The sequence below is a fragment of the Triticum aestivum genome, chromosome 3B (genome assembly GCF_018294505.1).
Source record: "Triticum aestivum cultivar Chinese Spring chromosome 3B, IWGSC CS RefSeq v2.1, whole genome shotgun sequence".
NCBI classification, from domain to species: Eukaryota; Viridiplantae; Streptophyta; class Magnoliopsida; order Poales; family Poaceae; genus Triticum; species Triticum aestivum.
Genome location: NC_057801.1, coordinates 790557809 through 790846166, shown reverse-complemented (window position 1 = coordinate 790846166; position 288358 = coordinate 790557809). Strand labels below are relative to the sequence as shown.

Genomic DNA, 288358 nt, shown 5'->3' with positions numbered 1-288358 from the left:
AGCTCTAGCCTCAAATTTAGACAAACAAACACCTTTCTTGAGAATGAAACACTTACACCCGAGCACCCAGAAGTACTTGAGATTGGGCTTGTTACCGGTGAGAATTTCATAAGGAGTCTTGTTCAAGCCTTTGCGGAGATAGAGCCGATTTGATGCGTGACACGCGGTGTTGATGGCTTTGGCCCAAAAGTTGTATGGAGACTTGAACTCCGCCATCATGGTCCTTGCCGCATCCATCAACGTCCAGTTCTTCCTCTTCGCAACACCATTTTGTTGAGGGGTGTATGGAGAGGAATATTGATGCTTGATCCCCTTGAGGGAGTTCCGGACTAGGGGGTGTCCGGATAGCCGAACTATCATCATCGGCCGGACTCCAAGACTATGAAGATACAAGATTGAAGACTTCGTCCCGTGTCCGGATGGGACTTTCCTTGGCGTGGAAGGCAAGCTTGGCGATACGGATATGTAGGTTTCCTACCATTGTAACCGACTCTGTGTAACCCTAGCCCTCTCCGGTGTCTATATAAACTGGATGGCTTTAGTCCATAGGACGAACAACAATCATACCATAGGCTAGCTTCTAGGGTTTAGCCTCCTTGATCTCGTGGTAGATCCACTCTTGTAACACACATCATCAATATTAATCAAGAAGGACGTAGGGTTTTACCTCCATCAAGAGGGCCTGAACCTGGGTAAACATCGTGTCCTTTGTCTCCTGTTACCATCCGCCTAGACGAACAGTTCGGGACCCCCTACCCGAGATCCGCCGGTTTTGACACCGACACCCCTCATCACTAAGGAACTCATCCAAGGTATAGTTCTTGAACTCGGTGCCGTTGTCACTTCTTATTGTCATGATCTTTGCATCATGTTGTCGTTGAGCTTCATTTGCAAAGTCGATGATGGTTTGTTGAGTTTCACTCTTCCTCTTGAAGAAATATACCCACGTGTATCTCGAATAATCATCCACAATCACCAAGCAATACTTTCTTCCCCCAAGAATATCAAAGTATGGAGGCCTAAAGAGGTCCATGTGAAGGAGCTCCAAGGGTCTCTTCGAATAGATGATAGTCGTGGGAGGGTGAGCCATCTCATGAAGCTTTCCTTTGATACAAGCACTGCAAGCACGATCTTTGGCAAAACTAACATTTGTTAGTCCACGGACATGGTCCCCCTTGAGAAGACTTTGCAAAGATCTCATATTGACGTGGGCTAAACGACGATACCAAAGCCATCCCACATCAACTTTAGCCATTAGGCATGTCGCGGTCTTAGTGGGTCGCTCCAAAAAGTTAATCACATAGAGACCATTCTCGACATGCCCAACAAAGGCTAATTTAAGAGTCTTGCTCCACAAGAGGGCCACGGTATCAACATCAAAGAAGGTGGCAAATGTTGGGGAACGTAGCAGAAATTCAAAATTTTCTACGCATCACCAAGATCAATCTATGGAGTAATCTAGCAATGAGGGGAAGGAGAGTGCATCTACATACCCTTGTAGATTGCTAAGTGGAAGCGTTCAAGAGAACGGGGTTGAGGGAGTCGTACTCGTCGTGATCCAAATCACCGGAGATCCTAGTGCCGAACGGACGGCACCTCCGCGTTCAACACACGCGCAGCCCGGTGACGTCTCCCATGCCTTGATCCAGCAATGATAGAGGGAGAGGTTGGGGAAGACTCCGTCCAGCAGCAGCACAATGGCGTGGTGGTGGTGGTGGAGCATGGTATTCCAGTAGGGCTTCGCCAAGCACCGTGGGAGAGGAGGAGGACTTGGGAGAGGGGGAGGGCTGCGCCAGAACTTCGGTGCGGCTGCCCTCCCACCCCCCACATATATATAGGGGCAAGGAGGGGGGCCGGCCCCCTCAGATCCAATCTGAGGAGGGGCGGTGGCCAGGGTGGTTGCCTTGCCCCCCAAGGCAAGGGTGCCCCCCCCTTTAGGGTTTCTCCAAAACCCTAGGCGCATGGGCCCCAAGGGGGAAGGCGCCCAGCCCACTAAGGGGCTGGTACCTCTCCACAAACAGCCCATAGGGCCCTCCGGGACAGGTGGACCCTCCCGGTGGACCCCCGGAACCCCTTCGGTGGTCCCGGTACAATACCGGTAACCCCCCGAATTATTCTGGTGACCGTATGATGACTTCCCATATATAAATCTTTACCTCCGGACCATTCCGGAACTCCTCGTGACGTCCGGGATCTCATCCGGGACTCTGAACAACATTCCGTAATCACGTACATCTATTCCCTATAACCCTAGCGTCATCGAACCATAAGTGTGTAGACCCTACGGGTTCGGGAACCATGCAGACATGACCGAGACGTTCTCCGGTCAATAACCAACAGTGGGATCTGGATACCCATGTTGGCTCCCACATGTTCCACGATGATCTCATCGGATGAACCACGATGTCAAGGACTCAATCAATCCCGTATTCAATTCCCTTTGTCTAGCGGTATTGTACTTGCCCGAGATTCGATCGTCGGTATCCCGATACCTTGTTCAATCTCGTTACCGGCAAGTCTCTTTACTCGTTCCGTAACACATCATCCCGTGATCAACCCCTTGGTCACATTGTGCACATTATGATGATGTCCTACAGAGTGGGCCCAGAGATACCTCTCCGTTCACACGGAGTGACAAATCCCAGTCTCGATTCGTGCCAACCCAACAAACACTTTCGGAGATACTCGTAGTGCACCTGTATAGCCACCCAATTACGTTGTGACGTTTGATACACCCAAAGAATTCCTACGGTATCCGGGAGTTGCACAGTCTCATGGTCTAAGGAAATGATACTTGACATTAGAAAAGCTTTATCATACGAACTACACGATCTGTGTGCTAGGCTTTGGATTGGGTCTCGTCCATCACATCATTCTCCTAATGATGTGATCCCGTTATCAATGACATCCAATGTCCATGGTCAGGAAACCGTAACCATCTATTGATCAACGAGCTAGTCATCTAGAGGCGTACTAGGGACATGGTGTTGTCTATGTACCCACACATGTATCTGAGTTTCCTATCAATACAATTATAACATGGATAATAAATGATTATCATGAACAAGGAAATATAATAATAGTAACCAATTTATTATTGCCTCTAGGGCATATTTCCAACAGTCTCCCACTTGCACTAGAGTCAATAATCTAATTCACATCGCCATGTGATTAACACTGATAGGTCACATCGCCATGTAACCAACATCCAAAGAGTTTACTAGTGTAACTAAACTAGTTCACATCACCATGTGATTAAGACTCAATGAGTTCTGGGCTTTGATCATGTTTTGCTTGTGAGAGAGGTTTTAGTCAACGGGTCTGCAACATTCAGATCCGTATGTATTTCGCAATTCTCTATGTCATATTGTAAATGCTGCTTCCACACTCCACTTGGAGCTATTCCAAATGGTTGCTCCACTATACGTATCCGGTTTGCTACTCAGAGTCACTCAGATAGGTGTTAAAGCTTTCATCAACGTAACCCTTTACGCCGAACTCTTTATCACCTCCATAATCGAGAAACATGTCCTTATTTACTCCAAGGACAATTTTTACCGCTGTCCAATGATCCATTCCTGGATCATTCTTGTACCCCTTGACTGACTCATGGCAAGGCACACTTCCGGTGCGGTACACAGCATAGCATACTATAGAGCCTATGTCTGAATCGTAGGGGACAACCTTCGTCCTTTCTCTCTCTTCTGTCGTGGTCGAGCTTTAACTCTTAACTTCATACCTTACAACTCAGACAAGAACTCCTTCTTTGACTGATCCATCTTGAACACCTTCAAGATCATGTCAAGGTATGTGCTCATTTGAAAGTACCATTTAGCGGTTTCTGATCTATCCTCATAGATCTTGATGCTCAATGTTCAAGCAGCTTAATCCAGGTTTTCTATTGAAAAACACCTTTCAAACAACCCTATATGCTTTCCAGAAATTCTACATCATTTTCGATCAACAATATGTCAACAACATATACTCATCAGAAATTCTATAGTGCTCCCACTCACTTCTTTGGAAATACAAGTTTCTCATAAACTTTGTATAAACCCAAAATCTTTGATTATCTCATCAAAGCGTACATTCCAACTCCGAGATGCTTACTCCAGTCCTTAGAAGGATTTCTAGAGCTTTGCATACTTGTTAGCGTCTTTCAGGATTGACAAAAACTTTTGGTTGTATCACATACAACCTTTCCTCAAGGATATCGTCGAGGAAACAATGTTTTGACATCCTATCTGCAAGATTTCATAATTCATGCAGTAATTGCTAATATAATTCCAACAGACTCTTAGCATCACTACGAGTGAGAAAGTCTCATCGTAGTCAACTCCTTGAAGTTGTCGGAAAACATCTTAACGACAAGTCGAGCTTTCTTAATGGTGATACTTACTATCGTTGTCTGTCATACTCTTAAAATCCACCTGTACCCAACAGCCTTAAGACCATCAAGTATTTCTTCCAAAGTCATGGATCCTCTCTCTGATTTTATGGCCTCGAGCCATTCGTCGGAATCCGGGCTCACCATCGCTTCTCCATAGCTCGTAGGTTCATTGTTGTCTAGCAACAAGACCTCCAAGATAGGATTACATACTACTCTGAAGCAGTATGTATCCTTATCAACCTACGGGGTTTGGTAGTGGCTTGATCCGAAGTTTCATGATCACTATCATCAGTTTCCACTTCAATTGGTGTAGGTGCCACAGGAACAACTTCATGTGCCCTGCTACACACTGGTTGAAGTGATGGTTCGATAACCTTATCAAGTCTCCACCATCCTCCCACTCAATTTTCGAGACAAAATTTTCCTTGAAAAAGGATCCGATTCAAGAAACAATCCTTATTGCTTTCGGATCTGAATTAGGAGGTATACCCAACTGTTTTGGGTGTCCTATGAAGATGCATTTTATCCGCTTTGGGTTCGAGCTTATCAACCTGAAACTTTTTCACATAAGCGTCGTAGGACCAAACTTTTAAGAAACGACAACTTAGGTTTCTCCAAACCATAGTTCAAACGGTGTCATCCCAACGGAATTACGTGGTGCCCTATTAAAGTGAGTGCGGTTGTCTCTAATGCTTAACCCATGAATGATAGTGGTAATTCGATAAGAGACATCATGGTACGCACCATATCCAATAGGGTGCAACTATGTTGTTCGAACACACCATCACACTATGGTATTCCAGGTGGTATTAATAGTGAAACAATTTCCACAATGTCTTAATTGCGTGCCAAAGCTCATAACTCAGATACTCATATCTATGATCATATCATAGACATTTTATCCTCTTGTCATGATGATCTTCAACTTCACTCTGAAATTACTTGAACCATTCAATAATTCAGACTTGTGTTTCATCAAGTAAATATACTCAGTATCTACTCAAATTATCCGTGAAGTAAGATCATAACGATATCCACTGTGTGCCTCAGCACTCATTGGACTGCACATATCAAAATGTATTGCTTCCAACAAGTTGCTTTCTTGTTCCATTTTACTGAAAATGAGGCTTTCAGTCATCTTGCCCATGTGGTATGATTTGCATGTCTCAAGTGATTCAAAATCAAGTGAGTCCAAACGATCCATCTGCATGGAGTTTCTTCATGCATACATACCAATAGACATGGTTCGCATGTCTCAAACGTTTCAAAAATGAGTGAGTCCAAAGATCCATCAACATGGAGCTTCTTCATACGTTTTATACCAATATGACTTACATGGCAGTGCCACAAGTAGGTGGTACTATCATTACTATCTTATATCTTTTGGCATGAACATGTGTATCACTACGATCGAGATTTAATAAACCATTCATTTTAGGTGCAAGACCATTGAAGGTATTATTCAAATAAACAGAGTAACCATTATTCTCCTTAAATGAATAACCGTATTGTGATAGACATAATCCAATCATGTCTATGCTCAACGCAAACACCAAATAACAATTATTTAGGTTTAACACCAATCTCGATGGTAGAGGGAGCGTGCGATGCTTGATCATATCAACCTTGGAAACACTTCCAACACATATCATCAGCTCACCTTTAGCTAGTCTCCTTTTATTCCGTAGCTTTTATTTCGAGTTACTAACACTTAGCAACCGAACCGGTATCTAATACCCTGGTGCTACTAGGAGTACTAGTAAAGTACACATTAACATAATGTATATCCAATATACTTCCGTCGACCTTGCCTGCCTTCTTATCTACCAAGTATCTAGGGTGGTTCTACTTTAGTGTCCGTTACTCACATTACAGAAGCACTTAGTCTCGGGTTTGGGTTCAACCTTGGGTTTTCACCAGAGCAACAACTGTTTTGCCATTTCATGAAGTATCCCTTCTTGCCCTTGCCCTTCTTGAAACTAGTGGTTTCACTAACCATCAACAATTGATGCTCCTTCTTGATTTCTACTTTCGCGGTGTCAAACATCGTGAATATTTCAAGGATCATCATATCTATCCCTGATATGTTATAGTTCATCACGAAGCTCTAGCAGCTTGGTGGCAATGACTTTGGAGAAACATCACTATATCATTTGGAAGATCAACTCCCACTTGATTCAAGTGATTGTTTTACTCAGACAATCTGAGCACAAGCTCAACGATTGAGTTTTTCTCCCTTAGTTTGCAGGCTAAGAAAATCATTCTTATACCTCTTGACGTGGGCACGAGCCTGAAATCCCAATTTCAGCCCTCGAAACATCTCATATGTTCCGCGACATTTTGAAATCGTCTTTGGTGCCTCAATTCTAAACCGTCTAACTGAACTATCACATAGTTATCAAAACGTGTATGTCAGATGTTCGCAACATCCACAGACGACGTTCGAGGTTCAGCACACGGAGCGGTGCATTAAGGACATAAGCCTTCTACACATCAATGAGGACAATCCTCAGTTTACGGACCCAGTCCGCATAATTGCTACTATCAACTTTCAACTAAATTTCCTCTAGGAACATATCTAAAACAGTAGAACTAAAGCGCAAGCTTACGACATAATTTGCAAAGACCTTTGTGACTATGTTCAGGATAATTAAGTTCATCTAATGAACTCCCACTCAGATAGACATCTCTCTAGTCATCTAAGTGATTACACGATCCGAGTCAACTAGGCCATGTCGGATCATCATGTGAGACGGACTAGTCATCATCGGTGAACATCTTCATGTTGATCGTATCCACTATACGACTCATGTTTGACCTTTCGGTCTCTTGTGTTCCGAGGCCATGTCTGTACATGCTAGGATCGTCAAGTCAACCTAAGTGTTTCGCGTGTGTAAATCTGGCTTACACCCGTTGTATGTGAATGTTAGAATCTATCACACCCGATCATCACGTGGTGCTTCGAAACAATGAACTTTCGCAACGGTGCACAGTTAGGGGGAACACTTTCTTGAAATTTTAATGAGGGATCATCTTATTTACTACCGTCGTTCTAAGCAAATAAGATGCATAAACATGATAAACATCATATGCAATCAAATAGTGACATGATATGGACAATATCATTTTGCTCCTTTTGATCTCCATCTTCGGGGCTCCATGATCATCATCATCACCGGCATGACACCATGATCTCCATCATCGTGTCTCCATGAAGTTGTCTCGCCAACTATTACTTCTACTACTATGGCTAACGGTTTAGCAATAAAGTAAAGTAATTACATGGCGTTGTTCAGTGGCACACATGTCATACAATAAATAAAGACAACTCCTATGGCTCCTGCCGGTTGTCATACTCATCGACATGCAAGTCGTGATTCCTATTACAAGAACATGATCAATCTCATACATCACATACCATTCATCACATTCTTTTGGCCATATCACATCACATAGCATACCCTGCAAAAACAAGTTAGACGTCCTCTAATCGTTGTTTGCATGTTTTATGTGGCTGCTATGGGCTTCTAGCAAGAACGTTTCTTACCTATGCAAAAGCCACAACGTGATATGCCAATTGCTATTCACCCTTCTGTTGCGGATATAACTATTTGAGTAAGCCGCCCAGGAGGGGCCGGGTTACGCAAAGAGGACTCACCAGAGAGAAGCCCAAGACCAAAGTATGAAGATGGCGGTTCATAGGGAGCTTAAGGCCCGCATGCGACTTAAGGCCCGTTGTAGTAAACCGCTGTAATACTATTACTTGTATCATAAGGTAGATTTAACTAGTCACCGAGCCGGACATTGTTTATAAGCCGGCCGGGACTCTGTAAGCCGCAGGGCGTCGACCCGTGTATATAAGGGGATGACCCGCTGGCGGTTTAGGGCAAGAAACAACTGATCGAGAGCCAGGCATAGCATATCTCGCTCCCTGGTCATCGAAACATCAATACCAACCCAACTAGATGTAGGCCTTACCTTCACCGTAAGGGGCCGAACTAGTATAAAACCTCTCGTGTCCCTTGTCCCGATTAACCCCTTCAAGCTTCCTAGTTGCGATGGCTCCACAACTAAGTCCTTTCACGAGGACATCTGACGTGACAATTCCACGACACCTTCATAAGGACCCTTTTCATCGAATCCGATCCGACTAAAGTGGGAGAGACTGACACCCGCTAGCCACCTTATGCAACAAGTGCATGTCAGTCGGTGGAACCTGTCTCACGTAAGTGTACGTGTAAGGTCGGTCCGGGCCGCTTCATCGCACAATACCGTCTAAATAAGATAGGACTAGTAACGGTAAGCATACTGAACAAAATCAACGCCCACAACAACTTGTGTTTTACTCGTGCATAGAATCTACATAATAAACTTAGCTCACGATGCCACTGTTGGGGAACGTAGCAGAAATTCAAAATTTTCTATGCATCGCCAAGATCAATCTATGGAGTAATCTAGAAATGAGGGGAAGGAGAGTGCATCTACATACCCTTGTAGATCGCTAAGCGGAAGCGTTCAAGAGAACGGGGTTGAGGGAGTCGTACTCGTCGTGATCCAAATCACCGAAGATCCTAGTGCCGAACGGACGGCACCTCCGCGTTCAACACACGTGCAGTCCGGTGACGTCTCCCATGCCTTGATCTAGCAAGGAGAGAGGGAGACATTGGGGAAGACTCCGTCCAGCAGCAGCACAACGGCGTGGTGGTGGTGGAGGAGCGTGGTATTACAGCAGGGCTTCGCCAAGCACCGCGGGAGAGGAGGAGGACTTGGGAGACGGGGAGGGCTGCACCAGAACTTGGGTGCGGCTGCCCTCCCACCCCCACATATATATATAGGGGCAAGGGAGAGGGGGGCCGGCCCCCTCAGATCCAATCTGAGGAGGGGCGGCGGCCAGGGTGGTTGCCTTGCCCCCCAAGGCAAGGGGGCGCCCCCCTTTAGGGTTTCCCCAAAACCCTAGGTGCATGGGCCCCAAGGGGGAAGGCACCCAGCCCACTAAGGGGCTGGTCCCTCTCCACAAACAGCCCATAGGGCCCTTCGAGGCAGGTGGACCCTCCCGGTGGACCCCCAGAACCCCTTCGGTGGTCCCGGTACAATACCGGTAACCCCCCGAATTATTTCGGTAACCGTATGATGACTTCCCATATATAAATATTTACCTCTGGACCATTCCGGAACTCCTCGTGACGTCCGGGATCTCATCCGGGAGTCCGAACAACATTCGGTAACCACGTACATCTATTCCCTATAACCCTAGCGTCATCAAACCTTAAGTGTGTAGACCCTACGGGTTCGGGAACCATGCAGACATGACCGAGGCGTTCTCCGGTCAATAACCAACAGCGGGATCTGGATGCCCATGTTGGCTCCCACATGTTCCACGATGATCTCATCGGATGAACCACGATGTCAAGGACTCAATCAATCCTGTATTCAATTCCCTTTGTCTAGCGGTATTGTACTTGCCCGAGATTCGATCGTCGGTATCCTGATACCTTGTTCAATCTCGTTACCGGCAAGTCTCTTTACTCGTTCCATAACACATCATCCCGTGATCAACCCCTTGGTCACATTGTGCACATTATGATGATGTCCTACCGAGTGGGCCCAAAGATACCTCTCCGTTCACACGGAGTGACAAATCCCAGTCTCGATTTGTGCCAACCCAACAGACACTTTCGGAGATACCCGTAGTGCACCTTTATAGCCACCCAGTTACGTTGTGATGTTTGGTACACCCAAAGCATTCCTACGGTATCCGGGAGTTGCACAATCTCATGGTCTAAGGAAATGATACTTGACATTAGAAAAGCTTTAGCATACGAACTACACGATCTTTGTGCTAGGCTTAGGATTGGGTCTCGTCCATCACATCATTCTCCTAATAATGTGATCCCGTTATCAACGACATCCGATGTCCATGCTAAGGAAACCGTAACCATCTATTGATCAATGAGCTAGTCATCTAGAGGCTTACTAGGTACATGGTGTTGTCTATGTACCCACACATGTATCTGAGTTTCCTATCAATACAATTATAGCATGGATAATAAACGATTATCATGAACAAGGAAATATAATAATAGTAACCAATTTATTATTGCCTCTAGGGCATATTTCCAACAGCAAAGCCCATGAGTGCAAGTTGACGAACGGAAAGTAAATTGTACACAAGGGACTCAACAAGCATGACTTTCTCGATCGTTAGATCATGAGAAATGACAACCTTGCCAAGACCCAATACCTTAGAATGTGAGGCATCACCCCACTCGACATTGGTGGGCATAGATGGGATCTTTTGCACGTCCACCACCAAGTCCTTGCTCCCGGTCATATGATTTGTTGCTCCACTATCGAGCAACCATGATCCCCCACCGGAAGCAAACAACTACAAGAGATCAATGCTTGGTTTTAGGTACCCATTTAGTAATGGGTCCTTTGATGTTAGTAACAAGGGTCTTAGGAACCCAAATAGACCATTCAATGTACTCATAAGAAGAACCAACAAATTTAGCATAAACATGCCTATCACTAGCACGGCACAACACATAGGAAGGGTTAAAGTCGTCGGCTTTGTTGGGAGAGATGGCTTTGCCCTTTTTGGCATCGCCACTCTTCACATTGTTCTTCTTCTCCTTAGGAGCACCCTCTCCCTCCACAAAAGTTTGCTTAAGCGCGGGAGGTCGTTTGGTCTTGTCATTCTTCTTCTCGTTGTTCTTCTTGTTCTTGGACTTGGGTGAGAACCCAACTCCCTCCTTGGCCACAACTTCCTTTTGATTGCTCAAAAGGTCATTTAGGTTCTTATCACCTTGTATGCATGACACAAGGCCTTTCTCGAGTTGTTCCTTCAACTTGGCATTCTCCTCCACAAGATGCACATGCTCACAACACGGGTTAGTAGCATTTTCATTATCAATTAGGACCATGTGAGCAAATGTGGCATTTTCCTTGGTTAGCTTAACTTGGAGTTGAGCATGAGACTCCTTGAGGTTTGCATGAGCACCCTTCAAGACCTTGTGGGCCTTGTCAAGCACATCAAACTCCTCCTTGAGTCTATCATGATCAACCCCAAGTTTAGCCTTCTCGGAAGTTAGCACACAAGACACAACAAGAGCATGATCAAGATATTTCTGTAATTTGGCATGGTCATCGTTTTGTGACTCCTCAAGAGCCAAATGATGCCCACGCTCTTCCTCGAGAGCATTAGAGAGATCCGATATCTCATCGGCATAGTCACGACAATGACCTTCCATCTTAGAGATTGTTTCTTCGTGAGCCTCGATCATGTTATTGGCTTCACCAAGTTGTTCCAAGAGAGCAACAAAGTGCTTCTTGGATTTGCCTTTGAGCTTACTCATGAAGGACTCAAATTCATTTACTTCCTCACTAGACGCCTCACTATCATCAAGGCTATCCGTCAAAGAGGGATTAGGAATGATGGTGGTTTTGATGTTGGGGGTTGGCTTGTTGGTGGCCTTAGCCATGAGGCACTTGGCGGTGATGTTCTCGTCGGGTGAATCGAAGAGAGACATCCGGGGAGTTGTGGCAATGGCAACGGATGCCATGGCCATTGCTTCACTATCTTCATCATCATCGTCATCCTCACAGTATTCCTCTTGAACCACCAACCCTCGAGTAGGAGTCTTTTTGGTTAAGTTGTTCTTGTTGAGGAAAGACTTGGCTTTGTCTTTTCGGATGAGCTTGCCACCATTGTCTTCCCGCTTCTCGTAAGGACAATTCGCAATGAAATGGCTCACATTGCCACAATTGTAAAAGGTTCTAACTCGTTGCTTGCCCTTGAAGCCACTTGAGTTGTTCTTGTTGAAGTTGGGTCTTGAGTTCTTCTTGCTCCAAAATTTCCTTGAAGCAAGAGCCATGTGCTTGTGATAATCATATTTTGTATCTTCGGGATTGCTCTCCTCATCTTCGTAACCTTGCCCTTCAATGCAAGGTTGGGCTTCTTTGCCCTTTGAGACTGGAGGACCGTGTTATCGGCGGTCTTGTCCAAGATGCTCATTGCAACAAACTCATCCAACACTTCACTTGAGGTCATGGAGTGGAAGTCCGGTCTTTGGCGAATGACGGAGGACATGGCATTGTTGTAGGGCATCATGGCCTTGAGGAACTTGCGTTCGATCCAATTGTCATCCGTGTCCTTGCTCCCATGATTTTGGAGAGAGACTGCAATTTTGGTTATTCTCCGAAAGAGGTCACGAGGTTCTTCATCTTTGAGGGTGTCCTGGATTAGGGGGTGTCCGGATGACCGGACTATAACCTTTGGCCAGACTCCCGGACTATGAATATACAAGATTGAATACTTCGCCCCGTGTCCGGAGGGGACTTTCCTTGGCGTGGAAGTCAAGCTTGGCGATACGGATATGTAGATATCCTCCCATTGTAACCGATTATGTGTAACCCTAGCCCTCTCTGGTGTCTATATAAACCGGAGGGTTTTAGTCCGTAGGACGAACAACATTCATACCATTGGCTAGCTTCTAGGGTTTAGCCTCTCTGATCTCATGGTAGATCTACTCTTGTACTACCCATATCATCAATATTAATCAAGCAGGAGTAGGGTTTTACCTCCATTGAGAGGGCCCGAACCTGGGTAAAAACATCGTGTCGCTTGTCTCCTGTTACCATCCGCCTAGACGCACAGTTCGGGACCCCCTACCCGAGATCCGCCGGTTTTGACACCGACATTGGTGCTTTCATTGAGAGTTCCTCTGTGTCGTCATCTTTAGTCCCAATGGCTCCTCCGATCATCAATAACGATGCGGTCCAGGGTGAGACTTTTCTCCCCGGACAGATCTTCGTGTTCGGCGGCTTTGCACTGTGGGCCAATTCGCTTGGCCATCTGGAGCAGATCGAAAGCTACGCCCCTGGCCATCAGGTCAGATTTGGAAGTTTGAACTACACGGCTGACGTCTCCGGAGACTTGATCTTCGATGGGTTCGAGCCACATCTGAGCGCGCCACACTGTCACGATGGGCATGATCTAGCTCTGCCGCCGAACAGTGCCCAGGAGGCCGCACCAGTGTTTGCTCCGACCCTTAGCTCGGAGCCGACTGCGCCAATCGAGGACGGGTGGTTGGACACCGTCTCGGGGGCTGCAATCTCTACGGCGATCGAGCCGAACACCAGCCTTGTCCGCTGCGAAGCCTGTGACTCCAAGGTGCCGGACTCCTCCCCGGACTCTGAACCTTCCGCGCCCCTGCCGATCGAATCTGATTGGGCGCCGATCATGGAGTTCGCCGTCGCGGACATCTCGCAACACTCGCCTTTCGGCGACATTCTGAATTCACTAAAGGCTCTCTCTTTATCAGGAGAGCCCTGGCCGGACTATGGTTAGCAAGGATGGGATGCGGATGATGAAGAAATTAAAAGCCCACCCACCACCCACTTCGTAGCCACTGTCGATGTTTTAACCACATGCTCGACTTCGACTCCGAAGACATCGACGGTATGGAAAACGATGTAGGAGACGAACAGGAACCAGCGCCTATAGGGCACTGGACAACCATCTCATCTCACGATGTATACATGGTGGACACACCTAAAAGAAACGATGACAAGGAACAAAGGGATGCAATGAGGGATCGTTCCCTCGAAAAGCAGTTAAAGCGGCAGCGTAAGCGCCGCTCCAAACCCCACCTTGACAGTGACAGCAACCATACAGACCCAGCCACAGAGCAGGGCGAACCGGCGGACGACGAACATGCCATCGAGCAACCGTCCGAACAGGGCAACTTGGGTAAACAAACCGAACAACCCGTCCCCGGCGAAGATAATAGTCCGGACGACCTCACGCTGGACAAGTCACTGGAGCATAAGAACCTCCACAAAAGGCTCGTCGCCACTGCGCGTAGCCTGAAAAAGCAGAAGCGGAAGCTCAAAACAGCGGAAAATGCACTCAGAATTAGATGGGGCAAAGTACTCAACACCGCAGACAAATACGGCGACAGTCGCCACACATAGAGCTATCCGAAGCGAAAATTACTGCCGGAATTTGATGAGGAGGCCTTGGAGCCCCCGCAATCAAAAAATTAGGGAGCCACCCGGCCGGATAATCAACCCCGCGGCCAACATAGAGCTGAAAATAGCGGCGCACACAAGCCGGCACGCGATCCGCACAAGGATTCACATAAAAAAGACGGCCCAGCCAGATCTATCTACGGGCCAAGAAAGCAAGCTCTAGCAAGCAATGCAATGGAACAAGTATCCGAACATCACGGCACACCCAAATATAGGGGTGCCGCACACCCCCTATGTTTCACCGATGAGGTGCTGGTCCATGAATTTCCTGCGGGATTCAAGCCCGTAAACACAGAGGCATACGACGGAACAATAGACCCTGGAGTCTGGATTGAGGATTATATCCTGCACATACACATGGCTAGAGGAGATGACCTCCACGCCATAAAATACTTATCCCTCAAGCTCAAAGGGCCAGCCCAGCATTGGCTTAAAAGCCTTCCCGAAAACACCATCGGAAGTTCGGAAGAGCTCGAGGATGCTTTTCGGGCAAATTTTCAAGGGACCTATGTCCGACCTCCGGATGCAGACGATCTAAGTCATATAACTCAACAACCTGGAGAGTCAGCCCAGAAACTCTGGAACAGATTTCTTACTAAAAAGAACCAGATAGTGGACTGTCTGGACGCTGAAGCCTTAGCAGCTTTCAAACACAGTGTTCGAGACGAATGGCTCGCCAGACACCTCGGCCATGAAAAGCCAAGAACAATGGCCGCGTTAACAAGCCTCATGACCCGCTTTTGCGTAGTTGAGGATAGCTGGTTGGCAAGAAGCAGTACCAGCGACCCAAGTACATCCGAAGTTAGGGATGGAAACGGGAAACCGCGACGTAGCAAGGACCAGCGTCGGACCAAGGGAAACAACCCGAAGAGCACGACAGTTAACGCCGGATTCAAAAGCTCTCGGCAGAATCAGAAAAAAGCTGCCCCTCAAGGATAACAGGGACGAGCTATCTAACCTAAACAAATCTTGGATAAGATATGTCAAATCCACAGCACCCCCGGAAGCCTGCAAACCATACCCATAGAGAATGTTGGGTCTTCAAGCAATCCGGCCAACTCAACACTGAACACAAGGGGCTCGACACACCAAGTGAGGACGATGACGAACCCCACAAGCAGAGCACCGAGAAACAAAAGAATTTCCCACAAGAAGTCAAAACAGTAAACTTACTTCACGTGACAAAAGGAGTGGCGCCTATAGAGATATGCGCCATACGGCCCATCCCAAAGGAGTCTCGCCACTGGTTGTCAAAACCGATCACCTTCGACCATCAGGATTACTCTAGAAGTATCGGGAACGCAGGCTGGACTGCCTTGATATTAGATCAGATAATAGACGGACTCCACTTTACACATGTCCTGATGGACGGCGGCAGTGGTCTAAACCTGCTATATCAGGACACAATCGCAAAATGGGGATAGACCCAACAAAAATTTGCCATAGCAACACTTCCTTTCAAGGAGTAACGCTAGGCCACGGATGCCCATTGCAGGGGTTCTCTCCGGCTAGAAGTTATGTTCGGCTCCCTTGATAACTTCCGCCGCGAAAAGCTAACCTTCCACATCGCCCCTTTTCAAGTAGCTATCAAGCACTCCTGGGACGAGAGGCCTTCGCCCGCTTTAATGCAATACCGCATTATGCATCTCTTACGCTTAAGATGCCCAGTTCACGAGGCATCATATCACTAAAGGGAAACATTGAGTGTTCCCCCCGCGCGGAAGACTGTGCGGCTGCCTTGACAGCCACACACTAAAGCGGCTTCGCCAATCAAAGCACCTAAATAGGTCGTCAAGACCACGGACGCGGCTCGACGAGTCTGACATAAACATACAATTGATAAAGGCTTAATAGCCGTACACCCCCTTACAAGGGGCTCCGCGCATGCAAAACAAGAGACAATAAGGCTCAGTTTTACTCATTTTTTGAATTATACTTTGTTTATTTAATATAACATAGATTTTCGCATGATCTTTTTCAACTAAGTTCCTCTCTTTTATAGATGAACACCGTGGTACACCCGTCAAGGATACGACACAATGGAGACACAGGCGCAGACGTGCAGTAGGGACCCGTTCCAAGGATTATTTTCAGATTAAGACCCTGCGTAAACCTTTTTCACTGTCTCTTGTTGATACACATCCCCTGGTTTCTTGTTATAACCAAGGAGGAGGCTGGCGTCTTGGCATCTGGCCACATCAGAATTTTGCGCGTACCTGGACACCAGGGGCTTCTTACCAAGGGCGTTGTTCAGCCCGTTTTCATAAAGACCGAATACCTTAGGGAGTGTTCGGCGTCGCGAGTTTGGCCTTATATGCATCAGCTCTGAATCATGTCTTTGGTCAAATGTTGGGTTTGCCCAGCTCCTGTGTTTTGCTGCCTTACGTTCCGCTCTATCGGCTAAGGCGGCACCAGGAGAACTACTGCGATTGTACCCCGGTTCGGCCAGGCGAGCACCTCAGTAGAGAAATCCGAAAACTGACTGTCATGATATAGCGTGAGACTAGTCAACCACTCGATGACCCGCGGAAATCATTAGGATTCCTCCGTATTAACGAAGGGCCGTTTCCCGGCAAGGCACACACGCGCCCCGAATTCGGGTGAGCGCGGTGCCCTAGGGGCTATATAGGAGCCCCACTGTCAAACTCCTATGGCTAAGTGAAAGTGATAAAGCATTATAGTCCGGTTGCCTAGTTCGCTGCGCTATCACCTCCTTAATAGGACCAAGACATTCGATAAAGTGTGAAAATGCGCCTTCTGCGAACACCCCCGCATTATATGCGTGGGGGCTGAAGCCGAAGACTGCCATCTTTCAGGTTATATACACATATACATTAACGGCCGCACAGGAGGTATTCTAATTCTTGAAGGCACAAGTATAAAAAGCTTTTATATTCCATTGAAACATTGTTTTACAATAATACATGTTATTCGAACATAACATCCTTCGAGCACTGCGTCTCTGTTAAACGAGCGCCCTGCAAAACTTCCTAAAAATAGTGCTCAGCAGGTAGTCGGCTCTCGTCCGAATCTTGGGATGCAACAACAATGGCCTTCATCTCCGCCCAGTATGTCTTGGCACGAGCAAGAGCCATCTACGCACCCTCTATGCATGCTGACCTCTTCATTGCATTAATATGCGGCACCGCACTGAGGAACTGCTGCACCAAGCTAAAATAACTCTTCGGCTCGGGCCTTTTCGGCCACAGATGACTCACGACATACTTCATGGCGAGTCTGGATAACCTATTCAGCTCCGCCCATGCGGCCAAACGATCGGTTAATGGAAGTGGGTGCTCTGGATTGTGGAACTACGACCAAAAAAGCTTTTCCACTTCGTGGTCATTTTGATCGCGGAAGTGTTCGGCGTCCAGATAAGTGTTCGCCGCACTCCACTGCCGGTCCAACGGAGCATATTTAGGATCCCCGAACTTCATCCGCAGCATAAAGGGCTTTCTAGCCGTGATATCTCCGGCCTGACGTAGCTCCTCCTTCATAGCTCTCATCGCAGAGCGAGTATCCTTGTCCTCGGTAGTGACCTTCTCTAGGTCCTTCTGTGCCACCAGATCTTCTTTTTCAAGAAGCTTGCAGCGGTCGGCAGCATTCTTCAACTTTACAGCCATCTCGGCCATTTCCTTCTTGCTTTGGCAGTGAGCAGCCTGTTCCGCTTTCAGCTCTTCAGCCGCCTTTAAGGCAGCCACATCGCTTTTCCTGGCCTGCTCCTTGGCTCGGGCAAGTTCCGCTCAAAGGTTCTCCATCGTAGCAGCACCATCTGCATCAAGCACACATGTTGTAAGGTACGGGCATCAAGCTCCTCTTACCAGGTGTCTTCGGAGAAATTACATACCTTGTGCCTCCTCCAGCCACTTGTTGACAAGCGCGATGTCAGCATCTGCCACGTCAGGTTGCCGCTTTAGCTCGGCAAATTCATCAGTCCGGCTAGCCACCGGACACTTCGCCACCTACATAGGAAAGGCGGCATATTATACTTGGGATTATGATCCTCAGCGCGCCGTCATTTTTGACAACACACTGAGTCTCAGGGGCTACTATCTATACAGGGCGCATCTTATATATGCGGATCTGTCAAAAGGTACATCATTTTGCGTACCTCAAAACCTGTCAGTAAACTCCTGACGGCCTCATACAACCCGCTCTCCGCGGATGAAAGCCTTCCAATCACCGTATCCATCAACGCACGGTGTTCCTCTAAGATAGACGCTCGCCCGAGCAGATCCTTCGGCTCCTCCGACCGTGCACCGGACGGTGCCGGACTCGTCCGATGGCCTTTTTCGAAGGCCGGAAACAAAGGTCCTTGGGGGGCCATACGACTGCCTTCCGACCCTGCCGGATTCGGAGAAACCTTCCGTGCTGACACCTCAGGGTCGCCCACCTCGCAAGGCGGTACAGAAGGGGGAGGCATTCCACTCTCCATCATCTCCGGACGAAGATCCCCTGAAGATGAGCTCTGCAGAGAAGGGTTGATATCCGAACTACAAGGTAAAATTTCGGTTATCTTCCTCAGAAATAGAACAGGGATGTCTCTCATTTTAAAAAACCCCTCTTTACTTACGGCTCAGTGGAGAGCTGATCCCTTTGGGGGCGCAATGCGACCGAGGCACCCCCCGGCGCCGGACCCTCTGACAAAGATTTCTTCCCCCGCTTTGAGACCATGGCCTCTGGGTCTTCAGAGGCGGTCCTCTTCTTCCCCTGGCTAGAGGAATTCTCGATTCCTCCTTTCCTGAGGGCCTCCTTCGGGGAGGCGGTAGCTTCCTTGTTCACCTCTTCGCCTTCTTCCAAAGGCGCAACCTCCAGCATCCTGGTTAACACGGGATCCGGTGTAGTCTTAGGGAGGGTGGCCAGACACCTGATTAGCTTTGCTTTCGCTATCCACTCCTGTTTAAGGGACAACTCTTTTAAGGGCAATTTTATGATAAATATACAGATAGTGTGTCCGTGTACGGGGATACTTACTTGAGTATCCGGGTGATTGCAGCTCAGACCCGCGTCCTCGGACGAGTCCGGACACATTGCTTGTGATCCGAAGAACAATTTGTGCATCTCCATGGGCATCGCACCCACAAAATGTTGGAGGGCTCGTGGTCCTTCTGGATTAGACTCCCACAAGCGGAGGGGGCGACGTTTGCAGGGCAGGATGTGGCGAATCAACATAACCCTGCGTCACTACGGCCAGATTGATATCTCTTTCTAGGAGATCTCGAACGCGGCCCTGCAACAAGGGCACGTCCTTGGACGGCCCCCAGTTAAGCCCTCTATTGACCCATGACGCTAGCTGTGGTGGGGGACCCGAGTGAAAGGCAGGTGGCGCCACCCATTTGGTGGCCCTGGGAGCTGTGATATAAAACCACTCTCGTTGCCATAAGCTGAACTCCTCTTGAAAAGAGCCCTCGGGCCATGGAGCGTCGGCATTCTTGCTTGTAACAGCACCTCCGCACTCTGCGTGCTGCCCCTCAATCATCTTCAGCTCTACTTTGAAGGTCTTAAGCCACAATCCGAAGTGAGGAGTAATACGGAGGAAGGCCTCGCACACTACAATGAACGATGAGATATGGAGGATGGACTCTGGAGCTAAGTCGTGAAATTCCAGCAGGTAATAAAACATGAGCCCCCTCACGAAGGGGTCCGTCGGGAAGCCTAGCCCCCGAAGGAAGTGAGACGCAAACACCACACTCTCACCAGGCTTGGGAGTGGGAATAACCTGCCCTTGAGCAGTCAGCCTATGCGAGATTTCGCCGGTTAGATACCTGGCATCTCTTAGCTTTAGCACGTCTTCTTCCGTAACGGAGGAAGGCGTCCACCGGCCTTGAAGGTCGGAGCCGGACATCATCGGAGGTCCGAAGCACCTGAATCTGGAGCTTTGGGTGTTGGAACTCAAGGTGAGAGGCGGATTTGATTGAGATTGAAAGAAAGGAGTCGAGCCTTGGTCTCTTTATAAAGAGGTTGAATACCAAGAGCCCTCCCCGTGACCGTTTGGGACTTGCATTCGATTGAGGAGACATACCAACAGGCACGATTGGGTTACCCACATCCGTATTGATGAGAATCCCGGAATAAGGGGACACGATCTCTGCTTCGACAAGACGTGCCAAGGGAACCACCTCGCTAAACACGCTGAGGTGGGACAGTAAAACGATTCGAATAAAGGCTCGGCCGTGGCGTGATGTCACGCTGTGGAATACATCAGCATATTAGATTTGTACAAATATTATTCTCTCTACGGTGGTATGTGGAACTTATTTTGCAGAGCCGGACACTATCCTTGTGTTCAAAATCTTCTATGAAGTATTTGGAGGAGGAACCCGCCTTGCAATACCGAAGACAATCTGCGCACCAGACTCGTCGTCATTGAACCCTGGTTCAGGGGCTACTGAGGGAGTGCTGGATTAGGGGGTGTCCGGATGACCGGACTATAACCTTTGGTCGGACTCCCGGACTATGAAGATACAAGATTGAAGACTTCATTCCGTGTCCGGATGGGACTTTCCTTGGCGTGGAAGGCAAGCTTGGCGATACAGATATGTAAATCTCCTCCCATTGTAACCGACTCTGTGTAACCCTAGCCCTCTCTGGTGTCTATATAAACCGGAGGGTTTTAGTCCGTAGGACGAAGAACAATCATACCATAGGCTAGCTTCTAGGGTTTAGCCTCTCTGATCTCGCGGTAGATCTACTCTTGTACTACCCATATCATCAATATTAATCAAGTAGGAGTAGGGTTTTACCTCCATCGAGAGGGCCCGAACCTGTGTAAACACATCGTGTCCCTTGTCTCATGTTACCATCCGCCTAGATGCACAGTTCGGGACCCCCTACCCGAGATCCGCCGGTTTTGACACCGACAATCTTCCTTCATAGCAAACTCATCGGCTTCATCTTGCACCACTTCATAATTGGAGCGTTGAATGCTTGCACTTCGCAGACAGAGAGACACAACGCAATGCCACGCGTCCTTGGCCACGGCATAGGGTTGAAGAAGAGGGATATCTTTGGGGAGAATTGATTCTTGGATGATGAAGAGAGCATTCTCATTGAATTGATTATCCATGGCTTCTCTAGGGGTGAAGTTGTTTGGGTCATGTGGATAGAAACCTTCTTCAATGATTCTCCAAAGACTAGTATTCACATGCTTTAAATGACGCTTGAAGCGATACACCCAAGAATCAAAATCCTCATTTTTCTCAATCTTAGGAGGAGGACCGGCATGATTTAAATGAGTAGAGGGAATCGGTCCACCATAAGTTGGAGGTTCCCCATGGGCAAAGATTCCAGTGCCATTTCTACCACTAGTAGAAGGACCCTTTTCACTGTTAGATTCCCCCTTGTCGGAGCTAGCATCCGTCACCTTGTTAGTGGGATCACCCACTTTCATCGGTGAGGTAGACAGTTTAAGTCCTTCTAGCTATTTAGTAAACATGCTTTCAACCTTGGTCGTCATGGAGTTTTTCAATGTGTCTAAAGCCACATTGAATTCCTCACGAGAGACCGAGGTTCCCCCATCGGCCGTAGACGAGGTAAGATTCACACCGGAGTGCTCCTCCACAACGTCTGTGGTGTCAACCATACTCTTCGAACGACAAAGTCCTTAATAAAAAAACGAGGCTCCGATACCAATTGAAAGGATCGATATAGTTGACTAGAGGGGGAGTGAATAGGCGTTTAAGCTTTTCTTTACCAATTTAAACTTTGCAACAAAATAGGTTGTCTAGATATGCAACTATGTGAGCAACCTATATGATGCAATAACAACTAGCACATAAGCAAGCAAGCGATACAACACAAGTAAACTTGCAGAAGTAAAGGCACGAAATAACCAAGAGTGGAGCCGGTGGAGACGAGGATGTGTTACCGAAGTTCCTTCCTTTTAAGGGGAAGTACGTCTCCGTTAGAGTGGTGTGGAGGCACAAAGCTCCCCAAGAAGCCACTAGGGCCACCGTATTCTCCTCACGCCCTCACACAATGCAATATGCCGCGATTCCACTATTGGTGACCTTGAAGGCGGCGTCCGGACTTTTACAAACAAGGTTGGGGCAATCTTCACAACTTAATATGAGGCTCCCAACGACACCACGAAGCTTCACCACAATGGACTATGGCTTCGAGGTGACCTCAACCGTCTAGGGTGCTCAAACACCCAAGAGTAACAAGATCCGCTAGGGATTAGTGGGGGGAATCAAATTTCTCTTGGTGGAAGTGTAGATCGGGGCCTTCTCAACCAATCCTGAGCAAATCAACAAGTTTGATTGGCTAGGGAGAGAGCTCGAGCGAAAATGGAGCTTGGAGCAACAATGGAGCTTTTGGGGGAAGAGGTAAGTCAACTTTGGGGAAGAAGACACCTTTATATAGTGGGGGAAACAATCCAACCGTTACCCCCCCCCCCAAGCAGCCAGGCACAAAGTGGTACTACCGCTTGGGTAGGGCGGTACTACCGCTGAACAAGCGGTACTACCGTTCCCTCCCAGCGGTACTGTCGCACTCATGAGGGTAGTAGGGTCTTGGGCCTAGAGTGGTACTACCGCGAAAGTACGGGCGGTACTACCGCTTGGAGCGGTACTACCGCCACTACTGCCGCTACTAGTACCGTAAAACCCGACATGAAAAACAGAGGTCTCGAGTTGAGGCGGTAGTAGCCCGGAACCACTGCGGTACTATGGCCGAAGACAACAAGCGGTACTACTGCTCGGGGAGCGGTACTACCGCTTGACGTGCTACGATGGTACTACCGCTGGGACAGGTCAAGGCAGGCAAGGAGAGGAAAGGTAGCTCCAATGAGGCGGAAAGGAACATCGGGTGTGATAAGGAGGTGTATGTGTTGATTCCACCCTAGCCTTACCAAAGCGGATCCCCTCTTGATAGTACGGTGACTCCTACGAAACTAGTACACCAACATTGAAACGAAGGAGCTACACCGTCTTGAATAAAACACCAGGGGGAGGTAATCGTCTCGTGCCAAAGGATGAATCTTCGAAAAAAACTCAACGCACATGATTAGTCCGCAAAAGCATTGTCATCAATCACCAAAACATCTTAGGGATAAATATGCCTTTACACCGTCTTTTTCATGCAAATGTTGCAGGTCCTTCCATGCCTCAGCTGTATCTTTTGTCTTCCCATACACGCCCAAGAAGCCTAGTAGGTTCACGCAAAGGTTCTTCGTCACGTGCATCATGTTGATCGAAGAGCGGACCTCTAGGTCTTTCCAGTAGGGTAGGAGGTCCCAAAATAAATATTTCTTCTTCCACATGGGTGTGTGTCTCGCAACGTCACTCGGAACAGATAGTCTGCCGGGACCCTTTCCGAAGATTACTTTTAAATCATTGACCATAGAAAGTACATGATCACCGTTACGCATGGCGGGCTTCTTCCGGTGATCTGCCTCGCCTTTGAAATGCTTGCCTTTCTTTCGACATTAATGGTTGGTCGGAAGACATCGACAATGGCCCAGGTACACATTCTTCCTGCATTTTTCCAGGTATATACTTTCGGTGTCAGCTAAACAGTGCATGCATGTGTGGTATCCCTTGTTTGTCTGTCCTGAAAGGTTACTGAGAGCGGGCCAATTGTTGATGGTTACAAACAACAACGTGTGCAGGTCAAATTCTTCCTGTTTGTGCTCATCCCACACACGTACACCATTTCCATTCCACAGCTGTAAAAGTTCTTCAACTAATGGCCTTAGGTACACATCAATGTTGTTGTCGGGTTGCTTAGGGACTTGGATGAGAACTGGCATCATAATGAACTTCCGCTTCATCCACATCCAAGGAGGAAGGTTATACATACATAGAGTCACGGGCCAGGTGCTGTGATTGCTGCTCTGCTCCCCAAAAGGATTAATGCCATCCGTGCTTAAACCAACCCATACGTTCCTTGGGTCACGTGCAAACTCAGCCCAGTACTCTCTCTTGATTTTTCTCCACTGCGACCCATCAGCAGGTGCTCTCAACTTCCCATCTTTCTTACGGTCCTCACTGTGCCATCGCATCAACTTGGAATGCTCTTTGTTTCTGAACAGTCGTTTCAAACGTGGTATTATAGGAGCATACCACATCACCTTCGCAGGAACCCTCTTCCTGCGGGGCTCGCCGTCAACATCACCAGGGTCATCTCATCTGATCTTATACCGCAATGCACCGCATACCAAGCATGCGTTCAAATACTTGTAGGCACCGCGGTAGAGGATGCAGTCATTAGGGCATGCATGTATCTTCTGCACCTCCAATCCTACAGGGCATACAAACTTCTTTGCTGCGTACGTACTGTCGGGCAATTCGTTATGCTTTGGAAGCTTCTTCTTCAATATTTTCAGTAGCTTCTCAAATCCTTTGTCAGGCACATCATTCTCTGCCTTCCACTGCAGCAATTCCAGTACGGTACCCAGCTTTGTGTTGCCATCTTCGCAATTGGGGTACAACCCATTTTTTTCATCCTCTAACATGTGATTGAACTTCAGCTTCTCCTTTTGACTTTCCCATAGCGTCTTTGCATCGACAATGACCCGGTGGAGATCATCATCATCTGGCACATCGTCTGGTTCCTCTTGATCTTCTGTAGCTTCCCCCGTTGCAGCATCTTCGGGCACATCGTCTGGTTCCTCTTAATCTTCAGCAGCTCACCCCATTGCAGTATCACCGTATTCAGGGGGCACATAGTTGTCATCGTCCTCTTCTTCTTCGCCGTCTTCCATCATAACCCCTATTTCTCCGAGCCTCGTAGAAACATTATAGTTTGGCATGAAGCCCTTGTAAACAGGTGTGTGTGAAGGATTTTCCAGTCAGAATAAGACTTCGTATTCCCACATTTAGGGCATGGACAACACATAAAACCATTCTGCTTGTTTGCCTCATCCACTTTGAGAAAATTATGCACGCGCTTAATGTACTCGGAGGTGTGTCTGTCACCATACATCCATTGCCGGTTCATCTGCATGCATTATATATAATTATGTGTTTCAAAAGTAAGAAAATCAGACAAGTATCTATCTAAAGTAAGAAAATCAGACAAGTCTCTATCTAAAGTAAGAAAATCAGCAAGAAGATAAGAACAAGAGGCTCACCACGGTGGTGCCGGCGACGAGATCGGTGCGGGCGATCAATGGCGGTGAAAACGGGGACAGGCGCGATGGATCGCTAAATCTAGACAAATCTCGGGAAAAATGGAGCTCCGAGGTCGAGCTTCGAGAGGAGAAAGCTTAACTAGTGTGGCTCGGGCATTTCATCGAACACCTCATGTGCATAGGAGGTGAGCTCGAGCACCCAAATGCCCTCCCCTCGCCGGCCAGAAAAAACAGAGTGCTCTGCCGCGGCGATGGTATATATAGGAAAATTATTTGTCCCGGTTCGTGGCATAAACCGGGCCTAAAGCCCCCCTTCTATACCGATTCAAGGCACGAACCGGTACCAATGGATGTGGGCCAGGAGCGCGGCCGATTGGTCCCGGTTTGTGCCTAGAACCGGGACAAATGGGTACAAACGAACCGGGACCAATGCCCACGAGGCCCCGGCCGCCCCGTGGGCTCAAGAACTGGGTCTAATGCCCCCCATGGGTCCCGGTTCATGAAGAACCCGGAATAATGGGCAGGCCAGGCCCAAACCAAAGCCTGTTTTCTACTAGTGTTATGGTTCTCGGTTGGCCTTGGCACCAATCTCCACACCTTGTTGTGCTCGAAGTTGTTGAGTTCTTCATGCATGGCATTGAGCCAATTCGGATCCTCGAGCGCCTCATAGACCTTTTGGGGTTCAACACAAGAAACAAACATGTGATGTTCACAATAGTTTGCTAATTGTCTACGAGTGCTTACCCCCTTTCTCAAGCTTCCAAACACACATTCTTCATCAGATGATCTTTGGCGGTGAGCTTGGAAGCAATCTTGGCGGCACGACGCTCCAAATCCTCCTCAAGAGAAACTTGAGGAGCAGAAACTTGATCATCTTGAGCGACGTCTTGAGCTTGTTCTTGATCTTGAGCTTGCACTTGATCTTCAACTTGCTCGGGAGGGAGAACTTGATCTTGGGCATCACTTAGTGGTTCACCACCATCTTGAGATTGATCTTGCCCTTGATCTTGTTCATTAGGTGGAGGGCCTTCACTTTGTTCTTCGGAAGTGTGTGGGTCTTGGGTTGGTGATGGATCCACTTGAATGGAACTTTGTCCTTCTTCTTCGGCCACAAGGGGTTCCTCAATGGGTAGGAAATGACCAACACCCATTCTTCTTATGGCTTGGGGAGGAATTTCATCACCTACATCACAAGTGCCACTTTGCTCCACTTGGGAGCCGTTATTTTCGTCAAACTCCACATTACACGTCTCCTCAATGAGTCCCGTGGACTTGTTGAGGACACGGTAAGCATGAGAGTTTGTAGCATAACCAACAAATATGCCCTCATGAGCTCTACCCTCAATGTTAGACAAACGAACACCTTTCTTGAGAATGAAACACTTACAACGAAACACCCGGAAGTACTTGAGGTTGGGCTTGTTCCTGGTAAGTATCTCATATGGAGTCTTGTTCAAGCCTTTGTGGAGATAGAGCCGATTGGATGCATGACAAGCGGTGTTGATGGCTTCGGCCCAAAATTAATAGGGAGACTTGAAATCCGCCATCATGGTCCTTGCCGCGTCCATCAACGTCCGGTTCTTCCTCTCCTCTACACCATTTTGTTGAGGGGTGTAAGGTGCGGAATATTGATGCTTGATCCCCTCATCACTAAGGAACTCATCCAGGGTGTAGTTCTTGAACTCGGTGCCGTTGTCACTTCTTATTGTCAAGATCTTTGCACTGTGTCGATGACGGTTTGTTGAGTCTCACTCTTCCTCTTGAAGAAATAAACCCAAGTGTATCTTGAATAGTCATCCACAATCACCAAGAAATAATTTCTACCCCCAAGACTATCAAAGGATGGTGGCCCAAAGAGATCCAAGTGAAGGAGCTCCAAGGGCCTCTTCGAGTAGATGATAGTCATGGGAGGGTGAGCCTTTTCATGTAGCTTTCTTTCGATACAGGCACTGCAAGCACGATCTTTGGCAAAACTAACATTTGTTAGTCCAAGGACATGGTCCCCCTTGAGAAGAGTTTGCAAAGATCTCATATTGACGTGGGCTAAACAGCGATGCGAAAGCCATCCCACATAACTTTAGCCATTAGGCATGTTGTGGTCTTAGTGGGTTGCTCCAAAAAGTTAATCACATAAAGACCATTCTAGACATGCCCAACAAAGGCTACTTTAAGAGTCTTCCTCCACAAGAGGGCCACAATATCAATATCAAAGAAAGTGGCAAAGCCCATGATTGCAAGTTGACAAAGGGAAAGTAAATTGTATGCAAGGGACTCAACAAGCATGACTTTATCGATCGTGAGATCATGAGAAATGACCAGAGGGCCGACCCTGTAGGGTGCAGGGGGCGGCCGCCCCGGGCCCCCAAAATCTAGCCCCCCCCTCCCGAGGTATGTATGTAGGCCTATGGCCCATAGTACTTCAGTCTCACGAACAGGAGTGTAGGAGACTAGCAAGCCAATCGCCTGATCCCAGTGGCCAGCAATCAGTCGTTTGTTTTCAGGAAAGGTAGCGAGAGATCCTCAGGAAAAAAGAAATATTTTGAGCAATCAACAGTTGGACGGCTTCCTTCCTGTTACTACGTTCGACTATTCCATCACGAAGAATCCGGCAACGATTCCCACGTCCCAGCCCTAGCTGCTAGCCGCCGACGCTGTACACGCACGCACAAACAGATGCACTCCCACCTCGCCGTCCCCTGGTAATCTCCTTCCTAATCTGGTTATGATCGCCGCCAATTTCAATTCTGAGGCCCCATCTTCACGTTCCTTTGGCCTTTGCAGCTTTGCTAAATTGCTCTCCTCTCCTCTCCGTCATTTGCAGACCTTAGAAATATACATACTACAGAAGTTTTACGATCAGGTTTGAGGTATATTATTCATACAACAAATTATTTTGTTCAGGGCTGGCACCGTTCTAATTGATACAATTTTGTTTCGTTTTCAGCATTGTGTTTGTTCTCATGCCACCCAGCAAGAGGAAATATCGATCGGGCAACGACAAATGGAAAAAAAAAGAAGAAGTTAGTGAATAAACTGATACACTCACAGCGTGGAGGTATTCCCAAATTTCTCAAGCCAAGTAATATTGGTGCTTCCACTACATCTCCAAACTCAGATGATGCATTGGCGATTGTTGCCATATATAGTGAAAGAGCAACAAACTAATGAAAAATTGGACTCTGGTCAGCAAGAAGAAAATATTAACTCCAACATTGGCAATAATAATGTAAGTGGGTCCGAGAATGTAGGTAACTTGTCGGATGCCACTGAGTTAAGGTCAGCTTTGTCTGAGTTACGTCATGCTTCTGACACTGATCCTAAACATAAAAGTGATGCAAAAAATTTATTTGAGTTACTTGGTCACTTTGAGTTTCTAGTTGGTATGATTGTCTGACATTCTATTCTATTTGTTGTAAATAAAGTTAGCAAGATGTTGCAATCGTCAACCATGTGCATTGACTCCGCTTTGAAGCAAATAAAAGGTATAACACAATATTTTGAGAAGTACAAATATGAGGGGTTTTCTTCAGGTTTTAGCATCTCTAAAGGTATTGCAACTGAAATGGGAATAGATCCATTGTTTCTAGTGAAACGTCGTGCTACGAGGAAGAAACAATTTGACGAAAGTGATTGTCAACAAGAAATTCTAGAAGCTAAGAAGGCTTTCGGAGTTAAATATTTTAGTGTTTTGGTTGATATGGCGACCAATTCTTTGAATTATAGATTCAAAGAACTCATGGCGTTTAAAGATATAATCGGATTTGTATTGAAATCTGGCACCCTGAAGTCATTATGTGACAATTAACTTGAAGAATGTTGTACAAAATTTCTCTCTTAATGGTTCACCTGATGTTGAGGTATACGATCTTATTTCTGAATTGAAGATTATGAGATTCACTTTGCTAGATGGGGTAATGTCTGCTATGGAGATTTTCGGGCATGTCAGATTGTTATCCTAATATCTCCATTGCCTATCGCATCTTATTTACTGTGGCTGTGATAGTCGCATCGGCCGAAAGACACTTTTTGAAGTTGAAATTATTGACGAATTATTTGAGGTCGACATTGACTCAAGATGGGTTAAATGGTTTGGCTACATTATGCATCGAGAAGAATTTATTGGATGAGATTCAGATTGACCCCGTCATAAGTGACTTTGAATCAAGGAATGTTAGAAGAAACTTTTAAGGTAATATGTATAAATTATTTGATACGCATAATGATTTTGGATCCATTCAATTGTTACTGATAATAATTTATATATACATTTTTTACACAAAAGTATATTACACTGACTTGTATATTAAGGCCCCCAATTTTTAGTTTGCCCCGGGCCCCCGAAATCTCAAGACCGGCCTTGAATGACCACCTTGCCAAGACCCAATACCTTAGAAGAAGAGGAATCACCCCACTCGACATTGGTGGACATAGATGGAATCTCGTGCACGTCCATCACCAAGTCCTTGCTTCCGGTCATATGATTTGTTGCTCCACTATCGAGCAACCATGATCCCCCACCGGAAGCAAACACCTACAAGAGATCAATGCTTGGTTTTAGGTACCCATTTTGTACTGGGTCCTTTGATGTTAGTAACAAGGGTCTTAGGAACCCAAATAGACCATTCAATGTACTCATAGGGAGAACCAACAAATTTGGCATAAACATGCCCATCACTAGCACGACATAACACATAAGACGGGTTAAAGTCGCCGGCTTTGTTGGAAGGAGTGGCAATGCCCTTCTTGACACCACCACCCTTCAAATTGTTCTTCTTCTTCTCCTTTGGATCACCCTCTCCCTCCTTCACAAAAGTTTTCTCGAGAGGAAGAGGCTGTTTGGCCTTGTCATTCTTCTTCTTGTTCTTGGACTTGGGGGTGCAAACCCAACTCCTTCCTTGGCCACAACTTCCTTTTGATTGCTCAAAATGTCATTGAGGTTCTTCTCTCCTTGTATGCACGGCACAAGGCCTTTCTCAAGTTGCTCCTTCAACTTGGCATTCTCCTCCACAAGATGCACATGCTTACAAGACGGGTTAATAGCATTTGCATTATCAATTAAAACCATATGAGGAAAAGTGGCTTTCTCCTTGGTTAGCTTCACTTGGAGTTGATCATGAGGCTCTTTGAGGTTTGCATGAGCACTCTTCAAGGCCTTGTGAGCCTTGTCAAGTATATCAAACTCCTCTTTGAGTCTAGCATGGTCAACCCCAAGTTTAGCATTCTCAGAATTGAGCAGACAAGATACAACAAGATCATGATCAAGATCTTTCTTTAATTTAGCGTGATCATCGTTGTCTGACTCCTCAAGAGCCAAACGATGATTACACTCTTCCTCAAGCGCATTAGAGAGGCCCGGTATCTCACCGGCATAGTCACAACTATGTCCTTCCATCTTAGAGATGGTATCTTCGTGAGCCTCGGTAATGTCACTGGCTTCACCAACTTGTTCCAAGAGAGCAACAAAGTGCTTCTTGGATTTACCATTGATCTTACTCATGAAAGACTCAAACTCATTCACTTCCTCCCTCATTTTTATCAATGCAATTCGCCCATCAAGGATTAGTAGTGATGGTAGTTTTGATGTTGGGGGTTACCTTGTTGGTGGCTTTAGCCATGAGGCACTTGGCGGTGATGTTATCGTTGGGTGAGTCAAAGAGAGACACCCATGGAGTTGTCGCAATGGCAATGGAGGCCATGGCCATCGTCTCACCGTCTTCATCATCATCATCCTTGTACTCTTCTTGAGCCACCAACCCCTTGGAAGGAGTCTTCTTGGTGAAGTTGTGCTTGTTTGGGAAGGACTTGGCATTGTCTTTTTGGATGAGATTGCCACCATTGTCTTCCCTCTTCTCGTATGGACAATCCACAACAAAGTGACTCACATTGCCACAATTGTAGCACGTCCTCACACGTTTCTTGCCCTTGGTGCCACTTGAGTTGCTCTTGTTGAAGTTGGGCCTTGAGTTCTTATTGCTCCAAAATTGCCTTGAAGCAAGAGCCATGTGCTGATGATAAGCATATTTTGTATCTTCGGGGTACTCTCCCCTTCCTCATCTTCTTCCACATTGTCCTTGGCCTTCAAAGCAGGGTTGGGCTTCTTTGATCGTTGAGATCGCAACACCGCATTGTCGGCGGTTGATCCTCATGGCAACAAACTCATCCAACACTGTGCTAGAGGACAAGGTGTGAAAGTACACCCTTTGACGGATGATGGAGGACATGGCCTTGTGGAAGGGCATCATGGACTTGAGGAACTTGCGCTTGATCCAATTGACATCCGTATCCTTACTCCCACGATCTTGGAGTGAGACCGTGAGAGTGGTTAACCTCCGGTAGAGCACACGAGGTTCTTCATCTTCATTCATTGCAAACTCATCGGCTTCATCTTGCACCACTTCATAGTTGGAGCATTGAATGCTTGCGCTTCCCTTGTAAAGGGAAACAACATGTTGCCATGCTTCCTTGGCCACGGTGAAGGGTAGAATATGCGCAATATCTTCGGCAGGAATTGCATCTTGGATGATGAAGAGAGCGCACTCGTTGAATTCATTATCCGTGACTTCTCTCGGGGTAAAGTTTCTTGGATCATGCGGGTTGAAACCTTTCTCAATGATTCTCCAAATATTAGTATTAACATGATTTAAATGACGTTTAAAGCGATAAACCCAAGAGTCAAAATCCTCATTGTTTGCAATCTTAGGAGGAGGGCCAACATGATTTAAATGATTGGAGGGAACCGGTCCTCCATAATTAAGAGATGGTTCAATATTGGCAAAGATGCCACTTCCATTTCTACCACTAGGCATAGGAGCATGCTCACTACTAGCTTCCCCCTTCTTGGAGTTAGCACCCGTCACCTTGCTGGTGGGATCAACCACCTCCAAGGGTTTGTTGGACACTTTAATACCATCAAGGAATTCCTTAAACATGCCTTTAACCTCGACCATAAAGGAGGTTTTCAATGTGTCCAAAGCTACATTGAAATCCTCACGAGAGACCAAGGATCCCCCATCGGCCATGGACGAGGATGGATTCACACCGGGGTGTTCCTCCACACCGTCTATGGTGTCAACCATACTCTTCGGATGGTGAAGTACTTAATAAAGAGATGAGGCTCTGATACCAATTGAAAGGATCGATATAGTTGACTAAAGGGGGGATGAATAGGCAACTAAATATTTTTAGCTTTTCTTTACCAAATTAAACTTTGCATCAAGGTAGGTTGTCTAGAGTGCAACTCGGTCAACCTATATGATGCAACAACAACAAACAAGCAAGCAAACTAGGGAATCAACACATAAGAAGCTTGCACAAGTAAAGGCGATAAGTAACCAATAGCGGAGCCGGTGGAGACGAGGATGTGTTACCAAAGTTCCTTCCTTTTGAAGGGAAGTACGTCTGCGTTGGAGCGGTGTGGAGGCACAATGCTCCCCAAAAAGCCACTAGGGACACCGTATTCTTATCACGCCCTCACACAATGCGAGATGTTGTGATTCCACTATTGGTGCCCTTGAAGGCGGTGACCGAACCTTTACAAACAAGGTTGGGGCTCTCTCCACAACCGAATTGGAGGCTCTCAACGAAACCACGGATATTCACCACAATGGAATGTGGCTCCGAGGTGACCTCAACCGTCTAGGGTGCTCAAACACCCAAGAGTAACAAAATCTGCAAGGGATTAGTGGGGGGTGAGGGAGTCCTGGATTAGGGGGTAACCGGACAGCTGGACTATATACTTTGGCCGGACTCTTGGACTATGAAGATACGAGATTGAAGACTTTGTCCCGAGTCCGGATGGGACTCTCCTTTGCGTGGAAGGCAAGCTTGGCGATTCGGATGTTAGATCTCCTTCTCTGTAACCGACTCTGTGTAACCCTAGCCCCCTCCGGTGTCTATATAAACTGGAGGGTTTAGTCCGTAGGACAAGAACAACAATCATAATCATAGGCTAGCTTCTAGGGTTTAGCCTCTACGATCTCATGGTAGATCAACTCTTGTAATACTCATATCATCAAGATCAATCAAGAAGGAAGTAGAGTTTCCCTCCCTCGAGAGGGCCTGAACCTGGTTAAACATCGTGTCCCCAGCCTCCTGTTACCATTAGCCTTAGACGCACAGTTCGGGACCCCCTACCCGAGATCTGCCGGTTTTGACACCGACATTGGTGCTTTCATTGAGAGTTCCTCTCTGTCGTCGGTGCAAGGTTTGATGGCTCCTTCAATCATCAACAACAATACGGTCCAGGGCGAGACTTTTATCCCCGGACAGATCTTCGTATTCGGCGGCTTCGCACTATGGGCCAACTAGCTTGGCCATCTGGAGCAGATCGACAGCTATGCTCCTGGCCATCAGGTCAGGTTCGGAAACTTGAACTACATGGCCTACTTCCACGGAGACTTAATCTTCGACGGGTTCATGCCCGCATCAGGAGCGCCGAACGTTCACGACAAGCACGACTTAGATCTTCCATCGAAAAGTATTCGAGATATCACACCTACAGCAGCTCCGGACTCCAATCTGGAGCAGATCGCGCCATCCGAGGACGGGTGCATGGACCCCGCCACGGAGGCCGCACACTCAGCGGCGTTGGAGCCGAACACAGACTCGACCTCTAAGGAAATCGGTGTCACTGGACCCCCGGACTTGTCTCCAGTCTTAGGTTCCGGTCCGCGCACATCTATGGCCATCGAATCTGATTGGGCAGCGATAATGGAGTTCACCACCGCGGATATCTTTCAGCACTCACCCTTTGGTGATGTGCTAAACTCATTGAGGTCTCTCTCTTTGTCAGGAGACTCTTGGCCGAACTATGTCCGGATCGAGTGGGAAGCGGATGACGAAGAAATTCGTTGCCCACTGACCGCCCACTTAATTGCTGCTGTCGACGACTTAACCAACGTGCTCGACTTCGACTTCGAAGAAATCGACGGTATGGACAACGATGCAGGAGAAGAACAGGAACCACCGCTCACAGGGCGCTAGACAGCCACCTCTTCATATGATATATATATATATATATATATGGTGGACACCCCCAAAGAAAACAATGGCGATGAGGCAATAGAGAATAACCCCTTAGGGAAGCAATCAAAGCATGGGTGAGGGAGTCCTGGATTAGGGGTGTCCGGATGACCGGACTATAACCTGTGTCCGGACTCCTGGACTATGAAGATACAAGATTGAAGACTTCGTCCCGTGTCCGGATGGGACTTTCCTTGGCGTGGAAGGCAAGCTTGGTGATACGGATATGTAGATCTCCTCCCATTGTAACCGATTCTGTGTAACCCTAGCCCTCTCCGGTGTCTATATAAACCGGAGGGTTTTAGTCCGTAGGACGAACAACAATCATACCATAGGCTAGCTTCTAGGGTTTAGCCTCTCTGATCTCGTGGTAGATCTACTCTTGTACTACCCATATCATCAATATTAATCAAGCAGGAGTAGGGTTTTACCTCCATCGAGAGGGCCCGAACCTGGGTAAAAACATCGTGTCCCTTGTCTCTTGTTACCATCTGCCTAGACGCATAGTTCGGGACCCCCTACCCGAGATCCGCCGATTTTGACACCAACATTGGTGCTTTCATTGAGAGTTCCTCAGTGTCGTCATATTTAGGCCCGATGGCTCCTCCGATCATCAACAACAATGCGGTCCAAGGTGAGACTTTTCTCCCCGGACAGATCTTTGTATTCGGCGGCTTTGCACTGCGGGCCAATTCGCTTGGCCATCTGGAGCAGATCGAAAGCTACTCCCCTGGCCATCAGGTCAGATTTGGAAGTTTGAACTACACGGCTGACGTCTGCGGAGACTTGATCTTCGACGGGTTCGAGCCACGGCCGAGCGCGCCGCACTGTCATGATGGGCATGATCTAGCTCTGCCGCCGAACAGTGCCCAGGAGGCCGCACCAGTGTCCGCTCCGACCCTTAGCTCAGAGCTGACTGCGCCAATCGAGGACGGGTGGTTGGACACCCCCTCGGGGGCTGCAATCTCTATGGCGATCGAGCCGAACACTAGCCTTGTCCTTTGTGAATCCCGTGACTCCAAGGTACCGGACTCCTCCCCGGACTCCGAACCTTCCGCGCCCATCATGGAGTTCGCCGCCGCGGACATCTCTCAGCACTCGCCCTTCGGCGACATTCTGAATTCACTAAAGTCTCTCTCTTTATCAGGAGAGCGCTGGTCGGACTATGGTCAGCAAGGATGGGATGCGGATGACGAAGAAATTCAAAGCTCACCCACCACCCACTACATAGCCACTGTCGATGATTTAACCAACATGCTAGACTTCGACTCCGAAGACATCGACGGTATGGACGACGATGTAGGAGACGAACAGGAACCAGCGCCTATATGGCACTGGACAACCACCTCATCTCACGATATATACATGGTGGACACACCTAAAATAAATGATGACGAGGAACAAAGGGACGCAACGAGGGATCGTTCCCTTGAAAAGCAGTCAAAGCGGTGGCGTAAGCGCCGCTCCAAACCCCACCTCGACAGAGACCCAGCCACAGAGCAGGGCGAACCGGCGGACGACGAACATGCCATCGAGCAGCCGTCCGAACAGGGCAACTTGGGTAAGCAAACCGAACAACCCGTCTCCTGCGAAGATAATAGTCCGGACGACCTCACGCCAGACAAGTTGCTGGAGCAGAAGAACCTCCACAAAAGGCTCGTCGCCACTGCGCGTAGCCTAAAAAAGCAGAAGCGGAAGCTCAAAACAACGAAAGATACACTCAGAATTAGATGGGGCAAAGTACTCAACACCGTAGACAAATACGGTGACACTCGCCACACAAAGAGCTATCCGAAGCGAAAATTACTGCCGGAATTTGATGAGGAGGCCTTAGAGCCCCCACAATCAAAAAATAAGGAAGCCACCAGGTCGGATAAACAACCCCATGGCCAACATAGAGTGGCAAATGGCGCCGCACACAAGCAGGCACGCGATCCGCACAAGGATTCGCATCAAAAAGACGGCCCAGCCAGATCTATCTACGGACCAAGAAAGCAAGCTCTAGTAAGCAATGCAATGCAACAAGTATCAGAACATCACCACACACCCAAATATAGGGGTGCCGCACACCCCCTATGTTTCACCGATGAGGTGCTGGACCATGAATTTCCAGCGGGATTCAAGCCCGTAAACATAGAGGCATACGACGGAACAACAGACCCTGGAGTACGGATTGAGGATTATATCATCCACATACATATGGCTAGAGGAGATGACCTCCAGGCCATAAAATACTTACCCCTCAAGCTCAAAGAGCCAGCCCGGCATTGGCTTAAAAGCCTTCCCGAAAACACCATCGGAAGTTGGGAAGAGCTCGAGGATGCTTTTCGGGCAAATTTTCAAGGGACCTATGTCCGACCTCTGGATGCAGACGATCTAAGTCATATAACTCAACAACCCGGCGAGTCAGCCCGGAAACTCTGGAACATATTTCTTACTAAAAAGAACCAGATAGTCGACGGTCCGGACGCCGAAGCCTTAGCAGCTTTCAAACATAGCGTTCGAGACGAATGGCTCGCCAGACACCTCGGCCAAGAAAAGCCAAGCACAATGGCCGCATTAACAAGCCTCATGACCCGCTTTTGCGCAGGAGAAGATAGCTGGTTGGCAACAAGCAGTACCAGCGACCCAAGTACATCCGAAGTTAGGGATGGGAACGGGAAACCGCGACGTAGCAAGGACCAGCGCCGGAACAAGGGAAACAGCCCGAAGAGCCCGGCAGTCAACGCCGGATTCAAAAGCTCTCGGAAGAATCAGAAAAAAGCTGCCCCTCAAGTATAACAGGGACGAGCTATCTAACCTAAACAAAATCTTGGACAAAATATGCCAAATCCACAGTACTCCCGGGAAGCCTGCAAACCATACCCATAGAGATTGTTGGGTCTTCAAGCAATCCAGCAAACTCAACGCCGAACACAAGGGGCTCGACATACCAAGCGAGGACGATGATGAACCCCACAAGCAGAGCACCGGAGAAAAAAAGAAGTTCCCACAAGCTGTCAAAACAGTAAACTCACTTCACGTGACAAAAGGGAAAAACAGAGTGGCGCCTATAGAGATATGCGCCATACGGCCTGTCCTAGAGGAGTCCCGCCACTGGTTGTTAAAACCAATCACCTTCGACCATCAGGATTACTCTAGAAGTATCCGGAACGTAGGCTGGACTGCCTTGATATTAGATCCGACAATTGACGGACTCCACTTTACACAAGTCCTAATGGACGGCGGCAGTGGTCTAAACCTGCTATATCAGGACACAATCCGCAAAATGGGGATAAACCCAACCAAAATTCACCATGGCAACACTTCCTTTCAAGGGGTAACGCCAGGCCCAGATACCCATTGTACGGGTTCTCTCCTGTTAGAAGTTATGTTCGGCTCCCCCGTCAACTTCCGCCGCGAAAAGCTAACCTTCCACATCGCCCCATTTACAAGTAGCTATCAAGCACTACTGGGACGCGAAGCTTTCGCCCGCTTTAACGCAATACCGCATTATGCATACCTCATGCTTAAAATGCTCGGTCCGCGAGGCATCATCTCATTAAAGGGAAATATCGAGTGTTCCTCGAGCGCGGAAGATTGTGCTGCTACCTTGACAGCCACACACTAAACCAGCTTCACTAATCAAAGCACCTAAACAGGTCATTTAGATCCCGGACATGGCTAGACGAGTCCGGCGTAAACATACAAGGGCTTACTAGCCGCATACCCCCGTACAAGGGGCTCCGCGTGTGTACAACAAGAGACAATAAAGCTCAATTCTACCCATTTTTTGAATTATACTTTGTTTATTTAATATAACATAGATTTTCGCACGATCTTTTTCAACTAAGTTCCTCTCTTTTACAGATGAACACCATGCTACACCCGTCCACGATACGGCACAACAGAGACACAGGCGCAGACGTGCAGTAGGGACCCGTTAGGATTCTTTTCAGATTAAGACCCTGCGTAAACCTTTTTCACTGTCTCTTGTTGATACACATCCCCCGGTTTCTTCTTATAACCAAGGAGGAGGCTGGCGTCTTGGCATGTGGCCACGTCAGAATTCTGCGCGTACCTGGACACCAGGGGCTTCTTACCATGGGCGTTGTTCAGCCCGTTTTCATAAAGACCGAATACCTTAGGGAGTGTTCGGCGTCGCGAGTTTGGCCTTATATGCATCAGCTTCGAATCATGTCTTTGGTCAAATGTTGGGTTTGCCCGGCTCCTGTGTTTTGCTGCCTTACGTTCCGCTCTATCGGCTAAGGCGGCACCAGGAGAACTACTGCGATTGTGCCCCGGTTCAGCCAGGCGAGCACCTCAGTAGAGAAAGCCGAAAACTGACTGTCATGATATAGCGTGAGACTGGTCAACCACTCGATGACCCGCCGGAATCTTTAGGATTCCGTCGCAATAACGAAGGGCCGTTTCCCGGCCAGGCACACACGCGCCCCGAATTCGGGTGAGCGCGGTGCCCCTAGGGGCTATATAGTAGCCCCACTGTCAAACTCCTAAGGCTAAGTGAAAGTGATAAAGCATTATAGTCCGGTTGCCTAGTTCGCTGCGCTATCACCTCCTTAAGAGGACCAAGGCGTTGGATCAAGTGTGAAAACGCGCCTTCTGCGAACACCCCTGCATTATATGCGTGGGGGCTGAAGCCGAAGATTGCCATCTTTCAGGTTATATACACATATAGATTAACGGACGCATAGGAGGTATTCTAATTCTTTAGGGCACAAGTATAAAAAGCTTTTATATTCCATCGAAACATTGTTTCACAATAATAAATGTTATTCGAGCATAACATCCTTCGAGCACTGCGTCTCTATTAAACGAGCGCCCTGTAGAACTTCCTGAAAATAGTGCTCGGCAGGTACTCGGCTCTCGTCCGAATCTTGGGATGCAACAGCAATGGCCTTCATTTCCGCCCAGTATGTCTTGACACGGGCAAGAGCCATCTGCGCACCCTCTATACATGCTGACCTCTTCATTGCATTAATATGCGGCACCGCACTAAGGAGCTGCTGCACCAAGCTAAAATAACTCTTCGGCTCGGGCCTTTTCAGCCACAGATGACTCACGACATACTTCATGGTGAGTCCGGATAACCTATTCAGCTCCGCCCATGCGGCCAAACGATCGCTTAATGGAAGTGGGCGATCTGGATTGTGGAACTACGACCAAAAAAGCTTTTCCACTTCGTGGTCATTTTGATCACGGAAGTTTTCGGCCGCGTCCCGGCACTCGCCGCCAAGTCCAGATAAGTGTTCGCCACACTCCACTGCCGGTCCAATGGAGCATATTTAGGATCCCCGAACTTCATCCGCAGCATAACGGGCTTTCCAGTCGTGATATCTCCGGCCTAACGTAGCTCCTCCTTCATAGCTCTCATTGCAAAGCCAGTATCCTTGGCCTCGGTAGTGACCTTCTATAGGTCCTTCTGTGCCACCCGATCTTCTTTTTCAAGAAGCTTGCAGCGGTCGGCAACATTCTTCAACTTTACAGCCATCTCGGCCATTTCCTTCTTGCTTTGGCAGTGAGCAGCCTGTTCGGCTTTCAACTCTTCAGCTGCCTTTAAGGCAGCCACATCGCTTTTCCTGGCCTGCTCCTTGGCTCGGGCAAGTTCCGCTCGAAGGTTCTCCATCGTAGCAGCACCATCTGCATCAAGCACACATGTTGTAAGGTACGGGCATCAAGCACCTCTTACCAGGTGTCTTCGGAGAAATTACATACCTTGTGCCTTGTCCAGCCACTTATTGACAAGCGCGATGTCGGCATCTGCCACGTCAAGTTGCCGCTTTAGCTCGGCAAATTCATCAGTCCGGCTAGCCACCGGACGCTTCGCCACCTACATAGGAAAGGCGACATATTATACATGGGATTATGATCCTCAGTGCACTGTCATTTTTTGACAACACACAGAGTCTCAGGGGCTACTATCTATACAGGGCGCATCTTATATGCGGATCTGTCAAAAGGTACATCATTTCGCGTACCTCAAAACTTGTCACTAAACTCCTGAGGGCCTCGTACAACCCGCTCTCCGCGGATGAAATCCTTCCAATCACCGTATCCATCAACACGCGGTGTTCTTCTGAGATAGACGCTTGCCCGAGCAGATCCTTCAGCTCCTCCGACCGTGCACTGGACGGTGCCGGACTCGTCCGATGGCCTTTTTCGAAGGCCGGACACGGAGGGCCTTGGGGGGCCATACGACTGTCTTCCGGCCCTACCGAATTCGGAGAAACCCTCTGTGACGACACCTCAGGGTCGCCCGCCTCGCAAGGCGGTACGGCAGGGGGAGGCGTTCCGCTCTCCATCATCTCCGGACGAAGATCCCCTAAAGATGAACTCTGCTGAGAAGGGCTTTGATCCGAACTACAAGGTAAAATTTCGGTTATCTTCCTCTCTTTACTTACGGCTCGGTGGAGAGCTGATCCCCTTGGGGGTGCAATGCGACCGAGGCACCCCCCGGTGCCGGACCCTCTGACAAATATTTCTTCCCCCGCTTTGAGACCATGGCCTCCGGGACTTCAGAGGCGGTCCTCTTCTTCCCCTTGTTAGAGGAATTCTCGATTCCTCCTTTCCTGACAGCCTTCTTTGAGAAGGCGGTAGCTTCCTTGCCCCCCTATTCGCCTTCTTCTAAAGGCGCAACCTCTAGCATCCTGGTTAACACGGGATCCGGCGTAGTCTCAAGGAGGGGAGCCGGACACCTTATTATCTTTGCTTTCGCTATCCACTCCTGTTTAAGGGACAACTCTTTTAAGGGCAATTTTATGATAAATATACAGATAGCCTGTTCGGGTGCAGGGATACTTACTTGAGTATCCGGGCGATTGTAGCTCAGACATGCGTCCTCGGACGAGTCCGGACACATTGCTTGTGATCCGAAGAACAATTTGTACATCTCCATGGGCGTCGCGCCCACAAAATGTTGGAGGGCTCGTGGTCCTTCCGGATTAAACTCCCACAGGCGGAGGGAAAGACGTTTGCAGGGCAGGATGCGGTGAATCAACATAACCTGTGTCACTACGGCCAGATTGATATCTCTTTCTAGGAGATCTCGAACGCGGCCCTGCAACAAGGGCACGTCCTTGGACGGCCCCCAGTTAAGCCCTTTATTGACCCATGACGCTAGCTGTGGTGGGGGACCCGAGCGAAAGGCAGGTGGTGCCACCCATTTGGTTCCCCTGGGAGCTGTGATATAAAACCACTCACGTTGCCATAAGTTGAACTCCTCTTGAAAAGAGCCCTCGGGACATGGAGCGTCGGCAGTCTTGCTTATAACAGCACCTCTGCACTCTGCATGCTGCCCCTCGATCATCTTCGGCTCTACTTTGAAGGTCTTAAGCCACAATCCGAAGTGAGGAGTAATACGGAGGAAGGCCTGACACACGACCATGAACGATGAGATATGGAGGATGGACTCCGGAGCTAAGTCGTGAAATTCCAGCCCGTAATAAAACATGAGCCCGCTCACGAATGGGTCCGTCGGGAAGCCTATCCCCTGAAGGAAGTGAGACGCGAATACCACGCTCTCACCAGGCTTGGGAGTGGGAATAACCTGCCCTTGAGTGGGAAGCCTATGCGAGATTTCGCTGGTTAGATACCTGGCATCTCTTAGCTTTAGCACGTCTTCTTCCGTAAAGGAGGAAGGCATCCACCGGCCTTGAAGGTCGGAGCCAGACATCGTCGGAGGTCCGAAGCACCTGAATCTGGAGCTTTGGGTGTTGGAACTCAAGGTGAGAGGCGGATTTGATTGAGATTGAAAGAAAGGAGTCGAGCCTTGGTCTCTTTATAAAGAGGTTGAATACCAAGAGCCCTCCCCGTGACTGTTTGGGACTCGCCTTCGATTGAGGAGACATACCAACAGGCACGATTGGGTTACCACGCCCATATTGGTGAGAATCCCGGAATAAGGGGACACGATCTCTGCTTTGACAAGACGTGCCAAGGAAATCGCCTCGCTAAACGCGCTGAGGTGGGAGTAACGATTGAATAAAGCTTGGCTGTGGCGTGATGTACGATGCGGAATACGTCAGCAGATTAGATTGGCAAATATTTCTCTCTCGGTGTATGGGAACTATTTTGCAGAGCTACATTATTTGTGCAAATCTCTATGAAGATTCAGAGGAGAACCGTGCAATGCGAGACAATCTGCGCGCAGACTCGTCATCATGAAGCCGTTCAGGGCTATAGGGATCTGGATTAGGGGGTTCCGATGACGACTATAACTTTGGCGATCCCACTATGAAATACAAGATTGAAACCGTCCGTGTCGGATGGGACTTTCCTTGGCGGAGGCACTTGGCATACGATATGTGATTCCTCCATGTAACCGACTGCGTGTAACTAGTGTTGGTGTCAAACCGGCGGATCTCGGGTAGGGGGTCCCGAACTGTGCGTCTAGGCGGATGGTAACAGGAGACAAGGGACACGATGTTTTACCCAGGTTCGGGCCCTCTTGATGGAGGTAAAACCCTACGTCCTGCTTGATTGATATTGATGATGTGGGTATTACAAGAGTAGATCTACCACGAGATCAAGGAGGCTAAACCCTAGAAGCTAGCCTATGGTATGATTGTTGTTCGTCCTATGGACTAAAGCCATCCGGTTTATATAGACACCGGAGAGGGCTAGGGTTACACAGAGTCGGTTACAATGGTAGGAGATCTACATATCCGTATCGCCAAGCTTGCCTTCCACGCCAAGGAAAGTCCCATCCGGACACAGGACGAAGTCTTCAATCCTGTATCTTCATAGTCTTGGAGTCCGGCCGATGATGATAGTTCGGCTATCCGGACACCCCCTAGTCCAGGACTCCCTCAGTAGCCCCTGAACCAGGCTTCAATGACGACGAGTCCGGCGCGCATATTGTCTTCGGCATTGCAAGGCGGGTTCCTCCTCCGAATAATTTATAGAAGATTGTGAACACCAGGATAGTGTCCGGCTCTGCAAAATAAATTCCACATACCACCGTAGAGAGAATAATATTTACACAAGTTCAATCTGCTGACGTATTTTGTGGCATGACGTCACACCACCACCAAGCCTTTACTCGAATTGTTTTTATTGTACCATCTCACCGCGTTTAGCGAAGCGGTTTCCTTGGCACGTCTTGTCGAAGCAGAGATCGTGTTCCCCTTATTCCGGGATTCCCATCAATACGGACGTGGGTAACCCAACCGCGCCATTGATTGCGGCGCTTTGGGAGATAAGCGAGTTTTATCAGGCCGGTCGGGACGCATAGTTTCGTCCGCCCATAAGGGGATAAAGATCCACCCTTTTACCTACGCCTTCTTCCTCCTCTGCTTATCCATCTCTGCGAACTCGAGCTCCAGCACCCAAGTCCGCACATCTCACCTCAACCTTCTCCAACTATGTCCGGAGCGGGAGGAAAGTGGATGGCCTCCTCCGTTACGGAGGGACACATCCAGAAGCCGCACAGCACCGGATATCTGTCGAGCGACATCGCGCACCGGCTCCCCGACGAGGGGAGCTCATCCCCAGCCCCAGGCCCCATGAGAGGGTAGTATTCCTTTCCCATTTCCTCCGCGGACTGGGCTTCCCACTCCATCCCTTTGTCCGGGGGCTCATGTTCTACTACGGCCTGGATTTCCATGATCTAGCCCCGAATTTCATCCTCAACATCTCGGCATTTATCGTCGTGTGTGAGGCCTTCCTCTGCATCCAGCCCCACTTCAGCTTGTGGCTCAAGACCTTCAGTGTCAAGCCGAAGGTTGTGAAGGGCAGCCAAGCGGAGTGCGGAGGTGCCATGGTGGGCAAGATGCCCAACGTTACTTGGCTCGAGGGCACCTTCGTGGAAACCATTAAGAGATGGCAATCGACGTGGTTCTACATCACCAAGCTGCTTGACCCTGAATGGGCAGCGGCCCCCGAATTCAGATCTGGCATCCCCATACGGCTCACCTCCTGGAAAGAGAGTGTCCGGACATGGGGTGATTTGGAGGAGCTGATCGGACTCCAAGCCTGCATCCAAAAGCTAGTGAACAAGAAGCTCAAGCTTGTCAACGTAGTCCAGGTCATGCTCATCCGCCGGATTCTCCCGTGCCAACAACAGGACTTCAATATGTGGGAGTTCGATTCGGTGCAGCACCGGACTTTGAGCAGGCTCTTCGACACTACGTACGAAGAGGCCTGGAGGGTGCTGTTTAAGGGCGCCGAGGCTCCCGCATCCGCTACCGAAGATCGCGGATTCAGCTCGCAGCATCCGGCTAGCAAGGTAAGCGATTTTACCCTTTACGGGACGCTTGTTTTCCATAGTTTGACTCTATGCGGGATCTAAACTCCCTCTCCTTCTACAGGACTGGCTGAAGAAGGCCGAGCAGACTAACTGTCCGGCCCCTTTGCCAGAAGACCCAGCGTTTGCCCGCTTAACGGGGATGCTGGTTCTGGCACCCCACGTGGTGCCGGAGAAGAAGGCCAAGAAGAAGGCCACGGGCACTCGAAAGAGTTCCCCTTTTCAGGTGTCATCGGACTTATCGTCCGGTGACTCCGAGGCGGACTCCTCCCACGAAGGCGAGGAGGAGAAGAAAGAGGCCTCTCCCCCAGCGGGGGGAGGGAAGAAAAGGAAGGCCTCCCCAACGAGGGAGGCCGAAGGGTCCAAGAAGGGAAGGACTCTTCCCCCGGACTGCTCTGCCAACGCCGGCGACGATGACGAGGACTGGCCTTCAAGGGCCAAGCCCCTGGCAAGATCGTAAGTATCTGGACTCTCGAATAACTTCATGATTTTTTCTTTTCGCCACATGGTGTCTTTCTAATGCCGCATACAACCCCGCAGTCCGCCCAAGGATGATCTTCCCACTTCGTCGAGCGGGTCCTTGGGTGCGTCGGATGCGGATGATTCCCTTCCGACCGCCTCCACCCCCCCGTGATGCGGATGATGCCGAGGTGGGATCCTGGGAAGGGACCCGCCAGGAGGAGGAGGCCCCGGAGGTGCCATAGGGCAACCTCCCGGACTTTGCACCGGACTCCGCACCGGAACCTGTAGTGGCTCCGGAGTCCGGCGAGCGGCCCCTTCGTAAGAAGGGCAAGACCGTGACGTCGGCGGCCTCCGTCCAACCGGAGGCGCCGGATAGCTTGCTGGAGGCACTCAACGGCGCTTCCATCGAAGAGGAACACCGCACCGTCATGAGTGCGGTGATTCAGAAGGTTCAGCTCGCCAAGAGCGGGCTGACCGAAGCCTGCAGCAGCCTTCTAACAGGCTTTGAGGTAAGAATTTTGATATATGTAAAATAGTACCGCATAGACAGTAGCCCCTGATGCTAGGTTCGGTGTTCGGAAAGAAAAGCCAGACTGAGGATCTAAAAAGATATACGCAGGAGTCATAAAAAATATGTCAATATGGGATTGCAGGCTGTGCTGTTGACCTCTGCCGCACTGACTGCGGAGGTCAATACTTTGAAGCAAAGCCTCGAGCGGTTCGAGAACGAGCTCGGCCGTGCCAAGAAGCAGCTCGAGGACAAGGGAGGTGAGTAACACCTTATTAAAATTGTACCTTACAGAAAAGGATTTGGTTGCAAGAAGAATGACAAGGATAACGTGGGTATTGCAGGGGCCACGAACGAGGTGGCGACCCTGAAGGAGGCGGTGTCCGCGGCCGAACGTAATGCGGCCACGGAGCGCACCGAGCGAGAGAAGCAGGAGGCGCGGGTGGCGGAGGTACAGCAAGAGCTCCAGGCTCTCGTGGAAAAACATGAGAGTTTGGAGCGCGACTCGAAGACTCGAGAGTCCGAGCTTGCATCGGCTCTTGAGAGTGCCAAAGCCGCTAAGGCCGAAGCCTACAAGGCCCTCCAGGAAATCGAGGCGTTGAAGAAAATAGCGGCGGGTAAGGCATTTTTCATGCAAAGCAAGCATGTGAGTGTGAATTACCTATCACTTACCCGAATTCGGAGCTCTCCAGGAGCGTTCACAGATCTGCCCCGCAGCGTGTCCGATGCTGCCGCTTTCTACAGGGCCGAGGAGGGGAGCTCGACGGAGAAGGTCTTCTGGTCTCAGTATGCTGAGGCCGGACATCCGGTGCCCCTTAGCGACCAGCTGAAGCAGCTGGTCGAGCTCCACAAGGTGGCCGAACAGGCCATGAAGGGCCTCATAGTTCGGCTGTGGCCCAAGGAGGCCATGCCTGGGAGCTAGTTCGGCCTGGTGCGGCGGCTGGTGGATGCGTGTCCATGGGTTGAAGTCATCAAGCACTCCTCCTGTATTGAAGGTGCCCGTCGGGCCCTTGCCCGCGCAAAGGTGCAATGGGGCAAGATGGATGCTGAGAAGCTTGTGACGGACGCGCCACTGCCGGGCAAGGAGTATCGCACGCCCGAGATGTATTATAAGAGTGTCCTGAAGGGTGCCCGCATTATTGCGGGTGAGTGCTCCAAAGATGTAATATTTGAGTAGACTCGCATTTTGTTATCCTGTGCGCTGAAAACTTTGTTCATATGCGCTAAGCAACGCTTGTTAATTTAAAATATTACCTTCTGTGCGGCCGTTTATCAAATCTGAGAGATGGCAAGTCGTCGGCTTCAGCCCCCATGCCACGAGTGCTGGGGTGTTCGGGATAAATTTGAGCACTCTTGTTCCCATTTTTGGGTCCATCTAGGGAGGCGCTCAACACAACGAACGAGGCAACCGGACTTATAATGCTTGAACACTCTCACTTAGCCATAGAATTCTATAATTTTAAATTTCGGCGAAGCCCCTAGTGTTCGGAAGGCCGAATTTGGGGCGCTATCCACGCCTGGGCCGGACAAAGCCGGTTCCTCGCTCTAAGCGGCATAAGTCTTTAGGGACTCGAAAAAAACCTCTCGAACAGCGACCGGCTCTCGCCTCATCATGACGGTCAGTTTTAGCTTTCTCCACTGAGGCGCTCGCCCAGCTCAACTGGGGCGCAATCGCAGTGGTTCTCCCAGTGCTACCTTAGCCGATACAACGGAACGTAAGGTACCAAAACATGGGAGCCGGGCAAACCCAACTGTTGACCCAGGACATGATTCGGAGCCGATGCATATAATGCTATAAGTTCGGGGTGCCGCATTTGTGAAAGTGTTCGGGCTTATCACACCATGATGCGGGAAACATAAGCCCCTGGTGTATTTAGCCGTACCAAAGTGTACGGATGCAACATGTCATAAATGAACATATGTATAAGAAAGAAATGCAATTATAAGCAAAAAGGTGATGCATTGTTTATTCAAGAAATACTGCCGTGAATGCAGAACGATACAAATAGTGCGGTAAGAAAGGGATGGGACTATTAAACATGTCCCCCTCCAGGGGTAGGCTGCGGAATAGTGTATAAAATAGATTTAATGCTCGTAATGGAGACCACTTGGATATTCGTCGTAGCCTTTCTCCTTCCCTGGCTGTTGCATCGTGAGTTCGGCCGGTCTACTGCCGAACAGGGCCTCTGATGAACGGAGTCCTGTGGGTAAGAAAAAAAAATAAAAAGAGAAAAAAAGGAATGACACACTTGAGAGCCCCTGGTGTGGTTAAGCCGCATTCTGGGCCTATCGTGGTCATGCCCTCCCCCTATGCCCATGGTATCTCCAGAGCGTAATGATGTACGCGAAGGACCAATCTTGCAATTTTGCAGGGACTGGGGTTGGGGCCGCATTGCTACGCGTGCTCGGAATGTGCCAGGTGGTCTTGTTGTAGGTTACTCCAGGCGCATTTAGCCATGTCCGGTTGTTTAACGGCCGGACTTGAGAATTGCCTTAAGAGGCTGCACTGTACTTCTGCCGCGAGAGCCACTGTATGTTCCTCCATTCGGAGAGAGCGTTTAGTGTTTCCGTTGACCGTGATGACTCCTCGAGGGCCTGACATCTTGAGCCTGAGGTATGCGTAGTGTGGCACCGCGTTGAACTTTGCAAACGCGGTATGTCCGAGCAGAGCATGATAGCCGCTGCGGAACGGAACTATGTCGAAGATTAACTCCTCGCTTCGGAAGTTATCCGGGGATCCGAAGACCACTTCCAGTGTAACTGAGCCTGTACAATTGGCCTCTACACATGGTATGACTCCTTTAAAGGTCGTCTTTGTGGGTTTAATCCTTGAGGGGTCTATGCCCATTTTGCGCACTATATCCTGATAAAGCAGGTTCAGGCTGCTGCCGCCGTCCATTAGGACTCTGGTGAGGTGAAATCCATCGACGATTGGGTCTAAAACCAATGCGGCGAATCCGCCATGGCGGATGCTGGTGGGGTGGTCCCTTCGATCAAAAGTGATCGGGCAGGAGGACCATGGGTTGAACTTCGGGGCGACTAGTTCCATCACATATATGTCCCTGAGTGCACGCTTCTGCTCCCTTTTGGGTATGTGGGTTGCGTATATCATGTTCACCATCCGCACTTGTGGGGGAAACCCTTCTGTCCTCTATTGTTCGGTGGTCGGGTCTCTTCCTCATCATCGCTATGCAGCCCCTTGTCGTTGTTTTCGGCAATTAGCTTGCCTGCCTGCTTGAATACCCAAAAATCCCTGTTGGTGTGGTTAGCTGGCCTTTCGGGGGTGCCGTGTATCTGGCACGAGCGATCGAGTATTCGGGCCAAATTGGACGGACCCGGGGTAGTTCTTTTGAATGGCTTTTTCCGCTGACCGGGTTTAGAGCCTCTAAATCCGGCATTGACTGCCGTATCCTCATTATTGTCGCCGTTAATGTGGCGTTTGTTCTTGTTGCGACGCGACCTGCCATTGCGGTCCTTGATATCCGGACTGCCAGAATTTTTGCTGAGGTTGTTGCTGCGGGCTAGCCAGCTGTCCTCTCCCGCGCAGAAGCGGGTCATGAGTGATGTGAGGGCTGCCATAGATTTCGGCTTTTCATGTCCTAGGTTCCGGGCAAGCCACTCGTCGCGGATGTTATGTTTGAAGGCGGCGAGGGACTCCGCATCCGGACAGTCGATGATTTGATTTTTCTTAGTTAAGAACCGTGTCCAGAATTGTCTGGCCGATTCGTCTGGCTGCTGAATTATATGGCTTAGGTCGTCAGTTGGCAAGCTGTTGAGCCAATGCCGAGCTGGTCCTTTAAGCTTGTCCAGAAGTTATCAAGGAATGCGGCTTCCAGGTCCTCCCAACACCCAATTGATTTTGCTGGCAAGCTGTTGAGCCAATGCCGAGCTGGTCCTTTAAGCTTGAGTGGGAGGTATTTCATGGCGTGAAGATCATCACCGCGGGCCATGTGGATATGAAGGAGATAGTCCTCGATCCAAACCGCAGGGTCTGTTGTGCCATGACAAGATTCAATATTCACGGGTTTAAACCCTTCGGGGATTTGATGATCCATTACTTCATCTGTGAAGCATAGTGGGTGTGCGGCGCCTCTGTATTGGGCTATATCACGACGAAGCTCGAAAGAGCTTTGTCTACTGTGTTCGGCCCGGCCGGACTTGATGTGTCCGGCGCAACGGTTGTCGTCACGTATCATGGGGCACCCACGCGATCCGTAGATCGATCTTGATTGTCTTGCCTTATCCCCCAATATATCTCGCAAGTCCAGAGCGTTCCCCTGTGGCCTTGTGCTTTTCGAGCGATGCCAGGGTACGGTTCTAGTGGAGGGCCTGGAGCCTCTCTGTCGCGGCCACGGGGTGGTCGGTCAGCCGTATTGTGCGCTGGTGATGCAGGTTTATATGCCTCCTCCTCTAATCGGTGGAGCAGCTTGCGTTTGGGGTAGCTTTTGGAGGGGCGTTCGAGCTCATGCTCTTCGGCCACAAGTACTTCAGTCCATCTGTCGGCTAGCAGATCTTGATCAGCTCTAAGTTGTTGCTGCTTTTTCTTGAGGCTGTTTGCCGTGGCCATAAGCCTGCGTTTAAAACGCTCTTGTTCGACGGGATCCTCAGGTAAGACAAATTCGTCGTCGTCGACGCTTGCCTCGTCTTCGGAGGGAGGCATGTAATTATCATCCTGTACCTCTTAATCTGCCGCTCTCTCATGAGGGCTGGCTTCTCCGCCCTCCTGTGCTGAATCTTGCTGGAGGGGGTTGTCTTCGGCACTGTCTGGGGTATTATTATCTCCGGTGCCGGAATGTCCATTCTTGCTGTGGCGGGATTTAGAGCGACGCCGCTAACGCCGGCGCTTGGGCTGTTTCTTGGAGGGGTCATCCTCCACTGTTCCTTCTCCATTCCCATCCTTTGGGATATCCACCATGTATATGTCATATGATAAGGTGGCTTTCCAGTGCCCAGTAGGCGCTGGTTCTTCGTCGTCTCCGGCATCGTCGTCCATACTGTTGATGTCTTTGGAGTCGAAGTCTAGCATGTTGGTTAGATCGTCGACAGTGGCTACTAAGTGGGTGGTGGGTGGGCTTTGAATTTCTTCATCGTCCGCATCCCAACCGTCCTGACCGCAGTCCGGCCAGGGCTCTCCTGATAACGAGAGATACTTTAGCGAACTCAAGATTTCGCTGAAAGGTGCGTGTTGAAAGATGTCCGCAGCGGTGAACTCCATGATCGGCGCCCAATCGGATTCGATTGGAGGGGTCGCGGGAGGTACAGAGTCCGGCGAGGAGTACGGCACCTCGTAGTCACGAGCTTCACAAGGGACAAGGCCAGTATTCGGCTCCATCGCCGTAGAGGTTGCAGCCCCCGAGGCGGTGTCTAGCCACCCGTCCTCGATCTGCGCAGCCGGCTCCGAATCGAGGGTCGGAGCGGGCTCGTGTGCAGCCTCCAGGGCACTGTCCGGCTGCAGAGCTAAATCATGCCCATCGTGACAGTGCGGCGCGCTCGGCTGTGGCTCGAATCCATCGAAGATCAAGTCTCCGTGGATGTCGGCCGTGAAGTTCAAACTTCCAAATCTGACCTGACGGCCGGGGGCGTAGCTTTCGATCTGCTCCAGATGGCCAAGCGAATATGTCCGCAGTACAAAGCCGCCGAATACGAAGATCTGTCTGGGGAGAAAAGTCTCACCCTGGACTGCGTCGTTGTTGATGATCGAAGAAGCCATTGAGCCTATCGGTGACGACACACAGGAACTCTCAATGCAAGCACCAATGTCGGTGTCAAAACCGGCGGATCTCGGGTAGGGGGTCCCGAACTGTGCGTCTAGGCGGATGGTAACAGGAGACAAGGGACACGATGTTTTACCCAGGTTCGGGCCCTCTTGATGGAGGTAAAACCCTACATCCTGCTTGATTGATATTGATGATGTGGGTATTACAAGAGTAGATCTACCACGACATCAAGGACGCTAAACCCTAGAAGCTAGCCTATGGTATGATTGTTGTTCGTCCTATGGACTAAAGCCATCCGGTTTATATAGACAACGGAGAGGGCTAGGGTTACACATAGTCGGTTACAATGGTAGGAGATCTACATATCCGTATCGCCAAGCTTGCCTTCCACGCCAAGGAAAGTCCCATCCGGACACGGGACGAAGTCTTCAATCTTGTATCTTCATAGTCTTGGAGTCCGGCCGATGATGATAGTTCGGCTATCCGGACACCCCCTAGTCCAAGACTCCCTCACTAGCCCTCTCCGGTGTCTATATAAACCGGAGGGTTTTAGTCCGTAGGACGAACAACAATCGTACCATAGGCTAGCTTCTAGGGTTTAGCCTCTCTAAACTCGTGGTAGATCTAATCTTGCACTACACATATCATCAATATTAATCAAGCAGGAGTAGGGTTTTACCTTCATCGAGAGGGCCCGAACCTGGGTAAAAACATCGTGTCCCTTGTCTCCTGTTACCATCCGCCTAGACGCACAGTTCGGGACCCCCTACCCGAGATCCGCCGGTTTTGACACCGACAATGGGCATCATTGGCGCCGCTCTAAGCCCCGCCACAGCAATACCGGCACAGGAGACAATAGCAATCCGGATGGTGCCGAAGACGAATACAAACCCAACCAACCTAACTTTGGGCAGGCCGAGCAGGGGGACGGGCAAGCTAGCCCAGATGAACAGGCAACAGGCGGAGACTTGGAGGACGAAAATTATATGGCTCTCTTCGAAGACGAGGTGAGCCCCGGTGATGATGAACTATTCGTACCTGAGGATCCCGTCGAGTAGGAGCGCTTCAAGCACCGGCTTATAGCCACTGCAAGAAGCCTGAAGAAGAAGAAGCAGCAACTCCAAGCTGATAAAGATCTGCTAATAGATAGATGGACTGAGGTCCTGGTAGCCGAGGAATATGGACTCGAACGCCCAACCAATAGTTACCCAAAGCGCAGGTTGCTACCTCAACTCGAGGAGGAGGCACTAAAACCCGAACACTAGTCTGCACCCCGCGCCAACACACTATGACCAGGGGCTACACACAAGACCTGCGAAACATACCAGAAGACAAAGCAGCACAGTCAAGATCGATCTACGGATCGCGGGGGCGCGCCACCACTCGTAAAAATAATCGTCACGCCGGATACACCAAAAATAAGTCTGGTCGGGCCGAATACAACCGAATATATTCATCTGAACTACGTCGTGATACAACCCGGCACAGAGGCGCTGCACACCCCCTATGCTTCACTGATGAAGTAATGGATCATGAATTCCCAGAAGTGTTTAAACCCGTAAACATCGAGTCATATAGTGGCACAACAGACCCCGCGGTATGGATTGAAGATTTCCTTCTCCATATTCACATGGCCCGCGGTGATGACCTACATGCCATCAAGTATCTCCCCCTTAAGCTCAAAGGATCGGCTCGACATTGGCTGAATAGCCTGCCGGCAAACTCCATTGGGAGTTGGGAGAACCTGGAGGATGTGTTCCTTGACAACTTCTAGGGCACTTACGTGCAACCACCGGACGCTGATGACTTAAGTCACATAATCCAACAGCCCAGAGAGTCAGCCAGGAAATTCTAGACTTGGTTCCTAACTAAAAAGAACCAAATCGTCGACTGTCCGGATGCCGAAGCCCTAGCGGTCTTTAAGCATAATATCCGCGACGAATGGCTCGCCCGACACCTCGGCCAAGAGAAGCCGAAGTCCATGGCAGCCCTCACGACACTCATGACCCGCTTTTTGTGCAAAAAGATAGCATGTTGGCTCGTAACAACAACACAGCAAGCAATCCTGGCACATCAGAGGCCAGAGACAGCATCGGCAAACCTTGGCGCAACAAAAATAAGCATCGCAAAAAAATTGATGACGCCCAAGACACGACAGTCAATGCCGGATTCCATAGCTCTCAGTCCAGTCAGCGGAAAAAGCCACTTCAAAAGAACAATTCGGGCCCATCCAACCTGGACCGCATACTTGACCGCCCATGTCAAATTCATGGTACCCCAGGAACGGCAGCCAATCATACCAATAGAGAATGCTGGGTCTTCAAACAAGCCGACAGGTCAGGCGCCGAAAACAAGGAGAAGGGGTCTCAAAGCGATGAAGATGACGAGGAACCTAGATCACCAAACCATAGAGGGCAAACGAAATTTCCCTCGCAAATCAAAACGGTGAACATGATAAACACCATCCACATCCCGAAATGGGAACGGACGTGCACTCTTCGGGACGCCAACTCAACAAAGCGAGTCGCCCCAAAGTATAAAAATATAGTCAATCACCTTCGATCGTATAGACCGTCCGGCCAATACCAACCAGGGCAATTCAATCGCACTTATCCTCGACCCAATAGTTTGCGGGTTCCACCTCACTCGAGCCCCTATGGGCAGAGGTAGTAGTCTAAACTTGCTGTACCAGGACACAGTGCGCCAGATGGGTACTGATTGCTCGAGGATCAAACCCACTAAAAACATCCTTTAAAGGTGTTATACCAGGTGTGAAGACCAGTTGTATAAGCTCCATCACTCTGGAGGTAGTCTTCGGATCACCAAATAATCACCATACTGAAGAGTTAGTCTTCGACATTGTCCCTCTATGTAGTAACTATCACGCACTGCTGGGGCGAACCGCGTTGGCTCGATCCAACACGGTACCACATTATGCCTATGGCAAGCTTAAAATACCCGGCCCACGTGACGTGATCACAATTATGGGAAAGGCCGAACTCCACCTCGGCGCCGAAGAGTATACCGCCATTTTACCGACAGAAGCAGCGAGTTGCGCCTTTTCAATCGAACTTTGATTCGACAGCCAAACTCCCAGACACCGATAAAGGAGTCTGAAATACTTCACGGCGTGATAGCTCGGCTCGACCAGGGCTCAATTAAACACTCCGGCTTAAGTTGGGAAGCGCCACATCCTGCGGCTCAACCGCTTCCGTGGCACACAAATGTCTCTAGCATTTTCTTTGCAGGTCCGATTTTGCGTAGAACAAGACTGGCGGCATGGAATCAGCTTGGACGCGCAAAGGGGGAATCTTTAGACATTCCCCCGAAGACAATCCGGATACACTTCGGATCCGCACACAGCTCCCTCCCGCACGGTCTCAACAGGTTCCGCCGTTATACCTCTTTTTTATAACATGAACCGTACCCATACGCATAGACGTATTACTAGAATACAACATGTAGGGTTATATGACGCTTATTTGCTATCATTTCTCATTGACACCTTTCGTCATACCGGCATCTGTACATTGTGTCATGCCCTAATATGCCAGGGGCTTCATTGTACCCATACTATGGCAACAAAGCCCGACCACCTTCTTGGTCACTTGACACCCCGAACTTATAGCATTATATGCATCAGCTCCGAATCATGTCTTGGGTCAATAGTTGGGTTTGCCCGGCTCCCATGTTTCGGTACCTTACGTTGGGAGAACTACTGCGATTGTGTCCCGGTTCTTCCGGACGAGCACCTCGGTAGAGGAAGCCGAAAACTAACTATCATGATACGGCGAGAGCTGGTCAGCTGTTCGAGAGGTTGTAAAAACTTTAAGGATTTATTCCGCATAATGCCATAACAAATGCAGCATGCGACGGATCGGTGATCCGATCAGGTGCTGATAGAGCCCCTCGTACGGTCTTCCAAACACTAGGGGATGCGCCTACCTTACTCAAACTCCTATAGCTAAGTGAGAGTGATAAATCCCTATAGTCTGATTGCCTGGTTCGTTGTGCTGAACACCTCCTTCAAGGACCCAAAAATGGGATAAAGAGTGTTTAGGTTTATCCCGAACACCCCCGTACTACCTACGTGGGGAAGAAGTCGACGACTGGCCAACTCTTAGGATTAATACATATAAAACACCGCACAGGAGGAAAAACTTTCACATAACAGGCAATACATATTAAAAGTGACTTCGTTCTGCCTTACAAAGGACAACATGACTGTCTTCATGGAAATAGAATGTCTTTGGTACATTGCTCCGCCACAAGGTGGGCTCCTTTCAGGACACTATCATAATATAATTCGGGCTTGCGGTGCTCCTTCCCCTTCGGAGGTCCCTCGGTCATCAGCTTTTCAGCATAAAGCTTTCCCCAGTGCACTTTCGTGCGGGCAAATTCCATTCGTGCACTTTCTATGCAGACCGACCGCTTAATGACTTCGAGCCGAGGGCAAGCACTCACAATCCGCTTCACCAAACCGAAGTAGCTCCCTGGAATTGGCTCGGTGGGCCATAACCGGACAATTAAATCCTTTATGGCTACTTCGGCCGCCTTATGCAGTTCGATCAGCTGCTTCAGCTGATCGACAAATGGCACCGGATAATTCGCCGCCAAATACTGCGACCAAAAGAGCTTTTCTGCAGTCTTGTTCTCCTCAGCTCGGTAGAAGTGAGCGTCATCGGATATGCTGCGTGGTAGCTCCGCAAACGCCCCTGGAGAAATCAAAATTCAATTTGTCACCTTGATTTTCTCCCTCTACTACATAAAAAGCGCTGTGAATAAGAAAAAGCTTTACCAGCCGCAATCCTCCTCGCCTCTTGAATGTCCTTCAGAGCACCTTGGCCTTCCTCTCGAGCATCATTTGCGGCTTGGAGAGCTTGGGCAAGTTTGGATTCTTTCACTGATAGACTCTTCTCCAAAGTCTCGCTTTTCTTCACGGCCTCCTGGAGCTCCCGTTCAGCTTCAATGACCCTGGCCTCGTGCTTCTTGCGAAGAGCCTGCTTCGCGGCTGCCTTCTTTTTGGCTTCGGCCATAGCCTTCTTAAGCGACTCAATTTTGGCATTCGCCCCTAGAGCGCACAATACAAATACTTTCGTCAGGCACACCTACTCATTTGTGCTAAACTTACCAAGGTTTCGACATACCTTGATTGTCCTCCAACTAGTTCTTTACTCAGCCAAGTTCTTCTTCGGCCCGCTCCAGACTCTGCTTTAGTCCGGATACTTCCGCAGTATAAGAGGCAACAGTCGCTACAGACACCTGTTTATAAAGGAAGAGATATACGTCATCAACTGAGTCTCCTGCGAACGGAAATTTGATCCTCTGTCCGGTTCTTTCTTTCATCGAACAGTGTATCAGGGGCTACTGTCCATGCTATGAAAATCTTCAAAAGTTCATAAAACATACCTCAAAGCCTTTTATAAGGTTGATGCAGGATTCATGCAGTCCACTTTCAGCGGACTGAATCTTTCCAATCACCGCACCCATAGGGGTGCAATGTTCATCAACGATGGAAGCACTCTTTAGCACTGTTGATAAGCTGCCTTGTACCTCTGGTTGGACAGAGGTTGTCGGTGGAGCAGGCGCGCCCCCTCAAGTCTAGGGGGGCTGCCTGCCTGATCTTGGAGCCTCAAAGGTCTCCGGGACTATGTCCGACTATGGGCCGAATCCAATATCGCCCCCTCCATCGACGCTCATGGGAGCCATCGCTCCCGTATGTCCGGCCCCTGAGGTGTGCCCTCCCGAACCTCGGTCCTTCTGGGACAACACCTCGGTGTCATGCCCAGGCTTCGGGGAAGGGGCCTTCGGAGGTGTCTCGCTCTCTAGGGCATCTGAGCTCAACGAATCCTCCGACGAGGACTGTTCGGTGCGAGACCTCGCTGGGCTGCAAAAAGTATGGTGCAAATTAAAATATTATGCCTTAATGATCATGGACGCATAGGCGTGTTTGGATTTTGTGTACTCACGAGTTTACCAGGGGCTGGGCCCTGGGATCCCACTCCGGGCTACTGTCGGTAGACGTGGTGGACGCCTCTGGAAGTGTTTTTTCCCCTCTTAGGCAATTTGGCCTCCAAGGATGAGGAGGCCGTCCTTTTCTTTCCTCCCCCCACGGGGGACTCGTCTTCTTCCTCCTCCCCCTCTTCGGAGGAAGAATGGGCATTGGACTCTTCAGATTTTGTGTCCGAAGCACCGTGGCGACGGAGGCCACCCCTGGTCTCCTTGGCCTCTTTGTAGGCCTCTTTCTTTGGCGCCCTATAAGGCACTAGGACCAGCATCTTTGTCAGAAGTGGTCCGGACGGTTCTTCCGGCAGCGGGGCCAGACAGTGCATCTGCCCCGCCTTCTTCGTCCATCTTTAGGTGAATTGTGGAAGCACATTAAAGCGTCTTCCTTGGAATATGCCAACGAAACTCATGGATGGACAAAACATAGTGATGACTTACCGGACTTGCAGGGCGGGACAGTTGGTACCCACGGTCCTCGGCGGAGTCCGGCCATGGTTTGCCGGACTTGAAGAGCACCTTCCAGATATCCTCGTGCGAGGAGCCATAGAGCTCCCGTAGGCCCGGTGCTGACAAGGAAGAACCAGGCGAACCAGCATCACGTGGACTACATTGACAAGCTTGATGTCCTTGTCTACCATACCCTTGACGCGCACCTGTAGCACCGACAGTTCATCAGACGAGGACCAGTCCAGGCCCTTCTTGGGCCAGGACGTAAGCCGTAGGGGGGCTCTGGATCAGAATTCAGGAGCAGCGGCCCACTTTTTGCCACGCGGCTCAGTGATGTAGAACCATTGCAGCTGCCACTCCTTGACGGAATCATTGAAAGTGCCTGTCGGCCATGTGACCTTGGGCATCTTGTTCACCATGGCGCCTCCGCACTCGGCGTGCTCACCGTTCACCACCTTGGGCTTCGCATTGAAGATCTTTAGCCATAAGCCAAAGTGTGGCGAAATATGGAGAAAGGCCTCGCACACGACGATAAACGTCGAGATGTTGAGAAACGAATTAGGGGATAGATCATGAAAAACAATCCTGTCATAATACACGATGCCGCGAACAAATGGGTGAAGGGGAAACCCGAGCCCACGGACAAAATGAGGGAGGAACACGACCCTCTCGTGGGGCTCTGGAGTAGGGATGATCTGTCCCGCCGTCGGAAGACGGTGGCCGATGTTCTTGGCCAGGTACCCGGCCTCCCAAAGCTTTTTGATATCCTTCCCCTGGATGGTAGAGGCCATCCATTTGCCTCCTGCTCCGGATCCAGACATTTTTGGAGAACCTCTTTTTGTGGAGAGGACGAACGCTAGGGCGCTAGGGCTCGAGCGAAAGGGAATGGACGAGCAGAAGGAGAAGAAGGCATGGGTGAAGAAGAGGAGGCCGTATCTCTTTATAGAGGCAACAAAAACTTTGTGCCTCCTCGTTTGCCTGGTAGAACCTGCTCGTTCCCCACTCGCCGCGATTGGCAGTACGGTTGGGTTACCCACACCCGTATTGATGAGAGTCCCGTGATAAGGGGACACAATCTCTGTTTCGACAAGACGTGCCCAGAAAACCGCCTCGCATTATGCGCAGTAGCTGGTTGAGAAACGGTTCGGATAAGGACCGGGCTACAGTGTGATATCAAGTTATGAAAAATTGTCAGCAGATTCGATTCATTAAAAAGTATGCTCTCTACGGTGATATGTGGAATTTATTTTGCAGAGCCAGACACGACTCAAGTGTTCAAAATTTATTTTGGAGTATTCGGAGATGGAACCCGCCTTGCAATGCCAAAGACAATCCGCGCGCCGGACTCATCGTCATTGAAGCCTGGTTCAGGGGCTACTGAGGGAGTCCTGGATTAGGGAGTATCCGTACAGCCGGACTATATACTTTGCCGGACTGTTGGACTATGAAGATACGAGATTGAAGACTTCATCCCGTGTCCGGATGGGACTCTCCTTTGCGTGGAAGGCAAGCTTGGTGATTTGGATGTTAGATCTCCTTCTCTATAACCGACTCTGTGTAACCCTAGCCCCCTCCGATGTCTATATAAACCAGAGGGTTTAGTCCGTAGGACAATAACAACAATCATAATCATAGGCCAGCTTCTAGGGTTTAGCCTCTACGATCTCGTGGTAGATCAACTCTTGTAATACTCATATCATCAAGATCAATCAAGCAGGAAGTAGGGTATTACCTCCATCGAGAGGGTCTGAACCTGGGTAAACATCGTGTTTCCTCCTGTTACCATTAGCATTAGACGCACAGTTCGGGACCCACTAACCGAGATCCGCTGCTTTTGACACCGACAGGGGGAATCAAATTTCTCTTGGTGGAAGTGTAGATCGGGGCCTTCTGAACCACTCCCTAGAAAATCTACAAGTTTGATTGGCTAGGGAGAGAGATTGGGAGAAAATGGAGCTTAGAGCATCAATGGATCTTGGGGGAATAAGAGGTAGTCCACTCGGAGAAGAAGACTCCCCTTATATAGTGATGGACAAATCCAATCGTTATCCACTTAACCAGCCCGTGACATGCGGTACTACCGCAAGGCATTGCGGTACTACCGCTAGGCGGTACGGTACTACCGCACCAACGACAGAGACCAGAAGAAGCCCTTTTGCACTGCCATAGTGAGCGGTTGAACCGCCGGAGCGGTACTACCGCGCACCATGCGGTACTACCGCAAGGCAGCGTTTGTGTGGGCTGGGAAGGCACAGACGAATAAAAATACATCCGTAACTAATTCCGCTGATTTTTGATCTATGCAAAAATCCGAGACGGCACTACCACATACAAGGAGCCGTACTACCGCGTAGGGTGCGGATGTAAAAAATTACATCCACCCCTAGTTCCGCTCGTATTGCTGTGCTGGGCCTGTGGCCATGGTAGTACCGCGACCGGTGAGCAGTACTACCGCAAGAGCCTGTGGTACTACCGCGTCCCTGGCCGGTCCTACCTTGGGCCTCTGCGGTACTACAGCTCCCTTGAGCAATACTACGCATGCCACAGCACAACCACACTAGGAGTCCTTCATTTTGTAGAGACACGGATAAATGGTGGTTGCTCCAAAGAGGCAAAGGAAAGGTGGTGCAAAGTAGTGGACATGTACGTGAAGATTCCACCCAAACTTTTCCAAAGTGGACCCCCTCTTAATAGTACGGCTTTACTACGACTCAAATCCACCGAAGAGAAATGTAGAGAAAAGTCCGTCATCACTAGACTCCGAGAGGCAATGAATCGTCTTGTGCCTAAACATGAGATATCTGAAATGCTCAATGCACACGATTAGTCAACAAATGCATTGTCATCAATAACCAAAACCACATAGGGAGAAATATGCCCTTATAGCAAAACTTTCTCATAGAAAATACTTGACATCATTAATCAGATTAATGTTTGTACCAAAGATTTTAATGTCATCAACATTCAAATATAATATGATATTTTCCCCCACCAAGATGATACCAAACACAACTATTAGCCTCATTAATGACAAAGTCTACATAATTTAATGTTCTATCAAACTTGTTATGTCATTGATTAGGTTCTTGTTTCAGGTCGTACAAATATTTTAACAACTTGCATGCCTTTATCTCTGCATTCTTTGCCACAAATCCATCATGCTGATCCTTATAGATGTTCCTCTTTAACTCTTCCTTTTGGAAAGTTGTCTTTACGTCCATTTGATGAACGATAAGACCATAGGATACAATCAGGGAAAGTATTACTCAAATGGTGCTTAGTCTAGCGACGGTTGAGTAGGTGTCATAGTAATATTTGCATTCTTTCTGAGTGTAGAACTTGGCCACTGTCTGTTCCTTATACTTCCCAATAGTACCTCATGGAACTATATAATTTTTGCCTTGGTTTGTAGCTGATCATGGCACCCAATAAGATTCGCCTTTTGGTTGGTCTATCACAGATCCCACACTTCCCCAACCGTTAGATAAATTTAAGCAAGTGTAGCTCCAACCATGAGGGATGGCTAATGTCATTGGTTATAGGTGCAGATATCGTGTTTGCTCACTTGAGATCTCGCAGAAAGCAACTAGGATTCTACATCGCAAGAAGATCATTAGACTACTAGATGGGTTGATGAGTGGCTGATGACCCAAACGATGGTAGCGAGATTTGGTTTGTGGCCATTGCGTAGATATCACTCGTAATAAAAGGATTGCTCAAATGATGTTATATGTCCTTGTGTTGAGTCAGAGTTGTTGATATCTCTCATAGCTTCAAATGAAGTCTTGATTCACACGTGAAGTGAATCAAGTGGCACTCCATGTGCATTTAGATGGATTTATGCATTCTGGATAGAACAGTGAGCATGGATTATTTATGATGTATGAACATGGAAAAATCATGATCTACACATTATTCTAGTTCAGCAACATATAAAGAAAAACACGATCAGAGTTACGGAGCTATCAACATGATCATAACAAGTTTGGGAAGGCCTCAAATATAACCAGGAAGGAAAAGATGTTGTGAGCAAGAAAATTATATACCATTTGTGCTACTGGATAGATTGGAAAGAGCAGCCCAAAATACATATACAGTTCATATGATTTGACGTTGGAATGCACAACTTGTGCTAGGTGCAAGATATAGGGTGTTTTGCACAAATCCGAGACAAACATGAATCTAGCTATCTCAAACCTGGTAACAAAGTGCACACTAGAAAGAACATGACATTCTAGCCAAAATGCATATAAAGTTTGTGCCACTTATGCATATGCGAAGTTTGGATGCCAATCAGGCACAAACATCATGGTGCACACTTGAATGCAACAAAATAGCAGGTTAATTTTTTTAAAACTGTTAGCAAGTTACATATCCAGAAAGTAAACTTAAAATAGAGTAACTTACATACACAGGCGAAGCTCTCGGCGCGACGAGGTGTGGTACTCGCCCTACATTGTTTCGGGCGATTTTTTCATATAGGTATATGTATAATGGTATAAGCACAGATCAATCCAAAGATAATCACGAGAAAGAAAAACTGGCGTCGTCCCTTTTCATTGGGTCTTATTGAGTTAGAAGCAATATGTGTGTTGCAGGCTCCTCAACCTTACTCCTATCTGTCCTTCGTTCATCGCTCCAGAGTCCAAATGAGAGAGTAGAGGACCATCGTGTTTGTGAGAGTGTGAACCCTAGCCGCCTAGCGCCCTACCGTGAGTGGCCACGAGTGAGCGGAGCGTGTTCCCGACAGCCAGCGGCGGCGGAGCTTGTCCCGGGTGGCAAGCAGCAGAGCGCGCTTTCCTAGCGCCAGCAGGAGCGCACTGGGGTGGCCATCAGGACTGCAGTTTTTGCAGCGCATGTGGGCAGCGTCCAGGAGGCGATGCGTGATGCTGGTGGTCTGAAGAAGTAGCGGCATTCAACATTCGACGAAGATGGATAGGAAGAGGAAAAGGCTCCCAAAGACGAACAGGAAAGGTATTTTCTAAAATTTTGTCTCATTTTTAGAGAATAGCCTGGCACTCTACAATTAGATGATTTTAGTGACGAATCATGTGATAAATACAAATCGAAGTACGCGTGAAAGTGGCCATGCTACTATATTTGGTTATTCTATTTGAGGTCATTTAGAAATCTTAGTGCATATTGTTACTGTGTGTTATCTATGTTGGTTTGTATCAATCAATTATGTTTAAGAGACCCACCTTAAATTACCCAGAGAGCGATTTTGCATGGAAGAGAGCTTCTTACCAAGGGCTTGATCAAACGGATGGGTGATGAAGGATCAATTCAAATCTCAGAAGACCCTTGGATCCCAAGAGAGTTACAACAAATACCCACTAGTCAGGCAACCAGGTGCGACAATATCTAGAGTGGATGAGCTGCTACTTGAGGATTTAGGAGGCTGGGATATACATAAGCTGGAACAAAATTTTGTTGAACCAGATATATCTATGATATCTAGAATTCCCATTGGTAGAGCCCAAGAGCACTTCTGGTCATGGCATCCAGACAAAAGTGGGGACTTCTCTGTAAGATCGGCCTATAAAGTAAATGTGGATATGCGCCGGAATGCTGAAACTCCAACAGGGTGTGCAGATCCTGATTGGATTTTTTGGAAGAAGTTGTGGCGACTTCCAGTCCCTCCCAAAGTTAGGAATTTTTGCTGGCGTGTGATCAAAGGGTTGTACCAGCAAGAGAAGTTTTATGTTCTAGGCATATGGAACAAATTGGTTTTCTGCCAAGCGTGCGGCCAACATGAAACTACTTTGCATGCACTTTTTGAGTGTACATGGGCAAAACTTTTTTGGCAAGAGGTCAAGCATATTACTTCGAGAAAGATACCAAATCTTCATCCTGATACTTGGGCGATGGATATAGTGGATGGTCAAGCGGTGAGTCAATCTGAAGCAAGCATGATCTTGTGTGGTTGTTGGTCGATCTGGACAGAGAGAAACGCAAGGACCCATGGGGAATGTCCTCGATGTATTGGGCAATCTGTAAAGTGAGCACTTGATGTTGCAACTGACCTTACTATTACAGGGAAGCAACAGGAAGTTCGACCGGTCAAGGAGCAGCAAAGGTGGAAACCTCCGGAGGAAACGTTCATAAAAATAAATGTTGACACTACTTTCTATGCAGATACTCACGAAGGAGGTACGGGGCTGGGCATTCGCAACCATGAAGGTTCATTGTTCAGAGCACAATCCATCTGGTATGAAGCTTTTCTGAATGCCAAATCAATGGAAGCGTTCTCTATTAGACATGGGCTAGAACTAGCATCAGACTTGGGTTACCGAACAGTGATCATAGAATCAGATGCCAAACATGTGCTAAATCAGTGCAACTCTCGTGGCTTAGACCGATCGGACATAGATTCCACTGTTAACGAAATTCAAGAGTTATCCGGGAATTTTGAGGAACTGCGGCCGGTTTTTGCACCGAGAGAAGCAAATGAACTCGCACATCTCTGTGCTAAGCATTGTAGTTCCTCTAGGAGACGTTGTCTTTGGAAAACTATATTCCATCCTTCCTTACGGCTTGTGTAACGAAGGATTGTAATCCTGCTAGGTGATCTATATAAAGCTCTTGATTCCAAAAAATCAAACCCACCTTAAATTATGTTCGTCCTCCAGCACTACTTACATATATAAGTTTAGTTCATATGATGCACGCTTGATTTTATATGAATTCTGCAAGAATCTACTTGGCGCTGGAAAAACTTGGAAATGAACTAGCCAAAAATAGAGATCAAATGGCAGATTCAGTTTCTTGTAATTTTTCTACCCCAAAAACAAATATAACATGCCCATGTTCAAATTTGTATTAGCCAGATTCTAATTTATCAAGGTTTAGTTACTTTCAATGCAAAAGGACATAAAGGAAATTTTCCTGATATAGTTTGCCCCGTGATTTGCTCACCGTGCAACCAAATGAAGCCTTAAGAACATAAAATCCAAATAGATTTATACTTAAATTTTATATTTATATATAACTTCACTTTTTATATTATCATAATCATGGTTATCAATTTTGTTGATAACTTACTCAATAATATATTAGGTGATAATTATCCCAAAAATAATCATAGTCATTTTTATGTATTCGTGATGTTCATCACTAAACCACATAATTAAACGCACACAAAAGTGCTAGATTTCATGGATTAATCTATGGTAGTCGCAACAACATAGTGCATATAACAATGCATGTATACCTCAATGTTTGATATCTCTAGAGTATGGGGTGTCAGAAATATCAGGATGGCGGCTTCTAGTCTATTGTCAAGTGTACATGAATAAAATATGCTAGTGTGCATTAATATTATGATGAGTTTGTCACCAAATAATTTGGTTAGATTGCACCAAACCCCACGAAGCTTGATTAGTGAGAGGTTAGCTAAGGATTAAGTTCTGTATGTTTGACCCATAAATTTTGCCCCTAGGTTTAGAATCTCTTTTCACTATAGTATAGGTTCTAACCTCTTGTGTCTAACTTATGTGATGACTTTGCTGCAACCTGTTGACATGTACTAAGTTGCTATTATATAATTAGTTTTCCATCAAAGAATTATACATTAACCACTTGAACACACCTACTAACTTCCCTCTTCGTCCCAAATTATTCCAAGTTCTAGATTTATCCTAAACAAATCTTCTTTTAGTTTGAGCAAATTTGTAGGAGAATGTATCAATATTGCCAACAGTATTTTTTTTAAATAAAGGGATCATTCCCCCCATTTCATTAACGAAACAAAATAGTCAAAGTCATACAACCAAAACAAACCAGACACCACCTAAGTTTTAGCCCATAATAGACAAGCATTGGGATTCAGCAGCCCTAGGAACCTAACATTTTTCAAACCCCTCACTCACCTCCCGCACAAGAGCAGGTGAAGAGGGGAAACAAACTAAACCTCCCACTAGACTAAACTGTTTAACTACATAGAACCCAATACTAGGAGCTGTCAAACATCTTCTATCCTTGGAATCCAAGTACCTTACCCCTCCGAGCTTGATAGATCTCACTGGCGACTCGATCCAGTAGTTTAGCGCATCATTGCAGCTCCAGTTTTGCACCCTCCTTCACCTATGCTACTTCTTGAGCTTGCGTTGATTTTTCCTTGAAGAGGAAAGGGTGATGAAGCAAAGTAGAGATAAATATTTCCTCAGTTAAGAACCAAGGTATCAATCCAGTAGGAGGCACAAGCAAGTCCCCAAAATATGCACCTGCACAAACAAACAAACACTTGCACACAACGCGAAAAAGGGGTTGGCAATCCCTTCACGGTCTCTTGCAAAAGTGAGATCTAATAGAGATAGATAAAAAAGATAAGTAAAGGCTTCTCTCTTGAAGAAAGTGAACCGTCTTGAACTATGGCGGTATTTCCCCAAATAGGAAGGGATGATGCAGCACATCTACATTAGGTATTTACCTCAGTGATGAGATAAAGGTTACCGAACCAGTAGGAGAACCACGCAACACTATGTAAATGGTGCCTGCACACAAAGAACAAATACTTGCAACCCGATGAGTAAGAGGGGTTGTCAATCACTGAGAGGGAAAAGATAGATTGGTTTGTAGTAGATTGGATAAATAGATCTCGCAGAAAATAAAAATAAAATAAATAACAAAAAATTCCAGAAATGCATTTTTGGGATTTTTGTAATATAGATCTGAAAATAAAAGTTGCAAATAAAGGAAAAAGAAAATGGCAATATAGATCTGAAAGTATATGATAGGAAAATTAACCCGGGCCCCGTAGATTTCACTAGTAGCTTCTCTCGAAAAATAGCAAACGATGGGTAACAAATTACTGTTGGGCAATTGATAGAAAAGCAAATAATAATGACGATATCCAAGATAATGATCATGTATATAGGCATCACGTCCAAGATTAGTAGACCGACTCCTACCTGCATCTACTACTATTACTCCACACATCGACCGCTATCCAGCATGCATCTAGTGCATTAAGTTCATGGAGAAACGGAGTAATGCAATAAGAATGATGACATGATGTAGACAAGGTCTATTCATGTAGGAATAACCCCCATGTTTTTATCCTTAATAGCAAAAATACATGTGTGCCTTGATGCGCCTTCTATCACTGGGAAAGGACACCGCAAGATCAAACCCATCACAAAGCACCTCTTCCCATTTCAAGATAAATAGATCAAGATGGCCAAACAAAACCCAAATATCGGAGCAGAAATACGCTATAATAATCAAGTACGGATATTAAAACAAGGAAAATCCGATCATAAACTCACAATTAATCAGATCCCAACAAACACACCGCACAAAGTCATTACATCTAATAGATATCCAAGAGCACTTTGTATTGAGAAAGATAGAGAGAAAAAGCCATCTAGCTACTGCCTACAGACCCATAGGTCTGAGGTGAAATACTCATGCATCATCAGAGATGCACTAATGAGGATGATGAACCCTTCCGTGATCGTGGTCCCCTTCGGTAGAGTGCCGGAAAAGGGCTCTAGATTGGATCTCGTGGTTTTGGAACTTGCGGCGGCTGGAATTGTGTTTCGTCGACTCCCCTATGGTTTTTGGATTTTCTGGGTATTTATAGAGCAAAGAGGCTATGCGGGAGGCGGCCAAGGTGGGCAAAACCCACCAGGGCGCGCCTAGGCCCCCAGGCGCGCCCAAGAGGGTTGTGCTCCCCATGGAGTCCCTCTCTAGTACTTCTTTGGCCCAACACGTGTCTTCTGGTCCAGAAAAATTCTCCAAAAAGTTTCTCTGTCTTTGGGCTCCGTTTGGTATTGATTTTCTGTGAAGTAAAAAACAAGCAAAAAACAGCAACTGGCACTGGGCATTATGTCAATAGGTTAGTGTCAAAAAATGATATAAAGTTGCTATAAAATGATTATAAAGCATCCAAGAATGATAATATAACATTATGGAATAATAAAAAAAATTATAGATATCTTGGCGACGTATCAGAAAGCATATGGTTTGTAAAAAAAGTTATCACCATATCTAAGGCAATGGTCATGAATATATACATCACATCCGTGACACGTCGACTGAAACGATTCTGCATCTACTACTATTACTCCCCACATCGACCGACTCCTGCCTGCATCTAGAGTATTAAGTTCATACAAACAGAGTAACGCCTTAAGCAAGATGACATGATGTAGAGGGATAAACTCAAGCAATATGATATAAACCCCATCTTTTTATCCTTAATGGCAACAATACAATAAGTGCCTCTCTACCCCTTCTATCATTGGGTGAGGACACTGCAAGATTGAATCCATCACATAGCACCTCTCCCAATGCAAGAAAAATGAATCTAGTAGGCCAAACAAAATTGATAGATCAGAGAGAAATACTAAACTATCTCAATCATGCATAAAAGAGTCCATAAAAGATTCAAATAATATTATAGATAATCTGATGATAAATCCACAATTCATCGGATCACAACAAACGCACCGCAAAATAAGATTACATCGAATAGATCTCCAAGAACATCGAGGAGAACATTGTATTGAAGATCAAACAGAGAGAAGGAGCCATCCAGATACTACCTATGGACCCTTAGGTCTGTGGTAAACTACTCACGCATCATCGAAAGGGCAGGAAGGTTGGTGTAGAGGCCCTCTGTGATCAAATCCTCCTCTGGCGGAGTGCCGGAAAAGGCCCCAAGGTGCAGTCTCACGAGAACAGAAGCTTGCGGCGGAAGGAAAGTATTTTTGGTGTGCCCCTGGCATAGGGGGAATATTCGAGGATTTATAGTGCTGGGGCAAGGGCTAGAGGAGCCATGTGGAGGCCACAAGCCCCCTGGCTGCCACCAGGGGTACTCCCCCAGGGCTTGTGGCACCCTCGTGGGTCTTCTGGCCTCCTCCTCAAGACTCGTGGGTTTCTTCTGGTCCAAGGAAAATCATCGTAAAGTTTAATTCCATTTGGACTCCGTTTGATGTTCCTTTTCTGTAGAAGTCAAAAACAAGGGAAAAATAGAAACTGTCACTGGGCACTAGGTCAATAGGTTAGTCCCAAAACTAATATAAAATAGCATATTAATGCATAGAAATCCATAACACATAATATAATATAATGGAAAAATAAAAAAATATAGATACGTTGGAGACGTATCAAGCATTCCCAATCTTAATTCCTGGTCGTAATTCTTCATATTGTGGTAAATGATAAAAACAAAAAAAATTATGTGAAATGCTACCTAACATATTTATCCATGAAATTCTTCATATTGTGGCATGAATATTCAGAACCATAAGATTCAGAACAAAAGTTTAATATTGACATAAAAACAATGATAGATCAAACATACTAATAAAGCAATCATGTCTTCTCAAAATATCATGGCCAAAGAAAGTTATCCCTACAAAATCATATAGCATGGCTATGTTCTATCTTCATAACACAAAGTATTTTATCATGCACAACCCCGATGACAAGCCAAGCAATTGTTTCATACTTTTGGTGTCAGTGTACATAAGTCTGGGCCCTTTTGTAGCCCATGTGCACAGGCAGTTGCAGACGCACCAACGGTGAGGCTTGACGAGGAAAGTTGGAGGCAAAGTACAAGACGACCAAGGCGGCACCGATGCTAGTAAACAGAGAGCATAAGACAAGATGAGGCCCCCGGCAAGATCCTTGCCAGGATGGCTCACGAAGCCCCGGTAAGATCCTTGCCGGGGTGGTTTGCGAAGTACCGACAAGGCCATCACTGTTGAGGTTGAAACCTCTGGAACCATCGACAGCGTCAAGACCAAGACTCAAGGGAACATGCTTAGTAGCATGAAGATCTTTGTGAAGATTGGTGGCATGCAGATCTTCGTGAAGACAAGAAGACGAAGTTCCCAGCAAGGTTCTTGCCGGGGACGACCGCGAGGCACCGACAAGACTCTTGCCGGGGACAATTGCGAAACCACGACAAGGCTCGTGCACGACAAGGCTCCGCCGTCCTGCCACCATTCCAGCATAGCGACTAGCCTGCCAACTAGGCAAGCACCTCTGGAGTGGCATGCAGATCTTCATGAAGATCCTGCCACCGCTCCAAAGCAGCGGCCAGCCTGTCAGCTTGGCACTGCATGCCATGTCATCTTGGATGCGTGTCAAGATGGGGTGAGGCGGCGACGGACGGGACGAACCCTGTTTCCGTCCCTGATAAAGTTAAGGGGCACCTAACCAGTGCATTTAATGTGTTTGTCCTATTACATCAGTGATTAGCACATACACTGTAGCAACTTTACACGTCCTGTATGCTTGCTTGCCACTGTGGTAGCCCCTTGGTATAAAAGGAGGCCCAAGGCGTACTTGACAAGGAAACAAACTTTTTGGACTGGGCATGCACAACAGCTAGTCCAAGCCCAAGAACACCTAATATACACTCAAAGAAGGACTAGGGTTTTGTGCTTCTCAGCAGCCATAACCTGGGTAAAAAATCCATCACATTGATCGCTAGACCTCCTCTTTGTGCACCCCTCTCTCCCTGCCAACCGTAGAAGGGATCCACGTGACCCCATACGTGTCATTTCCCCAACATCTTTGGCGCGCCAGATAAGTGTGCTACTTGTCACGCCCATGAGAGATCACCTCAAGTACATAGTCCAGTTGCACTTTCCCCGGGAGAGATCAACACACAACACTGCAGAGTATGAGGGACTGCTTGCTGGTCTCAGGATTGCAGCAGACCTCGGAATTAGGAAGCTCATCATCAGAGGTGATTCACAGCATGTCGTCAAGCAAGTCAACAAAGATTATTAGAGCATGTTGATGGAAGCCTATGTAGATGAAGTGAGGAAGTTGGAGGAGCGTTTTGATAGTCTGGAAACAGAGCATGTTCCTCGAGCAGAGAACAACATTGCTGACGACCTGTCAAAACATGCTGCCCTCAAGTTACCTATGGAACCAGGGACCTTTGTGCTCCAATTAACTCAGCCATCCGTTGAACCATCGGCGGGATAGAATAAGAGAAGGAAGACAGGCCCCGAAAAGTACTTTCCCGCTGAGCTCCCAAGAGCCACCGGCAAGGAAGTTGTGTGGGACCTCGAGCTTGCCGAGGAGCAGCAGGCTCCGGAGGGGCCTCACACTACAAGAAATATGTCACCTAGTGACCTTCTGTCAGTGACCCTGGAAGAATTGGTCATAGATCTATGACCATTTGAGACCAATTGGTCAAAAGCTGTTCGGGGGGCCCCAAACCCTAAACCATTGCGACCATTTTGGTCAGAAAGGTCATAATTTCCTTACACGAAATGGTCATAAAGCAATCAGTGCTGGTCTGCTACCTTATTTCCAGTTGTTTACGACCAATATAGATGGCCAGCCTTGTAGATTGTGGTGGGTTGTGATGACTAGGCGCCTCTCATCAGTTTTGCCTATGTGTCATGTCCATGTGTCAATTTTTGCCCTAGGTTGAGAAGCAACCTATATTTCTGTTATTCCAAAAAATCCCAAAAATTCTCGTAAATTGTTTGGATCATATCTTCATCAAATATGTCAAAAACCTTCCTTGCCTAGTTCAAAAATAACACCACAATATTCATTTTCCTATTATATTCAAAGCAGCACTTTGTGATGGAAGTGTTATTTATATATTCTTGATTTCGCTAAAAATTTGTGAAGACATTCTTCTTAGTATATGATCATCCTCAGCCAAAACTCATGCCCATTGGCCATGTGCATTTCCCGTACCGCTAATCAAACACTTGGCTGCTAATTCATGTTTAAGCATAGTTCGGTCTCCTCATGAGAATCTTATATTATAATTTTCTTCCTAGCACCTACCTGGGGAGTGCCCAACCCACTAGACATGCCTAGGTCGCCCAGAACGCATGGCAACGCCACGGTCACGCGGTGACCACGCGGCGGGCATGCGAGCTTATGCGCTCTAGAGTTGGGGCCCTCATCACCGTCCAAACCTCGATGTCTCGCCATCAAACCATGTATTTCTGATTAAATAGATACTTATTTACCTAGAAATGATTTTTGGAAAAAAATAAAGATCAAACTATGAGGCAGCTGCAGTTCAAATTTGACCCGCTTCCAACTAAATCGACGGGAATTTGTGTTTTTCACCAGAGGTGGATCAAAACTTTTGACACCCAACCATTTTGTTAATTGTGCATTAAATATAGCCCAGTATTTTATAAAATTGATTTGGTCCAATTTTGCAACAAATATATGGTAGGTCCTTCACAAAAAGAACTCATTTTAGGCACTCGGAAAATGGAAAATGAATTTTCCGTGCAAAGAAAATGAAAACTCCCTTAGGAAACATTGTTTGGAATTCCAAGATGCCCCCTTGTGCATGTTATGAGATTATTTGAACAAACTATGCTATGAATGTGGCCATAAGATTGATCATTTGGCTTGAAAGCCATGAATCTTCAAGCATGATAGCTCGTTTCTGAGAACACTTTTTTAAAATAATTTTCATATTATAAGTTTATTATTTTTCCTGGAAACTTGGTCACATATAATGACACGATGCGAAGGTTTTCCAATTTTTTGATTTTTTTGAATTTTTTATGCCCATTTCAAAATGCGGTCAAAACGGTGAGCTTGACAGTTCCTAGCTAGTGGTTGAATATTGGAAAACTTTTGATGTTTCTCTGATTAAATAGATACTTATGTACCTAGAAATGATTTTTGGAAAAAATAAAGATCAAACTATGAGGCAGCTGTAGTTCAAATTTGACCCGCTTCCAACTGAATCGACGGGAATTTGTCTTTGTCACCAGAGGTGGATCAAAACTTTTTACACCCAACCATTTTTTCAATTGTGCATTAAATAGGGCCTAGTATTTTATAAAATTGATTTGGTCCAATTTTGCAACAAATATATGGTAGGTCCTTCACAAAAAGAACTCATTTTAGGCACTCGGAAAATGGAAAATAAATTTTCCGTGCAAAGAAAATGAAAAGTCCCTTAGGAAACATTGTTTGGAATTCCAAGATGCCCCCTTGTGCATGATATGAGATCATTTGAACAAACTATGCTATGAATGTGGCCATAAGATTGTTCATTTGGCTTGAAAGCCATGAATCTTCAAGCATGATAGCTCGTTTCTGAGAACACTTTTTTAAAATAATTTTCATATTATAAGTTTATTATTTTTCCTGGAAACTTGGTCACATATAATGACACGATGCGAAGGTTTTCCAATTTTTTGATTTTTTTTTGAATTTTTTATGCCCATTTCAGAATGCGGTCAAAACGGTGAGCTTGACAGTTCCTAGCTAGTGGTTGAATATTGGAAAACTTTTGATGTTTCTCTGATTAAATAGATACTTATGTACCTATAAATGATTTTTGGAAAAAATAAAGATCAAACTATGAGGCAGCTGCAGTTCAAATTTGACCCGCTTCCAACTGAATCGACGGGAATTTGTCTTTTTCACCAGAGGTGGATCAAAACTTTTGACACCCACCCATTTTGTCAATTGTGCATTAAATAGGGCCTAGTATTTTATAAAATTGATTTGGTCCAATTTTGCAACAAATAAATGGTAGGTCCTTCACAAAAAAACTCATTTCACGCACTCGGAAAATGGAAAATGAATTTTCCATGCAAAGAAAATGAAAACTCTCTTAGGCAACATTGTTTGGAGTTCCAAGATGCCCCCTTGTGCACGATATGAGATTATTTGAACACACTATGCCATGAATGTGGCCATAAGATTGATCATTTGGCTTGAAAGACATGAATCTTCACGCATGATAGCTCGTTTCTGAGAAGACTTTTTAAAATAATTTCCGTATTACAAGTTTATTATTTTTCCTGGAAACTTGGTCACATATAATGACACAACGTGAAGGTTTTCCAATTTTTTGATCTGTTTTGAATTTTTTTATGCCTGTTTGAAAATGCGGTCAAAACAGCGGGCATGACCGTTCCTAGCTAGTGGTTCAATCTTGGAAACCTTTTTGTGTTTCTATTATTAAATAGATACTTATGTACCTATAAATGATTTTTGGAAAAAATAAAGAGCAAACTATGAGGCAGCTACAGTTCAAATTTGACCCGCTTCCTGCTGAATCGACCGAAATTTGTCTTTTTCACCAGAGGTGGATCAAAACTTTTGACACCCATTTGGTTAATTATGCGTTAAATATGGCCTAGTATTTTAGAAAATTGATTTGGTCCAATTTTTCAACAATTATTTGGTAGGTCCTTCACAAAAAAACCACATTTCGGGCACTTGAAAAATGGAAAATGAATTTTCCGTGCACAGAAAATGAAAACTCCCTTAGGAAACATTGTTTAGAATTCCAAGATGCACCCTTGTGCACAATATGAGATCATTTGAACAAACTATGCCATGAATGTGGCCATAAGATTGATCATTTGGCTTGAAAGCCCTGAATCTTCACGCATGACAGCTCATTTCTGAGAACACTTTTTTAAAATAATTGTTGTATTACAAGTTTATTATTTTTCCTGGAAACTTGGTCACATATAATGACGCAATGCAAAGGTTTTCCAATTTTTCGATTTTTTTGAATTTTTATGCCCGTCTCAGAATGCGGTCAAAACGGCGGGCTTGACTGTTCCTAGCTAGTGGTTGAATCTAGAAAAACTTTTAATGTTTCTCTGATTAAATAGATACTTATGTACCTATAAATGATTTTTGGAAAAAAATAAAGAGGAAACTATGAGGCAGCTGCAGTTCAAATTTGACCCGCTTCCTGCTGAATCAGCAGTAATTTGTCTTTTTCACGAGAGGTGGATAAAAGCTTTTGAAACCCAACCATTTTGTCAATTGTGCATTAAATATGGCCTAGTATTTTACAAAATTGATTTGGTACAATTTTGCAACAAATATTTGGTAGGCCCTTCACAACTAAACCCAGTTTGGGCACTCGAAAAAAGGAAAATTGAGTTTTCATCTAAAGAAAATGAAAACTTTCTTAGGCAACATTGTTTGGCATTTGAAGATGCACTCTTGTGCACAATATGAGATCAATATTTGCTTTTTACATGTGAAAAAGTAGAAGAAAACAAAAGAAAAAACACAATCATATGTGCTCTATTCCCGGTGGTGGAATTCGTTGTCACGCAGATCGACGACATGGCGCCCAACCATCCGTCCATCTCTCCATACCACATCCATCCATCCATCCATCCATTTATGTACAGAAAAAAAAGAAAATCACAAAAAAACACCCGCATCCACCTACCCAAACCCTACCCAGATCCCATCGATCCCCTCCTCCCATCGCACCCCTCCTCCCCCCATCTCCTCGCCGCCGCCATCGACGGTGCTCCCCACCACCGCCATCGATCCCTCCCAGCACCGTCTCCCTCCCTCAGATCGAGCTCCTCCTCCCCTCTCCCTCCCACCTCTCGAAGCTCCCACGTCCCACTGCCACGCGTCGTGCTCCTCTGCAGCTTCTGCGGTGATGCAGCCGCCGCTGACTACCACGCCACCTCCTCACTTCCAGATCGCGGCCGCCACCTCCCTCCGGTGAAGCACGCCGCCATCCATGGCATCCCCCACGCCCTACTCCATTGGTCCTTCCCTTTCCCCCATCCAACCAAACCAACCAGCCCACCCGGCACCCTTCCTCCTCCAAGAAAGCAAAGCCGCACCCTCTCCCCTCGGATCCATGGCGCTGCTCAACAACGGTGGCCGCGGGCTCTCTCCCATCGGCGCACCGCAGCTGCCCCCACCCTCTCCCCTTCCGGAGCTGCTCAGGCAGCACCTAGATCCGCCACTGCTGTCCTCTACAACCACTTTCACGCCCACGCCCAGATTCGAAGGAGGAGTCAGGGGTTTGGGGCAGGCGTGTAGGCGGCTGCCTCATTAGGTACATCGTCGCAGTGGCATTGGTGGCGTTCATCTACACCACGCTGCAGCTGGTGCGGCACGGCGTCCGGCTCAGCGGCGGCCAGGAGTTGCTCCACGGCGTCCGGTTTGTGACGGAGGTGGTGAGCGTCCGCCGCAGCAGGGACAACGACGCAGGGTGGAGGCTGAGGCTTGCCTGCGCTGGCAGTGAGCTGGAGGAGCTCGCAGTAACTAGTTTGTGCTCGGCTCCGCTCCCTCGGTCTCCTCTGCTTCCACTCCAAGGACGCCGACGCCCTCCTCTCTGTCGAAGGTCACCAGGACCATGATGGCTAGCGAGCCCGTGCGCGAAGAGACGACGACGAGCCCAACAAGCCCTCCAAGGCGAGGAAGAAGGCCGACGCCAAGGGCGACCAGCCGCCCCTGCACCAGCAGCAGCAGTACCTCCAAGGTATCGCACACGCGCGCCCCCGATCCCACCACCTATGTATATTGCTTGGTCCCGATCTCAGCCATCTTGTTGATTGCCTCTGAACTTGAATGAACAGCCTTGGCTCGTTTAATTTTGTAATCACTAGTATGTTCAGCCTTGACATTGAATCTGAATTAACAACCTTGCTGTTTTATTCTGTAATTCCTTTTGATCCCTGTGACTGCTGCACTAAGCCCTCACCTGTACCATGGTGCTAAACAACTGGTAAATTAGGATATATCCAAGAGATGTTTCTATTTTGCACTGCTCATACTGTACATATTGTCTTCAATAAAAATTGTATCAAATTTTGTGGCACATGCCATGATCCATCTGATGGATTTCTTGCACCTGCAAACCTTGATGTATAATTACACACTTTGATAAATCCAATACCTTATTAAAAATCCATTCGGCCAGTTAGATCTTAAGCCTTTGCAAGCTCGGCTGATATGATCTATTATGTGAGCATTTTACTAAATCCTTCTGTTACTTCCATTTGTGTTTTATGATAAACTAATGTGTAACATTTTGCATAGAAGAAATTATCTTTCTCTGTATTCAACAGTGAATTATATAACTGAGATTTATTTTGGTAGGTCAATGCTGCTAATGAACGAATGCTACGAGGGTGAGGTGTTGATGGAGGTATAAACTAGCTTCCGGTCCCATTTTGATCTCTTCGCATCAATTCTGCTACACATCCTAGTAATCCCAGATTAATTTGGTTCTTTTGTTTTACTTCTTGCAGGTGACACTCCTCCAGCCATTTCTGTGGCTTATGGGATGCCTGCTATCATGAGATATCTCCTGGGTCGTGGTGCTGATCCAACTTGCATGGTGGAACAAAGAAATAATGAGTTTTTGTGCGACAACTTTGAGGATTGGATTATAACGTGAGTTGGTTTCTGATACTCTATCGCTCAAGTGTTAATTCTAGTCTTGTTTGCTCACAAATCGATGACTTTTGCTATTATTATAGTAGGCACAATCAACATTACTTCTTATGTGTTACTTTTGCTATTATTATAGTAGGAGGTTGCTAATTTTTTTATTGCAACAAACATGAAATTGGTTGATATTTCCTGGAGCTTCGAGTGAAGAGTAGGCTTGCAATGCCTGCCTTTTTTGTGTGTTATTCCCTAGTTTGGGATTTTCTCCCAATTCGTAGGCATCTAGTTCCTATACTAATATACTTGTAGCGCTCATGCCGCTGTTGCTACTGATCTTGTAGCACAGCACAACACTTCTAGTTCCTATACTAATATACTTGTACTTCTCATCCAGCTATACTGATACATGTTTACACTGTTAATTAGGACCAAACCATTGTGTAGCTTGTGCTATTTGTTGGACCTAACAATCTGTTTGTTGGGGAAAACGAAAAACATGTATGTTTGATCTTAATTAGCTTAATTAATACTCCTCGTTACTAGGAGGAGGAGGCCCAGCAGTAAAAAATACACACGAGAGAATCGTGTGTGACTGCTGCTGCTGTGTACAACGTGGCCCGGCGCCAACAAACAGCTTTCCCTTCGTCAGTATACTTAGCATTTTTTAGGAACGCCACATTAGCTCCTTGAAGGCATTTTCTTATCATTACAAGGCATTTTAAAATGCCTCCTAATGTCTACCATGCTGTCACAGGCAAGACTAACTGTATGTGAGGCTTGTGAGCTCGCTTTAGTGTTTTAGTGCATGTAGTGTTCTTGCCTGTACTTATGTAGTGCCTGGAGTAGTTATATATGTTCTTTCCAGCGTGATAGTTGTCCTACCAGTAGTACTCCTCTAGGAATAGCTGTGTACTGTTGTGGTTTGTCCTACCTGTAGTGCAGAGATGGAGTACTTTGTCCTATCTGTGTATTCCTGTCGTTTTTTGCAATTAAATTTTCACAAATGGCCAAACCTTTCCACTGTTCATTTTTCGTGAAAAAGAAACCATAAGCTCTTAAATTACTCATATTGTTCCACAGTTCCTATTTCACTAAACCATATTGTTCCACTGTTTGTATCATGGATCACACATAGTCCTGTTCATGATTTTTGAAAATTGTTTTGAGTACCATGGAGTACTATCTGATCATGAGCTAACTTTTTATGTCAACCATTTTTCACTACAGCAAGTATACTGAAACTAAAATTTTGAGCTGAAAGTTTGAGTACCTCAAAAATTGAGTTGCTACTAGAATCAACAAATTATGCATGCAACCATTTGTTCACTTCTGCTATAGTGCTGCTGCTGTTGTTCCTTTTAGGTACTGCTACTGTTGTTGTTTCTTTCAGTATTGTTGCTGTTGTTGCTTCTCAGTATGGCTGCTACTGTTGCTTCTCAATAATGTTGCTGCTGTTGCTTCTCCATTCAAGTCAAAACTGATGCTGTTGTTGCTTCTTAGTATTGTTGTTGTTTCCCTACTATTGTTCCAGTCAACGGCTGCTTCCCTCCCACTGTTTGAAATTGCTGCTACTACTGTTTAAGTCAAAACTTAGAGCCCCTGTAGCTTTTCTCAACCCCTAAATTGCTGCTGCTATTTCAAATTGCTCAATTATTTGGATTGTTGCTGCTACTATCTCATTTTAACTAGCTGGAGGACAAAAAGAATGGTACTAGCTGAACTTGTGTCGTCATTCTAATCTAAATAACTGTCATTTTTTTAATGGTCTCTTCTTGGTATATTGGTTCCAGTTTTTCTAATTCTTCTCTGTTGATTTTTTAACGCTAATTCTTCTCTGTTGATACATGTAGCAGGGCAACCGTGGAAGGCATATCACCGTTCTGCCAGGAGCAAGTGTCGTTTACGATCGCTATCGAAAGAGCTCCATGCTGAAGAACATAGCTCATAACCGTACACATGTGGAGCTTGTAACCGTGATTGCCATACTTTTAGAGTTTGTAGCTAATTATTACACTTGTAGAGCTTCTGGTAGAGCTTGTATATGTTGGAGCTTGGTTACGGCACGTAAAGCTTGGTTATGTGTAGAGCTTGTAGATCTTGTAAAGTACTGTATATGTTAGAGATTATTACCTGTTATTTGTACATCAAGAGACCTGTACTGAATCTGAAGTATTATGTGTGTTTTTTGTTTTTGCCAATTTAAATACTAGTTATTTATTTACTGTTCAATTGAAATATGAAGAATATGACCTTGCTAGTTGGGTAACACTTACCAGAACCTGACAACTGGGACCCATTTGACTAGTGGAAAAAAACTGAAGTTGTTGAGGCAAAAAGGACATGGCCCAGAAATTAAAAAGCCCAAATAGTTGGGCCTGGCCCATATAGCTGACCGAAATTAATAAGAAAAAATATATAAAAGGCTGAATTGTTGGGCTCGGCCCATTTAAAACACCAAATTGGACCGGGCCGATTCTAATTTACGACCTTTTCATTTGGTCGTAATTCTTCCACGTCAGCTTGCCACGATGGATCTGACATGCTGTGGGCGGATTGCTAGTGACCAAAATAATTGGTTGTTGAATCTACGACCTTTTTTTTGGTTGTAAACGTTTACGACAATTCCGGAAGAAAGGTCGTTAATGTCAGTTTACGACGGTCGGATTTTGACCTTCTGTTTTTGGTCACAAAAAGGTCACAAATGGAAAACAATGACCATTCGGTGACCAATAGTGGTGGTCACAAGTTGACATATTTCTTGTAGTGCCAAGCCTTTGTTGTAGAGATAACTGCTCCCACGGCAGAAGATGTGCCTTTAGTCCTTGTCGTCGAGCCTCAGGCTCCGCCATGGGTGCAACACATCATTCGGTTCCTCCAAACAAGGGAACTCCGTGAGGAACAGGAAGAAGCAGAGAAAGTAGCCCGTCAGTCCAGCATGTACCAATTTGTAGACGATGTCTTGTATAGAAAGAGACCGAACGACCTGAAATTGAAGTGCATTCCTCAGAAAGATGGACTGGAGCTGTTGGCAGAGATACATGGAGGCATATGTGGCTCTGACATAGGATCAAGAGCCCTATGTGGCTCTGACATAGGATCAAGGCATATGTGGCAAAGCATTCCGGCAAGGTTTCTTTTGGCCCACTGCTCTCTAGGATGCAACTGCACAAGTAACCAAGTGTGAAGCGTGCCAGTTCCATTCAAAGAAGCTCCATTTGCCAGCTCAAGCTCTTCAGGAGATCCCTCTTTCCAGACCATTTTCAGTCTGGGGGCTCGACATACTGGGCCCCTTTCCCCATGCTGTCGAGGGCTTTGAGTACTTGTACATCGCGATTGAGAAGTTCACAAAGTATCCAGAAGTGGAAGTAGTGAGAATGGTGACAGCGCAATCAACCGTCAAGTTCTTTAAGTGACTAGTTTGCCGTTTTGGTGTGCCAAGCAGAGTCATCACCGACAAAGGCACGCAGTTCACAAGCCACACCTTTATGCATTTTATCCAGGGCCTTGGCAGAAAACTGTGTTTTGCTTCTGTTGCTCATCCAAGAAGCAACGGCCAGGCAGAAAGGGAAAATGTTGAAGTGTTGCGAGGCCTCAAAACAAGAACTTTTGATAGACTGCACAAATGCGGAAGACGTTGGATTGATGAGTTGTCAGCGGTTCTTTGGTCAATCAGGACGACACCAAATCGAGCCACCGACCAGATGCTCTTCTCCCTGGTGTATGGGGCAAAAGCAGTCCTCCCCACGGAACTCATAAACGGGTAACCCCTAGTGCTCGCTTATGATGAGCTTGAGCAAGAGCAGTTGCACCAAGATGATGCTACGCTCCTTGAGGAAGATCATCTTCAGGCTGCTGTGCAATCCGCATGCTACCAGCAAGCCTTGCCCCGCTACCATAGCTGCATGCTAGAAGCCTTGAGGAAGGTGACTTTGTTCTTTGGCGCACTCTGTCCGCCAAGAATTCCAACAAGTTGACGCCAAAGTGGAAAGGCCCTTATCAGGTAATACAAGTCACCAGGCCCTGCGCAGTCCACCTGGAGACCGAAGATGGCATTCTAGTGAGCAACTCCTAGAATATCGAACATCTTCGCAAGTTTTGCCCATAAGCCACGGATGTCGGGTCCCCCGGCAACCCCCTTTCGTACTAGCCTTGCCGACGAGGCATATAACCCTATGTACAGAGGCAGGCGCAGGCCGTGTGCGCAGTTGAATAAACAGTTCAGTATGTACAGTTCTTGTTGATTTCCATATATATATATATATATATATATATATATATATATATATATATGTGTGTGTGTGTGTGTGTGTGTGTGTGTGTGTGTGTGTGTGTGTGTGTGTGTGTGTGTGTGTGTGTGTGTGTGTGTGTGTGTGTGTGTGCAGGCATCTCCAGGATATTTTGCTACCCTTGCTTCTAGCAAGTACTGACGAATCGCCAAGGTTCCATATTCCTATTTTCTCTTCTTTCTTTTTCTTAAAGGATAGAAGGTTTCCCTCGCATCCAAGTTTGCCGGGGGATAGTGAGTATGGGCACCAACAGGCGTCGTTCGAAGTGACTTTTTGCGGAAAAGAGCACAATAGCGAAAAGCTAAGTCACACGAAACCTTAAGTGATTTTATTTTAAATGTAAGGTTATTTTCCTCGAAAGGTTTCAATTCTTGTATGGAAAACCTGCACGCGAAGGAACCCTGTCACAATTGGGTGCACCCTTGTTCTGTTTCGAGTCTGCTCAACAGTTTAAGTGGCTGCACTAAGAGCGCAAGGTGCCTTGTCGGCAGCGACACCCCCAGCAGGCTACTAAGGATCCGTTCCTCAATGCGCTTGCGGCAAGGGTGCGCGCCCCGCCAATCCTTTCCAAAAAAGGCGTAGGGTGTATGCCATACAAGGAGGGATCAAACAAGGAAGATATCCTGCATTTAATTCGAAGCAGAGCAAGTTATATTACATCGATGGTTGCCACAGTTCAAACTTAAGATAAAATTATCTTAGGCATAAGTTCACAACGGCTAGGAGAAATGAAGCAGCTAGTCCCGGTGCCGACCTTCCACCCTTTTGACTCTGTCAACCTTGCTTACAATGGGCGGGCCAAGCTCTTCGAGCGCCCTATGGTCCGCATCCTCCGGCAAGCTCTCAAGCGCGTTGGTGAGGTTGAGGTTGGGGTTCCAGTACGCCACCTTGGAAAGCACTTTGAGAAGGACGCCCCAGCAAAGCTTCCAAGACTCGTTGGCCAGATAGGTTGTTCGGTTGGAGTGGAGCAGTCTCATGGCATCAAGGACGCCATCAAAGAACAGGGTTAGCCTGACGCTCTGAGTCACCCTCTCATGGTGGGAGAACTTGAAGCCCGGCATGCCCATGATGGACATTTGTGTGGTGATCCTCTCCGCAACATTGATGAGGCGCTCGACCCAGATGTTCGCGCCATGCACATAGTCGTTGTGGGTGGCAGCAACACTCTCAAGCAGAAGCTTTTCATTCTCAAGGTCCTTGGCCAGGGTCTTCTCACGAGCCCTGCTGTCCTTGAGGGTCTCCTCCTGGGTGGTCAGCTTCAACTTCAGATCTGCAATGGAGTCGTTGGCTTCGAAGAGAAGCTTGGTCTAGTCAGATATGGTGACCTGTAGCTCCGCCAAGGTGTGGACAGTTTTGTCTCTATTGCCCTTCAGCGTCGAGACCTCCTTTCTCTGCTCCTCCAGCTCCACCTCCAGTTTCTCCACCTTGCCGGCCAGCTCGTTCTTGGCGGCCTCTGCGGCCTTGGCGACATCGACGGCCTCCTTTAACTTGTTGGCATGATCCAGGGCCAGAGCATCGAGTGTGTCCGTATGCTTCTGCTCCAGCTCCTGGGTCCGCTGCGCGACAAGCTTCTCGATTCCTTCATTCTTGCCGCGGAGCTTGGCGGAAAGCGCCTCTTCATGGGCGGGAAGGTCCTCTTCTTGGGTGTCAAGCAAAACGCGATGCTCCCCTCAGATTGGCGTCGTCCTTGGCGGCCTATGTTGCGGCCTCCTCCTCGGCCTTCTTGATGTCAGACTGCTTCAGGAGGACCTCATTCCAATGCTTGCTCAGCTGCTCTTGGCTGGCCTTCAGCTCCTGCCGGGCCTCGGCAAACCAGGTCTACATCTGTGCGATGCGCTCTTGGAAATCTGCCTCTGCCCTGTCGACAACCGTCACCCTGGAGTCCAGTTTCTCCTTGCGGGCACGGTGAAGCGCCTGGAGATTCTGAAAGTTACCGCTCATAGCTTGGAGGAGCTGGTCTTCTTTGGAACCGATGGCGCTGGCGCTTGGCTCATCAACAACCTGGAGCCCGATAGCAGCGAGGACCTCTTCACCAAATACCTCCCTTCTGTTGGCTCTACGGTGCCTGTCGTCCCTAGGATGCTGATGATTGGGTCATCGCCTACCTTTAGGTATCTGCTCGTGGTGGGGGCTTCAGAAGTTGATGGTTGGTCTTAGACCACCGTCTCCTCGGAAGCTGAGCACTCCGGGACCAGTGTAGCACCAGGCGCTCATGCGGCAGGGTTGCCGTCAGTATGATCACCGGTCTCCTTGCCGACCACCCCGGCACACCCCTTGGTGGCCTCTTCATGCGCGACCTTGGCGGCCTCATCTGCAGCGATTTTGGCCGCCTCGACGGCAGCATCCTTGGAGGCCTCGGCGATGATGGCGTCAACGTCCGTCTCGTCCGTCGAAGGGGGGTCTGAAAATCGAAAAGGGAAATGAAGACGAAACAAAAGTAGAATCTCAAAACAGAAAGAAAAAGAAGGAAAGTTATATAGCAAGAACAGCGAGTGCAAGGAAGTAGGAGGCTTACCTATGACGAGCTGAGGAGGAGTGGTTTCCTCCCCAGCAACAATCGTTACCGAGATGGAGTTGTCGGTGCCCGTGCTTGTCGTCACTTCCTCCATGCACGTGGGCTCGTCGGTGGAAGCCCTTGCCGGGGACCCCCCCCCCCTTGGGCGATGTGGTTGACGAAGGCGGCAAGTTTAGCAGTGAAGATGCACACACTGACACTCGCCAGCGGAAAATGAGTAATGGGCTCACGCTGGGGGCTGTGTTGGGGGCTGTGTCGTGGGCTAGGATCCGGGCCGATCATGATCGTCACTGGTGCATCTGAGGTGCTTGCCAGGGGCTCATCGCCCATCGAGGCCTTGGCCCTCTTCGCCATCCTTTGTGCCAACGTTTCTGTGTCAGATACGTCTCCAACGTATTTATAATTTTTGATTATTCCATGCTATTATATTACCTGTTTTGGATGTTTATGGGCTTTACTTTACACTTTTATATCATTTTTGGGACTAACCTACTAACCGGAGGCCCAGCCCGTATTGCTGTTTTTTTGCCTATTTCAGTATATCGAAGAAAAGGAATATCAAAGGGAGTCCAAACGGAAAGAAACCTTCGGGAGCGATCTTTTTGGAACAAACGTGATCCAGAGGACTTGGAGTGCAAGTCAAGAAGCTCCCGAGGCGGCCACGAGGGTGGAGGCCCCCCCCCCTACTGAGTGCGCCCCCCTATCTTGTGGGCCCCTCGGGCGTCCATCGACGTACTTCTTCCTCCTATATATACCTACGTACCCCGAAAAAGCTATTTCCACCACCGTAAACTTCTATATCCGCGAGATCCCATCTTGGAGCCTCCGCCAGCGCTCCGCCGGAGGGGGAATTGACCACGGAGGGCTTCTACATCAACACCATAGCCTCTCCGATGAGTTGTGACTAGTTTACCACAGACCTTCGGGTCCATAGTTATTAGCTAGATGGCTTCTTCTCTCTCTTTGATTCTCAATACAAAGTTCTCCTTCCTCTTCTTGGAGATCTATTCGATGTAACTCTTTTTGCGGTGTGTTTGTCGAGATCCGATGATTTGTGGGTTTATGATCAAGTTTATCTATGAGAAATATTTGAATCTCCTCTGAAATCTTTTATGTGTGATTAAGTTATCTTTGCAAGTCTCTTCGAATTAACGATTTGGTTTGGCCTACTAGATTGATCTTTCTTGCCATGGGAGAAGTGCTTAGCTTTGGGTTCAATCTTGCGGTGTCCTTTCTCAGTGACAGCAGGGGCAGCAAGGCACGTATTGTATTGTTGCCATCGAGGATAAAAAGATGGGGTTTATATCATATTGCATGAGTTTATCCCTCTACATCATGTCATCTTTCTTAAAGCTATAATATGTTCTTATGAACTTAGTACTCTAGATGCATGCTGGATAGCGGTCGATGTGTGGAGTAATAGTAGTAGATGCATGTAGGAGTCAGTCTACTTGTCACGGATGTGATGCCTATATACATGATCATGCCTACATAATCTCATAATTATTCGCTTTTCTATCAATTGCTCGACAGTAATTTGTTCACCCACCGTAATACTTATGCTATCTTGAGAGAAGCCACTAGTGAAACCTATGGCCCTCGGGTCTATCCTTTATCATATAAGCTTTCAATCTATTTTTATTTGCATCTTTACTTTTCCAATCTATATCATAAAATACCAAAAATATATTTATCTTATCGTATTATATCTATTAGATCTCACTTTCGCAAGTGGCCGTGAAGGGATTGACAACCCTTTATCACGTTGGTTGTGAGTTCTTTGTATGTTTGTATTGGTGCGTGGGACTTGTGAGGAGCCTCCTACTGGATTGATACCTTGGTTCTCAAAAACTGAGGGAAATACTTACGCTACTGTGCTGCATCACCCTTTCCTCTTCAAGGAAAACCAACGCACGCTCAAGACGTAGCAAGAAGGATTTCTGGCACCGTTGCCGGGGAGGTCTTTTCTCAAGTCAAGACATACCAAGTACCCATCACAAACTCATCTCCCTCGCATTTATATTTTTTTTCCATTTGCCTCTCATTTTCCTCTCCCCCACTTCACCCTTGCCGTTTTATTCGCCCTCTCTTTTCCAATCTTCTCTCTCTCTCTCTTCCGCTTGCCTTTTTTGCTGTTTGCTTGTGTGTTGGATTACTTGTTGCCATGGCGCAAGATAATACCAAATTGTGTGATTTCTCAAATACCAATAATTATGATTTCCTTAGTACTCTAATTGCTCATCTTAATGATGTTGAGTCTTGCGAAATCAATGCTGCTTTGTTGAATCTTGTTATGAAAGATCAATTCTCCAGCCTTCCTAGTGAAGATGCCGCTACCCATCTATAAAACTTTGTTGATTTGTGTGAGATGCAAAAGAAAAAGGATATGGATAATGATATTTTTAAATTGAATTTATTTCCGTTTTCACTTAGAGATTGTGCTAAAGTTTGGTTTTCATCTTTGCCTAAAAATAGTATTGATTCTTGGAACAAATGCAAAGATGCTTTTATCTCTAAGTATTTTTCCTCCCGCTAAGATCATCACTCTTAGGAACGATATTATGAATTTTAAACAACTTGATCATAAGCATGTTGCCCAATGTTGGGAAAGAATGAAATTTATGATTCGCAATTGCCCTACTCATGGTTTGAATTTATGGATGATCATACAATTTTTTATGTCGGATTGAATTTTGCTTCTAGAAATCTTTTAGATTCGGGCGCGGGAGGCACGTTTATGGAAATCACCATAGGATAAGCTACAAAACTCCTTGATAATATCATGGCTAATTATTCTCAATGGCACACCGAACGATCTACTAGTAAAAAAGTGCATGCTAGAGAAGAAATTAATGTTTTAAGTGGAAAGATGGATGAACTTGTGAGATTGTTTTCTACTAAGAGTGCTTCTATTGATCCCAATGATATGCCTTTATCTACCTTGATTGAGAATAATAATGAATCTATGGATGTAAATTTTGTTGGTGGGAATAATTTTGGCAACAATGCTTATAGAGGAAACTTTAATCCTAGATCGTTCCCTAGTAATTCCTCTACTAATTATGGAAATTCCTACAATAATTCTTATGGTCATTTTAATATGATGCCCTCTGATTTTGAAAGTAGTGTGAAAGAATTTATGGTATCTCAAAAGAATTTTTATGCCTTGCTTGAAGAAAAATTGCTTAAAGTTGATGATTTGGCTAGGAACGTTGATAGATTTTGCTTGATGTTGATTCTTTGAAAATTAGATCTACTTCTCCTAAGCATTATATCAATGAGTCTCTCAAAGCTATGAGAAGTTCCATTGACGAGTGCAAAGAAAGAACCGCTAGATTGTGTGCTAAGAAAGATTGCTTTATAAAGGCGTGTTCTTCTAGTTTCCATGAAAATAATGATGAAGATCTTAAAGTTATTGATGTGTGCCCTATTAGATCTTTTCTTTGCAATATGAATCTTAATAAATGGGACTGGAGATGAGTCAACTTTAGTTAAAAGGCGTCCCAATAATTCGGAGTTTTTAGATTTTGATGCTAAATTTGGTAAAAATGGGATTGGAGAGGTCAAGACTTTAAATAGCATTGAACCCACTATCTTGGATTTCAAGGAATTTGATTATGATAATTGTTCTTTAGTAGATTGTATTTCCTTGTTGCAATCAGTGTTGAATTCTCCACATGCTTATAGTCAAAATAAAGCCTTTACCAAACATATTGTTGATGCCTTGATGCAATCTTTTGATGAAAAACTTAATTTAGAAGTCTCTATACCTAGAAAACTTAATGGTGAGTGGGAACCTACTATAAAGATTAAAATTATAGATCATGAGTGTTATGCTTTATGTGATTTGGGTGCTAGTGTTTCCACGATTCCGAAAACTTTATATGGTATTCTAGGTTTCCATGATCTTGGTGATTGCTCTTAAAATTTGCACCTTGTGGATTCCACCATTAAAAAGCCAATGGGAAGGATCAATGATGTTCTCATTGTTGCAAATAGAAATTTGGTGCCCGTAGATTTTATCGTTCTTGATATAGATTGCAATCTTGCTTGTCCTATTATTCTTGGTAGACCTTTCCTTAGAACGATTGGCGCGATTATTGATATGAAGGAAGTGAATTTTAGATTCCAATTTCCATTAAGGAAAGTCATGGAGCACTTTCCAAGAAATAAAATTAAATTACCTTATGAATCCATCATGCGAGCTACTTATGAATCAAATTCCAAAGATGGCACTACTTAGATCTATCCTCGTTTGTATGCCTAGCTAGGGGCGTTAAACGATAGCGCTAGTTGGGAGGCAACCCAATTTTATTTGTGTTTTTTTAGTGTTTAGTAATAAATTTTGCATCTACTTTCTGTTTATATGTGTTTTCATGTTTTGTTTAGTGTTTGTGCCAAGTAGAACCTATAGGATAACCTATGGTGATAGTTAATTTGATTTTGCTGAAAAACAGAAACTCTGCGCTCACGAGAAAAAAAATCAATAAATCACAGAAACATGTTTTTGCATTGATTCTTTTTTCTGTAGATCAACAGACAAATTGCCTAAGATGTCCTATTTTGGTAGGATTTATGGAGTTCCAGAAGTATTCAAAAGTTACAGATTGCTACGGACTGTTCTGTTTTTAACAGATTCTGCCTTTCATGTGTTGTTTGCTTATTTTGGTGCATCTATGGATAGTATGTAAGGGTATGAACCATAGAGAAGTTGGAATAACGTAGTTTTAACACCAATATAAATAAAGAATGAGTTCATTACAGTACCTTATGTGGTGGTTTTTCTTTCTTTCACTAACGGAGCTTATGAGATTTCCTGTTGAGTTTTGTGTTGTGAAGTTTTCAAGTTTTGGGTAAAGATTTGATGGACTATGGAATAAGGAGTGGCAAAAGCCTAAGCTTGGGGATTCCCATGGCACCCCAAGATATTCAAGGATAACAAAAAGCCTAAGCTTGGGGATGCCCTGGAAGGCATCCCCTCTTTCGTCTTCGTTCATTGGTAACTTTACTTGGAGCTATATTTTTATTCGCCACATGATATGTGTTTTGCTTGGAGAGTCGTGTATGATATTAGTCTTTGATTTTTAGTTTACCACAATCATCCTTGCTGTACACACCTATTGGGAGAGAAATACTTGATTTGGAATTTATTAGAATATTTTATGTGCTTCACTTATATCTTGTGAGCTAGATAATTTTTGCTCTAGTGCTTCACTTATATCTTTTGAGCTAGATAGTTTTTTCTCTAGTGCTTCACTTATATCTTTTAGAGCATGGCGGTGGCTTAATTTTGAAGAAATTGTTGATCTCTCATGCTTCACTTATATTATTTTGAGACTTTCCTAGAATAGTATGGTATTTGCTATGGTTATAAAATTGGTCCTAGAATGGTGAGCATCCAAGTTGGGTAGAATAAAAACTATCATAGAAAGTGCATTAAAAATTATGATCAATTTGATGCTTGATAATTGTTTTGAAATATAAAGGTAATAGTGCTAGAGTCATTCTAGATGGGTAATTATGAAATTGAGAAATACTTGTGTTGAAGTTGGCAAGTCCCGTAGCATGCACGTATGGTAAAAGTTGTGTGACAAATTTGTTGCATGGGGTGCTCTTTGAGTGCTTTCCTTATGAGTGGCAGTCTGGGACGAGCGATGGTCTTTTCCTACCAATCTATCCCTCTAGGGGCATGCGTAGTAGTATTTAGCTTTGAGGGCTAATAAATTTTTGCAATAAGTATATGAGTTCTTTATGACGAATGTGAGTCCGTGGACATACGCACACTTACCCTTTCACTTTGCTAGCCTCTATTGTACCGCGCAATTTTCGCCGGTATTGTGAACCCGTTATTTACCTTTCTCAAAACAGCCACCATACCTACCTATTATGGCATTTCCATAGCCATTCCGAGATATATTGCCATGCAACTTTCCACCGTTCCGTTTATCATGACACGCTCCGTCATTGTCATATTGCTCTTTGCATGATCATGCAGTTGACATCGTATTTGTGGCCAGGCCACCTTTATAATTTTTCATACACGTCACTCTTGATTCATTTCATATCACGGTACACCGCTGGAGGCATTCACATAGACTCGTATTTTGTTCTAAGAATTGAGCTGTAATCCTTGAGTTGTAAATCAATAAAAGTGTGATGATCTTCATTATTAGAGCATTGTCCCAAGTGAGGAAAGGATGATGAAGACTATTATTCCCCCACAAGTCGGGATGAGACTTCGGACTTTATAAAACTAAAAGAGGCCAAAGAAGCCCATGAAAAAAAGAGGCCAAAGAAGCCCACCAAAAAGAAAAAAAAAAGAAAAGAAAAAAATGAGAGAAAAAGAGAGAAGGGACAATGCTACTATCTCTTTTTCCACACTTGTGCTTGAAAATAGCACCATGGTCTTCATGATAGAATGTCTCTTATGTTGTCACTTTCATATACTAGTGGGAAATTTTCATTATAGAACTTGGCTTGTATATTCCAATGATGGGCTTCCACAAAACTCCCTAGGTCTTCGTGAGCAAGCAAGTTGGATGCACACCCACTTAGTTTCTTTTGTTTAGCTTTCATATATTTATAGCTCTAGTGCATCCGTTGCATGGCAATCCCTACTCACTCACATTGATATCTATTAATGGGCATCTCCATAGCCCGTTGATACGCCTAGTTGATGTGAGACTATCTTCTCCTTCCTTGTCCTCATAACCACCATATACCACACATATTGCTATGTCCATGGCTTGCGCTCATGTATTGCGTAAGAATAGAAAAGGCTGAAGCGCGTTAAAAAGTATGAACCAATTGCCCGGCTCGTCATCGGGGTTATGCATAAGGGGAGTATTTTGTGTAATAGAGATGAATCATGGCCTAACTATATGATTTTGTAGGGATAAGCTTTCTTTGGCTTTGCTATTTTAATAGGACATGATTATTTGTTAGTATGCTTCGAAGTATTATTATTTTTATGTTTTATAATATTTTATCTTGAATCATTTGGATATGAACAATCATGCCACAATAAAGAAAATTACATTGAGAAATATGTTAGGTAGCATTCCACATCAAAAATTCTGTTTTTATCATTTACCTACTCGAGGACGAGCAGGAATTAAGCTTGGGGATGCTTGATACGTCTCCAACGTATCTATAATTTTTGATTGTACATACTATTATATTACCTGTTTTGGATGTTTATGGGCTTTACTTTACACTTTTATATCATTTTTGGGACTAACTTACTAACCGGAGGCCCAGCCCGTATTGCCGTTTTTTTTGCCTATTTCAGTATATCGAAGAACAGGAATATCAAACGGACTCCAAATGGAATGAAACCTTCGGGAGTGATCTTTTTGGAAGAAACGTGATACAGAGGACTTGGAGTGCAAGTCAAGAAGCTCCCGAGGCGGCCACGAGGGTGGAGGGCGCCCCCCTACTGGGCGCGCCCCCTGTCTTGTGGGCCCCTCGGGCGTCCACCGACGTACTTCTTCCTCCTATATATACCTACATACCCCGAAACCATCAAAAGTGAGCACGAAAAGCTATTTCCACCACCGTAACCTTCTGTATCCGCGAGATCCCATCTTGGTGCCTTCGCCGGCGCTCCGCCGGAGGGGAAATCGACCATGGAGGGCTTCTACATCAACACCATAGCATCTCCGATGAGTTGTGAGTAGTTTACCACAGACCTTCGGGTCCATAGTTATTAGCTAGATGGATTCTTCTCTATCTTTGATTCTCAATACAAAGTTCTCCTTCCTCTTCTTGGAGATCTATTCGATGTAACTCTTTTTGCGGTGTGTTTGTCGAGATCCGATGAATTGTGGGTTTATGATCAAGTTTATCTATGAGAAATATTTTATCTCCTCTAAATTATTTTATGTGTGCTTAAGTTATCTTTGCAAGTCTCTTCGAATTATCGGTTTGGTTTGGCCTACTAGATTGATCTTTGTTGCCATGGGAGAAGTGCTTAGCTTTGGGTTCAATCTTGCGGTGTCCTTTCTCAGTGACAATAGGGGCAGCAAGGCACTTATTGTATTGTTGCCATCGAGGATAAAAAGATGGGGTTTATATCATATTGCATGAGTTTATCCCTCTACATCATGTCATCTTTCTTAAAGCTATAATCTGTTCTGATGAACTTAATACTCTAGATGCATGCTGGATAGCGATTGATGTGTGGAGTAACAGTAGTAGATGCAGGCAGGAGTCGGTCTACTTGTCACGGACGTGATGCCTATATACATGATCATGCCTAGATAATCTCATAATTATTCGCTTTTCTATCAATTGCTCGACAATAATTTGTTCACCCACCGTCATACTTATGCTATCTTGAGAGAAGCCACTAGTGAAACCTATGCCCCCCAGGTCTATCCTTTATCATATAAGCTTTCAATCTACTTTTATTTGCATCTTTACTTTTCCAATCTATATCATAAAATACCAAAAATATATTTATCTTATCATATTATCTCTATCAGATCTCACTTTCGCAAGTGGCCGTGAAGGGATTGACAACCCCTTTATCGCGTTGGTTGTGAGTTCTTTGTTTGTTTGTGTAGGTGTGTGGGACTTGTGAGGAGCCTCCTACTGGATTGATACCTTGGTTCTCAAAAACTAAGGGAAATACTTCAAGGAAAACCAACGCAAGCTCAAGACGTAGCAGTGTCACTGCGGAGACAAGTGAAGACAAGATGAAGTCAGATAAAATAACCAAAACGGAGGATCAGGGGATGAAGAAAGAAGCAAGATACTTACTCATCTTCTCCTTCTGGCCTCCTCTTTCTGTTCGGGTTGAAGGACGTGAGGTCAAAGTCGGACTCCGGTATGGTGTCCGTGAAAGGGGAGGGAGATGGAGACCTGGGCCTCTTGGTCGTGGTGGAAGCAGCAGTCGCTTTTTCCTTTGCTACCGCGGTAGTGCGTCTCAGATGGCGCACAGGTAGTGGCTGGACCTCTTAACGCTGCGCGGCCTTGCCGACCGCTCCCTTGCCGGGGCCCTCTTCATGCGAAGAGGTCTGCTGGACTAGCTCACCAGAAACGTCCCGCCGAAGGACACGCCTTTTCCTTTGGGATGGGGGCTCCTCCTCATCGGTTGTCTCTTCGGCCATCTCTTCGGCCGCCTCTTCAACAAGAGAACCCTCGGCGCCTGCGCCACTCTGCTCTCCGGTGGGCTCCTTCCACTCATAGAACTCCTCCTCATCATCAGCCTCGTACTCCATGGAGCCGATGTTACCGGCCTCCTCGGCAAGGGCTGCCTCTTCCGCATTGCTGGCGATATACGCCACCTCTTTGTCGGTGGTGTCGCGGATGAGCTGCGTCTCTTCCCGGACAGCCCTCTCCGACAAGCTGTTAAAGAATTCCTACACCCTCGCTGTGTCTGGCTCGGCCCAAGTCTGATCAAGGCCATGGGCGTCGAACACCGGCATCATGGCGATGATGGAGGTCAGGGTGGAGTTGTTGAACAAGGGGACAACCCCCGCCGGCAACCTGGTGATCTTGTCAGTCTTGCCGGCCTTGAGCTAAAACAGCCTTTGGCAAAGAGACGCGTGCTGCACCACCGTGAAGTTGCACTTTAGACCGGGGCGCAACCTCATGTTGTGTGCCGCGTTCCGGAACTCCCAAGCTGGCCTCCCCTTGTTGTGCAGAGGGGCGATGCAGCGGTGGAGGAATTCGGCCCCAATCATCTCGAGCGTGGGCCTGTCAACCTTGAGGCGACGAATCCTGGTGGTTGCAATCGTGAGCTTCTTGTCTTGAGCTTCGAGGTTGCCCCAGTTACTGCCGCGAACCAATTTCGTCTGCCGGGGCATACAGAACGGTTGTGGCTCCTTCTCCACGATCCAGCACCACTTGCTCTGCCATTCTTCCCACTTCTCCTTGTGGGTCCCCTCTGGGTACATATTCTTGCTCAGGGCCCTCGGGATCCAAGTGTCACAGCCAGAGAGAGCCCCTCCTTGCTGGATGTGAGGGATGAAGTAGTGGCAGAAGATCGCTGTGTTGGGGACCACCCCGGTGAAGCCTTCGTAGAGGTAGGCAAAGACAACCATACACGCCATGGTGTTCGGCGTGAAATCCAGAAGATGGAAGCCAAAGGTGTGCATGATTTCGTTGAAGAAATATGAAAAATGGATGGCAGAGCCGGCAGTAGAAGTAATCAATGAAGAAACGGTATTTATCTGGAGCAGGCGTGACGCAAAAAGCAGGGATGAAGCGACTGGCGGGATGTCCCGTCGTCTCTCTCCCCCACATGCACCGATATCGATCCATGAGCGCAAGCGCGTCGACCGTCGGGGCGAAGACGACGTACTTCTTCCGCAGTGGTACGTCTCCAACATATCTATAATTTATGAAGTATTCATGCTAATATATTATCATTCTTGGATGTTTTACAATCATTTTAAAGTCATTTTATATCATTTTTTGGTACTAACCTAATGAGATAGTGCGAAGTGCCAGTTGCTGTTTTCTGCATGTTTTTTACATCGCAGGAAATCAATACCAGAAGGAGTCCAAATGTCACGACGATTTATGATGATTTTTTCTAGACCAGAAGGAACACAGTGGGCCTGAGCTGCACTTGGGGGGTACCCCGAAGGGGGCATAACCCACCAGGGTGCGCCAAGGCCCCCTGGCGCGCCCAGGTGGGTTGTGCCCACCTCGGTGGCCTCCCGCACCCCCTCTTTACCCTATAAATTCACAAACATTCTGAAACACTTCGGGGTTAACCTAGATCAGATGTTCCATCACCGCAAGGTCTCGGTATCTGCGAAAACCAAACAAGACCCCGTTCCGGCACCCTGCCGGAGGGGGGAATCATCTCCGGTGGCCATACTCATCATCACGGCGGCCACCATGATGAGGAGGGAGTAGTCCACCCTCAGGGCTGAGGTTTTGTACCAGTAGCTATGTGTTTGATCTCTCTCTCTCTCTCTCTCTCTCTCGTGATCTATATCATGGGCTTTGTTAATATAGTCGGATCATATGATGTTTCTCCCCTCTATACTCTTGTTATGATGAATTGAATCTTTACCCTTCAAAGTTTTGTCTTGTCGGATTGAATATTCAAAGATGAGAACACATGATATATGTCTTGCAATATGAGTACTTGAGGTGACAATGAGGTATCTTATTGATTCACTTGATATGTGTTATGGCATTCAACTTGCGGTTTCCCGCGGTGATATTGGGGTAATCTATTCATTGGGGTTGATGCACGTTTTTCTCCGACGAAAACTTTGGGGTATCTTTATAGTTCTTTGTGTGGATTGAGTATTATGAATATGAATTTGCTTTGGTGTTATTCTAGTACGAACTCTAGGATAGATCGAACGGAAAAAATAGCTTTGTGTTATTTTAGTACGAACTCTTGAATAGATCAAACGGAAAGAATAGCTTTGAGGTGGTCTCGTGACCTAAGAACAAATCCTATCTTTTGTTCTGCGCTAATAGGAACTCGGGAGTGATTCTTTATTACACTTTGAGGGATAATCATATGATCCCACTATGTCAGCATTGTTGAGAGGTTGCACTAGCGAAAGTACGGACCCTAGGCCTAATTTTTAAGCATTGCAACACCGCTTTTGTGCCCATTTACTATTGGTTACCTTGCTGTTTCTATAATTTCATATTACAAAAACCAACATCTACTAACCATACTACACTTATTTTACCATCTCTTCGCCGAACTAGTGCACCTATACAACTTGCCATTGTATTGGGTGTGTTGGGGACACAAGAGATTTCTTGTATTTGGTTGCAGGGTCGTTTGAGAGAGACCATCTTCATCCTACACCTCTCAAGGATTGATAAACCTTAGGTCATCCACTTGAGTGCAAATTGCTATTGTCCTACAAAACTCTGCGCTTGGAGGCCCAACACGTGTCTACAAGAATAAAGTTGTGTAGTAGACATCAAGCTCTTTTCTGGCGCCGTTGCCCGGGAGGTGAGTGCTTGAAGGTATATCTTTGGATCTTGCAATCGAATCTTTTAGTTTCTTGTTTTGTCACTAGTTTGGTTTATAAAAGAAAACTACAAAAAATGGAATTGAGGTTGCGTCATATTATTGATCATCTTTATAATATCTTTCTTGAAAATGATGGTTCCAAAAAGTGTGCTCAGTTGTTAGAAGAAGAAGTCAATAAAATGTTTGGCACAAAATATTTGAATGATGAGCATGGTTGCCATGTTGTTGGTATGAACTCTTTAAATATTCGTGATGCTAATGATATGCAAAGCCATAAGCTTGGGGATACTATGTTTGATGAAGATGATATTTTTAGTCCCCCAAGTGTTGATGAGAAAATTTGTTATGATCAAAACATGCCTCCTATCTATGATGATTATGGTGATTACATGTATGCTATAAATAATAATGATAACCATGAAACTTATCATCATGGTTTTAATTTTCAATCATATGATAGTTATTTTGTTGAGTTTGCTCCCACTACTATTGATGAGAATAAATTTGCTTGTGTGGAGAGTAATAAAAAATTTATGCATGCGGATCATGAAAAGAATGCTTTATGTGATGGCTATATTTTTGAATTCATTCATGATGCTACTGAAAATTATTATAGGCGAGGACCTTATGCTTGTAGGAATTGCAATAATATCAAGTTTCCTCTCTATGTGTTGAAATCTTGAAGTCATGCTTCTTTTGCCTTCCTATGCTAGTTGATTCTTGTTCCCATAAGTTGTTTGCTCACAAAATCCCTATTCATAGGAAGTGGGTTAGACTTAAATGTCGTAGTCATGTGCTTCATGATGCTCTCTTCATGTTTCAATTCTTATCTTTTATGTGAGCATCATTGAAATCATCATGCCTAGCTTAAAAGGTATTAAAGAAAAGCGCTTGTTGGGAGACAACCTAATATTTTTACCTAGTTTTTTTGTGTGTTCACATTATTATGCTACTGTAGTAATCATGTTTTATAGCTTTTGTTTCAATAAAGTGCCAGGTAAAGCCTTTTGGATCATGTTGGGTGATAGTTGATTTGATCTTGCTGAAAAACAGAAACTTTTGCACTCACAAAAACAACTCTCATTTTTAGCAGAAGAGTGATTTTGTGTTGATTATTTTTGCAGAAGATTAATATACAAATTTCTCACGTGGTAATATGTTTTTCATAATTTTTGGAGTAGCATAAGTATGATTTGAGTACAGATTACTACAGACTGGTCTGTTTTTGACAGATTCTGTTTTCAATGCATAGTTTGCTTGTTTCCTAGTTTCTATGGCTTATATTCATCAATATAAATTGTAGAAATGATATTCTACAGTAGGCATTGTGTTGAAATAATTATGAATTTTGTCTTTGACAGTACCAAAAGTTAAACGGTTGGTCTTTATCATACTAACCTATCTCACAAGGTTCCGTTAAGTTTTGTGTGATTGAAGTTTTCAAGTTTTGGGTGAGATATCGATATGAGGAGAATAAGGAGTGACAAGACCCTAAGCTTGGAGATGCCCTAGGCACCCCCAAGGTAATATTCAAGTAATATCCAAGCAACTAAGCTTGGGGATACCCCGGATGGCATCCCCTCTTTCATCTCCAACATTATCGGTAACCTCACTTGGAGCTATGTTTTCATTCGTCACATGATATGTGTTTTACTTGGAGCGTCATTTTATTTGGTTAGGATTTTCTTTCTGTTATTAGTAATAATGTTTTGCATCTTTTATTTCAATAAAAGTGGCAATCATAGCCTTTGCCATGCTTATTTTTCAAGTATAAATGTTGCTGTTTCAAAACAGAAAGTTTATCGATGTTGCAAAAATTTCCTAGAAAATTCAGAATATGATAAATTGTTGAAATTTTTTGCAACATAATCTCTGATAAATTTCCTACAGTGTGGTATTTTTATCATAAGTTTTGGAGTTTGGTAAGTATGATGAATCTTACATTCTTTACAGACTGTACTGTTTTGGCAGATTGCTGGTATGTTTGCATTGTTTGCATATGTTTTCTTGTTTAATGATTCTATTTGAGGATAGGAGTATTAAATATGCGGAGGCATTTAGTATGCAATGTTGAATAATAAATTTAGTAATTTGCTAAAGTAGAGAATGATAAGGTTTTTGCATTGGTTTATACTAACTTATCTCACGAGTTCTTTTTGAGTTTCGTGTGGATGAAGCTTTTGAGATTTAGGAAAACCGTGATAGGAGAGGAATTAAGGAGACACAAAAGCTCAATCTTGGGGATGCCCAAGGCTCCCCAAGATAATATTTCAAGAAGTCTCAAGCATCTAAGCTTGGGATGCCCCATTAGGCATCCCACCTTTCTTCTTTAACAATTATCGGTTAGTATTGGTTGAGCCTAAGTTTTTGCTTCTTCACATGAGTTTTGCTATGCTTGGAATGTCATTTTTTTGTTTTGGTTTCTGTTTGAATGCAATACACTATCTGGGAAATCTTTCACATGCAAATACACTATCTTGGAAATCTTTTGTGATTGTGAGCCCCCATCAAAATATTATAAGCCAAAATTGTTGACGTTGGACAAGGAAGACAACGTAATGATTTATGTTTGCTCATATTCACGTAGAAGTTATATTTTCATAGATCCTTCAACATGTGGTGCTTGCCCCCTATCTTTGCTAGCCAAAAATTCTGCACCAAGTAGAGATACTACTTGTGCATCCAAAAACCCTTAAAACCCAAATCTTATTTTCCATAGTCTACCATACCTACCTAAGGATTGAGCAAGATCCTTCAAGTAAGTTGTCATCGGTGCAATAAGGCAATAAAAATTGCTTATAAAAGTGTTAGATCATTTAGTGTAAGAGAAAATTGAGCGTTTTATGAACTTATGATGTCAAAGCAATAAAAGCGACAGACTGCATAATAAAGGTTGCTATCATAAGGGGAAATATAACGTGACGTTCTTTTACACTAAGGGGTTGAGCATACAAACAAATAAGCGCATGGCAATCTCTGCTTCCCTCTGCGAAGGGCCTATCTTTTACTTTTATGTTTTTACTTTCATGCAAGAGTCAAAGTTTTTCTCTCTATTCCTTTTTATTTTTTGCCTTTGGCAAGCATCATGTGGTGACGAAAGATCTAGGCACATATGTCCAGCTAAATATGGGCAGCATGAGTTATTATTGTTGACATCACCCAAAGGTGAATACGTTGGGAGGCAAAATTATATGCCCCTATCTTTCTATGTGTCTGGTTGAAATGTTTTTCTCATGTGTATGCGGTGAGTGTTAGCAATCATAGAAGACTATAAGCTGGTTGAGTATGTGAAGCTCTTACTTAGACTCTGTTGAATAAGTTGAATCGCAATTACTTGGTGGCTGAGAACATAGGTTGTTGAGTTTCAAGAGAATTCATTGTTTGAACCTTAACATGTGAATTGGTTGCCACTATAACATGAGAAATGTTATGAGAAAGAATTGTTGTTATGATGCTAGAAAAAGTGATTGAGATTATCATTGATCAGACTTATGCACGTTGCTAGCATTCACACTTCATAAATTATTTCTTTTATCATTTACCTACTCGAGGACGAGTAGGAATTAAGCTTGGGGATGCTGATACGTCTCCAACGTATCTATAATTTATGAAGTATTCATGCTAATATATTATCATTCTTGGAAGTTTTACAATCATTTTGAAGTCATTTTAAATCATTTTTTGGTACTAACCTATTTACATAGTGCCAACTGCCAGTTGTTGTTTTCTGCATGTTTTTTACATCACATGAAATCAATACCAGAAGAAGTCCAAATGTCAGAGGATTTACGATGTTTTTTTCTGGACCAGAAGGAGCCCAATGGGCCTGAGTTGCACCTGGGAGTTGCCCCGAGGGGGGCACAACCCACCAGGGCGCGCCATGGCCCCCTGGCGCGCCCAGGTGGGTTGTGCCCACCTCAGTGGCCTCCCGCACCCCCTCTTTACCCTATAAATTCACAAATATTCTAAAACCCTTCGGGGTTAACCTAGATCAGAAGTTCCACCGCTGCAAGGTCTCATTATCTGCGAAAACCAATCTAGACCCCGTTCCTGCACCCTGCCGGAGGGGGAAATCATCTCCGGTGGCATCTTCATCATCCTGTCGGCCACCACGATGAGGAGGGAGTAGTCCACCCTCGGGGCTGAGGGTTTGTACCAGTAGCTATGTGTTTGATCTCTCTCTCTCTCTCTCTCTCTCTCTCTCTCTCTCTCTCCCTCTCTCTCTCTCGATCTATATCCTGGGCTTTCTTAATATAGTCGGATCATATGATGTTTCTCCCCTCTATACTCTTGTTATGATGAATTGAATCTTTATCCTTCAAAGTTTTGTCTTGTCGGATTGAATATTCAAAAATGAGAACACATGATATATGTCTTGCAATATGAATACTTGAGGTGACAATGAGGTATCTTATTGATTCACTTGATATGTGTTATGGTATTCAACTTGCGGATTCCCGCGCTGATATTGGGGTAATCCTTGATGCATGTTTTTCTCCGACGGAAACTTTGTGGCCTATTTATAGTTCTTTGTGTGGATTGAGTATTATGTATATGAATTTGCTTTGGTGTTATTCCAGTACGAACTCTAGGATAGATCGAACGGAAAAAATAGATTTATTTTATTTTAGTACGAACTCTTGAATAGATCGAACAGAAAAAATAGCTTTGAGGTGGTTTCATGACCTACAAACAATTCCTATCTTTTGTTCTCCGCTAATAGGAACTCGGGAGTGATTCTTTATTGAACTTTGAGGGATAATCGTATGATCCAACTATGTTAGCATTGTTGAGAGGTTGCACTAGCGAAAGTACGGACCCTAGGCCTCATTTTTAAGCATTGCAACACCATTTTTGTGCCCGTTTACTATTGGTTACCTTGCTGTTTTTATAATTTCAGATTACAAAAATCAACATCTACTATCCATACTACATTTATTTTACCATCTCTTCACCGAACTAGTTGACAGCAGGCAAACATTGGACCATTTAGAGGAAGCATCAATGAGCACCATGAAGTACCGAAACGGCCCCGTGAGCGGCTGAATTGGACTGCATATGTCCCCTTGGATACGCTCCAAGAACGTGGGGATTTCATCCCTCACCTTGAGGGGCGATGGTCTAATGACTAACTTCCCCTTAGCGCATGCGGAGGACACGAAATCATCGGGATTCGGGAAGTTCTTCATGTTAACATTATGGCCATGTGAGTTGTTAATTATATTTCTCATCATCCCAAGTCCGGGGTGGCCTAACCTATCATGCCAGAGGCAGAAGAGTTTAGATCTTCTAAAGACGGTCTTGAGGGTAGTGTACACGGGCGGTGCTACTATCTTAGTGTAGTATAGCCCTGTGTCAAACAAAGGAAGCCTTTGGATAACATGTTTACCATCTGCATCCCGCTTGGTGATGAGTAGGCACTCCTTGCCGTTTTCATCACCGGTCTCAATATGGAAACCATTTGAGCGGATGTCTCTAAAGCTCAAAAGAGTACGAGTCGACTCCGGGTACAACAACGCATCATTAATGATCAAAGTTGTTCCCATAGGAAGTATAATAGTGGCTCGTCCGGAGCCAATTATGTGGGAACCGCAGCCGGCGATTGTCATAATACTTCCCGGAGATTTTTTAATGGACTCAAAGTACTTAGTTTCTCGTAAAATGGTATGAGTGGTGGCGCTATCGACAACGCACGTTTCCTCCATTCGCGTGCCACACGCGTTCTAAAATATGACATCTAATTAATGTAATGAGGAAGAAACTATATTAAAAATAAATGCACACATTTCAGAACATAACATACTATCATGTATAAATAATGGAATAAATGAATAAAATAAATGTCATCCAATTGCCAAAGTAAAGAATAAGTTTATGCTCTTATAGAGCTTACAACCAAATCGAATTTATTCAAATTTATTGTATCAAATCACGGAATCATGATAACCAAAGAGGTATGGTATGTGGACTCGGTAAAGAAGCCATTCACTTCAGCTGCAATCTCCATACTAGTGAGCTGATCCTCCTTAGAAATCATCTTGGAGGCCGCATCAATGTCTAGTGGCGGCACCGCCGAGGCGACCATGTGGTCAACCTCCATGGCGACGTGGGCGTTGGTTGAGACCGCCAAAGCTGCCGCTATGGGCACCATGGGGGTCGCCTCTATGGGCGCGCAGGGGGCATAGAGATCATCTTTGGTGCTGCCATGGGCGCCGGTGGTGCTCCCTCCTGAACCAAGGCGAGGTGCGTCTCACGCGCCTTCCGAGCCTTGTATGCTTCAACGACCTCCGGTGGTGCGCGGCACTGGCGGGAGAAATGCTCCACTGAGCCACAACGGAAGCAGTTCTGAGGCCTCTGCCCTCCCTTGCCCGGCTTGTGCTGCTTAGCCGGGGCATGGGGGAGGGCCCTTCTTCTTGCCCTTGCGGCCCCCCTTCTTCTGTTGAGGCTTGCGGACTTTGAGAGCGTTCACCTCCTGGCGAGAACTCCCCCCTAGTGGTTGCGCGACAAAGTTCTTTTTGAGAACCTCGTCCTGCGCCTCCGCCACCTGGAGGACGCCAATCAACTCTGAATACCTCGTGTAGTTCCCCTGGCGGTAGTTCCGTGAGGACTGGACCGTGTAGGGGTGGAAAGTGGATAGGGTTTTCTCAATCTTCTGGGTGTCGGTAATCTCAGTACCACACAACCGAAGAGTGGTACAAATCCGGTGCAGAGCCAAATTGTACTCCCCAACCATCTTGAAGTCCGCAAACCTCAGACGGATCCACTCTGCCTCTGCACGTGGCTTCACAGTGTACTTCAGCTGCTCAAACCGCTGCTTAAGTGTGGTCCAAAGGCCAGAACTACTGCACTCAGCCATATACTCATCTTTCAGAGTAGGTGATAGGTGATGACGGAGAAAGTGCAGAGCCTACGCATTCTCAGTTTCGAACTTGGGATCAGTGGGGGCCAGCTGGACCCCCTTACCGATCGCCCTCAGGAGGGTTTTGCCCTGGAGAAAGATCTCGCAGTCCGAGGACCATGACAGGTAGTTCAGCCCTGTCTGGGCCAACTCAGCAAACTCCTTGTTGAACATTCCAGCCATCTGCAATTTATGCAAAAATTATGAGATTACGACAGGTAATCTTTTGCACAAATGCGATGGTGATAAACTTATTCAATAAAAATGACGTTCCATTATATAAACATGTTCTTATATGACTTACTTAATAATTAAGAGTGCAAAACAATTAATCTACAGTAGTAAAATCATACAATAAAACATGTTTACAAAATATAGCATGTTAAGCGCATTTCGTACGTAAAAAAATAGCCCAAAAATTGAATTTCCAAGGCATGTTAAAGCCAAAATACGCATTTTCAGCGAAAACAGACAGTTCCAGGGGCTTCTACACGAAATATTACAACAGGAATATAATTCGCGTAAAAATAGAAAACTGCAGGGGCTGAAATGCAAAAAAATGCGTGCGCGTGTGCTCTCTGGCTTAGTCCAGTTCGTCTGCTGGGCAGAATGGGCCGTCGGCCCGTGTAGCCAGTCCCCACGCCCCTCCCTTTTTTAATGGAGGGAAAAAGGGCCCGGGCCACAGCAGCCCGCAGGGTGCGGCTGGGGCTAGCGCAGCTAGTGGGGCACATTGGCGCGCTGCGCGGCCAGCGGGGCGGCGCAGCCAGCGAGGCATCGCGGCGTGATACATCTCCAACGTATCAATAATTTTTTATTGTTCCATGCTATTATATTACCTGCTTTGGATGTTTATGGGCTTTACTTTACACTTTTATATCATTTTTGGGACTAACCTACTAACCGGAGGCCCAGCCCGAATTGTTGTTTTTTTTGCCTATTTCAGTATATCGAAGGAAAGGAATATCAAACGGGGTCCAAACGGAATGAATCCTTCGGGAGTGATCTTTTTGGAACAAACGCAATCCAGGAGACTTGGACTGGACGTCAAGAAGCAGTTGAGGCGGCCACGAGGGTGGCCGGCGTGCTCAGTAAGGGTGGACGTGCCCCCCTACCTCGTGGGCCCCTCGTGGATCCCTGACCGACTTCCTTCGCGTATATATATCTACGTACCCCGAAAACATCCAGGAGCACCACGAGAAATTATTTCCACCGCCGCAACCTTCTTTATCCGTGAGATCCCATGTTGGAGCCTTCGCCGGCAATCCGTCGGAGGGGGAATCGACCATGGAGGGCCTCTCCATCACCACCAAGGCCTCTTCGATGAGTTGTGAGTAGTTTACCACAGACCTTCGGGTCCATAGTTATTAGCTAGATGGCTTCTTCTCTCTCTTTGAATCTCAATACAAAGTTCTCCTTCCTCTTCTTCGAGATCTATTCGATGTAACTCTTTTTGCGGTGTGTTTGTCGAGATCCGATGAATTGTGGGTTTATGATCAAGTTTATTTATGAGAAATATTTGAATGTCCTCTGAATTCTTTTATGTATGATTGGTTATCTTTGCAAGTTTCTTCGAATTATCAGTTTCGTTTGGCCTACTAGATTGATATTTCTTGCCATGGGAGAAGTGCTTAGCTTTGGGTTCAACCTTGCGATGTCCTTTCCGAGTGGCAGTAGGGCATTTATTGTATTGTTGCCATCGAGGATAAAAAGATGGGGTTTATATCATATTGCATGAGTTTATCCCTCTACATCATGTCATCTTGCTTAATGTGTTACTCTGTTCTTATGAACTTAATACTCTAGATGCAGGCAGGAGTCAGTCGATGTGTGGAGTAATAGTAGTAGATGCAGGCAAGAGTCGGTCTACTTGTTGCGGACGTGATGCCTATAATATGATCATGCCTAGATAATCTCATAACTATGCACTTTTCTATCAATTGCTCGACAGTAATTTTTTCACCCACCGTAATAATTATGCTATCTTGAGTGAAGCCACTAGTGAAACCTATTGCCCCTGGGTCTATCTTTTATCATACAAGTTTTCCATCTACTTTTATTTGCACCTTTTACTTTCCAATCTATATCATAAAAATAGCAAAAATATTTATCTTATCATATTATCTCTATCAAATCTCACTTTCGCAAGTTACCGTGAAGGGATTGACAACCCCTTTATCGCGTTGGTTGCGAGGTTCTTGTTTGTTTGTGTAGGTGTGTGGGACTTTTGAGGAGCCTCCTACTGGATTGATACCTTGGTTCTCAAAACTGAGGGAAATACTTATGCTACTTTGTTGCATCACCCTTTCCTCTTCAAGGGAAAAACCAATGCATGCTCAAGAGGTAGCAAGAAGGATTTCTGGCGCCGTTGCCGGGGAGGTCTTCGCTCAAGTCAAGACATACCAAGTACCCATCACAAACTCATCTCCCTCGCATTACATTATTTGCCATTTGCCTCTCGTTTTCCTCTTCCCCACTTCACCCTTGCCATTTTATTTGCCCTCTCTTTCCCATTCTCCTCTCTCTTTCGTTTGCCTTTTTGTGTGCTCGCGTGTTAGTTGTTTATCTTGTTATCATGGCTAGTCCTCCTATCATCATTAATACTCCCGATCATGAAGTTCTTAATTTTAAACAAAGGGAGGGAGAAAATCTAAAAGATGCTTGGCATAGAATTTGCAATGCTCAAAATAGATCTACTAGGAAGCAATCCACTTCCATTCTTCTTCGCAATTTTTATGTAGGCATTACCCCTTGGAATAGATACAATCTTGATACCATTACCGGAGGGAATTTTTTGGGTAGCCATACTTTTGATGCTTACAATGCCATGACAGATTTACTCGGTCTACCGCCTCTTTTGGTTAACGGAACAGTTTTAACTTTAGAACATGTGATGCAAAGGCTTGAAATTATGGAAAATAAAGTTGCTACTTTCGAGTTAATTGCAAATTTGGATAAAAAGATCCACAACCAAATTACTTAACATGGATCTAAGGTTGGAGTTATTTTGAAAAGTTTTAAAGAAAAGGAACCAATAGTTAACGAAAGGATAGATCAAGATCCACAAGAATCGGTAAACTTGAGGATATTATTACTAATTTAGGGTATGCCTTTTCATCTATGAAAAATACTCCAACTCCTCCTACAAAAATTGCTAAATTGATGTATGTTCCTAAAAATAAGGGCGAATCTTCTAGTAAGGGAAACGCGGATATCAAATCTATAAGTGTTCATTCCAATTTCATTGCTCCTATTAAGGAACCTTTTGCCACAAACGAATATCTTGATTTGCCGAAGGATTTAATCATTACCAAAAATAAAGAAACTCCTACGGGTCACAAGTGTTCTATTGAAGAATTGAATGCCAAAGATGGCAATACTTAGATCTATTCTCGCTTTTATGCCTAGCTAGGGGCGTTAAAAGATAGCGTTTGTTGGGAGGCAACCCAATTTTATTTTTGTTCCTTGCTTTTTGTTCCTGTTTAGTAATAAATAATTTATTTAGTCTTTGGTTAGATGCGTTTTCATGCTTTAATTAGTGTTTGTGCCAAGTAGAACCTATAGGATAACCTTGGGTGAAAGTTAATTTGATTCTGCTGAAAAACAGAAACTTTGCGTGCACGAGAAAAAATTCAATAAATCACAGAAACGTTCTTTTGCGTTGATTCATTTTGCTGTAGATTAATAAACAAATTAACTAGGACGTCCTATTTTGGTAGGATTTTTGGAATTCCAGAAGTATTCGAAAGTTACAGATTGCTACAGACTGTTCTGTTTTTGACAGATTCTGTTTTTCGTGTGTTGTTTGCTTATTTTGATGAATCTATGGCTAGTATCGGGGGTATGAACCATAGAGAAGTTGGAATACAGTAGGTTTAACACCAATATAAATAAAGAATGAGTTCATTACAGTATCTTATGTGGTGGTTTTTCTTTCTTGCACTAACGGAGCTTATAAGATTTCCTGTTGAGTTTTGTGTTGTGAAGTTTTCAAGTTTCGGGTAAATATTTCATGGACTATGGAATAAGGAGTGGAAAAATACTAAGCTTGGGGATGGCCATGGCACCCCAAGATATTCAAGGACAACCAAAAGCCTAAGCTTGGGGATGCCCGGAAGGCATCCCCTCTTTCTCTTCATTTATCTGTAACTTTACTTGGAGCTATATTTTTATTTACCACATGATATGTGTTTTGCTTGGAGAGTCTTGTATGATATGAGTTTTTGCTTTTTCATTTACCACAATCATCCTTGCTGTACACACCTTTTGGGAGAGACCCACATAATTTAAAAATTATTAGAATAGTCTATGTGCTTCACTTATATCTTTTGAGCTAGATAGTTTTGCTCTACGTGCTTCACTTATATTTTCTAGAGCACGGTGGTGGCTTTATTTTCAAGAAATTGTTGATCTCTCATGCTTCACTTATATTATTTTGAGAGTATTTTAGAACAGCATGGTATTTGCTATGGTTATAAATTTGGTCCTAGAATGATGAGCATCCAAGTTGGGTATAATAAAAACTATCATAGAAAGTGCATTAAAAACTATGATCAATTTGATGCTTGATAATTGTTTTGAGATATAAAGGTAATAATGTTAGAGTCATACTAGTTGGGTAATTACGAAATTGAAAAATACTTATGTTAAAGTTGGCAAGTCCCGTAGCATGCACGTATGGTAAAAGTTGTGTGACAAATTTGTTGCATGGGGTGCTCTTTGAGTGCTTTCCTTATGAGTGGCAGCCGGGGACGAGCGATGGTATTTTCCTACCAATCTATCCCTCTAGGGGCATGCGTAGTACTACTTTGCTTCGAGGGCTAATGGATTTTTGCAATATGTATATGAGTTCTTTATGACTAATGTGAGTCCATGGATATATGCACACTTACCCTTCCACTTTGCTAGCCTCTATTATGTCGCGCAACTTTCGCCGGTATCATGAACCCATTATTTACCTTCCTCAAAACAGCCACCATACCTACCTATTATGGCATTTTCATATCCATTTCGAGATATATTGCCATGCAACTTTCCACCGTTCCGTTTATTACGACACACATCATCATTGTCATAGTGCTCTTTGCATGATCAAGTAGTTGACATCGTATTTGTGGCAAGGCCACCTTCATAATTTCATACATGTCACTCTTGATTCATTGCATATCCCAGTACACCGCCGGAGGCATTCACATAGAGTCATATTTTGTTCTAAGTATTGAGTTGTAATTCTTGAGTTGTAAATCAATAAAAGTGTGATGATCTTCATTATTAGAGCGTTGTCCCAAGTGAGGAAAGGATGATGAAGACTATGATTCCCCACAAGTCGAGATAAGACTTCGGACTTTATAAAAATAAAAGAGGCCAAAGAAGCCCATAAAAAAAGAGGCCAAAGAAGCCCACCAAAAAAATGATGACAGAAAAAGAGAGAAGGGACAATGCTCTATGTAGCACCATTATCTTCCTGATAGAGAGTCTCTTATGTTGTCACTTTCACTAGTGGGAAATTTTCATTATAGAACTTAGCTTGTATATTCCAATGATGGGCTTCCTCAAAACGCCCTAGGTCTTCGTGAGCAAGCAAGTTGGATGCACACCCACTTAGTTTTTTTTGTTGAGCTTTCATATATTTATAGCTCCAGTGCATCCGTTGCATGGCAATCCCTACCACTCCCATTGATATCAATTAATGGGCATCTCCATAGCCCATTGATACGCCTAGTTGATGTGAGACTATCTTCTCCCTCTTTGTCTTCATAACCACCACCATATACCACACATATTGCTATGTCCATGGCTTGCGCTCATGTATTGCGTAAGAATTGAAAAGGCTGAAGCGCGTTAAAAAGTATGAACCAATTGCTTGGCTCGTCATCGGGGTTATGAAAAAGGGGAGTATTTTGTGTGATAGAGATGAAGCATGGCCTAACTATATGATTTTGTAGGGATGAGTTTTCTTTGGCTATGTTATTTTGATAAGACATGATTATTCGCTAGTATGCTTCGAAGTATTACTATTTTTATGTTTTATAAGCTTTTATCTTGAATAATTTGGATCTGAACAATCATGCCATAATAAAAAAATTACATTGAGAATTATTCTAGGTAGCATTTCACATCGAAAATTCTGTTTTTATCATTTACCTACTCGAGGACGAGCAGGAATTAAGCTTTGGGGATGCTTCATATGTCTCCAATGTATCTATAATTTTTTAAGTATTCATGCTATTATATTACCTGTTTTGGATGTTTATGGGCTTTACTTTACACTTCTATATCATTTTTGGTACTAACCTACTAACCGGAGGCCCAGCCCGAATTGCTGTTTTTTTTGCCTATTTCAGTATATCAAAGGAAAGGAATATCAAACGGAGTACAAACGGAATGAAACCTTCGGGAGCGATCTTTTTGGAACAAACGCACTCCAGGAGACTTGGAGTGGACGTCAAGAAGCAGCCGAGGCGGCCACGAGAGTGGCCGGCGCGCCCAGTAAGGGTGGGCGCGCCCCCTGCCTCGTGGGCCCCTCATGGCTCTCCTGACCGATTTCCTTCACCTATATATATCTACGTACCACGTAAACATTCAGGAGCACCACACGAAATTATTTCCACCGCCGCAACCTTGTGTATCCGCGAGATCCCATCTTGGAGCCTTCACCAACGCTACGCCGGAGGGGGAATCGACCACAGACGGCCTCTCCATCACCACCAAGGCCTCTCCGATGAGTTGTGAGTAGTTTAACACAGACCTTCGGGTCCATAGTTATTAGCTAGATGGCTTCTTCTCTCTCTTTGAATCTCAATACAAAGTTCTTCTTCCTCTTCTTGGAGATCTATTCGATATAACTCTTTTTGTAGTGTGTTTGTCGAGATCCGATGAATTATGGGTTTATGATCAAGTTTATCTATGAGAAATATTTGAATCTCCTCTGAATTCTTTTATGTATCATTGGTTATCTTTGCATGTCTCTTCGAATTATCAGTTTGGTTTGGCCTACTAGATTGATCTTTCTTGCCATGGGAGAAGTGCTTAGCTTTGGGTTCAATCTTGCGGTGTCCTTTCCCAGTGACAGTAGGGGCAGCAAGGCACGTATTGTATTGTTGCAATCGAGGATAAAAAGATGGGGTTTGTATCATATTGCATGAGTTTATCCCTCTACATCATGTCATCTTGCTTAATACGTTACTCTGTTCTTATGAACTTAATAGTCTAGATGCAGGCAGGAGTCGGTCGATGTGTGGAGTAATAGTAGTAGATGCAGGCAGGAGTCGGTCTACTTGTTGCGGACGTGATGCCTATATACATGATCATGCCTAGATAATCTCATAACTATGCACTTTTCTATCAATTGCTCGATAGTAATTTGTTCGCCCACCGTAATAATTATGCTATCTTGAGAAAAGCCTATAGTGAAACCTATGGCCCCCGGGTCTATCTTTTATTATACAAGTTTTCCATCTACTTTTATTTGCATCTTTTACTTTCCAATCTATATCATAAAAATACCAAGAATATTTATCTTATCATATTATCTCTATCAGATCTCACTTTCATAATTTACCGTGAAGGGATTGACAACCCCTTTATCGTGTTGGTTGCGAGGTTCTTGTTTGTTTGTGTAGGTGTGTGGGACTTTTTAGGAGCCTCCTACTGGATTGATACCTTGGTTCTCAAAACTGAGGGAACTACATACGCTACTTTGCTGCATCACCCTTTCCTCTTCAAGGGAAAACCAACGCATGCTCAAGAGGTAGCATGGCGCGGCCAGCGGGGCGCGGCGCGGCGCGGCCACGGCCAGGCCAGCGCGCGCTTGGCGGCGGCCTGCAGCCGGGCGGCGACCATCGGGGCCGATCTACGGCGTGCGGCGACGGCAACTACGGCCAGTGGAGCCACGGCCAGCAGCGCACACGGTGGGGCGAGTGTGCAGCGGGGACGGGTGCGGCAGCCAGCGCGGCGCGGCGACAACCGGCCAGCGGGGCGGGCGTCGCACGGGGCAACGAGCCGGCCAGCGGGGCAGGCGTCGCACGCGGCGGCGGCGGCCATCACGGGACGTCGTCAGCAGGACGCGGCAATAGGCCTTCGGGATGTCAAAATCTTCGTCGAGTTCATCGGGAACTTCGATGGCGCGTGGCACAGCAGGTGCTTTTGCGGCGGTACCGTGACCATCTGGGTTACGATCTGTACCGACTCCCATACAGTGCAGTCAACAAGTCCCTCTTAATCCAAGAACATCGACATTAGGGGGCGACGTATTCGTCAGCTCGGTTCTTGGGAGGAAAATCCACACCATTGGTAGATTGATCCGAAAAATAAACTAATCGCAAAAACGGAATCGCAGTAACGAGAGGAATCCATTTTTTTTGCAAAAGTGGAGTTCGGATCTTACACCTCCGCGGGATCGACGAAAGCCTGCATGATGCAGGCTTGACGCAGGCTTGACGGAGAGTTGATGGAGCGAAGCGTGCTGATAACGTGTTCCGCAACTCCGTCAGCAAGTCCGGTCCGAGATTGCGGAGCAATGGCGAGCATCGTAGACGAAGTAGTCGAACACATGAAAGTAAATGACACAGGAAAGTATGGAGAAGACCAGCTTTATTAATCAAATATCAGGGGTTACAATGATAGCTTTTTGTTACTTTATATAGAAATAGGGGTTAAGGGATAAATACCCACTTAACCTGAAGTGGGGGAAACCGGAAGGGCCAGCCCGTGCGCTTTGCACGCGGCCGCCGTCACCCTGTGGGTGGCCCGGTTTCCGAATAATTTCTATTCGGTTTGTAGCCGATTGTGGCACCCATCACGATAAGCCTTTTAAGTTGGTCTACCGCAGATCACACACGTGTCGGGCCGTCATTGGATGGCTGGTGTCGTTGGATGCAGGTGTCGCGTTTCTCACTGGAGATCTCAGAGAAAACAACCAGGATTCTGCATCACAAGATCTTCAGACTACTAGCTAGGCTGATGAGTGGCTGATGACCCACACGGTGGTAGCGAAATTTGGTTTGTGCGAAAGTGGCCATTGCGTGAATATCGCTCGCAACGTATTTCATTGACTCCTTGGAGGATGTTATCTGTCCTTGTGCTAGAGTCAGATTTGTTGTGCTCGTACAAAAAAAATCAGATTCTTGGATTAAAATCTTAATTAATTAACAGGCTGCTTGTAGACATCGATCGAGGCAAAAAATGTGATGATTGAAACCCTGCCCTCGACTCTCCCCATCAGTACCCCGGCCTGTGACTTGTCCCGTACGTGTAGTTTATGCATGCGACGACTTTACCAAGCCATGTTGTCGCATTCACAGTCCTAATATGATACGGCCGGCTCTATAAAATGTGTATATCTTGATCTCCTTTTTGTTTCCGGCGAAGCAGACATGGCGACTGATAGCTCAGTAATCAGCTTCCGTCCGCAGAACCATTTGTTAACCAGTTGAACACGCATATGTACTAGTCTGTTTGTTGCGTTGAAATTGCACCACCTCGTTGAGAATAACGATCGACGTTGAACTCTACGGGCAAGGCAAGACGACGAAATTGGTTTGATTTACAAGGCCCAAGTGGGAACTGCTCGGTGCACGGGGTATGGATATTTTGTGTATGTGCTTTGACCGGTCGTGACAGGGTCATGCCAGTGCCATATTTTGTGTATGTGCTTTGACCGGTAGTTAAGGAAGTTGGTGACACTCCACGTTTGGACTACTTGTCGGGATAAAAAAAAACTCATTGCTGACGAGAAAACAACACCACATGATCAATCAAATGAACGTGCTAGGTGCCATCGCGTGCAACCTGTCCATCCTATTAAACTGCGCCACCTTTCACGCCTTCACGGCCGATTCAATGCAATTGATAGTAGTACCATAGATCACTGCAGCTAGCACCGTTGAACATAGCTAGTCACAACCGCCCGAATGCGCATGGTAGTAGTAGTATGACTATTATGTCAAACCGTAGAAAAATCGACCGCCTGCAGCACATGCAACAATTGTCCGAATCCCCCCAAACATGGCCAAACAGACAACCCAGTGTTCTCCGCTCTGTTGTCCGGGCGGAGGAAACGAAAGGAGAGCGGAAGCGTGACGAGTCGCGAGCGTAGGCACTGCGCCATGCATGAAGCTCCTCTACAGCTGAATCTACGTACGTAGCTTCCGGCTTTGACGGATTTTTTGTCCTGGTAGCGCTCGTCGGTTGTGTCGGTCGGTCTTATTTATCCGGTGTTTTCCACGGTGCTCACTCGTACTCGTACCAGCAGCTTTCTGGAAGCGTGGTAGACCGCATATATATCACCTTTTTCCCGGGGATTTGCATAGATGCATGACTCACGTACGCACGCTTAGATACGTGTCACCACTGTGCAGAGTACGTTTGCATGTGGACAGCTGGTTTTCGCAGAAACCGCCCCCACTAATTAAGCTGGGATGAGAACAACGTACCTATACGCAGCAGAAAACAATAAACAATTTACCACGTGAGAATGCAGAAAGATCATCACGGATAAGCACGGCTACGCAAAACTGGTCGTAGATATGTATGATGGGCCGTTTTCGTCGTCGCCCCCGCCAAAAGACACACGAAACGAAACCAAAGCGCCTCCGTAAACTTGTTGCCGTCTCGTGTTTTAATAGGAGGCGGCGAGGGTGGGTGGCGCCACCGCCACCGCCATCGCCACCGGACAAACCACCCGGTGCCAAAACGCTAGGCGACGACACCCATTAATCTGCTCGCTCCCTGGTCCGCACCAAACTCTGCCTCCCCCATTCCCTCGCCACGTGTTCCCGCTCATCTGTGGATTTGTTTTTATTTTCTGGGACGGGCTGGCCGTAGTACGACCACTGCAGTTTTCAAAATTTTGACAGTCAATCGGCCGTAGATTTTTCTCTTAACTCTGCCGAACAAACAAAGCGAGGGAGCTTTGCTTGCTTGTACGCTTTCACACGCATTTTCTGCATACTACCAGCAGCAAAGCGTTAACGCACAAGGGGCCGGGTGGAGTACCGTTTGCATTGCATGCCCAGCTAGCAGCCATGCACCGCCCCTCATTTCCGTATACTACTGTAAAAGAATCACTTGTGCTCCCGATGACGTGCATCACGTACACAGGCAGAGGCACAGTAGGCCTCGGAGGTTCATCCTCTTGTTTGCTAGCCAGTTTTTCAAAGCGCAGCCAGGAGGGTGGACAGGACGACTGGACGTGGTGTAGTGTAGCGCTGCGTGTTGCTTTTGTTTTGTTGCAGCGTCGTCGTCGCGTTGCGGGGTGCGGACGAATAACGAGGACATGCGCGCTTTATTATTCCACCTTCCCGCCACGTCAAGACAAGGCTCCTGCCACTACATTTATTGGGTGCGCCAAAAGCTACCGCCTATTATTAGCGGTGGCACCACTGGCGGAGCTACTTGTATTGCTGCAGGGGCCATTGCCCCCCCCCCCCCCCCCCCTGTGGATTTCATGTGAAGAAACTCATTTTGGGTGGTACAAATTAAGAAAAATACAGTATTTGGCCCCTAAAAAAATTATATTTCACCATTTGTCCTCTCAACCATTCTTCGCTAGCTCCGCCACTGGGTGGCACCACGGTGCGTCCTTGTAGTACCAGAGTAGCAGGGGCAAATGCTATGGCCAGCGGTTTCCTTCAGGCCTGCACGCACCAAGAAGAGTAAAAACCATGACAACGAACGATCATACGAAAACAGATTGCCATGACGCAACCGGAAGAAATTGCGAGCACGAAAGCATGGGCTTCTTAGCTACAGGTAACGGTACAGAAAGCTTTCTAGCTACGTGGTCACCGATCTGGCGTGGTGGTAGTGTCCCGTCTCTACCTAGCTCTTCGCTAAACTACTCCACTACTTCTAGATATTTTATTACCATACTACTACTAGTGTTCAAGGAAGGAGAATAGAAGCGGGAGGGTGCACTCTTTCAGAGAAATTCCCCGGCCGTCTAGCTCCACGCCAAGGCGCGGCGTGGGCTTGCCCGGGGTACAAGACAGGAGAGCACCATGGATGGCAATGGGGACAAAGGACAGCCGCCCCATGCCTTTTGTCGCGCCCCCGAAGTCCAAAACCCTGCGTTGCTTTCCTTCATTCGCTAGATACACCACCCACGTCCTCCTCCGCCTAGTATTTCCCTTCTAGTATATCTTTTTTTTTTCAGGGCACCCTTCTAGTATATCTGCCTTGCCACTTTCGAACTACACTAGAACAGAACATCCGGAAATTCACAGAGGCACGCGAGTGCAGGGGCACGCACATGCCAAGTCCTGCCGCCCGTTCGTTTTGCCACGCAGTAGTTCGATCGCGCACGAGAGCACAAGTTTTTAGTTTCAATGTTGAAACTGACGGTTTTTGCATCTAAAACAGCCGGCTTTTAACCAACGGATTTTTTTTTTTAAAAGTCAATTGTAGACACAAAAATTGAAATTTAACATTTTTAGACTCTGTATATACTGGGCCTACATGTATTATAGTTGTAACTGTATTTGTCCACGATGATGTACCCTCTATATAATACAAAGGCCACCCCACGTTGGAGGTGTGCCACAAACCCTAAAACCCGTTGTTTCACATGGTATCACGCCTACCGATCTAACCTAAGTCTTCGCTACACCCCCGCCGCCAGTCGCCGCCGTCATGACGCATCCGCCCGCCGACACCGCCGCTGCCCTTGCAGCGTCCCTCGCCGCCGCATCGACTGCCGCCGCTGGTGCGGGTCTCCGCCCTGTCGCCGCGAACCACGCGTTCCTTCCGCCGTCGCTCGCGGCTCTCCTCTATGGAGGGGCTGCGCCCTACAAGACGGCGGATTCGCTCGGCCCCCTGACAACACAATCTGCAGGCCACCAGTGCGCCGGCCACTCGTCGTCGCCCTCTGCATCTACCCTTCTTCCGGCCGCCTCGTACCCGCTGGTACCTGCGCCGCCGCCCTCAGCCGCCCCGCATCCGATGATGCGCCCGGCTGTGTCCGACCCTGCTGCTGTCGCCTACACCGCAGCGGGTCCTTCTGTTACCGACGCCCCTCACGCGGCCTACGTCGGCTATGGTGGTCTTCCTCTGTACGGTGTCCCATACGGCTCCTCACCCGCGCCGCGCCCTCCACACGGCGCCTATCCTCGGTCCGGCGCCCCCGCGGCTCCTTCGCCGTATGTCCCGCCGATAGTGTATGGTGCACCGCCGTCCTACGGCGCTGCGGCATATGGCGCTCCACACCAGCCTCCGTCCGCGCCGCCGCCCTATATGGATCTTGAAGGTGCTTTGGCTGCGTTCTCCTCGCCACCGTTCCTGTTCTCGCACCTTCTCCCGGTCAAGCTCAAGCCGGACAACTACCTTTACTGGCGCGCGCAAGTGCTCCCTCTGCTTCGCATCCACTACTTGGAGGGTTTCGTCGACTGTACCTTGCCGTGTCCATCGCCGCATCATCCGATGTTTCAAGCGTCGATTGCTCAGGACCAAGCCATCCTCTCGGCAATCCAATCCTCCCTGGGCGAGGGTGTTTCCGAGCTGGTTCTCTTTGCCGCGACATCTCATGAGGTGTGGAACATCCTGGAGTCGAGTTTTTCATCACAGTCTACTGCGCAGAGCATGTCCATCCGCGCGAAGCTTGCTGACACTCGCAAGGACAACGGTTCGGTGACTGTCTTCTACAACAAAATCAAAAAGCTGGCTGACACTCTTGCTTCCATTGGCGAGCCTCTTCGTGACACCGAGTTCACCTCCTACATCCTCGCGTTCCTGGATAGTGATTACGACTCGCTGGCAGAGGTTATCAATGAACGCAAGGTTCCTATCCGTCCTCGGGATCTCTACAGCCGTCTCCTCTCAACGGAGCAACGGCTCAACGCACGCCGCCCGGACACTCCCGTGGACCCCTCTGTCAAAGTCGCGTACCGTGGCAAAGGAGGTGGCCGCGGCCTTTCTGCTTCCTCGGCTGGGGGGGGGGGCGCAAACCCGGTGGTGGTACGTCCTCGGGTCAGCAGCCGCCGTCGCGCCCTGGCTCCTCTGTGGTCACTATCAATGCCGTCCTCGTGCATGTTGTGCTGCGTGTGGAGCGCCCCAGCCGTGTCAACTCTGTGGCCTACCAGGTCACGTTGCCTCTCGCTGTCATCGTCGCTACAAGACCGACTTCCTCGGTCTCGGCAACAACGGCAAGGGCAATGATCGTCAAGTTCTTATGGTGCAGGAGGGATATACACCTTCATATCATGTTGATCCTTCCTGGTACATGGATACTGGAGCGAAAACCCACGTGACGAATGAACTGGGCAAGCTCAATGGCAGATGGGGCAGGTATGCGCATCTCTCATATTGGTCAGGCATCACTTCTCACGAACACCTCTAGGAATTTGCATCTTAAAAATGTTCTTCGTGTTCCCTCTGTTACTCGTAATTTACTCTCTGTTCCTAGACTTACTCAGGATAATAATGCCTTTTGTGAGTTTCACCCGTTTCATCTTCTTGTTAAGGACCGAGCTACGAGGGACATACTTCTTAGAGGTCGTTTCCGCCGAGGCTTGTATACTCTGGATGCGCCCACTGCCATGCATGCTGCCGCTGCTGATCTTCAAGTCTTCAGCGGGGTTTGTGTGTCTCCTGCATTGTGGCACTCATGCCTTGGTCATCCTGCGCTACCCATTGTTTGCCATGTTCTCCATCGTCATGAGCTACCGTCAAAGTCTAGAAATAATGATGATGCTGTCTGTGATGCCTGTCAGCAAGGCAAGAGTCATCAGTTGCCTTTTTCTGTTTCCAACCACATAGTCAAAACTCCTCTTGAGCTTGTTTTTTCAGATGTATGGGGCCCTGCCCAGCTGTCCGTTAGTGGTCATGAATATTATGTCAGTTTCATTGATGCTTATAGTCGGTTTACTTGGTTATATCTTCTTAAACGCAAGTCTGATGTTTTTGATGTGTTTCTTAAGTTTCAAGCACACGTTGAGCGTCTTCTCAACCGTAAAACCATTCATGTGCAGTCGGATTGGGGGGGGGGTGAGTACCACAATCTTAGCACTTTCTTCGAAAAACTTGGGATTGCTCATCGTGTGTCCTGTTCACACATACATCAGCAGAATGGTTCGGCTGAACGTAAGCATCGTCATATTGTTGAAACTGGCTTAACCTTGCTCTAGCCCATGCATCTGTTCCATTTCGTTTTTGGAGTGATCCTTTCACTACAGCCTGTTTTTTTATAAATAGGCTCCCTTCGCGACTCCTTCATATGAAAACTTCACTTGAACTCTTGCTTGGTCAAACTCCCGAGTACACGTTTCTTAAGGTGTTTGGGTGTGCATGTTGGCCACACCTTCGCCCTTATAACAATCGCAATCTTGAGTTTAGATCAAAATGATGTGTCTTCCTTGGGTATAGTTTTGTTCACAAAGGGTATAAATGTCTTCATGTTCCGTCTAATCCTGTGTATATTTCCAGCGATGTTGTCATTGATGAACATGTTTTCCCTTTTCTGCTCTACCCGCATCTACTGCCACCTCCACACCGCCTGTGCACCAATCCAGTACCTTGCCTGGTCAATTTTTAGATGTTGCACATTCGCCCCATTTGTTGTCTAACCATGGCGCAGGTATTAGAAGGGGTGCACGCTTGCAACTTTTGGACGAGGAGGAACCGGTGCCTCCCTCCTCCACGACTCCGCACGACGATAGCCGGCCACCTGCATGCCCCATGTAGCTTGCCCGCCAGCTGGCCGTGCCCTGGCCCCACGGACGGCCTCGCCTGGGCCTGGGCCTGGGACTCCTCCACCGGCTACATCCACGCCGGCCCCGCCTGAACCGGCTCGCCTGAGCCGGCCTCACCTAGACCGCCCTTGCATGTTCAGCCCGCTACGCCACCGTTGCCTAGTCTGGCCTCGCCTGACCGGCCCACTACATCTCGGCCGGCCTCGCCTATGCTGGCCTCGCCGACTTCTGCAACATCGCCATCGTCCACGTCTTCACCAACTGCCTCGCCATTGGCTTCTTCGGAGGCTGTGGTTTCTTTGCCGTTGACACTGGCGCCTTCTCAACCACCGGCCCCCGCTACTGCCCAACGTCCTCATACACGCAGCAAGAGTGGTGTGGTTCAACCGAAGAAGCGCATGAACGGTACTATTGCCTTGCTCGCGACTTGTATGGCGCAGGCACAGGCAGATCCTACTGTTGAACCAAGGCATTTTCAGGCAGCCATGAGCATTCCTCACTGGCGTCTTGCTATGGAAAAAGAATACCAGGCTCTTCTTCAGAATGGTACGTGGTGCTTAGTCCCCCCCAGGACGGGTGTCAATGTTATTGATTCCAAGTGGGTTTTTAATGTCAAGCGACATGCTGATGGTTCTATTGAGCGATATAAGGCTCGCCTGGTTGCTAAAGGATTCAAATAACGCTAGGGTCTTGATTATGAGGATACCTTCAGTCCTGTGGTTAAACCAACTACCATTCGCCTTCTGCTCTCACTGGTTGTTACTCGGGGATGGTCTCTTCGTCAACTTGATGTTCAGAATGCCTTTCTGCATGGTGTACTCGAGGTGGAGGTCTATATGCGTCAGCCACCTGGTTTTGTTGATCCAGCTCGTCCGCAGCATCTGTGCCGCCTTGTTAAGGCGCTCTATGGTCTGAAGCAGGCCCCACGTGCATGGCATGCACGTCTTGGAACCACTCTTCGGGCACATGGTTTTGTTCCATCTACGGCTGACACCTCGCTGTTTCTTCTCCAGCGTCCTATAGTTACTATGTACCTGCTAATCTACGTTGATGATATCATTCTTGTCAGCTCTTCGGTGTTCGCTGCGGATCGCTTGGTTTCTTCCTTACGTGCTGATTTTACGGTTAAGGATCTTGGGAAGCTGCACTATTTTCTCGGTCTGGAGGTCTCGTACTCTGCTTCTGGTTTGACACTGACCCAGCAGAAGTATTCTCTTGATGTCCTTCGATGTGCCGGTATGCTCAAGTGTAAGACTGCTACTACACATATGTCCTCTACTGGCAAACTGTCTGCTCTCGATGGTTCACTTCTTCCTGCTGATGAGGCCACTGAGTATCGCAGTATTGTTGGTGGTCTGCAGTACTTGACTATCACTCGTCCGGATATCTCTTATGTTGTTAACCGTGTCTGCAGTTTCTGCATGCACCTCGAGATTCTCATTGGACTGCTGTCAAGCGTATTTTACGGTATATTCAGTTGACTTCTTCTTATGGCTTGCATCTGCAACCAGCGACATCTGGAGCTCTTTCCGCATTCTCTGATGTAGACTGGGCTGGAAATCCGGATGACCGGCGATCAACGGGGGGCTATGCAGTGTTTCTTGGTGCTAACTTGATCGCCTGGAGTGCTCGTAAACAAGCAACAGTGTCTCGCAGTAGTACTGAGGCTGATTACAAAGCGGTTGCAAATGCTATAGCTGAGTTGATTTGGATACAGTCCTTGCTTCGAGAGTTGAGGATCTCTCAGGAGCAACCTCCCATTCTTTGGTGTGATAATATCGGTGCTACGTATCTGTCTTCAAATCCTGTATTCCATGCCCGAACAAAACACATCAAAGTTGACTACCACTTTGTCAGAGAACGTGTTGCCCAGAAGCTGCCTCTTATCAAGTTCATCTCTTCAAAGGATCAACTTGCTGACATCTTCACCAAGCCACTGCCTCTTCCTCAGTTTGAAGGCTGTCGACGCAATATAAACCTAGTAAATTCTTCTGAGCACGGTTGAGATTGAGGGAGGGTGTTAGACTCTGTATATACTGGGCCTACATGTATTACAGTTGTAACTGTATTTGTACACGATGATGTACCCTCTATATAATACAAAGGCCACCCGACGTTGGAGGTGTGCCACAAACCCTAAAACCCTTTGTTTCACAAACATATTCTTAAAGAAGTCCTCAAAATATATTCTAAATGAATCTTATTTGAAAGTGTTGGTCACGAGAAACACAAATATGAATACAGAACTTAATTTCAAATTTGTGATGAAAAGATATAAAAGTTTAAAAACCGGAAGCCAAAACAAAAGGTGGACACCACATACCTATGTGTCCCGCACTTGCGTGCCCGAAATCCTCTTTCACAAAACATATCCAACAATTGCCTTATTATAGAGGAGCACTGTCTTTTCATTCTCTTGGAGGATACAAACGTCTCCAACAGCTGCCAAAAACTTCAACGGGTCAAAATAGTTTTAGGAAGCCCAAAAACAGGGCACCTCCGGTTGGCTATTTACGGCAGGAATGTTGCTGCTGAAAAACGAGAACGGCCATGCGCGTCTGTGAAATTTCCCACTCACGTCGGCGCAACCCCTGACTGCCGCCACCACGATTTGCCCTGCCATTGACATCGCCCCTATCCGCGTCCCCTTGGCTCCTGCCCAACTTCACCGCTCGTCAGCACTGCTTCATCACATCGCCGAATCAGCATCCGACACCACGCATTCCCACTTCTGGGAAACGGCTATATGTGGCCTCAATTGAGTGGCGGGTAACAGAACAGACCCGCCACAACTACATCCATTCCGGTGGCAGGCATCAATTAACACCTGTCACATGAAAACTCTTCCAATTTAGCCTGTGGTATGGAAAGTGCAGTGGCGAGCACTAAGGCAGGCCCTCCCTAGTGCTCGCCACTGGCTTATGACAAACCAGTAGTGGGCACCATATCACGATCGCCACAACTAAGTTTCGGAAAGCCGCGCCAAATAAGAATTTTTTTGAAAAGACTTCCAGTCGCGGGCCCCTGTGCCCGCCCGCCATTGCTCTGTCCACAAACTTACGCCATACGCGCCCGCCCAACACGGCCCACATCCATTTTTGGTTGTCTTATCAGTTCCTCTCCTCTTACCTTCCTCGTGCCGAATCCCATTGCCGTCACTCTGATCAGCCGGAGGCTCCTTCCACATCATCCGCCACTGCGACCGCCGCCGGAGCTGCCTTCCACACCGTCTGTCACCATGACCACATCGTCCCTCTGTACTTCTGTCCAGCATTGCGTCCGCCGCTACGGCGGTCGCCCACGGTATACTATCTCCCCTCCTATCCACCGTTGCTCTAGATACATTATAGATTGGCATTCATTAGGTAGGGTTAGGGTCTGCCTCTACTTTTTCCTAGATTAAATTAAGCTTCAGGGTTTCATCTACCTGTGTGATGGATGTAATATTCTTCATCTACTTTGCAGTTGCTGCAAACAGCAAACCGAAACCTATAAGACGTACTTACGTCTTGAGATGCTGTTTTGCCTTGGCTTTAATAAAAGTTGGGATGGAGGAAACCCCTTTGATTTTGTTTTAAATCTAGGCTTTAGGTATGCTTTAGGAAGGTTTCTCGTCTAGATAATTGTTTTTAGAATGCAATGGACAGTGTCAATGTTCTTTGATTTCTTTATTTTTTGCATCACAACAGAAAGTGGCAATGTTATCCGTCCGCTTGTTGTACATGTACTATTTTATTTGCAGGGATTCAATAATGAGTGCCGGCGCTTTGGTGAAACGTTGATTCGTTTTCGTTATGTCAATTTTCTGCCACTCAATATGTTCACCTTTTAAGAAAAAGTCATGGCGAATTTTATTTCTGCCACTTAATATGAGTGGCATTGTGATATCTCACTTTGTTTCTATCAAAAAGAATCATGGTGAGATGTTTTGTATTCTTTCATCTTGTTTTGTTCATAACCATATATGTTGATATGTCTAACATTGTGTGCCCTCTATTTGCTCTTAATGATGGGGAAGTTCATAAATTACCTATGAAGATGATTCCCGAGTGAACAACCCCGTCGTCGGCAAAGGTGGAGTACGCCATATGGACCAATACGATGTTCACTACCAGCGAGGGTGGCGCGACGAGGAGGGGTGGCGTTAGCTTATCGTTGGCCGCTTCCTCCATTGGGACATCGTCGTCCTCCGACTACCTGCGGTCCTACCAGCCGGCACAATGGCGGCCATGTCCTTCTTCTGCTCCGGCATTAGCCCATCCCAGAGAGCTTTGAAGCACGAGGAAGCCATGGTGGGAGAGGTGCGGAGAGGCGAAAGGGCTCAGAGGCGGATAACTGCGGTTATGGCCATGGCAACAATTTATATAACAATGATGGGCGGCAGAGGGACGGATGGGTGGTGCCGGAGCAGCCGCCTCGTCAACCGCGTGTCATTAATGCGGGCGGCAGATGGACAGACAGACATGTCCGCCGTGTTGTTTGAACGCGGAGTAGTCACCTACGCGGGGAAGCGGCGTGGTCGGTGTTCTCTCAGCCGACACGTCACTTCAATGCCGACACCAGTGAGACGTCGTGTCCGCTCTACCCGGGTATGAATGCGACACTGATATTTTGAAGCGATACTGATTGTTTCGGGCGGGAAGTGCGCGCGTGCGAGTAAAGGGGTTTGGGTGGGCCAGGGTGGTTAGACGCGGGCGTGACAACGGACGGACGCAGTTTGTCTCCGATTCACGCGAGAAAATGCGTCTGGACAGCCATACGTACTGGTACAAGCCGAGGATGGACGACTTTCATGGTCCGGACGTATGTGGTCGGTTTGAGGGTCGGCGTTGAAGATGCCCTAGTTAGCTCGATATGCCACAGAAAGTTCTACTTGGTTGGTAGCCGATCGTGGCACCAATTGAGTTGGTCTATTGCTGATCACGCACGTGCCCGTCTGATAAATTCAAGCAAGATGGTGTTGAATTCCTGACACTGATTTTACGTTCATTGATGTTTTGGGAGAACTTGGGAAATGTCGTATTATAGAGCCTCAGGAGGAAAAGAAAGAGGATAATAATAATGTTGAGATCCCTATGATCCTAACTAATGCCAAAGGGGATAAAACCCCCTTGAACTTGAGGTGGGGTGATGAAAATGATATAGAGGAAGAAAACTTTACTGTTGTTAAATCCAGGAAGAAGAGGGATAGGAAAGTTAACGTGGTGATATCCAAACCTGTGACCAGAAGTCAAAAAAATGTTGTTTCCTTAGTGAAGATAGAGGGTAATCCTGCTCTGCCTCCTAGTAGGATTACCAGAAGAGGGAAAAACAATGTGATTAAATGAATGGTATGTTTTGGAATTGCAGAGGAGCAGGAAAAAGAGGAATGACTACCTGCTTCTCTAACCTAATTAGAGATCATTCCCTAGACTTCATAGGTCTGCAAGAAACTATGAAGAAAAAATTCTCCCCTAAATTCTTAAGGAAGGTGGACCCCTTGGATAGATATAATTGGAATTGGACCCCCTCTATTGGCAAGACAGGTGGCATCCTTTGTGGTGTCAAGAAAGAAACCATGATATCATTTCCTGGGTTCTTGGTAGCTTCCTTCTCCAAGCTAATATCTATGATATTAAAAACAAATGTGTCTGGGCTCTTGTACTTCTCTATGGGGCTGCTCAAGATGATAGGAAAGATGAATTCTTGAATGATCTAGTCACTACTTGTTCCCAGATCAATGTCCCCTATATAGTGGGCGGTGACTTCAATATTTTACGTTACAGGGAAGAGAAAAACAAGAACATGACTCATTCCCAGTACACAGACAAGTTTAACGCTGTTATTCAGTCCTTGAATTTAAGAGAAATTCATATGGGAGGGGGGAAATATACATGGTCCAATAAACAGAAACACCCTACTTTGGAAAAACTGGACACAATCCTTATGAGATTTAAATGGGAGGATTTATTCCCCTTGGTTTCTATTCGGAACTTGGTGAGAGACACCTCAGATTAAAACCCTTTGCTTCTGAACACGGAACCTATGAAAACTAGCCCTTCACACAATTGGGAGTTTAGATTTGAGCTGAGCTGGCTAAAGAATGATGAATTTTATATCAAGGCTAAGAAGATATGGGAATAGTCTGTGGAGTCTGAGGATCCCATCGATATATTGAATATTAAACTCAAACAGATCAAAAAATACTTCAAGGGATGGGGAGCTCATTCCTTTGGACATGCAAGAAAAAGAAAGAAGCAAATTAAAGATGAACTAGAGAGGATTGAGAGGTTAGAAGAAAGTGGCCCCCTTGACCCAGAAATGTATGAAGATAGGACCTCCTTGTGTGCGGAGTTAAGCGACATCCTTGTTATGGAAGAGTTGTTCTGGTTACAACATTCAAACGAGCGATGGCTGCTCAAAGGAGATAGTAACACAACTTTCTATCACAGGATTGCTAATGGTAGGAAGAGGAAAAATACTATCCACTCGTTCACAGCGGGGGAGGTGACTATTGAGGGCACGGAAAACTTACTAGAACATGTAACCACTTATTATAAGGAATTGTTTGGCCCGACGAGGGGCAACATGTTCCACTTATCTCCTGAAACCTGGTCCGAAGAAGAAAAGCTTAATGAGGATGACAATATCCTACTCACAAGTGAATTCACAGAAGAGGAAGTGAAAAAAGCACTGTTTGGGATGGGGTGCAATCGTGCACCAGGGTCTGATAACATTCCAGCAGAGTTCTATATGCATTGTTGGGACTTTGTCAAGAGTGACATTATGCGCCTGTTTGAAGCTTTCCATTCAAACAATCTTGACATAGCTCGCCTGAACTATGGGGTTATTACGCTTATTCCAAAGATGAAAGGGGCAAAGAAAATACAACAGTACCGTCCCATTTGTCTGCTAAGATGTCCCTATAAACTTATCACCAAAGTCCTGGATAACCGAGTGGCGATCTTTGTTGATAAGTTGATTAGTAAACACCAGAATGCTTTCATTAAGCACAGGAATATCATGGATGGTATTCTTACGTTGCATGAAGTTTTGCACCATACACACCAGAAAAAAAGAGTTGGCGTGGTACTGAAGTTAGACTTTGAAAAAGCTTATGACAAAATCGATTGGGAATTCCTTCTAGAGTGTCATCGAGATCGAGGCTTTGGTACAACTTGGTGTGGCTGGATCAAAAAAATTATATATAATGGCACTGTCAGTGTCAAACTGAACAATGAAAAAGGCCCCTACTTTCAAAGCCACAAGGGGGTACGCCAAGGCGACCCCCACTCTCCTTTTCTCTTTAACCTGGCCGTCGAGGCACTATCAAAAATGATTTGCAATGCACAGAAAGAAAAACTCCTTACTGGATTAGCTTCGGACCTTATTATAGATGGGGTAGCCATCCTCCAATATGCAGATGACACTGTCATTTGCCTGGAACATGACAAGAAAGCTGCTATCAATCTGAAGTTGTTGCTTTATATATTTGAACTCATGTCAGGGCTCAAGATTAATTTCCTCAAAAGTGAAATCCTATGTGTCGGAGGGGATGATGATACTCTAACCTTCTATGCAGACCTGTTTAATTGTCAGATTGGTCACTTCCCGATGAAATACTTGGGCGTACCAGTCAGCTATTCGACCCTTCGTAGCCTGCACTGGAACTTTGCTGATGAAAGATTCCTGCACTGCTGCGAGTCCTGGATAGGCAATGCGGCCTCGTCAGGAGGGAGGCTTATCCTTGTAAATTCCTCTCTTACCAGCATCATCTTCTATTATATGTCCATGTTTTTGCTGCCTAAGATGGTCATCGAAAAACTGGACAAGCACCGTAAACGCTTCTTCTGGCAAGAACATGAGGGTCGCAAGAGATATCACCTGGTAAAATGGTCCAGAATATGTAGATCTAAAAACAAGGGGGGACTGGGGGTGAAAGACCTCCGAAAGCAGAACATCAGCCTCCTCACCAAGTAGTGGTGGAAGCTAGAAACACAGCAGGGGCTGTGGCAAGAAGTGATCCGAGCGAAATACCTAAAAAAAGATACGGTAACTTCGGTCAAAAGCAGATTCAGTGATTCCCCCACCTGGAAGGCCATTATGAAAGTAAAAGATTACTATTTGGCCGGTCGTAAAGTAGTTTTGAATTCGGGCAACCTTGCCAGGGTGTGGAAAGATCCCTTGCATGATGAGCTCCCTATGGAGCAGAAGTACCCTATGTTGTATAGCACTTGTAATCAGCAAGAGATTACGGTGGAAAAGTTCAGAAATGGAGTGGGGGATGACTTCTTCCGGAGACAACTTCATTCAGCTCTGTTGGATCAGTGGAATGAACTTAATATCACTGTTAACTCCTGGGTGTTGCCGGAGGAACCTGATCAAGTGGTTTGGACCCTAGGCAAAAAGAGAAAATTCACAACCAGGTCGGTTTATGACTATCTGGAGAGAAACATCGCAGGATGCAACTATAGGTGGATCTGGCAGGCGAAGAACCCTTTGAAAATACAAATTTTCATGTGGCAAACCTTCCAGGATGCCATCTTGACTAGAGATGTCATGAGTAGAAGATGATGGGCTGGCAACCCCAAATGTTCCTTCTGTTGGAGCAGAGATACCTCAAAACATCTGTTCTTTACGTGCCTTGTGGCCAGGGTGATCTGGAGGACGGTGGGTTGTGTTTTGGGCACGGACACTTGTCCGGATAATATCTGGCAATATTTTTCGTGGTGCTATGTCTTCCTTCCTGATGGGGAAAAGTTCTACACTTTCGTGCTTGCAGACGTATGCTGGGCTATATGGAATTGCCGAAACCAAGCTACCTTTGAACAAAAAAAAGTTAAAGACTCCTTTTGCTGTGATTTACTCTGCATGTGGCTTCATATCTTATTGGGCAGGAATGATGACTGGAGCGGACCGGGAGGCGATGGAGAGAGGTGCCAAAATGCTAAGAGACAGCACATCAAACATGATGAGGATTTGCGCAGCGTCGGGCGAGAGGACTCAAGATTGAAGGAGGGAAAAGTTGGCTGCCTGAGCTGGGTCATGTTTCGTCTTGGTCCTGCGCCTTGGTTTTGGTCTCTAGTCATGCTGCTCCTGTGTGAGCCTATCAGTCTGCTCCTGCGCGAGCCCTTTAGGCCTTGTACAATGGGAGGTGCTTAGAGAGATGCTTAGAAAAATAAACCGGTTTTTTTCTGAAGCACCGGTGCCTATTTCTACCGGAGAGACGCTTAGTTAAGCATCTATCCTGTACAAATAAGCACCGGTGCTTAAGAAAAGCCTGGTTTATTTCTCTAAGCACCTCCCCTAAGCACCTTCCATTGTATAAGGCCTTATGATGCCATTAAACCTCGCTGGATATCTCTGTTTAGGTCTAGTTCATGTTTGGGTGTCCTTGGGTTTTCGCCCCACGGTAAGCTACTCGATGACGAGTGCTTACAGTGCGTTTCCCAAGGATGCGTTGAACTCGCTTCCCCTTTTCTGTTTTCTTAGTATCTGCAGTGTGGAAAAAACCTTGTATTTCCGTTATGTCAAAGTAATGGAAAGGGGTTATGCCCGGTTCAAAAAAAAGTGCAGCTCTGATGCATGGCTCGGTATTTTCTAAGCCAGCAATACCAAAGCTAACAAATGTGTCGGCTTTTCTCGTTCGAGATCACACAGAAAACAAGAAAGATGGTGCATCACAAGCAGATCTTGAGAAGAGCTCGATCATGTCCAGTTCTGTGTGTATAGCATGCCAACTAGCTAGGCTGGTCGGTGGCTGATGACCCACACGACGTCGACTCGTGATAGCAAAATTTGGCTTGTGCGATAGTGGCCATTGCGTCGATATCGCTCGTAACATAAGGATTGCTTTTTACTATCTATTAGTGTGTTAGATTCAGATTTGTTCTGTTCATATAAAAGGAAAATCAGATTTGTTGGATTTGTCCTCCTCAGTACCCAGTCCTGTGACCCATCCCGTGTTGTTTATGCTTGTGATGACTATACCACGGCATGGCTGTCGCCTTCGCGGTATGACCGTATGAATATGATACGTCCGGCTCTATAAAATGTAGTACCATGTGTTTGATCTCCTTTTTGTTTCCGGCGAAGCAGACATGGCCATGATAGCTCAGTAATCAGCTTCCGTCTGCACAACCATTTGCTAACCAGTTGAACACGCATATATTAGTCTAGTCCGGCTTTTCCGTCGAAAATGAACCACATTGGAATTAACGATCGACGTTGACCTTTACGGGCAAGACGACAGAATTACTTTGATTTTCTACGGGTTATTACAAGGCTCAAGTGGGAAATGACTCGGTGCATGGGGTATATACATATATTTTTTGTAGTACGTGTTTTTATTGATCACACGCGTCATGACAAGGTCATGCGAGTGGCATATTGTGAAGTTAAGGAAGTTCGTGACACTCCACGTTGGGAGAACTTGGCACTGGCAGGATAAAAGAGAACTGGTTGCTGACGATAGAACCAGCCGCCCACGACCGGTGGTCAAACCGTAGAAAAATCGACCGCCTGCACATGCAACAGTCCAATCCGAATCCTCCAAAACATCGCCAAACAACCCAGTGTCTCTGCGTTGTCGTCCGAGCGGAGGAAAGGAAAAAAGAGTGGAGGCGTGACGAGTTGCTAACGTAGCTACTACGCCATGCATGAAGCTCGTACTATCTGAATCTATGTAGCTTCCGGCTTTGATGGATTTTTCGTTTTACTAGGACATCTCCAAACATCGTACTCCAAATCGAGCACACTATCCAGCTGCGGACTCGGATACGAGAGGCAGACACTCTACCCGGACAAAGCACATCCTCTCCCACAAATCTACCGGCCACTGCACACAATCACACCTCCCGCTGTCACGATGACCAAGGAGTCCGACACCGAGAAGTTGTCGCTAGCGCGCAACTCCAAAACTAGGGTCTGCTCATATCGTGTGCAGACGTTTGACGAGGAGCAAGCAGAGGAGGAGGCCACCCTCATCTCCAACGAGGAAGATTGCCATTGTGAGCTAGAGGCCGCGCAGGAGCATCCTGCCCTCGAAGAATCTCGGATTGGAATCCCATAACGCACTTCTGGATACCCAACACGGCTGCATAGGAGGAGAGACCCCACTCTCGCAGCACATATCGACGACCACGTCCTAAAGAACGAACGAGGACGGCTTGGATGTTGGCGCGGACAACAACAGAGGTGTTGAAGGCCTCAAACGCCACTCCTATGAGGTAACCATCTGATACCTTGACTAGTTAGGAGAATTGTGATATACTCCCTCCTGTCCTTTTTAGTCCGCATATAAATTTTGTCCGAAGTCAAAGTATCTCTACTTTGACCAAATTTATATAAAAAAAGTATCAATATTGATAATGCTAAATCTACATTATTAGATTCAGTACGAAATGTAGTTTCATTGTATATATATTTGATATCATAGATGTTGGTATTTTTTAATATAAATTTTATCAAACTTTGTAAAGTTTGACTTGACACAAATCTAATATGCAGAATAGAAAGGACCGTAGGGAGTAGTTCCGTTGCATGCTAGTTTTGGTTCGTTTCTAATAATTAAATATTTGTGTTATCTACTTCGGACCCGGGAAAAAAATTGAGCGAGCAGACTTGTGGTCCTTAGGGTTGGAATGGCGGGTGCCCTGCCTGCTGTGCGCAGACACGTTTAAATGTGTCCACCAACATTTGGTGTTGTCATTTGACAGAGGATCCGCGTTGTTGTAGCCCATATCAGTCTTCTGTCCGTTCTAAGAAGCATTGTTTAACCAGGTGAACACACATATTTGACTTTCTTTTCTTTCTTTCTTTTGCGTTGAAAATGCACCTCATTGAGAGTACCGAAGTACGTTGAATTTCATGGGCAAGACGACCAAACTGATTCGGCTCTTTACGGTTTACAAGCCCACTGTGACTTGATGCATGGGCATGTTTGGGGTATCCCAGCTAGTGTTGCTTTGTTTGTCGGGAAAAAAAAAAGCTAGTGTTGCTTTGACCGGACACACGGATCATGACAAGTTCATGCGGGCAGCATTCAATGGCACGTTTGGAGTAGTACTGCTTGTGAGAACAAGAATTGCTTGCTGACGAGAAAACAACGCCACATGGTCGATCACATGGACGTTCTATCGCGTGCAACTCGCCGATCTTATTAAAACCGCGCCACCTTTCACGTCTTCATGGCCTGATCAATGCAAGTGATAGTACTACAGGACTATCAATCACCGCAGCCAGCACCGGTGAACAACTGGGCGTGGCCGCTCAAACCGTAGAAAAAATCGATGGCATGCACATGCGACAATCCAGTCCGTATCCACTAACTCGCCAAACAGACAACGCAACCCAGTGTTCGTCCGGGCGGGGGAAACGACAGGAGAGCGGAAGCGTGACGAGTCGTGAACGTATGCACTGCGCCATGCATGAAGCTCCTAGTAGCTGAATCGACGTACTGTACGTAGCTTCCGGCTTTGACGTGTTTTTTGTCCTCGTAGCGCTCGTCGGTTGTGTCGGTCGGTCGGTCTGGTTTATCCGGCGTGTTTCTACGGTGCTGAAGCAAGTTTCTGGAGGCGTGGTAGTAGACTGCATGTGTATCACCTCTTTCCCGGAAACTTGCATGCATGGATGCATGACTCATGACGCACACTTAGATACGTGTCCACACTGTGCATAGTACGTGTAATGCATGTGGACAGCTGTCTTTGTAGAAACCGCCCCACTAATTAGGCAAGCCGGATGAGAACAACGCATAACTATACGCATACGCAGCAGAAAACAATAAACAACTCGGCACGTGACAATGCATATAGATCATCACGGATAAGCACACCTACGCTACGCGAACTGGTCGTAGATATGCATTCCCCTGGCTGGCATGCATCATGGGCCGTTCTCGTCGTCGCCCCGCCAAAAGACACACGAAACCAAAGCTTGTTGTCGTCTCGTCTTCTAATAGCAGGCGGCGAGGGTGGGTGGCGCCACCGCCACCGGACAAAGCGCCCCGCGCCAACGCGCTAGGCGACGAGCGCGCATTAACCTGCTCGCTGGGCCACACCGCACTCTGCCTCCCCTCCTCATCTACGTGTCCCTTCCTTTGCTTGCTAAGCTGTGGATTGGTACTAGTACAACTTTACATTTTCTGCGAGTAAACTGTAGCTGTAGGTTCGTCGCGTGTGATGACATCTTTCGTCTAGAATTTTTTTGACACTTCTAATCGGGCGTCGATTTTGCTCGCTGTCGAACAAAACATGGGGAGGGAGCTTTGCTTGCTCGCTTGGTTGGTTTCACACGCATTTTCTGCGTACCACCGATGAGCATTGACGCACAAGGGGCCGGGTGGGCGGCTGTTTGCATGCTCAGCTAGTAGCCATGCGCCGCCCCACATTTCCGTATACCAAAAGATTCACTTTCACGGTGACAAGTGTCACGTACACACACATACACAGTGCACACAAGAGGTTCATCCTCTTGTTTGCTTCGTTTTTCAGCCGGTAGCGAGTGGGTTTTAGCTAGTTTTTCAATGCGCCCACAAAGGAGCCAGCAGCGAAGCAGCAGCACGGCAGGAGAGGACGACGCGACGTGGTGTGTAGTGTCTAGTGTTTTGTTTTGTTGCGTCGTCGTCGTCGCGTTGCGGGGTGCGGACGAATAAGGCTGGTTGTAATGTAGTATCATAACTAGTATCATGCATGTCAATTAGGCAATTTTAATGAGGTGTCGTAGCATTAAATGAAGAAAAAGAGGGTGTAGTATCATATCATGATACCGTATCATATTAAATGCTATACTACTTTGTGTCATGCATGACAATAAATAAAGTACTACATGATACTAATATATGATACTATGCATTAGGAAGGTAGTATCAGTATCATATGCATGATACTAATATATGATACTCCCATTACAACCAGCCTAACGAGGACACGCGGGCTTTATTATTCCACCTTCCCACCACGTCACGCCAAGGCTCCTGCGACTACATTTATTGGGTGCGCCAAAAGGCACCGCCTACTACATTTAGCGGTGGCAGCACTACTCGTAGTAGGACCAGAGTAGCTAGGAGAGCAAATGCTATGGCCAGCGGCTTCCTTCGGGCCTGCACGCACCAAGAAGAGCAAACACCATGACAACGAACAATCACACGAAAGCAGACTGCCATGACGACGCAACCGGAAGAGAAGAGCAGGCATTTTTTTTTAATCCTATTTCCAACTTGTAAAGCCAGCCAAGCCAAGCCATGCACAATGACAGGAAGAAACTGCGAGCACGAAAGCATGGGCTTCGTAGCTAGCTACAGGTAACCGTAGAGAAAAGCTTTCTAGCTAGTACGTGGTCGCCGGTCTGGCTTACGTGGACGTGGTGGCGACGCCGCTCGGGCTCGGACCTAGGATTTGAGGCGGCGGCCTCTGCTGGTGAGGGCGGCGGCGTCCTGGCGGCGGGCGGCGCTCGCCGGAGTTGAGGGCGGCGTCTACTCGGCCGCGCGGGGCGGCGAGTTGGCGGTGGATGCGGGCGCTGCATGGAGGGTTCCCCTGCTGCTCTCCTCGCCAGATCTGAAGACGACGTCCCCGTGCTGCTGCTTCCTCCTCGTCAGTCCGACCGGATCCGGTGGCGGACTGCGCGGATGTGGGGTTGGGAGCTCTGAATCGGAGTAACTTCTTGGCCGGCTGCGGCGGCCACGATGCCGGCGGCGCTCTAAGCGTCGTTTCCTTCTTGAAGGCGGCTTCGAGATCCAGCTCCCTCTCCCTCGTCCTTCCCTTGCACCCGGGTGAAATCCCACAACTTTGGTTGGGCGGCGGCGGTGCCCGGCTCCGTCACCTTCTTGAAGGCGCCGCTTTGGGTCCGCGGGGAGGTGGGACAGTTGCAGCGCGTTCTTGGCGTTCCTGATGGCGGCGGTTCTCTCTTTAGTGGTGTCGCTTCGCCATGGTGGTCGGCTGGACCGGCTCTCGTGGTGATTGTGGTGCCCAACTCTTCGCCGTGAATTTCTGGGGTGCTCCCGTCCCGTTCAGAGAGGCTGGAGGTGGAGCGGCTTCATCTTGCGGAGCTTCGGTGGAGATGTCAAGTCATGCCTGACCGACAGGTGCTACGCTTTGTCATGCCTGGTCGGCAGGTGCTACGCACGACAGATCTTCCAAAGACTTCAAGTTGTGTCGGCTGGTGGTACTTGGCAGCATGGTGCTAATGTGTATCAGTGGCGACCGCGAGGTGCTGAGCTGTTTGCGCGCAGGGAGGAGATGTCGTTGGGCGCCGTGGTGGCGTCAACGATAGCTGGACCGAGCAAGGTTGATGCGTCAGTATAGTTCTGAAGATGGAGCGGTGGCAGTTGGCGGCGGCGGCCTCTGAGTGCACGCTGGACCGGTGAGACCCATGCCCGGCAGGCGTCCTGGATGGGACCTCAGGTCTTAGATGTTAGGTTTGGCTGCGATGTCTGTTTGGTATTAGGCCCAGGCTATCTGCGCCCCTTCATCAACTGGATAGAGTTGCTTAGATGGCGGCTTTAGTCTTACCATTGTATTACTTTGTAAGGTCTTGTGAGAATAATTAATAAAGTGGCCGTATGTATCGCCCAGATGCAGAGGCCGGGGGTCATCCTCCTTTTCTAAAAAAAATAAAAAAAAGATTTTTTATTATTACCACAGTACTCCTAGTCTAGCGTTTGAGGGAGGGGAATAGAAGGGGGATGGTGCACCCTTTCAGAGAAATCCCTCGGCTGCTTGGCTACGTGCAATGCACGGCGTGGGCTTGCCCGGGGTACAAGACAAGAGAGCCGATGGACGGGGACAAAGGACAGCCTCCCCAACGCCTTTTGTCGTGGACGGGCGCCCCCAAAGTCCAAAAACCTGCGTTGCTTTCCCACGCTCGCTAGATGCACCACCCACGTCCTCCCTCCTCAACTATCTTCCACTTCTCTATGCTCTTGACCCTCTCTTAGGCGAACTTTAACGCATGACCTCAAACCGACGTCTGTTTGCTCCGCTTTTCATCCGTTTGGAAATGACAATGAGACCGCGTCTGCCCGGATTTGTGGATGCGCCAGCCCCGTGTCCAATGCGCGGCCGCATTTCACCCGCATCTCGTCCGCATACAACTTTTGCAACACATTTCTTATTATTTTTATCATCGAATTTTTAATACATTGGAGTACATCATCAAATTTTGACAAAAATAATAAGACCAAACAAAACAAGAACCACAAGAAGACAATTTAGAAGATACCCAACTTCCGTAACTGCTCCTGTAAGTTGGATTAGTGTCTTCTCGATGCATTCATTGTTGATCCGCGGAGTCTCGATCTTGCATGATTATTTCTTCTTCGAATCTGAAGAAGTAGGCGTTGCTTCTTCACATTTAGTCTCATCTCTAGCCTCTACTCTAGCAACAAGTGCACGAACATTTATTAAATTGCGCTCTATCCGGCCTCCAGCAGTCGGGTGAGCTCAATCCGGCCGGATCCTGCTCCAAATCCAGCCGCCGAATGCGCTGAAATCTGGCGGCCGGGGTTGGACAGCTCGGGGCATCGAGAAAAAGGGGGTTGCGACAAGGGAAGGGGGCGGTCTCGCGGTCGTGCTGGACCGCGCACGGCCGAGAAAAATGACGGTGACGGCTAGGGACGAAAGGGGAGTGGGGCGGGGGCCGCTGCTAGAGAGGGGGGGGGGGGGGATGGAATAGAAAAATGGGTGCATGTGTCCCTGACGGCCGGGCTGTTGGAAATATGGCCTAGAGGCAATAATAAATTAGTTATTATCATATTTTTCTGTTCATGATAATTGTTTATTATCCATGCTAGAATTGTATTATTTGGAAACTCAAATACATGTGCGGATACATAGACAACAATATGTCCCCAATAAGCCTCTACCAGACTAGCTCGTTGATCAAAGATGGCTATGGTTTCCTGTTCATAGACATGAGTTGTCATTTGATAACAGGATCACATCATTGGGAGAATGATGTGATGGACAAGACCCAAACTATAAACGTAGCATATGATTGTATCAAGTTTATTGCTATCGTTTTCTGCATGTCAAAGTATATGTTCCCATGACCATGAGATCATGCAACTCACTGACACCGGAGGAGTATCTTGTGTGTACCAAACGTCACAACGTAACTGGGTGACTTTAAAGGTGCTCTACAGGTATCTCCGAGGGTGTCTGTTGAGTTGGCATGGATCAAGACTGGGATTTGTCACTCATGTATGACGGAGAAGTATCTCAGGGCCCACACGTTAATACAACATCACAAGAAGCTTGCAAGCAATGTGACAAATGGGTTAGCCACGTGATCTTGTATTACAGAACGAGTAAGTGACTTGCTGGTAACGAGATTGAACTAGGTATGGAGATACCGACGAACGAATCTCGGGCAAGTAACAAACCGATCGACAAAGGGAACTATATACGGGATTAGCTAATCCTTGACATCGAGGTTCGACCGATAAGATCTTCGTAGAATATGTGGGAACCAATATGGGCATCCAATTTCCACTATTCGTTATTGACTGTAGATGTGTCTCGATCGTGTCTGCATAGTTCTCGAACCCGCAGGGTCTATACACTGAATGTTTGGTGACGATATAAGTATAGTTGAGTCATTTTGGTGGTTACCAAAGGTTGTTAGGAGTCCCGGATGAGATACCGGACGTGACGAGGAACTCCGAAATGGTCCAGAGATGAAGATCGATATATTGGACGAAGGGTATTGGAGTCCGGAATTGTTCAGGGGGTACCGGGTGATGACCAGCGTCAATGAAAGGGGTTTCGAGGCGGGGGGCGACAAGTGTTGGGGGGCCTCATGGGCCAAGGGGAGGGGGCAAACCAGCCCACTAAGAGGCTGAGCGCCCCCTCACCTCATCTCACGTAACCAGGAGGGTTGGGGCGCCCCCTAGGGCTTCCCACCTCCTGGCTTGGGGGGCAAGTCACCCTAGGGGAGATCCCATCTGCCATGGGCGCCGCCCCCATAGAGGGAACCCTAGGGGCGCAACCCCTCCTCCCTTCCCCTATATATAGAGAGGTAGAGAGAGGGCAACCGTACCCCAAAGCACATCTCCACGCCATGGCGCTGCCTGTCCTCTCCCTCGCATCGCTCTTCCTCTCCACAGTGCTTAGCAAAGCTCTACTGAGATTCCGCCACCACCACCACCATCACGACGTCATGCTGCCGGATGACTCGAGCTACTACATCACAATTGCTCACTGGATCGAGGAGGTGAAGGCGTCATCTAGTCGTACGTGTGTTGAACGTGGAGGTGTCGTCCGTTTGACACTTGGATCGGGAGTTCGCGGGACGGATCATGATTGGATCGCGAAGACGTTCGACGACATCAACCACATTTCTCAACGCTCCCGCTTAGTGATCTACAAGGGTATGTAGATCCAATCTCTCCTCTCATAGATGGCCATCTCCTAGATTGGATCTTGGTGAGTGTAGGAGATTTTTTTGTTTCCCATGCAACGTTCCCCAACACGGGCAAGGGGAGGACATGGGCATGCGCTATGTGCCGTCCATGGATGTCTGTTCTGCCGCAAACGCGACACAAAGTTCGGTTGGGAATGGGTCGAAAGCGGACCAAAAACGGACAATGGTCCATTTTCTCCCGCGCGTTGGGCGGCCATTTCTGTCTATTTAACCCCAAACTGATGCGGCCGGACCATTTGAGGTCGTGCATTTGAGTTGGCCTTACCTCTTACCTTAGAATCTACAGCCGGAGGCCACAAATCGGTGTGATAAAGGCATCTTCAACGCCAACCCGCAAAAATACTCATGCAACCGTCCACGAACAGGGGGGACCACTCAGCGGAACCGGATGCGAGAGGTAGCCATCCAACCGTAGTCACATACATTTTCACAATAACCCGAACCAATCGGATGAAATCGATTCAAACAAGTCTGGATTTCATACAAACTCGACCGAATTTCATAAACATGTCGTATTTCCTGTAAACATAATGGATTTCATATAAACATGATGGATTTCATTACAACTACATCAAAGTAGTGCTAGTCAGGCTCTAGAGTATAATTAATATCTAATCTAAATGATTGCCGATGTCATGTCCCCGTGCCCGGCCATCATCCCCGAGAACTGAAGCTTTACCATCTCCAGTTGTGCATCGGCGCTCTCCAACTCCGCCTCCGTAACTGATGCGGCTTGAAACCACATCGGTATTTCCCCAAAGCGGAAGCGATGATGCAACGAAACTACGGTAGGTATTTCCCTTAGTTATGAAACCAAGGTATAATTCCAGTAGGAGAACCAAGCAACACAATGTAAATGGTACCTACACACAAAGAACAAATACTTGCAACCCAACACGTAAGAGGGGTTGTCAATCCCTCCTAGGTAACGGCGCCAAAAATTGGCAAGTTGACAGAAGAATATTTGTGATAGATTGGATAAATAGCTCTCAATAAAACATGAAATAAAATAAGTAATAAGAAAAGTGCAGCAAGGTATTTTTGGGTTTTTGGAATGTTACTTCTGAAAATAAAAATGAATAAAAATAGATGTCAAAGCAAATATGATAAAGAATAGGCCCGGGGCTGTAGATTTCACTAGTGGCTTCTCTTGAGAAAGTAACATACGGTCGGTAAACAAATTACTGTTGGGCAATTGATAGAAGATCGAATAATTATGACGATATCCCAGGCAATGATCAATATATAGGCATCACTTCCAAGATTAGTAGACCGACTCCTTCCTGCATCTACTACTATTACTCCACACATCGACCGCTATCCAACATTCATCTAGTGTATTAAGTTCATGGAGAAACGGAGTAATGCAATAAGAACGATGACATGATGTAGACGAGATCTATTCATGTAGGAATAACCCCCATCTTGTTATCCTTAATAGCAACGATACATGCGTGTCTAGCTGCCCCTTCTGTCACTGAGAAAGAACACCGCAAGATCGAACCCATCACAAAGCACCTCTTCCCATGGCAAGAAAAATCGATCTAGTTGGCCTAGCTAAAGCAAAGATTCGAAGAAGAAATACGAGGCATAAATAATTATGCATATTAGAGATCAAAGAAGACTCAAATAATATTCATGGATATAAATCTTATCATAAACTCAGAGTTCATCAGATCCAAACAAACACACTGCAAAAAACAGTTACATCAAATAGATCTCCAATAGACCATTGTATTGATAATCAAAAAGAGAGAGGAAGCCATCTAGCTACTGCCTACATACCTGTAGGTCTATGGTGGACTACTTACGCATCAACAGAGAGGTACCAATGAGGATGATGAACCCCTCCGTGATAGTGTCTTGATTGGATCTCGTGGTTCTGGAACTTGCGGCGGCTGGAATTGTGTTGTGTCGACTCTCCTAGGGTTTTTGGAATATTTGGGAATTTATAGGGCGAAGAGGCGATGCAGGGGGCTTCGTGGGGGGCACAACCCCCCTGGGCGTGCCTAGGCTCACGCCCAGGGGGGTTGTGCCCACCATGGGCCTCCCCTCCGGTACTTCTTTGGCCCACTTGGTGTCTTCTCGTCAAGAAAAAAATCTCCAAAAAGTTTTGCTGCTTTTGGACTCCGTTTGGTACTGATATTCTGCAAAGTAAAAAAACAAGCAAAAAACATCTGGGCACTATGCCAATAGGTTAGTCCCAAAAAATAATATAAAGTTGCGATAAAATGAATATAAAATATCCAAGAATGATAATATAACAGCATGGAAGAAGCAAAAATTATAGATATGTTGGAGACATTTCAGCATCCCCAAGCTTAATTCCTACTCTTTCTCGAGTAGGTAAATGATAAAAACGGATTTTTGGATGTGGAATGCTGCCTAACATGTTCATCGCATATTCTTTTCTTTTGCAGCATGGACATTTTGACTTTTATATGGTTCAAAGCATTAGTCTAGTTTTGACACGAAGATTTCAATACTCAAGCATATCAACAAGCAGCCATGTCTTTCAAAATATCAACGCTAAAATAGTTATCCCTAGCCCATCATGCTCAATCATTGATCTATTCATGAAACACACTCGCATATTAACTACATCCAATGCTCAAGTATGATCATAGTGCCCCTTAGTCGGTGCTTTATAAGAGAAGATGGAGACTAAAATAAAATAAAAATTGCATAAGGTAAATGGATAGGCCCTTCGCGGAGGGAAGTGGGTATTTGTAGAGGTGCTAGAGCTTAAAGCTAAAAAATTGAGAGATAGATTTTTTTTAAGAGGCATATTTTTCCTGTCAAAAAAAATGACCGAGTAATTCCCAACACTTTCCATGCTAGATATATCATTGGAGGTTCCCAAACAAAAAATAAAGTTTATTCCTTTTTCCATAATTCTTTCACAATCCATGGCTATCCATATCCACGAGTGCCTTCCATACCAACACTTTCCAAGGAATTTATTATTTGATAACATATAGTAAATTTCTTTTTCATTTTGAGATTGGACATCCCTATTACCTCCGTACTCTCATGCAATGACAAGTGAATACACACTCATCTTGATAATAACACATCTAACATGGAAAATACTGGCCACCCCCTGCCGCTTCATGAGCGGTACGAGCACACAAAAAGGAAATTTATTTTGAAAATTAGAGATGACACATACAAATTTTCTTAGAACGGCACGAGAATACCGCATATAGGTAGGTATGGTGGACTCATATAGCAAAACTTGGTTTATAGATTTTGGATGCACAAGTAGTATTTTTACTTAGTACAAGTGGAGGCTAGCAAAAGATTGAGAAGCAACTAACCAAGAAACGAAAATTCACATAAGCGAGCATTAAGCATAACTAACACCGAATAATGCACCAAAAGTAGGATGTAATTTCATTGCATAACTAGTGACTTTCGTGCTTTCATAGGGAATCATAAAGCTTAACACCAATATTCTTACTAAAGCATAATTACTCACCAACATGACTCACATATCACTATCATCATATCTCAAAACTATTACAAGGAATCAAGTTTATTTTGTCCAATGATCTTCACGAAAGTTTTATTATATCCCACTGGAATATCTAATACTTTGGGAGTAGTTTCATATGTTGCAATTGCTTTTGACAAGCTCAAAATAAATTTAAGTGAAGAACATGAGCATAAAGATTTTCATCTCTCAAAATAATATAAGTGGAGCATGAGAGAGTTTCTTCAAAAATTTACCAAGTCTCAAATAAATCTAAGTGAAGCATGAGAGCATTTATTCAAAAATATTAAAGCATACCGTGCTCAAAAAGATATAAGTGAAGTACTAGAGCAATTCCATGGCTCAAAATTTTGAAGTGAAGCATATAGAACAATTATAACAAATCATAGCATAATTTTGGCTCTCTCAAATAGGTGTGTCAAGCAAGGATACTTGCGAGTAAATGAAAAGAAAAACAAGCAAAGACTCATATAATACAAGACGCTCCAAGCAAAACTCATGATATGTGACGAATAAAAATATAGCTTCAAGTAAAATACCGATGGTTGTTAGAAGAAAGAGGGGATGCCTTCCGGGGCATCCCCAAGCTTAGTTGCTTGGTTCTCCTTGAATATCATCTTGGGGTGCCATGGTTTGCATCCCCAAGCTTAGGCTCTTTTCGTTCCTTATTCCTTTATCAATCGTGGTCTCACCCAAAACTTGAAAACTTCAATCACACAAAACTTAACAAAACCTTCGTGAGATCCGTTAGTATAATAAAGCAAATCACCACTCTAAGTACTGTTGCAAACCCATTCATATTTTACTATTGCATTATACCTACGGTATGCCAACTTTACCATGGCTTATACCCCCCGATACAATCCATAGATTCTTAAAAATCAGCACACAATGCAACGAAAACAGAATCTGTCAAAAACAAAACAATCTATAGTAATATGTGCTATAACCATACTTATGCAACTCCAAAAATTCTAAAAACTTAGGTCAACGTAGGAAATTTGTATATCAATCTTGTGTAAAAAAATCAGAATTTTTTGTTGCTCCTGTGATTTTACAAAATTCTCCTACTGGACGCAAAAGTTTTCATTTTTCAAAAAGATCACATCAACTACCACCAAACATGATCCCAAAGGCTTTACTTGGCACAAACAATAATTAAACATAAAATACACAATCCTAACATTATCGTAATTGTGCAAACACTCAAGAACAGAAATAAAAAGGAAAAAATAAATTTTATTCATTGGGTTGCCTCCCAACAAGCGCTATTGTTTTATGCCCCTAGCTAGGCATAATTCATAGATTCAAGTATTGTCATCTTTAGCTTTAATCCATAGGTTGGCCTTATGATTGATTCATATGGTGGCCTAATTCTTGTTCTAGGGAAGTGTTCCACACCCTTTCTTATTGGGAATTGAAATTAAATATTTCTTTTTTCATACCAATCACGACATATATAGTGCGTAAAAATGGTCTACCAAGTATAATTTGACAATAAGGATTGCAATCAATATCAAGAACAATAAAATCTATGGGCCCATAACTCCTATTTGCAAGATTAAGAACATCATTATTTCTTCCCAAAGGCTTTTTAATAGTGAAGTCCGCCAAGTGCAAATTTAAAGAACATTCTTCAATATTGGTAAGACCAAGCACATCACATAGAAATCTCGGAATTGTGGAAACACTAGCACCCAAATCACATAAAGCAAAGCACTCATAATTTTTAATCTTGAATTTAATGGTAGGTTCCCATTCATCATGTAATTTTCTAGGAATTGAAATCTCTAATTCCAACTTTTCTTCAAAAGCTTTCATCATGGCATCAACAATATGTTTAGTAAAAGCTTTGTTTTGTTAATAAGCACGGCGTGAATTTATCATGGATTGCAACAAAGAAATACATTCAATCAAAGAGCAACTATCATAATTAAAGTCTTTGTAATCCAAAAGAGTGGGTACATCACTAGTTAAAGTTTTGACCTCTCCAAACCCACTTTTATCTGTTTTTTCATCAAGATTTTCACCCTTCGAATTATCAGGACGCCCTCTAGCCATAGTTGACCCTTCTTCAGTCCCTTTATTATCAATTTTAATTTTACTAAACAAGGAATCAATAGAATAAACACCAATTACTTTAAGCTCTTCATCATTTTTATTTTCTAAAGAAATTGGCTTAGCGGCCATTTGATTTACTAGGGTAGCTTGTGCATCAGATATTTTGCCTCGCAATTTTTTAGCATGGCCATACTTGGATTGAAGATTACAAAATTCTCTACCAATATCATTGAGTTGTTTTGTTATAGCATCTAGCACAATGATAACCCACATGGGATCATAACAGTTTTCGAGGGTAGAGTATTCAACCCAAATTTATAGATTCGACACAAGGGGAGCCAAAGAATATTTGAAGGTATTAGCAGCTGAGTTGTCAATTCAAACACACCTGGAGATTAATTATCTGCAGCAAAGTGATTAGTAGCACATTTGTATGATAGTTTTGATGATAGCAGCAGTAGCAACAGTAACTGTAACAGTGATAGCAGTGATATTTTAGCAGTAACGACAGCAGTAGCAAAAGTAGTAACTTAGCAAGAACAATATAAGGAAAATTCGTGAGCATTGGATCGGCAACTCGTTGGATGATATTCATCATTAGACAGTTATAACCTAGGGCGATACGACACTAGCTCCAGTTCATAAATATAATGTAGGCATGTATTCCGAAAATAGTCATATGTGCTTATGGAAAGAACTTGCATGACATCTTTTGTCCTACACTCCCATGGCAGCGGGGTCCTATTGGAAACTAAGGGCTATTAAGGCCTCCTTTTAACAGAGAACCGGAACAAAGCATTAACACACGGTGAATACATGAACTCCTCAAACTACGGTCATCACCATGAGTTGTCCCGACTATTGTCACTGCGGGGTTACTGGATCATAACACGTAGTAGGTGACTATAACTTGCAAGATCAGATCTAGAACATGGATATGATGGTGGTAACATAAACGGTTCAGATCTGAAATCATGGCACCCGGGCCCAAAGTGACAAGCATTAAGCATGGCAAAGTCATAGCAACATCGATCTCAGAACATAGTGGATACTATGGATCAGGCCCTTACAAAACTAGCTCGATTACATGATGAATCTCATCCAATTCCTCACCGACCAGCGAGCCTACGAAGGAATTACTCACTCCCAGTGGGGAGCATCATGAAATTGCCGATGGAGATGTGTTGGTGATGACGAAGATCGAAGATCCCCCTCTCCGGAGCCCCAAACGGACTCCATATCTGGCCTCCCGATGAAGAACAAGAGAGGGCGGCAGCTCCATCTTGTGAAACGCGATAATTCTTTCTCCCTGATTTTTTCTGGAATAATGTGATTTTATAGCGTCGGTTTCAAGGTGAGCGGGGCCACCAGGTGGGCAGCACCCACCTGGATGCTCCTGGGGGAGCAGGCGCACCCTGGTGGGTTGTTCCCACCAAGGTGCCCCCGTCAGGTATCTCTTGGCTCTAGAAATTCTCTTTATTGATATAAAAATCCTCGCAAATTTTCGTTCCATTCTGAGAACTTTTATTTCTGCACAAAAACAACACCATGGTAGTTCTGCTAAAAACAGGGTCAGTCCGGGGTTTGTTTCATTCCAATCATGCAAATTAGAGTCCAAAACAAGAGGAAGAGCGTTAGGAAAAGTAGATACGTTGGAGACGTATCACACAATAGAGTGTTCCTTAACTTCTTGAGTAAAGTATTTATTGTGCTCAAATTCTGTAGTCATATATTCCTTAGTACTTTTCTCAATTTTAAGCAAAATATTTGGGTAAGGAACCTCATAGTACTTTCATCGAGACATCGTGACTATGCAAACAAGATTCCAAACAGAAAAAAAAATAGATCTGACGAGAAAAAGGCGAACGAAAAAGAGGGCGAATAAAATGTTAAATTTTTGTGAAGTGGGGAAGATGAAAACAAGAGGCAAATGGCAAATAATGTAAATTGCAAGGAGATGAGATTTGTGATTAGAACCCTGATAGATGTTGATGATGTCTCCCCGGCAACGCGCCTGATTCATCCCCATCGTATCTACTTTTCCAAACTCTTTTGATCTTGTTTCGGACACTAATTTGGATGAGTTGAATGGAACTAACCCAGACTGACGTTGTTTCAGCAGAATTGCCATGATGTTATTTTTGTGCAGAAATAAAAGTTCTCAAAATGACCTGAAAATCCACGTAGAATATTTTTGGAATTAATAAAAAATGTTGGTGAAAGAATCAACCAAGGGTTGCTGTCCATAAGGGTGGAGGCTGCGCCCACCCCCCTAGGGCGCGCCCCCTGCCTTGTGGGTCCCCTGTACCTCCAACGGCCTCAACTCCAACTCCATATATTCACTTTCGGGGAGAAAAATTAGAGAGAAGGATTCATCACATTTTACGGCAAGGAGCCGCCACCGCCTCCTGTTCTTCCTCGGGAGACCAGATCTGGAGTCCGTTCGGGGCTCCAGAGAGGGGAAATCGACGCCGTCGTCATCATCAACCATCCTCCATTGCCAATTTCATGATGCTCACCATCGTGCATGAGTAATTCCATCATAAGATTGTTGGACGGTGATGGGTTGGATGAGTTATCATGTAATCGAGTTAGTTTTGTTAGGGTTTTGATCCCTAGTATCCACTATGTTCTGAGACTGATGTTGCTATGACTTTGCTATGCTTAATGCTTGTCACTAGGGCCCGAGTGCCATGATTTCAGATCTGAACCTATTATGTTTTCATGAATATATGTGAGTTCTTGATCCGATCTTGCAAGTTGTAGACACCTATTATGAGTTATGATCCGCATACCCCAATGTGACAATAATTAGGATTCTTTCAGGTGATTACCATAGTTTGAGGAGTTCATGTATTCACCAAGTGCTAATGCTTTGTTTCGGTTCTCTATTTAAAGGAGGCCTTAATATCCCTTAGTTTCCATTAGGACCCCGCTACCACGGGAGGGTAGGACAAAAGATGTCATGCAAGTTATTTTCCATAAGCACGTATGACTATATACTGAATACATGCCTACATTATATTGATGAATTGGAGCTATTTTTGTGTCACCCTAGGTTATAACTGTTGCATGATGAATGCCATCCGACAAAATTATCCATCATTGATCCATTGCATACGAGCTTTTCACATATTGATCTTTGCTTAGTTACTTTTCCATTGCCACTGTTATGATTGCTACAAAACTGCTACTATTACTTTTGCCACCGTTACCGTTACTTCCATACTACTTTGCTACTAAATACTTTGTTGGAGATATTAAGTCTTTCAGGTGTGGTTGAATTCACAACTCAGCTACTAATACCCAAGAATATTCTTTAGCTCCCCTTGTGTTGAATCAATAGATTTGGGTTGAATACTCTACCCTCGAAAACGGTTGTGATCCCCTATACTTGTGGGTGTCAAGATCTTTTACTGGCGTTGTTGCCGGGGAGCATAGCTCTATTCTCTTAGCCACTTGGGATTTATATCTGTTGATCACTATGAGGAATTTGAAAGATACTAGAACCAAGATTCTTCCCTCTACTATGAGAGGAGGTAAGGAACTGCCATCTATCTCTGGACTTGATTCACCTTCTGTTTTGAGTAAGCTTGTGACACCTACACCTGCTACTAATTCTGATACGTCGCATGTTATTGATGATGCTAATTCTGTTATGAATAATGCTTATGATTCTACTACTTTGCTTGATAAAACTGTGCCACTCGATGAATTACTTGATGAACATGTTGCTAGAGTTAGAACTATTGAATATGCTGAAGATGATGATATCCCTGAAATTGATGAAATCATTGAAACTGGAAACTTTGAAACACATGATAGACCTAGTTCTCCTAGATATGAACTTCCTGTTAGCCCGAGGGTTATGTTATGGATGGAGAGGTAGCCAGGTACTTTCTTGCTTGTAAGGATAGAGATGATCTTAAGAAATTATTATGCAAGTGGAAAGAGAAATCTTTGAATGCTAGAATGCAATAATATACTAAGTTTGCCACTTCACCTATCTGTGTTAATGATAAGGATTATGAATTCTCTGTCGATCCTGAGTTAAGTACTTTGGTTGAATCTGATCCTTTCCATGGTTACGAATCTGAAACTGTTGTGGCACATCTTACTAAATTGAATGATATAGCCACCCTATATGCTCATGAGGAAAAAATTCGCTATCACTATATTCTTAAATTCTTTCATTTCTTGTTAAAGGGTGATGCTAAGTTATGGTTTAATTCTCTTGTTCCTGGTTATGTGCGTAATCCCATGGATATGATTTACTACTTCTCTGCAAAATATTTTCCTGCTCATAAGAAACAAGCTGCCTTATAGGAAATATTTATCTTTGGGAAAATTGAAGAAGAGTGTCTCCCAGAAGCTTGGGGGAGGCTTCTCCAATTTATTAATGCTTTGCCTGATCATCCTCTCAAGTAAAATGAAATACTTGATATCTTTTATAGTGGACTAATCGATGCTTCTAGGGACCACCTAGATAGTTGTGATGGTTGTGTTTTCAGGGAACAAACTGTTGAGTAGGATGAATTGCTATTGAATAATATATTGAGTAATGATAATGATTGGACACTTCCTGAACCAACTCCTAAGCCAACTCCGAAGAAAAGAGGTATTCTATTTCTCAGTCCTGAAGATATGCAAGAGGCAAAGAAATCTATGAAAGAAAAGGGTATTAAAGTAGAAGATGTTAAGAATTTACCACCTATTGAAGAAATACATGGTATTGATAACGCAATATAGGTAGTATAGGTAAATTCTCTCTATAGATTTGATGAAGGTGATATTCCTCATAATAAGTCTGCTAGAAAATTTCAATGCTTATGTTAGTAGACAGTTGAAACGTAATGGTTACATGCTTGAGTGCTTGGGTGATTATATGAGTAGAACTGTTTGTGATCTTAAAATTGTTAGTAAGCATGCTTCCATGGTTAAAACTCAAGTAGAACGAGTGCTTAAGGCACATGATGATTTGCTCAATGAGTTGAATAGTAAGAACAATGATAATGATATTAGGGTTATGACTAGAGGTGGTAAAATGACCCAGGAACCTTTGAATCCTGAGGACCATCCTAAGAGAGTTGAGAAATATTCTCAGAGAATTAATACTGATGCACGTAGTCCTAGTAATAAAAAGAAAAAGAAAACTCATAGGACTTTGCATGCTTCTAGTGAACCTGTTATAGACACACCTGAGAATCCAAATGATATTTCTATTTCTGATGCTGAGACACAATCTGGTGATGAACACGAACCTAGTGATAATGTATGTTGATGCTCAACCTAGTAATAATAATGATGTAGAGATTGAACATGTTGTTGATCTTGATAACCCACAATCAAAGAATCAATGTTATAATAAGAGAGACTTTGTTGCTAAGAAGATTTCGGTTCGGCGGGGGGCGGAGATCGCACGAAGAGCAGATCGAGGCAGAGCACACGAGCAGTTTACCCAGCTTCGGAGCTCTCCGGAGAGATAACACTCCTACTGCTGCTTGTCTGATTCTATTATCTTCTTGCTCTCGAGCGAGCTAAGTGTTTTTCTGGCTTATGAAAGAGTCGAACCCCCTCTACGTTGCGCATGAGCCTCCTTTTATACGTTAAAGGGGTCACCGACAGGTGGCAACACAGAGAAGGGTACAAATGTAAAAAGAGAGGTAGTTGGTACAGTTGCTTGTACAGTGTACTCTACCTAACCCTGACGGCAGGGGACAAGGGCATTAAATGCCCGTCTGTGTCGCCTAAACAGTGCAGAAAAGAACCGTTAGAGGCACCACCGTTCGCCATGATGGCGATCTTGTCAGCGTTGCATGCCACCGCTTACCGCTGGCTGCACAGCCTTCCGCCACGCGTGCCTGGAGAGGCCCCCAGGGTGACACGTTGGTGGATGCACTGGAGCGTGGTCGCAGAGTGGCCGCTTGCCGCGGCAAGCGCCTTGCCGCGGCCTTTGTCTTGACGGCCCCGGAAGCTTGTCGCTCGCCGAGCCTTGAGGTGCCTTGGTTGGCCTTCCCGGCAAGCTCCTCTTGCCGGGGCCTTGTCTCTTGAGCTTAAATATCTTGTTCTTGAATGGCTCCAAAGGAGCCAAGGAGGATCTTGGCAGTCACCCGGCAAGCCCTTGCCGCGGGGCGCTGCAACTGCCCGCGCACAAGTTCGGGGTACTTGGGTACCCCTATTCTAGTACACCGAAAGGAGCCCCCGGGCTTGGGCCATACACGGTGCCGAGCGCTATTGGGCCAGGCCCAAAACAGGGCACGGGCACATGCGGCCTGGATTTTGCTGTTACTCACCCCGTATCCACCGCGCCCTCCCTAACGGCACGCGTCGAACGCGGCGTCGTGGGAGAGATCGTGGGTGGATTCTTTATTTGGAAGGGCGAAACGCCCGCCCTGTCCAGGGGAAACATGGGCAGTTTCCCCACTTCGCCATTTGTTGCTTTCTCCTCAAGAATCTCCGCCGCTCCCCCCCTTCTTCTCAAAGGCCGAAAGAGAGCAGCGCTCCGCCCCCCGTCGCCACCAGCACCACCATGCCGCCGACCCCCTCCCACCACCTCCGCCATGGCCCCGAAGGCCGACAAGGGGAAGGGCGTGAAGTCAGCCGAGGCGCAGCGGCTCGCGGCGCTGCGGAAGGAGCGGGCCATCTTCCCCCCTCAGCTCGGCGCCAAGGAGCTGAGGGAATACTACTACCTTTTCTGGTCGACGGAGACGCGTGCGCACCCGCGCACAAGGGTACTCCCGGCCACCGCATCGAAGCTGGCTCCAACTGGGTACCCGTTCTTCGCACTTTTCTTCTAGTGCGGGCTCTGCCCGCCCTTCTCGGAGTTCTTCTGTGACATCATGAATACGTACGGCCTCCGCCTCCTAGACTTCACCCCCAACGCTGTCCTTACGATGGCAGTTTTCGCACATTTGTGCGAAAACTTTGTCGGAGTCCACCCCAATGTAGACCTTTTCCGCCATTTCTTCATGCCTCGGGTCGAGAGAGGAGAGCCGCTTGCCGGAGGAATCGCCTGGATCTCGAGAGTCGGCAAGAAGGAGGCGTGTCTGGAGGGTGAGCTTCGCAGCAAATGGGAGGAGTGGAGAGCGGAGTGGTGTTGGATTGTTGAGGAGAACCCGCAGTCGTTCACCGCCGTGCGCCAAGCCCCAATAGTATGCGGCAATGATTGGAGCAATGTGGCCCCGGAAGATGACAGGCTGAGGATCGCCGTCACCAGAATCCTCCGCCTTAGGCTTGCCGGGCTCACTGTAGGCGCTGTCGGTGCAGACTTCCTTCGCCGCCGCATCGCCCCCCTGCAGGAGAGAGGGAGGCCTGCCTGGGAGTTCAAGAACTCGGCGGACATCATGAGGCTGCACCCGGGCCTCAACTTCAATTTCACCGTCTTGGAGCTGGATGCAATGCTCCTGGAGCTCTTCAAACGCGACCCCCAGCACCCGTTCCTGTTGCCGAGGGGCGTCGTTCCGCTGTGCAACAATTCGTCGCTTGACCGGATCCGCGCGATGATGCCGTTGTGCGACTCTCACGGAATCACCCCAACTTGGCAAGAGCCGGCGGATGACGTCGTGCGGGTGTTCTTCGATAGTTTGGAGGAAGTGCCGATCCGCGCCGACGAGCAGAGGAGCCTCACCCGTGACACCACCGACGAGGAGCTGCAGCGCATCGCCACTAGGGCGGAAGAGGCTGCGGCAGCAGCTGCCGCGGGCGAGTTCGGGTTCACCGAGGCGGAGGCAGAGGCAGCGGAGGCGGCAAGCCTTGCCGAGCACGAGGAGTTCGCCGGCGAGGTAGATCTTGCCGGCCCCGAAGCCGAGCCGAGCGAGCCCGGCGAGGAAGAGCCAGAGCCTTCAGACAGCCTGCCGCAAGTGGAGCCCCCGGCTGCACCAAGAAGGCGTCTCCGCAGGACCGGTGACGCAGCGGGGCGCCAGACGGGGCAACAGCCGCCGAGCCACGCGACACGCTCCACCGTGGCAAGCACCGTCGCCGCGGGAGCGCCTCCCGCCGCTGCGACAACTGGAGCGGGACCTTCCCGGTCCACCGCTGCCGCTCCCGCCAAGCGGACAAGGGAGCCCACTCCTCCGCCTCGTCGCACCGGAGGCGAGCCGGACTTCGACCTCTCCGCGCTCAGCTCCGATGACGAAGAAGAAGAGTAAGCTTTTCTTGCCGTCTTCGTAGTTCTTCAATTCTTGTTCCTGACTTGCTTCGATCTGAACTTATTCCTTTTCAGGACGCTGGCTCAAAGAGCGGCGAAGAGAGCCAAGGCCGCGGTGATCGTCATCGAAGATGATCCTACCGTGTCAGCAGGGGGCGTGCCTGAGCCCACCTTGCCGGACCTGGCCACTACTCCGCAGAGCAGCCCCCAGCGCAGCCCCCAGCGTAAGTTTATAATTTACTCCCCGCCGTCAGGTGTGCATGGTTGCTCTTTTCTCTTACTGATATCTTGATTGTTGGACTTGTGCAGGAGCAGAGGAGCCTCACCAGGAGGGCCCGGAAGCCATCCCCAAAGCGCCGTCTGCTTCGACTACGCCGCCAAGGGTGGAATCCCCGGCAAGGGAGCGCTCTCCGGCAAGGGAGAACTCTCCGGCAAGGGAAGACGTCAGCGATCCTCCGGCGGCTGAGACCGTGACTGCAGATCCCATCACAGGTAATCCGCTTGCCTAAAAACTTGCCCTTGGATTTCTGTTCTTCTGACTTTATTTTGCATATTTGCTTGACTCCTTTCCATTCTTCCCCCTTCTTCGCTCCTCAGATCCATCTGCTGCCGAGCCAATGTAGACTGAGGACGCCGGCGAGGAAGGCGCGCGTGGCAGCAACGTCGACGCCGCCGTTAGCGAAGAAAGGGCCGGTGCTGATGAGCTCGCCGACGAGGAGGCCGCCAAGGCTGCCGGCGCAGAAGCTGGCGAGGGGTCAGGCGATCGCACTGACGGCCCTGAGGCCGTAGGAGCGTCAGGCGCTGCACCGACCGCCGATCCCTCCGCCGCCGCTGCGGAGCCAGGCTTCGAAGAGCCTCAGCCCGGCGCCTACTTGAAGGCCGGCGATGGCATCTTCATCAAGCTCCCCTGGGCGTCGAGCTCCAGGGTGCCAGTCGAAGGAGAGACTTTGGATGAGGAGCTGCTCGCCTCCGCTGGGCTGTCCTTGGTCGACGCGCCAAGCAGCAGTGGCGAGCCTGAGGAGGAGCAGCTGCTGCGGAAGCTGCTGTCACTATACCACGCCCGACAAGCCAAGCTGGCTTCCCGGGAAGCACTTGTCGCGAAGGCGGGAGTGGATATGGAGAAGCGCGTAGAGGAGCTCCGGAGCATCAACCAGGAAGCTCTCCGGTCCCTGGCACAGGAGCGGGAGAGACTCGCAGAGGAGCGTACGACCTTCCTTCTTGAGAAGGCCGAAGTTGAGGAGGAACAAAGGCTCGCTGCCGAGAAGCAGTCCGCGCGAGAAGGCGAGTTGGTGCAGCGGAAGGCCTATCTTGACAGCTACGAGGAGGAGCTCGTCGCGCGCGAGGAAAAACTTGGCGGGACTCTCAAGGAAGCAAGGGATGCTGCCGCAACTGCAGAGGCCGCCAAGAAGGAGCTGGAGGCGAGGGTGGCGCAGCTGGAGGCGAACATCCAGAAGAGCGGCGAGGAGCTTGCCGCGCTCCAGCGCGAGCGCGAGAAGGATGCTGCTGCTCATGGTGAGCTGCAGGGTCTTCTCGCTGAGAGGAGCAGGGAGCTCAGCGCCGCCAAGGACTCCAACACGGATCTCAAGCTGAAGCTGACCACGCTAACTCAGACGCTGGACGGCGCCAAGGAGCGGGAGAAGACTTTGTCGGAGAAGGTCAAGGCCGACGAGGCGCTGCTGGCGAGCATCGCCGTCACCCAGAATGCATTCAAGGAGACTGTGGAGCACTGGACCGAGGGTCTGGTGAACATCGCCGCAGTCATCGACGGGGAGCTGGCGCAGCTGGGGATGGAAGACCTCGGGTACTCTTCCGACGGGCATCTCCAACCCAGCGCCAAGCTCAGCCTATTCTTCAAGGGCGTGGCGACAGCTCTCCAGCGGCTTCGGGAGAAGATCCCAAAGCAGCTGGCCGACGAGTCGCGCAAGATTTGTGCCGGCGCTCTTCAGAAGGTGCTGATGAAGGTGGCTTTCCGCAACCCAGGCCTCAACTTCACCAACGTCCTCAAGTCCTTGCCGCCGGATGCCGACGTGGAAGCGCTCAAGGCCCTTGTCGCACCCATTGTGGACAAGGTGAGCGGGATCAAGAGGGTCGAGGGCGATCGTGTAGACTAGGCCGCCCGTTTTATCTTGTATTCCCTTGTCGCTGCTAATCATGTTATGAAAACAGTCTGTTAGAGCTGCGACAAGTTATCTTGTAATATAACTTTATCTTGGATATCAATTGCTATGTTACTTCCTTTACTAGATCCTTTGCTTTGTATGTTTTTACCCTACGCTTTTAGGGAACTTGTCGGCGCAGGCACCCGAGCCGCGAGCGCTGAGTGCGGAACATCAGCAGCCTGCTGGCGGTGCCGCCCCGACAAGAAACCTTGTCCTGACTAGTTGCAGCACACTTAAGTTGTTGAGCGGACTCGAAACAAAGTAAGGGCGCATCTAGTTATGAGCTGGTTCCTCCGCGCACAGGTTTTCCATACAAAGCACGGTCGTTCGAGGAAGATAACTTAAAAACTAAAACTAATTGCTCAGACTTTGGCAACTTAGCTTTTCTGTCATTTGCTTCTCGGCAAGGCAAATGCAAGGCAAATCTTCCTTGAACGACGCCTGGTCCATACCATCATCTTCTCCTTCCCCCCCGGCAAACTTGTGTGCGAGGAAACCTTCTTTTCCTTTGTTGAGAAAAAGAAAGAAGAGAAAATAATGATATGGGGCCTTTCGGCTCGTTATTGCTTACCGGGATTGGTGCTGCACAAAGGTGTCAGACAAAGCATGCAAATGTAAAGTAAAAAGCATGAAAGTGACAAGATGTGCGAAGCACATGAGCTTTACGGATGCTCGGGATCTACGCCCGGCTTTGTACAAAGGATTACATGCAACAGCGGCAAGACTTGTACAAAAGGTGGTTGCCGGAACAGGTTCCGGCAACCGCGCCCTACGGGTAAAACTTACGAAGATGCTCAATGTTCCAGGAGTTGCTCACCGGAATGCCATCTTCGGTCTCAAGGCGGACAGCGCCAGGCCTAGTGACTCGTTTCACCCGGTAAGGGCCTTCCCACTTCGGCGTCAACTTGTTGGAATTCTTGGCGGATTGAACGCGCCGAAGAACAAGGTCGCCTTCCTCGAAGCTTCTGGCATTAACTTTGCGGCTATGGTAGCGGCGCAAAGCTTGCTGGTATCGAGCAGCTCGTACCGCAGCCTGAAGACGATCCTCCTCAAGGAGCAGCGCGTCATCTTGTCGCAGCTGCTCTTGCTCAAGCTCATCATAAGCGAGCACTCGAGGTGACCCGTATACGAGTTCCGTGGGGAGAACTGCCTCTGCTCCATAGACTAGAGCGAAAGGTGTCTGTCCAGTGGCTCGATTTGGCGTCGTTCTGATCGACCAAAGAGCCACCGGCAGCTCCTCGATCCAGTTTCTTCCGCACTTGTGCAGCCTGTCGAAAGTCCTGGTCTTGAGCCCGCGCAGCACTTCAGCGTTTGCCCTCTCCGCTTGACCGTTGCTTCTCGGATGAGCAACAGAAGCGAAGCAGACCTTGGCGCCAAGATCTTGGACGTACTGCATGAAGGTGCGGCTCGTGAATTGCGTGCCGTTGTCGGTGATGATCCTGTTAGGGATCCCGAAACGGCAAACAATCGACCTGAAGAACTTGACTGCTGACTGTGCTGTCACCTTCCTCACTGGTTCCACTTCCGGCCACTTTGTGAACTTGTCGATTGCAACGTACAAGTACTCAAAGCCCCCGACAGCTCGGGGGAAGGGGCCGAGGATATCGAGCCCCCAGACCGAAAATGGCCAGGATAAAGGGATCGTCTGGAGAGCTTGAGCTGGCTGGTGAATCTGCTTGGAATGGAACTGGCACGCTTCACACTTGGTTACTTGTGCAGTTGCATCCTGGAGGGCTGTCGGCCAAAAGAAACCTTGCCGGAAAGCTTTGCCGGCAAGTGCTCTTGCGCCAATGTGGTGACCACATATGCCTCCATGTATCTCTGCCAACAGCTTTTGTCCGTCTTCCCGGCAAATACACTTCAATTTCACGCCGTTGAGTCTTCTTCTGTACAGTATGTTACCGACAAACTGGTACATACTTGACTGCTGGGCTACTTTTTCCGCTTCTTCTTGCTCTTCGGGAAGTTCTCCTGTCTGAAGGAAACGGACAATTTGCTGTGCCCATGCTGGAGCTTGTGGCTCGACAACAAGGACTAAAGGCACATCTGCTGCTGCGGGAACATCCGCTTCTACGGCGAGAACCTGCGGCTCAAGCCGGAGCTTGATGTCCCCCGGTAAGCTTGCCAGAGCAAAACTTGTCGGGAGCGTCTGCTCTGACGGAACAAGCACTAAGACTTGCCGGAGCAGACTGCTCCTCAGCATCTTTGGTGTTGATCTTGGTGACCTTCTTGGCGGCGGCTTCGGGAAGCTCTGCCGGAAAGTAGTCACCAGAAATCAACTTTCTCTTCTTGCTCTGTCCAGTTGATGGTGCTACGGATGGCTGAGTCAGCTTGAGCACAAAGATCCCTGGTTCCACAGGTAACTTTAGTGCAGCGCACTTCGATAGGCCATCAGCAATGTCATTCTGAGCTCTTGGAACATGTTCCATCTGTAGGCCATCAAAATGCTCTTCTAACTTTCTCACTTCATCAACATAAGCTTCCATCAATGGACTCTGGTAACTCTTGTTTACCTTGGCGGACGACAAGCTGTGAGTCTCCCCTGACAATGAGTTTCTTAATCCCAAGGTCTGCCGCGATTCCTGAGACCGGCAAGCAAGCCTTCATACTCTGCAGTATTGTTCGTTGCTTGCTCCTTGGGAAAGTGCATCTGGACTACGTACTTGAGGTGCTCTCCGGTGGGCGCGACAAGCAGCACGCCTGCATCGGCGCCTTGCAGTGACAAGGCACCATCAAAGTACATCAGCCACTCTTTGCTTGCCTCCTCGACGGGGATGCTCGTCTCTGGAATTTTCTCATCTGGTGTTGGCGTCCACTCTGCTATAAACTCTGCCAATGCTCTACTTTGGATAGTTGAAGTGCTTTCAAACTTGAGGCCAAAGCTTGACAGTTCCAGTGCCCACTCGACAATCCTGCCTGTCGCTTCTGGATTTTGCAGTATCCTCTTCAACGGAAAGCGAGTGACAACTGTGATCTCATGTTCCTGGAAGTAATGGCGCAGCTTTCTCGACGCCATGAGAAGGCCGAAAAGCAACTTCTGCACACCGGAGTACCTTGACCTAGCCCCCTGCAAAAGGGAACTGACAAAGTAAACTGGGCGCTGCACCATTCTCTTCTGCACCTCCTTATGTGTCTGCGCAGATCCATCTTTGTCGGGACCGAAGCTTGCCGGACCAGAGCTTGTCGGTGAAGCCCCCTGCTTGTCGCTGGATGCATCTGCCGTGGTTGCTGGCTCATCATCTGCCTCCCTCTCCGCCACTAACGCAACACTAACCACTTGATTGGTTGCCGCTATATACAGCAGCAACTTCTCTTGTGGCCTAGGTGCGACAAGTGTTGGAGCGGAGGACAGGTATCTCTTCAAGTCCTGCAGCGCAGCCTCCGCTTCCGGAGTCCATTTCATTGGACCTGCCTTCTTCAAAATTTTGAAGAATGGCAGGGCGCGCTCAGCAGATCTAGAGATGAACCTGCTGAGAGCAGCCACGCAACCGGCAAGCCTTCGCACATCCTTGACGCGCTTTGGACGTTCAATCTGCTCGATGGCCTTGATCTTGTCGGGATTTGCTTCAATTCCCCTTTGAGACACGAAGAACCCGAGAAGCTTGCCGGAGGGGACTCCAAACACACACTTCTCGGGGTTCAGCTTGAGGTTGATCTTGCGCAGATTTGCAAATGTCTCATCTAAATCTTGAATCAGGGTTGCCCTGTCCTTGCTCTTGACCACTATGTCATCCATGTAAGCTTCCACATTTCTGTGCATTTGTGGCTCAAAAGCGTGATGGACTACCCTTGCAAATGTCGAACCAACGTTCTTCAAATCAAAGGGCATCCGTAGAAAGCAGTATGTGCCACATGGGGTAATGAACGCGGTTTTCTCCTCATCCTCTTCTGCCATGAAGATCTGATGGTATCCTGAGTATGCATCAAGAAATGAAAGCAAGTCACACCCGGCTGTGGAGTCAACAATCTGGTCGATGCGCGGCAAGGGAAATGGGTCTTTGGGACAAGCTTTATTGATGTCGGTGAAATCGATACAAAGCCTCCATTTCCCGTTGGCCTTGCGCACGACAACAGGATTGGCCAACCACGTAGGATGGAGCACTCCTCTGACAAGGCCTGCTGCTTCCAACTTCTTGATCTCTTCTGCAATGAACTCTTGGCATTCCACTGCCTGCTTCCTGACTTTTTGCTTGACGGGCCGCGCATGAGGACAGACGGCAAGGTGGTGCCCAATTACTTTCCTGGGAACACCGGGGATGTCAGACGGTTGCCACGCAAACACGTCGACATTCGCCCGCAGGAAAGAAACGAGCGCGCTTTCCTATTTAGGGTCGAGCGTGGCACTGATGGTGAAGGTACCACCAGTGCCGTCCTCCTTGGCGGGCACCTTCTTGGTCTCTGGTGGAGCTGCCATTGCCTTCTTACACTTGCCGGTGGAGCTCGATGGTGCGTCCTCGACGGTAGCGCAGCACTCCGAAGAGGTGCGCTTGCCGGAGTGGGCATCAGAACTCCTGCCGGACTTGGTCTTCTTCTTCCCCCCGGGAGCTTCAGCGGCAAGTGACTTGCGATCAGCGGCGGCTGCTGCTTCCCGGTAGATCTTGTCGGCGCAGATAAGGGCATCTTTCTTGTCGCCAGGGACAGAGATGACATTTATCGGGCCTGGCATCTTCAGAACGTTGTAGGCATAGTGAGAGGCTGCCATAAACTTGGCGAGCGCTGGACGGCCAAGTATCCCATTGTAGGGCAATGGAAAATCAGCAATGTCAAAAGTGACCCTCTCAGTCCTGAAGTTCAGCTCGCTGCCAAATGTTACCGGCAACGTGATCTTTCCCTTTGGCTTGCTCCTTCCCGGGTTGATTCCTTGGAATGTGCCAGTCTCTTCATGCTCGCTGTCAGGGATCTGGAGTTTCTGGAGCACTGCGGAGGAGATCAGGTTCAAGCCGGCCCCGCCATCAACTAACATCTTGGTGACCTTGAGGTTGCGGATAGTTGGTGAAACCAACATCGGCAAGCACCCGACCGCAGTTATGCGATCAGGATGGTCCTCAATATCATAGATGATAGGCGTGCCGGACCATTTCAGAGGCTTCCGCGACTCGATGGGTGGTTCTGCTGCATTGACTTCCCGCACCCACTGCTTGAGCTGTCGGTGCAAAGTATGCAGAGAAGCACCACCGTCAATGCATAGGACCTCTGTGGCCTTCTGGAACTCCTGCTCGTCGGTCTCGTCATCATCCATGTCTTCGTCGTCGTCGTCTTCATCCTTGTCGCGGCCGCGGGGAGGCCTGTCTCCTTGCCGCTGCTTGGCCTTGCCGCGGCGTCCTCCCCGGCCGGGACGCTTCTTGCCGGACCCTCCAACACCCTCTTGGGCCTTCTCCTTGTCGCGCCGCTCGTATTCAGCTTTCTGCTGCTCAACAAGCTGCTCGACTTTCTTGCAGCTCTGGAGATCATGACCCTTGGTGCGGTGGATCTTGCAGTACTGCTTGTTGGTGCCGTCCTGCTTGTCGGCAGCCGCCACAACCTCCGCGGCAGTCTCCTTGCCGGAGCTACCAGTTTTGGCTTTGTTGGCGCCACCTCCGTTGCCGGACTGCTCGACAACTAGCACCTCTTTACCTTTCTTCCTTCGGTTATTCCGCCGCCGGTTTCTCCATGCCGGGGCGGTATCCTCACTGTCAGATCCTCCTGCTCCTATATTCTCTCCGGGGAGTCTCCTCCCTTCCTCAGCACGTGCACACTTGTCGGCCAGGGCATATAGCTCACTGACGTCCCTGATCTTGCACATCGCCATCTCCTCCCGCATCCTGCGGTTCCGCACGTTCTGATGGAACGCGCTGATTACCGCGGCAGGGTGGATGTTTGGGATGTTGTGCTGTACGTTGCTGAATCTCTGTATGTACTTGCGCAGGGATTCTCCTTCCTTCTGGGCGAGCAGGTGAAGGTCACTCTCTTGGCCAGGAGGTTTGTGGCGGCCTATGAAGGCGCCGACAAACTGATGGCACAGGTCAGCCCAGGAGGATATGGAGTTGTCCGACAAGTGCATGAGCCAGGATCTGACGTTGGGTTTAAGCACCAGCGGGAAGTAGTTGGCAAGGATCTTGTCGTCTCGCCCCCCGGCAGCCTGCACCGCAATGGTGTAGATGCTGAGGAACTCCGACGGATGTGTCTTGCCGTCGTACTTCTCTGGCACATCTGGCTTGAAGTTCTTCGTGCTGGGCCACTGGACCTGCCGCAGCTCACGAGTGAACGCAGGGCAACCTACCGCGTACGGCAAGTTTCCTGGTTCACCGGGCGCGTGCATGTCAACAGAGGGCCCAGCGCGCTTGTCGGATTGACGTCGCACGTCACTTCGGCGCTCGATACGAGTACGAGCGTCTTCTTGTTGTCGTTCGTGGAGAACTTGGCGCTGATCACGACGAACTCGTGGATCCGACGATGCGGTGGAGTCACTCTCGAGGTGGATCCGGCGAGTCGGCGATCTTGGCCTTCGGGGTGGAGAGTGCAGGGTGGTTGCACCATCACCAGTTTTGTCGCCGTCGGCTCGCGCCTGGCAACCCTGCCGCGGCAGCGACGTGCTCGGCTGCCGTGGAGTGTCGCCGTTGGCGAAGCCGATGAGACTCTGAATGGTGGCCCTCCATTGGTAGAGCTTGTCTTCCGCAGGAGGATAATCTAGGAGCAGCTGAGCTCGCGCTAAAGCTTCTGCTGGAGTGGTGGGCGGTAGTGGCGAATAGTGCGAGGAGCAGGATATGCTTGGACTTCTAACTATGTTAGAAGGAGCAGCACCCAGTCCGGGCGACCGTACTTCACTCGTGCCAGCATGTTGGCGTGCATGCTGGTCTTGAGCGTCCCGAGACCCACCAGCTTGATCTTGGTCCAACAAGCGTATGGTACTGCGAATACCATGACGCTGTCGGTCCTGCGTCTCCTGAGAGGGACGCGGCGGATGCGAAGACACCAAGGTTTGTGCGGCCTTGTCCTTGGGCCTGGCAGCACCGTGAGCATCTTTGCCGACGTCTGTTCTTCCACCAGCGTCAACCCCACCACCCGTTTGCTCCGGTGGCGGTGAGATCGACGCAGATGGAGCAGCTGCCTCCGAAGTCTTCTTCTTCGGTGGCATGTTGATGAAGAAAACGATGATCTAGCTCGTGTGAACGCCGGATCAGGTTCAAGCAATCTCGACGCCCCCTACCTGGCGCGCCAAAGATGTCGGGGGAAACTGATCCACGAACACCTATGGGACCGGAGCCCCTTTCGGTTCGGCGGGGGGCGGAGATCGCACGAAGAGCAGATCGAGGCGGAGCACACGAGCAGTTTGCCCAGATTCGGAGCTCTCCGGAGAGATAACACTCCTACTGCTGCTTGTCTGATTCTATTATCTTCTTGCTCTCGAGCGAGCTAAGTGTTTTTCTGGCTTATGAAAGAGTCGAACCCCCTCTACGTTGCGCATGGACCTCCTTTTATACGTTAAAGGGGTCACCGACAGGTGGCAACGCAGAGAAGGGTACAAATGTAAAAAGAGAGGTAGTTGGTATAGTTGCTTGTACAGTGTACTCTACCTAACCCTGACGGCAGGGGACAAGGGCATTAAATGCCCGTCTGTGTCGCCTAAACAGTGCAGAAAAGGACCGTTAGAGGCGCCACCGTTCGCCACGATGGCGATCTTGTCAGCGTCGCATGCCACCGCTTACCGCTGGCTGCACAGCCTTCCGCCACGCGTGCCTAGAGAGGCCCCCAGGGTGACACGTTGGTGGATGCGCTGGAGCGTGGTCGCAGAGTGGCCGCTTGCCGCGGCAAGCGCCTTGCCGCGACCGTTGTCTTGACGGGCCCGGAAGCTTGTCGCTCGCCGAGCCTTGAGGTGCCTCGGTTGGCCTTCCCGGCAAGCTCCTCTTGCCGGGGCCTTGTCTCTTGAGCTTAAATATCTTGTTCTTGAATGGCTCCAAAGGAGCCAAGGAGGATCTTGGCAGTCACCCGGCAAGCCCTGGCCGCGGGGCGCTGCAACTGCCCGTGCACAAGTTCGGGGTACTAGGGTACCCCTATTCTAGTACACCGACAGAAGCGTGGTAAAGAAAGAGAACCATGGGTTCAGAAACCCATGCCCTTTCCTCCTAAGCCATCCAAGAAAAAAGATGATGAAGATTTTTAGCGCTTTTGTGAAATGCTTAGACCTGTCTTTTTGCGTATGCGCTTAACTGATATTCTGAAAATGTCTCCTTATGCTAAGTATATGAAAGATATTGTTACAAATAAAAGAAAGATACTGGAAGCTGAAATTTCCACCATGCTGGGTAATTATACTTTTAAGGGTGGAATACCAAAGAAACTTGGAGATCGAGGAATACCAACTATACCATGCTCCATTAAAAGAAACTATGTTAAAACTGCTTTATGTGATTTGGGAGCCGGTGTTAGTATTATGCCTTCTATTTTTATCGTAGACTTGATTTGAATAAGTTGACACCTACTGAAATCACTTTGCAAATGGCTGATAAATCAACGGGTATACCCATCGGTACTTGTCAGGATGTGCCTGTTGTGGTTGCAAACGTTACTATTTTAACGGACTTTGTTATTCTTGATATTCCCAAGGACGACTGTATGTCGATCATCCTTGGTAGACCCTTCTTGAGTACTGCAGGGGCTATTATTGATTGCAACAAAGGCAATGTCACTTTTCATGTTAATGGTAATGAGCATACGGTACACTTTCCGAAGAAACAACCTATGTTCATATTATCAATTCTATTGGAAAAATTTCAACTATTACTATTGGAGGTTTTGAATTCCCTCTTCCTACTGTCAAAAAGAAATATGATATTCTTATTGTTGGGGACATGCATATCCCCGTTGAGGTAACCTAGTGTTATTCGAAAATTCTCCGGTTTCATGTTATTCGAAGAAGTTTGTTAATAAGACTTGATCAACCTTGTTAATGGATTCCTTTTGATGAGCATGAGATGGATGAATTTAGAAAGCACAACCTTCCGTACCTACTTTCTACTTTCTGTTATTTAGTTTCAATAGAGCAAACATTGTATTATCTGTCTGTTTTCTGAATTATCCGTGCAATAAAAAATGTCCCGAAAATAAAAGTTCTCCAAATGCCCTGAAAATATAGTATGATTTTTTTATGGAACATTTTAAAATTTCTGGCACTGAGATTGCACCAGGAGGCTGCACCAGTGAACCGCAAGGGTGGAGGGCGGGCCCCTTCCTTGTGGGTCCCACGTGGGCCCCCCTCACTTATTCCAGCACCTATCCACTTCGTCTTCCTCTAGAAAAAATCATCTTGTTGTTCAAACCCATGTTCTTGCTCATCTTGCTGCTATTTTCGATCTCCTTGTGCAAAGCTCCATTTGCAAAACTGTTTTGGGGGATTGTTCTTTGGTATGTGACTCCTCCAATGGTCCAATTAGTTTTTGTTCTAGTGCTTTATTAATTGCAATTTTTTGCTGCTTAGGTGACCTTGTTCTTGAGCTTGCATGTCAAATTTATATGGTCCAAGGTAGTTTTGATGCATGATATAGCTTCTAGGCACTTGAAGGAGTAGTTGCTATCAATCTTGTTGAGTTTGGTTCACTTTTATTTTGAGTCACTAAAAATTTCAGAAAATTTTTGGAGGAAGAAAAATGTTTAGGAAGATATATCAAGGTGGTTCCTCAAGGAAGCAAGCCCCAAGGCTCGCGATACATGGGCTAGACCTTGAACCACCAAGAGAACCTCCAGTACGGCCTTGCGAATGGCCGTTGGATGAATTCATGGGGCATCCAGGTTTCAAGGATGAGTTTGACACATAAGTACAAAATGCTGGCCTTGAGGACTTCTTGTTAGATAAGCGCCGACAATACCATCGCCTCACTGATTCATTTATGCGAAGATTTAAATTTACATCCCAGCATAATACTCATACTGTCCTATTTGATCTTTATGATAAATCTTATACCATGGACCTAGAAGATTTTAGTGATGCATGCAAAAGCCCACAATGGGGCATTCTTAGTGAGCCTCGCAAAACTGATTATAATGATTTCCTTCCTAGTATCACTATGGGAGAAACTAGAGATATCACTCCAGCTACCATGGGGAGTATTCATTTTCCTGCCATACATTATTTTGCTCTCTTCATAGGTAGATGCATTAATGGTAAACATGATCATAGCCACCTTTGTGCATCAGACCTTAGTGTCCTCAAGTGTGAAGTGTTGGGTGATAAGCGATATAATGGGGGCTATTATTGCAAGGAGGTTACATCTTAATGCTAAGGACAGAGATTTCTTTGGTGGAATTTATGCCACTCGTCTAGCTAATTATCTTGGGGTACCAATAAAGGAGAATGGAATTTAACTACTACCTGTTTCCTTATTATAATGCTTTGGTACGCTATCAGTTTCTTGTAAGGAACGAACAGTCCATCCTATACCGACTAATCTTTGATAGACAGTGTGTTGTCCATATTAACCTTCCTACTCCTGCCTTCTTTTACTTTCAGGTAAAAGGGAAATCTTTTAGAACTAGAGAGGAGGCAAACGAGTATGAGAGAGCGGTGGAGGCTGCTCGCCTCCATGCTTCAGCCCTTCAAGTAGTAGCTGCTGCATCTCAGTACAACCCCGACAACAACTTTGGATATCCCCCGACCAGCGGTAGCCCTAGACCAACTTAGGCCAAAAGCCTAAGCTTGGGTGACTACGTATTTCTCACCGGCATTACATTCGTGTTCACACATTCACTCCAGTTGTCGGTGTTCATACTTTTTCATTGTATTATCCATGCTAGTTTAATTTCTTTTTCCTGCTTTGTTTTTGTGTGTTTGAAAAACTTTGAGAAAAACCAAAAAAAAATAGTTAGCTTCTGTTTAGTTTCCTTTCCATGTTTATGTAGTAGTACTATTAAAGATAAACCAAAAAATATTTCTCGTTCTTATTTGTGCTTGTTGGGAGCTTTCTATTCTAATTAGTTTTTCTCGTTCTTGTTTTACTTTCTTCAGAAAAAAAAACTCCAAAAACATTTCAGTGTGTTTCTTTGAAATTCTTTTTCTTTTCTTTGGGGGTTGAGAGGAGAAGACCATGATGAAAATGATGAGTGGCTCTCATATGCATTATTGTTGATCTAACAAAGAGCCCATATTACCTTGTCTTCTCCGTTGAATAAATGTTTGCAGATTCCAGCTTAGTCCAATGCACGTGCACTATTATTATTATTCACACCGTTCGGTCGTGCATGTGAAAGGCAATAATGACGATATATGATGAAATGATTGAGATTAGGAAAAGCTGCTATGGAGTCGACCAATCTTGTTTTCGTAAATATGATTAGTTCATCGTTCTTGATTCAGCCTATTACGAACGAAACATGTTTGCAATGACAATTAGAGATGATAGTTACTCATGCCATGCTTAATTAGCTAGGTGTATATAATGGTTTACGTTGCGTGCCAACATGCTTTTAAAATGGTTGTGATGTAGTTTGATAGGATGGTATCCTCCTTTGAATGATTCAGGTGGCTTGACTTGGCACATGTTCACGCATGTAGTTGAAATAAAATGAGCATAGCCTCCATGATATTTATGTTAATGGTGATTGATATCCTACTCATGCTTGCACTCAGTGTTGGTCAATCTCAATGCATGTTTATGACCGTTGTCGCTCTGTAGTTGGTCGCTCCCCAGTCTTTTTCTAGCCTTCACTTGTACTAAGCGGGAATACTGCTTGTGCATCCACTTCCGTAAACCCAAAGTTGTTCCATATGAGTCCACCATACCTACCTATATGCAGTATTTAACTGCCGTTCCAAGTAATTTGCATGTGCCAAACTCTAAACCTTCAAATTAAAATCTGTTTTGTATGCCCGAATCGCTCATGTAGCGACTAGGGGCTGTCTGTATCTTCCATGATAGGTGGTTTATTCTCACAATGAGTGGACCCCGCTCGTCATTCTCGAGAAAATGGCTGGTAATTGGGATGCCCGGTTCCATGCTCAAATCAAATCAAAATATAACTTCAAACAAAACTTCCCTTGGATTGTTGTTAGTTGGACGGTACCCGTTGTTTCGGACCAGCCGTGCATGTGTTTGTTGGTGGTGGGGGAGTAAAATCTTTACCATTCCAAAAGAGCAACAAAGAAATACATTCAATCAAAGAGCGATTATCATAATTAAAGTCTTTGTAATCCAAAAGAGTGGGTACATCACTGTTTAAAATTTTGACCTCTCCAAACCCACTTTTATCAGTTTTTTCATCAAGATTTTCACCCTCCGAATTATCAGGACACCCTATAGCCATAGTTGACCCTTCTTCAGTCCCTTTATCATCAATTTTAATTTTACTAAACAAGGAATCTATAGAAGAAACACCAATTACTTTAAGATCTTCATCATTTTTATCATATAAAGAAATTGGCTATTTGATTTACTAGGGTAGCTTGTGCATCGGATATTTTGCCTAGAAAATTTTCAACATGGCCATACTTGGATTGAAGATTACAAACTTCACTACTAATATCATTGAGTTGTTTTGTTATAGCATCTAGAAGAACATAGTGTTCCTTAACTTCTTCAGTAAAGTATTTATTGTGCTCAAATTGTGTAGTCATATATTCCTTAGTACTTTTCTCAATTTCAAGCAAATATTTGGGTAAGGAACATCATAGTACTTTCTTGAGACATCGTGACTACGCAAACAAGATTGCAAACAGAAAAAAATAGATCTAACGAGAAAAAGGTGAACGAAAAAGAGCGCGAATAAAACAATATTTTTTTTGTGAAGTGTGGGAGATGAAAACAAGAGGCAAATGGCAAATAATTTAAATTGCAAGGAGATGAGATTTGTGATTAGGAACCTGATAGATGTTGATGATGTCTCCCCAGCATCGGCACCTGATACATCTCCATCGTTTCTACTTTTCCAAACTCATTTGCCCTTGTTTTGGACTCTAATTTGCATGAGTTGAATGGAACTAACCCGGACTGATGCTGTTTTCAGCAGAATTGCCATCATGTTATTTTTGTGCAGAAATAAAAGTTCTCGATATGACCTATGAATCCAAAGAGAATATTTTTGGAATTAATAAAAATATTATTGAAAGAATTAACTGAGAGGGACCCACCTGCTATCCACAATGGTGGAGGTCGCGCCCACCCCCTTAGGGCGCACCCCTTGCCTTGTGGGTCCCCTAGACCTCCACCGACCTCAACTCCAACTCCACATTTTCACTTTCGGGGAGGAAACATTCATTGAGAAGGATTCACCGTGTTTTACGATACGGAGCCGCCGCCGCCTCCTGTTCTTCATCGAGAGACCAGATTTGGAGTTTGTTCGGGGCTTCGGAGAGGGGAAATTGACGTTGTCATCATCATCGACCATCCTCCATCACCAATTTCATGATGCTCACCGCCGTGCGTGAGTAATTCCATTGTAGGCTTGCTGGACGGTGATGGGTTGGATGAGATTTATCATGTATCGAGTTAGTTTTGTTAGGGTACTGCACACAAAGAACAAAATTCTTGCAACCCAACACGTCAGAGGGTTTGTCGATCCCTCCTAGGTAACGGCGCTAGAAATTGGCAAGTTGACGGAAAAATATTTGTGATAGATTGGATAAATAGCTCTTGATATAACGTGAAATAAAACAAGTATAAAAAAGTGTAGTAAGGTATTTTGGGGTTTCTGGAATAATAGATCTAAAAATAAAAATGAATAAAAATAGATCTAAAAGCAAATTTGATAAAGAATAGACACGGGGCCCGTAGATTTCACTAGTGGCTTCTCTCGAGAAAATAACATATGGTGGGTAAACAAATTACTGTTGGGCAATTGATAGAAGTTCGAATAATTATGATGATATCCAAGGTAATGATCAATATATAGGCATCACTTCCAAGATTTGTAGACCGACTCCTTCCTGCATCTACTACTATTACTCCACACATCGACAGTTGTCCAGCATGCATCTAGTGTATTAAGTTCATGGAGAAAAGGAGTAATGCAATAAGAACGATGACATGATGTAGACGAGATCTATTCATGTAGGAATAGCACCCATCTTGTTATCCTTAACAACAACGATACATGCGCGTGTTGCTGCCCCTTCTGTCATCGAGAAAGAATACGACAAGATCGAACCCATCACACCATGGCAAGAAAAATCGATTTAGTTGGCGAAACTAAACCAAAGATTCGAAGAAGAAATATGAGGCTATAAATAATCATGCATATAAGAGATCAAAGAAGACTCAAATAATGTTCATGGATATAGATCGGATTATAAACTCAAAGTTATCGGATCCGAACAAACACACCGTAAAAAAGAGTTACAGCAAATAGATCTCCAACAGATCATTGTACTGAGAATCAAAAAGAGAGGAAGCCATCTAGTTACTGCCTATGGACCTGTAGGTCTATGGTGGACTACTCACACATCATCGAAGAGGCACCAACGAGGATGTTGAACCCCCTCCGTGATGGTGTGTTGATTGGATCTCGTGGTTCTGGATCTTGCGACAACTGTAATTGTGTTTTGTCGATTCCCCTAGGGTTTCCGGAATATTGGGCAATTTATAGGGTGAAGAGGCGGTGCAGGGGGGCTCCGTGGGGAGGGGGGGCACAACCAGACTGGGCGCGTTCTGGTGGGTTGTGCCCACCACGGGCCTCCCCTCTGGTACTTCCTTGGCCCACTGGGTGCCTTCTTGTCTGAAAAAATCTCCAAAAAGTTTCGCTGTGTTTGGACTCAGTTTGGTATAGATATTCTGCGAAGTAAAAAAACAAGTAAAAAACAACAACTGACACTGTGCACTATGTCAATAGGTTAGTCCCAAAAAATGATATAAAATTGCTATAAAATGAATATAAAACATCCAAGAATGATAATATAACATGATGGAACAAGCAAAAATTATAGATACGTTGGAGACGTATCAGTAACCTCCACACCCGGAGACCCGGGAACTAAAATTGTCCGCCTCCATGTTGCCTCCAAGCGACTAATCTGTCGAAGATGGTGAGCCCACCAAGCTTGGCATCGATGGGAGCGAAGGAGCAGTGGCTGGCGGCAACCCACCATGAACTATTTCGCCGGCGGCGCCCGCAAACATGTCGACTTGTTCGTGGTCGTGGTGGCGGGGCGCAGTCTCGGCGTTGTCCTCCTCCTCCTCCTCCTCGTCTGTCTTGCCGAACACCACCTCACCCCCTTTGTCATCACACTCGTTGCCGGCGGCGGACACCTCCGCCACCCGCTGGCAGTACCGCTAGCGAACAAGGCGGATATCACGGGTAGAGCGGTGGGACTCGAGAAACGCCTCCTGCTCCGCCAGGTCCGCGTACAGCACGACCAACCCGCGGGCGGCGATCTTCTCTTCCGCCTGCAGATGCTCCTGGAGGAGGTGGTGGTTGTAGGCGGCGTTAGCCTGCGCCTCCCAGTGATGATGTCACCTACTAAGGGTAGGGCCATGGACCTGACATCTAGGGCTCACTTAGGGCTCCACACCATCATTTAAAGGTCCCTGGACCATAGGCATATTTGAACGCCTGCTTCTGGATATTCACTCGGATTAGGATAGCACAGTCGGATGTCTAACCACCAGTCGGCCTCACCCACCACCATTCGAACACAGGAGGAGGAGAGGCATTGTGGGAGCTGCAACATTCGTTGGGCTTAACGCTAGGCTTCAAGTGTAGTTAGAGCAGTAGTTACCAGTAAGGCATGTAATAATTATCCTCTCTTTGTCTCCCTTGTAACATAGCATTCATGAGGGATGACACTCTATATAAGCCTACCTCCGACGCTGTGACAAGGGTAGGTGATGACCCACAAGTGTAGGGGATCTATCGTAGTCCTTTCGATAAGTAAGAGTGTCAAACCCAACGAGGAGCAGAAGGAAATGATAAGCGGTTTTCAGTAAGGTTTTCTCTGCAAGCACTGAAATTGTAGTAATAGATAGTTTTGTGATAAGATAAATTGTAGCAGGTAATAAATAATAAAAGTAAATAAGGTGCAGCAAGGTGGCCCAATCCTTTTTGTAGCAAAGGACAAGCCTGGACAATTTCTTATAATGAGAAAAGCACTCCCGAGGACACATGGGAATTATCGTCAAGCTAGTTTCATCACACTCATGTGATTCACGTTCGTTACATTGATAATTTGATATGTGGGTGGACCGGTGCTTGGGTACTACCCTTACTTGGACAAGCATCCCACTTATGATTAACCCCTATTGCAAGCATTCACAACTACAACAAAATATTAAGGTAAACCTAACCATAGCATGAAACATATGGATCCAAATCAGCCCCTAACGAAGCAATGCATAAACTAGGGTTTAAGCTTCTGTCACTCTAGAAACCCATCATCTACTTATTACTTCCCAATGCCTTCCTCTAGGCCCAAATAATGGTGAAGTGTCATGTAGTCGACGTTCACATAACACCACTAGAGGAAAGACAACATACATCTTATCAAAATATCGAACGAATACCAAATTCACATGACTACTAATAGCAAGACTTCACCCATGTCCTCAGGAACAAACGTAACTATTCACAAAGCATATTCATGTTCATAATCAGAGGTGTAATAATAAGCATTAAGGATCTGAACATATGATCTTCCACCAAGTAAACCAATAAGTATCAACTACAAGGAGTAGTCAACACTACTAGCAACCCACAGGTACCAATTTGTGGTTTTGGATAAAAGATTGGATACAAGAGATGAACTAGGGTTTGAGAGGAGATGGTGTTGATGAAGATGTTGATGGAGATCGACCCCCTCCCGACGAGAGGATCCTTGGTGACGACGATGGTGATGATTTCCCCCTCCCGGAGGGAAGTGTCCCCGGCAGAACAGCTCTCCCGGAGCTCTAGATTGGTTCCGCCAAGGTTCCGCCTCGTGGCCGCGGAGTTTCGTCTCGTAAGCTTGCCCACAATTTTTTTCCAGGATAAAACCCTTCTATAGCAGAAGATTCACACCAGGAGGCCACCAGGGGGCCCAGGAGACAGGGGGCGCGCCCAGTAGGGGTGGGCGTGCGCCCACCCTCCTGGATAGGGTGTGGGCCCCCTGAGGTGTTTCTTCCGCTCAATAATTCTTATTAATTCCAAAAATAAGTTTCATGGAGTCTCAGGTATTTTGGAGCAGTGCAGAATAGGTTTCCAATGTTTGATCCCTTTTCAGCCAGAATTCCAGTTGCCGGCATTCCCCCTCTTCATGGTAAACCTTACAAAATAAGAGAGAATAGCCATAAGTATTGATATATAATATGTAATAACAGTCCATAATGCACTAAATATTGATATAAAAGCATGATGCAAAATGGACGTATCAACTCCCCCAAGCTTAGACCTCGCTTGTCCTCAAGCGGAAGCCGAAATCGAAAAATATGTCCACATGTTTAGAGATAGAGGTGTCGATAAAAATAAAATACGGACATGAGGGCATCATGATCATTCTTATAACAGCAACATATATAGATTTTGTCATATGAATTCTTATGCTCAAGTAACAATCAATTCACAATGTCAAGCATGGTTTAGAAACTTCATTGAAGCTAACAAACTATAATCTCAGTCATTGAAGCAATTGCAATTTATCGTAACATCACAAAGAGTCAAGAATAGAGATTTTCAGCAAGTCCACATACTCAACTATCATATAATCTTCTACAATTGCTAACACTCACACAATACTTGTGGTTATGGAGTTTCAGCCGGACACTGAGAAAGATAGGGGCTTATTGTGTTGCCTCCCAACGTATTCACCTTTAGGTGATGTCAACAATAATAGTCCATGCTAACGAACATCCAATTGGATATATGTATCATGATATTTCAAACACGAGGAGCTTGCCAAAGGATAAAATGAAAAAGGGAAAGGTGAAGATCACCTTGACTCAAGCATAAAGTAAAAAGCATAGAGCAGAAACATAAAGTAAAAGATAGGCCCTTCGCAGAGGGAAGCAGAGGTTGTCATGCGCTTTTAGGGTTGAATACACAAAATCTTAGTACGAAAGAACATCACTTTATATTGCCACTTGTGTATGGACCTTTATTATGAAGTCCGTCGCTTTTATTACTTCCATAACAAGATCGTATAAAGCTTATTTTCTCCACACTAATAAGTCATGCATATTTAGCGAGCAATTTTTATTGCTTGCACCGATGACAACTTACTTGAAGGATCTTACTCAATCCATAGGTAGATATGGTGGACTCTAATGGCAAAACTAGGTTTAAGGATATTTGGAAGCACAAGTAGTATCTCTACTTAGTGCTAGGAATTTGGCAAGCATGAGGGGGAAAGGCAAGCTCAACATGTTCAGAAGGTCAATGACAATATACTTTAACTAATGTGAGGAAACATAAACCATTACATTTTCTTCCTTGTCCAACTTCGACTCTTTTAGCATGTCATACTTAATGAGTGCTCACAATTATAAAAGATGTCCAAGATAGTATATTTATATGTGAAACCTCTCTTTCCTTATTACTTCCTATTAATTGCAACGATGACCAAGACTATGCTTATCATCTCTCAACAACTTTTAAGCCTCATACTATCTATGTGTGAAGTTATTACCATCCATAAGATCAATATGAACTCTTTTATTCTTCTTTTTTCTATTTTCCTCAACATCATAGCAAGAAAGCAAAGCCCTTGACTCAACACTAATCTTTATTATAGATAACTCACGAACTCGATTACCTAAAGAGATCACAAAGCAAAACTCAAAACTACTTGATATCAAAATTTCAATCTACTAGATCAAGATACTACTAAAAGGATCGAACTAAATAAAACGGTAAAGATAGGAGTGTGATGGTGATACGATACTGGGGCACCTCCCCCAAGCTTGGCAGTTGCCAAGGGGAGTGCACATACCCATATGATTATGTCCTCGGAGGTGGTTAAGTAGGAGTTGTTGATGATGTAGGCCTGTCGTCCGTCTTCCAAGGCATAGGCTCACCATCATAGAAGGATGACCGAGTCTCCGGGATCCTTAAATCTGCAGCCAAACTCATCCTCTTGAATCTATATTCATACTCACAGTTTTGGTTTTGCAGGTCATAAAGCTGGGCTTGGAGGTGCTCGATTTTCTCTTGAAGCTTGAAGATGGTTTCCCCAATGACTTTGGCATCTTGTTTGTGGTTGTTGGTGAACTCCATGATCATCATCTGGTTGGTGTTGAGTCCTCGCTCCACCATCCCTTCTCACTTGAAGACTTGCTGCTCCACAGCTTCGAGATTTTCTCCATGCTTCCGGTACGCTTTGGTCCCTCCACATCGCGGATGTGAGGCACCCCCTCGCGCATCTCAATGGTTTGAGGGTTTTGCAGCACCTCCGCTAGATAGGGATTGATAACCCTCTCGAAAAACTTGTCCTTGGGAGCGCTTGGAGATGCCATGATGCTCTTAGATCTATAACAGAAAACAGCTCAAAACGAAAACAGAGGATATTTGTGTGATACGGTGGTCAAAACTTTCGGGAGATTATATAATGAATTTTTACTGACCAAAATATGTAACGTGCAAGAAAATGGAGTCTGGGAGGCACACGAGGTGTCCACGAGACAGGGGGGCGCGCCCTCCACTCTAGTGGAGGCCTCGTGTCCTTCCCGGACTACTTCTTTCTTCCTAAAATTCTTAAATATTCCAAAACTGATAAAAATTACCTTTAGAATTGTTTTGGAGTCGGTTTACTTACCGTACCACATACCTATTCCTTTTCGGAGTCTGGAACATTATGTAAAGTGTCCCTTATGTATTCCTCCGGGGTTATGGTTTCAATAATATTAGTTTCAACATTGATAGGATTACCTAAAATATAATGTTTAATTCTTTGACCGTTCACTACCCTCGGACTTGTGCCTTCGAAGTTGTTGATTTTCATGGCACAAGAACGATAGACCTCCTCGATAATGTAAGGACCTTCCCATTTAGAGAGAAGTTTTCCTGCAAAAAATCTTAAACGAGAGTTGAATAATAACAGATAATCACCTATGTTAAACTCACACTTTTGTATCCTTTTGTCATGCCAGCGTTTGACTTTTTCCTTGAATAGCTTGGCATTTTCATAGGCTTGGGCTCTCCATTCATCAAGTGAGCTAATATCAAACAACCTCTTCTCACTGGCAAGTTTAAAGTCATAGTTGAGCTCTTTGATAGCCCAATATGCTTTATGTTCAAGTTCTAGAGGTAAATGACAAGCTTTTCACTACAAAAAGATACACTTCCATGATGATACGTGTTTGTCACAGTAGGTCGCGTTTTCTATCATGCATGTACATCCATGACAAATTTATGACAGAATCAAGATAGTCATACCTGTGCTGTCATAGAAGTGTTCCATGACATTACCAAAATTATCATCACGGAAGTGTCCACTTCCATGACGATAAATCGCGCGTCACAGAAGTGCTTTCGTCAAGGGTGACCGACATGTGGCATCCACCGTAACGGAACACCGTTAAGCTATCGGGTCGGGTTTTGAATCCGATAACCCGTTAACAGCCCCGACCAATGGGGATTTTCCACGTTTAAAATCATCATTGGCTGGAGGAAACACGTGTCGGCTCATCATTGGGACAGATGTCATCCACTCATTGGACGGAAGGCGCCTATGATACGTCGACACGTGGCACGGCCCAACAGAGGCCCAATCCTGTGAAAAGGCCGGCCCAGTAAAAATTAGCAGGCCAGCCCATATAAGGCCTACTTGTGTCAGGTCCATTTAAGCCCACGACCCATACGAGATGTGCCAATTCGGCCCGTCAACGGCCCGTTAAAGATTTGACACCATTGCAACCCATCGTTAGTTCGAGCCCGTTAACAGCCCGCTATATATTTGGGCTCAATATCGGCCCGATGAGATTTCGGCCTGTTAACGACCCATTTAATGGATGGGCCAATTTTTAGGATGGACATCTTTCGGGCTTTTAGCGACCCAATTAAATGTTGGGCTAATATCCGGCCCGGTGTGTCTTTCAGCCTGTTGACGGCCCATAAATCTGATGGGCCATTTGTTGTCGGACCTGAGTTTCGGCCTTTTAGTGGCCCATTTAAGTGTTGGGCCTATTTTTGGCCCGGTGTCACTTTCAGCCTGTTGACGGCCCATAAATCAGTTGGGCCATTTGTAGTCGGACCTGAGTTTTGGCCTTTTAGCGACCCATTTAAGTGTTGGGCCAATTCCCGGCCCTATGTGCCTTTCGGCCTGTTAACGGACCATAAATGAGTTGGGCCATTTGCAGTTGGACCTTAGTTTTGGCCTTTTAACGGCCCATGCCCTTCATGGTCCAATACCAGCCCGGTTTCTCTTTCAGCCGGCTAAAGGCCCACAACACAGTTGGGCCATTTACAATACGACCTGACTTTCGGCCTCTTAGCGGCCCATGGTCTTCATGGTCCAGTACAAGCCCGCTGTCTCTTTCGGCCTGCTAAAGGCCTATCGTATAGTTGGGCCATATGTAGCCCAAACTTAGTAACGGCCTGTTAACGACCCATGAAATAAATTGGGGCCACATGTTGCCCGCTTCGATGTCAGCCTGTTAACGACCCAGGAGGTAAGAGGGCCGACCATTAACTTACGGCCTAATAACGACCCATTAACTTAATGGGCCCACTAAAGTTCGTACATGTCTTTAGGCCAAATTAGATAATTTGAGCCCATTACGACGAGCAATTATGCACAGGACCAAAACCGATCAAGCAAAGGAACGGCATACAGGGAATAATGTTGCACATCCAGCATATATTACAGGAAATTACATCCACTGGGCAATCAAAGATTGATGCCAGAGCAAATAAATGAGCAGAACCTAACCATCTACAACGTCACAATCTGCAACCTCAGCACAGATGACGCCCATAAGCATGTGGGCAAGTTGTTTCTGCTTTGCTACACTGTCTCTGAAAACATTGATCAGTTGTTGTGTCGCACGACTCTGCACCTCTGATTCATCCACCATTTCCATCATTGCTTCAGCCATTAATTGGTTCACAAACATACATTTATTCCGTTGCATTCGAGACAGAGGATACTGGACAGATTCAGATGGCAGTTTTGGCAGGCTTGTATTATTGATAGTGGAGAGTTTCTCGACCACTGCATCATAACATAAATTAGGACGGGAGCCAAACAGATTAATCATGAGTTATTTCCATATTACCTGTCCTAGATTTACTGGAAAGAAACAATGGGGTTGCCTTGCTGTTTTCAGAGTTTGTCTTCTTATCTTCAGCAGCCTGCACAAAATTAACACACTAGCATTGCTATCATTGGCCAAGTCAGATAATAGGAAAGCAACATTGACACAACGAACGTTTGGGCAACTAGCCTACACCAAATTAACACAATATGGCACATCTATCATCAGCCAGGTAAGGTAGCACGAAAGCAACATTGACACAATGAATGAATGGGCAACCAGAGAAGCACTGCAATTCAGTAATGTGCATGATATGAGATAGTACATTCATGCAGCTCAGTATGCAAAACTACCAGTCAGTTTTCCTTACAAAAATCAACATTGGCGCCTTTAACATTTTGCTACAACTAATTTTAGATTAGATAAAGGTTAGATTCACACCAATTAACAAAATACATGTTGATGTAATATAGTGATATACAACAGGTACTTACATCAGCATTGGAGCACAGAGAATTCCCACAAGATATTTCCTCGAATATGATCCCAATGGAGGAAGTGTTCTATCGTCTAACCTTATTTTCTAAAAGAGAGATGGGTAAGAAACATGTAGAAAATATGATCAGAATGCTATAAAATTTCATGATGCGACGATACGCACACGCTTTTTAGAATGGAGTTGACATTCTTTTGCTGGACTAGAGCGGACTAGTTCTTTGTCCACTGGAATCTGCTTATTATCAGTGGGAGTTGGGTTTCTCTGTGCTGGAGCGGTATCTATGAAAAATGGAGTTGGTTTATTATCTCCTGGCGTTTGGATCTTTTGCAAAGACCTGGTTTGTAACCCTTCAGATTCTAACATAGCCGTCTTCCCCTTGCATGCCTTATATAGAAGAATGGTGATTCAGTTATAAAACATGCTACAGCAGAGATGGAATAGGTACTGAAGAATAGAAAGCCATGACATATTGACATGTATTCCCTCCATCCGGAAATAAATGGACGGGTCTAGGCGTATTTTAGTTCTAGATACATCCAGTTTTATCCATTTCTGCGACATTTAATCCGGACGGAGGGATTATGATGTAAGAGCTAGGGATACGACAGGACAACACAGTAAAAAAAACATTGAAAAACCCACTGCAGAACCAAAGTATTCAAACCCACTGATATGAGATAGTACACTCATGCAGCTCAGGATGCAAAACTACCAGGCAGTTTTCCTTACAAAAATCAACATTGTGGCCTTTAATCATACATTTTGCTACAACTAAATTTAGATCAGATAAAGGTTGGATTCACAACGATTAACAAAATACATGCTGATGTAAAAATATAGTGATATACAACAGGTACTTACATCTACATTGGAGCATAGAGAATTCCTGCAAAAATCTTTCCTCATAAACGATAGCATTGTAGAAATTCTTCTATCTGTTAAGCTTATTTTCTAAAAGAGAGATGGGTAAGAAACATGTAGAAAATATGATCAGCATGCTATAAAATTTCATGATGCAAGGATACGCACACGCTTCTTAGAATTGACTTGACATATTTTTGCTGGACTGGAGCGGACTAGTTCTTTGGCCACTGGAATCTGCTTATTATCAGTAGGAGTTGGGTTTCTCTGTGCTGGAGCAGTATCTATAAAAACTGGAGTTGGTTTATTATCTCCTGGTGTTTGGATCTTTTGCAAAGGCCTTGTTTGTAACCCTTCAGATTCTAACATAGTCGTCTTCCCTTTGCATGCCTTGTATAGAAGAATGGTGCTTTAATTATAAAACATGCGACAATAGAGAGATGGAATAGGTACTGAAGAATAGGAAGGCATGACATATTGACATGTATTCCCTCCATCCGGAAAAAAATGGATGGGTCTAGGCGTATTTCAGTTCTAGATGCATCCTTTTTTATCCATTTCGGCAACATGTAATCCGGACAGAGGGAGTATGGTGTAAGAGCTAGGGATACGACAGGACAACACGGCAAAAAAACACTAGTTGAATGTAAAACTATATGCTAGCGGAATACGTACAGAAATAACTAAGGCAACATACACGTGTATGATTGGGAAAATAAGATGGCATTGTAGAGCACCAGAACAACACTTAAATGTAAAAAAACATGGTATGGCAGACAGATGAAGTACATACTGATGAATAACAATGCATAAGATATTCAGAAGTATGATGTCCAAATTAAGCAGATGGCATTGCGATAGAGTAGAATGACAGTACTTGAATTTGAAAACATGTTATCATGAATGGAATAGGTACTAAAAAACAGGAAGGCATGACATATTTACATGCACGATCAGCATGCTAAGCACATGGCATTGCAACAGGGTAGATACACTCCAGGACATTATATGCATGTTGTACCCATATCACAGGCCAAGTTAGAGCAAGGACCTTGTGGGGTGAAGAGGATTCAACATCTTTCTGCAAGTCTTCTGAAGAACTGCCTTTACATGTTCCATCATATTGGGTATCATTGGCATCAAGTTTATTGGCCTTTACATTGCTCCGTGAGGTTCTTGTGGATATATCAGTGTGTGCAATTATATCTGACATGCATGTAAGACAACTAGTAGTTAGATTTATGTAGATGAGTGCCTGTAGGAGACAACATAAATAGTAGGACTGGGGTTAACTACCAGCAACAGGTCTCATAAACTAAAGGGAGAACACAGATGAAAGCTACAGAATATGTATCGTTTGTACTCGAGATTAACTAGATGGCACACAAAAGTATTAAAGAACAACATAGGTAATACTAGAAGTGGTATAATACTATAATCACCAGCCTGTGGGATAGCATTTGTTGATGGATGATAACTATGGAACAACGTTACCTAAAGAACAAGTATCTTAGCTGAACTATGGAACAACGTGAACTCCTGAACAAGACCCGTAAGAGATCAGCATGAATATACAGTGAAATGTGATGATCTATTTTCCGTGCTTAGATGAATAACAAAGCCATAAATGTTGCTCACAAGTAAGATGAGGGTACAACCTATCTGGTTGCCATCCATAGGAGTGAGCATCATGTGCTGACTTGTCGATGGCCCTGCAGTTGTTGTGGCTGTCCATGTCGGGCACGCGCATTCGATGCAGGGAACTGTTGAGTGGGGACTGTAGCTCCCTTCTGGTGTATGCTTGTTGGAGCAGCTGCGGTGAGTCGGAAGACGGTGTGTATGAAGATGCAGATAATGCATAATGTTAAGAACGACATATCTCTTTGATCTGAAGAAATACACTAAGAGAACAATAACAAGGTACGAGAGTGGTCACACGTCTGTTGACTGAAGACTAAATTGGGGTCACATGATTTTATTTTATTTTGCTACTGTCCGATCTACGCCGGATGGCTCGATGGCCATCTTGTGCCACCCGGCTGACACTGTTCGGAATCTTCCCTGAAGAGCCAGCGACCAACGGCAGTGCAGCCTGCCTCCGCCATCTGTGGCCCCGGCCAAAACCCTGCTCCCCGCCCCACCGCACTGCCGTGGTTGCGCCGCCCCCGGGCCAATCCACAAAGACTCCCCGTCATCCAGATCCGGCGGCGGCAGTACCTTCAACCCACGCAACTCTAAAAGATATCCATCTAAGCGCTGCTTCCGCGGTGAACTTGCGGCCCCGCACCCTTATGTTAGACACCAGCCAACCGGCAGCCTAGGAGCTCCGCCGCCTCGAGGGGTGCTGCTTCCCATTGGGAATCGATTGGCCCAAAATAAAAATTCAGACAACTGACGCCTAAATAAAGTGATTTGAGATGAGGGTGCGACCTGTGACGCCCCCGATTCAATCGTACACTAATCATGCACGCAAATGTGTATGATCAAAATCAGGGACTCACGGGAAGATATCACAACACAACTCTAAAACATAAATAAGTCATAAAAGCATCATAATACAAGCCAGGGGCCTCGAGGGCTCGAATACAAGTGCTCGATCATAGACGAGTCAGTGGAAGCAACAATATCTGAGTACAGACATAAGTTAAACAAGTTTGCCTTAAGAAGGCTAGCACAAACTGGGATACAGATCGAAAGAGGCGCAGGCCTCCTGCCTGGGATCCTCCTAACTACTCCTGGTCGTCGTCAGCAGGCTGCACGTAGTAGTAGGCACCTCCGATGTAGTAGGAGTCGTCGTTGACGGTGGCGTCTGGCTCCTGGACTCCAGCATCTGGTTGCGACAACGAGAAAGAAAGGAAAGGGGGAAAAAGGGGGGAGAAAGCAACCGTGAGTACTCATCCAAAGTACTCGCAAGCAAGGAACTACACTACATATGCATGGGTATATGTGTAAGGAGGCCATATCAGTGGAATGAACTGCAGAATGCCAGAATAAGAGGGGGATAGCTAGTCCTATCGAAGACTACGCTTCTGGCAGCCTCCGTCTTGCAGCATGTAGAAGAGAGTAGATTGAAGTCCTCCAAGTAGCATCTCCAAGTAGCATCGCATAGCATAATCCTACCCGGCGATCCTCCCCTCGTCGCCCTGTGGAAAAGTGATCACCGGGTTGTCTGTGGAACTTGGAAGGGTGTGTTTTATTAAGTATCCGGTTCTAGTTGTCATAAGGTCAAGGTACAACTCCAAGTCGTCCTGTTACCGAAGATCACGGCTATTCGAATAGATTAACTTCCCTGCAGGGGTGCACCACATAACCCAACACGCTCGAACCCATTTGGCCGGACACACTTTCCTGGGTAATGCCCGGCCTCGGAAGATCAACACGTCGCAGCCCCACCTAGGCACAACAGATAGGTCAGCATGCCGGTCTAAACCTAAGCGCACAGGGGTCTGGGCCCATCGCCCTGAGCACACCTGCATGTTGCGTGGGCGGCCGGAAGCAGACCTAGCCTAGTGGCGTTCCAGTCCAATCCGGCGCGCGCCGCTCAGTCGCTGACGTCACGAAGTGCTTCGGCTGATACCACGACGCCGGGATACCCATAACTACTCCCACGTAGATGGTTAGTGCGTATAGACCAAATGGCCAGACTCAGATCAAATACCAAGATCTCGTTAAGCATGTTAAGTATCCGTGAACGCCGAACAGGGCCAGGCCCACCTGTCTCCTAGGTGGTCTCAACCTGCCCTGTCGCTCCACCACGAAGTAACAGTCGGGGGCCGTCGGGAACCCAGGCCCACCTCTACCGGGATGGAGCCACCTGTCCTTTCAGCCCCCTCATCAGAATCACTTGCGGGTACTCATCGAGCTGACCCGACTTTAGTCACCATCTATATAGTATGTATGTATGTATAGTATAAACCTGTGATCACCTCCCGAGTGATCATGGCCCAATAGTATAGCAAGGCAGACTGACAAGAATGTAAGGCCAATGATGATAAACTAGCATCCTATACTAAGTATTTAGGATTGCAGGTAAGGTATCAACAGATGTAGCAACAATGTCAGGCTATGCATCAGAATAGGATTAACGGAAAGCAGTAACATGCTACACTACTCTAATGCAAGCAGTATAGAGGAGAATAGGCGATATCTGGTGATCAAGGGGGGGGGGCTTGCCTGGTTGCTCTGGCAAGAGAGAGGGGTCGTCAACACCGTAGTCGTACGGGGCAGCAGCAGCTGCGTCGGTCTCGTAGTCTACCCAAGAGAAGAGGGGGAAAGAAACAGTAAATACATAGCAAGCAAGTGCATAACAGGACAACAAGCAGAGCTAGACGTGTTCTAACGCGGTATGAGGTGATACCGGTGAAGGGGGAAAACATCCGGGAAAGTATCCCCGGTGTTCCTTGTTTTCGGACAGATGAACCGGAGGTGAAATGTTGCAGGTTCGATAGGTTAGGAGGGTGTGGTGGACGAACGGGTTGCGTTTCCGGGTTCATCTCGTCGTTCTGAGCAACTTTCATGTACAAAGTTTTTCCATCCGAGTTACGGATTATTTAATATTAATTTTCAAAGTTTAGTCAGTTTCTGAAATTATTTTAATTCGAAAAAGAAGTTAAAATGCTACAGGTACCCAGTTCTGTGTACACATAGGTGTACCTAGAGGCTGACATGTGGGCCAAAGGGGGTCCCAGTTGACCGGTCAAAGTTTGACTGGTTAACAGGGGGTGGGCCCTCCTATCATTTTCTGACTTACCTAATTATATTTTAATTAGTTAACTATCAGGTTAACTAAAGTTAAGTTAATTAAGCAGCTTAATTAAGTTAATCAATTAATTAATTATTTAAGTTTATTTTATTTTATTTATTTATTTTGTGATCGTTTTCTGGGGCGGGTCCCACTGATTAGCTGCCCAGAGGGCCTAACGAGCGCGCGGTCAGGCGGGTTGCGGGTGCAGGGGCGCTGCGAGCGCCCAGACCGCAAGGGCGCATGCCCAGGGCCGTGGGAATGGCCACAACAGAGGCGGGCGCGCGCAGGCCGGCGAGTAGGGGGGCCGCGGGCGAGGAACGGCGACGTCGGTAGCCGGCACGACATCGTGTGCTCAGTGGGCGAAGGAGCCGGAGCTCCGACGGGCGCGCGGGGAAAGACGCCGACGGCAGCACCGTATGCAGCAGCATAGCAGAGGCAGTGTGGGGAAGCAACAACGGATGGGGCGGCGGGTCTCGCTGCGCTCCGACGGAGCGCGGGCGCGATCAGAGGTGAGGGGGTGCGGGCGCCCGCGCCGTCATGCGAGCGGCTAGGGCGCGGCCTGGAGCAAGGGGGAGAAAGGAGAAGTCGGGGCCTCATCGCGCGGAGAAGGGGTCGAGGCAACGGGACGTGAGGAGGGCGGTGGGGACGACGGCGCCGGAGGGGAAGCAGACCGGCGATGAGGGGGAGGTAGACCGGCGGGGAGGTTCCCGCGACGGGCGGCGACGGGGGCCGGCGTGGTGACGGTGAATGGTGGCGAGCGCGGGCACCGGGGATCGGCTCGGGTGCCGATCCAGATCCAGCGGGGTTGGGGGGAGGTCCGGCGAGGTAGCCCTCCGGGCGGCGGCGGCGTTGACGGTTTCGGGGGCTCGGTTGCCCCGGTGTCGATCCAGATGGGGTGGGGAGAGGAGGAGCGAGGTGTGGGGGAGTGGGTGAAGTGGGGGGGGGGGGGGTTACGGGTTAGGGTTTCGTGGGAGAGGGGTCTAGTAGGCCAGGGGCGTGTCGGGGGTGGGCCGGCAAGTCGGTCGACTGCCCGGCCAACTGGGCCAAGGCCCACACGGGAAGGTGGTTTCCCTTTGTTTGTGTGTGTGTGTGTGTTTTCTTGCTTTGCATTTTCTTTTATTTATTTTCTTTTATGTTTTAAATCATTTTAAATTATCTAGACATTTTATAAAAATGTGTTTATTACACCATATTTACTTAAGCAAAATATGGCACCGCCTGAACATTTTAGTTTTAATATTTGAAAATGTTTACCGTTTGACTTTATTTTAAGTTTGAATTTCAAATTGATTTTGAACTAACACGAGATTAACATCAGTAACTATGGTGATGTGGCATCATTAACATGGGATTACTGTAGCCTAATTACCCGGGCGTCACACGACCTATCTGGCGGCATGGTGAAGTAGGCAGGTCCACCTGCCGAGTCGGTGAGGCCGGCGCGGTTCGTTGGCGACCGGCGGTAGGGAAAGAGCGATGTCGCGACGGTCGACGGCTACGCGGAAGCAGCGCCAGGACTCTGGACAGATCCGAAGTTGGAGCCGCTCCGGCGCCGTGAACAACGGCGGGGGTGAGTCGGCTCTAGTACGGTTCACGCGACCGTCGTCGAGGCAGCACCAGCAGCACGGAGTAACAGGCACACGGCCCAGTGCACGACGGCAATTGGATAACGTCTCCGGCATTAGGGAGGAGGGCGGCTGTGAAATTGGTGCGGTGCGGGGCGCCATGGAGGTGGGGCTGAGGTTTCGCGGCTCGGGAGAAGGGAGCTTCCTGGGGAGAAGGTGATTTGGCGCCCACGAGGTATGAATGGGGGCGGGCGGGGGGAGGATTGGGAGGGGAGTGGAACCATGTCTTACGGACGCTTTTGTCTGAAATGTGAGGGGGAGTTACAGTTCTACCCTTGCCTATAGGCTTCTCGGCTTTGGTCTGTGTACTGAGGGTCGGGGATAGTAGAGTAACTTTGCTTCTCCCCAAATAGTGGGCGGGAACGATTTTGGGCGAGGAGGGCGTGTTTTGAACTATAGTGGGCGCGAGCGATTTCGGGCGAGGATAGCGTTTTTGAAATAGTGGGCGCGAGCTATTTCGGGCGAGGAGAGCATGTTTTGCCGACCATGGTTTATGAATTATTCGGCACATGTCATTTCGGCCGAGGAGAAGGCGCGCTTGGATGAAGTTACGAACCTACCCTCGATGTACAACGGGCCAATTGATGCGTGTCCCACATAGGACGGTAATTTCGCGTCTCCCATTTATTTGCTCGGGCGAATTCCACCGAGCAGAGAGGATGTTTAACGGTTCGTTCAAATTTTGGGAGAACGAGCATCCACGTCTACCTTACCAAGTCGATTCGAATCAAATTTTGAAATATTAGCTTGCCACTTCTTTTTTAGATGGAGAGATGATGCTCGGGAGTAATGTGTTTTTACATGCTCGTTGCTAGCGATTTACTATATGACAAATAGTTGACCCACTCAAAAACGCGAATCAAACCCAAAATGAAATATCTCGATTCAATGAACTAGCTCGTTCAGTAGGTCAAAATAGTGAACTAAATCCAAAATTGAACACCTCAATCGAGTAGCATGTTGTACAGTATTATAGTACTCCATGAACATGTTGAAAGTCAAATTAATGAACTTGTTTGATATACGCATATATCCGTTCATGTGTGGATTGCAGACAACATGTTCTCCAATTTAGATATTTGAATGCAAGTTTATATCGAAACATGGTTTATATCAGTCTTTGATGCATAAAACGCGACCTCCCCCTCTCCCGGACTCCTGTTCTCTCTCTCTCTCTCTCTCTCTCACTCTCTCGCCGACAATCTTCAATTCTGTCGCACGCATCCGACACAAAAACCTTGTTGGTCCCTCTCCCTTTCTCTCCATCTCTCTCTCTCCCTCTCTCTCTCTCTCTCTTTGTGTGTGTGTGGGGGGTCTTTCTAGTTCGCATTCATATATACACCATCTATAGGTCTCTCTCGAACACTATGTATGATACTCTAGCTAGTCCAAGCTAGATATCTTGGGTGCACTCATCGTACGCACACAAATTCCTTGGCTCTTTGCCCGTAACTCTCTCACGCACCACTATGTCGTCTCGGAGCTCTTCCCCCCCTCTCTCAAACTCTCCATCACCTGGGTCACACATACACATGCATATCTCACTCGCATTCGATAGGCCCATCTAAAACTCTATCTCTCTCCCTCGTTCTCTCTCCATCTCACACGCACACACACACACACAATCTCATGCCCAGCTAGCCAAGTATGATGGTCTCTCACTCAATTGTAGGCACACGCAGTCCCCCCTATATGTATATGACTAGCTAATCTTAGTCTCCATCACAAACATGTGCATGGTCTATCTCGATTTCTCTCGGGGCATCTTTCTATCGCGCACGCACTCCCTCGATCTCCCACCCATATAGTCCCCTCACGATCTCGAGGGGATCTCTCTATCACAAACACACCCTCTCTCCCTCCCCATGCGTCCATGCCATCCATGTGTCCCTCTCGACCTTTTTTCCTTGTTGGCCAGACCTCTATTGGACATGTGCTACAGGGGTGTCTCTCTCCGTTGCAAACAATCACACACTAGCTATCTTCGTGTATGTCCTCGCCTCGCTTTTCCATCTCGGAGATGCATGCGTGATATGTTCGCATAAGAAACGAAAAAACACACACTCTCTCTCTAATTTATCGTTTGTTGTCACTTTCTCTTTCACACACATACTCTTTTTGCACACTTACTCATTCTCCTTCACACGCACTTGATCTGTCTCGACTGAGGCACTCTCCTCCGTCCATAGCATATAGATTTATTGAAAAGTCAAACATCACAAAGTTTGACCATGTACGTGGAGAAAAACAATTACATCTAGTACGGCAAACATATACCATTAGATTCACCATGAGATGTAGTTTTGTATGATGTATCTTTGGTATTGTAGATATAAATAACATTTGCGTAAACCTGATCAAAGTTTCCAAAGTTTGACTTCTAAAAAATTTACATGCACTGCATTATCGAGCGGATGGAATATCTCTTTCCCCCTCTCAGCTATCTGACGCACCACTCAGCCTTATCGGGGCTCCTCAATCTCTCTCAAACTTTATTGGTCAGTTTGGTTCGTGACCTGACCCTCATGCCTTGATGGCCGGTACTGCCTGGTGTGGACGTGAGATGTAAAATATTTCTGCCTGGCCAGGCTTGTGTGGTGCTGAAGCGTTTGGTTCATGCCTGGGCCAGGCAAAGCATCAACGTCCCATCAATCAATCCATGCATCAATTATTTAATGCTAATATCCATCCATGTTGCTGTTAGCCTCGTGGCCGCACGACCAGGCACGGCCAGGCGTTCGAAATCGGTCGCTTGGGCCAGGCTACTTGCAGTGTCTGGAGTTCAGCCAGGCTAATTAAAGTGCAAGGGAACCCAGCCCAGGCGGGCTTTCTTTTTCACAGGGTAGCAACCAAACAAGCGTGCATGAAATCCAGCCACAACCCCAGGCCACGCAAAAGATGCTCACGACGCAAGCCAAACTGGCCTTATATCTCCCTGGTTCACACATACACATGTCTCGCTCGCGCTATACATATAGACCCATCCAACACTCTCCGCCCTTGTTCTCTCTCCATGTGACACGCACCCCCCTAAGTACCATAATCCCTCACTCCATCATAGGCTCTGTTTGGATCCATGGGTTAGAGTTAGTTTGGGTTAGTTTGGAGTCAACTAACCCAAAAAGATCCAAACAGGAGGGTTAGTTTAGGTTAGATGCATCTAACCCATCCAAAAAAACTAACCCATCCAAGAGGTGCTTATTTGGGTTAGTTCTTCTCGGGACCACTAATAAACACTTTTTTCTCTCGCTCTCCCCGCAGCAGATCCCTCCCCACTTCCTCGAAGCTTCTCGTCCTCTCCCTCCCTCCCTCTCGCACCGCCCGTGAAGGTGCCTCGCCGTATCCGCGCTCCATCTAACCCTGCCATCCAAACACCTCTTTACTTAGAGTTAGTTCAGGGTTAGTTCAGGGTATGAATCTAACTCTAACCTCTAACTGAGTTAGAGTATCCAAACAGGGCCATAGGCGCAAGCACTCCCCCCCTCCTAAGTATGATTATCTCTTACTAGCCATCAGGAACACACGTATTGTCTCCTTCCATCCATACGTCTATCTCGATATCTCTCGGGGCATCTTCTATCGCGCACACACCTTGTCACTCGATCTCCCACCCATGTAGTCCCATCACGATCTCCAGGGGATCTCTCTATGACAAACATACACTCTCTCCTCCCCATGTCTGCATTTTCTCCGTACGTCTCTCTCGACCTCTCTCCCTTGTTTGTCAGACCCCTCTTGGTCACGTGCTAGGGGTCTTCCTCTCTCGGTTCCAAACAACCACACACTATCTCCTCACCTTGCCTCCGTTGTCGAAGATGCATGTGTGATATGTTTGCATAAGACACGCACGCTTTTTCTCTACTTTTATCGTGTGTTGTCCATGTCTCTTTCACACACGCACACACACTTTTTTCACTCTCTCTCTCTCTCTCTCTCTCTCTTAGGGACTCTGTCACGTCCATAAGCATATGGATGTTTTGAAAAGTCAAACCTCAGAAAAGTTTGACCAGGTATATGTGGAGAAAAACATTTACATCTGGAACGATCATTAGATTCATCACAACATGTACTTACTTCATACTATCATTTATCTTTGGTATTGTAGATATAAGTAATTTCTTTATAAACTTGGTCAAAGTTTCAAAAGTTTGACTTAAAAAAATGTTGTAACTACATTATCGAACGGAGGGAGTAGCTCTTTCTCTCTCTCTCTGCTATCTCTCACGGGCCTCCCCTCTCACTCGAACTCTCTATACCGACGGATTATACGCTCACTGTGTCAGCGTATAGCTCCGTATATTGTTTAGTTGACCGGTCAACCAATCCACATGCTGCGTTGTCAGCTCGTGTTCTGTATCTTGGTGTGCTGGCCCATGTGGCAGTGGGTGAAAATAAGTAAACTAGAGGCCCATCTGACACGCGGTGAAGTAAACAAAGTTGAAACCACTCGGGGTAGCACCCCGCACGCTAGTAAATTGAGGGCGCATTGAGGACAAACTTCTTGCGCGCGAAGGACGCACTCGCGCACAATTCACCACTGCGCGGCGGCATGCACAGAAGGACGCACTCGCGCACACCCAGCACACAACACACACCAGCACACGTGTACACCGGCGTCGCCGCCGGTTGAGATGGACGGCGAGGCAGCCAACAAGCGGAGGCGGCTCGAGCCAAAACCGCATCCGGCGAGCCTGGACTTCATCAGCAGCCTCCCCGACGACATGCTGCTCGTCATCATCGGCCTCCTCCCCACCAAATCTGCCGTGCGGACCGCCCTGCTCTCCCGGCGGTGGCGCCCCCTCTGGCGCTGCGTCCCCCTCAACCTCACCGTCGACAGCTGCCTCTGCGACGGGGATTGCAAACGCATGGCCGCAGTCTCCAAGATCCTTTCATCGCACCCTGGGCCAGCCAGACGCCTTGACATCCGCATGTTCAGTACCAACTGCAAGGTCCAACCCAAGTTCGACGAGTGGTTCTTATCCCCCGCCCTAGATCAGCTCGAGGAGCTCAGCTTTGAAGCTGGACGATGTCGCTCTCTGCCGCCGTCCGCGCTCCGCCTCACGCCAACGCTGCGCCGCGCCAGCTTCAGCTCCTGCTATCTTCCCCAGATTAATGTCGCGCCCGCCCTTCTTCTCCCTCAACTCAAGCAGCTCGACCTCTTCGACGTTGTCATCTCGAAGAAGGCTATGGAGCACCTGCTCCGCAGCTGTACTGCGCTCGAGTACCTTCGTCTTGAGCAGATCCACGGGTTCATTAGCCTCCACATCGCCTCGACGAATCTCCGATGGATTTATGTGTCTTGCTGGCCCCGCAACAAGACATCAATTGGGAAGAGATCATTCCAGCTGTTCCACGTTATGGTCATTGAGAATGCGCCTTTCCTTGAGAGATTGCTTGTATCGGATCTAGAAGGTCCAACAAAAATCAGGGTCATTGACGCGCCGAAATTGACAGCGTTGGTGTACTCGTCTGCCAAATTCTCCGAACTCTTTATTGGATCCGTAATCGTTCAGGTACAACACTCATCTTCTTCTCCGTCTTCTTGAAATTCACATTTTTAAATTTCTTCTTGATGTATTTACGACCGTCTTCCAGAAAATGATTCCCACAAGCTTGACCCAGTCCATGCGCACAGTGAAGATCTTAGCACTAAAATCTATCGGCCCCAATCTGGATCAAGTTGTTGGATTCCTTACATGCTTTCCGTGCACGGAGAAGCTACTCATCGAGGTGAAACTTCTTTCCTATAAGTAAACGGTAATCACAACGTAGCTCAATTTTTTCGTAATTTTCCCAAATTACGATGACAAGTGTAGTGTTCAAAACTGCATCTACGCACTGCACCGAAAGAAATGTTTTTAGTATTTTTTCTCACGTGATCACCTGCATCGTTTTTATGCTGTACTACTACTATAGTAGCCTAGGCTAGTCATAGTGGAAAGTAACTTAGACTACTCCAGTAACTCTATGGTTACCCTAAGAGCAAGTACTACCTCCGTCCTGGTTTACTCTTCCAATTTTGTAGTATCAAAATTTGACCATAGATTTAACTGACAAAATGTTAATGCATGTCACTAAGAACTATATCGTTGGATTCGTATTTGAACATAATTTCAAATGGTGTAATTTTTAGTGACATGCATTGGCATTTTCTTAGGTAAATCTATGGTCAAAATTTTATACTAAATACGAGGTAGTATTCCCTCCGTCCCAAAATTCTTGTCTTACATTTGTTTAGATACGGATGTATCTAACACTAAAATGTAACTAGATACATCCGTATTTAGACAAATTTAAGACAAGAATTTTGGGACGGAGGGAGTACAAAAGTGGGCTATGTAGGCCAAAACATGTGCCAAATTCACTTGTGATGCATTTGGCATCGATGCCCCTCCATTGCTCACCTGGTGCCCCAATCTGGATCACCTACTTTGCTCCGGTGCCAAATTAACTCACGCAATGAAAAAACACTGCGTGGGAGAGAGAGAGGACTGAGGCAATAAAAAACACTTGTTTGGGAGAGTGAGAGGCTGGTGTAGTTGGTTTGATTGATTTGTTTATACATGTGGGTCTGTGTGCACAGCGGTGCCAACTCTCTCACATCGCGAGAGCGGTGCCAAAATCTTTTGATTTGACATCGATGCGTATTATGTGGCATACTTTTGCGAAATATGGCATCGGCCACATAGTGGAAGGCAACAAATGCCCAAGCTCTTCACGTGCTCCTAGTTAAATGAGAGGAAACAGAAAGAGAGAGAGAGAGAGAGAGAGAGAGAGAGAGTGAAAAAATATCACTAGCCAGCCAACCCTATCGTATGAGCGAATGATATTGGTACCTCTTGATGACACGACAATCTTATGCAGCCAGCTGCTCTAATATGTTCTCTTCTTTTGCAGATAAAAAAAGACCCGAAAGTGAAAAATGTGCTGCACTATAACAATCTCATCGAATGCCTTGATCTCCATCTTACAGAAATTGATTTGATCGACTACCGAGGCAGCACATCTGAGATTAAATTGGCCAGGTTCTTTGTTCTGGAGGCAAGTGTGCTCAAGGTAATGAGGTTTGGCGTTCTCTGGCGCAACAATGAATGGCGTGCTGATCACCGCAAGCGTCTAAGCCTAAATGACAAAGTCTCCGCAGAAGCTGAATTTGTTTTTGAAACATCAAGTGGCCAGAGACTCGAAAACTTATTTGCCCATTAGTAACTTGTCAGGGCGGTGGATTTTAGTTTGTATGATAATGCTGCATCCACCTAAAGTAACGAAAGTTCTTACGTAAACTTCCTAGTAATTCCCTCTTCCTAGGTGCAGCATTACTCCTAACATTTGTAATATCAGTTTGAAACTTGTAATATTGCCGTGTCCTATTCCTGCGTTTTCAAAATCCTGCGAATCAAACAGGTCCTGAGTTGGTGATGATGTTGTGCCTCCCATCTTTCACCAATAGCCGTCGGATCTAGATCTGACGCATACAAACCAAGCTTCTCCATTTTTGCAAAAAGATGCCCGTACTTGTTCCCTATTTACAAACAACTCCTTGTCTCTCACAATCAGCCTTATCTCCTCCCCACCACATCTAGAAGGCGGTGGAAAAATCTGGCGCGATGGCCGCTGCCGGAGCCGTCCACCCCCAATCTTGGTGTTCCGTGCAATGCACGGGCATCTACGCACGGGAAATTATGTCGAACAGGGCTAGTTGTAAGCAGGCTAGCTCTACAGCCATGATGATAGTGACTGCAGACGGTGAGGCTGACTATGGTATGCCGAACACGGCGCCTATACTCAGGTGTCATCTCCGGCGCAGGGTCTTGTCACTTCACTGTGAGGAGCAGCACGTAATAATTTGACCAACGGGTAGTACAGTGCTAGTACTAGTAGCACCACCGTCTGGATTTAGGAGTACTACCACGTCCATCTGGATTTTAGTATTTGACTAGCAATATCTAGTAGTAATGCATGTCACAAAAAATGTACTACTCCCTCTGTAAATAAATACATGGTGTTTTATTCCTATCGGCGAGAGAACTTAATGTTTTTTTGCTAACTACTAATAGGATTACATGCAATGAACTAAACACTGCATGTCATGTTTGGTAGTCTCAAGTCATTGAAAGCATGCACGGCCCACATCTCTCATTGGTTGATATGTCACGAAATAAGAAACAAGGAGGGAGTTAATGCACCGTGCCTAAGTGTTTTGGGATTATTTGGTTTTCGTAATGTGACTTACACAACATTTTTGTTTACATGCATTAACATTTTATTAGTTAAATCAAAGGTCAAAACTTGGCGCAAAATGCAAAGGGGACCAATAAACCAGTAAACATCAAACTTCTCTCGTTTGGCCCCAACTAGAGGTCCGGTGAGATGACTATACTGCACCGGCACGGAGGGGGACGCAGCTTCATTGACTTACGGCAACTGCCTTTGGGTGAATGACACGTGGGCCCAGGGGGTGGCTGGCCCACCTATCATACAGCCAAAGGCAGGTGCAGTAGAGGGCCGAGGAGTAGTACGAAATCCTACGCACCTACGCACGCTAACCAAGGGCAAGAGTGATCACTCGAATCGCAAGATCAGTTGACCCATGGAGGCGATGAGCGCGAGCATCAGCCGGCTGTGCCAGATGGTCCACGACGCCGGCCTGCGGCCCGGCAACGAGGAACGTCTCCAGGTAGTATTGCTTGAGGCCGCCAGGGCGAGGGGCCGCTTGGACGACAGCTTCGTCTCCTTGTTCGACGAGGTCCTCGTCGGTTTCCTCGACAAGTTCACCGTCGTCAAGAAGCTCGCGGACGACTTTGACGTAAGCCTCCAGCCGACGCGCCCAGGCTCTGCGATGCCCGCCACCCTCAACGGCCACTATGGTGACAACCTCTTCGACGCACTGGTGGCCCTGCGACTGCCCGCCGTCGCGCCGGAGAATGTCCACCTCGAGGTCGCGCTCGCCGCGCAGCGCCTGGCGCAGCAAGACACCATCGACATAATCACCCACGTCTACGCGCAAATCGTCCACAAGGACTACTACATGCAAGAGGAGGACGATAGGACGCTGGCCTTCTTGGACCGCAGGGCAACCTTGGACGGCACTGTTCAGAAGCACGTTGAGCTCGCCGCCAACGCCGCTGCTCCTCACACGTCGGTTGGTGACCCGGCGCACTAGGGCGTGAGGATGTCGTTGATGGATCCGTATGTATTTTTATCTTTCCGTCAAATCCATGTAGTAGTATATGATACTACAGTAATTATCTTACCTTTCGCATCAACTTCATAATTTTCGTACGTACTCCATGCATGAACGGCGCCAGAACCAAACTTCTCATTACTCTAGGCAAAATCGTTATTTTCTATCTATCGATCGCGCCATGGAGCAGAACCAAATTTTACAAGTTACGAGTTCAAAAGGAAAAGCCTGCCGTGTTCGCGTCGCACCCCCACACGGTTGGTCCGGCACGCCGCTCAAGCGGGAATGCGTGCGGTGTTGCATTTTCACTTACAAGTGGGACCGCAGTTGAGCAAACCGACTATCGGCAAACCCCCACCCCGCCCACCGCGCGATGGCTGAGAAAACAGGAGGGAGAAGAGATGGCTGTAGCACGGACTCCAAGAAAATTGGTGTCGGATGGGACTCGTGTTGGTGGCGTGTGCCGTACTGCTAGACGTGAATGCTAGTTATGGCCCATGCCAGCCCACTATATCGAGCCTATATCGAGGTACGTAGAACAAATTTCCTGCAGTCCGTGCTCAGCCCTCCTCTATCTCTCTTCTCAGCCAGCCAGCGGACGCGCGGAGCCCATCGTCTGTTTGCTCACATGCGGCCCCACATGTCAGTGAAAACGCAAGAGGACCCACTGAACCTGCACATCTTTCACCTCGACGTGCTGGTGATGAAAAACAAATCCAAGAAAGATCTTCGGTGGCCGCTTTTGGAGTTACTCAAGAGTAGTAAGATTCTATTTACAGTTTAACCCAAGATGCACATCTCGTGGCTTCAACTACCACTCTATTTTCTTTCATGACACGACCTGGATGCTGGATGTCCCACGTGTCGGCAAAAGGAGGAAGAACCCGACCAAATCTTCGGTTGTGCTCTCGGATTAGACTAGTTGTGCTAACTTAAAAATTTTATTGTGTACTCCCTCCGTTCCAAAATACTTGACTTCCATTTGTCCAAAAATGGATGTACCTATATACTAAAACATGTCTAGATACATATATATTTTGACAAATAGAAGGCATGTATTGTGCAACGGAGGGAGTAGAATGGATGCAAGTTTTTGTATTGGGAAGAAGAGTACATCCATATATTGATAGAGCGCAATTTAGTAGATGTTCTATCACTTTTAGCTAGCACAGAGGCTATAGATGAGATTAGTGCACTTGTTGATACTCCTACTTGGTATGCGTGTTGCTGCTTAGACGCAGAGAAAAACGGACCGGAGGGAGTACTAGAATAGAGGCTAGACATGAGACTAGATGCGAGGAAGCAACGTCTACTTCTTTACACTCGAAGAAGAAAGAAGCACGCAAGATCGAGCCTCCGCAGATCAACAATGAATGCATCGAGAAGGCACTAATCCAACTTACAGGAGTAGTAAAATGTATTCTTGTGGTTCTTGTTTTCTTTGGTCTTGCTTTTCTAGTCAAAATTATCGTTGGAGTTCGTGCAAAACGGAGGTCCGTTTGGGGTCGTGCGTTGCAGTTGGCCTTACAAGTGGGACCGCAGTTAAGGAAACCGACTATCGGCAAACCCCCACCTCGCCCGCCGCGCGATGGCTGAGTTAGAGAAACGATGAGGTTGAAGAGATTGCTCTAGCACGGACTCCAAGAAATATGGTGTCAGATGGAAGTCGTGCTGGTGGCGTGTGCCGTACTCCTGGACGTGAATGCTTGTTCTGGCCCATGCCACCCTACTACTCCTACTACTTACTATATAGTACTACTAGTATCGAGGATTCGAGGTGCTGGTTACGTAGTAGAGTACAATATGGCTACAGTAAAAACACCCGCACAACGCGCGAAGCATGTGAAGCTAGTACAAATAGTGTACTACTATTGTTGATTGGCCTCATCCGATAACCTGTTGCAATGCACGTACAATTATGTATTCGGAAAATATTTTTTGCCTCGTCGCACCACTCACTCACAGAAGCGACTCGAAAGCCATTCATAAATTTAGTAAGTTTATCACAGGCATATCATTTTATTACATACAACAGGTCATCAACCCACATCGACAACGAGGATACATTATAAATACTAAAGTTTTCACCACACAACAAATAACAAGCAATGAAATGAACTTCAACTCAACCATTCCTCGGCGTTGGAAACGCTTGCTTTGAACCACAAGTGATTCTCTGGGACGGGCCATCCATTGTCGATCTGGAGACCAACGCAGGACTGATCATCCAGGCTGAAGCGGCCTACTATATCAGTACCAGGGTAGGGAACCACCCAAATGTCCGAGGTATAGACACAGTTGCTTCTCATAAATGGTAGTAACATTGTGTCAACAGCAGTTGGATCGCCTTTCACCATCATTGGATAGTTTTGTCCAAGGAAGAGCGAGTTTTCTCCAAGACTATCAATTCTGTACCAGGGAGAAGGAGTTGGCGCTAGCACACTAGTATCCATCCCGAATACCATGCAACGGGTGTTGGAATAGGTCCGGAGAGTGCGACCATGGGAGACTACACCTGCTTCCTTAGCAGTAACATCATCAGTGGGCTGTATACACACGAGAAGAGGTGATCCATCGGAATTAGTTGCCAGGCGCCAAATAGTATATGGGCGCTGCTCGTCCTCATGCTCGTGATCATCACCATCGTCATCTCCCCCTTGGTTATAAAAATCTTCAAGTATAGGTGGTGGAATGTTCGCAGGACCTTGGAAACACAAGAAGAAGGTTAATTAGTAAAGGGAAACTTGCTAACCCGCATGCATGTGGATGAAACAATTATAATTACGGTGGAAGACAAACGTACCGAAACAACGACTCCATGCAAAAACAGTGCCACGAGTGGTGGCAGCAAACACAAGGCCCTCGTATTCAATTGCATCACAGTACTCATCCGTGTACAGAAACTGATTTTTGAGCAATATCCATCGAGTCAAACCAGCAAGGACGGCAACAAGCTTGTCGAAGATAGCAACAACTTCATAGTTGTTGTAATTCCAAGAGCGGTTGGGAACTCGAGAAATTGCTATCTTCCGTAGAAGACAGTCACCATGATTGTATTTGAACGTGCGTACAATACCGGTGTGCTCAACCTCTGGGCAGTCTGCTGAGATTTTTGGAAGTGGAACCCGGTCACGAGTGTACACATTCACAAGTTCCCACTCGCAGTTGGACCCAATGTAAACAACCCAATCTCCATTTGCGCCTGCCCAAGCCTTGCCCTCAAGCGATGGCATCTTAACATCATACGTATCATTATCAAGCGGCATCAACTTGCACAGGGCGAGGCCTCCGTCGTGACGGCGCCAGTCATCAGGGTCACGGCGAAGAAGATAGGGGAGATCAAACCGCTCCTTGACTCTTGGGTTCCTTGTAATGATGTTATTAGTTGAGTCAAGAATGGGCTTGAACGAACCTGCCATGCTAGCCGAGGTGATGACGTCGCACCGATCAATGAGTTCCTCCACCACGTCATCTTTCAGATCGGGGCAAGAATAACGGGGTCGTTTCCGTCCTGTTCCCTCCATGGAGAAGATGATCGAACAATGGCAGAAGAAAGGGTGAAGGGCTGAAGGAAAATGGAGGAGGGAGAGGAAAAGCGTGCGACAGCAGTTCCAAATCGAGAGGGAAAGGCGAAGAGTCGGTGGGCGGTTGCCAGTTTGCCACGGTTCACGAAGGGGCGCCCCGGCCTACACGTCGGTTCGGAAATACTCCTACTACTCGCCGTCGTCTCACTGATATGTTGGAACGGCCAGTCGCTACACGTTGATACTAGTAGTATAAAAAAGATATATAGGCTGGAGCTTCAGCGCTTTCTTGCCAAGGGCTGCCCACTTGCTTCTCACACTACCACCCTCTCTCCAGATCTAAAAAAGACGGCCCCTCTCTCCCTCCTCACCGGTGGTCACAGATCCACCGGGGAAGAAAAGGACGTGCAGCGTTGACGCACTCGTCGTCGGCGAGCGAGGTCACGCACTGACGACAAGGCCGTCCTCTCAGACCTAGCGCCCGCGCTGGATGGCCTCCGTCCCCAAGCTCGCTGCCGTAGTGTGTGCGGAGGACGACGACCACGAGTGAAGCCACTTCCCGCCGACCCTCAGGTATGCTACCTCTTTTCGAACCATACCCTTGTTCTATTGCCCCATCTGGCACGTCGTTGCATGTGGATCTTTTTCCACTCCACCATCTTCCCAATTTGCTATCCTCTGCTCTGCTCGCCACGCAGACGAAAACCATAATTTGCACTATTAAAGGAAACCCTACTTCATGCAGACTAATCCATGTCTGGGTTGAATAAGGAAAGGAAGGGAGACTGTACTGTCCAAGAGAGTAGGCATCGAACCCGCATCTAGGTTGAAAAGGGGAAAATCAGTAGCTAAGGAACGAGTCTCGTGTCTCTTGGTTGAAGAAGGGTAGAAAGGCATGACAACGCAATAGAGAATGACCAGGTCGATCGGTTTGTTGTCCTCACATAGGAAAAAGGTGGCTAAAGAGAACAAAAATGGGACGTAATCCACATATGCTGCCTGGATATTTGTTGCTCTGGGCAACCATACCTCCCTCACCACTCTGCGTCCGTGGAGGTACATCGTACTGGTGCGCCCACTGTCCGAATGGGCCTCCCATGCTCTTATTGCCACTTTTTTTGCTGTTAGTATAACGCCAGCAGTCAAGTCAAGCAATGCTACTGCTAAAGTGAAGCCACATTTAATAACTAATGCCGCTCTCAGTCTAATGCCACCGATAAATTTAAGCAATGCCATTTAATGTCACTGGATTATTTCAGGGTTAGCTGTTGATTGTGGATGTATTGTTACCTTTACATTTTGTCTAATGCCACTAGTATACCAATGCTGAAACTTGTTACCTTTACATTTTGTATTGTTAATTCTTATAGAAACCTTCCAGTGCTAGAGTTTATTGAAATCTGTTCAGTAAAACCATTGTACTGTACCCTGTAATAAACTAACTACTCTACTGTTGCACTAGCCACTGGATTAGTGTATATTTGTAGTATTCGAATGGTGTAGAGTTCACTCAAATTATCCCGGTAAAGCTAGTCACACCTTTGTTAAAATTAATGTTCATTATGTTATCGGAGGAGGTCTGTATGTTTGTCTCTAATGCCTGTCGACTACATACCTGACATCATGATGTAATGTTAAGTCATTTCCTTTTGTACAGTGTCACTGAATTGTCAAGGCGGTGATGGCATTTTATTTTAGTAGAACTGCACAAAATTTGCTTAAAAGAAGAGGAAAGGTCAGGAATGGCTCAGTTTTTCAGAAAAAACTATGTATGCCTTCCTGACATCAGCCGTTGTTGCTTTATTTATTCCTTCAAACAGGTTGTTAGAAACAGTCTTGCTACCTTTTCCCATTAAGAAATTGGAATGCTTATATTTGTGAGTCTATGCTTCAACTAGTGCCACTTTTATAGTAATCACACTTTCAATATCTATGCAAACAGGGATGCTCGATTTTAGTGGAGCTGCACAAAAAGTCCAACTGGTTCAACATTAGGAGCATGTTTTTTTCCAAACCTTTATATCCAATTGGTGGCACTATGAGCTGTTCATTACGAAGGTACATGGTTTGCTACTATCTTGCTACTCTTTTTGTACTGTCATTAGATAGTAATACTAGTGGTTTGCTAGCTGCTTGATATGTTACTAGCTGCTTGATATTTGTGCAGACAGAGATGTCTGCCCGTTGCTATTTGGCAAACAAACAAAGTGTCCGCAATTTTGGTTGAACTGCACAAGAGAATAGTATAGTCACTGCATGCAGTGCCATTTGAAAATAGACACAAAGATTGGATAGTCACTTCATGGACTGCAGAAAAGTAGTACTGTACTATTTACTGGCCAACAGTTGGTGCTTCATTGCTTTGGTCTGATTATACAATGGACATCATTTTGCCTAAGTTAAAGTTTGTATTCCGAAAATAGTCTCGCGGTGTGATCGAGAGAAGACCAAATCATATTGCAGTGGATGTTCCTCCATCATGTGTGGTTCATTCTCATGGTTCCAGCTGTTGGTGAAACCACTTACGTTTGCAAGAGGAATTGTAGACTTCACAAACAAATTTGTCTTTCAGTCTGTACTGAATGTTGGCCAATAGAAGCATCCATGTTAGTAGGAAGAACAAATGTTTTTTCTAGATCTTTGCTTTTGGAGCTACATATTTGTATATGATCTGTGAATCATTGAGATGCATTAACATGTTGATCTTATGTATGGGAATCGTACTAGTTAGTTTTAGTTGCGACGCAAGATCCGAAGTGGCTGATCTTTGCTTTTGGAGCTACATATTTGTATATGATCTGTGAATCATTGAGATGCATTAACAGTTACTTATTTCTGTTCGCTCAGTGTTTACAAGTTGCTGATCGATCACTAGCTAGCCTACAAATGCGCTCCTGGCAGTTTTATTTGCGATGGAAGATGCGAAGTATGCCTCCCTCTCAAGAAACTGACAAGCTACACTATCGATCCTACAGGATAAAAATGCCTACCTCTAAAGTAACTGACAAGCTACACTATCGATCCTACACGGATAAATAGCGGATCACGCACGTACTACCTCCTTTCCGGTTTGCAGGGCTCAATTCAAGAAACGACCTACTCGATCCTACACGAATAAATAGCGGATCACGCACGTACTAGTACCACCTTTCCGGTTTGCAGGGCTTAATTCAAACCTCTCGCCAACCAAGGTACTCCCTCCGTCCGGGTTTATTAGTCCCGTGAGCAAAGTAGCAAGACCAAGGCATGGCAATAATTAATGGCTTGCAGAAGTTTAAGCCTAATTAATTCCAGCGATTTAAGTGGCTGCATGCGTGCCCTCGGCTGCGACTCGTTGCATGCTGCTTCGCGTACTGCCTGCGAGCGATTCTGAGTGCCTGCATGCAGCCGGCCGTAATTAAGGCAGCTAACTGATACGAAAAAAGATACGCTTTAATTGTTGCGGGCTTTTTAAATCCGTGGAATCATTATTGACAAGGAGGGAGATGATTCGAGTGCACTTGTTTGACCGCCATGCCGGCGTGCGACCCAGACGGGACGGGACGGCACAGTCATAATTTCAGTTTCCCTAGTTTTCCACGGCAAGCTGGCGCGCTAAGCCATTATGCATTGAATTCCGATGACCGTCGCGCTACCTTCCCCCTATAAGTACTGTTTCCCGGCCTTCTCCGGTGCCACCGTGACCCAACTCGCCATATCCTCATAAGCCCCCACCGGCCCGACGTCGCTCGCCACGTCCGCCATGCCCCCGCCCGTCCGCGGTAGGCGACGCCGGAGGCGGTCACCGCCGGAACTAGTGTTCGGTTTTTCACCGGAAGGCAGACGGAGGGAGGAGGCATTCTATCTGTCTTTAGATGGCAATGCGCAGATCGAGGAGTTGTTGGAGCGCGACCGCATGGCGGAGGAGCAGGAGTTGTTGGAGCGCGACCGCCTGGCGGAGGAGCAGCGTATCGCCGATTTGCGCCGCCAGCGGGACATGGAGCAGCAGCGCACCGACGCTCTGAGTCGCGAGCAGAGCGCCCGCAACTGGGCCGACTACGTGGAGGCCGGCGCCCGGCAAATAGCCCTGGAGGCTGTCGGGCACGCACGCGTTCGCGACGCCGATTTTTACTACCAGCTCGTCAAGTGGGTTTCCCGCTTGGAAGCCGAAGCTTCGGTGGACCACGCCGGCATGGAAAGGGCCAACGCGCGCGAGCAACGCGCCCTATCGCACCTCTGGCAAGTCCGAGGCGAGGCGCAGGACGCCGGTGCCGGCGTTTAGCGTGTACCACAGATGGCGGCCGGCATCGTCTAGTTAGCTAAGAGTAAGTTAGTACTTGTCTAGTGGGAGTAGATAGTTAACTTGGCTATGATGGTTGTCAACGTGGAAGTTCAGTACTCTATATGTGGATCAGACCTGTTACTTTGCTCTGAATGTTGAACTTTCCGTTTGAACGTATGGAATGGGCTGTTATTTTTTTAAATGGGTTGTATTTGTCCTCCACGGGTTTAGAGGCTGACTTGTGGGCCTAGCAAGTTGACGCGTACACAATCAGGAGATGATTGTACGTGGAGAGGATGACAGCAGGGACCCGCCAAGGTCATGGCAGTACGCAAGCAAGTGCCTCCTTATTTCAAGCCAATAAAAAAATGGCTCCTCCTAGTGGATTTCTGACATCTGGGTCCCATGCCATTGTCAACGTAGTCAATAAACGAGAGAATTGCACAACGAGCGGCTGACACCAGGGACCCAGCAGCTCGCCCATTTATTTTTGTTTTGGGTTAATTTGATAAATGCCTCCGAGAAATGCCACTGCAATTTCCAAACTTTGAAAAATGCCATTTCATGCCATTTCTAGTGGCATTTTTCGAAGTCTGGAGTGGCGTTTTTCAAAGTTTGCAAACTGCAGTGGCGTTTTTCAAAGTTTGCAAAAATTGCAGTGGCATTTTTCAAAGTTTGGAAATTGCAGTGGCATTTTTATGAATCGCCATAATTGGAGTGGCATTTATCTAATTTGTTTTTGAGACGGAAGCAGGGTGTCAACTGGGCTGTGCGGGACACTCTGGCCTGTCTAGACAGCCTTTTCTTTTATGTTTACCACAGACCAGCCCAGTAGTTTTTTTTTCTTTCTGAAAATGGCTAGCCCAGTTTTTTTGTGATTTGTCAAGTAAGTCGCTTTATCAGGCCTGTTGGGCTGCAAATCTTTCAAGACGAGGAGAGCTTCATTCGGCTGGCCGAGAAAATGGCCTATCAGTAATGAGAAATGGGTTGTACATTTTTAAAACACATCAAACCGGCAATTAGTTTCAAATATCTTTTTGTCATTTCGAGATTTTAAATTGCATTGATTTTTATGCGTGGACAATTTATTGGATTTTATATTGATATACATTTATTTTTAAAATCAGTCTGAATGTGACTCGAAATTTCGGGATTAAAAACAGTTCAGACCGCACCGACATATGCAAAATTTCGTATAATTTTTTAACCGTGGCCACAATATGGGCTGTAATGCTAACAAAAAGAATATGGGCTCCAAAAAAACCCGTAAGAATTAGCAAATGGGTTGTAAACTATTTGAAATAATGGCAGATGGGCTGTATGCAGTTTTCCACAGATTTGAGGCTTTCCATAGATGGCCTGTATACTCTTGGATGTCCAATCAGCGGCCGTCGTGCTTCTTCAATCTCTGCTCTTCCTGCTGCAGCCGCTCAAACAAGCATCGGCGGGACAGCCTGCTCCCTCCTCCACGCGGCCGGCTGTGCTGCCGCGCAGGCCTCACCGCCCCACCGTACTCCCATCGCGGGCCTAGCCATCCCTCTACTCACCCACAGTCCCACACCTGCTGTTATTCTCCGGCGACGGCAGACGAACTAGTAAACCCTCGTACAGTCGTACTCCCCTCCACGTGGGAAAAAACTGGTGAGTCTTCCCTGCCTCCGTGTCATTCCATTCCTAGGCCTCGCCGTCGTCCACCGCCCTGGTGCTCTCAGCGTGGCGTGGTCAACGTGGTCAACGACCGACATGCATCTGAAGTGGACTGTACGTGGAGAAGCTGACAGCTGGGTCCACGGCCGCACGCAAGGAAATGCCTCCTTATTACGCGCAAAATAATGATTCCTCCACCTGACATCTGGGACCCACCGAAAGGGCCTCTGTATTTCGCGGAAAAAACGTTACCGCCGCTGACAGCTCGGACCCACCAGCTATATCTTCGCACGCAAGGAAGTGCCTCCTTATTACGCCCAAAAAAAAGAATACTCCCCATACGATGTCCACTAAGTTGACGGGGCCTACTAAGTTGACGGGGACGAAGGGCTTTGTCAACTTAGTCAATATATGCACGATTCTAGCTCGACTGACCGTACGATGTCCATCCAACGGCCGTAGTGCTTCTTCAACCTCTGGTCTTCTTGCTCCAGCCGCCCAAAGCAGCGCCGGTCGTGCCGCCTGCTCCTGCCTCCCGTGGCCGGCTGTGCTGCCGCGGAGGCCTCACCGCCTCCATACTACTCCCACCGCTGGCCAGGCCATCCCTCCACTCCACTCACCCACACCCCCTGTTATTCTGCGGCGACTGCAGCGCAGCCGAACCAGTGAACCCTCGTACTCCTCTCCGCGTGGGCATCCACTGCCGTGTCTTCCCCGGCTCCGCGTCGTCCCCTTCCTAGGCCTCGCCGTCGTCCACCGCCGTGGTGCTCTCGGCGCGGCGTGGTCAATGTGGTCAACGACCGAATTCCATCGGAAGAATACTGTACGTGAAGAGGCTGACAGCTGGGTCCACGGCAGCCGCAAGGAAGTGCCTCCTTATTACGCGGAAAATAATTATTCCTCCACCTGACAGCAGGGACCCACCGGACGGGCCACCAGTATTTCGCGAAAAAAACGTTTGCCCCTGACTGCTGGGACCCACCCGACGGGCCACCTTATTTCGCGAAAAAAACGTTCCCCCTGCTGTCAGCTCGGACCCACCGGAAGTGCCTCCTTATTACGCACAAAAAAATGAATAGCCCCCTGCTAGCTGGGACCCACCTTTGTGGGAGGCTGACTTGTGGGCCTACTAAGTTGACGGGGACGGAGGGCTTTGTCAACTTAGTCAATATAAACGATTCTAGCTCCAGTGACCGTACGATGTCCATCCAACGGCCGTAGTGCTTCTTCAACCTCTGGTCTTCTTGCTCCAGCCGCCCAAAGCAGCGCCGGTCGTGCCGCATGCTCCTGCTTCCCATGGCCGGATATGCTGCCGCGGAGGCCTCACCGCCCCTACTATTCCCACCGCTGTCCAGGCCCTGTGGCGATGACAGCCTCACACCGCAGCCAAACCAGTGAACCCTCGTACTCCTCTCCGTGTGGGCTTACACTGCCGCGTCTTCCCCGGCTCCCCGTCGTCCCCTTCCTAAGCCTTGCTGTCGTGGTCAACGTGGTGCTCTCGGCGCGGTGTGGTCAACGTGGTCAAGGAACGACTTCCATCGGACATGGACTGTATGTGGAGAGGCTGACAGCTGGGTCCATGACCGCAGCAAGGAAGTCCCTCCTTATCACGTGGAAAATAATTATTCCTCCACCTGACAGCGGGGAACCACCGGACTGGCCACCGTATTTCACGAAAAAAAAACATTTCCCCCTAACTGCTGGGACCCACCAGCTGCACCTTCGCACGCAAGGAAGTGCGTCCGGGCAAAACAAAACGATTCACCCCCTGACTGCTGGGACCCACCAGCTACATCTTCGCACGCAAGGAAGTACGTCCGGGCAAAAAAAACGATTCGCCCCCCTGACTGCTGGGACCCACCGGCTACATCTTCGCACGCAAGGAAGTGCGTCCGGGCAAAAAAATGATTCGCCCCCCTGACTGCTGGGACCCATCAGCTACATCTTCACAGGCAAGGAAGTACCTAACAGTCGGGACCCACCTGGTCGAAGCGTACGTAGCGTTGTCATTCTGGTCGCGAACGTGTACGTACATATTGGTCGATGTAGAGGCGCGCACGTGTCGTAGTAGAGGCGCGCACGTCTCGTTGTAGAGGCGCGCACGTAGCATGTACACGTACGTACAGCGGCGAGGGTGCAAGAAAGAAAATATGGCCACATACGTACATATGGGCAGGGTCTCGTACGCCTACTCGCCCATACGAACATGGCTGGGTCAGAACGGAGAAACAGCGTCGTCGTCGTGTTCATGGGGAGCCAACCGGCTGGGTCGGAACGGAATGCATGGTCGTGTTCATCGGGAGGGCTTGGACGGAACAGGCGATGGAAACGAGGCCTGGCGTACCATAGAACGGAGGAAACGGACCTCCTTTTTCGGAACGGGGTCCTGTTGATCGGGAGGGGTGTGGCGTACCGCAAAACGGAGGAAACGGACCTCCTACGGTCGAAACGGGGGTCCTGTTGATCAGAAGGGGTGTGGCGTACCGCAAAACGGAGGAAACGGACCTCCTACGGTCGAAACGGGGGTCATGTTGATCGGGAGGGGTGTGGCGTACCGCAAAACGGAGGAAACGGACCTCCTACGGTCAAAACGAGGGTCCTGTTGATCGGGAGGGGTGTGGCATACCACAAAACAGAGGAAACGGACCTCCTACGGTCGAAACGGGGGTCCTGTTGATCGGGAGGGGTGTGGCGTACCGCAAAACGGACGAAACGGACCTCCTGCGGTCGAAACGGGGGTCCTATTCATCTGGAGGGGTGTGGCGTACCGCAAAACAGGACTCCACGGGATACTGTTCATCTCCACCGTCGACCTCCTCCAGCCTCCACGGGCTACCGTCGACCTTCTCCAGCCTCCACGGGCTCCTGTTCATCCAGCCTCCACCGCGCGCTACTCCACCGGCTACTGTTCAACCACCCCTCCACCGTCTACTGTTCATCCAGCCCACCACCGTCTACTGTTCATCCAGCCCTCCACCATCTACTGTTCATCCAGACCTCCACACCACGGGGTCCTGTTCAACCACCTCTCCACGGCCACCCCTCCACCGTCTACTGTTCATCCAGGCCTCCACACCACGAGGTCCTGTTCATCCAGAGGCAACGCCACCGCTCACTGTTCATCCAAACCCCCCCGCAACGCTCACTGTTCATCCAATCGATCGGCTTCAGTTAGCATCAGTAGCAAAGGAATCGCTCCATCAGGTTCAGCAAACAGCCATCGATCGATCGCTCGGGTTCAGTAACGCGTAGCCTGCAGTGCAATCGCTCGGGTTAAGTTAGAGCCCAATGCCTCGCTAAGGATCATTAGAGCCAATGCCTCGCACGTGTGCGAGAGAAACGCGCATCGCTCGGCCCCCGACCTCCCACTGTAACCGGCAACTCCCCGAAATTTTCCTCCCCCTCGCTTCTACCATGGTTTTTTCCGTCATGGACGGCCCAAAGAATGTCATGCAGCTGCGTCTCCGGCCCGCCCAGGACGAAAAGCCCATTTTCTATCATGATTTTTTGTCATAGAAGTAGGAGCCCACCACATCTATGATGATACCGGGTTTTGTCACAATTATCGTCATAGAAGTGTCATATGTATGACAGAAAAAAAATTCGTTCGGCCCGAAATGTCACGGATATGTCTTTTTTTTGTAGTGTCACCTCTTGGACTCCAAGTCAGGTCCAAATAATGTTCAAACTTAAGTTCTAAATTAGTTGTGGGGCACATATCGAGAAAGCAATGAATAGTATCTCTGTCTAATATCTGGTTCACCTAGGGTATGGTTATGTTGTTCATATTGGGTGGGAAACAAATAGTAAAGCAATCATCATCTGTCTTTTTATTAAATTAAAGCAATCATCAGCCTGCTATCATTATTTTTGGATCCATCCACTTGTTGTTACCATCACTCTAAATTTCTGTATGCTCTCCTTACATAATTTCACCATATTTTTTTCGTATGCATGTCAGATATTGTACACAGTCATGCTGAACATGTAGAGAAAAAGAGAAGGGTTTTGTGCGGCAATACAATGTCATGCAGACATCACTCCATGGTGGGTTCAATGGCAAACCCTCCCTACCCCTCTCCAGATTGCAATCCATAGGAAGATATCTGTTCTGAGGCGGATTCAGACGCCGCTGACCACTCCTATTTACCCCCCCCCCAAGGTGTTTGCTTTACCTTGGCATGATGATGTTAGACATATCATGCATATGTTTCCTTCCAGTGCCTACTTTTGACAGCATATATGTCATCTGCTTAGTTTAGACATGTTCTGTAATGCCACCTGTTTTGTTTCTATATAATATATGAGAATTATGCAGTCTTAGTCTTTTAGCCAGCCATAATATATGTGAAATGTGCAATGCCATCATGCTTAACCAGGCATCATATATTTGAATGATATCTTGCACATCCTTTTCTTCATTACATTTCCATTTGTCGATAATGTTTGTTCATTAAACTACTCTGTCTCCCACCCCTCCCCCACCTCTGGAATCTTGATTCCTACTCCAGTTCCCCCAAATCCCCCTCCTGACTCCCTGTACTCAAGCTCACTATCATGTCGCCGGTCAACGCGGATCTTCGAGCCGGAGATCCTGAGGTTCGTCCTGCCTTCGGTCGCTGCGTGCTGTCGCTCAACAGTGGCATGGCGGCGCTTGACGACCAGTTTGCCGGCAAAGTGCTGATGGTAACCATCAACGGCGACCAGCCACCCGTCTCGCCGGACGACCTTGTCAAAGCTCTTGGCATTGCGCACGGCATCCAAATAAGTGACTTGCTCGTCGAAGTCTGTCCGCCACCGGTTGATTTCTTCGTCAGGTTCCGGACAACTTTCGACTGCAGTCGTGTGTTTGAATCTTCCCAGCATTTGTTCTGCGATGGCGCGCTGGTGAGCTTTGATCGGTGGCACCCAGGAAGGGGCTCGGTACCCTCTGAGCTTGAGTTTTTAACAAAGCTTACCTTCCACGGCATGCCTCGACGTGCTTGGAACAGCGAGTCCATGAACGAGCTTATCAACGACCTTGGACGTGAGCTCATAAGTATGTTTGTTCCTCCAGACAGCTGGGCTCTGACTGTTATGGCATGGATGAAGAAGCCGTCCACCATACCGAACGTGATTGGTGTTGAGATACCGGTGCAGGAACCCGGGTTGTACTATTCGTCGCCACCAAGGCCATCACAGACCACGTTAGGGATGTACCTGTTTCGAGTGTTCGTGCATGTAGAAGAAGTGGTCAATCCATCAATCGAAGTCCTGCCGCCGCCGCTGGTGCCAGGGTCCGTCGACGACGTCCATTACAGGAGTCAATGTCAGACTTTCCCCGTGTTGCTCAGAACGATGGATGGCACAGGGCCTACTCCATCGCGCGACGGAGGCCACTACTTCTTTGGGAGAAGAGGCAGGGCTGGCTGCCTGGATGTGCTCTAATTTGAGGTAACAACTGAATCTTGTCAGATAGTACTAGTTAAATCCGAGCTATGGGTCTGAAGCACTGATATGCCAGTACATTTGATTGTGACCTATTCTAATTTTGTACCTGAACTTTTTTTAGAAAGGGTTGTATGTCAACTTAATGTGCTAGCAGAAGTTATTGTGTTGTCTGTCTGTTTTCTTTGCACGACATTCAAGATATTTCCCCGTCATTTATAAAGACGATGAACCATTATGTATGACTTCATTGGTTTCAACATAGCCCTTCCCGTAGCGATCCAGTGCTTCCATCCTGATTGTGCCGCCTGCGTGAAATTTTTGTATGCAAGTTCATTGTGCTATGATGTTCTATATGATTGTGTCCACTATATAAGTTTTTACTGAGCATCAGCAATGCATATGGCTGAAAGATGTATTTACGAGCATCGATCGATGGGAGTCTCTCTCTCTCTCATACACACACACATACACACACACACACACACACACACAGGCGCGCGCGCGCGTGCACACACGCACAAGTGTGACCCATTGAATTATTTATTTGCTCGTGACAGCTTTTAATTAGGTTCCACTATAATCTAACTTTTTTCTTAAGTTATTAATTGAGCTCAGTGACTTCAAAAAGTTGTAGAGAAGCCTTGTTTCGGCCTTTCCGGCGTCGCTGAATGTGGGCTGAGTAACCATGTTAGGTTGTACTGTACTACACAGGCCTTTTTTCAACATCAGCAATGCAACTGGGCCGACACTTCTACACAATATCCGGGTCAACTTGTTATCCGCCCCGCTGGGCTGCAAAGTTTCCTAGGAGGTATGCATTAGGCTTAACAAGAAAATGGACTTTAAGAAATAATAAATGGGATGTAATTATAATAACTGGGTAATTACTATGCACCAAACACGTAATTAGTTTGAAAAATATATTATTTTTGGAAGTTGGACATTTTAATTTCATTACGTGTTGCGCGCGCAATATTTTGTTGGATTTTAACGTGATACAACTTTATTTTGAAATTATATTTAACCTGACTAGAAATTTCGGATAAAAATATTTCGGATCCCATCAAAATGTGGGAATTTTTTTTGAATTCTGTCTTGAGCGGTTGTTTGAAATTATTAATCGTTGTCCTAGCTAGAAGTTGGGCTGTACTTTTAACAAACTGAAAATGGGCTGTAGTAAATTCCATTAGAATTGAAAAATGGGTTGTACATTCTTACAAATCGCAAATGGGCTATATGTTCTCTTTCAAATACGAGTTGTGGGCCTACTAAGTTGACGCGTACCAAGGGCTTTGTCAACTTAGTTAATATAAACGATTCTAGCTGTAGTGATCGTACGATGTCCATCCAATGGCCGTAGTGCTTCTTCAACCTTTGGTCTTCTTGTTCCAGCCGCCCAAAGCAGCGCCGGTCGTGTCGCGTGCTCCTGCCTCCCGTGGCCGGCTGTGATGCCGCGGAGGCCTCACCACCCCGTACTACTCCCACCGCTGGCCAGGCCATCCCTCTACTCACCCACACCCCCTGTTATTCTGCGCCGACGACAGCCTCACACCGCAGCCGAACCAGTGAACCCTCGTAATCCTCTCCGCGCGGGCTACCTTTGCTGTGTCTTCCCCGGCTCCGCGTCGTCCCCTTCCTAGGCCTCACCGTCATCCAGACCACTGCCCTGGTGCTATCGGCGCGGCGTGGTCAACATGGTCAACGACTGACTTCCATCGGAAGAGTACTGTACGTGGAGAGGCTGACAGCTGGGTCCAGGCGGCCGCAAGGAAGTGCCTCCTTATTACGCGCAAAATAATTATTCCTCCACCTGACAGCAGGGACCCACCGGACGGTCCACCTTATTTCGCGAAAAAAACGTTTCCCCCCTGACTATTGGGACCCACTGGACAGGCCAGCGTATTTCGCGAAAAAATGTTCCCCGCGCTGTCAGCTCGGACCCACGGGAAGTGCCTCCTTATTACGCACAAAAAAATGAATACTCCCCTTGCTAGCTGGGACCCACCATGGTGGGATGCTGACTTGTGGGTCTACTAAGTTGAAAGGGAAGGGGGCCTTTTTCAACTTTAGTCCATATGAACGATTCTAGCTCCGGTGACCGTACGATGTCCATCCAACGGCCGTAGTGCTTCTTCAACCTCTGGTCTTCTTGCTCCAGCCACCCAAAGCAGCACCGGTCGTGCTGCATGCTCCTGCCTCCCATGGACGGCTGTGCTGCCGCGGAGGCCTCACCGCCCCCTACTATTCCCACCACTGGCCAAGCCCTGCGGCGACGGCAGCCTCACACCGCAGCTGAACCAGTGAACCCTCGTACACCTCTCCGCGCGGGCTTCCACTGCCGTGTCTTCCCCGGCTCCCCGGCGTCCCCTTCCTAGGCCATGCCGTCGTCCACCGCCCTGGTGCTCTCGGTGCGGCGTGGTCAACGTGGTCAAGGAATGACTTCCATAGGACGTGGACTGTACGTGGAGAGGCTGACAGCTGGTCCACGGCCGTAGCAAGGAAGTGCCTTCTTATTACGCGGAAAATAATGATTCCTCCACCTAACAGCTGGGACCCACCGGACGGGCCACTGTATTTCGCGAAAAAAATGTTCCCCCCTGAATGCTGGGACCCACCAGCTACATCTACGCACGCAAGGAAGTTCGTCCGGGCAAAAGAACAAAACGATTCGCCCCCCTGACCGCTGGGATCCACCAGCGACACCTTCGCACACAAGGAAGTGCGTCCGAGCAAAAAAAAATGATTCACCCCCTCACTGCTGGGACCCACCAGCTACATCTTCGCACGCAAGGAAGTGCGTCCGGGCAAAAAAATGATTCGCCCCCTGACTGCTGGGACCCACCAGCTACATCTTCGCAGGCAAGGAAGTGCCTGACAGTCGGGACACACCTAGTCGAAGCGTACGTAGCATTGTCATTCTGGTCGCGAACGTGTACGTACATACTGGTCGATGTAGAGGCGCGCACGTCTCATAGTAGAGGCGCGCACGTAGCATGTACACGTACGTACAGCGGCGAGGGTGCAAGAAAGAAAATACGGCCACGTACATACATACGGGCAGGGTCTCGAACGCCTAATCGCGCATACGTACATGGCTGGGTCGGAACGGAGAAACAGGGTCGTCGTCGTGTTCATGGGGAGCCAACCGGCTGGGTCGGAACGGAATGCGTGGTCGTGTTCATCGGGAGGGCTTGGACGGAACAGACGATGGAAACGAGGCCTGGCGTACCGCACAACGGAGGAAACGGCCCTGTGTTCGACCGGCCACGTTCGAAACGGGATCCTGTTGATCGGGAGGGGCCTGGCGTACCGCAAAACGGAGGAAACGGACCTCCTATGGTCGAAACGATGGTCCTGTTGATCGGGAGGGGTGTGGCATACCGCAAAACGGAGAAAACAGACCTCCTACGGTCGAAACGGGAGTCCTGTTGATCGGGAGGGGTGTGGCGTACCACAAAACAGACAAAACGGACCTCCTACGGTCGAACGGGGGTCCTGTTGATCGGCAGGGGTGTGGCATACCGCAAAACGGACCTCCTACGGTCGAATGGGGGTCCTGTTCATCGGGAGGGGTGTGGCGTACCGCAAAACGGACGAAACGGACCTCCTACGGTCGAAACAGGGGTCCTGTTCATCGGGAGGGGTGTGGCGTACCGCAAAACGGGACTCCACGGGATACTGTTCATCTCCACCGTCGACCTCCTCTAGCCTCCACGGGCTACCGTTGACCTCCTCCACCCTCCACGGGCTCCTGTTCATCCAACCTCCACCGCCCGCTACTCCACTGGCTACTGTTCAACCACCCCTCCACCGTCTATTGTTCATACAGACCTCCACCGTCTACTGTTCATCCATCCCTCCACCGTCTACTGTTCATCCAGCCCTCCACACCACGGGGTCCTGTTCAACCACCCCTCCACTGTCTACTCTTCATCCAGCCCTCCACACCATGGGGTCCTGTTCATCCAGAGGCAACGCCTCCGCTCACTGTTCATCCAAACCCCCCGCAACACTCACTGTTCATCCAATCGATCGGCTTCAGTTAGAAGCATTAGCCAAGGAATCGCTCCATCGGGTTCAGTTAAGAGCCATCGATCGATCGCTCGGGTTCAGTAACGCGTAGCCTGTAGTGCAATCGCTCGGGTTCAGTTAGAGCCCAATGCCTCGCTCGGTTTCAGTTAGAGCCAACACTTCGCACACACGTCTGTACGTGTACTAGAGAAACATGCATCGCTCGGCCCCCGACCTCCCACCGTAACCGGCAACTCCCCGAAATTTTCCTCCCCCTCGCTTCTACCATGGGTTTTTTCGTCATGGACGGCCCAAAGAATGTCATGCAGCTACGTCTCCAGCCCTCCCAGGACGAAAATCCCATTTTTTTCATGATTTTTTGTCATAGAAGTACGAGCCCACCACATCTATGATGATACCGGGTTTTGTCAAAATTATCGTCATAGAAGTGGCATATGTATGACAGAACAAAAATTCATTTGGCCCAAAATGTCATGGATGTGTCTTTTTTTGTAGTGTTTCCATAAACCATCTTTTACGGAGACATACCCATAGGATTTTTATATGCAGTTCTACAGGCCCATAATGCATCATCAAGTTTTTTGGACCAAATCTTTCTGATCTATTAACAATCTTTTGCAAGATTGATTTGAGCTCTCTATTGCTCAACTCTACTTGACCACTAGACTGTGGATGATAAGGAGATGCGATTCTATGATTGACATCGTACTTAGCAAGCATCTTACGGAAAGCACCATGAATAAAATGTGAACCACCATCAGCCATAAGATATCTAGGGACTCGAAACCTCGGAAAAATAACTTCTTTAAGCATTTTAATAGAAGTGTTATGATCAGCACTACTAGTTGGAATAGCTTCTACCCACTTAGTAACGTAATCAACAGCAACTAAAATATGTGTGTAACCATTAGAGGCAGGAAAAGGTCCCATATAATCAAAGCCCCAAACATCAAATGGTTCAATAACAAGAGAATAATTCATAGGCATTTCTTGATGTCTACTGATGTTACCTATTCTTTGAGATTCATCACAAGATACGACAAACTTACGAGCATCTTTGAAGAGAGTAGGCCAATAAAAACTGGATTGCAATACCTTATGTGCAGTTCTGTCTCCAGCATGGTGTCCTCCATATGATTCGGAGTGACACTTGCGTAGGATCTGTTCATGTTCATGCTCAGGTACACAACGTCTAATAACACCATCTACTCCTTCTTTATAAAGGTGTGGGTCATCCCAAAAGTGATGTCTTAAATCATAAAAGAACTTCTTCTTTTGCTGGTATGTGAAACTAGGTGGTATGAATTTAGCAACAATGTAATTAGCATAATCAGCATACCACGGAGCAGTATGAGAAGCATTAACGACCGCTAACTGTTCATCAGGAAAGCTATCATCAATAGGTATTGGGTCATCAAGAACATTCTATAACCTAGACAAGTTGTCTGCAACGGGGTTCTCAGCTCCCTTTCTATCAATAACATGCAAGTCAAATTCTTGGAGCAAGAGAACCCATGTAATGAGTCTAGGCTTAGCATCTTTCTTTTCCATAAGATATTTAATAGCAGCATGATCAGTGTGAATAGTAACTTTGGAATCAACAATATAAGGTCTAAACTTATCACATGCAAACACAACTGCTAAGAATTCTTTTTAAGTAGTAGCATAATTTCTCTGGGTATAATCAAGAGTCTTACTAGCATACTGGATAACATTTAATTTCTTATCAACTCTTTGCCCTAGAACAGCACCTACAGCATAATCACTAGCATCACACATAATTTCAAAAGGTAAATTCCAATCAGGTGGCTGAACAATAGGTGCAGTGATCACAGCTTTGTTAAGTATTTCAAATGCTTCTACACAATCATCATCAAAGATAAAAGGAATATCTTTTTGTAATAAATTAGTCAGAGGCATAGAGATTTTAGAAAAGTCCTTAATGAACCTCCTATAAAAACCGGCATGACCAAGGAAACTTCTTATACCATTTATGTCCTTGGGACATGGCATCTTTTCAATAGCATCAACTTTAGCTTTATCAACTTCAATACCTCTCCCGGAGATCTTGTGCCCCAAGACAATGCCTTCGTTAACCATAAGGTGGCACTTTTCCCAATTCAAGACGAGACTAGTGTCTTCGCATCTCTGAAAACTCGATCTAGGTTGCTCAAGAAATCATCAAAAGAAGATCCATAAACGAAGAAATCATCCTTGAATACTCACAAATCTTTTCACAAAAGTCAGAGAATATAGCCATCATACATCTTTGAAAGGTAGCAGGTGCATTACATAAACCAAAAGGCATACGTCTATAAGGAAAAGTTCCGAAAGGGCAAGTAAAAGTAGTTTTTGATTGATCTTCTGCTGATACAGGTATTTGAGAGAAACCAGAATAACCATCTAGAAAGCATAAATGTGTATGTTTGGATAGTCTTTCTAGCATTTGATCAATAAAAGGTAAAGGGTAATGATCTTTCTTAGTAGCTTCATTTAATTTACGGAAATCAATTACCATCCTATAACCTGTAATAATTCTTTGCGGAATCAATTCATCTTTATCATTAGGAACGACAGTAATACCTCCCTTTTTAGGAACACAATGGACAGGGTTTACCCATTCACTATCAGCAACGGGATAAATTATACCTGCCTCGAGGAGCTTCAATATCTCATTTCTTACCACTTCTTTCATCTTAGGATTTAATCTTCGTTGAGGATCTCTAACTGGTTTGGCATCTTTTTCCACTTTAATTTTGTGTTGGCCTAGAGTAGGACTAATGCCCTTAAGATCATCCAGAGTATATCCAATAGCAGCACGGTGCTTCTTCAGAGTTTTCAATAATCTTTCCTCTTCCTGCTCTGAAAGGTTAGCACTAATAATAACATGATATATCTTCTTTTAATCAAGATAAGCATATTTAAGATTATTAGGTAATGGTTTTAGTTCAAACACGGGATCACCCTTGGGTGGAGGTGGATCCCCTAGAATTTCAACGGGAAGGTTATGTTTCAGAATAGGTTCCTGTTTAAGGAATGCCTCATCTATTTCCCTTCTTTCTTTCATAAACATAACATTTTCATGGTCTAGTAAATATTGTTCTAACATATCAGTAGGACGCACGGCAATAGAAGCAAGACCAATTATTTCATCTTTACTAGGTAATTCTTTATCACGGGGTTGTCTACGAAATTTAGCTATAGTAAACTCAAGAGTCATATCATCCAAGCCAATCGTAACAACATCCTTTTGGCAATCAATCCTAGCTTTAACAGTGTTCAAGAAGGGTCTACCAAATATAATGGGACAAAAGTCATCTTGAGGGGAAGTAAGAACAAGAAAATCAGCAGGGTATTTAACCTTCCCACACAAGACTTCAACATCTCTAACAATCCCAATTGGTGAAATAGTATCTCTATTATCAAGCTTGATAGTAACATCAATATCTTCTAACTCAGCAGGTGCAATGTCATGCATAATTTCTTTATATAAATCATAGGGTATTGCACTAGCGCTAGCACCCATATCACATAAGCCATGGTAACAATGAGCTCCAATTTTAACAGAAAAAACAGGCATGCCTACAACAGGTCTATGTATCTTAGCATCTGGTTTTGCAATATTAGCAGTTTCACCACAAAAGTAAATGACATGCCTATCTAAATTATCATCCAAGAGATCTTTAACCATAGCAATACTAGGTTCAACTTTGATTTGCTCAGGCGGTGTATAAGTTCTAGTATTACTCTTACGAACACCAGTCGAAGTTTTAGCATGATCCTTTATCCTAACATGCAAAGGTGGTTTCTCAACATAAGTAGTAGGAACAATAGGATCACTATAAGTAATAGTCTTTTCTTCAACTTTAATAGGTGCAACTACTTTTACTTCATTGGGAGGATTATATTTAAACCACTTCTCCTTAGGGAGATCAACATGAGTAGCAAAAGATTCACAGAAAGAAGCTACTATCTTAGAGTCAAGTCCATATTTAGCACTAAATCCACAAAAAACATCGGTTTCCATAAAAGATTTAACGCAATCAAACTTAGGTGTCATACCTGACTCCTTACCATCGTCGGAACCCCAATCTTCAGAGTTGTGTTTAATTCTTTCCAATAAGTCCCATTTGAATTCAATAGTCTTCAGCATATAAGAACCAGCACAGGAAGTATCAAGCATGGTGCGATCATTGAGAGAAAGCCGAGCATAAAATTTTTGAATAATCATCTCTCTGGAGAGCTCATGATTGGGGAATGAATATAACATTGACTTAAGCCTCCCCCAAGCTTGAGCGATGCTTTCTCCTTCGCGAGGCCAGAAATTATATATGTAATTATGATCATGATGAACAAGATACATAGGATAGAACTTCTGGTGAAATTCCAACTTCAATCGCTTATAATTCCAAGATCCCGTATCATCACATAGCCTAAACCATGTCAATGCATCTCCCTTCAAAGATAAAGGGACGACCTTCCTTTTGACAACATCATCGAGAATACCTGCAAGGTTAAATAATCCACAAACTTCATCCACAAAGATAAGGTGTAAATCGGGATGCAATGTTCCATCTCCTGCAAATGGATTAGCTAGCAGTTTCTCTATCATACCCGAAAGAATTTCAAAGTGAACATTTTCAGTAGGTTCAGTAGGTTGAGGAGCAACTCTTTGCTCTACTGGTTGAGGAGCACACTATATAAATGTTTCCTTACCAAGTTCCACTCAGCAAAAGCGCTACACTCCCCGGCAAAAGTGCCAGAAAAGAGTCTTGATGACCCACAAGTGTAGGGGATCTATCGTAGTCCTTTAGGTAAGTAAGAGTGTCGAACCCAACGAGGAGTAGAAGGAAATGATAAGAAGTTTTCAGTAAGGTTTTCTCTGCAAGCACTGAAATTGTAGGTAATAGATAGTTTTGTGATAAGATAAATTGTAGCAGGTAATAAATAATAAAAGTAAATAAGGTGCAGCAAGGTGGCCCAATCCTTTTTGTAGCAAAGTACAAGCCTAGACAATTTCCTATAATGAGAAAAGCGCTCCTGAGGACACATGGGAATTATCGTCAAGCTAGTTTCATCACACTCATGTGATTCGCGTTCGTTACTTTGATTATTTGATATGTGGGTGGACCGGTGCTTGGGTACTGCCCTTACTTGGACAAGCATCCCACTTGTGATTAACCCCTATTGCAAGCATCCGCAACTACAACAAAAGTATTAAGGTAAACCTAACCATAGCATGAAACATATGGATCCAAATCAGCCCCTAACGAAGCAACGCATAAACTAGGGTTTAAGCTTCTGTCACTCTAGCAACCCAGCATCTACTTATTACTTCCCAATGCCTTCCTCTAGGCCCAAATAATGGTGAAGTGTCATGTAGTCGACGTTCACATAACACCACTAGAGGAAAGACAACATACATCTTATCAAAATATCAAACGAATACCAAATTCACATGACTACTAATAGCAAGACTTCACCCATGTCCTCAGGAACAAACGTAACTATTCACGAAGCATATTCATGTTCATAATCAGAGGTGTAATAATATGCATTAAGGATCTGAACATATGATATTCCACCAACTAAACCAATAAGTATCAACTACAAGGAGTAATCAACACTACTAGCAACCCGCAGATACCAATTTGTGGTTTTGGATACAAGAGATGAACTAGGGTTTGAGAGGAGATGGTGCTGTTGAAGATGTTGATGGAGATTGACCCCCTCCCGATGAGAGGATCGTTGATGATGACGATGGTGATGATTTCCCCCTCCCGGAGGGAAGTGTCCCCGGCAGAACAGTTCTGCCGGAGCTCTAGATTGGTTCCGCCAAGGTTCCGCCTCGTGGCGGCGGCGTTTCATCTCGTAAGCTTGCCCTTGATTTTTTACAGGATAAAACCCTTCATATAGCAGAAGATGGACACCGGGAGGCCACCAGGGGGGCCAGGAGACAGGGGCGCGCCCAGTAGGGGTGGGCGCGCCCCCACCCTCCTGGACAGGGTGTGGGCCCCCTGAGGTGTTTCTTCTGCTCAATAATTCTTGTTAATTCCAAAAATAAGTTTCATGGAGTCTCAGGTCTTTTGGAGTAGTGTAGAATAGGTTTCCAATGTTTGCTCCCTTCTCAGCCAGAATTCCAGCTGCCGGCATTCCCCCTCTTCATGGTAAACCTTACAAAATAAGAGAGAATAGCCATAAGTATTGATATATAATATGTAATAACAGCCCATAATGCACTAAATATTGATATAAAAGCATGATGCAAAATGGACGTATCAGTAGGCAACCCTCTGGTAATCAGACACCCCAGAGAAAACACAGCCTCACGACTCGAGACGTAGGGCTATTACCTCTCCGAGAGGGGCTTCAACTCGTAAAATCCGAGTATTACACATGTGCCTTAGTTAGGTTCCGCCCCTCTCTGTACCCTGAGTACTCATTGTCAGATTCGGTGCCTCGATAGTTCATGCCCACCGTAGGGCTGCGCGCCAAGCAACTTCCGTCGTAGCTGGTATTTTCATCATCATGGTTTTTGGCGGTGAGATGGTGGTGTGCTGCGAGATCCAGTTTGGCGCCCTCAGTTTCATTGCCGATGATTTGGCATGGCTTCAAGAAGCCCCACTGGACACGGAGTCGCTGCCCGTCCGTGATGCAGCGCATTTCCGCTCATCTACCTACGGAGTCCTTCTCTGACAGCCATCATTCCCGTACCAGGCGGCACCCTGATACGTCTCCAACATATCTATAATTTTTTATTGTCCCATGCTATTATATTATCTGTTTTCGATACTTTATATGCATTAATATGCAATTTGATATTATTTTTGAGACTAACATATTAACCTAGAGCGCAGTGCCAGTTTCTGTTTTTTCCTTGTTTTGACCTTTTTCAGCAAGGGATACCAAACGGAGTCCAAAAAGAATAAAACTTTTGCGATGATTTTTCTTGGACCAGAAGACACCTACGAGACTCTGAGAGGATGTCCGAAAACCTATGAGGAGTCCACAAGCCATTAGGGCGCGCCCTAGGGGGCACCCCCTGGATTGTGGGCCTCCTAGAGACCTTCCAACCCTAACTCCGCCTATATAAATCCTCAAATATTCCCCCAACATTAGAATTGTCCAAAAAATACTTTTCCGCCACCTTAAACTTCTGTTCTCGTGAGATCCCGTCTTGGGGCCTTTTTCGGCAATCTGTTGGAGGGGGTTTGATCACAGACATCAACCTTGCTGCCCTACCGATGATGCGTGAGTAGTTTACCATAGACCTACAGGTCCATAGCTACTAGCTACATGGCTTCTCCTCTCTCTTTGATCTTCAATACAATGTTCTCCTTGATGTTCTTGGAGTTCTATCCTATGTAATCTTCTTTGTCGGTGCGTTTGTTGAGATCCGATTAATTGTGGGTTTATGATCAGATTATCTATGAATATTATTTGAGTCCTCTCTAAACTCTTTTATGCATGATTAAGATATTTTTGTATTTCTCTTCGAACTATCGGTTTGTTTGGCCAACTAGATTGGTTTTTCTTGCGATGGGAGAGGTGCTTAGTTTTGGGTTCAATCTTGAGGCCATGGCCGAGCGCGAGCGCCTCGAGCGACTGCAAAAGTCACTTGATGACCACGCCCGTCAACAACCCAGCTACAGTCAGCTGCAAAAGTTGGCGGCTGCGACCCGCATCATTGACTTGATCCAACCATGTGGTTAAGTAGCAACAGAAGGTATTTGATAGAATCAAGCATTGTTGAAGACAGCCCTGGCACAAAACTCAACGGTGTCGCAGTCAGGAAACCGCATCCACAACATATTGGTACATGCCGATACGGTTCAGTTGGCTCGCTAGCCTATGAGACGCAGACCATCGCCCCCCCCCTCCCCCAGGGATGTGGTTCACCCCCGACACAGGGACCGGTATGGAAACTGAGAATGTGACGAGGTCACCCCTTCCAAATGTTGTTGTTCAATGCCAATGTAAGAATGGTGAGTGGTAATGATAGATAATGTTCCAAACAATAAAGCGTTAACAATTCATCAAACAATTTTAGTCTAAGAATAGTACAGATATTTCAGCACAGAACTCAATCCGTAATGTCAAAATGCAACCTTAGAAAGAACTTGACGGAAGATTCTACGGGAAGCAGATTCTCAGACGGAAATCCTATTTGGCTCATGGGGGCACGTGCTCCTACGTGCGAAATATTATTTTTGAAATGTTAAACAAATCTCACCAAATTTTTGATGTACTCATAGCCACATTCAAATGCTAACTACAAAGTTTTATGCAAAAAAGCTAAACATTTTGGCCTATGCAAGAAAAAAACAAATTGAACACCAAATATTACCACAAAACATCATCTTACTTTTGTCTTTTTTCACCGACGAAATAATACTTCTCCGCTTCACATGAAAATTGTCAAACACGCTTGCGACACTGCCATGAACATTTCACCACTTTTTTCGAGTTACTGTTCATCCGAGAACGAATGCTCTCTGGAGTTAAAACATGTCCCCATCCCTAGAGAATTTTCCAGAATGCTCTTTGGAGTTAAAACGTCTCCCCATCCTTGGAGAATTTTCCAGAATCCTGATTCTATAGAATCCCGTTAAAAAGAGTTGGGCCCTGGTGACGGTGTCCTGGACTAGCATGTACTCATCACGTCGTCTCCCGACCTGTGGGTCGGGCCGGGAACCCCATGGTGATTCACTAGTGGGCCACTTTAGGCAACCCATGCTGCATACAAGGAAGACTCCACAAGACTTGGCGCTCAAGCCAAGGACTCCGGTGTGTTATATAAACCGAGGCCAGGATGGTCAATAGATGATATAATATTCATTAGAACAATCTCGTGGTAGATACATGTACTATGTACTACACCCATATGAATACAATCAAAAGCTTGATGTAGGGTATTATCTCTTCGAGAGAGCGCGAACCTGGGTAAAACCCTGTGTCCATGTTGCCATCGCTCCAAGACGCCTAGCTTAGGACCCCTACTACGAGATAAGCCGGATATAGAACCGACATTGGTGCTTTCATTGAGAGCCTGCTGGCAGTCACCATGGTGGGATGGGAATTCACATCGTCTCCGGCGTGATCTACGCATCAGAACCGAGCTTTATTGTTGATGTCGGCATCTTCGTCGCCGGCTCAGTTAGTCACCTTGGCTCGACCGAGGACTTCGCTCCATCTTAGATAATTATGTTTGGACGAGGGCCTTCATTATCAACTCGATCACTATCGAGATCATCGAGGGAAGGAGCTCGGCGGCTCAACGTCAACATTGCCCTCGGGCGACCGTGCTATTTTTCTGGACAGCAAACCTGTATCTGCTGGCCCCACCTCCTTGAGCATCGCTTTGATGATTTCTTTGGCAGAATTTTGCGGAATCGAGTGTACAACAATCATGTAAAATTTCGTCGCGTTCCGATGGAGGAATCTTCGGTGATCTATGATATACTGGAGGCCTGTCGAGCCTGGATAGGAATCTAGACGAGTTTAGGGCCTGGTCTCCAGAGCCTAGCTCGGAGGTTATTTGGAAGCTCCAACCATTCATCTTCTGCGGAATTTTCATATCGACCACCTCTCAAAATTTCAGCTCAATCCGACCGTTCAAACTTCGGGAACCTTCCGATTCATGCACCACTTTTTCGATCTGTTTTCTGCGCGAATACGAATCCGACCTGAGTTCATCTTTCTTCATGAATGGGATATTGGACAACCTTTTTGGAAGAATCTCTTTCTAGGGTATTGTGTTTTGTTTCTGAACACATGCCCACAAAGTTTTCTCCTTTTTTGGAGGTAATCCTCACCATCGCGCTGGTGTCAAACCAGCCCTTGCTCCATGTCTGCCAACCTGCGCTAAACAGATAGTCACTTCATCGAGCCGAGCCCAACCTTATCGGATCATCAGCTCGGCAAGCCGAACAAGAGTTTGGCATCACGAAGGCTAAATTATCACCAACACCATTGCCCTATGGATTGCACGGGTCAGGCGCGCCGACATCGCCGCTCGGTCAATTCATCAATCCGGCATTGACCGCGTCACAAGGTATGACCAGCGTCGGCATGGCTGAGCCGTACCTTCTTCAAACCGATGTTTGCCACGCCGAACCACTTCAACACCTCAGCTGGCATGGCAGCTGCAACGTCACCTTACTAACCTACTCGGTCACCTCGTCTGGACTGGGGGCTTCGCCATCTCTTCATCAACCTACTCCGGAGACTTCGGCATCACCAGCCGACCAGCTTCATCACGTTAGCTGGACCGAGGGCTTTGCCTCGGCGAGCCAACCTTTGCCAGCATCACCATGACGTTGCTTCATCGCCCATCAGGCAATCCGTGTGCGGATCGAGTCCGAATTTTGGGAGTAACCTTTCTTCAGATTGCTACAATAGATAAACCAGGTGCTATTAATCCTAGTAATTTTTTTCATGCTTGGGTTTATTTTTTTCCGAGGAATTATTAGTCTGGTTTGTTCCTTCATCTGTATACAGGTCTGTCAAATGACGGTCGCATTACCGAGGATTGCGTGATGGTTCGGTCAGTTTAACGTCCGCACTCGGCGAATGCCTCATTGGGGACTCAGACCGCCCTATGAATACAGGCCTTGTCACGCCGGTGCCCTGCACCGACATTGGCTTCGACGCTAGGCCACATCTCTTAAATTTTTTTGCATAAATTAATTATGCGGGTTTTTTATATATTTACATTATTATTTTTTGGACTGCACTATTTATGTAGGCAATCGGCTTCAACTGCGTCACGCGGTCACTTCGGCTAGCCGACGTCGTCGTACCAATCGGCGTAAATCGGCTCGCGTGATCACCTTGTTGGTCGAATTGCCATACCGACATGTTCGGTTTCCTCGGGGACTTCGGCATCGCTGAGAGAGCTCTACCTCATCAAGTGTTTGGCACACGGGCCATATTCCTTTTATCGCTCACTTTGCATAAATTATTTATTATGCTATGATTTTTTTTATTATTACTATTATCTCTGGCTTGCACTACTTTCTGTGCAGAGGTAAATGATCCGGGTTGGGCAGCGCTGTCACCCCGGTGTACCGACGTACCACATCACCTTGGCTGGACCGAGGGCTTCGTCATCACTTCATTAACCCAAACCGGGAACTTCGGTGTCATACTGCTGGCCTGCTTCGTCGCCTCGGACGGACTAGGGGTTCCACCTCACCACATTGGTCGTGCTATTTCGCCACTTTGGAGTGCCGAGCTATTCACTCTGCCACCTTGGGACCGGCTTGGGGGCTGGGACCTTGTGCCTCCATAAGCTCGGACCGCGTCATCAATGTCGAACACATCAACCAGCTAAGTCACTTTAACATGTGTTCGGTTCGACCGTGCTCAAATATGTTGTTTGTTATAGTAAATGTGTTTTATTCTTGGTCGTTGCAAAGTCTTTTTATACCACTCCTTTTTCAACTCGAGTGTATGGTCAATAGCTGGATAGCCTGGCTTCTCTCTAAAGCCGCTCGTGTTTAGTTTGTTAAACTGGCCTCGGAGAAGCATTCCGCCTTCGGGATAAGGAGATTGAAGCCGATGCTGACCTACCTGCAGTCTAGAGATAGGATTTATCATGTTAAATCATGACAGAAGCACAAAAAACTTTATACCAATTTCGGATTGGCACCAAAAACTTGATTTAGTTCGGCCATAAAGTTTTTACTGAAGTTTTTTGGTTTTCAAGCCTATGGCACTTTTAACTTATTTGTGTGTTTCCAGCATAAGTCTCGCAGTGCAACGCTGGACACCTTTAAAGCTTCGGCAATATCACAGAGGGGCTGGGGCTAGAGCCAAACCCACCAAAAGCCAAGGTATTCCATGGACTCCTCGGCAAAACATTCTCGGATACTACATTGTATGCATCGGTTTCGAATTGCGTCTTCGGTCAATAATTGGATTGCCCGGCTTCCGTGCTTACCCTTACGTTCCCGATTGTTCGACTAAGGTTAAAGGGAGAACCACAGCGATTGTGCTTCCGGCTCAACTGGTAAAGTGCATTAGTGGAGAAAGCCAAAAACTGACAGTCACAATAAGCGTAAACTTGTCAGCGATCCGATGACTATGTTAAACTATAGATCAATGGAGGTCACTCCATGTTAAACGAAAGGTTGTTCATAACATTGGCCGAAGTGTTTATGGCTTGACCTCAGATGTCGCCGAACACGGACTAGGGGCTAGTAACTAGCCTCCCCAGTTTAAAGCTCCTACAATTAAGTGAAATTTATAAAGCACGCATATCTGATTGCCTCGTTTCCGCTAACACAACCACCTTCGGGCACCGAGACATCGGCTAAGGGTTGTTCTGTTATTGCGGAAACACCGTGTGTAGTATCTACAAGGGGGTGGAAGCCAACGATGGGCCACTTTCAACTGATAAACGGTTGCAACGGAGTCAAAATAAATATATCATCAGCATTTGTATTCGGTATACAAGCGTTGCCTTCCGTAATCATCGTTATAAAGCCATAAATATGCATCAAATTTGACTTACGGTTTTGGCCAAGCTGGGTTGCCTGGCTCCTGTGTTTAACCCTACGTTCCTGATTGTTCAACTAGGGGGTAAAGGGAGCACCTCTGTGATTGTTACTGCCGGGTAATCCAGATTAGTACCTCACACTGGGTGAAGCCGAAAGCTTGCTATCTTAAGAATATAATTGGTCGGCAACGACGGAAGTGAAAATTTCGGTTCATTAAGACCATAGAGTTAGGGAACTTTCCCCACACTAAATCCTTGATATTTTCCTCCCACATTGATCGGAGGTGAGGTTTCATGATCATGATCAGCATGATCACCCAAAGAACGGAACCATAGCGGGACTGTTTTCTTTGGAAGATTAATCTTACGATAAAACATAATATAACATATCTCCCCATGTACCTTTGTTTATAAAACCATATGGCCGGAGTGCCTTGGTTGTCATAAATCTTTGCCCTTATAAAGGCTTTATAAAGTAGGACAAACACTCCTCGGCTACTGGTCGAGGAGGTTGAAGCCAATGTTTGGTCAACAAAGTTTTATACAGGGCGGATCCGAGCATTAATGATGTAGAGTACTTGGATACATAGAATCATTACACATAATTTGTTATTTTACTCCGGATATCAATCCTTAATTCGGCCACCCGTGCCCACATTAAGGCTCGGGGGCTACTGTGCTTCCGGCTTATGATTTACAAATATTAAAAGGTACGTCGATCCCCTAATCTGGTGTTGCCACCCATCCAGTGTCTTGGGGGCTACTGCATTGCCTATTCAATGCAGAAAATTCAAATTGCCTAGTGTTTGGCTGGACCGAACTATGGGCAAACACGTCTTTGGACAACAATAGGTACCATATGTGACTCATCCAACATCAAGCTAATATATTACGATGACTTCTCAAAACCCTCTCTCAATGGCCCGTCCACCGATCACTATCTACTCTAAATGTGCATCTCGATTTTAGGCCGACACACACACACCTTGACGGCTATTGGCTATATATCTCGTCAGTAAATAAATTGCATCAACCAGAAATAAAATCCGCAAACAATCAGCCCGAGCCTGAGATGGTGCATCACCTCGGAAGCAGTCCAGCATAAAGCTCGGCTGCGAGCGACTGGCTCCATAGAGAACTTTTCAGCGTTGAGCTCGGATAACCTCCTTCAAACTTTTTTAAGCCAAGGTGATCTATGACACCTCGGATATAGTCCGGCGTTGCAGCTCAGATACAGTTCGGTGTTGGAGCTTGGATATAGTCTGATGTTGGTGCTCGGCTGCAAAAGATACCTCGAATGCAGTACGACATTGGAGCTCGGATGCAAGAGGACACCGCCGCACAGGAACAACTTCAAACCCGAGGTGTGGCGTAACAAGGCATTGATAAAGGCCGAGAACTTAAAGGGGCTTGTCGGTGTCAAAACCGGCGGATCTCGGGTAGGGGGTCCCGAACTGTGCGTCTAGGCGGATGGTAACAGGAGACAAGGGACACGATGTTTTACCCAGGTTCGGGCCCTCTTGATGGAGGTAAAACCCTACGTCCTGCTTGATTGATATTGATATTGTGGATGTTTACAAGAGTGGATCTACCACGAGATCAAGGAGGCTAAACCCTAGAAGCTAGCCTATGGTATGATTGTAATGGTTGTTGTTGCGTCCTATGGACTAGAGCCATCCGGTTTATATAGACACCGGAGAGGGCTAGGGTTACATAGAGTCAGTTACAATAGTAGGAGATCTACGTATCTGTATCGCCAAGCTTGCCTTCCACGCCAAGGAAAGTCCCATCCGGACACGGGACGAAGTCTTCAATCTTGTATCTTCATAGTCTTGGAGTCCGGTCGATGATGATGATAGTCCGGCCGATGATAGTTCGGCCGACGATGGTAGTCCGGCTATCCGGACACCCCCTAATCCGGGACTCCCTCAGTAGCCCCTGAACCAGGCTTCAATGACGATAAGTCTGGCGCGTATATTGCTTGGCATTGCAAGGCGGGTTCCTCCTCCGAATGAAAGAAGATTGTGGACACCAGGATAGTGTCCGGCTCTGCAAGATAAATTCCACATTCCACCGTAGAGAGAATAATATATACACAAGTTCAATCTGCTGACGTTTTTTGCGGCATGACGTCACGCCACTACCAAGCCATTACTTGAATCATTTTTTACTCTACCACCCCAGCGCATTTAGCGAAGCGGTTTCCTTAGCACGTCTTGTCAAAGCAGAGATCGTGTTCCCCCTTAATCCGGGATTCTCATCAATACGGACGTGGGTAACCCAACCGCGCCCGTCGCCAAGCCCCCTCTATCGAAGGCGAGTCCCAAACAGTCACGGAGACGGCTCTTGGTATTCTCCCTCTTTAAAACGGGACCAAGGCTCATTTCTTTTCTTCAATCCTCCATCGAATCCTCTCCCCGCTCCAAGTTCCAGCACCTAGAGCTCCAGATTCGAGCGCTTCGGACCTTCAATGATGTCCGGTTCCGACCTCCAGGGCCGGTGGATGCCCTCCTCCGTCACGGAGGAGGACGTGCTAAAGCTGCGGGAGGCCAAGTACCTGGCTTATGAGATTTCGCACAGGTTGCCTGCCGAAGGGCAGGCCATCCCCACCCCCGAGCCCGGCGAGTATGTCGTTTTTGTATCCCACCTCCGTTGGGGTTTAGGCTTCCCGATGGATCCTTTTGTGAGAGGGCTCATGTTTTACTATGGGTTGGAATTCCACGATTTGGCTCCGGAGTCCATCCTCCATATTTCCACATTTATTGTCGTCTGCGAAGCCTTCCTCCGCGTCACCCCTCACTTCGGCCTGTGGCTGAAGACCTTCAATGTGGCGCCGAAGATGATCGGGGGGAGTCAAGCGGAGTGCGGCGGGGCGGCCATAAGTAGGAGGGCCGATGCCCCGTGGCCCGCTGGCGCCTTCCAAGAGGAGCTCGGCCCGTGGCAGCAAGAGTGGTTCTATATTACCGTTCCGAGGGGCCGCAGACAAAAGCCGCCGCCCTTATTCCGCACGGGACCTCCACGACGGTTGATGTCCTGGATCGACCAAGGGCTCTACTGGGGGCCGTCAAAGGACGTACCCCTACTGCAGGGCCGGATTCGAGATCTTCAAACGAGGGAGGTCGATATGGTGGTGGTAATGCAGGTTATGCTGATTAGGCGTCTCTTGCCCTGCAAACGCCGCCCTCTCCGGCTGTGGGAGTTCAATCCGGAGGGCCCACGGATTCTTCAACACTTCATGGGTATGACACCCCTAGAGATGTACAAATTATTCTTCGGATCGCAAGAGGCGCGTCCGGAATTGACCGAGGATGCTGGCCTAAGCTGCAATCGCCCGGATACCCAAGTAAGTAGCTCCAAGTCCGGACATACCGTTTGTTTGCCTTTCAATGATTCGCCTTATGACCGACTTCTTTCTAAACAGGAGTGGATAGCGGAAGAAAAATTGATATGGTGTCCGGCCCCCCTCCCCGAGACCGCGCCGGATTCCGTGCTGGTCCGGATGCTTGAGGTTGCGCCTCCAGAGGAAGGCGAAGGGGAAAGCAGGAAAGCTACTGCCTCGCCTAAGGAGGCTCTTGAAAGAGGGGGGATCGAGAATCCCTCCCTCCAAGGGGAGAAGAGGACTGCCTTCGAGGACCCGGGGGAAAAAGCCCCTAAACGGGGGAAGAAATCTTCGCTAGAGGGTCCTGCGTCCGGGGAGGCCCCGGCCGCACAATTTCCCTTAAAGAATCAGCCCTCCAACGAGCCGTAAGTAAAAAAGAAAGGAGTTTTATAATAAGGGACATCCCTATTTGTGCTTCTGAGGATAACTAAAGTTTTTACCTTGTAGTTCGGATCTCCGTCCTTCGCAGATGAGCTCGTCTTCGAGGGACCTTCGTCCGGAGATGATGGAAAGCGAGACGCCTCCGTCCGGGGCGCCGCCGGATAGGGCGGACGAGCCTGAAGTGTCGTCACGGGGGGAGCCCCCTGGTTTGGCAAAGCCGGATAGTTCGGCGCCAAGTGGTGTACGGCTGAAGGATCTGCTTGAGAAGGCGTCTATCTCAGAAGATCACCATGCATTGATGAGCATGGTGATTGAAAGGGTTTCTTCCGCCGAAGGCGGGTTGCATAATGCCGTCAGGAGTTTGCTGGCGGGGTTTGAGGTACGTAAAAATGACACACCTTTTAACAGTTTTGCATATAGAATGCGCCCTGTATAGATAGTAGCCCCTGAGACTCGGTAGGTTGTCGAAATCGACAGCGTGCCGAGGATCAAAATCGCAGGTTTAAATTTCCGCCGTGCCGATGCAGGTGGCGGGTCATCCGGGGGCCAGCCGGACTGATGGAGTTGCTGAACTAAAGCGGCAACTCGCTGTTGCGGATGCGGACATCACGCTGGTCAACAGGCGACTTGATGAGTCGCAAGGTAAGTATTTCTGTGCGGCCACTTGGTAAGGGAGCCAAAGCCAGCTCCTTACAACATGTGTGTGAAATGCAGATAGTGCCGCTGCTGTGGAGAGCCTTCGGACCGAACTTGCTCAAGCCAAGGAGCAGGCCAGAAGGAGTAATGCGGCGCCCTCGAGGGCGGCCGAGGAGTTAGCGGCTGAAAGGGTCGCACACTGCCGGAGCAGGGAAGAGATGGCCGAAATGGCCGTGAAGTTAAAAGACGCTACCGACCGCAATGAGGCTCTTGGGAAGGAGCGCCTAGCGGGGCAAGAGGGCCAGGGGAAGGCCACCGCCGAAGCCAAGGATGCTCGCTCTGCAATGCGGGCTATAAAGGAAGAGCTGCGCCAGGCCAGAGATATTGTAGCTGGCAAGCCTTTTCTGCTGCGCCGAAGGTTTACGGATCCAAAGTATGCTCAGCTGGGCCAACTGTGGGGTCCAGAGGACCCTTATATGGACTTAGCAGCGAGTGCGGCGGATGCCGTTGTGCATTTTCGAACCCGTAAGGATCACAAGACGGAAGAGCTATTTTGGTCTCAATTCCATAGTCCGGAGTGTTCACTTCCGCTGACCGACCATTTGGCCGAGTGGGCTGAGCTAAATAGGTTGTCCGGGCTTGCTATGACGGATATAGTGACCCATGTCTGGCCGGATAGGCCCGAGCCGAAGAGTTACTTTGGCTTATTGCAGCAATTTCTTGGGGCGGTGCCGCATATCAAGGCGATGAAGCGGTCGGCCTGCATAGAGGGTGCGCGGATGGCACTCGCCCGTGTGAAGACACATTGGACAGAGATGGATGCCATCGCTGTTGCGACCCCGGGTTCGGACGATAACCGGTTACCCGCCGAGCACTATTTTGGCGAAGTGCTACGTGGTGCTCGTGTAATAGAGTCGCAGTGCTCAAAAAATGTTACGTTCGAATGAACGTTTTTATGGTGTAAAACAGTATTTATGATGTAAGCGCCTTTTATACTTGTGCGTTCAAGTAATAGAATATCTCCTATGTGGCCGTTCATGTATACGTGTGTATAACCTGAAAGATGGCAGTCGTCGGCTTCAGCCCCCACGCACAAGGTGAGGGGGTGTTCGCAAAAAAAAGAGCGCGTTTTCACACTTAATCCGACGTCTCGGTCCTGTAAAGGAGGTGGTACCGTAGCAAACGACGCAACCGGACTATAATGCTTTATCACTTTCACATAGCCATGGAGTTCGAGGGTGGGGCTACGACATAGCCCCTGGGGGCACCGCGCTCTCCGAATTTGGGGCGCGTATGTGCCTGACCGGGAAACGGCCCTTCGTCAAAGCGGAGGAATTCTAAACATTCCCATGGTCGATCGAGTGGTTGACCAGTCTCTCGCTGTATCATGACAGTCAGTTTTCGGCTTTCTCTACTGAGGTGCTCGCCCAGCCGAACTGGGGCACAATCATAGTAGTTCTCCTGGTGCCGCGTTAGTCGGTGATACGGAACATAAGGCAGCAAAACACAGGAGCCGGGCAAACCCAACATTTGACCAAAGACATGATTCGGAGCTGATGCATATAAGGCCTAACTCGAGACGCCGAACACTCCCGAAGGTGTTTGGTCTTTTACAATAGCGGGCAAAACAATGCCCTAAGCCCCTAGTGTCCAGGTACAGGCAAGTTCTTCTGGCGCGGCCGATGCCAAAACACCAGTCTCCACTCTGGTTATAATGAGAAACCAGGGGATTATAGCAACAGGAGACAGTAAGAAAGGTTTACGTAGGGTCTTAGTCTGAAAAGAGTCCTTGCAATGGGTCCCTACTGCACGTCTGCGCCTGTGTCTCCGTTGTGCCGTATCCTGGACGGGTGTGCACGCTGTTCATCTGTAAAAAGAGAGGAACTTAATTTGAAAAGAAATCGTGCGAGAAAGTGCATAAAAAATTGAATATAGATTAATAAAGTTGAGCCTATGCTAGCTCATTATGGCTTATATGTACAAACCCTTGTGAAGGGGTGTGTGGCTAGGCAGCCCCTAGCTTATTTGTTTCGGACTCGTCCAGCCGTGTCCGGGGTCTCAGGCGACCTTTTAATGAAATGATGCCACGTGGACCGGGCATTTTAAGCGTAAGAGACGCGTAATGCGGTATTGCATTGAAGCGGACGAAAGCTTCCCGTCCCAGTGATGCTTGGTAGCTACTTTAAAATGGGGCGACATGAAAGGTTAGCTTTTCTCGTCGGAAGTTGTCAGGTGACCCGAACACAACTTCTAGTAATAATGAACCTGTGCGCCTGGCGGAAGGGCCTGGCGCCACTCCTTTGAAGGAAGTGCGGCTATGCCAAATTGTAGTAGGGTCTATCCCAACTTGCGGATTGTGTCCGGATATGGCAGGTTTGAGTTACCGCCGCCGTCCATCAAAACCTGCGTGAATTGCAGTCCGTCTATTATGGGATCCAATATCAGGGAAGTCTATCCTGCGTTCCGGATACTTCTGGACTAATCCAGATGGTCGAAAGTGATTGGTTTTGACATCCAATCTCGGTGTTCCGCTGGGGCGGACCGTGCGACACTTGTCTTAGCGAGTGCCGTATTGGTTTTCCGTACTATCACATGAAGCGAGTTTACTGTTTTGACTTCTTGTGGGAAAGTCTTTTGACTTCCGGTGCTCTGCTGGTGGGGTTCGTCATCGTCCTCGCTTGGCGCATCGAGCCCCTTGTGTCCGGCGTTGAGTCTGCCGGAATGTTTAAAAACCCAACAATTTCGGTTGGTATGGTTTGCAGGCCTTCCGGAGGTACTATGGATTTGACATGTCCGATCTAAGATTTTGTTTAAATTTGATAGCTCGTCACTGTTGTCCTTAAGAGGCAGTATTTTATTGTTTGGCCGCGAGCTTGTGAATCCGGCGTTGACCGCCGTGCCCTTTGGGCTTTTTTCTTTATTCCGGCGCTAATCTTTCCTGCGCCGTGATTTTCCGTTTCCATCTCAGATCTCGGATGTACTCGGGTCGCTGGTGCTGCATCTTGCTAGCCAGCTGTCTTCTCCTTCTCTGATCTCGGTTGTGAATCCGGCGTTGACCGCCATCACCGTGGAAGTTGCAGCTTCCGAGGCGGTGTCCAGCCATCTGTCCTCGATCCGTGCGATCGGCTCCGGACTATGTGTCGGAGCGGATTCGTGTGCGGCCTCCAAGGTGCTGTTCGACGGCAGAGTTAGGTCGTGCCCATCATGACAGCGCGGCACGCTCGGCTGTGGCTCAGATCCATCGAAGATCAAGTCCCCGCGGATATCGGCCGTGAAGTTTAGGCTTCCAAACCTGACCTGACGGCCAGGGGCATAGCTTTTGATCTGCTCCAGATGGCCAAGTGAGTTGGCCCGCAGTGCGAAGCCACCAAATACGAAGATCTGTCCGGGGAGAAAAGTCTCACCCAGGACTGCGTCGTTGTTGATTGAAGAGGCCATCAAGCCTATCGGTGACGACACAGAGGAACTCTCAATGAAAGCACCAATGTCGGTGTCAAAACCGGCGGATCTCGGGTAGGGGGTCCCGAACTGTGCGTCTAGGTGGATGGTAACAGGAGACAAGGGACACGATGTTTTACCCAGGTTCAGGCCCTCTTGATGGAGGTAAAACCCTACGTCCTGCTTGATTGATATTGATATTGTGGATGTTTACAAGAGTGGATCTACCACGAGATCAAGGAGGCTAAACCCTAGAAGCTAGCCTATGGTATGATTGTAATGGTTGTTGTTGCGTCCTACGGACTAGAGCCATCCGGTTTGTATAGACACCGGAGAGGGCTAGGGTTACATAGAGTCGGTTACAATAGTAGGAGATCTACGTATCCGTATCGCCAAGCTTTCCTTCCACGCCAAGGAAAGTCCCATCCGGACACGGGACGAAGTCTTCAATCTTGTATCTTCATAGTCTTGGAGTCCGGTCGATGATGATGATAGTCCGGCCGATGATAGTTCGGCCGACGATGGTAGTTCGGCTATCCGGACACCCCCTAATCCGGGACTCCCTCAGGGCTCCTCGGATACCCGATGTGTAAACTCTTTGAATTCACTTCGGTGATCCTCAAGATCGAAGATGAGAAGATTTGTTGAACCAGTTTTCAAGACCGACGACCAAAGATGAATAGTTCGGAAGAACCGAGGAGCGTCCCCAACTTGAAGACCAGTTCAGGAGGCTACTGACGGTGTCCTGGACTAGGGGGTACTCATCACGTCGTCTCCTGACCTGTGGGTCGGGCTGAGGACCCCCATGGCGGTTCACTAATGGGCCACTTTAGGCAGCCCGCCGCATACAAGGAAGACTCCACAAGACTTGGCGCTCAAGCCAAGGACTCTCCTAAAACCCTAGGCCTCCGGTGTGTTATCTAAACCGAGGCCAGGCTAGTTAATAGATGATCTAATATTCATTAGAACAATCTCGTGGTAGATACATATACTCTGTACTACACCCATATGAATACAATCAAAAGTAGGATGTAGGGTATTATCTCTTTGAAAGAGCCCAAACCTGGGTAAAACCATGTGTTCATGTTACCATCTCTCCAAGATGCATAGCTTAGGACCCCTACTACGAGATACACCGGATATAGAACCGACACCTGGTATATTTGCATTCTTTGCTACATCACATACCTGGGTGACTTGACAAGTATTAGCCTCCCTGGTTTTGTGATCAGCCCTCTTTGCCAAGCCGGGGCCACTTTCTTTGCTCTATCAAGCATAGGCTGCCGTTCGTTCTTAGTAAGATGCTTGATCGCCAGTTGTAACCCAAGGTACTTGCAAGGGAACTCTGATATATCACATTGTAACATCGCAGCCACCCTAGTCTTATCAAGTTCGGAACCGCAAATGAGGATAGCCGAGGATTTTCTGTAGTTGACACGAAGCCCCGAGGCTTCCCCAAATTCCTCAAAAGCACAACGAACACATTGCAAGTCCTCCCTGATGGCCTGATGAATAGGGCGACATTGTTAGTGTATATGGAAATCCTCTGTACTGCTTTAATCCCGTGAAAAGAGATTATCACCCTCTCCACTGCCGCCTTGGTGACCACCAGGGTTAACACATCCATAGCAATGACGAATAGAAGCGGCAATATAGGATTGCCCTGTCTCATACCACACGCCGTCGAAAAAACTTCCCCGGGAACCCCGTTCACCAGAACGCGTGTGGAGGCCATTCTCAGCAAGATACATATATATCCATCAAATCCATCTATTTCCAAAACTCTTAGCCCGAAGAACTTCAAGTAAGAACGGACACGATAGGGAGTCGAGATCTCGTGAGATATCAAGCTTCAGGAAAAGAACAGCGTCCTTGCGGTTGTGAATCTTTCGAGCAACTTGGCGGACAAGCAGAAAATTATCATGAAAACTCCTAGCCTTGATGAAAGCAGATTGGTTACCCGCTGCCACTTGCTTCATGTGAGGCCTCGCGCAATTGGCCACCATCTTAGCAAATACCTTGGCCGAACCGTGGGTTAAACTGATCGGCCTAAAGTCTCCCACCTCCATAGCATCTGGTTTCTTTGGGATTAACATGATGTGCGCTCTGTTTATTTTGCGAAAGCCTCATCCATCCCCCCATCCCCCACATCAGCTTATGCATGACAGCCATGAGGTCGAGTTTGATGCTCGGCCAGGCGCACTGGTAAAATGCTCCAATGAACCCATCTGGCCCTAGAGAGCGATCCAGAGGCATCTCTTTGATCGTGTTCCACACCTCCTCCTTCGTAAATATGTCCTCCAGCTCTTGTAGATCACAGGTTTGCACACCAAGATAGTTTAGATCTAGGGTGATCTCCCTCGCGCTCGCCTGTCCAAGGATCTGCCTGAAAGCCTGAGTGAACACCTCTTCCATGCATGCCTGATCAGTGATAATCTCTCCCTCAGCGCTGATCCTATGGCTAAAGTTTTTAGATCGCCTCCCATTTGCCACTAATTTAAACAACTTAGTATTCGCATCACCCTCTTTAATCCACCGTAGTTGAGACCGATGTCTTTCAATCATGCGCTGAAACGAGGCTAAACCCAGTAGGGAAAATTTGAGCATCCTCCTCAGCCATAGTTCCTCAGGCGACAGGACACGATGCTCTTGATCTCTGTCAAGTTTCAGGATCACGTAGTTTGCAACCGCCATCTGAATCTTAATGTTGCCCATCTTCCTTTGACCCCATGCTTGGAGCGCTCGTGTCATGTTCCGTAACAACTCATTGAACCTTTTATAGGGGTCCAAGATGTTCACGTTGCAGACCCATGTGTCCCGAACCACGACCAAGAAACCATCTAGTTTAGTCCAAAACAACTCAAATCTGAACCTTTTCTTGGGGCAAAACGCGGTTGTGGTTGATAGCAGCAGCGGAGGTAGTACAACACGTTAGAGGAAAGCGCCTGAAGCAAGTAGTCTGTGAAGTGCAACTCCCAATCCACCGACACCAGAACACGGTCAATCTTGGTCATAACTGGCTCATTCCGTTCGGTCCTCCATGTGAACAACCTTCAGTGCATGTATAGTTATTTTAGTTCGTGATCATCCACAAAGTATTTGAACTTGCGCATTATAGCTCTGTTCAAATTGGTGTTGTTTTTCTCCGTTGAGCATAATATCATGTTAAAATCACCAATACCCATCCACGGTCCCAAACATCCTTCCCTTCTAGCTCTCAGTTCCGCCAAGAAGTTAGTTTTGAGACCATCAGCTTGGGGACCGTAAACCACCGAGATCCACCACTCACGTTCGTCCTTACTGTGCACCATGCCCGTTAGAAAATTAGTGTCAAGATGAATGTTGTTAATCTCCATGATTGTGGTGTCCCAAGCAAGGAGCACCCCCCTCTCGTTTCCAGCGCAGGTAAGTAGGCAAAGTCGTCAAACGACGGCCCTAAACATTGCATAACACTGAAACGATCAATTACATCTAGTTTTGTCTCTTGTAGGCACACTAAGTTCACACGCACTGATGTCACAAATTCCCTCACCTCCTTCCTCTTCGCCGGATCATTCAAGACTCAAATGTTCCAGCATAGCACCTGTGGGTTCAGATCCATATAAAATCAAGCTGAAGACTCCTGCCCCCCATGCTACACTAGTTCGCCATGATCCCCGGCGCATGCTCCTCCCAAAGGTCCCTCCATGCCGGCATCTCCTTGCCAAAGAGCGCTACAATGACCCGAATGTGCTGCTCACGAAGCAGCACGTCGAAGAGTGCATTGAGCTCCTCCACGGAAGTGATGTCAACATCAAATCCTCTGGCACCAAAGCAAGTGCACGCATCAAGACATTCTCCGCCGGTGAAGCCTTCCCTTTTTGTGTCGATGGCGCCTTCTTCGTGGCTCTGGTCAAGCGATGGGGGGTGAAAGGCTCAGATTCTGGCCTCAACGTAGTTGCCTGCACTTCTTTTAGGAGCGGGTGTGCTAGATCCTTGACCAAGTTGGAGCAGAACCTCTTCAGTTTCCTGGGGAGTCATGCCTGCATTTGCATAAAATAAATGCAGCCGGGACGAGCTGCATGGCCATTTCCATGTGCGTATCCTCCTCTGCATGCAGCAACGAGTCACAAACTGCCACATGTTCCCCAATGGAGATTTCCAAGGGCTCCGCATGGGACACGGTCGAGATCTTCCTCGGGATAAATAGCGGGCCCTCCGAGTCCTCCACGTGCTCCATCATTGGCGCATCCTGCCATGGGGTCAGCAGCGGGCCACCCGCGTCCATTCCGTGCTCCACCACTGGTGTATTCGCCAGAACAAGCGATGCCGACGGGCCCATGTTGTCCTCCTCCACCAAAGGCCTCGATCCCAAAACATGATCCACTTTGCCCAGAGCAGACCGAACCAGCGTCTGGCCCTCCTGAGCCCGGTCTTGCACCACCTTAGGCTGGCTCTCAGCAGTGCGGTGTGGATCCGCAATCGCTAGCACAGTGGGATCCACCACCCTCAGCTGCGTCCCCTCCGGAGAAGTCTCGGTCTCCACGCTCTTGTCCATATCTGACTTCTCAGCACTGGTCATCCCAGGGGGGGACCTCAATAATAGGCGTGGCTCCCTCAATCGGCCCCACCTCCCGCGCACTCATCGGCAAATCCCGCTCAGCCTGGTGGGGGCGGGTTGGTGGTAGGGTAATTCAAACAGCCCAATCCCCCATCGTCTTGGATGGCACCACGATACGGTCAAAAGCTGATTTCCTCATCACCGGCCTATCCTGAACTCTCTGCGTGGGACATCCTTTTATTTTTGCTTTAACGATCATCGGTGGGAGCCTCCAATCCTGAGATGCCATCCCCTCACCATCGGCGAACTATTGCCCACCGCCACGGCCGTGGCCAGCCTCCTGCGAACTGCTGTAATGGGTGTCTGTCACCCCCAAACTGCCAATGCCGACGACTAGTTGCTGCTCCGCCGCCTCTCTCCATCTCATCTTCTTCCGGCAACCCACTTTGGCCATTGTCCGAGGAGCCACCCAAGAAGAAGGGCTCGTAAGCATCTGTGAAGTCTGTGACTGAATCCAGGTGGATGAGGATCTTGTACTAAAGCTGATGTGGCTCGATCAAGTGCTCCGAGGGCTCCGGCACTGCCAACTAGCGGAGAGTGGGGATGGAATCTGGGTCGGCCGTCCAAGCTATCAAACGGAAGGACGAAAGATTGGAGCGCGAGCTTGTCTCCGGTGCCACCGAGTCCACGAGGTATGCCGAACCCAACAGATCCTCCGCCACGGCGCGATCCCATGCGTGCCGGGGGATACCTTCCGTCTCAATCCCAACCTTAAATCTCATGACCACGTGGTCCACTGGCGGAAGAACAGCCAAACCCCGCGATGCATGACGACCAGGCTCTACCCCATCCTGGAATGATGATCCTGCCACGCAAACACCACCAGGAAATTCTCTGGCCGGAAGGGAAGAACCGAGACCCAATCCGCCGAAATGCCCATCTCCGCCTCTAGAGCTTCCAGCACGAAACTCGGCGGCACATCCCTCCTTGCACCGCCCGCTTACGCAACCATGGCATGTCGGAGGCGCCTCTCCAGGTCATCCATGGCGGTTGTGCGGATAACGACGCAGAGCTCCAAAGCCTCCATCTCCCGATCCACTTGCATTTGCATCTTAGGCACCGACAGAAGCGGCCACACCAGACGCGCCTATTGGGGCCGACGGAGAAGGCAGTGGAGAGGGAGTCCTCTCCATAGTAGTGCTGCGCAGTGCAGCCAAAGATCCCACCGCCCTGGCCGCCCGGCCGCCCGGCCCCCATCCGACTCCGACCGCCAAACCACTTTGGTCGCCGCCTCCTGCCGGAGCTCATCCTGCAGAGAAGGGTTGCGCGGCCTGGTACATCCTCTAGCCTCATGCCCCGGCAGCGCGCAGCGGATGCAGACCGCGTTGTTGGTGCGGTCTCTCCGAATGTGAAAGTGTGTTAAGTCGACTAGAGCGGGGGTGAATAGGCAATTTTTACAGATTCATCACTGAGGAATTTCAGGGTGAGGAAATTCCGAAGTCACAAACAACTAGCAGCGGAATAAGTACTCAGGTGTAAGCATAACAGAGCAATAGCAGAGTCATCATGATGAAATGGAAAAAAAAACACAGAGTATAGAAAGCGTAAACACAGGACAAGCAGGTTGAAGACAATGTGACTGAAGAAATTGGATTGAGGAAATAGAGAAATTCTTCAGTCAAAGTCTTCAAACAATAATGATCAGGTTCATCAACACATGAGTGAGGAAATGAAAGGGTTGAGGAAATAGAACCAGTAGGCTTGGTGAAGATAATGATTTGGTAGACCAGTTCCAACTGATGTGATAGTTGTACGTCTGGTTGGAGCGGCTGAGTATTTAAACTCGAGGACACACAGTCCTCACTGTATTCTTCTTGAGCTAAGATCACACAGACCTCGCCCAACACTCATGGTAAGTCTTCACAGGTGACTTCCAAACCTTCACAGACTTGGTCACTCGGTGATCCACAATTCCTCTTGGATGCTCAGACCATGACGCCTAACCGTCTGGAGGATACACAGTCCTCAAAGGTAACAAGCGTCGGTTCCACACAGGAACAATCTCTTCAGTGATGCTCAATCACTTCAGGTTTCTAGGTGTTTGTATTTGGGTTTTGGGTTTTCCTCACTTGATGATTTTCGCTCAAAGTCCTCAGAGGATGGGATGCTCTCAATTGACTGGTGCTAGTTTCTCTTGGAGCAGCCAACCAGCTAGTTGTTGTAGGGGGTGGGTATTTATAGCCTAGGAGAAGCCCGACATGATAAGACATGAATGTCCTTCAATGATATGACCATTAGGTGGTAGGATATTTTGGACAGCTGGCGCGTAGCACAGCAATAGTAAGATTTGAGATTCAAATTCCTCAGGGCTATCATGTTCCTCACTGTGTAGGCAATCCGCACTAGCGAATTCCTAACTCCTCAGTCATAACTAATTCCTCAATGACCAGAAGATCTACGTCTCTGTCACTGAAGAAATTTGACTGAACTGATATGAGATTTCCAAAGGCTTCATTCAAAGGATTGGGTAGGTGTAGGATTTTGAGATGAGCATCACTGGGAAATCAGTTTCCTTAGTATTACCTCGACCCCCTTTAATAGTACGGTGTTTCCTATGACGCAAGAAGGAGAAAATCAAACTACAAAAACAAAAGTCTTCACGCTTCATAATCCTCGCATGAATATCCAAGTCTTCAAGGTCACACCAATTTCTTCACTTTCAAAGTCTTCAGGAGAACCAAAGTCTTCAGCTGAAGACATTCATTTTTAGGGGTCGACTTTCACAGTACTTATCAAACTCCTCATCGACTTATAGAGCCTGTGTACACTCACAAACATATTAGTCCCTTAACCTATAAGTCTTCAATACACCAAAATCACTAAGGGGCACTAGATGCACTTACAATCTCCCCTTTTTTTGTGATTGATGACAAATAGGTTAAGTTTTCAACGGGGATAAACATATCAATTGAAAGTGCTCAATTTTGAGGAATTTGATTGCAAGATATAGAAGAACTCCCCCTGAAGATGTGCATATGTGAGGAATTTGCTTTTGATAGCAGATGCACATGTAGAGTAATATCATGGAGATCTCTCCCTATATCTTGTAATTCATACACGCATTTAACATATCAAATGAAGAATTAGAAATGCATGATGAAATATGGTGATTGATGTAATTCAGCATGCGTGCATAACATTTATGAGGAAATAGCATGCAGAAAAATAGAGCAAAAGTATCAGGTCACCATCGGACTTAAGTTTACAACTCGATCCAACAAAAGCTTCATAAGAGCGAGAGTTACAACTTAAAAATGCCCATATAGTTAGACCCGCTTGAAGACTAACTCAAATCTCTCCCATTTTGTGATCAAATGACCAAAAGGGACGAAAAGTGAGGACTAACGCCCCTGAAGAATATCATCACGAAGTCGATGGAGGAGCGCCAGCGTTGTTGGGGTCGGTTGTTATAGTAGGGCCTGCCACAGTGTCGTCCAAATCTTCATTTTCACCAGTCTCACGCGATGAAGAAAACGAGCTGGCCACCAAAGAAGGAACTTTGACTTTCTTCAATTTCTTCATCTGCGGCTTAGACCAGACAAAGTCCAGCTTGAAGCCCATCTGCTTAAGATCTTCTTCACCATAGAGATGAGTCAGAACAACCCAGGTGCGATCAAATACTTCATGGAGGTAGTAATGGTTCTTCTTCACTGAATTGTGTGTAGTAGTCATGTTGTGAAGAATTGAACCAAACTGACGCTTGACCCACTTGTGGTTGCGATCAAGCTTATGATGAAGACCGAGGATAAGCTCATGATCAGTCATCACCCTTGGAGCTGTGCCTTGAGGATTTTTCTTTGAAGCATTGGCGACAAAGTCATGAGTGGCATATTCGTCATTGGTGGAGTAAGATGCAGCTTTGAGGAAGTGTCCATCCAATGGAAGAATGCCTTCATCAATAGTAGCAGTGGCCTTGCCCTTTTCATCAGCTAAGGAAAACATCCGCTTGAGGACTTCAATGGGGGGCAAGTAGCTGCCATGGTTAAGAGTATCAGCCTTGTAGTTGTTTGAAGACCTTGATCTGATGAATTTCATGATCCAGGGAGCATAAGGCTTCAATTCAAACGGAGAAAGAGCAAGATTTGTTATAGCCATCATGAAGAAATCATGGTAGTTGATTGGAATACCATGCATGTTATTGCATAGCAGATTCTTCATGATGCCAACGACCTCTTCTGAATTAGAGTCGTGGCCTTTGATTGGACTCAGGGTCTTGGTCAAAATGCGATAGATAGTCTGAGGCACATAAAGCAATTCCTTCACGAGGAATTTGGTTCTTGGGGCTTCGGTAGACTTCAGGGGCTTCATAAATACTTGCATGAAATGATCAGAGAGCTCAGGTTCATGACAGAGGAGACGTGCACCTTCAAGGGGAGGACTGACATGCAGGGCATGTAGCAATTCAGAGGCTGGTGCTTTGAAGTGAGTGTTCTCTGTCATCCAGTCCAACACCCAAGAATTTATATCATCATATTTTCTGGTGATGTGCAACATCGCGTAGAACTTAAGAATTAGCTCTTCATTCCAATCACATATATCATTGCAGAAATTGAGTAGCCCAACATCATGAAGAACACTGAGAACTGGGGTGAAGCAAGGCTATGATTCCATATCAACATGAGGAATGTGCTCATGTTCAAAGATCTTGTCCTTATCGAATAGCAGTGAAGAGTAGAAGTTCATCTGACTTGCTGTCCAGAAATGCTTCCTTCGAAGACAAGCTGAGTCATATGGATTGTAATTAGTGAAGAATACATGCTCGTGGAAGAAGTTCTTATCCTTGAACTTCGGCGTCTTCGAGAACGGATTCTTCGGCTTGGGCTGAGGTGTATCAGTCAATGTCTTCACAGCCTCAGGAATCACAGTCTCAGGAACCGTAGGCTGAGGAATTTTAGTTTCTGCTTCAGTAGCAGCCTGGGTCACCTTTTCTTCATCAGCTTTATCATCAGCACTAGTGGCTGGAATTTCTTCAGGCATGGTAAGAAGAAGTGCTTGAGGTTCATCAGAGCCCATGCGAATTTCTTCAGTCTGGACTGGGGACTGAGGAATCTATTGCAGTGGTGTGAACATGGGGGAATTGGGGTGATGACTTTCCCAATAGTCATCATTCAACACTGGAGTGGTGCACCCAATGTCCACGTCTTCTTCTTCATCCATTTCTTCAACACCTGCCTCTTCCACTAGTAGAAAACAGGGCTTTCGTCACAGCCGGATCGGAGCAATAGTCCCAGTTGCGTTACGAACTGGGACTAATGTGAGCATTAGTCCCGGTTCAAGCGGCTAGGGCACCGTACAAGCAATAGTCCCGGTTCAAATGGGACCTTTAGTCCCGGTTGGTGCCACGAACCGGGACTAAAGGGTGCGCTGCCCATTAGTACCGGTTCGTGGCACCAACGGGTACAAAAGGTTAGACCTTTAGTCCCGGTTCGAGCCACCAACCGATACTAATGGTGTTTGAGGCATTAGTACCGGTTCGTGCAACGAACCGGTACTAAAGGTCCCATTTTCAAAACTCTACCCCCCCCCTCTTGGATCGCCTTTTCAGTTTTGTAAAAACCAAAAGAAAATGATAAAAACTTCAAAAAATAAAATCCTTCGAGATGTAGTCGTGTTACTACATCTACTAGTTAGGAAAATTTAAGAACTTAAATTTGGACATGCTTTGCAAAAAGTGTAGGGAAAATGTAAAACGGCTATAACTTTTGCATACTATGTCAGAAAAAAACGTATAATATATCAAAATGTTCAGAATGAAAATCCGCATCTGATTTTGTCGGCCTATGGCCTGTTTGCAAATTTTTAGAATCCTTAAATTCTAAAAGGAAAAAAAGTTATGCTCAAATTTCAGTTTTTTTATTTTTTTTATTTTTTGTTAAATCTGGTCAAACTATGGTCAAACTACTTATTCAAGAAGTATTAGTGTCACTAAATAATTATTTAATAAATATTAGTGTTACTAAATAATAATTTCAGTTTTTTTGAATTTTGGTCAAATCTGGTCAAACTGTGGTCAAACTATGGTCAAATTATGGTCAAATTATGGTCAAACTATGGTCAAACTACTTATTCAATAAATATTACTGTTACTAAATAATTATTTCAGTTTTTTGAATTTTGGTCAAATTTGGTCAAACTGTGGTCAAGTTGTGGTCAAACTATGGTCAAACTACTTATTCAAGAAATATTAGTGTTACTAAATATTTATTGTTTTTTAGAACAATACTTTCAAACTCAAACAGTGCAATGTGTGACTTCATGCTCAAGCTAAATTCCTGAGGGTTAATAGGATTGACATCTTACTATTGTCACGAAAACAACAAGTGCAGACTTGGAAACGAGGGAGAATAGAACCCGGAAGTTAAGCATGCTAAGGCTGGAGTAGTGAGAGGATGGGTGACCGTCCGGGAAGTTAGATGATTTGGAATGATGAGGGGTGATTAGAGATTAGAGGTTAAATTGAGCAGCGATGAGGGGTGATTAGAGATTAGAGGTTAAAATAATTCAGAAATTTGAAAATCAAAAAAAATTGAAAAAAAATCATGAAATTTCCTTTAGTGCCGGTTGGTGTTACCAACCGGGACTAAAGGTGGACCTCCAGGCAGCGGCCACGTGGACGGCCTTTAGTCCCGGTTCGTGTAAGAACCGGGACTAAAGGGGGAGGCTTTAGTAACGACCCTTTAGTACCGGTTCCAGAACCGGGACTAAAGGCCCTCATGAACCAGGACTAAAGGCCCTTTTTCTACTTGTGTTCAGCCGTGAACTAAGGCATGGACGATGATACCAGAGGAGTTGAAGTGACATTGTCCACTTCAATTTCTTCATCCATCTACTCTGTCGAAGTAGCAGAAGGATCTTCTTCATCGGATTCACTTGGAATCTTGTAATCTTCACCAAAAGGAATGATTTCCTTTGATGGAATGCTTGAAAGAGAAACCGCGTCAATTGGATTTGCAAATGAGCTGGTCAAGGTATTCACCTTCTTGGGAGCAGAAGACTTATAGAAAGCAGATGCTTTCCTTTTCTTCAGTAGAGCTTGCTCCGCAGCCTTGGTTTTCTTCACTTCTAATGGAGAAGGAAGAATAGGACTTGGTATTGGCGCAGGAGGAGCAGAGGAAATTGGTGCAGTTTCTTCAAGCACAACGATGCAGTTGTCCTGGCTTGTTCAGTTTTTTCAAGCATAGCGTCAGATGCTTCAGCTGGCCTGACTTGTTCTTCAGGCGCAACACTGTGGTTGCCCTGGCAATTTCCTCAGTGGCTGGAATAGCTTCACCAGCCCTAGTGCTTTCAGTTTCATCAGCAGCCTGATTTTCATCAGCGATGCTAGCATATTCTTCAGCTGGTTGTGCAGATGCTTCAGCCTGAGGAATTTAAATGTGCGTTGGAGCAGCAACATTGGAAGTAAATCCCTTTGCCATTCTGACGAATCTGACCTTGGCTCCAAGCCATTTTGCCTTGTAGGCGTAAAATTCATCACTGAGTTTCTTGATCTCAGATTGCAGAGCGACAAGTTCATCAGGTGATAGCTTGAGAACATTGTCCTTCAAAAAGCATTGTTTCTTGTACTCAGCTTTCTTCACAAACCTGGCTTGCTCAAATTTCCGTTTTTGTTCAGAAATGAAGGCCGTCAACATATGACTTTGTCCAGGAGTGAGATTTAATTCTCGCAAGGGAGTGTTTGGGTCCTTGTGCCAAAGGTCAATGAATTCCAGGATCTTCTTTGGATCCAACATGAGTGGCACAACACTGCCCTTGGCTCTAGCGGCCCTTTGTTGTCTGTCTCTGATGATTTCTGCTAATTCGTCATCATCAGCTTTGTCATCATTTGATGGTACTTGGAAGGCAACTTGCTTCTTGTGAGGACTTGGTCTGGTGCCTCGTCCAGCAGTAGCCTTGGTCATCAGCAAAGTGGGGCCTGTTGAAGACTGAGGAGGAGCTGAAGAACTTGCAGATGCTCCTGAGGCAATTGAGATGCATGTGGTCCTTTGACAAGAGGCGACATGCACAGGTGCCGAGAACTTTGTTGGAGGAGCTGAGGGTTTTGCAACCTGAGGAACTGGAGCAGCTTGAGGAATAGGCCATGAGGGCACAGATGAGCTTGGCCATGAGCACATTGCTGAGGAATGTGGTTTTGAGCAGGCTTCTTTGGCATAGCCTTCTTGCTAGTAGAGGCCTCAACAGCGGCAGCAACTGAGTCTTCGTTGAATTTCCTCACTGCCACTTTGGCCTATTTGGCCAACTTGGCTTGCCGCTTGGCCCATTCATCAGCATAGTCCTCACCGCGCTTGATGCTAGTGGGATCAACAATTTGGCCAGGTGCCAACGAAGGTCTTGGGAAATGAGGGTTTAGAGTGAATTTTCTCATGTACTTTGGAGTAACATATATGTATTCCCTCCATTCCCGTGCTCATCTTCGTTCAATTTTCTAAATGCACACCTTGCGCTCATTCTTCGTTTCCTTTCCATGAGTTGCCTCATCTGGTGTGCAATACCCTGCATCACTATTGCCCTGCATATATATCATCAGGGATTTCAAAAGCAGTGTTGACTTCCAGTTTCTTCCCTCCCTTTTCAGGTTTCTTGCCATCTGCCATTTTCTTCGACCGAGAATTTTGAACTATTGAGTTCTCTGAAGAAGTATGTAGCTTCTCTTTGAGGAACGCTGCAAATGAGTTAAGTTGATGAGAACCTAGTGATTCAACAGCAAACATGTGTACCTGTTTACAGAGTATAGGTGCGAAGAATTTGGATAGGTCATATGCGTTCTCAGAAGTTTTTGCAACACGGAATTTTTTTTAGGAAATTGACCAAATATGTCTTGAAGAATTTCACTAAGCATTCTTTGACTTAGGTTCCAGAGTTGTATGGATTGTGAAATTCACATAATTGAGGAATCTTGAGGAAAAGCATCACTTAGAGAAACAGATCAAGAACAGATGATTGTGTGAGGTGTTTAGAGTGTGGAAGTTGAAGAATAAACACGTTTTGAAGATTTTATGAAAATCATTAGAATCAACAAAGGTAGTAAAAGTAACTTTTAATTACCCTTGACGAAGAACACGACGAACTGGGAGTGTTAGATTGGAAGTTCATTAGTCCAGATCTTCCACGCCCTAACTTGGCAGAGGAAGACATCTACGGCGGGGGCGGAGTAAAAATATCTGCGGCCGGCGCGAGTGCGATGGCGACGAGGTCGAGGCAGTGAAGCTCTTCCTCACCAGCGACGATGAAGGTAGCGGCGGCACTAGGGCTTGAGAGATCGAGCGAGGGGAGTAAGATCGAGCGGGGTAAGTGCAGTCTGAGGAGGGTGAGGGGTATTTATAGCCAAGGTTAAAAATGGCTCGCCCGAGGAAAATGGACGAACGTGCCCCTGACCCTTCTCATCCTAGCGACATGTGTCACCCACGTACAGTGTGGTGGTGAATAGATAAATCTTATCATGGAATGTGGAACGGTTTGAGCGGCAGAAGCTGAAAATTCAGATAAGAATATTTTAAGGTTTCATTCGCAAATTCTCCAGCTGACAAGGATACGGTGAAGATTTTGAACGGGTTTCAAATAGAACGCACATGAAGAATTTGTTAACATACTGGGTTGAGTTTAGCATAGAGGGGGAAAGGGTCCGATCATATTCACTTAGCAGAAAAAGCAACTTGAAAAATTAGCAATAAGTGAATGTTGTAGAGGACATAAAAACTCAAGTATATATATAGTAAATGAAGAACAACGACGGAAAGAGTGAAGACAATACAAAGTTGATGAAATTGAACAACTGAGGAATTTCAAAAAAATGAAGAAAAACTCAAATTGAAGATTTTCAACTTTGGTTTGTGGTGTAACCCACCGTATAAGAATGATGAATTTAGACACCGCGTACAATTGTCGTAGGGTTCTGAGAATCAAATTCTTCATTAATTTCTTCACACTTAGAGGGTTAGTCTTCATTGATTGAAGAAAAACGTTACTTCATGTGTTGCACATCTAAGTCATCAAGTTTGCATAAGTGTTAGGATGTGTGTCCTTTTCAAAGAACATTTGAAGATTCTAAGATATTTAGCTAACACCGCAACTTGCTAAATCTCTTCTCATCCAAGGGCTTTGTGAAGATATCGGCCAACTGGTGTTCAGTATTTGCGTGGTCGGTGGAGATGTCGCCCTTCAACACATGGTCACGAAGAAAATGATGACGAATCTGGATGTGCTTTGTTTTCGAGTGTTGAACTAGGTTGTGAGCAATCTTGATAGCACTCTCATTGTCATAGTAGAGTGGCACATTCTTCACATTGATGCCATAGTCCTTGAGGGTTTGCTTCATCCATAGCAATTGAGCACAGCAGGATCCAACAGCAATGTTCTCAGCTTCAGCAGTAGAGAGTGATACGCAGTTCTGCTTCTTCGAGGACTAACATACCAAGGATCGTCCAAGGAAATGACATGTGCCCGATGTTGACTTGCGGTCCACCCGATCACCAGCATAGTCAAGAGTCGAGATATCCAATGAGATCAAAGGAAGAGCCCTTGGGATACCATAATCCAAGTGTTGGAGTGTGAGCTAGATATCGAAGAATATGCTTCACAGCCTTATGGTGTGATTCCTTCGGTGTAGCTTGAAATCGGATACACATGCAAACACTAAGCTCAATATCCGGCCTAGATGCACATAGGTACAATAAAGAGCCAATCATGGAGCGGTATAACTTTTGATCAAAGTCTGTACCATTTTCATCGGTGCATAGATGGCCATTTGTGGGCATAGGGATTTTGACGCCTTTGCAATCTTGCATGCCGAATTTCCTCAACACATCATGTGAGGTATTTCTTCTGGGATGTGAATATGACATTGTGTTCTTGACGAATTTGAAGACCTAAGAAGAATTTCAACTCTGCCATCATAGACATTTGAAATTCCTCACTCATCATATAGGCAAATTTGTCACCGTAACGTTGGTTAGTACAGCCAAAGATAATATCATGGACATATATTTGGCACACGAATAATTCATCATCATATGCTTTGGTGAAAAGAGTTGGGTCAAGTGAACCGGGATTAAAGACTTTCTTCATCAGGAATTCCTTCAAGGTATCATACCACGCATGAGGTGCTTGCTTGAGGCCATAGAAGGCCTTGTTGAGTCTATAGACGTGATCTGTAAATTTTGGATCCTCAAAACCTGGTGGTTGAGCAATATATACTTCTTCCTCAAGCTTACCATTGAGGAATGCACTTTTCACATCCATTTGATGTAAGATGACATTATGATGGTTAGCGTAGGCAAGCAATATGCGAATAGCTTCAAGTCTAGCAATAGGTGCAAAATTTTCATCAAAATAAATTCCTTAAACCTGTGTGTAGCCTTGAGCTACAAGACGAGCCTTATTTCTCACCACAAGGCCGACTTCATCTTGTTTGTTGTGGTAGATTCATTTGGTACCAATGATGTTGTGCTTGCGTGGGTCTGGTCGCTTGACAAGCTCCCACACGTTGTTGAGCTTGAATTGATGCAATTCATCTTGCATGGCTTGAATCCACTCAGATTCCATGAATGCTTCATCAACTTTAGTGAGCTCTGTGATAGAGACAAACGCAAAATGCCCATAAAAGTTAGACAAGTGTGAAGCTTTTGAGTGCGTGGGAGGACCTGGTGCGTTGATGTCGCTGATGATTTTCTCGATCTGCACTTCGTTTGCGACGTGAGGATGTGCAGGTTAACGACTTTGCTTAGGCCCAGCAATTTCTTAAAGACCATTTTCTTCAGCAGCACCAGTGTGATTTTCTTCACGATCTGAAATGACTTCTGCAGCAGATTCTTCGGTAGGGATGATATCCTCAGTAGCTTTGAGCTTGATGGATTCCACAGGTGACATTTCATCTAGCAGAGGAGGTAGGTGCTCTCTTTGGGAGCCATTAGTTTCACTGAACCGCACATCTACAGTTTCAACAATCTTGTGATGATTGATGTTGAAGACTTTGTAGATGTGCGAGTCCTTTCTATAACCAAGCATAAAACCCTCATGTGCTTTCGATGCAAATTTAGAGTGATGGTGAGGATCTCTAATCCAGCATTTAGCACCGAAGACATTGAAATAACTTACATTGGGTTTCTTGTTAGTGAGGAGTTCATATGAGGTCTTTTTGAAGAATTTGTGAAGATATACTCTATTGATGATGTTGCAAGCAGTATCAATAGCTTCAGGCCAAAAGCATTGTGGTGTCTTGTATTCATCAAGCATGGTGCGAGCCATCTCAACAAGAGTTTTGTTCTTGCGCTCCACGATGCCATTCTGCTGAGGAGTATAGGGAGCAGATAACTCGTGAGTAATACCAAGTATATCAAGATATTCATCGAGGCCATTGTTCTTGAACTCAGTTGCATTATCACTCCTGATATGCTTGATCTTCACACCGAAGTTAGTTGAAGCTATTGAGGAAAATCGTTTGAAGTCTTCCTGCACTTCATTTTTGTAAGTGATGATATGCACCCATGTATAACGAGAATAATCATCAACTATGACAAAGCCATATAATGATGCAGAAATAGAGAACGTGGCATAATGAGTAGGGACAAAGAGAACCATATGAAGTAATTCAAAGCGACGAGAATTGTTCATGATAGTCTTCGAGCGATGCTTGGCTCTGGTGATCTTTCCAGCCACACAAGCCCCACAAAGATGATCTTTGAGGAATTTGACACCCTCGATGCCAATGACATGCTTCTTCTTCGTGAGTGTATGCAAGTTCATCATCCCAGCATGACCAAATTGTCAATGCCATAGCCAACATTTTGAAGTTTTTGCAAGTAGGCATGTGGCAGGCTGTGGTCTTGCAGAGAAATCAACAAAATACAAGTCTCCTTTCCTAAAGCCTTCGAAGACTTTGGAATTGTCAGATTCCATTAGCACAATGCAACGATATTTGCCAAAGACGACAACCATATCAAGATCACAAAGCATTGAGACAGACATGAGATTGAATCCTAAGGACTCGACAAGCATGACTTTGTCCATGTGTCTATCATTTGAGATCGCAACCTTACCTAGACCCAATACCTTGCTTTTGCCTTTGTAAGCGTAGGTGATATGCTTCAGATGAGATGGTGACAAATCAGTGTCCATCAACAAGTTCCTGTCATCGGTCATGTGATTTGTACATCCACTATCGAGGACCCATTCAGTAGCTTTAGGTTGTTCATCATGTAGATGAATTAGTGCAACTTACGAGCCCATATACTTCATAAGTGAAGAATATGATATCAATTTCATCAATAGTAAACGATATAGCAATATGAGGACATGAGAAATGAGTAATTCATTTCTTCATGGTTAGCTTGCGTCCATTCAAGCACATTCAGGTCTCCAGCAAATTCTTCAGACGATTAAGTTCGTCGGGAGACCTGACCCTGCATAAGAGATTAGATCTTTTTCTTCACCACCCACATCTGGAGGGGTGGCAAAGAGTTCGTCATTCTGCGAGCTCCATAAGAAAAGGATGGCATTGAAGAGAGTGCACTTCGTTTTACAGAAGAGTGGTTAGGATAATCATACGAATAAGCAGAGAAATCCTTCGAGGACTTGTGAACATAATGGTTTGAAGAATAATGCACATATTCATAGCCTTTAGACTTTCTCTGTGAAACAGAAGTGTTAGCACGATGATGTTCATATGATGATTTTGATCCACGTGAGGAATTTGATCTAGGTGAAGAATTTGGTCCGTATGAAGAATTTGATCTGGGGTTACTTTTCTTCATAGGTGGTGTCATGATGACATTCACCTGAAGATTTTCAAGGCAACTTTTGGGAACCCAGATTTTCTTCATAGGGGGACCGTTCCTGTAGTTAGTTCCAACATATCGAGCAAACACTTCACCATTCTGATTCTTGAACAGTTTATTGTTGGAGTCAAAAGACTCATAAGAGGAATATGAAGAATCACAAGTAAAGCCAGATAGAGTGCATGGATCTACAGGAGGTCCTTTCGCAGCAATCCATGAGGTTTTGGGATACTGCTCAGGTTTCCAGTAGGTCCCTTCAGCATTTAGTTTCCTTTCAAAGGCAATACCCTCTTTCCTAGGGTTCCTGTTCAAGATCTGCCTTTTGAGCACATCACAAAGAGTCTGATGCCCTTTTGAGGCTTTTGTAAATGCTTGTCACATACAATTCCTTCAGCCCTGCATTATCGTCAGTGATACTTGTGCTATCCTCAGATGAGGAATTTGTGACCAAAGAGATAGTTGAAGAATTTGCAGCAATAGAAGCATTTGAACATCCAGGTGAAGAATTAGCAGATTCACGCTCAATGCATTTCAGACATGGTGGAATAAATTCTTCCTGAGCGAAACTGATCTGTTGAGCAACCAATGAATCGTTTTCCTTTTGAAGATCTTCATAACTCACTTTTAACTTCTCAAGATCTTACTTTCTCTAAAGAAATTCATAAGAAAGCTTCTCATGATCAGTTAAAGTGTTATGATGATTTTGAAGGTTGTCAAACCTAGACTGAAGTCTCTGAAGGTTATCCGTTAGAGTCTTAGTTCGATTCAATTCCTCACCCAATAGGTCATCGCTTTTGTCTAGTAGATTTTGAATCTTTTCCAAAGCCTTTTGTTGCTTAACAGCAATTTTAGCAAGTTTGGAATAGCTAGGCTTGAGATTGTCATCAGATTCATCCTCTCTAGAGTCAGAGGGGGAATGTTTGAGTACCTTGGCACCTTTTGCCATGAAGCAGTAGGTGGGAGCATAGTCATCGACGCTCTTGTCAGCAGAGTTGGGGAGGTCATTTTCTTAAGAGTTGAAGATGGACTTGCTGACATAAGCAGTAGTGAGAGTTAGGCTCGCCACACCGGAGTCTGACTCCTCGGATTCCTCCTCTTCCACATTTTCCTCAGATTCCGCTTCAGAGTCCATTTCCTTGCCAATGAATGCCCGAGCCTTCTTGGAACTGCTCTTCTTGTGAGATGAAGACTATGAAGATTTTGATGAATAAGACTTTGAAGATTTCTTCTTCTTCTTTGAGTCATCAGAATCGTCATGTTTGTACTTCTTCTTCTTTGATTCCTTTTCCCATAGAGGACAATCAGACATGTAGTGAACAGTTTCTTGCATTTGTGGCAAGTTCTCCTTTTGTAGTCATGAGACGAGGAATCATCATTCCTTGAAGACTTTCCAAAGCGACCGCGGCGAGAGAACTTCTGGAATTTCTTCACAAGCATTGCTAGCTCCTGGCTCAGTTCTTCAGGATCACAAAGGCTGCTACCAGAGTCTTCACCTTCAGACTCAGATACTGCCTTGGCCTTCAGTGCACGTGATCTTCCATAGCTCGGTCCATAGAGGTCTCTGTTCTTAGCAAGCTGGAACTCATAAGTGTTTAGCCTCTCGAGGATATCAGTCGGATCTAGTGACTTGTAATCAGCTCGCTCTTGAATCATCAGTGCAAGAAGATCGAATGAGGATCAAGTGATCTCAGCAATTTCTTCACCACCTCATGGTCGGTGATGTCAGTGGCACCAAGTGCTTGAAGCTCATTTGAGATGTCAGTGAGGCGATCAAAAGTATGCTGAACATTTTCATTGTCGAGTCTTTTGAAGCGGTTGAAGAGATTGCGAAGAACATCAACTCGAGAGTCACGTTGAGTGGAAACTCCTTCATTGACCTTGGACAGCCTGTCCCAAATCAGCTTAGCTATTTCCTGAGCACTCTCTCTGTCGTACTATCCTATGCTCAGATAGGCACATATGATATTCTTCGCTTGAGAATCGAGTTGCTTGAATCTCTTCACATGAACAGCATTTGCAGACAGAGTGACTGAGGGAACATCATTTTCCACAATATACCAGAGATCGTTATCAATTGCCTCAAGATGCATGCGCATCTTGTTCTTTAAGTAGGGGTAGCCCGTCCCATCAAAGGTAGGACACCCAGCCGAGACCTTGATCATACCTGCAGTCGTCATAACTAGAACTCCAGGTGGGTAAACCAAAATCACACAAAACAAGGGAGTATCTTGCTCTGATATCAATCGAAAGTGTGTTAAGCCGACTAGAGGGGAGATGAATAGGTGATTTTTACAGATTCGTCGCTGAGAAATTTCAGGGTGAGGAATTTCCAAAGTCAGGAACAACTAGCATGGGAATAAGTACTAAGGTATAAGCATAACAGAGCAATAGCAGAGTCATCATGATGAAATGGAAAACAAACACAAAGTACAGAAAGCGTAAACATGAGATACGCAGGCTGAAGACAATGTAACTGAAGAAATTGGATTAAGGAAATAGAGAAATTCTTCAGTCAAAGTCTTCAACCAGTAATGATCAGGTTCATCAACACATGGATGAGGAAATAAAAGGGTTGAGGAAATAGAACCAGTAGGCTTGGTCAAGACAATGATTTGGTAGACCAGTTCCAACTGTTGTGATAGTTGTACGTCTGGTTGGAGTAGCTGATTATTTAAACTCGAGGACACACCTTCCCGGACACACAATCATGGTAAGTCTTCACAGGTGACTTCCAAACCTTCACAGACTTGGTCACTCGGTGATCCACAATTCCTCTTGCATGCTCAGACCATGACGCCTAACCGTCTGGAGGATACATAGTCCTCAAAGGTAACAAGCGTCTGTTCCACACAGGAACAATCTCTTTAGTGATGCTCAAACACTTTGGGTTTGTAGGTGTTTGGGTTTGGGTTTTGGGTTTTACTCACTTGATGATTTTTGCTCAGAGTCCTCGGAAGATGGGATGCCCTCAATTGACAAGTGTTAGTTTCTCTCGGAGCAGCCAACCAACTGGTGGTTGTAGGGGGCAGCTATTTATAGCCTAGGGAGCAGCCCAACATGATAAGACATAAATGACCTTCAATGATATGACCGTTAGGTGGTAGGATATTTTGGATAGCTGGCGCGTAGCACAGCAACGGTCGGATTTGAGGTTCGAATTCCTCAAGGCTATCATGTTTCTCACTGTGTAGGCAATCCGCACTGGCGAATTCCTAACTCCCCAGTCAGAACCAATTCCTCAGAGACTAGAAGATCTATGTCTCTGTCACTGAAGAAATTTGACTGAACTGATATGAGATTTCCAAAGTCTTTATTCAAAGGATTGGCTAGGTGTAGGATTTCGAGATGAGCATCACTTGGAAATCAGTTTCCTTAGTATTACCTCGACCCCCGTTAGCAGTACGGTGTTTCCTATGACTCAAGAAGGAGAAAATGACACTACGAAAACAAAAGTCTTCACGCTTCATAATCCTCGCATGAATATCCAAGTCTTAAAGGTCACACCAATTTCTTCACTTTCAAAGTCTTCAGAAAAACTAAAGTCTTCAGCTGAAGACATTCATTTTTAGGGGTCGAATTTCACATTACTTATCAAACTCCTCATGGACTTATAGAGTCTGTGTACACTCATAAACATATTAGTCCCTTGACCTATAAGTCTTCAATACACCAAAATCACTAAGGGGCACTAGATGCACTTACAGAAAGTGCCCCTTTTCCAATCACCTGAAACACTTGCCACACATGTCCGGCGAGATCTCCCTGCGGCTCGGGGAGGAAGGGAGCAGAGCCACCTCCGACTTCCCGAACTCGCGCCTGCGCTTCCATAGGGTCTTCCTCGACGGCGGCGCCTCCATCTAGGGAACCAGGCGCCGGCAAGACTCCACCTCCAGCGCCAGATCCGGCGCAGCCTCCTGCGCGGCCGCCTCCACCGACCGCTCGGAAGCAGAGGAGATGCCCAAGCCGGAGACGACGGGGCGCTCCCCGTGAGGGCGGGCCACGGAGGACGGCGAGCACCCAGCCCTGGCGATGGCGCTGCCTGCGGAGAGCAGGAGAGGGGTGGTCGTCGTGGCCGGAGTGGCGAACAGCAGGAGGGAGGGTGGACGCACGGCGTTACGCGAGGAGCGGGGAGGGGGCTAGGGTATCTGACGTTCTTTTCTGAGGCCAATACATCACTTCTTGGTGATGAACGCGCCCCTGTGGCTTTACGAGGAGCTCAATAAATGGATGAGAGCATTCTTTTGGACGGCCAAGGAAAAGGTGAATGGTGGGCAATGCTTGGTGGCAGGGAGTCAAAGACTTGCAAACCCAAGAACTCGCGCTGTGGGTCATATGGGAATGGTTGAGGAGAGTGGATCCAGAGAGACCATGGCAAGGAACTCCGCAGATCGTGGATAAGGAAGCGAGACAAGTGTTCCACAGCCTGGTCAATATTAAGGTGCGAGAGGGTGCAAAGGTCCTGTTCTGGCGCGACAGACGGATTCACGGTTTCGCTGCCACGGATATTGCGCCTCTGATTGTACGCGAGGTGATCAAATGGACGAGGAATCAGACGACAGTCCAGCAGGCGCTTTTGGGCACGACATGGCCGCTTGATGTGCAGGGGTAACTGTCCTTCACAGCACACATCCAACTTCTGCACCTGCAGCAAGCGATCACCGCGGTCCAGCGTGATCTGACAGTTGAGGACGTGTTCACTTGGCCGTGCGATGCGTCGGGTGTATACACGGGTCGCTCGGCCTATGACAGACTTTGCTCAGGATTGCAGCGTGCCCCCTTACGACACATGCATTTGGAGGAACTGGGCGCCGCTCAAGTGCAAGATTCATATCTAGTTGACTGTTCAACATCGGATCTGGACCTCGGATCGCAGCGCGAGACATGGTTTGTAGGAGGCTCCATCGGCCTGTTACACTTGCCTCCAGGATAAAGATAACGCAAAACACATACACATCCAATGTGGCTACGCGAGAGACATCTGGAACCGGTGCCTCATGGACCTTAACATTGCAGTGAGAAGACCGGACACGAACGACACTTTACTTGAGTGGTGGCACCAGGCGAGGGGTAGTTTCAAGGAGCTAACAAGAGAGGTTTCGATACTTTAGTCACGGCAGACACCTGGGAACTGTGGAGGCAACGCAACGCCATAATGTTTAACCGCGCAGATCAACAAATGTCAGTTGCACAACTCCATGGGCACATCCTGGATGAGATCAAGGCATGGAAGGAAGCCGGTGTGGGTGCTGGAGTTCTACACAGATTCGTGAGAGAGTAGGCTTAGATTTTCAGGTGTTGGTGGGGTTGTAATTTTGTGGGGATGTTCGCATCCTACACAAGTTCTTGTAAATACTTCTCTGCCTTCTATAAAAATAAGTATGCCATTTTTCATGTATTTACTACACCTGGGAATACTCTGTTTTCCTGCCTGCCTCCTCTCTCTCTCCCTCCCCCCCCCCCCCCCCCCCCCCCCGATGATGCTAAACACAGTAAAGATCACTGAATACTACTGATCCATGCGTGCATGCATACATGCCCGACGAGCGCGTGCAGAAATAATAGGCCCTGATTTCCCCTTTGTCCGCTCCGCTCCTCGCTCTGACCCGAGTGAATTGTATTCTTGTTCCTCGAGCCATTGCCCCTTGTTGCCGTCCTCTTGGACCTCTGCCCTTTGTTCCTCTCTGCTTGTCTCCTTCTCTTCCCTGCCCTGCCCTGCCGTGTCCTCCCGCTCCTCTCCGTCTGCTTGGCCTGCTCCACACCCGTCTATTTAAGCCTGCTGTCTCGGTTTGTTAATTGGATTTCTCCTTTGCGCCACGCAGCACGCAGCCTTCCGCAGCGAGCCAAAACCTCTGAGCCACGGCCACCGTATAAATCGTCCGTCGTCCACCACGCGACGGCCGGCATCGGAGAGATAGATAGATAGATAGATAGACACGGAAACGAAGCGACTTTGCTACTAGCTTCGTGAACCGAGCGGCATCGCCGAGCAGAGCGGGCGGCAGCGCTGGCCAGGCTGATGGTCCACCAGGACGAAGGCTCCTCCTCGTCGGTCACGTCCTCCCCGCTGCAGAACTTCTCAAACATGCCGCTCCACCCGCACCCGGGAGCCGGCGCCGCGGGCGCCGGCGCCACGCCGCCCTGGATGCTCCGGGAGCTCCGCTCCGACGAGCGCGGCCTCTGCCTCATCCACCTCCTGCTCAACTGCGCCGCCGCGGCGTCGTCCGGCCGGCTCGACGCCGCCAACGCCGCGCTCGAGCACATCGCCACGCTCGCCGCGCCCGACGGCGACGCCATGCAGCGCGTCGCGGCCGCCTTCGCGGAGGCGCTGGCCCGGCGCGCGCTCCGTGCGTGGCCCGGGCTGTGCCGGGCGCTGCTCCTGCCCCGCGCGGGCCCCACGCCGGCCGAGGTCGCCGTCGCGCGCAGGCACTTCTTCGACCTCTGCCCCTTCCTCCGCCTCGCCGGCGCAGCGGCCAACCAGGCGATCCTCGAGGCCATGGAGTCGGAGAAGATCGTGCACGTCATCGACCTCGGCGGCGCCGACGCCACGCAGTGGCTCGAGCTGCTCCACCTCCTCGCCGCGCGTCCCGAGGGCCCGCCGCACTTCCGCCTCACCGCCGTGCACGAGCACAAGGACCTGCTCTCGAAGACGGCCATGGCGCTCACCAAGGAGGCGGAGCGGCTGGACGTGCCGTTCCAGTTCAACCCCGTGGTGTCCCGCCTGGACGCGCTGGACGTGGAGTCCCTCCGCGTGAAGACCGGCGAGGCGCTGGCCATCAGCTCCAGCCTGCAGCTCCACCGCCTGCTCGCCACCGACGACGACACCCCCGCCGCCCCGACCGCCGACAAGGAGCGGCGCAGGAAGAGCAGCCCGGACTCCTCCGGGCTGCTGTCCCCGTCCACCTCGCGGGCGGACGCGTTCCTGGGCGCGCTGTGGGGGCTGTCGCCCAAGGTGATGGTGGTGGCGGAGCAGGAGGCGAGCCACAACACGCCGGGGCTGACGGAGCGGTTCGTGGAGGCGCTCAACTACTACGCGGCGCTGTTCGACTGCCTGGAGGTGGGCGCGGCGCGCGGGTCGGTGGAGCGCGCGCGCGTCGAGCGGTGGCTCCTGGGCGAGGAGATCAAGAACATCGTGGCCTGCGACGGCGCGGAGCGCCGCGAGCGGCACGAGCGGCTGGACCGGTGGGCGGCGCGCATGGAGGGCGCCGGCTTCGGCCGCGTGCCCCTCAGCTACTACGCGCTGCTGCAGGCCCGGCGGGCGGCGCAGGGGCTGGGGTGCGACGGCTTCAAGGTACGCGAGGAGAAGGGCACCTTCTTCCTGTGCTGGCAGGAGCGCGCCCTCTTCTCCGTCTCCGCCTGGCGCGGCCGCCGCTTCGACTGACCGCCGGCCCTGTCGATGTCACCACTACTAGTACCACCACAACCCATGGACATTAGCTAGCTAGCTAGGCGTTTCATCTTCATCATCACATCTAAAATTCCATTTCTTCTTCGGATTGTTTTGTTTAGTTTGTTGTAGACTGAACTTGGGGCATGCATATGCATGCGCTGCTTGTTTTGGACCAAACTTGCTGCATGCGTACGCATGCTCCGTGTGTCTGTCCATACTGCTCGTGTGTGTGTGTGTGTGTGTGTCCCTTCCCCTGTTGGTTCGGATCAGTGCACAGATTTCAGCAGGAATGATGAAGTGGTCGATCCATGCGGATTGGATCGTCTGGTGGTTTATCTATCTATCTAACTGTCAATCTATATTTCCATTCGATCGAATCCTTCGTGCCTAAGAGGGCAGGTTGCATTTGGTGAAAAGGGGATAAACCCAGATGCAAATCGTTAGGTAAGGCTAATTGTGAGCCGCATGACTCACAAGACGGCTGATTGAGAACTTTGTTTTCATCGAAAGAAGGTGATTACGGGACGCCAGTTGATGCCTCTGGTCGGATCCAACGCTTACGTCTTGTTAACTTTGTTGAAATCTACGTAATTGTCGGGTTAAGGGGAGAAATTTGTTGCTTGCGTTGTCTGAACGACTGAACTTTCAGGGCACGTACTGCACCTCTGGGGACCTTCCGCTATGTTTCCAGTTCACGCATGATTTTTCATACTACTTTTTAGATGTAAAACATGCTGAGCCGTCCTTGTCGATGGCTCATCCAAAACTGATCCTGCTGGCTGGGCATACGTATATTTTGACAAGTGTGCGATGGTATCGGCTCACGAGCCATCTTGGAGCTGGAGTGGACACGAGCATGCCACTGTTCTCCAATTAGTGCACTGCACAGTGGAGGAGTTGCATCTATGCTTTGGTTCCCCGTCTTGTCCGTCCTTGTGCACAAGGCAACAGGTGGCCATGGTTGGATCCATCCGCGGGATTTTCATCTGGACCATTCGTTTGCTTGGAGTTCTTCTCGTTCCCTCAACTGCGCTACGGGCAACTCCAACGCCGTTTGCTTGGAGTTCTTCTCATTACCTCAACTGCATTACAGGCAACTTGAACGCACGACCTCAAATAGACGTCCGTTTCATCAGGATTTTATCTGTTTGGGACAGAAAAATGGACACGCTCACCTGCCTGCACTCGTGCGCCCGTCAGTGTACCGTACCGGCCCGCCCCGTCCCAAACTATCTGTTTATTCAGACTTCAAATTTAACACAAAAATGTCCGCAGTAGCCAAGTTCACCATATTAATGTAAATAAAAACTTAAAATACATTAAGAAAAAGATAAGGGCCATCGCCGTCAATACCGTGGTCGTCTGCCGTAGCCGCCGACCTACCGGTCGTCGTCGCCGGTGAGGTCGACGTATGGAGGTGGCTGCCAGAGGTGGGCTGGCGGCCCCTGCCAGGGCGAAGGCGTCTGCTGTGGCGCCTGCAGTGGCGCCTGCACAACCACTCCAGTGGTGGGGAAGGTGACCACATGCCAGCGTCCACCTCAGGCGTGCACGGCACGGTCTCCGTCCACGTCCAGGACTGCCCGACTAAGGCCGGGTTCCATCCCGTCGGCACCTCCTCCCTCGGCGACTCAGCCCGGACGTCCACCTCCATGACGTAGGCGTCCAGCTCTGGGAAGGTGACATCGTCGGCCGCTGACAGGACCATCATCTCCTCGAGGCCCTGCCTTTGGCGCTCGTCGTGGGTGTGAAGGGAGTCCTCCTCTTGAGGTTCTCCTCCTCCTCGGTCGTCATCGGCGTTGGTGGTGGCGGGGACGACGACGGCGTAGGAGTCAAGACGCGAACCAGCCTGCGCCCCGCGGGGCTAGGGCAGGCTGGGAGCGCGCCCGCGACGGGCTCAGAGGATGGCTGGCAAAGAAATTGTGGGCGGATTTCGTGCTTGTCGCGAGCCAAGTATCCCAGAGCGGGGAGCCGATGGTGTACCTCCAGTCATCGATGAGGTTCGGCAGTAGGCGGGCGCTGCCGCTCGCCGGGGTTGGGGGAATGGGCACCCGATCCGGGCGAGAGGTGCCCGCTGTTGGGGATGGGCACGTCGCTCCACGGCAGCAGCGTGCGCATCTCCTTGCACCTCTTGCAGATCTCCGCCTAGACGTACGGCCGCATCCGAGGTCGGGCCCCGTCCGGTGAAATATGGAATGCGAGTGGTGGAGGTGCAGGTGGAGTGGTGGAGCCGCGACGGCGACCGGACGACGCCCCAACCTCGTGGCGGTGCCTCGTCTTGCGGTCGGAGAACTAGCGGCCCATCATTGTTGCTGGTGGGGAGGTGGAGGAGCGGCGGGCTATGGTTTAGTTGTCGGGGCTCGAGGGGGCACGCATCGCCGGGAGTGGAAGTGCGGACTCCCACCGGTCCACGGCTTCCACATTAAAAAGGACGGTGATCGCTCGGCCAGGATAGCTATCAGGCGGGTCCGCCTGGCTTGCGACGTAAATGTGAACGGTGGGAGATAGGTGGGCGGCTACCACGTGGACCCGAGAGGACACAGAGGACATCTATTCGACATTCGTGTGGACGCAAACCGGACGCAGGTCTGTGCCGGAAATGAGGCAGCCGGACGCCAAACGGGCAATGAGGATCCGGTCAAATGTTAGACCGTGCCGTCTGTCCGTTTAGGCCAAACGCACATACACAGATCAGACGGATGATGCGTTGGAGTTGGCCTAAGCTCGGCACGGCACTAACGAGAAAACCGGCGGCGTTGCCATGGTTTTTGCTCGAATTGGTGCGTGCAGGCTTCAGCGTCTCGCACCGCCGCATCGGCGCTGCTACTCTGGGAGAAGGAGAGACTTTTTTCTAGTAGCAGTAGTACTACGAACCACGACGATGGGCGGTGGCTTTTTGGCGCGCGCAATAAGGCGAGCGAACCCCGCCAGCCTTGTCGCGAGGCGCAGGGAAGGTGGAATAATTTAAGGCGCGCGTGTCCGGCCTCGCGCAACGCGACGACGACGCCGCAACAAAACAAAAGTTTGCGTCGTCCTCTCCTGCTGCCGTGCTGCTGCTTCCCTGCTGGCCTCTTCTGGGCGCTTTGAAAATCTAGGCTACAACCCACTCGCTAGCGGACGAAGGGAAATTACTCCACGGCAGACAATGGTGGGTGGATTGTACTGTGTGGGTGCATGCTGCACGTCACTCTTGCGTGAGGTGAATCTTTTGTTATGCGGGGTAGGTTTTTTTTTCTTTCATGTTTTGACCCACTGACGACACATTAGCACAATTTGACATCTGCAGCCGCGCACCCCATTGCCACCTCAAACGTTCGCGCAGACGGCCTAGCCAGGGACCGGCAAATTGCACCAAATCCATCCTCTCAGCCTACCAAATCCAATTGCTCTCTACTCTCTTCTTCTACCTATGTGTGGTCCGTCTCGCGGCTCCGCCGTCGCTCGTGCTCCGCTGCCGTTCCGATCGTCTGTGCTGCCAGCACTGGCACAACACTCATGTCTACTGTCCTTGCCGTCGGGACGTCGTCGCCGGCCTGGACGCCACCCTGGTACGTCCAGCAACTCCCGAGCTACCTCTTGCACTCTATGTGTTTGACACATTTTCCGACCTAGTTTCTTGTGTTTTTTAGGGGAAAAGATGAATTCCAATGCTTCGTCCGACGAGGAGTGTGGAATGATGGAGCTTGATCAAGTGATTCAGGATGATTTCTTTGATTCTTGGACGAACAAGTGGATATGATCATGCTCATGAGCATGCAAGAGAAAATGGACTGGCAAGTGGAGCATATTCACAACTTCAAGGGCTCAATCAAAGGAAGAAGAGTGATCAATTGACATATGTTGTCCGGAGCACGGCTACTGCAGAAGGACTACTTTGCTACGAACCCAACTTTCCTGGATGATCAATGGTTTCGTCGTCGTTTTCGCATGCGAAAACCATTGTTTCTGCGCATTGTGAAGGGAGTGGAGGCTCACAAGGGATTGCTACGATCAACTTTCTTTCTATGCTACGAGGAAGTGCATAGCTGCTCTGAGGATGCTTGCACTTGGTACTGCTGCAGATGTTGTTGGTGAGATGGTCAGGATGGGGGAGAGCACATGCCTGAACACTACTGACAAGTTAGCCCATGTTGTGGTGCATGTGTTTGGAGCAGAGTATTTGAGAGAACCAAATGTGTAGGAGACGGAGAAGTTGCTGTCTATTGGAGAGGCCTGAGGGTTTCCAGGAATGCTCGGATCAATTGATTGCATGCACTAGCAATGGTGGAACTGCCACAATGGTTTGCCCGAAATGTATCACTACCACACCAAACAGGCCAACATCATACTAGAAGCGGCGGCATAAAATGACTTATGGATTTGGCATGCATTCTTTGGAATGCTAGGTTCTCCCAACGACATCAACGTGCTTCAACGATCTCCGGTGTTCATGAGACTTTGCAATGGGGAATTACCGTCGTGCAACTACACGTCAACGGCCGTGACTACAACATGGGATACTATCTCGCCGATGAAATCTATCCTCAGTGGGAGGTGTTTGTGAAGACCGTATCGGAACCACTGGGAAGGAAACAAAGCCACTTTGCAACAATGCAGGAAGCAACTACAAAGGATGTGGAGAGGACATTCGGAGTGCTTCAAGCCCATTGAGGAATTGTTAGTGGGGCTGCAATGATGTGAGAATCAGAAACTTTGTGGCGGCTCATGACATGTTGTGTTATTTTGCACAATATTATTGTCGAGGATGAGGGTGATGGTGTTGTGAAAACAAATTATTCTGAAGCGCCTGGAGAACAAGTTCAAATCCCGGAAGAACAATGATTCCTGGTTAATCTTGAGGCCCATGTATAATATGGCAGGTGGTGGGAAGTTTAGTCCCACCTTGCTAATTGAGGAGAGTTGAGACCCCTTTATAAGGGCTGCTCTACCACTTGCCATTGGGAGCTTGGAAAGAGGAGTGGTACACACACGCTCCTCCTTCGCCACCCGCCTCATCACGACGCCCGCGCGCACCGTGGGGTGCGGGAATGAGCCGAGCCGGAGCTTATTTTTGCCGCTCAAGAACGAATTAATTAATCAGGGATTAAGTAACGAGTCGCTAACCCGACGGCCTATATAAGAAGGCTCTTCCCAGTGGAGTGACCTAGTTCAGTTCACTCACTCCCTCTCGCGTAACCTAGCCGTCATTTACTGTTCCTCTCTCTGTGCTGCTTCCGACGACCACGTGCACGGCTGATCGAGGGAGCAGGTGCCTCCGGAACCCTATCGTTCGAGGCCCTGCCCAGAAGAATGGCAATAAGGTTTTTGGGGAGCGTCTCGATGCGACTTCTCCCGATCCGTCCCCACCTCTGCACGCCTCTGCTTCCACTACTTCCCCTGCATCAACACCATGGCCGCCGCCGCCGCATGGAGAAGGCTACGGACGACGCCGAGGCTGCTGCTGCCGCCGTCGCGTTGGCCTGGCCAACCGGAGGGTATGATTGTTTCATCCCTCATTTGCTCGTACTTGTACTAGCCGTATATGTGCTGCTCATAGATGGTCCGCTTCTATGTTCTATACGTGCTAGTATGCTTAGGTATCGCTATGAGATGCATACCATTTACGCCATGCTTACCGTATACTCGTGGATTAGCCTAATTGTAAAAGTGCTAATATTTCCAACAATCCAAAAACCTTATTATAGGCACTTTTCGACTCATGGCTTCGCCACCACTCTAAAACCGGAAAAGTTTACTGGAACGCATTTTAAGCGTTGGCAGACGAGGACTACCTTGTGGCTCACAGCAATGAACGTGTTCTGGGTTGGTGGTGTGTCACCCACGGTAACGATTGCTCCTGAACAGGAGAATGCGTTTAGGGAGGCAACCACCATCTTTGTGGGAGCCGTTCTTACTGTGATCGGAGACAAGCTAGTCGACGCATATCTCCATATGTGTGTTGCCAAGAATTTGTGGGATGCGCTCGAAGCTAAGTTCGGCGCAACCGATGCGCAGTGAGTTGCATGCCATGGAGCAGTTCCATGATTACAGGATGGTTGATAACCGTCCTGTATTGGACCAGGCTCATGGGATACAATGCATTGCTAAGGAGCTGGAGCTCCTGAAGTGTGAGTTATCGGACAAGTTTGTCGCGGGTTGCATTATTGCAAAACTCCCTCCTAGATGGAGGAACTTTGCTATTTCTCTCAAGCACTTGAGACGTGAATTCTCTGTTGAGGATGTCATCGGTCATCTGAGTGTTGAGCAGAACTCGAGAGCAAGGACTCACACGTGAAAGCGGCAGAGGGTTCTTCTAGCGCCAATGTGGTGCAGAAGAACTTCCACAAGTTCAAGGGAAAGAACTCTGTCCAGCAGAATACTACCTTTAAGAATAAGGGTAAGAAGAAAGACAAAAAGAGAGATGGCTGCTTTACTTGTGGTTCAGAGGAACATTGGGCAAACAAGTGCCCAAACAAGTACAAGAAGCCAGCACAGGACTCCAAGTCTGTGAATGTCACTCTGAGCAACAATGATGCGACATCTGGGTATGGTAATCTATTTACCATACTTTCAGTTTGTTAATCCACCGATTGGTGGGTTGACACTGGGCCCAATATTCATGTGTGTGCTGATGTGTCTTTGTTTTCTTCTTACCAGCTCACACAAGATTGTTCCGTCCTGATGGGGAACGGCTCGCATGCTTCTGTTCATGGTGTTGGCACGATAGATCTGAAGTTTACTTCGGGAAAGATCGTGCAACTAAAGAACGTGCAGCATGTCCCCGCCATCAAGAAGAATCTTGTTAGTGGCTCCCTTCTCTGTAAAGAAGGGTTTAAGTTAGTATTTGAGTCCAACAAAGTAGTCGTATCTCGGTATGGGCTATTTGTTGGAAAAGGATATGATTGTGGTGGTTTGTTCCGCCTTTCCCTGGAGAATTTCTGTAATAATGTCGTAAACCAAATTCAATCTAATGTGAACGAATGTGAGGTTTGGCACTCACATCTTTGTCACATAAATTTCGGTTGTATGACGCGTCTAGCTAAGATGAATCTAATCCCGAGTTTCACTTTAGCCAAAGGCTCTGAGTGCCATGCGTGTGTGCAAGCTTATCAACCTCGCAAGCCTCACAAGCCTGCGAAGGAGAGACACCTGGCACCACTAGAGCTCATACATTCAGATCTCTGTGAGATGAATGGTGTGTTGACTAAAGGTGGAAAGAAATACTTCATGACTTTGATTGATGATTCCACTAGATTCTGTTATGTGTATCTGTTAAATACAAAGGATGAGGTCCTACACTACTTTAAATCTATAAGGCTGAAGTTGAGAACCAACAAGAGAAGAAAATAAAACGAGTCCGGTCTGATCGTGGTGAAGAGTACTTTTCTAGTGAGTTTGATTTATTCTGTGCGGAACATGGTATTATTCATGAAAGGACGCCTCCCTATTCACCCCAGTCAAACAGGGTTGCCTAACGGAAAAACCGTACTCTAACAGATTTGGCTAATGCCATGTTAGATACATCGGGTTTATCCAAGGCATGCTGGGGGGAGGCTGTATTGACATCATGTCATGTCCTAAATAAAGTTCCCGCGAAGGATAATGAGACTACTCCCTATGAGCAATGGGAAAATAAAAGAACTACACTCTCTTACTTGCGCACTTGGGGTTGTTTGGCGAAAGTCAATGTGCCGATCCCCAAAAAGTGTAAGCTTGGACCAAATTCTGTGGACCACATTAATTTGGGCTAAGCTAAGAAAGGCGTTGGCTATAGATTTATAGTAGTGAAATCCGAGGTACCTGACCAGAAGGTCAGTACAATTATAGAGTCTAAGGATGCTACATTCTTTGAGGATATTTTCCCCATGAGAGATATGGAAAGCACTTCTAGACTGGAATCTAATGAGACTCCTGAACCTGCCATTCTGATGGAATACTATGAACACAAAAGTGATGAAAGCTCCACGGAGGATGACGAGGAAGCTCCTGTTAGGAGCAAGAGACAAAGGACTGCGAAGTCTATTGGTGATGATTTCCTCATGTACCTCATGGATGATGACACTCCCAGTTCCATTTCAGAAGCTTATGCATCTCCGGATGCTGACTGCTGGAAGGATGCGGTCCATAGCGAGATGGATTCCATCTTGGCAAATGGGACATGGGAGATCACTGATCGTCCTTATGGTTGCCAACCATTGGGATGTAAGTTGGTGTTCAAGAGGAAGCTTAGGCCCGATGGTACTGTTGAGAAGTACAAGGATAGGCTTGTGGCCAAGGGCTATACCCAAAAGGAAGAAGAGGATTTCTTCGATACTTACTCACCTGTAGCTAGGCTGACAACCATTCGAGTGTTACTCGCTTTGGCTGCCTCGCATGGTCTTCTTGTTCATCAGATGGACGTTAAGACGGCTTTCCTCAACGGAGAGCTAGACGAGGAAATTTACATGCAACAGCCAGATGGCTTTGTAGTAAATGGATAGGAAAGAAAGGTGTGTAAGCTAGTGAAATCTCTGTATGGCCTGAAACAAGCGCCTAAGCAATGGCATGAGAAGTTTAATACAACTTTGACATCTGCTGGCTTTGTTGTTAACGAAGCTGAAAAATGTGTATACTATCGCTATGGTGGGGGCGAAGGAGTTATACTCTGTGTGTATGTTGATGACATACTGATATTCGGGACACACTCAAATTAATTGAGGAGGTCAAGGCTTTTCTATCTCATAACTTTGAGATGAAAGACCAGGGTGTGGCTGATGTTATCTTGAACATCAAGCTACTGAGAAATTCCGAGGGTGGTGATACGTCTCCAACGTATCTATAATTTTTGATTGTTCCATGCTATTATATTACCTGTTTTGAATGATTATGGGCTTTATTATACACATTTATATTACTTTTGGGACTAACCTATTAAATGGAGGCCCAGCCCATATTTCTGTTTTATTGCCTGTTTCAGTATTTCGAAGAAAAGGAATATCAAACGGAGTCCAAACGGAATGAAACCTTCGGCAACGTGATTTTTTTTGGAAGATTATCATCCTGGAGACTTGGAGTTCACGTCAGAAGACACTCGAGGAGCCCAGGAGATAGGGGGCGCCCCCCTACTGGGCGCGCCCCCTGTCTCGTGGACCCCTCGAGCACCCCCCCGGTCGACTTCTTTCGCCTATATAAGCCTACGTACCCTAAAACCATCGAATATCAAGATAGATCGGGAGTTCCGCCGCCGCAAGCATCTGTAGCCACCAAAAACCTCTCGGGAGCCCGTTCCGGCACCCTGCCAGAGGGGGAACCCATCACCGGTGGCCATCTTCATCATCCCGGCGCTATCCATGACGAGGAGGGAGTAGTTCACCCTCGGGGCTGAGGGTATGTACCAGTAGCTATGTGTTTGATCTCTCTCTCTCTCTCTCTATCTATCTCTCTCTCTCTCTCTCTCTCTCTCTCTCTCTCGTGTTCCCTCTATGGCACGATCTTGATGTATCCCGAGCTTTGCTATTATAGTTGGATCTTATGATGTTTCTCCCCCTCTACTCTCTTGTGATGAATTGAGTTTCCCTCTTGAAGTTATCTTATCGGATTGAGTCTTTTTATGAGAACACTTGATGTATGTCTTGCCGTGCTTATATGTGGTGACAATGGGATATCATGTGCCACTTGATGTATGTTTTGGTGATCAACTTGCGGGTTCCGCCCATGAACCTATGCATAGGGGCTGGCACACGTTCTTGACTCTCCGGTAGAAACATTGGGGCACTCTTTGAAGTACTTTGTGTTGGTTGGATGAATCTGAGATTTTGTGATGCATATCATATAATCATGCCCACGGATACTTGAGGTGACAATGGAGTATCTAGGTGACATTAAGGTTTTGGTTGATTTGTGTCTTAAGGTGTTATTCTAGTACGAACTCTTGCATAGATTGATTCGAAAGAATAACTTTGAGGTGGTTTCGTACCCTACCATAATCTCTACGTTTGTTCTCCGCTATTAGTGGCTTCGGAGTGACTCTTTGTTGCATGTTGAGGGATTGTTATATGATCTGTCTATGTTATTATTGTTGAGAGAACTTGCACTAGTGAAAGCATGAACACTAGGCCTTGTTTCCTACCATTGCAATACCGTTTACGCTCACTTTTATCGCTCGCTACCTTGCTGTTTTTATAATTTCAGATTACAAATACCTTTATCTACCATCCATTTTGCACTTGTATCACCATCTCTTCGCCGAACTAGTGCACCTATACAATTTGCCATTGTATTAGGTGTGTTGGGGACACAAGAGACTCTTTGTTATTTGGTTAAAGGGTTGTTTGAGAGAGACCATCTTCATCCTACGCCTCCTATGGATTGATAAACCTTAGGTCATCCACTTGTGAGAAATTTGCTACTGTCCTATAGACCTGTGCACTTGCAGGCCCAACAACGTCTACAAGAAGAAGGTTGTGTAGTAGACATCAAGCTCTTTTCTGGCGCCGTTGCCGGGGAGGTGAGTGCTTGAAGGTATATCTTTAGACCTTGCAATCGAATCTTTTTGTTTCTTGTTTTATCACTAGTTTAGTTTATAAAAGAAAACCACAACAAAAATGGAATTGAGTTTGTCTCATATGCTTCATCTTTTTAATATCTTTCGTGAGTATGATGAAAAGGAAAATTGTGCTCAAGTGCTAGAAGAAGAAATCTATAGAATGTTTGATACTAAATCTTTGAATGATGAGCATGATTGCAATGTTGTTAGTATGAATTCCTTGAATATCCATGATGCTTATGATATGAAAGGGCCCAACCTTGGGGAAGCTATGTTTGATGAATATGAAATATTTGAGAATATATTTGCTGAAATTAATGTTTGTCTCAAGCTTGGGGATGCTACGTTTAGTGAAGATGATATTTTTAGCCTCCCAAGTTTTGATATGCAAAGTTGTTATGATGATAGCATGCCTCCTACCTATGATGATTATATTTGATGAAAGTGGGTTCGGAAGAGTGTCAACTTTAGGAAGTAGTGATCCCACTATTTTGGAGGATGTTGAATTTTATTGTGATGAATATGAAAGTGGATTTGGAAGAGTGTCAACTTTATTTAGTGACTCCACTATCTTGGGAGAGGTTTCAATCGATTATGATGAGAACGAAATTGCTACTTATGATGATTATTGTGATGAAACTTATGCTATAAAAAGTAGTGATGATTATATTTACAAACCTTGTCATGATTATGATTACCCTTTTTCTGTACATTACTCTTTTAATGTGGAAACAATTTTTAGTGTTCAAGTCTTTTATGATACTCTCACTATTCCGAATGAGAAGAATTTTGCTTATGAGGAGAGTAGTAAATTTTATATGCTTGTAGATCATGAAAAGAATGCTTTAGGTTCTGGTTATATTGTTGATTTCATTCATGATGCTACTGAAAATTATTATGAGGGAGGAATATATGCTTGTAGGAATTGCAATAATATCAAGTTTCCTCTCTATGTGCTTAAAGTTTTGAAGCTATGCTTGTTTTGCCTTCCTATGCTAGTTGATTATTGTTTCCATAAGTTGTTTGCTCACAAAATCCCTATGCATAGGAAGTGGGTTAGACTTAAATGTGCTAGTCATATGCTTCATGATGCTTCCGTTATGTTTCAATTCTTATCTTTTATGTGAGCATCATTGCCATCATCATGCCTAGCTAGAAAGGCATTAAAGAAAAGCGCTTGTTGGGAGACAACCCAATATTTATCCTTACTGTTTTTGTGTGTCCACATGATTATGCTACTGTAGTAATCATGTAATATGCTTTTGTTTCAATAAAGTGCCAAGTAGAGCCTTTGGGAAGACTTGGGTGAAGTTTATGTGATCTTGCTGTAAAAACCAGAAACTTTTGCCCTCACGAGATTAGCTGCTTTTTTTATTGGAGAGTGCTTTTAGGTTGATTCTTTTTGCAGATGATTAATAGACAAATTCCGCAGGTCCACCAATTTATTTAATAATTGTTTGAGTTCCAGAAGTATACATTTGACACAGATTACTACAGACTGTACTGTTTTTGATAGATTCTGTTTTCTATGTGTTGTTTGCTTATTTTGATGCATCTATGGCTAGTGTTAAGTGGTATAAACCATAGAGAAGTTAGAATACAGTATATATCGTACCAATGAATAAAGAATGAGTTCATTACAATACCTAAGTGGTGGTTTTATTTTCTTATACTAATGGAGCTTATGAGTTTTGTTTTGAGTTTTGTGTGGTTGAAGTTTTCAATTTTTGGGTAAAGATTCGATGGACTATGGAATAAGGAGTGGAAAGAGTCTAAGCTTGGCGATGCACAAGGCACCCCAAGGTAATATTCAAGGACAACCAAGAGCCTAAGCTTGGGGATGCCTTGGCATCCCCTCTTTCGTCTTCGTTCATCGGTAACTTTACTTGGAGCTATATTTTTATTCACCACATGATATGTGTTTTGCTTGGAGTGTCATTTTCTCTTGTTAGTTTTTGCTTTATTTTAGTTAGAATAATGTTTTGCATTTTTATTTTCAATCAAAAAGTCAAGGATACCCTTTACCATGCTTATTTTGCTAGTATACATGTTGCTGTTTGAAAACAGAAAGTTTACCGCTGTTGCAAAAATTCCCTAGAAAAGTCAGAGAATGGTATAACGTTGAATCTTTTTGCATATTAAGATCTGATAAATTTATTACAGTGGGAATTTTAGTTCACAATTTTTGGAGTCAGAGAAGTATTGATACTCTTGCATTCTTTACAGACTGTACTGTTTGGCAGATTGCTGTTATAGTTGCGTTGTTTGCATATGTTTGCTTGTTTAATGATTCTATTTGAGGATAGGAGTATTAAATATACAGATACATTTAGTATGCAATGTTGAATAATAATTTTAGTGATGTTTTATAGTAGGAAATGATAAGGTTTTGCATTGGTTTATACTAACCTATCTCACGAGTTCTTGTTGAGTTTGGTGTGGATTAAGCTTTTGATAAGAAGAGAAACCATGATATAAGAGGAATTAAGGAGACACAAAAGTTCAAGCTTGGGGATGCCCAAGGCACCCCAAGATAATATTTCAAGAAGTCTCAAGCATCTAAGCTTGGGGATGCCACGGTAGGCATCCCACCTTTCTTCTTCAACAATCATCGGTTAGTATCGGTTGAGCCTAAGTTTTTGCTTCTTCACATGAGTTGTGCTATCCTTGCATTGTCATTTTATTTTGTTTTGCTTGCTGCTTGAATACAATACCAAGATCTGAAATTCTTAAATGAGAGAGAGAGAGTCTTCATATAGTTGCATAATTATTTAGCTACCCATTGATCTTCACTTATATCTTGTTGGAGTAGTTTGTCGTTTGCTCTAGTGCTTCACTTATATCTTTTAGAGCATTGCGGTGGTTTTATTTTGTAGAAATTAATGAACTCTCATGCTTCACTTATATTATTTTGAGAGTCTTAAACAGCATGGTAATTTGAGTAAAAACTATCATAGGAGGTGAATTGGATGCTATGATCAATTTGATACTTGATAATTGTTTTGAGATATGGAGGTAGTGATATTAAAGTCATGCTAGTTGGGTGATTATGAATTTAAAGAATGCTTGTGTTGAAGTTAGCAAGTCCGGTAGCATGCACGTATGGTTAAAGTTGTGTAACAAATTTGAAACATGAAGTGTACCTGGCTTGTGCATCCTTATGAGTGGCGGTCGGGGACGAGCGATGGTCTTTTCCTACCAATCTATACCCCTAGGAGCATGCACTTAGTGCTTGGTTTTTGATGACTTCTAAATTTTTGCAATAAGTATATGAGTTCTTTTGATTAATGTTGAGTCCATGGATTATACGCACTTTTACCTTTCCATCATTGCTAGCCTCTTCGGCACAGTGCATTACCCTTTCTCACCTTGAGAGATGGTGCAAACTTCGCCGGTGCATCCAAACCCCGTGATATGATACGCTCTATCACACATAAGGCTCATTATATCTTCCTCAAAACAGCCACCATACCTACCTATTTATGGCATTTCCATAGCCATTCCGAGATATATTGCCATGCAACTTTCCACCGTTCCGTTCATTATCATTATGACACACATTACTTTTGTCATATTGCCATTGCATGATCATGTAGTTGACATCTGCTATGTCTTGAGCTTGCGTTGGTTTTCCCCGAAGAGGAGAGGGTGATGTAGCAAGTGTAGCGTAATTATTTCCCTCAGTTTTGAGAACCAAGGTATCAATCCAGTAGGAGGCTCCTCAAAAGTCCCACGCACCTACACAAACAAACTGAGAACTCGCAACCAACGCGATAAAGGGGTTGTCAATCCCTTCACGGCCTCTTGCGAAAGTGAGATCTGATAGAGAGATAATAATATTTTTGGTATTTTGTGATATAGATGGAAAAGGTAAAGATGCAAATAAAAGTAGATTGAAAGCAAATATGATAAGAGATAGACCCGGGGGCCATAGGTTTCACTAGAGGCTTCTCTCGAGATAGCATAAGTATTATGGTGGGTGAACAAATTACTGTCGAGCAATTGATAGAAAAGCGCATAGTTATGAGATTATCTAGGCATGATCATGTATATAGGCATCACGTATATAACAAGTAGACCGACTACTGCCTGCATCTACTACTATTACTCCACACATCGACCGACTCCTGCCTGCATCTAGAGTATTAAGTTCATAAGAACAGAGTAACGCCTTAAGCAAGATGACATGATGTAGAGGGATAAACACATGCAATATGATATAAACCCCATCTTGTTATCCTCGATGGCAACAATACAATACGTGTCTTGCAACCCTTTCTGTCACTTGGTAAGAACACCGCAAGATTGAACCCAAAGCTAAACACTTCTCCCATGGCAAGACAGATCAATCTAGTAGGCCAAACCAAACTGATAATTTGAAGAGACTTGCAAAGATAACTCAACCATACATAAAAGAATTCAGAGGGGATTCCAATATTATTCATAGATAAACTTGATCATAAACCCACAATTCATCGGATCTCGACAAACACACGGCAAAAAGAGATTACATCGAATAGATCTCCACAAGAGAGGGGGAGAACATTGTATTGAGATCCAAAAAGAGAGAAGAAGCCATCTAGCTAATAACTATGGACCCGTAGGTCTGTGGTAAACTACTCACAACTCATATGAGGGGCTATGGTGTTGATGTAGAAGCCCTCCATGGTCGATTCCCCCTCCAGCAGAGTGTTGGCGAAGGCTCCATGATGGGATCTAGCGGATATAGAAGGTTACGGCGGTGGAAATTGTGTTTCGTGGTGCTCCTGGATGTTTTCGGGGTCCGTAGGTATATATAGGAGGAAGAAGTACGTCGGTGGCTGCCCAAGGGGCCCACGAGATAGGGCGGCGCGCCCTACAGGGCGGGGGGGCGCCCTCCTATCTCATGGGGCCCTCGGAGCTTTCTGGACTTGCACTCCAGGCTCTCCGGATCAGATTAGTTCCAAAAATAATGCTTCCGAAGGTTTCATTCCATTTGGACTCCATTTGATATTCCTTTTCTTCGAAATACTGAAATAGGCAAAAAATAGCAATATGGGCTGGGCCTCCGATTAGTAGGTTAGTCCCAAAAATGATATAAATATGTAGAATAAAGCCCATAAACCTAAAAAAGGGGTAATATAATAGCATGGAACAATCAAAAATTATAGATACGTTGGAGACGTATCAAGCATCCCCAAGCTTAATTCCTGCTCGTCCACAAGTAGGTAAATGATAAAAAGAGAATTTTTTATGTGGAATGCTACCTAGCATAACTCATAATGTAATTTTCTTCATTGTGACATGAATGTTCAGATCCAAATGAATACAAAATAAAAGTTCATATTGACATAAGAAATAGTAATACTTCAAGCATACTAATCAAAGTAATCATGTCTTCTAAAAATAACATGGCTAAAGAAAGTTATCCCTACAAAATCATATAGTCTGGCTGTTGCTCTATCTTCATCACACAAAGTATTTAATCATGCACAACCCCAATGACAAGCCAAGCAATTGTTTCATACTTTAATAATCTCAAACTCTTTCAACTTTCATGCAATACATGAGCGTGAGCCATGGACATAACACTATATGTGGAATAGAATGGTGGTTGTGGAGAAGACAAAAAGGAGAAGATAGTCTCACATCAACTAGGCGTATCAACGGGCTATGGAGATGCCCATTAATAGATATCAATGTGAGTGAGTAGGGATTGCCATGCAACGGATGCACTAGAGCTATAAATATATGAAAGCTCAACAAAAGAAACTAAGTGGGTGTGCATCCAACTCGCTTGCTCACGAAGACCTAGGGCACTTTTGAGGAAGCCCATCATTGGAATATACAAGCCAAGTTCTATAATAAAAAATTCCCACTAGTATATGAATGTGACAACATATGAGACTCTCTATCATGAAGATCATGGTGCTATTTGAAGCACAAGTGTGGAAAAAGAGATAGTAGCATCGTCCCTTCTCTCTTTTTCTCTCATTTTATTTTTTCTTTTTTCTTTTTCTCTCTTTTTTTTTCTTTGGCCTTCTTCCTTTTTTTTTTGGCCTTTCTCATTTTTTTCTTTTCTCATTTCTTTTCTTTTTTTTTTCTTTTTGTAAAGTCCGAAGTCTCATCCCGACTTGTGGGGGAATCATAGTCTTCATCATCCTTTCCTCACGAGGACAATGCTCTAATAATGAAGATCATCACACTTTTATGGATTTACAACTCAAAGCTAGAACAAAATATGACTCTATATGAATGCCTCCGGCGGTGTACCGGGATACGCAATGAATCAAGAGCGACATGTATGAAAATTATGAAGGTGTCCTTGCCACAAATATGATGTCAACTACATGATCATGCAAAGAGCAATATGACAAAAGTACTGTGTGTCATATGAACGGAGCGGTGGAAAGTTGCATGGCAATATATCTCGGAATGGCTATGGAAATGCCATAATAGGTAGGTATGGTGGCTGTTTTGAGTACAGTAAATAAAGGGTTTATGATACCGGCGAAAATTGCGCGGTACAAAAGAGGCTAGAAATGGTGGAAGGGTGAAAGGGTGCGTATAATCCATGGACTCAACATTGGTCAAAAGAACTCATATACTTGTTGCAAAAATTTAGAAGTCATCAAAAACCAAAGTACTACGTGCATGCTCCTAGGGGGATAGATTGGTAGGAAAAGACCATCGCTCGTCCCCGACCGCCACTCATAAGGAAGGCAATCAATAAATAAAATTGTGCTCCAACTTCATCACAAAGTGGTTCACCATACGTGCATGCTACGGGAATCACAACCCTTAACACAAGTATTTTTCATAATCACCCCAACTAGCATGACTCTAATATTACTACCTCCATATCTCAAAACAATTATCAAGTATCAAGTTGATCATAGCATCCAATTCACTTCCTATGATAGTTTTTCTTATACCCAACTTGGATGCTCATCATTCTAGGACCAACTTTATGACAATAACAAATACCATGCTGTTCTAAAAGACTCTCAAAATAATATAAGTGAAGCATGAGAGACTAGCAATTTCTTCAAAATTAAGACACCACCGTCGTGCTCTAAAAGATATAAGTGAAGCACTAGAGCAAAAACTATCAAGCTCAAAAGATATAAGTGAAGCACATAGAGTATTCTAGCAAATTCTAATAAAGTAGGCTTCTCCCAAAAGGTGTGTACATCAAGGATGATTGTGGTAAACTACAAAGCAAAGACTAATGTAATACACGACACTCCAAGCAAAACACATATCATGTGGCGAATAAAAATATAGCTCCAAGTAAAGTTACCAATGAACGGAGACGAAAGAGGGAAGGCCTTCCCGGGGCATCCCCAAGCTTAGACTTTTGGCTACTCTTGAATATCTTGGGGTGCCATGGGCATCCCCAAGCTTAGGCTCTTGCCACCCTTTATTCCATAGTCCATAAAAGATTTACCCAAAACTTGAAAACTTTACAACACAGAACTGAACAGGAAATCTTATAAGCTCCATTAGTGAAAGAAAACAAAACCACCACATAAGGTACTGCAATGAACTCATTCTTTATTTATTTTGGTGTTAACCCTACTGTATTCCAACTTCTCTATGGTTTATAAACTATTTTACTAGCCATAGATGCATCAAAATAAGCAAACAACACACGAAAAACAGAATCTGTCAAAAACAGAACAGTCTGTAGCAATCTGTAACTAATGCAAACTTCTGGAACTCTAAATATCCTACCAAAATAGGAAGTCCTGGAAAATTTGTCTATTTAACAGCAGCAAGAAGAATCAACGCAAAAGAACATTCATATGATTTAACAAAATTATATTCATGCACGCAAAGTTTCTGTTTTTCAGCAGAATCAAATCAACTGTCATCGTAGGTTATCCTATAGGTTCTACTTGGCACAAACACTAATTAAAAGATAAAAACACATCTAAACATAGAGTAGATGCAAGATTTATTCCTAAACAAGAGCAAAAATAAAAAACATAAAGAAAAATTGGGTTGCCTCCCAACTAGCGCTATTGTTTAACGCCCCTAGCTAGGCATAAAAGCGAAGATAGATCCAACTAGTGCCATCTTTGACACTTGTCTTTTTAATGGGGTTATGCTCAATTCTGGGAGGCTCTTTGCAATTCCCTTCATGCTCAGAGATCCTAAGATCTAAGGCATCCAACCGCTTATTGTAAAGTGTGATCAAATTGTTCATGCGGTTGATACTTGCAACAATATTCTTAAAAGGTTCAACAAGTTTTTGCAATTCAAGAAGTTTCTCTAAAATTTGGGTTCCTTCAAGAGATAAAGATGATCTTTCTTGTCGGGGAAGTATCCCTACTATCCTCTCTAAAATTTCAGAAGCGGAACTAGGATCAATCTCAATAAATTCCCCTTCTGCGGCAACATCAAGGAGTTGTTTGTGGGGTAAGGTTAACCCAATGTAAAAATTGTGAATTAAAATCTTGAAGTCTCCTTCTAGGGCACAACTACGATAAGATTCTAACATCCTAAACCAAGCATCTTTTAAATTTTCACCTTGTCTTTGTTTGAAGTGGAGAACTTCAAAGTCGGGAGACGAAGGGATAAAAACTGAGCTAGCCATGACGACAAGGCCAACGAGCAAACAGAAAATGCAAGCGAAAAGAGAGGAGGAGATTGGGAGAGAGAGGGCGAATAAAACGGCAGGGTGAAGTGGGGGAGAGGAAAACGAGAGGCAAATAATGTAAATGCGAGGGAGATGGGTTTGTGATGGGTACTTGGTATGTCTTGACTTGAGCGAAGACCTCCCCGGCAACGGCACCAGAAATCCTTCTTGCTATGTCTTGAGCTTGCGTTGGTTTTCCCCGAAGAGGAGAGGGTGATGCAGCAAGTGTAGTGTAAGTATTTCCCTGAGTTTTGAGAACCAAGGTATCAATCCAGTAGGAGGCTCCTCAAAAGTCCCACGCACCTACACAAACAAACTGAGAACTCGCAACCAACACGATAAAGGGGTTGTCAATCCCTTCACGACCTCTTGCGAAAGTGAGATCTGATAGAGAGATAATAATATTTTTGGTATTTTGTGATATAGATGGAAAAGGTAAAGATGCAAATAAAAGTAGATTGAAAGCAAATATGATAAGAGATAGACCCGGGGGCCATAGGTTTCACTAGAGGCTTCTCTCGAGATAGCATAAGTATTATGGTGGGTGAACAAATTACTGTCGAGCAATTGATAGAAAAGCGCATAGTTATGAGATTATCTAGGCATGATCATGTATATAGGCATCACGTATATAACAAGTAGACCGACTACTGCCTGCATCTACTACTATTACTCCACACATCGACCGACTCCTGCCTGCATCTAGAGTATTAAGTTCATAAGAACAGAGTAACGCCTTAAGCAAGATGACATGATGTAGAGGGATAAACACATGCAATATGATATAAACCCCATCTTGTTATCCTCGATGGCAACAATACAATACGTGTCTTGCAACCCTTTCTGTCACTTGGTAAGAACACCGCAAGATTGAACCCAAAGCTAAACACTTCTCCCATGGCAAGACAGATCAATCTAGTAGGCCAAACCAAACTGATAATTTGAAGAGACTTGCAAAGATAACTCAACCATACATAAAAGAATTCAGAGGGGATTCCAATATTATTCATAGATAAACTTGATCATAAACCCACAATTCATCGGATCTCGACAAACACACGGCAAAAAGAGATTACATCGAATAGATCTCCACAAGAGAGGGGGAGAACATTGTATTGAGATCCAAAAAGAGAGAAGAAGCCATCTAGCTAATAACTATGGACCCGTAGGTCTGTGGTAAACTACTCACAACTCATATGAGGGGCTATGGTGTTGATGTAGAAGCCCTCCATGGTCGATTCCCCCTCCAGCAGAGTGTTGGCGAAGGCTCCATGATGGGATCTAGCGGATACAGAAGGTTACGGCGGTGGAAATTGTGTTTCGTGGTGCTCCTGGATGTTTTCGGGGTCCGTAGGTATATATAGGAGGAAGAAGTACGTCGGTGGCTGCCCGAGGGGTATATATAGGAGCATGGCGCCACCGCGTTATATGCCGATACCTCCAGGTCACTTTTCCAACCCCATGGAGAACTTAATCGCGGCTTCGGCGCGCTTGGCGGCTCTGCCCATGGACGGTGATGACTCGACAGCGGTGGAGACCCGGAGGGTCAGAGAGCTTCTCCAGACGGCCCTGGCTCAGCAAGAGACTCATTCTTACAGCAGGGACAGGATTCATTCAACTCCTCCGCCTTGGTTAGCACCCCCCCGTCAGAACTGGAGCCCGAGTTACAGCAGGCACATAGAGTCTGAAGCTTTGTCAAGCAACACCCAATGCCGTAACCAACACGGTGGCTATAACCCGGTGCAAGACCGAGTACGTCAGGAGAACGAGCGGGCGGCTCAGCTAATGGCGCAACAGGTGGTTCATCAGGATTTCCCAGAGTACCCAACGACTTCTGTTGAGGCGGGAGTAGCCACTAGAACCGGTGGTGTTCCTTGTTTAGTACCGGCTTTGCGCAACATGCGCCTGCCCAAGGACTTCAAGGGACCTCTAAAGGTGCCGAATTACACGGCCAACTTGCAGCCCGGAGCTTGGATCGAAAGTTATGAGATGGCCATGGAGTTATTGGAAGTCAGCGACGCAGCAATGGCTAAATACTTCACCATGATGTTAGATGGAACGGCCCGGTCTTGGTTAAAGGGTTTGCCACCCAATTCCATTGACTCATGGGCAGAGTTAAAAGCCTGTTTCATCCAAAACTTCAAGGACACTTGCAAGCAATCTATGTCGATCGTGGACTTGATGAATTGTAAGATGGAGGAGGGTGAATCCACCACTCATTTGGTACGCCGGGTCAAGGAGATAATACATTCATCCGACAAGATGGATGCCGGCTCGGCAGTCCTCATGTTGGAAAAGAATTGCCGCTTTGAGCCGCTGAGGCAGAAACTGGGACGCCTTAAACGTGACTGCAACAAGATGGGGAAGCTGATGGCGGCTTTAGTCAAATATGCCGATTCTGATAGTACCAAGGATCCCGCGTCTGATGATGAGAAGACAGGGAAGGGAAAGAGGAACGGCAATGGAAAGGGTCAGCAGCGTAACCCGATGAATCAAAGCAACAACAAGCGTAAGGCGGAAGGCAACCCGGAGTTTGTGGCCAATGCTAATGCACAGGGCAGCAATCAGAGATGTAAGGGCAGGCCTCCCCCTCAGTCTGGCGGGTCAGGCCCATCTCTTGAGCAGTCACTTAATGAGCCTTGCCCGAGACACGGCACCCGGGAACGACTCGCTACCCACTTATGGAAAGATTGCGCAATCATGAAGGCTTTTAAGAATTCCAACACGTTTGGTGACAACTTCGGGTCTGGCGGTGGCTCGCGAGCTGGCGGTTTTCATGGCCCGGGCGGCGGTTCAAACTCCGGCTTTCAGGGACATCCAGGCAATAATAATCAGCAGCAGTCTGGTCAAGGAGGGCAACAGCAGCAGCAGTCGGGTTATCAAAGCCATCCGAAGCAGTTGAATGATGGGCAGTATCACATGTTTACCACCAGCTAATGTAAACATGACCAAAAGGTTCATAAAAGGGTCGTTAATTCAGTTGAGCCGGCAATTCCTCGTTATTTGAGGTGGTCAGAACAACCCATTATATGGAGCAAAGAGGATCACCCACCACGGGTCGATAATCCGAGTCAGTTAGCCTTGGGGGTAGCACCTCAGGTTGGTGGATATAAATTTACTAAGGTACTCATGGACGGAGGTAGCAACATCAATATCCTCTACTACGAGACCTTTCAATGCATGGGGTTGACTGATAAGAATTTGGGAACATCCAACACTGTTTTCCATGGAGTGGTTCCTGGTAAGTCGGCTTACCCAGTTGGTAAGATTGAATTGGAGGTGGCCTTTGGAGATGAGTATGACTCCAGGGCTGAGAAATTGACGTTTGGAGTGGTTAAAATCAGGAGTCCATATCACACTCTGTTTGGGCGACCGGCTTATGCTAAGTTCATGGCACGTCCATGTTACGTTTACTTACAGCTCAAGATGCCAGGTTACAAGGGCACCATCACTGTGCATGGGAGTCGAAAGGTGGCCTTGGAATGTGAGGAAGGCGACGCGGCTTACGCTGAGTCTGCCTGTGCCGCGGAGGAGCTCAAATTTTATCAAGACAATGTTGACCCGGCGGATATGACCTCCCTAAAGAAACCAACTACTGAGCATGACCCGACGTTGAAGTTTAAATCGGCTGCTGAGACAAAGTTTGTTGACTTTATCCCAGGAGATGCTTCTAAGCAGTTCAGTATCAGTACCAATTTGGATCCTAAATAGGAAAGTGCGCTCATCGATTTCATCCATGAGAACCGGGACATCTTTGCATGGAAACCTTCTGACATGCCGGGTGTACCGAGGGAAATCGCTGAGCACACTCTCAATATTGATCCAAAGTATAAGCCGGTCAGGCAGTTTCTCCGACGGTTCAACAAAGAGAGACGGAAAGCTATTGGGGAAGAGGTTGCCCAGCTCTTAGCGGCCGGGTTTATTGTTGAAGTTTTTCACCCGGAATGGTTGGCTAACCCGGTGCTTGTACTCAAGAAGAACGGCACTTGGCGGATGTGTGTGGATTACACGGACTTAAACAAGGCTTGTCCGGCTGATCCCTTTGCTCTCCCCCGTATTGATCAAATCATTGATGCTACGGCGGGTTGTGAATGTTTGAGCTTCTTGGATGCTTACTCTGGTTATCATCAGATCAAAATGGCAGTTAAGGACCAGGAGAAGACAACTTTCATCACTTCGTTTGGAGCCTTCTGTTATGTATCTATGCCGTTTGGATTCAAAAGTGCCCAGGCGACTTATCAGCGATGTGTGCAGAACTGTATACACGATCAGATTGGGCGTAATGTTCATGCTTATGTAGATGACATTGTGGTGAAGTCCAGAGAAAAGGAAACCTTGATATCTGACTTGAAAGAGACCTTTGATAATCTCCGGGTTTACAAGATGATGCTTAACCCGGCCAAGTGTGTGTTTGGTGTACCTGCGGGCAAACTCTTGGGTTTTCTGGTATCAAACTGAGGCATTGAAGCTAATCCGGAGAAGATTAAGGCGATTACCTCTCTGGCTAAGCCGGCGTGCATCAATGATGTTCAGCGACTGGCGGGTCGTGTTGCCGCTCTAAGCCGGTTCATAAGCCGGTTAGGGGAGAAGGCCCTACCGTTATATCAGATGATGAAGAAAACAGACACTTTTGTCTGGAGTGATGCTGCTGATGCTGCCTTTGAAGACTTAAAAAGATAGTTGTCTGAACCACCGGTTCTTGCATCTCCTATTGATAAAGAGACATTGCTGTTATACATGGCTGCCAATTCATGAGCCGTCAGTGTTGCTACCGTGGTGGAGCGTAAGGAAGCTGGCAACGAGCATCCGGTTCAACGGCCGGTTTACTATATCAGTGAGGTGCTCATCGAGTCTAAACAAAGGTACCCACATTGGCAGAAACTCGTTTACGGAGTGTTTATGGCCAACCGGAAGTTGAAGCAGTACTTTCAAAGTCATCCTATAACTGTGGTAAGTTTTGCCCCTTTGGGAGACATCATCCAGAATAGGGAGGCCACAGGACGAGTCGCCAAATGGGCTATCGAGTGGGCCTCATGGTTTGAAGTACATGCCACGTACTTCTATTAAGTCTCAGGCCTTGGTGGACTTTATCAATGATTGGACAGAGTTGCAGGCACCTGAGGAGAAGCCAGATAACACATATTGGACTATTCACTTTGACGGGTCCAGGCAGCTAGAAGGCTCGGGGGCTGGAGTGGTTTTAACTTCCCCTCGAGGTGACAAATTTTGTTATGTACTCCGGCTTATGTTTCCATGTACTAACAATGCAGCTGAGTACGAGGCCTTACTCCATGGTCTCCGGATGGCCAAGGAGATGAACTTAAGCCGGGTAAGGTGTCTGGGTGACTCAGATCTCGTGTCTCAACAGGTGTCAGGCAAGTGGGATTCCAAGGATCCTCTCATGGCGGCTTATCATCGTGAGTAGATGTTGTGGCTGGACATTTCAAGGGTTATCAAGTGGAGCACATTTATCGAAGGAAGAATGAGGCGGCTGATGCTTTAAGTCGGCTGGGATCTCAACGTAAGCCGGTGCCACCTAACATCTTTCTCGATATTCTGCATAACCCTTCTGTCAAGGTGCCTACTAAGGAAGAACTAGCGGTGCCAGACCCGGAGGCACAGCTAGTGGCGGCTCTTCATGTCATCCCGGACTGGACACTGCCATATTTGGCCTATATGACCCGAGGAGAGTTGCCTGAGGATGAGACTTTGGCGAGGCAAATTGTTAGGCGATCCAAATCCATGACGATTGCTAATGGTGAGTTACATCATTGCAGTGTAACGGGGGCGTTTCAATGTTGTGTGTCGCCTGCGGAAGGACAAGAGATACTTCACGAGATCCATGAAGGAGATTTTGGTCATCATGCCGGTTCGAAATCTCTTGTGGCCAAGGCTTTCCATCATGGTCTCTACTGGCTGACGGCTCATGCTGATGCGGAGGATCTGGTCCGTAAATGTGACGGTTGCCAGAAGTTCTCACGACGTGCTCATGTGCCGGCTAAAGAATTGAGGATGATCCCAATTACCTGGCCGTTCGCAGTCTGGGGGCTTGACATGGTTGGACCTTTCAAAAGGTCTAAGGATAAAAACACACATCTCCCGGTGGAAGTGGATAAGTTTACAAAGTGGGTTGACGCAGAGCCAGTCAGTAAGTGTGATGCGGCCACGGCGGTTTAGTTCATGAAAAAGGTGATCTTTCGTTTAGGCTTCCCACACAACATTATAAGTAATAATGGCACTAATCTCTCCAGGGGTGCCATGGAAGAGTTCTGTAAACGAGAGCATATCCGGCTTGATGTTTCGGCTGTTGCTCATCCTCAATCCAATGGTCAAGCAGAGAGAGCTAATCAAGAGATCCTGAAGGGTATCAAGCCCCGGCTCTTTGTCCCATTAAAGCGAACTCCGGGTTGCTGGGTGGAGGAGTTACCCTCTGTGCTATGGAGCATCAATACTGCACCTAACAGATCTACGGGTTACGCACCTTTCTTCATGGTCTATGGAGCAGAGGCAGTTCTGCCAAGTGACATCTGGCACGACTCACCTCGCGTGGCGGCTTATGTTGAGGCAGACAATGAAAAGGCTCATCAGGATGCACTTGACTTGTTGCATGAGGAGCGAGACTTGGCAATAGGCCGTTCGGCGATTTACCAGCAAGACCTGTGCCGCTATCACAGTCGCCGGGTTCAGAGCAGAACCTTTCAGGAAGGTGACTTGGTACTCCGGCTCATCCAAGATCAATGTGACATGCACAAGCTATCTCCGCCTTGGGAAGGACCCTTTGTGATCAGCAAGAATCTGAACAACAGGTCATACTACCTCATTGATGTTCGAGAGCATAAAGACTCACGTAAGTCGGAGGAGGAGACCCGCCGGCCGTGGAATATTTCCCATCTTCGGCCTTACTATACTTGAGCCACCGGCTCTTAAGATGTATATATTTTTGACGATGTACATATTATATAAAGCAATAAAGCAGGACCTCTGTCCTTTTTTCCACAAAGAATGTTTTTATGTCCTCTTTATCAGGTGGCGGAAACTACCAATAGGGAGCGGATCATATCTGAATCCGGCTTTTCCTTTGGTCCGGCTTATGATCATATCTGAATCTAGCCATGATCACTTGGGGGCTTCCTGTTCAAACATAGGTCGCATTCGAGCCAAAGAGAACATAGTTGTCGATACCCACTTGATCGGCATATTGCCAAACCCACTTGGGGGCTTCTTGATCATATTTGAATCACAGCTTAACCCCTTTGGGTCTGACGTGGATCGTATTCGAATCAGCGTCATTAAACAACTCTTATGGTCACTTGGGGGCTTCCTGTTCAAACATAGGTCGTATTCGAACCAAAGAGAACATAGCTGTTGATACCCACTTGATCGGCATCGCCAAAGCCACTGGGGGCTATATGATCGTATCCGAATCTTAGCTTAACCCCTTTGGAACGGTTTACTGATCGTATTCGAATCAGAAGCCTGTGAATGTTGTTTATTAAAAGTGTAACTATTTTGAATATCTTGAGACCTTCTAGAAAGCATTATGAGATGGTTTTCATCTCTTCCGGTTTAAATTTTGGTCCCCCCAGTTTGTTAAGTACCAGGTGAACATCATATAAGCAGGAAAGACTATCAAAGGGATCGCAGGTATGCTATTATGATTATGTTTAACAGAATATAGTCATAAACCAACCTGTATATGATGTCTTTGGTTCGTGTTCCGGGTTATCAATACTTTATGTAACCCCCGACGCGATAAAAACCGCCAAGGAAATTTTTGCTTGTTTTATGTGCAGGGAAAAGCAAAGCAAAGTTAAAATCAAGGAAATGAACGGTCAACATAAGCCAGAAAGATATAATGATGGCGGCTTACGAAAGTATTAAGCACCAGGAACATCTGCAAAGGCATGACAAACATTGAGAAGTTTTTACTGCCCTATTACAAGACTTCCCGAGTCTGAATAAATGAAGCATTGTTTTTTGTGAAGTTATAAAACGCCTGGCAATTCATTCCTTCGGCGGGCTCAAAGACTCCGGGTTATCCTTCTCCATCTCTCCGTCGGTTACTTTGTCCTGGAAGGTTGACGAGGCCCAATCAATGCCACTCAAGGCTTCAAACTCAGCTTCATCATCTATTAAACCGGCTGGGTCCACTTCAGGGGCAAAAGTATGCTTACGCGTTGGAGGGATCAGGCTGACTTGGTCATATGGAATGTTTGGAATTCTCCGGTTCTCACTGTCATAGCCCAGAGAGTACTTGGTGAGGTCAGTATCGTTCCTAATAAGGGTCGCCACGGGACGTATAACTTTGACACAAGCGGTGAAGTCATGATCATCAAATACAGTACCGTCCTCCTTCAGACTGGGCTAGCTAAGAGCAAGGTCGGCCGGGTCTAGCTCTGGAAGCCATGCTTTTGCCCGGCTCAATGCAGCTACGGCCCCGGCTCTTGAGGACGCCCGCCTTAAATCTTTGATCCGCTGAGGTAGCACAGCGAGGCACTTCAGCACATCTTGCAGAAGGTGTGGAGTGGTATTTGATAAAGCTACAATGGCCAAGGCACGCTGAGACCCGGTGTACAACTGTTCCACTAGAGTGTATACCGCCTTAAGTTTAATCAGCATGTTCTGCTTAAGGTTGGTGCTCCTGGGGCCTGTGTTCACAAACATAAAGTGAGTCGGAAATAGCAATTACAATAATCATCAAGGAAAATATTACGATATTTAAGGTTATGACTTACCGAAGATGGCTGAGACCATTTGAGATATCTGCCGTTTTAAGTCAGACGGTTCGGTTGTTGCTTCTGCAAGAGATGCTTCTGCCGCTTCGGCCGGGGTCACTAGTGCAGCCTTTTCATCAGCCCAGATTTTCTTCTCTGACTCAAAATTCTTCTTTAATTTCTCTTGTTCAGAGACACTGAATTCAAATTTGGAGTTGACCTTTTGAGTTTCGAGTTCTTGAGTTTCCAGCCGGCTCTTCGGGACAGCAAGCTCCGACTCAAATTGACTTATGGTGGCCTGCATCGATGCCGGGTTATGGCAAGAATCATGGCAAGAATCATGGTAAGATAATATTAAGTCCCAAGTACTTTGCAAGCAAAGGTTCTTGACACTTGGGGGCTAATGTATGTTGAAGAATTTTTTAACCTACCATGTCGGGTCACACATATTAAGTCTCAAGCACTTTACAAGTAAAGATACTTGACACTTGGGGGCTAATGTGTATCGCAAATTCAAACTATCATGTTATGACCGGGTTAAATATATTCTCTTTAAACCGAACAAACTAACAGTAAAGCAGATTTCTAAGTCTACAGCATATTTTTTCATAAGCAATAGACTTGGGGGCTGGTATAGTAAGTAAGATTCGGAAAATAGCATAAGTTATACCTCCAATTTGTGTTGTATTTGTTTTACCATGTCAATTTCCAGGTCATGGCTATTATGCACTTGATTCAGATAGCCCGAGACTATATCACCAATGCTTAAATGAGTATAATTAGTAATGTCCTGCTTGGCCTTTTGGTGTTCGACAAGTTCTTCCTTGGCAGAACATTTGGCAAGGACGGTAGGCCGCCTAGGTTCAACAAACTGACTTTTCACAAATTCAACTTTCGGTTCAGACGTCTTGACCAGGCTAGGAGCTTCCGGGTTATCGGAGCTATTGAGAGTATCTTCGGCAGGCGGGTCAGAAGTTGGCACCGGAATGTCAGAGGCTGGTTCAGGCGGCTGATGAGTGGAGCTATTTGGAGCAGACGTATCAATCACCGATTCAGTTACAATCGGGTCTTGGGACGGCTTATTCTTTTTTGCCCTCTTGCTGGGTTTCACTTGCACGCTGTTAACAAAGGCAGAAGGATGAATAATAAAGCATGGGTAAAGTAAAGCTTAAGGTACATAAGGTCACATTACCCGGGAGCAGTTTTGAAAGCCGGCATGTTTGATTGCATAGACTCGCCGGAGGAGGGAGAGGTATCCTAATAATTGGAGTCGGATGAATTGAGAGGTTGGCGAATTAAGCCCGCTAAAGGTAAAACAGAACATAAATCGGAGATAACCTCAGTCCGACGCTTCCTAGTTACGTCAGGTAAGCCGGATGAGAGTTCTGCATCCTTGTTGTTCCGGGTCTGCCTCCGGTTTTCAAGCTGTTGTTGCTTCAAAAGAAATCGAGGATCTTGATAAGCTAGAGGATGTGAAAAGCTTACTTTCCGGGTCACCCTTCGGATTTTTTGCTTTGGCAAAGGCTCTGAGTCGGAGGAGATTATAGTTACCTCTTCGTCAACCGCTTGGATGTTCCCCGTGTCCTCCTGAAAAGATGGAATGTCAATAAAATAGTGATGAAGGAGTTAAGAGAATCAGGGATTACCTCTTCATCATCCAAAGAAGTGTCATCCAATTTGAGTAAATCTGAAGCGCTGGGTTTCTTTTTCTTTGAGGTTCCCATCTTGGCGGCCTTCCTTTCGGTTTTCTTGGCTGTCCTGGCTTGTTTGGCAGCCTCATGGTCATATTTGACCTTCCAGAAGTTTTCATCGGCCTATGGAAAAGGATAAGGAATTATGAGTACAAATAAGGTATAACATAGCAAAGAGTATTTATTAAGATTGATAACTCACTGCAGGGGACGGGTTCTTCTTGCAGAAGGGAAGTAAGCTGAAGGTATTACTAGTTACAGTGCCCTCCTTCAGCAGCAACTGGGTCGTAGCATCCACCACGTCATCTGGTAAGTCGTCAGGACTATGACGCAGCGGATCATCCTTTTCGCCTATGTAAGTACACATTAAGCCGGAATGGCGGCTTAATGGAAGTACTCGCCAAGTGACCCAGATTCGGACCAGATCGATGCCGTTTAAACTGTTTCCTAATAGAGCTTTGATCTTCTTGATGGTGGGATTGAGAGGCAAACGCTCGACGGCCGTCAGTTTGTCCGCTAGCGGATGGTTGGACTCAAGGCGCAGGGCGCGGAAGCCGGGCTGAGGGCTCTCATCAGCCGGTGAAGTATCCTGACAATAGAACCACGTCTGGTTCCCATCTTTTGGATGACTCGGCAATTCAGCATAAGGAAAAAGGCAATCTCTTTGCCTCTGAATTGAAATGACACCAAACTCAAGACTAGGCCCGTTGGCACGTTCATTCTGCCGGTTTAAGTAGAAACGCTCGCTGAACAATAGAAGACTTGCCTCCTCTCCCAGGTACACCTCGCAGAAGACTTGGAAATTGCAAATATTTGACACGGAGTTGGGTCCAATGTCTTGAGGTCTAAGATCAAAGAAATTCAAAACCTCCCTGAAGAATTTTGAGCCGGGAGGAGCAAATCCCTGGTTCATATGACCCATAAAAATTATTACCTCCCCTTCTTTGGGTTGAGGCCTCTCTTCAGACGGGTCAGGGGCACAATAAGACATAACCTCCTTTTTTGGCAGATGGCCAGACTTCACAAATTCAGATAGTTTACTCTTAGTGACTATGGATGGGACCCAATTGCAAGTCACAGGGGCTTTGGTTGCCTTAGGTGCCATGACAACAGTTGGCCTACGACAAAATAAGAGATTCTGGTTCAATTTTAAACTGGGAGAAAATATCTTAATTATTCAAGATGGCACCGTAAGAAGGGGCCTAATGATATATGGATAACTATGCGATAAATATTAAGCCGCTACAGATGTCAATGAGCAGTTAAAAACATTTGACAGAGGCAGTTTTTCACTTCCGGGTGAAACAAACAAGTTTCACAAGTGACTGTTATTATTTTGGATCAAACAGTTGTTCTAAAAGGAAAATTTTCTAGACCTAGAATTGGTGCAGATGAAGTTCGAGGGTTCGAATGGGGCCTCTGTGTGACCAGAATGGATCTGTTTGCATTCGAAATAGGCGCTGAATATCTACTGCATTAGTTTTTACCATATTCAAGATCAAAAAGAGCGGGGGTGATGAAATCTATGAAAGGAAACCACCAAACAGCGAAGAACATGAAGAACTCGAAGGCCCTAATGTAAGATCTAAAGAGCAGGAAAGGGGAGACTCACTGATGCAAGATTGCTGTGGAAGGGCGTCGTATTTTTCTGGTCCAACCAGGTTGATGCAGCGGCCTGAGTTGGTGAAGACGAGGAGATCCGCGACGGCGGCGGCGGCGGAGCTCCAGCGACAGAAAGCAGCGAGAGGAAGAAGATGACTGGAAGGAGGAGAATGGGAAGACCAGGGTCGCGCCTATTTATAAGGGAAGGATAACTAAGGCAGCGCGAGAAATGAGTAGATAAAATTTATTATCCAGCGGCCCCGACGCCTCGGCTTTCGGAACGAACAGTAAAGGCAAAGATCCGTTGGAGGATACGATGAAATAAAAAATGAATTTAAGTAAGGATGATGTCACGGCGGGTTAACACGGATCCAAAAGATGACGTCATGGCGGGTTAAAGAAAACCTTTGTACAGGCAGAGGATTAAGATTTACTTCTTAAGGTATTTGAAGATTGACATGAACAGGTTCAAATCAATCTGGGGCCTAATGTTGGGGATATAACTATTTGTGTAAGCCGCCCAGGAGGGGTCGGGTTACGCAAAGAGGACTCACCAGAAAGA

General features: G+C 46.8%; 1 protein-coding gene across 1 annotated transcript; it reads left to right on the top strand.

Annotated features, from left to right (window-relative positions):
* The first annotated feature begins 254822 nt into the window (after window positions 1-254822).
* On the top strand, window positions 254823-257006 carry LOC123072458 (scarecrow-like protein 3). The gene has a single exon (XM_044496010.1). The coding sequence runs from the start codon at window positions 255295-255297 to the stop codon at window positions 256654-256656; it is 1362 nt and encodes a 453-aa protein (XP_044351945.1). The 5' UTR covers window positions 254823-255294; the 3' UTR covers window positions 256657-257006.
* Window positions 257007-288358: the final 31352 nt, after the last annotated feature.

What these genes read in the sequence shown, in the direction of transcription:
- LOC123072458 (XM_044496010.1), top strand. Translation starts at nt 255,295, where the DNA reads ATGGTCCACCAGGACGAAGGCTCCTCCTCGTCGGTCACGTCCTCCCCG.